The sequence below is a fragment of the Manis pentadactyla genome, chromosome 6 (assembly GCF_030020395.1).
Source record: "Manis pentadactyla isolate mManPen7 chromosome 6, mManPen7.hap1, whole genome shotgun sequence".
Lineage (NCBI taxonomy): Eukaryota > Metazoa > Chordata > Mammalia > Pholidota > Manidae > Manis > Manis pentadactyla.
Window position 1 is genome coordinate 44,056,100 of NC_080024.1, and position 288,358 is coordinate 44,344,457.

The 288,358-nt window shown below is 35.6% G+C and overlaps 2 protein-coding genes and 1 pseudogene across 2 annotated transcripts; 2 read left to right on the plus strand and 1 right to left on the minus strand.

The window, feature by feature from the left end:
* Positions 1-54,459: 54,459 nt before the first annotated feature.
* COL5A2 (collagen type V alpha 2 chain) lies at positions 54,460-217,663 on the plus strand. The gene is made up of 54 exons (XM_036881678.2): positions 54,460-54,727; positions 124,879-125,103; positions 128,955-128,968; positions 133,027-133,059; positions 134,301-134,333; positions 136,945-136,998; positions 142,043-142,153; positions 143,487-143,564; positions 152,783-152,827; positions 153,865-153,918; positions 154,326-154,379; positions 155,419-155,472; positions 158,157-158,210; positions 159,203-159,256; positions 160,094-160,138; positions 160,604-160,657; positions 170,024-170,068; positions 171,144-171,197; positions 173,713-173,811; positions 174,130-174,174; positions 174,292-174,390; positions 175,611-175,664; positions 175,887-175,994; positions 177,030-177,083; positions 177,672-177,770; positions 178,920-178,973; positions 179,717-179,815; positions 179,922-179,975; positions 180,072-180,125; positions 181,080-181,133; positions 181,856-181,909; positions 184,355-184,399; positions 184,729-184,827; positions 185,850-185,957; positions 186,233-186,286; positions 188,513-188,566; positions 188,777-188,830; positions 189,252-189,305; positions 189,718-189,825; positions 189,936-189,989; positions 190,489-190,542; positions 191,225-191,386; positions 191,992-192,099; positions 193,253-193,360; positions 194,782-194,835; positions 204,436-204,543; positions 205,084-205,137; positions 208,160-208,267; positions 208,668-208,721; positions 209,728-209,835; positions 211,660-211,951; positions 213,364-213,551; positions 215,075-215,314; positions 215,976-217,663. The coding sequence occupies exons 1-54, from the start codon at positions 54,631-54,633 to the stop codon at positions 216,120-216,122; spliced, it is 4,500 nt and encodes a 1,499-aa protein (XP_036737573.2). The 5' UTR covers positions 54,460-54,630; the 3' UTR covers positions 216,123-217,663.
* A 21,993-nt stretch (positions 217,664-239,656) lies between these two features.
* Positions 239,657-277,567, minus strand: COL3A1 (collagen type III alpha 1 chain). Its single transcript, XM_036881666.2, has 51 exons — positions 277,369-277,567; positions 267,739-267,941; positions 267,432-267,482; positions 266,893-267,006; positions 265,530-265,613; positions 263,713-263,766; positions 263,203-263,256; positions 262,495-262,548; positions 261,781-261,834; positions 261,573-261,626; positions 260,870-260,923; positions 260,447-260,491; positions 260,253-260,306; positions 259,748-259,792; positions 259,103-259,156; positions 258,610-258,708; positions 258,012-258,056; positions 257,756-257,854; positions 257,540-257,593; positions 257,316-257,423; positions 257,044-257,097; positions 256,352-256,450; positions 255,982-256,035; positions 255,690-255,788; positions 255,304-255,357; positions 255,135-255,188; positions 254,752-254,805; positions 254,133-254,186; positions 253,759-253,803; positions 253,086-253,184; positions 252,893-253,000; positions 252,586-252,639; positions 251,030-251,083; positions 250,889-250,942; positions 250,160-250,213; positions 249,481-249,588; positions 248,980-249,033; positions 248,629-248,682; positions 248,271-248,432; positions 248,044-248,151; positions 246,959-247,066; positions 246,240-246,293; positions 246,043-246,150; positions 245,507-245,560; positions 245,017-245,124; positions 244,689-244,742; positions 244,485-244,592; positions 243,329-243,626; positions 242,163-242,350; positions 241,512-241,754; positions 239,657-240,791 (listed from the first exon to the last, which is right to left on the minus strand). Exons 1-51 carry the CDS (start codon positions 277,451-277,453, stop codon positions 240,645-240,647), a joined length of 4,410 nt encoding a protein of 1,469 aa, XP_036737561.1. The 5' UTR covers positions 277,454-277,567; the 3' UTR covers positions 239,657-240,644.
* A 5,098-nt stretch (positions 277,568-282,665) lies between these two features.
* Positions 282,666-283,004, plus strand: LOC118910806 (60S ribosomal protein L35a-like; annotated as a pseudogene).
* Positions 283,005-288,358: the final 5,354 nt, after the last annotated feature.

The following is a 288,358-nucleotide window of genomic DNA, read 5'->3' on the forward strand; positions in this document are numbered from 1 at the left end:
CCACCAGACAGAAAATAAGTAAGGACACAGAGGCACTGAACAACACACTAGAACAGATGGACCTAATAGACATCTACAGAACTCCACATCCAAAAGCAACAGGATACACATTCTACTCAAGTGCACACGGAACATTCTCCAGAATAGACCACATACTAGGCCACAAAAAGAGCCTCAGTAAATTGAAAAAGATTGAAATCCTACCAACCAACTTTTCAGACCACAAAGGCATAAAACTAGAAATAAACTGTACAAAGAAAGCAAAAAGGCTCACAAACACATGGAGACTTAACAACACGCTCCTAAATAATCAATGGATCTTTGACCAAATCAAAATGGAGATCCAGCAATATATGGAAAAAAACGACAACAACAACTCAAAGCCTCAACTACTGTGGGATACAGCAAAAGCAGTCTTAAGAGAAAAGTATATAGCAATCCAGGCATATTTAAAGAAGGAAGAGGAATCCCAAATGAATGGTCTAATGTCACAATTATTGAAATTGGAAAAAGAAGAAATGAGGCCTAAGGTCAGTAGAAGGAGGGACATAGTAAAGATCAGAGAAGAAATAAATAAAATTGAGAAGAATAAAACAATAGAAAAAATCAATGAACCCAGGAGCTGGTTCTCTGAGAAAAAATAAACAAAATAGATAAGCCTCTAGCCAGACTTACTAAGAGAAAAAGAGAGTCAAAACACATCAACAGAATCAGAAACGAGAAAGGAAAAATCACGACGGACCCGACAGAAATACAAAGACTTATTAGAGACTACTATGAAAACCTATATGCTAACAAGCGGGGAAACCTAGGAGAAATGGACAACTTCCTAGAAAAATACAACCTTCCAAGACTGACTCAGAAAGAAACAGAAAATCTAAACAGAACAATTACCAGCAACGAAATTGAAGCGGTAATCAAAAAACTACCAAAGAAAAAAACCCCCGGGCCAGATGGATTTACCTCGGAATTTTATCAGACACACAGGGAAGACATAATACCCATTCTCCTTAAAGTTTTCCAAACAATAGAAGAGGAGGGAATACTCCCAAACTCATTCTATGAAGCCAACATTACCCTACTACCAAAACCAGGCAAAGACCCCACCAAAAAAGAAAACTACAGACCAATATCCCTGATGAACGTAGATGAAAAATACACAACAAAATATTAGCAAACCGAATTCGAAAATACATCAAAAGGATCGTACACCATGACCAAGTGGGATTCATCCAAGGGGTGCAAGGATGGTACAACATTCGAAAATCCATCAACATCATCCACCACATCAACAAAAAGAAAGACAAAAACTACATGATCATCTCCATAGATGCTGAAAAAGCATTTCACAAAATTTAACATCCATTCATGATAAAAACTCTCAGCAAAATGGGAATAGAGGGCAAGTACCTCAAAATAATAAAGGCCATATACGATAAATCCACAGCCAACATTATACTGAACAGCGAGAAGCTGAAAGCTTTTCCTCTGAGATTGGGAACTAGACAGGGAGGCCTACTCTCCCCACTGTTATTTAACATAGTACTGGAGGTCCTAGCCACGACAATCAGACAAAACAAAGAAATACAAGGAATCCAGATTGGTAAAGAAGAAGTGAAACTGTCACTATTTGCAGATGACATGATATTGTACATAAAAAACCCGAAAGACTCCACCCCAAAACTACTAGAACTAATATCGGAATACAGCAAAGTTGCAGGATACAAAATTAACACACAGAAATCTGTAGCTTTCCTATTCATTAACAATGAACCAATAGAAAGAGAAATCAGGAAAAAAATTCCATTCACAATTGCATCAAAAAGAATAAAATACCTATGAATAAACCTAACCAAAGAAGTGAAAGACCTATACTCTGAAAACTACAAGTCACTCTTAAGAGAAATTAAAGGGGACACTAACAAATGGAAACTCATCCCATGCTCGTGGCTAGGAAGAATTAATATAGTCAAAATGGCCATCCTGCCCAAAGCAATATACAGATTTGATGCAATCCCTATCAAATTACCAGCAACATTCTTCAATGAACTGGAAAAAATAGTTCAAAAATTCATATGGAAACACCAAAGACCCCAAATATCCAAAGCAATCCTGAGAAAGAAGAATAAAGTAGGGGGGATCTCACTCCCCAATTTCAAGCTTTACTATAAAGCCATAGTAATCAAGACAATTTGGTACTGGCACAAGAACAGAGCCACAGACCAGTGGAACAGACTAGAGACTCCGGACATTAACCTAAACATATATGGTCATTTAATATTTGATAAAGTAGCCAAGTATATACAATGGCAAAATGACAGTCTCTTCAACAGATGGTGCTGGCAAAACTGGACAGCTAAATGTAGGTGAATGGAACTGGACCATTGTCTAACCCCATATACAAAAGTAAACTCAAAATGGATCAAAGACCTGAATGTAAGTCACGAAACCATTAAACTCTTGGAAGAAAACATAGGCAAAAACCTCTTAGACATAAACATGAGTGACCTCTTCTTGAACATATCTCCCTGGGCAAGGAAAACCACAGCAAAAATGAACAAGTGGGACTATATTAAGCTGAAAAGCTTCTGTACAGCAAAAGACACCATCAATAGAACAAAAAGGAACCCTACAGTATGGGAGAATATATTTGAAAATTACACATCTGATAAAGGCTTGATGTCCAGAATATATAAAGAGCTCACACGCCTCAACAAACAAAACACAAATAACCCAATTAAAAAGTGGGCAGAGGAACTGATCAGACAGTTCTCCAAAAAAGAAATACAGATGGCCAACAGACACATGAGGAGATGCTCCACATCGCTAATTATCAGAGAAATGCAAATTAAAACTACAATGAGGTATCAACTCACACCAGTAAGGATGGCTGCCATCCTAAAGACAAACAACAACAAATGTTGGCGAGGTTGTGGAGAAAGGGGAACCCTCCTACACTGCTGGTGGGAATGTAAATTAGTTCAACCATTGTGGAAAGCAATATGGAGGTTCCTCAAAATGCTCAAAACAGACACCATTTGACCCAGGAATTCCACTCCTAGGAATTTACCCTAAGAATGCAGCAATCAAGTTTGAAAAGGACAGATGCACCCCTATGTTTATCGCAGCACTATTTACAATAGCCAAGAGTTGGAAGCAACCTAAATGTCCATCGATAGATGAAAGGATAAAGAAGAAGTGGTACATATACACAATGGAATACTACTCAGCCATAAGAAAAGGGCAAATCCTAGCATTTGCAGCAACATGGATGGAGCTGGAGGGTATTATGCTCAGTGAAACAAGCCAAGCTGAGAAAGAGAAGTACCAAATGATTTCACTCATCTGTGGAGTATAAGAACAAAGGAAAACTGAAGGAACAAAACAGCAGCAGAATCACAGAACTCAAGAATGGACTAACAGGTACCAAAGGGAAAGGGACTTGGGAGGATGGGTGGGTATGGAGTGATAAGGGGGGGAAGAAGAAGGGGGGTATTATGATTAGCATGCATAGCAGGGTGGGAGAAAGGGAGGGCTGTACAACACAGAGAAGACAAGTAGTGATTCTACAACATTTTGCTATGCTGATGGACAGTGACTGTAAAGGGGTTTATAGGGGGGACCTGGTATAGGGGAGAGCCTAGTAAACATAATATTCTTCATGTAAGTGTAGATTCATGATAACAAAAAAAAAAGAAAGAAAGTAAAGGGGGATTACTCCCTGATAGGATAAATCTAACTGTAAATCAACGAGTAATGCATGCCTTAAATATCCTTAATTTTGATCACTTAAAGGGTGTCAGATGATCGACTATGGAGGTACATTTTTCTGATAATATTCCTTTCTCTTAAAAAAAAATGCAGTTCCTGTGTGGTGACCTCCAATGAGTTCTACACAATGGTTTAAAGGGCAGATCAAAGTGTGGGCAAAGGGTCTGTTTGTGTTTATACAGAGGATCAAAGCCTAGTTTCGCTACCCAGAAAATGAGCTAAGATACGATATGAAGAAGAACTTCCAACATCAGCACTCTCTGGAAGAGTCATACCAGAAGATGATCATCAAAAAACCTCAACAAAGATCCAGGCGCTGCTACAGTTGTAGCTGCATTCATCCCACCGTTTCCTGGACTTGCCATGGGGATGAAGAAGGAGATATCTAAGCTGGCCTGTGCATACAGTAAAACAACAAATTTGACTGGATCTATACTGTTGGAACTCAACCAAGAATTAGGAGTAGTGCAAGTTGTAGCGCTCCAAAATCTTACAACTACAGACTATCTACTGTTAAAAGAACATATGGGATGTGAACAGTTCCCAGGAATGGGTTGTTTTAATTTGTCTGATTTCTCTCAGAGTGTTCAAGTTCAGTTGGACAATATCCATCATATCATAGATAAATTTTCCCAAATGCCTAGGGTACCTAACTGGTTTTCTTGGTTTTCATGGAGATGGCTGGTAATTATAGGTCTGCTTTGGTTATGTAACTGTATTCCTATTATGTTAATGTGTGTGTGCAATTTAATTAGTAGTTTAAAGCCTATACATGCTTAAGTTAGTCTACAAGAAGATATGTCAAAGAAATAATCAATCTTCCCAGATTTTCTTCCGCCTGCTACTTCTATAGCTTTTCTTCTTCCTTCCTCATTACAACTCTTAAATAGAATTTACGCCTCATATCGAATTTACTGAGTATCATAATTCTTCCAAGTCGTAAGAATACCTCAAGACAAATGCTGGGCATAGAAGCCACAGGGCATAAATCTGCAAAGAAGTAAAAAGCTAACCTTTTCAATATCAATATTGCTTCTCTCTCACTTACTAACTTTACATTTCCCTGTATGGCCCCGGAAGATGACTGGTTAGCCCGAGACGGGTAAGATTCCTCAAGGGAGGAACAACCTAAGAGAGGCACAGTCGCAGGGTTCCCATCAGGTGAGCACTTAGGGATCAACAGAGGTGAGGCTTAGAACCTCACCATCCCTTTTTTGAGAGAAATCTTCTGCATCCGTGGATGTTTTATTGCTCTTGTCTAGCTTGGATTAACACTTAGTCTACAGGCACACACCTGATCATCTACATTTGCTCTCTTACAACACTAAACTATGTTTTCTACCTTTATCTTGCATCTACCTACCACTTCAGCGTTTTATTAAAAAATAATAATAATAATAATAAGGAAGAAATGTGGCATTCACATATAAATCAAGTACAAAAATCAAACGAATATTCATATTTGACCTGATTGTTTATAGTTTATAATGCATGATCAGAACCGAAAGTTTCTCTGATGACTGCCCTTGTACTCTTCACCATGTAAGAACTTATTCACTATGTAAGAATTTTTTCACCATGTAAAAACTTGTTTGTTATGCTTCAGAACATTGGAGACTGATGAGAATTAGGCTTGGGGTGGATTAATGATTGTGCATTGAGCATTGAGTCCTCTATAAAGAATTTTATTGTTGTTAACAACCATTTGATCAATAAATATGAGAGATGCCCTCTCAAAAAAAAAAAAATTTGAAGAGACTGTCAATGCTGGTGAGGATGTGGAGAAAGACGAACTCTCCTACACTGTTTAGGGGAATGTGTAAATTAGTACAACCATGGAGGAAAGAAATATGGAGGTTTCTCAAAAAAACTAAAAATAGAAATACCATTTGACCCAGGAATTCCACTCCTAGCAATTTGCCCAAGAAAACAGGATCCTAGATTCAAAAAGACACAAGCACACGTATGTTTACTGCAGCACTATTTATAATAGGCAAGATACAGAAGCAACCTAAATGTCCCATCAGTAGATAAATGGGTAAAGAAGACCTGGTACATATACACAGTGGAATATTATTCAGCCATAAGACGAAAACAAATTCTATCATTTGCAACAACATGGTTGGAACTAGATGGTAATGCTCAGTGAAATAAGATAGGCAGAAAAAGTACCAAATGATTTCACTCATTTGTGGAGTATAACAACAAAGCAAAACTAAAGGGACAAAACAGCAGCAGACTCGCAGTCTATAAAAACAACTAGAAGTTATCAAAGGGAAGGGGGTACAAAGGGTGAATGTGGTGCAATGAAGAAGGGGATTATAGATCATTATGATTAGCACACATAATGTTGTAGGGTCACGGGGAAGGCAGTATAATTACAGAGAATAGAAGTACTCAGCCTATAGCATCTTTTTTATTTATTTTGCTATCATTAATGTACAATTACATGAACAACATTATGGTTACTAGACTCCCCCTATTATCAACTCCTTACCACATACCCCACTACAGTCACTGTCCATCAGTCTAGTAAGATGCTATAGAATCACTACTTATCTCCTCTGTGTTATACTGCCTTCCCGTGGCACCCTCTGTACATTATACATGCTAATCATAATGCCCCCTTTTCCCCCTTATCCCTCCCTTCCCACCCATCCTCCCGAATCCCTTTCCCTTTGGTAACTGTTAGTCCATTCTTGGGTTCTGTGATTCTGCTGCTGTTTTGTTCCTTCAGATTTTTCTTTGTTCTTATACTCCACTGATGAGTGAAATCATTTGTTGTCTTTCTCCACCTGGCTTATTTCACTGAGCATAATACCCTCTAGCTCCATCCATGTTGTTGCAAATGGTAGGATTTATTTTCTTCTTATGGCTGAATAATATTCTATTCTGTATATGTACCACAGCTTCTTTATCCATTCATCTACTGATGGCACTTAGGTTCTTTCCATTTCTTGGCTATTGTAAATAGTGCAGTGATAAACATATGGGTGCATATGTCTTTTTCAAATGTGGCTCCTGCATTCTTAGGGTAAATTCCTAGGGGTGGCATTCCTGGGTAAAATGGTATTTCTATTTTTAGTGTTTTGAGGAACCGCCATACTGCTTTCCACAATGGTTGAACTAGTTTACATTCCCACCAGTAGTGTAGGAAGATTTCCCTTTCCCCACATCCTTGCCAACATTTGTTGTTGTTTGTCTTTTGGATGGTGGCCATCCTAACTGGTGTGAGGTGATATCTCACTGTGGTTTTAATTTTCATTTCTCTGATGATTAGTGATGTGGAGCATCTTTTCATGTGCCTGTTTTCCATCTGAATTTCTTCTTTGGAGAAGTGTCTGTTCATCTCCTCTGCCCATTTTTTAACTGGCTTATTTTCTTTTTGTTTGTTGAGGTGCAGGACCTCTTTATACAATTTGGATGTAAAACCCTTATCCGATACATCATTTATGAATATATTCTCCCATATTGTAGGATGCCTTTTTGTTCTACTGATGGTGTCCTTTGCTGTACAGAAGCTTTGTAGTCTGATATAGTCACACTTGTTTATTTTTGCTTTTGTTTCCCTTGCCCCGGGAGATATGTTCATGAAGAAGTTGCTCATGTTTATGTCCAAGAGATTTTTTACTACATTTTGTTCTAAGAGTTTTATGATTTCATGACTTACATTCAGGTCATTGATTAATTTCCAGGTTACTTTTGTGTATGGGGTTAGACAGTAATCCAGTTTAATTCTCTTACATGTAGCTGTCCAGTTTTTCCAAAACTGGCTGTTGAAGAGGCTGTCACTTCCACATTGTATATCCATGGCTTCTTTATAGTATATTAATTGACCATATATGCTTGGGTTTTTTATCTGGGATCTCTAGTCTGTTTCATTGGTCTATGGGTCTGTCCTTCTGCCAGTACCAAATTGTCTTTATTACTGTGGCTTTGTAGTAGAGCTTGAAGTCAGGGGGCATAATTCCCCTCACTTTATTCTTCCTTCTCAGGATTACTTTGGCTCTTTGGGGTCATTTGTGCTTCCATATGAATTTTAGAACTATTTGCTCTAGTTCATTGAAGAATGCTGTTGGTATTTGATAGGAATTTCATTGAATCTATAGATTGCTTTAGGCAGGATGGCCATTTTGACACCATTAATTCTTCCTATCCATGAGCACAGGATGTGTTTCCATTTATTGGTATCTTCTTTAACGTCTCTCATGAGTGTCTTGTAGTTTTCAGAGTATAAGTCTTAAACTTGCTTGGTTAGGTTTATTCCTAGGTATTTTATTCTTTCTGATGTAATTGTGAATGGAATTTTTTCCCTGATTTCTCTCTGCTAGTTCATTGTTAGTGTATAGTAATGCAACAGATTTCTGTGTATTAATTTTGTATCCTTCAGCTTGCTGAATTTAGATATTAGATCTTATAGTTTGGAGTGGATTCTTTATGGTTTTTTATATGCCATACCATGTCATCTGCAAACAGGGACACTTTGACTTCTTCCTTAACAATCTGGATGCCTTTTATTTCTTTGTGCTGTCTGATTGCTGTGGCTAGGACCTCCAGAACTATGTTGAATAAAAGTGGAGAGAGTGAGCATCCTTGTGTCATTCCTGATCTTAAAGGAAAAACTGTCAGCTTATCACTGTTTAGTATAATGTTGGCTGTTGGTTTGTCATATATGGCCTTTAGTATGTCGAGGTACTTGCACTCTCTACCCATTTTGTTGACAGTGTTTATCATGAATGGATCTTGAATTTTGTCAAATCCTTTTTCAGCCTCTATGAAGATAATCATGTGGTTTTTGTCCTTCTTTTGATTGATGCTGTGGATGATTTTGATAGATTTTTGAATGTTGTACCATCCTTGCATCCCTGGGATGAATCCCACTTGATCATGATCGGTGATCTTTTTAATGTATTTTTGAATTTGGTTTGCTCATATTTTGTTGAGTATTTTTGCATCTGTGTTCATCATGGATATTGGTCTGCAATTTTCTTTTTTTGTGGTGTCTTTGCCTGGTTTTGATATTTGAGTGATGTTGACCTCATAGAATGAGTTTGGGAGTATTCCCTCCTCTTCTACTTTTTGGAACACCTTAAGGAGGATGGGTATTAGGTGTTCACTAAATATTTGATAAAACTCAACAGTGAAACCATCTGGTACAGGCATTTTGTCCTTAGGTAGATTTTTTATTAACAATTTAATTTCCTTGTTGGTAATTGGTCTATTCAGATTTTCTGCTTCTTCCTGGGTCAGCCTTGTTAGATTATATTTTTCTAGAAAGTTCTCCATTTCTTCCAGGTTATCCAGTTTGTTAGCATATAATTGTTCATAGTGTTCTATCATAATTCTTTGTATTTCTGTGGTGTCCATAGTGATTTTTCCTTTTTCCTTTTTGACTCTGTTTATGTGTGTAGCCTCTCTTTTTTTCTTACTAAGTTTGGCTAGGGCATTATCTATTTTGTTTATTTTCTCAAAGAACCAGCTCTTGCTTTCATTGATTCTTTCTATTATTTTATTCTTCTCAATTTTATATATTTATGATCTAACCTTTATTATGTCCCTCCTTCTACTGACTTTGGCACTCATTTGTTCTTCATTTTCTAGTTTCATTAACTGTGAGTTTAGACTGTTTATATGCAATTGTTCTTCTTTCCTGAGGTAGGCCTGTATTGCAATATTCTTCCCTCTTATCATGGCCTTCACTGTTTCCCACTTATTTTGCAGTGTTGAATTATTGTTGTCATTTGTTTCCATATATTGCTTGATCTCTGTTTTTATTTGGTCATTGATCCATTGACTATATAGGAGCATGTTATTAAGCCCCCATGTGTTTGTGGGCTTTTTGTTTTCTTTGTGTAACTTATTTCTAGTTTCATACCTTTGTGATCTGAGAAGCTGGTTGGTAAAATTTCAATCTTTTTAAATTTATTGAGGCTCTTTGTGTGACCTAGTGTATGATCTATTCTTGAAAGTGTTCCATGTGCCCTTGAGAAGAATGTGTATCCTGTTACTTTGGATGGAGTGTTCTGTAGTTTTCTGTTAGGTCCATCTGTTCTAATACGTTGTTTAGTGCCTCTGTCTCTTCACTTATTTTCTCTCTGGTTGATCTGTCCTTTGAAGTGAGTGTAGTGTTCAAGTCTCCTAAAATAAGTGCAGTGCATTCTATTTCCCCTTTGATTCTGTTAGTATTTGTTTCACATATGTAGGTGATCCTGTGTTGGGTGCATAGATATTTATAATAGTTATATCCTCTTGTTGGACTGAGGAAATAACTATTGCATCCCTTTTAAAAGCAGCTACAGAGAGAAAAAAGATCACATACAAATTAAAACCCATCAGGCTATTAGCAGATTTCTCAACAGAAACCGAACAGGCCAGAAGGGAGTGGCATGATACATTTAATGCAATGAAGCAGAATGTCCTTGAACCAAGAATACTCTACCCAGCAAGGGTATCATTTAAATTTGAAAGAGGGATTAAACCATTTTCAGATAACCAACAGCTGAGAGCTGAACTCTTTGTCATTATGTAATGTCCTTCTTTGTCTCTTATGACTTTCTTTGTTTTGAAGTTTAATTTGCCTGATATGAGTACTGCAATTCCTGCTTTTTTCTGCCTGTTAGTTGCATGAAATATCTTTTTATATCCCTTTACTTTCAGTCTGTGTATGTCTTTGGGTTTGATGTGAGTCTCTTGTAGACAGCATATAGATGTGTCTTCTTCATCCATTCAGTGACTGTGTATCTTTTGATTGATGCATTCAGACCATGTACACTTAAGGTGATTATCAATAGGTATGTACTTATTGCCATTGAAGGCTTTAGATTCATGCTTACCAAAGTTTCAAGGATAATTCCCTTACTATCTAACAGTCTAATTTAACTCACTTTGTATGCTATTACAAATACAACCTAAAGGTCCTTTTTTATCCTCCTTTCTTTATATGTTACATACCATGTTCTGTACTCTTTGTCTATGCCTTGATTGACTTTGGGGTAGTTGATTTGATTTTTCATCTGCTTAGTAATTAATTGTTCTACTTTGCTGTGTTTTTATTTCCCCTGGTGACAGCTATTTAGCCTTAGGAATAGTTCCATTTATAGTAGTACCTGCAAAATGCACTATAGGGTTGGTTTTTGGGAGGTTTTCAGCAGTTACCTCCTCAATAACATTTTCTATCCCTTTTTCACTCTCTTCTTCTTCTGGTACCCCTATAATGCTGATATTGTTCCATTTGAATTGGTCCCACAGTTCTCAATATTCTTTCATTCTTAGAGATCCTTTTTCTATCTGTGCCTCAGCTTCCTTGTATTCCTCTTCTCCAATTTCTATTCCATTTACCATCTCTTCTACTACATCTAATCTGCTTTTAAATCCTTCCATTTTATGTTTCTTTTCAGGCATGGAATTTCTTAATGATTGAATTTCTGTCTTAAAATCATCCCTGAGTTCTTGAATATTTTTCTGTACCTCCATGAGTATGTTTATGATTTTTATTTTAAACCCTCTTTCAGGAAGATTGGTGAGTTCATTTTCATTTGGCCCTTTCTCTGGGGTTTGTGAGATTTTGGTCTGAACCAGGTTCCTTGACATTTCATAATTCTTTGTGGTGCCCTCTAGTGCCCAGAAGCTCTAGTCCCTAGAGCTGCTCAGCCCCTAGAGTGAGTTTGGGCGTGTCGAGGAGTGGCACTGGTGCCTGGGGGGAGGAAAGATCTGTTTCCTGATTCCTGGCTGCAGCGCCTGTCTCCAGTATCAGAGCCAGTGGACCGAGCACACAGTTGTAAGCCTCTATTTTTGGTGTCTGTAGCTGTTGTAGGCCAGGCCTCCCTCTGGCTGGCCTGACTCCAGCACAGTGACTGCCTATTTGTGAGCAGGTCCCGGCAGGCTAGGAGGAAGGCACAGCAGGCTGCCTGTCACAGTGGGGGCTCTTGGAGCTTAGTAGGCAGCCAGGGGGATGGAGCTCCTGAAGCTCCTCAAAGTTCCCATCCTGTTGGGCAGAGTGCTCCCAGACAACCTTGTCCACCTATCCTTTCTCCCATGTAGGAAGCTCCATGCAAACCCCACCCCTTCAACAACCCTCTTGCTGCTAGGAAGCCTCTCAGACCACCTGCCTTTCCTTTGCTCCAGAGCGGCCGGATGTGGATTCCAACCTCCACAAGCAGCCGGAATCTCAGTCTCTCAAACACCTCTCCTGTCCCAGCTCCCCAACCCTACCAACCTCCAGAGCACCACTCAATGTAGGTTTGTGCTCCAAAGCAGATCTCCAGGGCTGGGTATTCCACAGTCTTAGGCTTCCACCCCCTCCCCACTCTGTTTCCTTTCCTCCCCCCAGTGAGCTGAGGTGGGGGAAGGACTTGGGTATCAAGGCTTTTGCATGTTACCCTATTTTGTAAAGTCCAGTCTGTTCATGAGGTCTGTATGCAGTCCAGTGCCGCCTTTTTTCCTGTTGCTGTTTTAGGGCTAGTTGTATTAACTGTATTTTCACACTATATGTGGTTTTAGGAGGAATTCTCTGACTCACCTCTCATGCCACCATCTTGAATCCCAATATAGCATCTTATTATGCTTATGAATAGTTAGTGAAATGGGATGTGGGGGGCAGACTCGATATTATGGGTAAATGTAGTAACCATAATGTTCCTTGTGTGAAACCTTCATAATATTGTATATCAATGATACCTTAATAAAAAAGAAGAAACAATACCCATCTCTATGATGCCTACAAGAGATGTATTTCAGACCCAAAGGCATGAACAGACTAAAAATGAAGGGATGGAAGAAGATATTCCATGCATATAATGAACTATAGCAAACAGTTCTAAAATTCATATGGAAGCACAAAAGACCCCGAATAGCCAAATAAATCCTGAGAAAGAAGACCAAAGCTGGGGGATTATGCTTGCTGACTTCAAGCTTTACTACGAAGCTACAATAGTAAGACCAATTTGGTACTGTACAAGAACAGACCCATAGATCAATGGAACAGACTAGAGAGCCCAGATATAAACCCAAGCATATATGGTCAATCAATATATGATAAAGGAGCCATGTATATACAATGGAGAAAAGACATCCTCTTCAACAACTGGTGTTGGCAAAACTGAACAGCTATATCTAAGAGAATGAAACTGGATTATTGTCTAACTCCATACACAAAAGTAAATTCAAAATAGATCAAATACCTGAAAGAAAATCATGAGACCATAAAACTCTTAGAAGAAAACATAGGCAACAATTTCTTGAACAGAAGTATGAGCAGTTTTTTCCTGGACACATCTCCTTGGGCAAGGGAAACAAATAAAAAATGACCAAGTGGAATTACCTGAAACTAAAATGCTTCTGTACAGCAAGGACACCATCAGTAGAAGAAAAAGGCATCCCACAGTATGGGAGAATATATTCACAAATGACTCATCTGATAAGGAGTTAACATACAAAATATATAAAGAAGTCTTATGCCTCAACATTAAGAAAAACAAATAACCTAATTGAAAAATGGGTTGGGGACCTGAAGAGGTATTTTTCCAAAGAAGAAATACAAATGTTCAACAGATACAGGAAAAAATGCTCTGTGTTGCTAATCATCATGGAAATGTAAATCAAAACCACAATGAGAATCTACCTCATCAGTTAGAATGGCCATTATCCAAAAGTCGAGAAATAACAAATGTTGGCGAGGATGAGGAGATATGGGAACCCTCTCACACTGTTGGTGAGATGTAAATTTGTGTTACCGCTGTGGAAAGCCATATGGAGGGTTCCCAAAAGACTGAGAATAGAAGTACCATTTTACCCAGGAATTCCACTCATAGGAATTTACCTGAAGAAAACAAAATCCCTGATTTGAAAAGATATTATGCACCCCTATGTTTTTATCACTGCACTGTTTGTAATAGCCAGGATGTTTAAGCAACCTAAGCATACATCAGTAGATGAATGGATAAAGGTGCAATACATAACACATTAGAATATTATTCAGCCATGAAAAGAAAATAAATCCTTCCATTTGCAACATGGATGGATCTAGTGGGTATTATGCTTAGTGAAATAATCCAGGTAGAGAAAGACAAATACCACATGATTTCACTTATTTGTGGAATATAAAAACAAAGCTCAACAGAGGGATCAAAACAGTGGGAGACTCATAGTGACTAATAAGTGACTAGTGGTTACCAAGGGGGAAGGGCTGTGGCAGGTAGAAAGGGAGAGGGGGATATAGCGGTATAATAATTTATAAGCACAATATAAATTGGTCACAGGGACATTAGCACAGCATGGAGATATAGTAAGTGATTGTTACATCTTTCTACATTGATAAATAATAATCTCACTGGAGGGGGTGATATTTAATAATATGGGTAACTTTTGAAGCACTGTGTTGTATATTTGAAACTATTTTAAGATTGTATATCAATGATACTGCAATAAAAAAATAAGAAAAATAAAGATGTGGTAACAGGGTTTTAGGTTGAAATACTAGAGACTATTTTCAAGATAGGAGAAGTTTTGTCCTTTTGTAGTTTGTCCTTCTGGATCAGTTGGTAATAAATATTTTTCTTCATTTTTAGTCCCCTCCTGGACTTGCTAGTGCTGTGTCAAAACATCTGGAGAAACCCAACCACCTGCTTCCTCATTTGTGCTATACTCCACAACAGTCCCTCACTTTACTGGATCCTAGAGTTGCTATTGTCCCTATTCTTGCACAACCACCCCTTCAGGATTCTATATGCAGATTGTTGAGGGTCAAGCTTGAGCCTCTGGTGATATGTACAATTGAATGTTTTGAATCAGCTTATTGTCCTTCAAGATGGTTTTAATATTTTTATTTCCATCATATCTCTTTATTGTATGAACACTGGTTATTAATATTTATTAAGTTCTTGCCAGTTTAATAATTGCAAAATGCTATAATTGTTTTGATATGCATTGAGGTTGATTTATTTTTCATTTACTTTTATTCTTCTGTGGCATTCATGTTTGTGTCCTTTGTCTATTTTTCTGTTAAAACATCTTTATCATTTTGTTGAAATTCTTATCAAATCAAATATATTAACTCTGCTTGTAAATAAATTGCAAATAGTTCTCTAACTTTTAAAAAAATTTTCTACTTACAGTTATGGTTTTTGGGTGCATAGATATTTTTTATTTTTCAAGGCGTAAATTTTGTGGTATTATGCTTAGAGTGGCTCATGCTTCAGCTATAATTTCTATTTTTTAAAAAATGGATTCTTTTTCATATTTTATCTGTCTCTTATTTTATACTTTATATTATCTAAGTTGAAAGGACAACTTTTTTCTGGGGAGATTACATGGCTTAAGCAAGGGAGCTCATTTTATTTTTTTAATGGTTTGTCATGAAACCCAATGCAATTTATTTTTCATTGTTCCATTTTATTTTTGACATATTTTCTCATTAGGAGAGAAACTGATTTTTGTTTTTGGTGTGATCTGTGGTGTTCTTCAAGCATTTTGGTTTAGATTTTATCCTCAGTCTCCATACCTTCTCCCTTAAGAAGACTGGAAGTCACCTTATGAGATAGGTCTTCCATCTTATTTCTTTTCTCTCTTAATTTTTCTCGGTACTGCCTTTTCCTGCTCTTACCTTTCATCCCTTTAATCCATTTTCATGTTATTTTCATCAGAGGTACCACAACATGATAGGATTTTTTGAAATGAATTTCTCATTGAAGTATAATGTACATACAGAAAAGTATGCATATCTTTTGTCTACAACACACACTAAATTTTCTCAAAGTGAAGACACCCATGTAAGTTAGGACCCAGAAAATACATAAACAGAATCTTATGAACAGTCCAGAAAATCCCACCATGCCAATATCTATTCAGTATCTTTTCTCCTCCCCCTTAAAGTTAACCATGCTTCTGATTTATAACATCATAGATTAATTTTCTTGAGTGTGAGCTTTGTATAACTAGAAATATACAATATGTACCAACAAAATAATATTGACTTGTTTTGTTCAACATTATTTTGTAAGATTTTCATGTAATTTTATTTAATTGTGGATCATTCATTGCTATTTGATTATAACCATAAATGTATCCATTCTGTTGTTGATACAGATTTGGTTGGTTACTGGCATTTGGCTATTAGAAATATTTCTGGTGTGAATTTTCTTGTACAAGTCTTTTGATTAACAAAAGCACATTCATTACAACCTGATTAGCTTTTTCTAGATTTCTGGGCTTCTTTCTGACCTTTTGACTGCCTGGCTTGATCTAATATTCACAGATACCCAGTGATTGAGGAGAATCTGCATTTGGGAAAAATAGGAAGGGACTATGGATTAGGCAAGTGTCAGCTAGACTGGTTATATGTGTAAAATATCATTTGAACATATAATTTTATTACACTAAATCTTGTGCATGAAATAGTGTAGCTGGGGAAATTAAGCCTTTTTAAGATGGCTTCATTTAGAAGTTCATTTGCTGGAGACTTTTTTGTGTGTTAAGTCATTTGGGAAAATGCATTTTCTAACAAACACATGATGATATGATATTTAGTGTAAAACCAAGTCATACAGGAACACAATTTTTAGATGGGCTTAAATAAAGCCCAGATATTTGTCCTTTTTGATTGAAATTTAGAGTTTATTTATTATGGTTGAATGATATTAATGCATTATTCTGACATACTTCGTGGGAATACTTGTGCTGGGTGAATGAGAAATTCTCAGCACTAGAGACTAGAGTAACATCATGTGGAGTGGCTCTCAGGACTGATGCTGACTTACTGTGGTTCTGAGATCTGTTTTTCATATGCTCGGTGATGTTCTGCGTTTAGTTTGTAGCAAAGCTGTACTGTTGAAATTCTAGGAGGCTTTCTACTGGGCATCAGTGATTTCCTTTCCTAAACTACAAACATGACTGCCCCCTCCGAGGAAGAAAGCAGACAGGTTTGCCTTGGCCGAAGTCTAATGGCCCAGAGTCAAGCTCTTAAGTGATTTTTCAAGTGCCCAGTCTGGGTTCTTTGAGGATCAGTCTGCTTCGTAGCCTAAGAAGGAAATTATCCAGTTATTTCTGTTCTGGCATTTGCTAGTACACAGATGTTTCTTTTGATTCTGTAGAACAAACTTGAACTGGCACTTTTCCTGCAGAGGAGGATATAACTGGTAGGAGATACAAAATATTTTTTATTGACCTAGAAGTATTAGAGAATATATTATGAAAAATCATGTTTGATAATATCTTTATTCTTTAAATCCTCCTCAGATGTGCTACAGAATAGTGTTTCTAACACTTCTGCTAAGAAAAGTTTGAAATTCACAGGTATCTGTTGCAGTGTTTCCTAATATGTGGGCCATATTCTCAGTCCTATTAATTATGAATCTCTGAGGAAGGGACCTAAGAATTTACATTTTTATCAGGCTTGACATTTTTATCAGTTATCTCAGATGACCCTGATGTACACTATCATTTGTGGACATCTGGCTTTACAGTGAAGCCCACTCAGCTAAATTAACTCTACTAGTCAGACTCCATTTGAGAATAAGAGGAAATTTAAATGGCAACAAATATAGTGATTTACCTAGATCAATTGAAATAAGCAGTATTTTAAGTGCTTTATTCTAGTAATACCCTAGAATCTTTCTTAAAGGCCTCAAGGCTCTAACTCAGAATGGACTCAGGGTGTGGCATAACTGTCCCATGAACATGTTCATATTTTAGATGCTAAATGCCATGATTTGAACCCTGAATAGATCCACATTATAGAAAATTCCTTTGTTTCAGCAAAGTTATAGTGGGGTTCCAACATCATTAGTTTGTCAGATTTTAGCCTAACTTTTGTAACATTGCATTGCACTGTTTTTTACTCTTGCTGCCATAGAGTTGCAGATGGAGAGAGAAGAGAGAGAAAAAAGTGAATGCATTTTTCTTAGGAACATGACCTATTAGAATGGGGAATCCCTGCTTTCAAGAGTTAAGAACTGCTCCTGTCTATATTCCATGTGCCTTCTTTTTTTCTTTACCTAAATGTAAGCTTATCTAATTACATTTCTCGAATAAATACCTTTTTGGTAAAGGAGTTGTGATATTTGGAAATAGGCTTTATACCAAATGTGCTTTCAGTGTTAACATTAGCATGAATATTTTCTTTTTCTTCTTAACATTTCTTTCTTCACTTCCATCCACCTACAGAGGATTCAAATTTCTGTGTCTCAGTGAACAGTAATGTCTCAATTATATCTCATCAGCAAAACAGAAGCCAAGTTTTATTACTAGTTACATGGTTCTATTATCTAGGTCATTCTCTATTTTTAAAAAAGAATTAGTAACTGCTTTATACTTTCCACATCTATTTAAGATAACCTTTTAGACTGCAACAAAAAAGCTATCATGAGTAGATTTAATCATCCACAAGCAAGCTGAAGTTCAAACTGGTTTATGCTGTATTTATTTTTTATAATCTGGAGTGTTTAAGAGTATGAGCATTATATTATCATCTCCACTTTGAATTCTGTCAAGCTTAGTATATTAGCACTTAGCTTTGGTAATGAATGCATGTGAATTTGTGGACTTGATATTTTAGTCACAATTCTAGAAAGGTTTTTATAAATGTCTGTGGTTTTATTCATTCATTCATTAATTCAACAACTAATTTTAGAACACTGATTGTGAGTCAGCCACACTTCTTCATATTGGGGATATAATAGTGAAAAAAAATGATGAAAAGCCCTCAAAGAACTTACACTGTAGTGGGAGGAGATAGGCGATGAAAATAACATATATGAATGGTAAGTTAGAAAGAAATCATTGCTATGGATAAAAGTGGGCAGGGTAAGAGGAGTGGACAGGGTTGGGTGTTGACTCCTGCTTATGATCTTGCTTGCATACTACAGAGCATCAGAAATGACACTGGGATGCTAAAATATTGTTTGCATTGGGTCTTTTACTTTATATACTATAGATGCTTAATGGTTTATTTCCTAATTTATACCCAAGATTACTGATGTGTTTCTAGAATCCCCTGAATTCAAGATCTTCCTAAAATACGTCCTTGTCTGAAATGGTCTATTTGGAATGTTTCTTTAACTGAAATTTGATTTAAAAAAATAGAGACTGCAAATTGTGTCTGTACTGGCTAAAGTGGGAGTGATTGGCATATTAAAACCCCAGTAGAAAATCATTACTTGTCTTTTTTCTTTAGTGCACAGAATCTATGTTAGAACTGTAAACTTAAAATGCAATTGAAATAATTTGAATTTTCTTACCAGGAATTTTCTCATGATGAAATGAAATGACTTTGGAAGATGGTTTAGATTCTCTGAGAGTCTTTATATACTTGTAATGAGAGAAGAAAATTGGGGGATTAAAGTTATCTTTAAAGTCTTGTGATAATATTTTAACACAAAATGGAATAAATGGGTGTTGTGTTGGTAATGGACACAGAGATAGACTTCCCAGGTTCCCTCTCCAGGATATGCCTTGTTGCCTAGATGTCAGCTCCTTCAGGGTGGGCCTCTGCTGTAGAGCATCTCCTCAACTGAGGTCATGTTCTTCTTCTGTCAGCCACAACTAGTGACAGCCAGGCACATATTAAAAGTCTACCATTTCAACCCCACATGGGCCCTTGTCACAGGCCATATGTGTTCCACATAGAACTGGCTACATAAGTTGCAGGCCTCAGCCAAAAATGAAAATGTGGTCCCCTTTGTTCCAAACTTAATAAGAATTTCAAAAAGATGACATCTGAGTAGTAAACCAAGCACAGGACACTTCTAAGTGTGGGGCATATTGCAGTATAGGTTGCATTGTATAAATAGAGTAACTGACAATTTTGTTTCATGTGTAGCCTATCAAAAAAAGAAACAAAAAGAACGCATGGTGCATTTACAGAAGTATGAACTGAATTATCGAATATTTTGCTGACAGGAGAGAACTTCCATTTTGACTAGCCATCAATGAGAGAACCTAATGTTCCAATTCAGTTGCAGTTTCTTCATATTGGTCCTCCCTGGTGAGTGAATTAATCACCCCTTTCCCTCCAGCAAATTTAAATTTCATTAGATCCATACAACAATAATAAAAAAATATATATTTAAATATACACAATGTGCCAGAGACAATGCTAAGGGCTCAGTATTATTGAGCTCATTTATCCCTTAATAACTCTGAGATGGTAATACTATTTTCCCTATTTTAAGAAATGACACTGAGAAAGCCTAGATACTCCAGTTCACACAGCTCTATTGAAGTACAAAGTGGCAAAGTTCAGAATTAGAATTTAGAGTTGCCTGACTCCAGAGCTAAGTGATCATTTTATTATTTTTTCTTTAAATAAAATTTCTTAAAATCCTGTCTGCTTTCCAATGTGACTGCTGTTTAATCTGATTAAATCTTCCTATGACATATACAATCTCTACTGTAGCAGTCATTACATTTTAGTATTTTTGTTTTTGTTTACATACTAGATCTTGAGATTTCAAGGCATTAAGTATTTAGCTTTTCATCTTTGAATTCTTATCCCCTAGCTCCTAGAGAAAAGAACACTGAATGAATGAAGGAGTGTACTGTTGAATGATTCTAACAGGAAAGCAGTGGAGATTAGTGGCTTGACTCAAAGGGATCACATTGTTTGTAGAGAATTTAAGAAAATTGAACTACAAAGAGTTGGTTTGCTTTGTATTATCAACCTCCACTGGCAATTCTAAACATCAGTGACAAAATACTCCTGTCCACCTGGGCTGATTCCTCTCACTGTGCCACCTCCCCTTTCCCTGGAGGAAACGATCTCAAAATGCCCTGGTGGACTTTTCAGTGAATACTTGCTGGCAGCTATTTTTGGAGTACCTTGTTTCTCAAGTCCACCTGTTGCCTTTTGGTTTCCCTTGATGTTCTCTTGCATAGCTGCCCACTAATGCAGATTTGAGGCTATTGGTGGTTTGTCCCCACACACTTGTGTATTGCCATCTAGTTTTGTTGTAAATACTGTCCACAGGCTCTTGCTTTTACTCTCCAGCTCTTCTGTCCAATTTTATGTGGTTTCTCTGTGTCTTGCCAATGGGTTTCAGCCCCGGGCAAGTTCACTATGGATTCAATGTGACCAAAGAAATTGACAGCAAAACGTTCTTGGGGTGAAAGGGTTATATCCAACTTTATTTCCAGGTGGTGGGTCAGTCACTAAAATCCTGTTCACTCAGAGCGAGTCTCCATGCAGCAAGCCAGTCTCGACCTCTGGGCCCCTCTGCCCTCACAGCTGTCCTCTGTGCCTCTCTGTCCACATAGCCATCTTCTGGGCCTCTCTGCCTGCACAGTCGTCATGCACAGCCGTGCTCTGGGCCTCTGTCCTCGGCGCTGCCACCACTCCAGCCTCTGCTCTCCCATAGCCTCGCAGCCCTGCCTCTCTGTCGCCCAGAGCACTGGGTGGAGCTCTTTATATAGAGTCAATAGCAGCCTATTGCCCACACGTGTGTAGTGAGCTAGTCAACCAGGGCCAGGTGAGAATCCTGGCCACAGGAACTCTCATTTTATCCACACTCTGGAAGATCCAAAAACTCTGCTGTCATTTTCCCAGGGTCACCCTGGGTATTTTCACTTTTAATCTTTGTAATTATGAAACAAGACAATGATTCCTTATTAACTTTCAACTTTTCATTTCTTGATTTTTATCAAGAAGCCTGATAATTATTTTCTTACCTATTTATTTATTATTGCCCATTTGTATTTTCTTCTTTTGTGTATGGCCTCATCATAGTTTTGCCCATTATCTATTGGAGTCTTTGCCTTTTTCTTAATGATATGTAAGAACTCTTTTTAACATTTAAATCTTTGTTCTATGTCTATCATACATTATAATAGTGGTAGTAGTACGGGTAGTAATAATTTTTACCTGTGTGGTATTTGTCATCTAAATTTATTTTGATGTAATATGGTTTTAAACTTTAACTGAATCAATTTATCATTCTTTTTTTCTGTATGGTTTTTGGGCATATTTAGAAAGAGCCAATCACTCGTTCTTGAAGAATTTTAAGTGTTACTCATGAAAAATAATTAATATCCCTACAGGACAAAGAACAATGAAATCTTAGAAAGCACACATTTTCTTAATAAGAAATGATACCAAACAGTGTTATTCCTGTTTGCAGGTGATCTGTACATGCTCTGGACTAGTATATAGGTAAAAACAAAGGTTTATGCAGTACCTCATGGTTTAAAGTCTTCTTTCACTTACATAATTTGAGCCTCACAAAAATTCACATAGAAAAATAACTGTCTAAAATCAGCCAATGGATTTCTTTTCCAAGTGAATTCTGCCTACTTAGAAATCTCTCTTGCTGGTAAGACATTGAAAGTCAGTATTAGCAACTACAGTAAGAAAAAAAATCATGAACAAACCAGTTAGCAGACGTTTGCCAGGAAATGGATTGTTTGCAGATTACTTGGCATAAATCCTGTAAAGAAGCAAATCTTCTGTCCCCACCTCTGTACTCTGCTTTTCCTGCCTGGTCTGTTCCAAAGAAGCAAATGTTTAGATACATTTGAACCATCAAAACTAGGAGCTTATACTCATCTGAACAAAATAAGTTATAAAGACCAGATAATATTAAAATTATATCTTTTTTTTTTTTACAGCTGACAAGATATTTGTATATTTAAGACTATTATAGAAGAACACCTTTTTAGGTTTTTTTTCTCTACTTGGTTGGTATTAAGTTAGAAGTTTAAGAAAGCCATAAAGTTTTATGTGATTGGGGGGGATTATTTCTTGAATAGAAGTTTTTAAAAAAATGTCTCTTTAAATCAAAATTATTAGTTCCTGTGATGCTGCAGTTTCTGGTGAGTCAAAAACAAACCATATTTGGAATCTCAAGTTTCCGCTTTCAGTGGCTTCCTCTTTTTTTTTTATTTTCTTTTTTTCCAAGCTCAACAAATGTAAAATATTTTAATCAAGTGAAAACAGACGAAAATGTGACTCATTCTACTCAGCAAGGGGTTGGTTTGCTGATGTCATCCCAGTGTTGGCTGCCAAATCATTCTAAGGCATATAATCAATCTATAAGATCCTGCATTTCAGTGTAGGAACTAAAGCATTTTGTTTTAAACTCCCTTTATCTCCCTTTTCCCTCTCTTTTATGTTTCCTTTCAAAAAAAAAAACTTCTTGACTAGTTTCATACTTTTCTTGTGTGTCATACCGCATAGATTTTCTTTCATCCCGTGTCTCCATTCCACTGTTTCTTCTGAAGACCGTTTGCTATTCTTTATGTAGAAAAAAAGAGCCGTAAGATTTGTAGTTAACAACTTGAAAACTCTGCTGCCTCTCTTCCTGTAGTCTCTCTTTCAGAGCAGGCAGTACTATTTGCCTTCATGACTATCTAGCATCTTTATTCTGAGAGCTCTGAAATCTTTATCTTTGTGTCAACTGTGTTAAAAGCTGAGTCAAATTCAACTTCCACTGACATCATTCCCCAGATATTCCACAAATATCCATAATTCAAAAACTGAAAAGTGAATTAATTATTTCTATCAGAGACCCAATCTTGATCTCTCAATTTTTTTTCCATTGTAGTTAATAGCTTCATTATCTACCCAGTCACCAAAACTAAGTATCTGAGATTTTTACCCACTCCATCTTTTTTTCTGTTGAATGAGTGTTCAATGTTATAGCTTCTTTCTCATAAACAACTCAAGAATTCAATCCCTTTTAAGTTGTTAAAAGGAAGGACTCTGTAACCAGAAGACTGAGGTTTAAATCCTGTCTCCACCACTACTGTCTGTGTGACGTGGGACATGTTATTTAAAATCTCTCTGGGCCTCAATTTTCTTGTCTACAAAATGGAAATAAGTTTAATACCTATATCATAAGGATTATGGACCTAGAGCAGTGCTTAGTGTATTTTAAGTGCCCCATAAATGTTAGCTATTAGATTCATTACTATCATCTTCACTCTTTATAGCTTCTGTGACGCACTTTATCTCTTGTCTAGAATATTGAAATGGTCTTTTACCTGATCTTATCTTCTCACTCCTGTTCCTACCACTTCATTTTCTAATCCACAGGAAAGTGTTTATGTCAGTGTCCAGTCAGAACAACAAAAGCCATGAGGGATTTTCAAATAGAGCACTGAAGATTATTAAATGAGAAGGTATTAGAAGACTGATAAAAACAAAAAGAGTGACCAGAGCAATAACTGCAGAAGCTCCTGCCACTCCTAGGAAGGAACAGAAACGTGAGGCTGGGGAATGCAGAAGCTATGTGTTCACAGGAAAGGTCCTGGAAAGGGAGACTCAGACTTAGAGGAAGGGGCGCTTCCTGGAAGGGATTGGTACCTGCAAGGGAGCCTGATGAGGCTGGGGACCGGAGGGCCAAGAAGCCCAAGTGCGGCGGGTAGGGGGATTCTGACAAAAATATGAAGCAAGCAGAAAGGAGAGAGTTCCCTTCCTTTCTGCAGTTTGCCTGTTTCCCTTTACAGACCTCTTGGCAGAATCTAACACAGAATCTTCCCTTTACAGACCAGCTAGCAAAAGAGTGTGATTTGCAGAGTGCCAGCACTATCATCCTAAAACAGCGTGTAGATGGATGGATTGGAGATGAGCATCAGTTGCTTAATAACCAATGCAGTACACTTTCTAAAACACAGATCATCTCTCCTCCTCAACTTGGAAACATTCAGTGGCTCCTTAATGCTTATAGAGATAGTTCAGATTCCTCACACTCTGGTCACAAGCTACATTTTTGGCTCTTTCTCCAGTGCTCCCTTTCGTCCCTCATTTCCGTCCTTACCCCACCTCCTAACTTCCAGTCCCCACTTCACCATGCCCTTTGCTCTGCAGTCCTTGATTCATTCTCCTGGAACATTTAATACTTCCATTGTTTTTCTCCTGTTGCCTCTTTTGCCTCCCTTTATGTTTTGGCAACAGGCTTTCATCCTTTAGGAGTCAACTCTTGCATTAAACTGAGTTCTAGACTAAATTAATGAACTGCTCGTAGATTGTTGAGTTTAATGTTCCTTTGAGACATCCAAGAGGAGAATTGAAAGAATTATTGTATAAATGAGTGTGTAGGTCAAAAGTAAGAGAAAAGTACATTGAGCCCTCTAGCACATACTATATTCAAGGGCCTGAGGGAAAGGAAAGTAAGGAAAAGAAGGCAATGGCTAAGTTATTAATAACTGCAGCAAGTAAAAGCTGAATCACTGAGGTCTCTCTATACATTTCCTAATTGTTAACCTCTAACCGGTTTATAACTTTTAGTTACAAACTAAACTTTCCGAAAAGAGAGACTAAGTGATGAGAAAGCAGGATTAAAAACAGAAACAGTGAGAGAAAAAATGTTAAAAGATGGAGTAGCAACAGTGTTAAATGCTGCTAAGGTTTAGTAAGATAACCATGCAGACTTCTGCACTGGACTTAGTGACTTCATCAGTGATCTAGGGAGATCCTCTTCAGGGCAGTGATGGCCTTGACACACAGAAGAGAGTGAAGAATGAAGGAGTGAAATGGAAACAGCTAGTGTAGGGAACTTGACTGAGAAATTTGGCTGGTGAATTGACCCAGGGCACTCATTTCTTCATATCATAGTTATTTACTAGCATTTCTCAATGGCTACATTGTGCACTTCCTGTGGCTAGCTTATTGATCTTTGTAAACTTAGCAATTAGATGAGAAACTGGCACCTACTGAATACTTGATAAAGCAGTTGTATGACTGATGAAGGTTTGTAAAGTGGATTAATTGAAACTGTAAAGTAATAGAGTATTTTAGTCCTTTTGGGCTACTCTTACAAAATAACACAGACTGGATTGTTACAAACAACAGAAATTTATTCCTCAGAGTTTTGGAGGCTGGAAGTCCCCGATCAGGGTGCCAGCATGGCTGGGTTCTGGGGAAGACCCACTTCTGGGTTGCAGACTTCTCATTGTATGCTTATGTGATGGAAGGGTCTAAGGATCTCTTTGGAAGCCTCTTTTAAGAGGCAATAAGGTTCATGAGGGTTCCAAGATCATGATTTAAGCACCTACCAAAGGCCTTACCTACTAATGCCATCACCTTTGCGGAGTTAGGACTTCAACATGCAAATTTTGGGGGCATACAAACATTCAGACATACACTAAGCAAACTCTTTCTGGCTTCGGTATAATAGAAGGGAAGATGAATGTTTGATTTTTTTTTTCTTGAGTTTTTTGGTCGGATTTTAAAAATATGTTCAATGATGTAAAAAATTTTGCATACTAAAAGTTACAAACAGTTTAGAGGTTAAAATTAGAAAATATAGCTGATTTTTGAAAATACTACAGTGCAATAAATGTCACAACTTTAATACACAGTCCTCTTAAGTTTGAAAAGTCATACATGCACCCTAGTTTAATTCCAATTTAGCATATGCAAGTAGAAAACTAGGTTTTTGTTCGATCTGCAATGGTATTGATAGTTTCTTTCAACATATATTGTCCAATTTTGTAGAAGAAAATGTCAACAATTTTTCAGTTTTAATTTGCATAGAATCCAAGTTATGTTTGCAAAATCACTTTCACTGTTTTTAAAACAATAAATTTGAGTTATGTGTAAAAATTTTCTGCAATATTACCAGTCAAGTCAAGAGATTTTAACTTAGGCTTCTGAATTTAATATTACCTAGACATTCTTACTGAGTTGCTGCTTACAAAGCAATTGAAAAATTATCAGAGGACCTTGGATCCAATTCTACATAAACTTTTCACATATGTTACATTGTTATCAAAGTCTTTCATAGTGCTGAGGTGCCCTGTGGCTCTTTTTTCCTTCTCTGCTTCTCACATTTTATCAATCTCAAACTTCCACAGAATTACTGTCAGTGTGAATACATTGGGCAGTACTTTTTCAGGTGAGTCGTAAATAATAAAGATTAGTAGATTTTCCTTCCTTGGTGGTTATTCACGCATGGGTCTAATGCTTTGTGTTTTTACAGGGAGCCACCCATTTACTCAAGTAACTTAAGTTGTCATAGGATATATTTTAGGAGAAGAAATTCTTATTTCCTTTCAAATCACAGTACACAGGCAACTTCTCTTTCTGCCTCTGTGTGCAGCTGACCTGGAGGGCATGTACAGCCAATGTGAAGCCACCTATGTCCTCTGTCCAAGCTGAGTGTAGTGTGCAATTAAGATCCTGAGAGTGCTGTGACAGGTGAGGACAATAGAATTTGGTTGGGGTCTCTGTACTTGTATTCTTTGGTTGAAGTTGCCCCCCTGAAGCTCCTTTCAGCATTTGTTGAATACTCTTGCTCTTGCTGGCTGTTTGTACGGCTGTACTCCCCTCCCTGGTGTTGCTGTATTTCTAACTACTCATCCTTCTTATGCAGTCCACCAATGAGCCTGAACCCATTTGAACCAGCTTTTTCTCTACTTTCCTATTTCTGGTCAGCCATGTCCAGGACCACATCTCTTCCCCACTTCCCATTCAGTGCCTGTACTCCTGAGCCATGATGTAATGCTCACACCTAGTAAACATCAAAAATCTTATTATTGACTTAAGAGATGCTAAGAGCAGTTTGTTGTGGGAAAGGGGAGTAATTGCTTTTCTACTTGAAGCAGATCATTTTTTAGAAATAAGGATTTTGGTGGTGTAGGAGGACTCATTTCCCAGCATTCCTTTTCAGAATTTCAGAGTGAGATAGTTCACTTTTATTCAGATTCCCACATATATATATTTAATTTATATATATATTCAGTTAAGTCTCTTTTATGCTAAAGGGTTATAGCTCCTCTGGAGGTTGCCTGTGCTGCACTTGTAGAAAATAGTAAAATATATAAATTGTAACAATAACTGTAGCCATGTAAGTAAGATGCGGTCCTTGATACTGAAGCTGGAAGCATTATATTACAACTGACATGCTAACAAAAATGCTTAATTAATATGTCATTTATTCTACAAAAAATTAAAAAATATTCAGAATGGCACTTGGTTCTCTAAACTTGCTGATGTATTGCAATGTTGGATGTTGTCCTATGTCTGATTTAGCAGTTTTAGAAGCACTAAAATATTCAACCTACAGCTGTGTCCCTATTTGCCCAGACTCCACATCTGCCAAAGCAAATACTGGTCTCCCTATAATTCTTCCAGGCCACCAGCTTCTCATGTATTTATGGGATGGGTGTGTTGATTGTAAGTTAGAGTTCTGGTGTTTGGTTCTTGACTACATTGTACTTAAGTTCATTCTATGTCTTTTTGGTTAGAACTTGAAAGCAATGCCACTTTTAGATTTTGGGAGGGTGCAAACAAATAAGGCAGGATGATTATATTATGTTCATGATATATCCTCATTATATTTCCTTGACTTGTACATATGTTGGAAGGACTCATCCTTTCTCTTGTTTCCAAAATATACTTTAAAACACTCCATTTCAGATTTATATTTTATCTGTACCAGTGGGAAGTTACTGAAGTTGAATTTCATTCTTAGCATTTTAATGCATTTCCATGTTACTAGAGAAAAAAATAAAGAGGCTTACAGTGTATCAGCAATAATATTGTTCTGTAAATAATTGAGCTGTTAAACAGAAGTCTTTTAAAGAATAAGAAATTTCTCTTAAACATGGCAAGTTTAAGTGTAACAAGCAGTGAACTATGAGTGACTGAAATTCTTTAGAAAGGGTTTTCTAGAAAAAGTTAATACATGAGCATTATGGTCTCTGAGCCCACTTTCCCTCCCCCACTTGTCATCTCTACTTTTGGCTGGATCTTCCAATAAAGATAGTGATTTAATGATGATTCTCAAATTTATCATGCCCACAGTGAATGCATCTTCTTCTTCAGAGTGAATTATGGAACCTCTATTCTAACATATCTCCTTCAGTTCACCCTGTATGCTTAGAAACTACTCTTATCATTTCCTTATTTTGCTCTGCAGCTTTTACTTTTCTACCACATGAATTACACACCTGGAGGAATTAACATGCTGCTTCTGAATATGAAACCTCTGCCTAGTCTGGCCAGCTCACTTTAATTGCTTCTTGAATAAATTAAATTTATTCTGCCCTCTACACTTTCTCTGCACTTGTTCTCCTCACCTCACTCTTCCATTCATTCCAAATTCTACCTTTTCTCAAGACCCAGTCTAACAATCTATGGCTTTTAACTGTGTAATTCAGTTTATTTACATTTATTACTTTAATATTGCATTTTATTCTTCTGATTTGTCTTACTTTTTCTGTTTTTCTTTTCCTTTCTTTTATTTCATGGGGGCGGGGGGCGGTTAATGGACTTTGGATTTTGTTTGCATCATAACCCCCAACTGGAGTATGTTTTATGCATTTAATTTATTTTAGTTACTATCCTAGATGTTTTCTACATAGCGTCCTATCCTAATTACTATCCTAGATATTTTCACACATATGGTAAAATTAACAGTCTGAAATTAATATTTTAACTTTTACCAACTAAAACAGAGCTTAAAATGCTTTCCAGGGTGATTTTCCATTTTGAAATTGGCTGATAAGTCAATGTCTAAAATATTGCCTCTTTCCAATTTCTTAGACATTCTCCTGGGATTCTAATTAAATGTATGTTATAATTTCTTACTCTAACCTTTATCCCTCTTAATTTCTCTTCCATATTTCTTATTTATTGTTTTTCTATGTTGAAGTCTGAATATTTTCATAAATTTTACCTTCCAATTCACAATTTCTCTCTTCAGCTATATCTACCCTGCTTTTGGATTATCTGAGTACTTTGTATGATTACATTTTTATCTCCATTGTGGACTTATTGTTAATACTTCTTTTTACTTCTTTGTTAGGGGTTGCCCTAGGGTTTATAATGCACATTCTTACATGAAGGTCAGCCTTCACATGTAGCGTTAAACTTTACAACATTGTAGTTCTGATTCTCATTCCCATCTCTCATCACATCTGGTTTCATCACATATTTTTCTTTGTCATATGCTATAATTGCTGCAATTACTACTTTAGATATTCAATTGTTTTAGAGTAAAAATTTTTTAAAAATATTTTATGTTTACCTTTATTACCTTTTACAGAGATCTTCATTTTTTGTGTGTGTGATCTAAAGTTTCTGTCTTACTCCATTTGCCTGAAGAATTTTAACATTTATTGTAGTGTAATTCTAGTAATAAATTATCTCAGTTATTGTTTGTTTTAAACAATCTTTAGTTCTTTTTCATTTTGTTAGATGTATTTGCTTGGTGAAGAATTTTTGGTTGGCATAATTTTTTATATCATCACTTTAAAAGTGGTATTCCATTGTCTTCTATATTGTAATGTTTCTAATGAGAAATCTGGTACCCTAATTTATGTATTACGAATTACATCTTTTTAGTCTGGCAGCCTTAAAGATTTTCTTTTTTCTTTTTGGTTATCAGAAGTTTAAATACGATGTGCCTGAGTGCTTTGTTTTTCTTTTGTATTTACCCCACTTGGTATTCTCTTGAATCCTTGAATCCATGCTTTTTATACACTTAAGTATTTTGGAGAAAATCTCAGCCATTATTTCTCTGAATATTTCTTCCATCACATTTTTTCTCTCTTCTTTATTTGTTTTGCAATACCATCTTCTTTTAATATTGTTGGAATCCATGCTGCTTGCTGCCCTGTAACCTCAACCTTCACTTGAGTTTAAGAAAAATCATAGTTTTGAAGATTATCTGGCTTTTACTTATTAGGAGGGGAGCAGTGTACTTGTCAGCTTTCTATTCCCTAGTAGAAGCTAGATGCCATTTAATTCTATATTTCATTTCATTAGATAGTATCTAATGACTTTGAGCAACAAATCATTTGAAAATTTGTATGTTTCATCATTTTGCCTCCTTCTTCTCCAACTCCTTAATTTGGATTAGTTGTTTATTTGTTTATTTGTTATGCCATCAAACAACATATTTTTTTCCCTCTAGTCACAGTTTTTTCAGTTTTTAGCATGATCTCTTCACATTGTGTCTCCATTTTACCATACTTAAAGACATCTCTTGATTGGCTGAACTTCATCATTGCATATTTTTTTGAACAGTATTAATAATTGAGCCACTTTTTTTTCCCTCAGTATTTTGTAGACATCACTCCATTTTGTTCTGGATATCACTATGGAAAATTTCCAAGCCAACTTGATTTTTCTCCTTTATATTGGACTTTCTTTCAACTGCTTCAATAATCATAATATTTATTTATCTTAGAAATTCAATAGCTGCATTATCTTCCACTTCATTTTTGTGTGTGTACCTTTAGCTTGTTCACTATCTCTGTTTTCACTAATATTTATTCCACTGCTTTTATTTTCAAGTATGGCTTTCATTTATGAGTATTTTCAGTTTTGTTTTTCATTTCTTTTTTGGGGCACTGATAAACTCATTTTCCGTTTCCTTTGATGAATATATAAACATTCTTATTTATTATTTGCATGAGTTGTTAATAGAAAAAGCATATACTAATTTTATCAAGAGTCTGAAGAACTCTTTTTGTAAACTATGCCTTTGTTTTCTTACGTGTTGTCTTATTCTTCCTCTGCCTTCTGCTTGCATTCCTTTTTTCCTTTTATTTTTTAGTTTCTCTTTTTAGTTTCCATCTTGACACTTAGTGGGGCTAGAAATTTGCTGAAAAAAAGTAGAGAAAGAAAAGTAGTAAATAAACAAGATGGAAATGTCTGTAGCTTTGATTTGGATTAATTTTCTTGAGCACTTTTTAAAAGTCTACCTTAATTCAATTTTCAGCATCTGTAAGATTGGCATGGCTAACTGATTTTATAGTGAAGTTCTCCTTTTGCTTGCCTCCCCACAGACTTTCTGAGCTTTGATTTGGTAAATAATGCCAATCATTTGATTAAGATGCTATGCTGCCTCCTCATGTAGATGACACTATATGTAGAAATGGGAAAAGGTTGAAATTACATGGCTAAATAACTACCATTTGGTGATGTTATATTGTAGTTGAGGGCACAGACTCTGGAATAAAATATAACACAGTTTGAAATCCAATTCCAACTACTCTTTGCTTGATTATCCTTGACCATTCTAAGCTTTGGTTTTCTCTACTTTGAACCTATCTGAAGTTATACTTGCATTAACTGATAAAGTGCCCAGAAAGTCCTTAGTAGAATGCCTAGCACAAAGTGTTCAATAAATGTTTCCATTATTAGTAATTTTTTTCATTTTCATATGGTATTGCTTTTAACTAGTTCTGTGATTCTTATAAATTGGTGAAATCCTTACCTGCAAGTTGCTAAAGCAAATATCTGCCTTGTTCTCAAATGGGTCATCTTTTCTTAGTCATCTTTTTCTGTATCTCTCACCAGGACTTTTCTGTCTCCAACACTTGGAAGAGTTCTATTTTTTATTTTATCTCTCAGAATCCTGGCAAGGAACAGATGAAATCCTCAAAAGGGAAAATGGAGAATAATGAAAGCATTATTAGTTTTACATTGGCAAGACCAACAACAAATGGTAAAGCACTCACAGTGAGAGTTCATCATCTTTAGGCCTGGAAGAGAAAATAAGGAGAGCCGTTACTGGAACCTGGGAGGTGTTGCTTTAGGAAAAAATTACCCCACAGAAATGCAACCATTCTCAAACCACAGCCTGGCAACAGTGGGCCAGAGGGTTATTTCCTTTACTTCATTCTTTTCCTGCTTTCCAGTCCCTTACTGTGTTTTCCAATGGCCAAACCATAACAAGTAGCCAGAGGACAAGGGTGTCTATTGATACAAGCTGTATATTGTCAGTCTCTTGGGATAAAGAGATGTGCAGAGAAGGATGGAGAATGAATTGATTGGGGCAAAAGGAGAAAACAAAGTACATATGTCTTTTCCTTTGTGAATTTATTGCGTCAGGATATTTTAACTGTAGAAAATTCTGTAGAGCTATATCTATATAACATTTATACTTTGAATAGCCTTTATCTACTGAAATTTTAGAATTCTATTATTTTTTTATTAACCTCTCTGCAGTTTTGTGGTTTGGTGAGCTCAAACAAACATAATTCAAAGATTGTTCTAGATTTTAAAGAGAAGAGGAAAACTTGACTAAGCGCTATTTTAATAAATCTTACTATGTAGTTAATTAATGGTGTTAACACATGGTTCTTCTCCCTTGCCATCATTAAACAGTTTTTAATGACCTCTTATATGTGGATTATATAAACCTTTGCTAACTAAGAATAGAATTAATAAAGTGCCCAGTCTTGCTCTTTTGATCATGGACCTGTCCAACAATTTATATTTATGGGAATCCAGTTCACAAAAACTTATAAAAATAATTAATCTTGATTTCTTCCCTGGAGCCATAGCCTAACAAGAGGTAAAACATCATGTGAAAGCATAAATAATATATACGCCAGCATATGGCATGTGGGGAATCAACAATTCAGATGAGAAGGAAAAATATTAACATGATTGAATGAGTAAATACACATAAAATAGTTGATGTATAAATTATAAATTAGAATAGAATTACTCTGAAAATAAAAATGAACAATGACCTGTTCCTTCCTTACTTGGGATCTTAAAAAACTGACTATTGCTGAAAAAAATTAAGCTCTCAAGTTGAGAAATGGGTGGCCTGATAACTACTTACTATTATTACTGATCTTTATCTCTCAAAATGGCAACTTACATATGTTCTATAATAGCAGATAAGAGGTTGATTTTCAGATACTTAATTTAATTTCCATCTGTGACTATGAAAGCAGTTTCTGAGTGATTATACTGACTTCTTTGACACATCACTAATGAAAGTTTATGATAAATGGTTCTGTTCAGTATATGTCTCCCATATGTTGACAAACCAACACAAAATTTTTCTTGTTCCTCCCATCTTTCTAGCAAACCTGTTTTGCCTTTCCTTTACCACTGGATTTCTCCAAAAAGTGGTGGCTTGTATCACATTTCTTCTACTCAAATCTTATCCAGTTAAAAATGAACTTCATTGTGTTTCAGATTCAGAGGTCTTTTTCTCTGAATCAAATTATCATAGAGTGGTAGCAAGAGATCTTACTTTATTCCAGTAGTACTGCAAAATATGAATGATTTCCAGATGAGGCTCTGTACTTAAAACCCATTCATTATCTTTATATTTCTTATATAAAGATAACATGTATCTTTATATCTTTATATATTCATCCCCCAGCCTCCATATGGAAAATTGGCAGGATAAAGAATAATATACACTTCATCTACCTCCCAGAAATTTAGAGACTGACCAGGAACTCTTTCTGCATCCTTTATTTATAATATTGTAAACTGGGGAACAACTTAAGTGTCTAATAGGGTTGGCTAAAAAAGTTATAAATTGGACATATGATAGAATAATAGGCAGTCATTAAATGAACTGTTCATAGAATTTATAGTAACATGCCTTAAATGCTTATCTTATTGTATTGATTGGAAACAAACAGTACATCAAGAAAGAGATAACATGTAAAATGTATTCTCAAATGAAAATATTTAAAGAGAAATAAATGTTGTAAATGTTAACAATGATTATAGCAAGGGAGCAAGTTTATTACTGAAATGATTTCTTAAATATATTTTGCATTTTCTCTTCTCTGGGATGGAGGTAAAGCATGTGCTACTTTTGTAAACTTGAAAATTACATACTGTATTAAAAAGTAGGAGAGAAATGGACATGCTTCGATCATGGTTTAGAGCAGCGTTTCTCAGTTTTGGTTTGCTCTCAGGATCCTTTTGCACTTTTATAATTATTGAGGACCTTGAATGGCATTTAATGGATCACACCTACTGATATTCACCATTTTAGAGGTTAAAACCAAGAAATTCTTTTAAAGTTATTAATTCATTTGAAATAGTAATATACCCATTTTGTGTTAACATAAGTAGTATTTTTTTAATGAAAGTAACTGTTTACCAAAACAAAAAGTTAATGAGAAGAGTGGCATTTTACATTTTTTTCAAATATCATTAATGTTCTAATAGAATACAGCAGGATTTTCATATTTGAATCGGATTTCAATCTGTTGTCATATGTTGTAATGGTTAAGGTATATGAAAAGATCTGTCCTCATACAGAGATACATACTTGGGAAAGGGAAAACATTACAGATTCACCTTCATTCACCCCAAAGGAAGGTTTTGTGAGCACCCAGGAATGCTTGGACCTTCTGAGGTAGAGAATAAACTGGAAGTCAGATCTGGGTTGAGTCTTGACTGATTACTTACTGGTTGTGTAATCTGCATGTCATTTAACCCCACTGAACTTAACCTTAATTATCTATAAAATGATTTCTTATCTTACCATATGGTTGAGAAAATTTTGTGGGTGTTATGAAAATCTTTTGCAGTATCAAAACAAAGATTGACACAATATATGTCATTTTTAATTTTCTCTATTTAGTCAAATAAGATCTCTTATAGTAGCTCTGTTTGCAGCTCATATAGTCTTAAATGTAAAAGAATAATATTTTAATTCTGTACATTACTTTTAAGCAATGGAAAGTCTATTGTTTTGAGGAGGATATCATACTCTCTCCCTCGTTATTCTTGCCCATCCTTTCTCTCCAAACTTGCTCTCCTTCTAGCTCGTCCTGTTAGATGAGTTGGCAGTCTTTCTGAGTTCAGGCAACCTGCCAAACAAAGGCATTGCTCAGTTGTCTCATCCTTTTACCCACTGAAAATAGGATTTTAAAGGCTAAAAATAACTTAAGGAACTCACACTGTCCATTCTTAAGCAAATAATTGAATTGAATAGAGTTCCTCACAGTCTATTTGTATTTAATCATCCCTTAAATGTTGTAAGAAAGAAGAATGATAGCTTATATTTGAGTAATTTTTAGAATTTACAAACCTCAATCATGAATAGTTCCTATAATAATGCTTGGAAATATGAAGGAACTTTCACCGTCTCATTTTGCAAAAAAAGGAATTAGGTTCTGGTAATGTATGGGGTCCTTCTTTGGTCAAGGAGTTAGGCAGAGGCTGTCCCAAGACTGGACCACATGGTTCCCGTGGCCCAGTACTGCCAGAGATAATGTGCTGTAGGACAGTCCTGTCAGAGTTCGCACACAAATTCTTAATGTCATGAGTTTTTGTTAGTTTCCTTTTATAACCCCAGATTACTTTGATTATACTAGCTATTCATTCTCTCTCTTTAGGATTTGAAATTTGGAATGCTACTTATCTTTCCAGATACTTTAAAGGGCTAGTAACACTCACAGACTTAGATAAAGGAAGGACCTACAGATGTGTGTTTTCCTCTTCTCTTTGCTATGTTTACTCAGGCTGATGAAAAAACACTTTGGAGTGAGCTTAGAAGATGTGACAAAGTGGCTATGTGAGAAACAGAATTCAAATCTATGTATGGTTACTGATTCAAGCACATTTTTTCTTGAGCTATGTCTTCTTTTGGAAGCAAAGATATGGGTGTGGTTTTACAAGAAACAAAACCATGCAGTGTATTAGAAATGCATTTTGTTGCTACTAGAGTAAAGATGTAGGAATATTGTTGATGTCTTTCTGTGCCTCTCCAATGATGAAGTGTTCTGGAGGATACAGCTCAGTAGTTTGTTAGTTTAGTGAAATCATAAAAAAAAACTCATAGTACCCTCAAATAGAATAATTAACACAATTATTGTTTTGAAATACTGATTAGACCATTAAAAGAAGATATTGTCAAAATTGTGATTTATTGGAGTTGGCTTTTAAATATCTCCTGGCATCTTTTCTCATCTTTTACTGTCAGTACTTCATGCTTTTAAAATATTGTTTTACTTTATAAGTTTTTAAGTATTTAAGTAAATACTAAGATTTACTTAAATACTTCATACTTTTAAAGATATTAAGTGTTTATTCCCTCACTTTGTAGCACTGAGTGGCCTATGACTTAACTCTGCTATATTACTAATCATTGCTTTAAGCCACTTGAATGTTTTCCTCTGTGTCTTCCCTGACCTCCTTCAGCCAGTCTTTGTTGGAGTTCTGTCCATTCTTTGAAGCTTTGATTAAATTCCACCACATCCATAACTCTTTCCAGATTCCTCGTGACTCTAAGTCCTTTTACCCTATTTTCTTCCATTGTTCTGTGCACTTCTGTAGTGGAACTCATCCCAGTATTATGTGGATTATAGATATTGGTGTTTGAGTTTATTACCACCAAAGCAGGTGGTTCCTTGCAGGACCAGGACTATGTCTATATATATTTGCATCCTCAAAGTAATCTCTCAATAAATGTGCTTTATACTGAATTACATGTACCAAAACCCCCTTTTCCTTGAGTAGGTAGGATGACATATTAGGATGAGCAAGGTAAATTTGAACCAAATGTATGGTGGCTAATGCTCATGCTTCAGGAGCGGTAATCTCTTAATTCTTCCTGTTATTGATGATTTCCACGTCCCAAATAAATGAAGTAATTGGGAGAGTTTTTAACAGATTTATAAAACTTGAGCAGAATCTAGAATAAATTTAGTAAATTAAATGCATTATGGCTTCTGGAACCAGCGCCTGAGCCCTCCTTATCACTCTCTTAGCCACCACTCTAACAGCTGAGAGATTGACTGCAGGGTGAGAATTAGTAAAGGATCTCTTCTTACTAATAAATGTGTATATGTTTAATTTTAGTTAGGTTAACAGGAAGATAAATTGTCAGACTTTGAGTGTCCCTTGATTGTTTTAGTTATGTATTATATTTATGGGAAAGGGATTTCAGATATCCCAGGAACAGTTTCTAGATTCCTCTCATTCCAAAATCATGGAAGCAGAGATGATGCTGAAAGAGAAGACAAAGCACATTTATAAATCTCACTCATCCAATAATATCTTATGATTGTAATTATTCCAGAGAAAACAAAATTAAGTGTCTGTAAAACAAGAAAATGAGATCCATCTGTTCCCCCAAATCTCATGAGATGATATCACTCACATACTTTAAAGAAAACATTAAAATAATACACTCCAACTGGTGAATGGAATCTGTGTTAGTATTTTCTATGTACTAGGAATAATAACTCATTTTTTATAGTATATGATCATAGAAGGCTTTGATTTTCTTATCCTTGAATTCAAGGAAGACTCAGATTGATGTGGATGCAATAACTAATACTCAAAATCAAGTTTATGAATTTCTCTTTCACCAATGCTTTTTGTGTGTACATATTTTTGTGCATGGACATCCACCTGTCTAACTGAAGTAGTAAATAGGGCAATCATAGCTAAATATGCAGAATATTCCTGATTTCCAAGCCACTTGGTTATTTTGGTGTTTAGAAGATTGAAAAACTTGGCTACATAGTGACTGACTTAATATTTAATTAAGACTTCAATTACTGTGGTCAGAGTTTATCTTAATTTTTGTATATATATTTATACCAAAATGATGACTTGAAAATATTTAAATAAAACATAATCTAAATGAATCATGTTTTTTTCAATCAATAATGTCATTTTAGCTTCTTAATGTCTATTAAATGATACTATTAAGAATTGTGATAGTAGGGATTCTGAGCAGAAGTTTCTGCATGCTGATTAAGACTTGACCACTGCTGGCCATTCCCCATTTGATATTTCTGCACAGGGGAGAGAAGGAGATAAGGATAAATCTTTTTATTACCCATACTCTGTCAAAAAATATTTTAAGAAATTGGTATTGAATGCTTCTGACTTTACTCAAACACTGGACACAAATAAGAAAAGCAAAATTAAATTATAATGTAAATTACACTTAAAATGGCAAGTTTATATACAATTTTGCATCCTTTCTGAAGAGCCATTTCAGAAAAGCTTGCATTTCCTCTCAAAGGCAGAGAATTTCACAGCTCTGCAAAACAACTGAAGTTATTAAAGGGGCTGAAGGAGAAGTTTTCCCCAATACATAAGATAACTTAAAGTATTAAATAAAAATACCAGTGGACTTGTGAAATGTGATAAACTATGTTACATTAATTTCCTTGCCCTCAGCATCCCTCTCCCTACCAAAGACACATCTCCTAGAATTTTGGCTGCCACATAATTGTCAACTGAACAGTGCAAGAACTCAGAGTCTGACAGGCTGAATGATTCCTTCTTTTATTGAGAAACAACTTGAGTTTCCCAGGCCTTTAATATATTTTTTAATTTTTAAGATTTTTTTTACTATTTACTATTATAAATGCTAAAACAATATAAAACAAAGTTCCATTAAACATAATGATGGGATTGAATTTATTTTCTAATCTACACAGATTATAAAATGGTGTATGTTGTTCTGTCTATTGTCCATGTCCCAGGTGTGGCTGACATGCTCATGGGATTTGCTATTACTACATTTTACTTGAAGTTACATTAAATTGTTCTTAATTTTCTAAGTGTGACTCATTTCTCACTTAATTATGACCAAGATAAATTCACAAATTCTCTCTGGATTTCATCTCTCTTTCAGTGGTTTCCTATTTTTTATTATTTGAGGTATCATTGATACACAATCTTACATTGGTTTCAGGCCTACAATGTGGAGCATAGCAAGCTCATTTAGTGTAAATGGCCTTTGGTATCAATGAGTTTCTGGACAATTTCCCCTTTGTAGTTTTTCCCAGTCCTGCCATCTAAAAAGCTTCCCTCAAAGGGAATCCCTGACTCATGGACTCTCATTTTAGCTACAGAGAGTTGTCTGTTCCAACACAAACAATCATTCATGTTTTTGGGAATTTATTAGGCTTAATAATAAATAATGGTTAATGGTTAAGAATGAGGGAATAAAGTATTGTATGTGCAACAGTGTGGTTGGATCTTAGACCTGAACACAGAACACCACATACTATGAGATTCCATCTATGTAACATTCTGGGAAGGCAAAGCTGTAGGGATAGAAATGAGATCAATAGTGCTAGAGGTGTGGGTGGGAGGAGAAGATTGACTCCAAATGGAGGAAGTTTTGGGGATGGAGAAAATAACTTCTAGATTGTGATAGTGGTCACATGATGTATATATTTATCAAAATTCAAAGAACTGTATGTATGCCTAAAAAGGTGAATTTTGCTCTATTTAAAGCCTTAAAAAACATAATATATATAAAAAAAAACAGAATAAGGGAATTAGGGAGCATACTGTGGTGGATAATTACACTTCCTTTAGTTATTTTGCATTTTGATCTTTATGTAAATTTTAATAGTTAAATTTTAAGCTCATGACAAATTATGTTTTTTAAAAGAAGCACTTAACACAATTACTAATTTGTATGTAATTAACATTTACATAATATTACCTTTATGCCAGACATTGTCTAAGAACTTTATAAATATCAACTCATTTAATCCTCATAACAAAACAGTGATGTAGACAATATTATTGTTCTCATTATGCAGATGAGGAAACTGAGCTTTAGAGAAGACGTATTTTTTTCATGGCCACCCAGCTGGTAAGTGATGGGGCCAGGATTTGAGGCTCAGTCTGGCTTCAGAATCTGTGCTCAAGATCACTGTGGTTCTTCAGATTTTATTATTTATTATTATTATTATTATTTAACTTTTTTCTAAGTTTACAGAGGCATAATTGATAAATAAAATTGTATATATTTAAGGTGTACAACATGATAATTTGTGAAATGATAACTACAGCTAAGTTAATTAACACATCCATCACCTCACATAGTTTTTTTTTTGAAATGGTGAGAACACTTAAGACCTATTCTCAGCGAATTTCAGGTATACTATACATTATTATTAACTGTAATCATCATACTGTGCATTAGATTCCCCAGTGTGCAGACTCTTTCAGTGCTACCTTCCTATTTAGTAAAATTTGAATTGTCATTTAATTACCATGATACAGTAGTGGATAGAGTGCTAGGGTTTGGAAACCTGTATTTGAGACCATTGTTTGGATTGTGTGACTTGTGAGAAGTGACCTAATCTCTCTGAATCCCAATATAAATTAGGAATGATTATCCTAGCCATATTACTTTCCGGGGTTATTGTGAGTCTCAGAGAGTATGTGTGTTCTCTAACAATATGTAAAGAGTAAGGTGCTACACAAGCCAACATTATTTATCAGATCACTTAATGATTTTGGTTTATGGGACATTCCATAACTTCTAAATGTGACTATTGATTGGCTTAGGAAAAAGACATTTTAAAATGTAAAATTGCAAACTTCTCAAAATATGATTTGTTCTAAAACATTTAAAATCTAGATTAAAATATGTTTATATTTTAAGAAGTTAAAAATTTCTAAATACAAAAAAGAAGATATTTCTAATTATGCCTAGATGTAGAAAGGTGTATTTTTAGTATAATATTTAGATAGAGGTAACCTGTATTTAAAAAGTTTGGATATAGATAGCATGCATTAGTAATTAATTCCATTGGTTCCTATATTTGTTTACTTACAAAGATATTATGCTAAAGGCATCTTGGGGAATTCTACCAATATTGTCATTTGTTTAAAAAAAATCAGTGATGGAGTTTAAGCTAAAGAAATAAACAGCATGTAATTTATTTGAGCCTCAACTCCTGTTCAAGAAAAAAGACAGTACAGCCAGAGTTCCAAACCTGGATCTAGTAATTTCTTGGTGTATGCCTTGATGCAAGTTAAAGCTTCTAAGGCCTCAGTTTTCCTTTTTCATTTGTGAAATAGAGAAAGAAAAACAGCACTTATCCCATGACACTGATATGAGGATTAAGTTAATTAAAACATAGCAGGTGCTTTCATAGTATGTGATGCATAGTAAATAGTTAATACATCCTAGTCATTATTGTTACATTATTGTTACAGTTACTGCTTTCATTACGGCTTTCAGCTGGAAAGAGTTCATATTTACAATATGCAGTCTTTTTATGTTCAAAAATTATGGTTATGATATTTCATAGCATATATGTGCAGAGATGTACCTAATCAGTGATGAGCTCCTCTCTACTCTTATCACTTTCTTTTCCTTGCTTAAATATTGCTTTCACTAGGACCATTATTTTCTTAGTCATCTGGGGTTACATCTTATTTATGCTCAATGCCACTTTTGTCATGACCATTCAATCATCAAATTCTACTGACTCTTTACCAAACAATATACATTCAGCAAATAACTTTTGGGCAAATAGAAACAACCAAACAATGTCCATAGTTTCAGGGAGTTTTCAGTCTAATAGGGGAAACAGACATGTATATATAATGTGATGTTAGAGAGGTCTATATAGAACATGCTGGTCAGTTCTGTGAAGGAGTGAACTGGTTTGTCAGTGGGGGTCACACTGAAGCTTTGCTGGCTCTGTCATCACTTAGTTGGCAAAGGTGTCCTCCTCAGTTTTTCCTTTCATCTAATTTCTAGTAATTCTTCAGTGGTTTTACTTCCAAAATACATCCTGATTCCTTTAAAAAGTCAGTAAATTAGAACACATCATTTCTTTGCTAAAATTCTCTTCATTGGATTGTTATTGCATTTAGAAAAAAATCTAAACTCTGCCCCATGGCCTATAAGACTTTACTGACAGACCTCAGCCATAATGGCTTTCGTTCTATTCTTGCACACTGAAAGCTTATTCCTATCTTTGGTGGGAGGAATAATGGTCTCCCAAAGATGTCCATGTCCTAATCTCCAGAACCTGTGAATACGTTACCTTACATGTCAAAAAGGATTTTGCAGATATATAAGGATGGGGCTGGGCTGGGGTTGGTTATCCTGGACTATCCAGGTGGAACCACTGCTGTCACATATGTCCTTTAAAAAGTATAGAACCTTTCCTGGCTGTGATCAGAGTAAGGAATGTGACCACAAAAAAAGTGTGAAAGTGATACTATACTGCTGGCTTTGAAGATGGACGAAGAAGTCATGAAAACATGACCGCTGAAGCTTGAAAAGTTAGGGAAATGGATTTTTCCTTAGAACTGTAAAAAGGAATCCAGCCTTTTCCTTAGAATTATAAAAAGGAATTCATCTAAAATCAAATACCTTGACTTTAGCCCAATGGACCCAGACTTCTGACCTGTAGAACTATAAGATAATACATTTATGTTGTTTTAAGCCACTAAGTTTGTAGTAATTTTTACGGCCACCATAGAAAATTAATACACCATTCTAGGCCACTCATACTTTCTGTTCCCTCTGCATTTGAAAAAAAAAATGCCATTATCACCAGTTCTCTAAGGATTTCTTAGTTCTTTTCAAAGTTTAGGTCTCAGATTTACTGTTACCTCCTTAAATGGTTCTACCCTGATGGCCCTATCTGCAACATCCCTCCTACCACCAATTCCTGAGCAACGTTAAAACATCACATTGTTTATTTCCTTCATGGCATATCACTGTCTGTAATTTCCTTGTCTGCATATTTATTTACTTGTTTACTGCTATTTTCCAGCCAAGACTGTAAACTCCATAGCATCAGGGGCTTGCCTGTGCCTTTTTCAGTTGTATCCTTAGTTACTTGAGTAGAACCTGGCCAATAATAGATACTCACAAATATTTGTTGATTGAGGGAATGAATTAGGTCAAGGCAGTGGTTATTCCAGGCAAAGCTCAGAGCCTGAGCAAAATTCTAAGGTGTGAAACTACTTATATGCCTGGGAAAATGTGTTTCCAATGGCTGAAGCCAAAAGAGGAAAACAGAAGGAGATGGAAACCAAGAAGTGGACATTTCCCCCTTCCTCTTCTTCTTTTCCTTCCCCTCCTCCTCCTCCTCTTTCTTCTTATTTATTAATATTATTGGTATTATTTAAAGTATCATGTTACTATATCATGTAAGTGCATCACAGTAAATTTTTTAAGAAATGGGAAATAATGAAGTAAAGAAATGCAAAACAAATTCAGCAAGACTTGGTGATCAGTGGATGTGGGTTGAGGGAGAAGGAAGATTGTCCTCCTATTTCTGATCTTTGGGTCTACAGTGATGGTGTTTCTCTTCATTGGTATAAAGAACAGTGGGTGATAATGGGTTTCATTTTGAACTTTTGAGTTTTATGGACTTGCCCAGATGGAGAAGTTCAATGTAGGCACTTAGAGATATAGGTCTGCAACTCAGGAGAGAAGGCTTGATGGAAGTCATTAGCTTGTAAATGGAAGTAAAGTCAGGAGCTCTAATAGTTAATATAGCCCAAGAAGGAGGGCAAGAAGGGAAAAAAGATGATGGTACAACATTGGAGAGCACAATAATTTTCTGAGAACATTTAGCAAAGGAAGTTTAACCAGAAAAACAAGGTATCAGAGGAGTAAATGGGACCAGCAAGCCGTCAGAGGAAAGAGGTCCATTAAGAAGGGAGTAGTCAGAGTATCAAACACTGCAAGGAAGAAAGAAGAAAGATCTTGGGCTTATGGACAAAAGGGTACTGAAGTCTCTTGCAGTGCTGGTGGTGATATCCTGATGCAGAGGATAGTGTGTAACTGGGAAGTGGAGGAGCGGAAGGACAAAAAGAGACTACAGATGTGGAGTTCATTAAGAGACGTCTTTGTGGGCTGTTCTGTTGTTTGTTTCTTTGTTTTTTTTTTTGGAGAGTGCATCTCTCATATTTATTGATCAAATGGTTGTTAACAACAATAGAATTCAGCATAGGAGAGTCAATGCTCAATACACAATCATTAATCCACCCAAAGCCTAATTCTCATCAGTGTCCAATCTTCTGAAGCATAATGAACAAGTTCTTACATAGTGAATAAGTTCTTACATGGTGAACAGTACAAGGGCAGTCATCGCAAAAACTTTCGGTTTTGATCACGCACTATGAACTATAAACAATCAGGTAAAATATGAATATTCGTTTGATTTCTATACTTGATTTATATGTGGATACCACATTTCTCCCTTTATTATTATTATTATTTTTTTTTTAAATTAAATGCTAAAGTGGCAGGTAGATGTAAGATAAAGGTAGAAAACTTAGTTTAGTGTTGTAAGAGAGCAAATGTAGATGATCAGGTGTGTGCCTGTAGACTAAGTGTTAATCCAAGCTAGACAAAGGCAATAAAACATCCACGGATGCAGAAGATTTCTCTCAAAAAAGGGAGGGTGAGGTTCTAAGCTTCATCTCTGTTGATCCCCAATTTCTCACCTGATGGCCCCCCTGCGACTGTGCCTGTCTTGGGTTGTTCCTCCCTTGAGGAATCTTACCCGTCTCTGGCTAACCAGTCATCTTCCGGGGCCATACAGGGAAATGTAAAGTTGGTAAGTGAGAGAGAAGCCATATTGTTTGAAAAGGTTAGCTTTTTACTTCTTTGCAGATTTATGCCCTATGGCTTCTATGCCCAGCATTTGTCTTGAGGTATCTTTACCACTTGGAGGAATTATGATACTTGGTAAATTTGATATGAGGCACGAATTCTATTTAAGGGTTGTAATTAGGAAGGAAGAAGAAAAGCTATAGAGGTAGCAGATGGAAGAAAACATGGGAAGATTGATTATTTCTTTGACATACCTTCTTGTAGAGTAACTTCAGCATGTATAGGTTTTAAACTACTAATAAAATTGTGCACACACATTAACGTAATAGGAGTATAGTTACATAACCAAAGCAGACCTACAATTACCAGCTATCTCCAGTGAAACCAAAAACACCAGTTAGGCACCCTAGGCATTTGTGAAAATTTGTCTATGATATGATGGATATTGTCCAACTGTACTTGAACAGTCTGAGAGAAATCAGACAAATTAAAACAGCCCATTCCTGGGAACTGTTCACATCCCATATGTTCTTTTAACAGTAGATAGTCTGTAGTTGTAAGATTTTGGAGCTCTACAACTTGCACTTCTCCTAATTCCTGGTTGAGTTCCAACAGCGTAGATACACTCAAATTTGTTGTTTTACTGTATGCACAGGCCAGCTTAGATATCTCCTTCTTCGTTCCCATGGCAAGTCCAGGAACCGGTGGGATGAATGCAGCTACAACTGCAGCATCGCCTGGATCTTTGTTGAGGTTTTTTGATGATCATTTTCTGGTATGACTCTTCCCGAGAGTGCTGATGTTGGAAGTTCTTCTTCATATCGTATCTTAGTTCATTTTCTGGGTAGCCAAATTAGGCTTTGATCCTCTGTATAAACACAAACAGACCCTTTGCCCACACTGCCCTTCATACCATTGTGTAGAACTCATTGGAGGTCAGGACACAGGAACTGCTTTTTTTTTTTTTTTAAGAGAAAGGAATATTATCAGAAAAGTGTACCTCCGTACCCAATCATCTGACACCCTTTAAGTGATCAAAATTAAGGATATTTAAAGCATGCATCAATCATTGATTTACAGTTAGTAAATCCCCCTTTTCTTTCTTCCTTTTTTTTTTTATCTTTAATCTACACTTACATGAAGAATATTATGTTTACTAGGCTCTCCCCTATACCAGGTCCCCCCTATAAACCCCTTTACAGTCACTGTCCATCAGTATAGCTAAATGTTGTAGAATCACTACTTCTCTTCTCTGTGTTGTACAGCCCTCCCCTTTCTCCCACCCCCCCATGCATGCTGATCTTAATACCCCTCTTCTTCCTCCCACCCCCTTATCCTTCCCTACCCACCCTTCCTCCCCAGTCCCTTTCCCTTTGGTACCTGTTAGTCCATTCTTGGGTTCTGTGATTCCGCTGCTGTTTTGTTCCTTCAGTTTTTCCTTTGTTCGTATACTCCACAGATGAGTGAAATCATTTGCTATTTCTCTTTCTCCATTTGGCTTATTTCACTTAGCATAATACACTCCAGCTCCATCCATGTTGCTGCAAATGGTAGGATTTGCCCTCTTCTTATGGCTGAGTAGTATTCCATTGTGTATATGTACCACATCTTCTTTATCCATTCATCTACCGATGGACATTTAGGTTGCTTCCAATTCTTGGCTATTGTAAATAGTGCTGCGATAAACATAGGGGTGCATCTGTCTTTCTCAAACTTGATTGCTGTGTTCTTAGGGTAAATTCCTAGGAGTGGAATTCCTGGGTCAAATGGTAAGTCTATTTTGAGCATTTTGAGGAACCTCCATACTGCTTTCCACAATGGTTGAACTAGTTTACATTCCCACCAGCAATGTAGGAGGGTACCAATTTCTCTACAGCCTCGCCAATGTTTGTTGTTGATTGTCTTTTGGATGGCAGCCATCCTTACTGGTGTGAGGTGATACCTCATTGTAGTTTTAATTTGCATTTCTCTGATAATTAATGATGTGGAACATCTTTTCATGTGTCTGTTGGCCATCTGTATTTCTTTTTTGGAGAACTGTCTGTTCAGTTCCTCTGCCCATTTTTAATTGGATTATTTGATTTTTGTTTGTTGAGGCATGTGAGCTCTTTATATAGTTTGGACGTCAAGCCTTTATCGGATCTGTCATTTACAAATATATTCTCCCATACTCTAGGGTTCCTTTTTGTTCTATTGATGGTGTCTTTTGCTGTACAGAAGCTTTTCAGCTTAATATAGTTCCACTTGTTCATTTTTTGCTATTGTTTTCCTTGCCCAGGGAGATATGTTCAAGAAGAGGTCACTCATGTTTATGTCTAAGAGGTTTTTGCCTGTTTTTTTCCACAAGTTTAATGGTTTCATGGCTTATATTCAGGTCTTTGAACCATTTTGAATTTACTTTTGTATATGGGGTTAGACAATGGTCCAGTTTCATTCTCCTACATGTAGCTGTCCAGTTTTGCCAGCACCATCTGTTGAAGAGAGACTGTCATTTTGCCATTGTATGTCCATGGCTCCTTTATCAAATATTAATTGACCATAAATATTTGGGTTAATGTCTGGAGTCTCTAGTCTGTTCCACTGGTCTGTGGCTGTGTTCTTGTGCCAGTACTAAATTGTCTTGATTACTATGGCTTTATAGTAGAGCTTGAAATTGGGGAGTGAGGTGTCCCCCTACTTTATTCTTCATTTTCAGGATTGCTTTGGCTATTCGGGGTCTTTGGTGTTTCCACATGAATTTTTGAATTATTTGTTCCAGTTCATTGAAGAATGTTGCTGGTAACTTGATAGGGATTGCATCAAATCTGTATATTGCTTTGGGCAGGATGGCCATTTTGACGATATTAATTCTTCCTAGCCAAGAGCATGGGATGAGTTTCCATTTGTTAGTGTCCCCTTTAATTTCTCTTAAGAGTGACTTGTAGTTTTCAGAGTATAGGTCATTCACTTTTTTGGTTAGATTTATTCCTAGGTATTTTATTCTTTTTGATGCAATTGTGAATGGAATTGTTTTCCTGATTTCTCTTTGTATTGGTTCATTGTTAGTGTATAGGAAAGCTACAGATTTCTCTGTGTTAATTTTGTATCCTGCAACTTTGCTGTATTCTGATATTAGTTCTAGTAGTTTGGGGGTGGAGTCTTTAGTGTTTTTTATGTACAATATCATGTCATCTGCAAATAGTGACAGTTTCACTTCTTCTTTACCAATCTGGATTCCTTGTATTTCTTTGTTTTGTCTGATTACCGTGGCTAGGACCTCCAGTCCTATATTAAATAACAGTGTGGTGAGTGGGCATCCCTGGCTACTTCCTGATCTCAGAGGAAAAGCTTTCAGGTTCTTGCTGTTCAGTATGATGTTGGCTGTGGGTTTATCATATATGGCCTTTATTATGTTGAGGTACTTTCCCTCTGTTCCCAATTTGCTGACAGTTTTTATCATGAATGGATGTTGAATTTTGTCAAGTGCTTTTTCAGCATCTATGGAGAAAATCATGTGGTTTTTGTCTTTCTTTTTGTTGATGTGGTAAATGTTGTTGATGGATTTTCGAATGTTGAACCATCCTTGCATCCCTGGGATGAATCCCACTTGGTCATGGTGTATGATCCTTTGATATACTTTTGAATTCGGTTTGCTAATATTTTATTAAGTATTTTTGCATCTACATTCATCAGGGTTATTGGACTAGAATTTTCTTTTTTGGCGGGGTCTTTGCCTGGTTTTGGTATTAGAGTGTTGTTGGCTTCATAGAATGAATTTGGGAGTATTCCCTCCTCTTCTATTTTTTGGAAAACTTTAAGGAGAATGGGTATTATGTCTTCTCTGTGTGTCTGATAAAATTCCGAGGTAAATCCGTCCGGCGCGGGTGTTTTTTTCTTGGGTAGTTTTTTTATTACTGTTCAATATCTTTGCTCATAATTGGTTTGTTTAACTTTTGTGTTTCTTCCTTGGTCAGTCTTGGAAGGTTGTATTTTTCTAGGAAGTTGTCCACTTTTTCTAGGTTTTCCAGCTTGTTGGCATATAGGTTTTCATAGTAGTCTTTATTCATTCTTTGTATTTCTGTGGAGTCTGTCATGATTTTTACGTTCTCATTTCTGATTCTGTTGATTTGTGTTGATTCTCTTTTTCTCTTAATAAGTTTGGCTAGAGGCGTATCTATTTTGTTTATTTTCTCAAAGAACCAGCTCTTTGTTTCATTGATTTTTGCTATTGTTTTATTCTTCTCAATTTTGTTTATTTCTTCTCTGATCTTTATTATGTCTCTCCTTCTGCTGACTTTAGGCCTCATTCGTTCTTCTTTTTCCAATTTCGATAATTTTGATGTTAGACTATTCATTTGGGATTGTTCTTGCTTCTTCAAGTGTGCCTGGATCGCTATATAGTTTCCTCTTAAGACTGCTTTCGCTGCGTCCCACAGAAGTTGGGGCTTTATGTTATTGTTGTCATTTGTTTCTATATATTCCTTGATCTCTATTTTAATTTGTTCATTGATTCATTGATTATTTAGGAGCATGTTGTTAAGCCTCCAGGTGTTTGTGAGCCTTTTTGTTTTCTTTGTAGAATTTATTTCTAGTTTTATACCTTTGTGGTCTGAAAAATTGGTTGGTAGAATTTCAATATTTTGGATTTTACTGAGGCTCTTCTTGTGGGTTAGTATGAGGTCTATTCTGGAGAATGTTCCATGTGCACTTGAGAAGAATGTATATCCTGTTGCTTTTGGATGTAGAGTTCTATAGATGTCTATTAGGTCCATCTGCTCTACTGTGTTGTTCAGTGTTTCCATGTCCTTACTTATTTTCTGCCCAGTGGATCTATCCTTTGCGGTGAGTGGTGTGTTGAAGTTTCCTAGAATGAATGCATTGCAGTCTATTTCCCCCGTTTGTTCTGTTAGTATTTGTTTCACATATGCTGGTGCTCCTGTGTTGGGTGCATATATATTTAGAATGGTTATATCCTCTTGTTGGACTGAGCCCTTTATCATTATGTAGTGTCCTTATTTATCTCTTGTTAATTTCTTTGTTTTGAAGTCTATTTTGTCTGATATTAGTACTGCAACCCCTGCTTTCTTCTCGCTGTTGTTTGCCTGAAATATGTTTTTCCATCTCTTGACTTTTAGTCTGTACATGTCTTTGGGTTTGAGGTGAGTTTCTTGTAAGCAGCATATAGATGGGTTTTGCTTTTTTATCCATTCTATTACTCTGTGTCTTTTGATTGGTGAATTCAGTCCATTTACATTTAGGGTGACTATTGAAAGATATGTACTTATTGCCATTGCAGGCTTTAAATTCTTGGTTACCAAATGTTCAAGGTTAACCTCTTTAGTATCTTACTGCCTAACTTAGCTCTCTTATTGAGCTGTTATATACACTGTCTGAGGATTCTTTTCTTCTCTCCCTTCTTATTCCTCCTCCATTCTTTATATGTTGGGTGTTTTGTTCTGCACTCTTTCTAGGAGTGCTCCCATCTTGAGCAGTCCCTGTAAGATGTCCTATAGAGGTGGTTTGTGGGAAGCAAATTCCCTCAGCTTTTGCTTGTCTGGGAATTGTTTAATCCCGCCATCATATTTAAATGATAGTCGTGCTGGATACAGTATCCTTGGTTCAAGGCCCTTCTGTTTCATTGCATTAAATATATCATGCTATTCTCTTCTGGCTTGTAGGGTTTCTGTTGAGAAGTCTGATGTTAGCCTGATGGGTTTCCCTTTATAGGTGACCTTTTTCTCTCTAGCTGCCTTTAAAACTCTTTCCTTGTCCTTGATCTTTGCCATTTTAATTATTATGTGTCTTGGTGTTGTCTTCCTTGGGTCCTTTCTGTTGGGGGTTCTGTGTATTTCCGTGGTCTGTTTGATTATTTCCTCTCCCAGTTTGGGGAAGTTTTCAGCAATTATTTCTTCCAAGATACTTTCCATCCCTTTTCCTCTCTCTTCTTCTTCTGGGACCCCTATAATACGGATATTGTTCCTTTTGGATTGGTCACACAGTTCCCTTAATATTGTTTCATTCCTGCAGATCCTTTTATCTCTCTCTATGTCAGCTTCTATGCGTTCCTGTTCTCTGGTTTCAATTCCATCAATGGCCTCTTGCATCTTATCCATTCTGCTCATAAATCCTTCCAGAGTTTTTTCTTCATTTCTGTGATCTCCTTTCTGGCATCTGTGATCTCCCTCCGGACTTCATCCCATTTCTCTTGCGTATTTCTCTGCATCTCTGTCAGCATGTTTATGATTTTTAGTTTGAATTCTTTGTCAGGAAGACTGGTTAGGTCTGTCTCCTTCTCTGGTGTTGTCTCTGTGATCTTTGTCTGCCTGTAGCTTTGCCTTTTCATGTTGATAGGAATAGTTTGCAGAGCTGGGACGAGTGATGGCTGGAAGAACTTCCTTTCTTGTTGGTTTGTGGCCCAACTCTCCTGGGAGAACAGCGACCTCTAGTGGCTTGTGCTGGGTAGCTGCGTGCAGACAGGGCTTCTGATTCCTGCGTGGCTGCTATGGAGTTTATCTCCGCTGTTGCTGTGGGCGTGGCCTAGCTCGGGCAGCTACTCCAAAGTGGTGGAGTCGCATTGGAGGGGGAGTGGCCGGGAGGCTATTTATCTCCGTAAGGGGCCCTCCGTGCTCCCTGTAGCCCAGGGGATTACAGTGCCCAGAGATCCCCGGATTCCCTACCACTGGATTAAGTGTCCCGCCCTGCCCCTTTAAGACTTCCAAAAAGCACCCACCAAAACAAAACAATGACCACAAAAAGAAAATAAATAAATAAAAATAAAAATAAAAAATGGCCACTCATTTTTCTTTATTCTCCGGCACCAGCCTCAGGCACCCACTCACTGGTCTTGCTGCCCTGTTTCCCTAGTATTGGGGTCCCTATCCCTTTAAGACTTCCAAAAAGTGCTGGCCAAAACAAAACAACAAGAAAAAAAAAAAAAAAAATGGCCGCTCGCTTTTCTTTTATTCTCCCGCGCCAGCCTCAGGTACACGCTCACCGGTCTTGCTGCCCTGTTTCCCTAGTATTGGGGTCCCTGTCCCTTTAAGTCTTCCAAAAAGCACTCACCTCAACAAAACAACAACAACAACAACAACAAAAAATGGCCGCTCGCTTTTCTTATGTCCTCCAGCACCAGGCCTCCAGTACCCACTCACTGGTCTTGCTGCCCTGTTTCCCTAGTATCCAGGGCCCTGCGCATGCACTGTGTCTGTGCTCTGGTGCGCATGGCTGGGGCTGGGTGTTTAGCAGTCCTGGGCTCCCTCTCCCTCCTGCTCTGACTCCTCTCCTCCCGCTGGGAGCTGGGGGAAGGGGCGCTAGGGGCCCGCCCGGCCGGGGCTTGTATCTTACCCCCTTTGCGAGGCACTGTGTTCTCGCAGGTGTGGATGTGGTCTGGATGTTGTCCTGTGTCCTCTGGGTCTCTATTCTAGGAAGAGTTGTCTTTGTTATATTTTCATAGATATATGTGGTTTTGGGAGGAGATTTCCGCTGCTCTACTCACGCCGCCATCTTGGCTCCACCTGTTTGTTTCTTTTTTGAGGAAAGAATGGAGGACATTGACAGAGCAATGTCCCGAGTGAGGTGTGAGGGGACGGCCTCCATAATTTAGAGGAAGGCATCAATTCTGAAGGAGTCAGAAGTTTCTGAAACAGAATCCTAAATCTACCACTCATTTTCTGAGCAAACTTGAGCAGGTAAAGTTCATGAACCATAATTCCTTGTATATGATTTGGGAAAAATAATAATACCTTTCAGGGTTGCTATGAAAACTGAATTGGTAAAAATTCCCCCACTAGGCACATATTAGTATAATATGTACACTTGAGAAGAGGGTCATTCAGATAGTGACAGATTTCTGAGTTCCCCTCTCTAGCAATAAGGCCCAGAATCTGTTTTTCAAGGACTAAGAAAGGGTCTAGTCCTCTATCCTGAATTCAACTACATTTATTAAATGGACACTACCTGTTTTACATCTGTGTATGTTTTTTCTCTTTTCTGAATTGTAATGTAGGATTCTAAAGCTAAACAGGAAAAGCCAAGTCTTAAAGCTTGGAAAGACAAGAGAGAATGCTAATTTATTTCAGTTCTTCTGAAAATATTTACTATTTCCCTATCGTACCATGTGCTTTTGGTACGATGAGAAGAGGAGGCTGAAACTAGAGGGAACTGTAGAGGTTGCATTGTATTTTAATTTTTCTTATAAAAGTGAAAAATTGAATTGAGAGATAACAAGGTTAGAGCTGCTTGGGAAGTTGACCCCCTCTGGAGTATTTCTCCAGAGATTCTAGCTCCAAGCTAAAATTCAAATGTCCCCGCATTTCTTCTATTAGAAAAAGTGATAATACATTATTTACCTAAGCTCTGTAATTTTTCCTTTCTCTTTATTTCTGCTTGGCTTAATGCACCCTATACCCATTTATATGCTCCAGCTTCTATTTCTTTGTTTTACATAAATTAATTTTCTTCGTGTCTGTCTGTGTTCCTTAAAGGCAGTAGGCATGCCGTTCACCTCCTTTGTGTCATCCTTTCCTTCCAGTGCTTAGCACAAGTGCAGGGTACCTGCTCACCGCTGAGTAACTATACGCAGTTGACTAACCTGTATTATATAGAACAGATTCTGTATCCAGGTGGACTCAAGGTAGCAAATGTATTAGATTGCATGGAACACTCTGAAGTTGTTAAGATCTTGGCAAGTATGAGCATGGCATAGAAGTTCATGGATATTGCTCTTCAATGGTATGCACAACTGGGACTATCAGATTCCCTGAAAAGCTGGTTAAAGGATAATAACACTACTTTTAGGTAGCTGTTTGCAATTTGGAACTTAGTGAATAACATGTCAATAATTTTAGTGTCATTAAACCCTGAACACTGGTCAGGGCAAAGCCCTTTTCTCAAATAAGAAAATTGGAGTGCACAGAGATAAAGGACTTTGTGTTACAAAATTGGTGAGTGGCAGAACTGATGTTTGCAGTGAAGTTTTCTGCATCCAAATGCAGTGAACTTCCCATTCCTTTGCACTAACATAGTACACTATTTTCAACATAATAAAACTCTTTGGGACAAGAGGGACCTGCTGCTCTGTCCCCCTGAACAGGAGATATTGTGATAAAGAGAGGATCTTAATTCAAAGTTTAACGCATTACAAATTTATTTGTCAAAAACTGTTTTTTTTCACGTGGACTTTTTCCCTAGACATAGTTTCAATAGTCTCCTTCCAGAATTTGGGTAAAGAAACAAAATCTGGCAAGGGGACAAGAACACTTCGTCTTCAGTCAAAAGAAAGGGTTAATATTGATCCTTTGAAAGTTTAGAGTAGACAAGATTCCTGAGTTATCTGGACACCAAAAACTAAACTAAAAGGCTCTATTTTCTCCCTAATGCCTTTTTCAGCTTTTAGGGTAAAGTTAAGGGGTGTGTGTCTGGGAGAAGGATTAAGGAGGGGAGAATAGGATTCTTTCCTTCTAACAAGCTTTCTTAAAAAAAAAAAAAAAAGGAAAGAAAAATAACCGTTTGTTTCTGTGATGAAGCCCCATTTATGTTTAAAACATAAATGAAATACTTCAAGGCACAGAAGCGCATGTTCTGATTTGGTTGTTTACCATCAATCAGACCGTTGCTTGGCAGACACTGGATGGTTATGAGCCTGAACAAGCTGAAAAGGGGCAGGAAAAGAAGTGGAGGCAGCATTCTTCCTATTTAAAGCTGCATCGCTTGAAAAAAGTTTTCGCAGACTGTGCTGGAGCTGGTGCTGAAAACAGGGGTTTGCAGAGGCTGCCCTGGGGCTGGTGCTGAGAGAGCCCACAGCTGACTTCATGGTGCTACAATAACCTTAGAATCTACTTTTGACTCCCAGAAGGACCCACATGTCTAATATTTAGACATGATGGTAAACTGGGTGGAAGCAAGACCTCTCCTCATTCTTACTGTTTTATTAGGGCAGTTTGTCTCAATAAAAGCCCAGGAAGAAGGCGAGGATGGTGAGTTTGCCGTTTGCTTTGCTTGTGGTGTTTATCGCACGGTTTGGGAAATAGGTGGAATGTTAAGCCTCTGGAAGACCGAGAAGAGGAGGCTCTGGTTTGAAGTTGAGGAGGGGGCTGACAGATTTGCACCTGGAAAATGGCTCCGAAGACAATCGGGATGTTTGTAAATCTGAAGCTTCTACACTGCTGAATATTTCTGAAGAAGCCTAGAATAAGTCCATTTGCCTGAATGTGGGGAGTGGGAAGTTTAAAAGAAAAAAAGAGTGTTTAAAACGGAGCACTAAAGGCACTTTGGATTAGAGAGTTCTGTTCTGCGGGCTGGAGTTTTCAAAGCAAGGCAAAGTTGCAGCAGAAGCTGGGTAGGGTGGAGTCTTTTTTTGTACTGAACTTTAGCTGCTTCATACAATTCTTTGTTTAGGAAAACCACTGCAGCCACTCTGATAACTGATTTTTCTTTGTCTTTGACTCATTTTTTTCTGTTTGCAGACTTTTACTTCTTTCCCATTTTCATTTCTGATCTTAAAATCACTTTTTACTGAGAGACAGTCTCGTTTACTTCTCCATGACAGAGTCTGATAGAAGCCAGATTTCTTAAACAGCGGTATTTTCCCACCCTACTGACTTGATTATCAGGACAGTGGTGGTTCCCTGTTGGACGGCGGAAGGCAGGAAATTGGTGATGATTTATATATAATTTATTTGTCATAGAGTGTTTGTACCGGCATTATACTTTAAGTTAATTCAAGTTTAAGTAATAACAAGTTTCTCTTCTTTTCCTTAAGGCTAATCTTACCGGATTACCAAATTTTTTTCCTGTGCAATTTGCATATGTTAGGCTTGGGTTATATGGTATGGTTAAGCAAAAATGCATTGCTGCTATAGAATATAAGGAAAGATTTAAATTGGTTCCACTGATTATTAAATCCTTAACTCTCCAGAGCTCAAGTTTCATATATAGACATGTACTATTCATAATAGGCCATTATAGATTTTTATTGCTATTTTCTGTTATTGTCTTTCAAATATATTTGTATATATATATATATGCACAAATATACACACATGTACAAATAGTGTATATGTATGTGGATAAATATATATGTATATGTATTAGATGCCTGCTTTGTGTTTTGCTGTAAAGATGTTCATAATGCTAATACAGAGACCACAAGGTCTAAAAAACATTTTAAGAATCTGGGATGAACCCAACAATCTGCCCAGAGTCCCATAGAGGGGGCACTTTCTAAAATCTTGTAACTTTTCATGCTACTTTTTATGTTTTAAAAATTGAAGCATTTTATCAAAGGTAAAAACTCTTTTGAGTTCCTGTGTAGTGGCATGAAAAGCATGCATTTCTGGAAGGGTAGGGAAGATAATTGTAACAGAAAGTGCAAGTCAGAAAAGAAGAGAAAAAAATACAGAAAATTGCAATAGAAATACAAAATTTGTATTATAAAAGGGACAGTCAATTCCCCTCCCCTACCAAAACAACCAATTTTAACTAAAAACTTAACACAAATTTCCTTGTTAATGTATTTTTAAATAAATAACTTATAAAGTATGCAAGTAACTGAACATGTAAATAAACAAAAGGAAAGTTTCATAAGGTATATAGGATAGGCCATATGTTGTAGAATTTCCAAATAGTCGTAATTACTCTATAGCTGTTTCTGAAAACTGAGCAATTTAATTTTCCGTAATAGTGATTTACATAATTGTTAGGAATGTGATATTTGGTGCAGAAAAGTCCCCAACCCCATACAAATCCCTCTCTTCTGCATATAATCAAATAGCACAGAAACTAATTCCAAACATCAGATTTTACAGATAAAGGGCAAATGCTTGCATACATATTATAGGAAATAAACTCCTCTGTTTATTCTTCAACTTAGGAGTACAAATGTGATTAGAATTAAATAGCAAAAGAAAGTAGTTATGGCCCTAATGAAAGGTAATATAGAAAAGAATTCCAGAGTTCAGTATAGTCAGAGCTACAATTAACTTGTATTATACTAACTTACCAGGCATATTTTGGTTTAAATTACATTGTATGGATACTTAGCAATACTGTTCAGGCTTGTCACAAGCTTAATAAAAGTGTCAGAATTCTGAAACTCCATGCAATTTTAAGTTTGGGGAAAAATAAGCTCAGATAAGTGCTTTAAACTAAAGAAATGTCTAAGGCACACATGAAAAACCAGTATGTTTTTAAAATTTTAGCTATAACTAAGTCATATGATATGTATTGACTTTGTTTACAAATATGTCCTTTTTGAAATGTAGAGACTTGTTATCACATGTAAGTATACATTTACAAGCTTTTATTTTTTTCAAGATTACAGGGTATATTTTTCCTCTGTTTGACTGGTTATTTACCAGAAATATAAAACATAAGCATAATGCCTACCTGATAGAACTACTTATGAATGAGGAGATAACAGTGAGTAAATAAATTTTTATGCCTGTTAAGCCAGAATTATTACTACTTCTCACTAAATTTTAAGAACTGAATTGATTTTTTAGCTTTTTAAGAACTGAAAGGAGAAAGTTTGGGAATTGGGCTTACTTGGAACTGCTAAGTAACAAAAGTCAGAGTTACGATGACAAAATCAACTTTTCATGAATTTGTGTGGGTGTGTTTTTCTTTGGTGTGTGTGTGTGTGTGCTTTGAAAGGTTCCCCATATGTTTTTTTGTAGGAGAAAATACTCAGTTTCCTTCTTACCTTCTATCCTCATATCCCTAGGGTATATAGTCTTTGGTGTTATTGCCCTAAATGGCTGCTGGAGCTCCAGCCATTATATTTACTTTCCAGGCATCCAGATAGAGGATGGGAGACAAAGGCTGTGAGTCCATCTTTTTCCAGTGGGGAATATTGTCTTTATGCCATTTCAGTTTACCTGTAGTTGGCAAGAATATAGTCATATGGCCACACAAAAGTACAAGGTGGTGGAAATGTAGCACTGGGTACATTTAACTGGGTAAAAAAATTTAACTGGGTAGCACTTTCAGTGTACTTTACAAAACAGACTTGTGTTATGAAGGGGATTTATAGGCTTCCTTCCTTTACAAATATCCTAATTTAGTAGGTTTTGATGGGATTTGGGAAGCTTTCTGGGTGATTCTGATTCACCTTGGTGAACCACTATATTAAACCTTTCCCAATATTCTTTTGTCTTGATGTGGGCCAGTTGGAAAAAAACACAAGGTCAACAACTGATCCATTTTAAACGTTTTATGAATGCCATATAAAGGCATGAAATAGCCTTCAAATAGGGGCAAACTGTTTAATTAAAAGAGATTTCATTCTGTAGTTATAGGCTAACATGACTTCAATCTTCTAAGTCCCAGCTCCTCAAAATAAAGCTTTCTCTGTTATTACCTTACATCTGCATTATGTACAATTCTAGAATGATTAACACAATCATTTACATATGAGAGGAATAGTAATGGTAGGGGAAAAGACTAAAATTGTTAACTATTAATTGATCTAGTGTACAAATTTGGGCAAATTGCACAAGTTTATGTACGACAATGGGATTATTAGGAGGCTACTGACAATTCAGTTTTCCTCTAAATTTCTTTCCATGTAAATGTCATGTGTATTTCATCTAAATCTCATGTATACCTGTTGAATCATTATATTTAATATTTAAAAGGGTATCTACTCTTGGCATTTGTATGGAAAATTTTGCCTTAAAGTTGTGATCACATTGGCAACCTTAGTGTTTTTATATTATTTTATTGATGTTTAAAATCTGTATCTGGTCCATCTCTGCTATTTAGCAGTTTTTGCAACCTGCAGGGAATTCTTTAACCTCATAGTTGGGGGAGATTATACACACTCCTGTCAACCCGTTGGGACTTTTAAGAGGATCATATGGGAACTTTATCTGAAGGTAATTTTAGAGCACTTAAATGAAACCCAGAAAGTGATAATATAATCTGATTTCAGTTATCACAGATACAAACCCTAGTGATATGTTTTTGACTTTCACCAAATCTTTGAATGCTTTTTTAAATACTTTCTGGATTTGTTCCTCTGTATTTTGCCTGTTCTCCATCCCTTGGGGGGAACTTGCTCCATCAATCAAGCTCTCTTTTCTGTAACTTAAATCATTTCCTGTCTATGGGCTCTTTACCTTTACCTTGAAAACAAGCTCAGCTCTCTTCCAGGGACTGTGTCTGCTCCCACCCTCTCTTTATTCTTAGCCCGGCTGTTTTAAAGGAGCAGTATAGTTTTCTGTCTCTGCCTCCAAGCCTCACTCATCCCACTTCATTCTGCCTTGTTCCCCTTCCATTCCATTTAAGCTTGTCTAATAAGATGAGGACTGAAATGGGTGATGTTCCAGTGGACCCCTTTCACTTGTTAGGCCTTTCTCCTTTATTTGATACAATTGATCACTCTAGCTTTCCTGAAAGTCTGCTCTTTGAAGGTCCTCCCTTCACCTACCTGATCTTTCCCTTTCAGCTTCATGGACCCCTTCTCCTCCTTTATCCCCTTAGCACTTAGTTTTCTCATAGAATTTAGATCACTGGTCCACCCTGTATATTCTCTTCCTAGATCATCTAGAAATTTTACTCACTCTCAGGGGTTTGCTTAACAGCTAAATGTGAATAATTCTCAACTCTCTGTCTAACCCTTTCCTTTCTCATGAACTTCAGAATACTCAACTTCCCACTGCATGGCCATAACCACTTCAAATTCAGTGTATCCAAAACTCAACTCATTATCTTCCTTCCAAGACAAGATCATCTTTCTTACATATTCTTTATATGAGTTAATGGCAACATCATCATTCTACCTGGTCATCCAAACTTCTAATCAGTCACTAAATCCTACCATTTTACCTGCTAAATATTTGTCAAATGTACCTCTACTCCCTCTCTACTATAAATGCCTCAGTGGAGGCCCTTATCATCTATTCCTGGATTACTGCAGTGGTATTTAAATTTGTCTCCTTGCCTCCCATGTGGCCACACCCCACCCTCATGTATATATAGACCCTTTTGTTGCCACTGTGACATAAAACTAAAATCTGATTATGCCATTACCTTCCTTAAAATCTTCTATTGACTCCTATAGCTTGAAGAAAGAATAATGTTCAAGCTCCTAAGAATGGCATACAAGAACTCCCATGATCTGACCCTTTTCTAGAATTTTACTCATATCAGTTGTCTTTTTCTGCTTCAAAATGAAGAATTTCTTGTAGTTCTCATCTTGCACCACACACACACACAGAGTTTTCCTTTTTTTACCTCTATTTTCCGGAATCTACTTAATGTTATAAATTTATTTTATGTTTCAGGTATATGATAGTTATTCTGTGCATATATGCCAATTGAATATTATTTTTGAAAATCTAAAAAAATATTTTCCATCACTTATTCATTCAAATATGAGTGAACTAATTCAAATTCAAGTTTTTCAAGTTATATTTGCATATCTTTAGTGCTTTTCTTGACTTCTCTATATCTTAGTTTCTTCATCTGTAAAATTGGAATATGAATATTTATCAAATAATTATTATGAAGACTATCATGTATATAAACCACCTGATAGTAGTATGGGCCCCTCAAAATAATAGAAGCTCATTAAATGATAGTTGATATTATTTCATTACTATTTAATAATATAGCAATAATAAAAATACTTATTGGGTGACTGAGAATCAAAATGTTAGATGTTATGGGAAAGGAAACATTTGCTTTCAAAGAGATTGAAGTCTAGTATAAAAGTTAAATTGCAAATTTTATATAATATTATGGACATTTTTGACAATGCACCAATATTTTTGACAATGCATACTATCTAAATGGACTATATTTTAAGCACATTTAAAAATTTTGCTCTTCAAATAGAGGAGCTTTATTGTATTGTTGTAGGTTTCCTATAGGAAAAAACAGAAGAAACAAGAACCTCTTTCCATTGGAGACTTTCTAATGGCCATGTGGTTTGAAGCATCACTTCCCCTCTTCTGTTTCACACCCCACACACGTCACTCTCTGTGCTTGCTCTGTGTGTGAACAAGCCAAGCACAATCCATTTCATGCCCCAGTGCTACCTCATGCCTTTCTACCAGTTCTGTCTGTTTCAGAGTTTATTTTCTGAAAATATGATAGTCATAAAAGTCTCTCTTAAAAATTGGAAGCATATTTTCCACACTGCTTTGCTCTGGATTCCATTTGGAATGAGAGGAATTGCTTCACTGCACAGGGATTTACAAGGCAGCTCCCCAGGACTATTTGGATACAAGTAGTGGGGGTGACCATCTTTTCCCAGACTTCACAGCCAGTCTCTTCATTTTCCAAAGGCTGCTGGTTTTTTCACTCCCTTCACTCCCAGAAGATTTTTGGGAAATTGACTCCAGAAAGCAGGTGGGGTATGCTGTAGACACATTATTCATACTCATACTTTCCTTCATTTGCTGCACTTTTCACTCTCAGTTTTTCAAACTTAAACAAAGTGATGGTTTGACATGGAAAGAGGTATACACATGGAATTTTACCAGATAATTTGTAGCTATGAATTCCTGTTATTAAATATTAATTATTCAGTGTGGTTGTTCTTGTGGCTGGCAGCTTTAGGATTTTTAACTATGGAATTCTAAAACTATGGGTGGTTTCCATAGCAAATACTTATAGAACTTAATATTTTCATTTATTTTAAATAACAGTTATTTAACTGCCAAGTTAGAAGAACCACCAGATTCATTTGCTAGTTTGGAAGTATCTTTAAGTCTTTGTCATTCTTTACAGAACTTTATATTGAAGAAATAACTAAATTACAGTTTAATGCAGAACATCGTGTTTCTCATTTTAGTGCTAAATTTTTAACTAGACTTTCTGGTAGGATGGACTGGTGTACAATGAGGTTAACTGATTACCAATGGGAAGATGAACTGCAAAAAACGTTGCTGGTTTTCTGGTCTTTGGCTGCAAACACAAAACCTCTGAAGTTTTGTAAAGAATCCTTCTACTTTCTTTTGAGAGAGCAGAAAGACACTGGCTGTTGTCGAAGGCAAATGAGTGATTCTGATATAAGAATTGTCTTTTACACAAGTTTGTACCGGGGAAAAAAAGGCATGGGTCCAATGAAAGAGGAACAACTGACCACTCTGTTAGGGAGCTTGTGTTCAAGTCGTAAGATGCTACCAGAGTTATGTCTTTCTGAGTGTTCATAAAAAAATCTCACTTCCTCCTCCAACCTTTCCCCATTTTCCTTTAAGTCTTGATCTCTACTGATTAGGCATGTATTGGTTTGTGCTTTTATTTTATTCTCTTAGGCATAGTAAAACAGAACTGAATTTTTCTGAGAGACAACTGATAAATTCCTGAACCAATGGAGTTCTCATTAGTGTGGGAAGATTTAAGTATATTGTTAACAATAGTGAACATAAGTATATCTGTTAGTTCGACTTTTTTAAAAAGGGGAGCGTAACACCTTTTTGCAGAAAATAACACAGTATGAAACAATTAGTTCTATAGAGATAAATCACTGAGTACATTCAAAGTTCCATCGGTAGTGTTTGTGTTGGGCATATGGAGGATGATGATATAAAATAAAATTAGTATTTTTATGATAATCAAATTTGTAATGATATTTTGGTATATTCAGCATATTAATAAGTAAGTTTCATAAACTTGCCAAAGGTACATTCACCTGAGCTACCTTGTACCCCTTCCTCATCTGTTCTATGGATGTACTATTACTGAAGTCCTAGAAGGATGCAGGTCCAGTTCCAGGAAAACTATTTTGAAATAGATTACTATTTTATTTTATTTTTTAGGGAAATATGCTTTCAACATCCTTTCTGTTTGAAGGAAAGGCATTCAGGATTCTGCGTTAGAATCAGGGTCTCACACTGCAGCTCCATCTGATCTTGTCTTCCCAAACTATGCTTCAAATTATAGACTTTTCTTTCTAGTCTAACCTCCTATGAACAATTTACCTGTTTGGTGTCCTCTTCTTTCCTAACTCCATAGGGAACTAATATACAACACATGCCCCCTGTAGTTATTATTCTACTGCAAGGGTTTAATAATCTAACTCTGTAATGCAAGCTCATTTTACGGTAATTTTCTCTTGACAGTCTTTCTTCAATATTCTCTGGCCATCAGAATCAGCTGACATCGTGGCTCTGGGTGAACCCCAGTATCAGATGGACTATGTGATTCACACTATAGATAGAAGAAACACAGCTGTCATGGATATTTTGTACTTGTTCACAGAGAGTTCCGCAATCAAGACATTAAAATCACTTGAAATCCACTCTAATAAAAACTGAAAGTTGCCTTAGTATAATCAAAATGAAAATTTGCCCACTGCATTCCCATTCTTTCTGAAGAGGATTTTTGAGTTTCTACAGGACAGAACCTTATATTAGTGCATCATATGGAAGGCATAGTGCAGGGAAGGTGGGTTCTCTGTGGATACACAAGGATATGGATGAACAGTTGGCTCAGCTAATCTTGTTGAAATACACTAAAATGTAAGGCTCTAAACTAATCTGAGGCTCCATGACCATACCTGTATCACGTCTTGTGGAATTTATTTAGAGCATTTCAAAGAGATTGGGAAGTTTGTCATCTCTCTTTATTTTTTTCTTTGATTCCTCCAATTTTCTTTTTACCCCATATTCCTAAAACATAGTCATATCGCTGTTCTTTTGAGCTGACAACACATGTATCATCACTAGGTCTACAGGTAGTAGGAATATGACATTGCCTCACAGTGAGATCTTTTTGATTCTGGGAAATTCCCTCACTTCCCAACTATTACTATTTTTCTACACTTAGAACCTTTAACAGTTAGAAATTTCTTCATTTAGAATTTCTCCTTTTCCTTTTCTTTAAATAACAGAGCATGGGTATTTGGGGTCTCACATTTGAGTCCTGAATTTGCCATTTACAATCTTGTGATCTTGAGCAAGTTAACTGATCTTCGAGTTTCAGTTTTCTCATCTGCATCTTGAAGAATTGAATAAAAATTTTGGGCACTTGATAGGCACTGAAGAAAAGTGGCTATTATTAATTTTTTCAAGACAGATTCCCTGATTGGGCCATTACATATTGTTTCCTCCATAACCAAAATAATTTTCATCAGACCATTCACAGTGTAGCCCTGGAGGGAAGGGGGTGTTCCAAACCCGGGACAAGCTCCAGATGAATCCGCTGAAACCGAAGTAAGTCAGGAGAAAGGCAGGTTGGAGGAAGGTGTTATTTCTTACAACTCCCCTGGGTTCACTATCCAGCTCTGCTCAGTCTGTCCTACGCACTCCCTCCCCCTGCCCGCCCTTCCAGCAGGAGCTCCATGGGTGGGTCTGTGTTGATTGACAGGCACCAGACCAATTAGGCACCAGAAAGGGAGGTGGGGAGAGAAGGGCAGTTTTCTCTCCACCCTATGCCCTGGATAAACATCCCTATGCTGTGGTATGTAAATGGACTAAGGCCAGTCAGTAAATTCTGGAAATTCTGGGTGAAAACCTTCATTTACTCCATACCCAGTACAGTAGTAAGTTTGGTAGTGAAGAGGTGGGGGAATTGGTGACTCCTGGGCATCTGGGGCAGAACTTGGGCTGAAGGGCATTGGGGAGAGGTAAAATTGGGAGTTTGAAATGACAATAATGAATTTTTGTTTATCTCATATTTTGCCTTTGGGCCAGGCCTGTGCTCAACTTTTGATTATTCACAAAGCAAGTCAAGAAAAGCAAACCAGCAAAAACCCTGGAAGTTCTGCTTTGGTATTAGGATGCATTTCACAAACTTGGCAGTGCATAAAACATCTGTTTACTTTCTTGAGATTTTACTGGTGTCACGACAGACTTATGTGAACCCAGGAAGTTTTGTGAGGGATGGCATGGGCCTACACCTGGGTGGTCAGTGAAGAGTAAGGAGCTCTGGGAACTCACTCAACCCCTACCGATTCCGCCCCACAGTAGCGCCCAGGGAACACAGGCCCTGAGTTAGACGACTGGACTAACGTCATGACTCTTTATAAATTCCTTATAAATGTAATGCATTGGAGCCTTAATTTTCTCATTTATAAAATAGGAATAATACTTATAGTTTTATTATCTCACAGGTTCAAAATAAAGCATTCTTGTCTGTGGAAATTCTGTGTCTGCTGTAAAGGCCTATAGAACGATGGTGTTATTTTAGAATATCTTTACTGAGATGAACAGTTAGCTGAATGCAAAATAAATTATTTCTTTTAAGTAAATGATGATAATTCAAAGGAATGTAAGACTATTCATAGAAATGAAAGAAGACAGAGTTGTTTTTTTAAACCCAGGATTAAGGAAAGTAAAATTCCCTGTTTATATAACTATCTAGAAACCTCTCAAAGCCCCAAAATAGGAATTAAATAGGAAAAAGTAAGAATAGGGGCTTTTAATCGAGGATAATAGAACAGATGGTAAAAGAAAAGGTGATTTTTCTAATATAACCGAGCTGCAGTATCTGCATAAACAAAGATGTCGCATTCTGGCAGAAGACTCAATCCACTGCTTTGTCCCTATTCCTCTCTCATCAGGAAGTCTGTCTCAAATCAAAGTCAAGCTCCAGGGCCTGTTTATAGCATGGTATCCCTTTTCCCTGGGTCAGAAGGTGATTTTGAGCTAGAAATTTAAACTGGTGACAAATATCCACAGCAATCTGAGCCAAGCATTCAGACAAAAGTTCTATCACCCCTCAGGCCTGCCTACTTTCTGGTATATTTTAAGACTCTTTGCTTGTACAAAGAGAAACATGCAGTTAAAGAGATGAGGGCATCAACTAAATTAAATAAAGTCTTACTTCTTTTCATGGATAGAGTGTTGAAATAATTTTAAAGAAAAGCTTCTAAATTAAAACTGGACCTTGACACAGGAAATCTGCTTTCTAATTGCACTGTCATGTACTAGCTTGGTAATTTTGTGGAAGTGACTTTAATTTTCTGTGCTTCAGTTTCCTTCATAATAAAATCTGTGATACATTGACCAGGGCCACTTCCCACTCTGAAAATCTATGACTATATAAAGTTTACATAAACTTAGTTCACTTAGATCAGATTTGTGCCATACTACTGTGGAGACATTCATAGACATGTCATGTATGCACTTAGGTCATGAGATGTGAAGACATCTCATACACACTTAGGTCGATTGAGGCATCATGCATAATCTCGGTAGGTAATATGTTTCTATACATTTAAATAAGGATTTGTAGTTTGCTCTATATTTCTAGTAATTTACCTAACTATGGTTCATTTCAGGAATACAACTCTACTTTATAACTGTGTAAAATAATCTGCCTTTCAGTGAAGGACTTAACAACAAAGTTTCTAGACACTGTTTTAAAAGGAGATTGTGACAAAAAAAATTCACAATAATCTGGCATCACATTTTGTGGATTTCTGATTGACTTTGAACTTTCCAATTAGAAAGAAACTGTGCAAATGTATCATGTGTTGTGTACACTATCAAAACTGTAATACTCGATGTTTTCTAATCATTTTTTGATGGGAAAAGAGGTCAGAGTTTAGCAGCATCCTAGGTCCTTACCCTTATACCTAATGGATTTGTCTTTGCAGTGGAAATACTGCATACTTTTCCTGACAACCTACTGAACCTAGTAAACTGATATTGTCTCTCGACTTCTAAAAAAAAAGAAGAAGAAAAAAGAATTTTATCGATGATTAGATCATGGGATCATTGTATTTGTTCTTGATTCCTTATTTTGTACGTATTTCTGACTCCTTATTTTTCTTTGCAATGATGTTGGGCAAATAGCTACATGTTAGGCCGAATAGTGAGAAGGTTTGATTTACTCCATTGATATTTCTTAAACAGAAATTTTTGACTGCCTGTCCTCCTTTTTGCCTCAGGGAAATTGAGAGTCCATTTCTGTGTTTCTTTTCCAGTTTCCCTCTTTCACTAATACTGAGTTCTTTAAACATTTATGTTCCCAAGTTCTGCTAGAATTTCACTCCTAGGCGTTCCGGGCTGAAAATAGTCTTCTTTTTCCCCTTATGTCTTTACAAGAAGTATGTGTCTAATTCAGATGCACATAAATTTTAGCTTAAAAACATGACAAGATTTTTTTTAAAACTTCTTACAAATGCTCACATGCATGTTTACATCAGAAATGCCAGTGGGAGAAAACTGATACATTCTTGATTAATTTTCTTCTGTGTAGGTGAGATATTCTTGGTCATATTAAAGTACTTGACAATAATTCCCTTTTTTGGGGAATATAAAACCAATTCTATCTTCCAAAGCCATTATGAAAATATGTTAATGAAGTTAGAATTTGCTTCAGATGATTCTGAAAAATTTGACTTCTTTTTTGAAAGAAATAATAATGCTCTTTTCTTATATGATGGTGATTTCTATTTGCTTTTCAGAACAGAGGAAGTTATTCCCACCATGCAAACTATGGGGCAGTTACTTTCATTCCTTCATTTATTCATTAATTCAGTAAACATTTGCTGAGTACCAGCTGTTTACCAGGCACTTTACTGGATGATATAGAAACAAATGTTTAATTCTTGCCACCAAAGAGCTAATTGTCTATTGGGTTTAAGTAAATTCAAGGATAATACCATGTGACCTGTGCTGTGGTGGAATCAGATGGAGGATTCTAGAGGTACTAGAGGACATCTGTACCACACACAGCCTCAGAGATGGGGGCTTGGGGTGACAGGTCATAGTCTGTCTCAGAGGAGGGTACACTTGAGCAGCCTTTTACTTGCATTCATCATTATTTCCCTTATCTGTAGGCCATCCTCTCCTTCACATATCCAACTCCTTTAACTCATCATCGGGCCTAAAGTGCCTCCTCTTTGAAATCTTTTTGATTATCCCAAATATCTTAGCTCTTTTGTCTAAACTACAGCACTTTGTCTTCTGTGACACACTTAGTACTCAGAAGAAGCTTTCCTGCATTGCCCATTGTTTTAGTTTCATGTATTAATAAACATCATTGATTTCTTAATTATAGCAATATGCTCCTTGACAGTAAAGATCATCTCAAACCCAGGAAGTCAGATACGGATTCAAAGCTATTAATGTAGTAGGTACACAATAAATGTTTGTGATTAAGAACTCAAGCAAAATGTATTTCTCTTGATGGTTCAAAATCAAGTGCCTTCTCTGTGTTAATTATCAGATTGTTGCCAAATTGCCTTACTCAATCTTGCCTGTTTTTATATACATAGAAAACTTAAAAAAATAGAATCAGCTTTTATGTATAGGTTAGCTATATTTGGTATCTTTTTATGTGAAACCAAACCTCATAAAAATAATACTTCAAAGCACATCTATTGGCTATGAAATAGAAATAAAAATTAATTTTATAACTTACCTATTATATTTATAGTGACTTTAGTCAGGCTATTGAGACACAAAGATGATTAACACACTCTCCTGTATTTAAGAGGAATCTATGATGATGGGAATCAACATATGAAAAAATCATTAAAACACAGTATAATAAATAGATGAAAAAGAATGGCATAGAAGGAAGGATCCAACTCACCTGTGAGAGCAAAGATTGGTTTCCTGAGGAGATATACCCGCAATGTCGATGACAGGTGTGTGGCAACCAGCAGAAAGGAGGTAAGAGAGGAGCAAGACAAGGGAATCTAAGTAGGACAAAAAAAATATGTGAAGAGATACTTGAAAGTATTAATTAGCATTATTTTTCAGGCAACTGCAGCTACTTTAATATCTTGGGGCATAGAATGGAGGTAGGACGATCTCATTTATTATCAGAAACTTGATTTTTTGGACAATTTACTGTTTATAAATTCAAAATATAATAGTAGTAGAGATAGTAGGTATAGTCCAATTTTTTCTTTAACCATTAAAAAGCTGAGTTGTGAAGAGAAGAAGAGATATAGGACCACAGTTGGGCTAAGAGAATCAAGTGAGGATTTTTGTTTTGTTTTGAGATGACAGAATAGGATGTTCACAAGCTTAGAGAAAGTGTCCCATGGAGAGGGAAATCTTAAAATACAGAAAGAAAGGGCAGTAAAGATTGACCATGGCATAGAAAGGCACAACATTGGAAGTGAAGGTAGAGGGGCTAGCTTCAAAGAAGAAATTGGATATTCTATCTTTGACTCTGGATGCAAGGAGGCAAAGATAGAGGTTCAAGTGAAAGTGATATGGGAGTGGAAGGTTGTGATAATTTATGCCTGGGTACATCAACTATTTTTATTGCCTCAATCATTTTAATGCCTCCGTTTTTTTAATGCATCAATTTTAATCAAATGGAAAATTAAATCTATTAATTTCATAATTAATTCACATATTTTGGGATGTCCTTTGAGAGCAACTGTTTTACCTATTGCTCTGCTTGTCCTAACTTATGAAGATTATCAGTAAATCATTTGTTTTTATTGGGAATGTTGGTTAAATATCAGACAGTTGCTCAGAGTGCTCTTGCATGCTGATACATGTTTCCTTTTCCAGCTGGGCAGTATGCTGTACTTCTGGATAGTCAGCTGCAACCTTCCATCAGTCCCTCTTTTCCCCTCTATCCTCCCCACTTCAGCCAGGCGTAAACAAATGATAACAACAGAAAGTGACTCACTCTCAGAAGCAAGGTTAGGGTTTTCTGCTGGCTAGTGATCTATATTCGACTGACATTTATTTTTAGAGTTTTTTTGCTTCTGTAAGTAATATTATATTATATCTAAGTAGGACTTACAGTTAACCAAGTACATTCCACTTATTTGATGCACACGTAAAACCTAAGAGCCTTAAATATTAACAAGTGCAGAAACTGAGACTCAGAAGAGATAAATGATGCAGTGAATGTTGGACAGAAATAGAGAATCTAGGTTTTCTGATTTCCAGTCCATGCTTCTTTCAATCTTTTCATATGGAGAAGAGAGTAGCATAGGAGAAAGATAGTTTTAGTCACCAAGAAAAACACTCCATAGTACATGAAAATCATATTTGTTCCATTCATTCTTAGAAACCTCAGTGAGACCAAACCTGTGGCAGGCAATAGTTAGGAAAAGTATGGTTCAACCTTGTAGAAGCTTAGATTTTTTTCCAGACCTGGATCTTGGGAGTTATCATGAAGAGCTGTGGTGTTTTAATTAACCCAAACTAAGTTTTAATTTTTTAATTAACAAAGTTTTAATTAACAAAGTTTTAATTAACCCAACTAAAATTTTTACTTGAGGTGAAATAGGAAACCTTGTAAACAGGAATCCGCGTAGATGAAAACAAGTGCAATCACAGGATGTATTACAGGGCAAGAGCTAGAAGTGAAGATGATTACAGATGAGCTAAAGGTTTAACCACCTCCAAAAATGTTTTACCAGTTTGTGTGAAAGCCGCCCATTGATAATCAGTCTGCCATCACAAATATTTGTCTGGGCTTCTGTGCACCAAGAGGAGTGCTATGGAGCACTCAGTCTATATATTTACTGATACTTTCAGAGGTGAAGCCCTTGGTTTCTCACCTTGGGAAGTTTCCAATGTCGTTGCCAAGTAAACACTTGAAAAGATCAGGCTAAGAAATAGGATATATAAATATTGAACAAAAATAGTTTAAACTTTTGAGAATAAGTCTGGAATAAGGTCAGGGAAGGGGAAAATCTGCCCAAGTTGTCAGGAAATGGGTGAAGGGTTCAGAGAGGAAGGAGACAGGAGAATACAAAATTCTGGAAGCCATCGAAGAGGTTTTAGAAGAGATCAATGGTAATTGTATCACAGAAATCCAAGAGAAGGGTGATGCAAAGAGGTACTGCATCTGGCAGTGTGGAGTTTTTCTAATGACCTTTGAGAGAATAGTCATCCAAAGAGTTAAGAACCAAAGCAAAATTTCCAAAGGTGAGACTTCTTAGTCTAATGTCTTGATTTCTGAACTCCTTTCAGGTAGTAGCTATATTAGGTCATATATTTACCTAAAATTCTACTCAGCCAATTTTAGTTCTATATTGTTTTCTAATCCTAAGGATGTCAGATATTATTAATGAAATGGCTATGATGGCTATGATCTATTGGTGTTTCTATTTTTAGTGCTAGAAAGTATTTGTGGTGCTACTGAGGTATTGTGCAGAAGCAGAGGGCTGTGATCAGTGGATTAGATAAGAGTATTGCCTGGAGTCCTCCTTTGCTTGATGATATTTAATATATGTGAAAATAATACATGTTACCACAAATATATCATAAATTACCATAACTTACTCAGTAAAGTCAATACTATGGAGGCAGTCATTGACCATGCTCTCAGGTATTACTGCGCTGATCCTCAGAGACTCTTCTATTAATTATTGATACGATTGCCTAAAAGCTTCTACTTTCTAATTAAAACTCAGCAAGTATTTATTGAACACATACTGCATTCTAGGTATTGTGGGAGGCTGTTAGGACTACCACAGTGTATAAGACACAGTCCTGCCCTCATTGAATAACTAATAGTCTATCTAGAGAGACAGAGAGAAAGACAACTATATAGAAAGGGAGCATTTTGAAAATTTAGTTGTCACAAATAAAATATTTTTCCTATTTAGATCAAGAAATAATCATATATGCATAATATTATCTAAAAATAGTTTATTATTTCAGTGATTTCATTGACGGCAAAAATATTGTTTCTTCAAACCAGGACATACCAGAAGAAGTAGGGCATTTTGACCAAACTCTTGGAAAAGTTTTATTTCAAACAAAATACCACAAAACATTAAATTCCACTGAAGAATTAGCCCATATTTTATTTTTGTCATCCAAAGCACATCACATTCCAAACTTCCTGTTACTGGTATGTGTGGTATACACTTTGAAGTGGACAATAGTCTGGGTGTTAATTCCATGTTGTCTACTCTTTCTTGTTAGGTTGGCAAAGTGGTGTAAATATCACTTCCTCTAGCATAAGAAGATGACAGAATCCTGTGTCTGTGATGATTGTTCAAGATAAATGATGCTATTATATTCCTGTTCTTTTTGGACCTTCTTTTTTGAATATCTTTAGCATGCCCTTTAACTTAATAAATATTTAAATTCTTCCTTACAACTGTTTTACTTTTTGCTTTTGTTTTGTTCCTGATGTGTTATTATTTGTGTATGCTTTAAAAAATGTGGAAGAAACAAACTTTAAAAAAAGAAAGGAAATTTCTACAACTTTCACTTTTAATATGATCCAATAGTATTAGCATTATTTATATTCATGTACCTCACATAGCTCAATTAGAATATTCTGCTATGCTCTGTAACAGATTGAGAGAGATCTATGTCTCTCCATATAATTTTCATTAAATGTTACAGAATGGTTATCTACTTGCTTGCTTCCTCATAGCCTGAGTGACTGTCCAGTGGAGAGATGGTTGAGCAGTAGAGAAGGTAGTCAGAGCTATTACGTAGTCATATTCAGAGTTGGTTGGGCCAAATTTTCCACTTTGTTACCAGATGTTATTTTTCAGCTGCTATGGCAACTAATCCTCAAACATATTTCCACTATTTTACTGCAAGTTATTATAATCAGTTAATATACCATGTACTTATTACATTCTGTAGAGTGAATTGAATGGGATTTTGTATTAGCTATTTTGGAAGTTGCAGAAGATAATGCGATTTTATACTCTTGGTTTAATGAAGTTTATTTTAAGATAACAGGTTCAAATACTTGGCATAAAAATATAGTTGAGACACATCAATATATATTTTTTGTGGTATGCAAAAATAACATTAATTTTTCTATTAATGCATTCATGTGTGATAATATTCTGCTTATTTAATGCATATATCTCATTGGAGCAATCTCTCTAACAAATCAGGATAACCAAATTCTTTTTAAATTAATATGTGTGCAAGGCCATTAATATACATCAGAAAACAGCATATGTGAAAATTCCAAGCCTTGACAAGTCTTTATGAAAGAACAATATATAGAAAAGATAATATGTTGGTTTGTTTACAATTGTAATATAAATTATGACTTAATGGTGTTTTTATTCTTTATTTTTTAAGTTCTACAATCTTGTTTACAATTGTAATATAAATTATGACTTAATGGTGTTTTTATTCTTTATTTTTTAAGTTCTACAATCTTGAATATACATAGTCAAAATTATTTCTCAGAAAAAGGAAATTTGCAGTTCATTTATTTAATAAATATTTATTGAATGCAATGTGATAGACAATCTGTGGCTCTGGCGATGCCGCAATGAGTTCTTCTATGACCACGTGACACTGAAATTCTACTGCAGGATGTGGGTGTCAAATAAAGGCCCTTCAAAGGTGTCCACTGTGTTCTGTTCCCTGTAGCCTGTGGATATATTACTTCACAGGTCAAAGGAGAATTAAGTTTATAGATGGCATTACTGTTGCTAATCAGCTGACTTTAAGGAAACAAGATTGACTTGGATTAACTGGGTGGGCCCAATGTAATCACAAGCATCTTTATAAGATATAAAAAGGAGGCAGAAGAGATGCAGTCAGGGAAGAGGAGGTAATGACAGAAACAGAGGTCAGAATCTGAGAGAGAAATCTGAAGATGCTACTGTGCTGGCTATGAAAATTGAGGAAGGGTCCACTCCTCAAGGAAAGCTGGTGGGCTCTAGAAACTGGAAAAGGCAAATGGATTCTCTTCTAAGGCCTTTAGTGGGAGGCAGCTCTGTTTTTACCTTGATTTCAGCCCAGTGAATCCCATTTCAGACTTCTGACTTCCAGAACTGTTAAGATAATTTTGTGCTGTTAAGCCAGGAAATTTGTAGTGATTTTTTACAGCAGCAATAAGAAACTAATACAGCCATATAAAAGTGGAAGAGGGAATTAGAAGAAAGGACCAGAGAGATGGCAGTGTGAGATGGTCTGGCCTGATGTTCATGGCCTTCATATGGAATGGAACCATAAATCAAGGACTACAGGCAACTGAAAAAGGCAGCGGAATGAATTCTCCACCAGAGCCTCCAGAAGGAATGCCAACACCTTGTCTTTAGACAGTGAGACCCATTTGGGACTTCTGACATCCAAAACTGTAAGATAATAAATTGGTGGTGTTTTTAAGCCACTGAGTCTGTGGTAGTTTGTTACAACAGCAATTGAAATTTAATACAGCAGGATAAGACAGTATATAGAAAAAAATTTCCTTTAAAAAATAGATAATTTCTGATAAGTGGCATAAAAAAATTAAAACAAGGTAGGGTTCTGGAGTTATGTGGTCCAATATAATATCCATTAACTATTTGTAGCTATTTAAATTTACTAAATTAAATTTAAGTTAGTTAAAATCTAAGTGCTACCCTGTGTGGCTATTGACTACTGTATTGGACTGGGCAGATAATAGAACATTTCCATCATCACAGTTCTCTTGACTGTGCTTCTCTGGAGAGTAGATTCAGTTTGTGTGACAATCTGAATGAGAAGGAGTCAGGCATGTGAAAGGGCTACAGGATGGGCATTCTAGGCAGAAGTAGCAAAATGCAGAGCAGTAAGTGCTATAGAATAAATAAAACACAGCCATGTGATATAAAGCAGTTAAAAACCTCCCAGTGTGTTTTGAGACATGATTACTATTTTACTTTAAGGCACCAATTAAGAACCATTCATTCATTCATTCACTCAACAAGCATTAACTGACAGCCAAATTTTGTGTCAGGTAAAATATGTACAAAAGTGAATATGACAGAGATGCTAAACTCATGGAATTCACAGTATGGTAGAATTCTCCTTTGGAAAATTATGGTTTATTCTGATGCCTTTGGAAGGACTTTGATTGTACTGGTGGGGAGTTAAATGCAATTTTGCATTGTTTTCGGGAGGACCAGGGAAGAGGGGAACTGGCAAGATTCTGATCACTGGGGACTGCCCACCTGTCCAATAACAAAGACATTTGCCCCGTCATTTTGTAAAACTGATTCACCCCTGGCAAAAACAAATCATCAGTGGAGGGAGAAGTAGGAGTTGTGAATTATGGCTCCCTTAACAAATGAGACCCATCTTTAATAAACTTTGTTGGGTACTTCTACTAAGTCTTGAACAAAAACTTCATCTTGATAGTGTATGTTCTGTTATTTGCTGTATATTCATCTCATTGTTTTTTGCAGTTAATATTAGTTACACTGATTTCCAACTACCATGTCTCAGAATTAAAAAAACAGAGTTTCTGGTATGGTTGTCACCTCTAAGGAATCCAGAGAATGTGTGTGCATGTATGTGGGTGTGTGTGTGCATGTGTGTGCGTGTGTGTGTGTGTGCTTTTTTGTTTGATCATTTGTTTTAGTTTTTTTCCTTTTAAACTATTTTACTTCAGGATGCTGTAACACTGAGTCATAAAATATGACATTATTTCATGTGATAGAAAGTGCCAGAGTTTGCAGTCACTGGCTTGCAATTTTCCATAGCCACAGAATATTGGAAAGCTACTACTCAAAGGCAATATGGAATCTCAGGGGGTCTTTATGGGAACTACCTTTTAAGGCAAATGCATCTTACCAGTGAAAGTGATGGAGGATGATTTCCAGATGTTGAAATGCTTGTTTTGGCAACTGCTACAGAAAACTGAAACAAGTCTTGCCAGAACAACCAGAAAGGATGTGAAGAACCGCTGTAAGAGGGAACAGGCACATGGCAAGCAAGGCCAGCAGAACCCAGAGAGTATAGATGCAGGGAAGATAGCTGAGCCGAGAGCCAAAGTTGGAGACCTCATTAATTGTGTGGAGTGAAAGCATGTTACACTGTGCTGAGATGCACACACAATCTTATCACTTCTGTGCACTGCACTTACCCCTTCCTTTACTTTAACTATCTTTCCTGTAACTATTGATGTCAATATGTTAGGGAAATTCTTCCTGGCTAATATGTGTGTTAGATATTATGGGGTTAGTAAAACATGCATGAGTGGAGTCAAACAGATTTGCCTTCAATTTCTGTGTTCAGTATTTACTACCAGGGTGGCCTGGATTGAGTTGCTTAACCTCTAAGCAGTCCTTTCTTCATCTGTAGAATGGAGGTTATAATATCATTGCCAGAGGCCTATTGTGAAAATTAAATGAAATCATATATGTGAAGTACACGCATGAATGAATTTCTCCTCTGATCTACCCCTTCCAGTCAACCTCCAAAATTAACATTATGTTTTTGTCCAGTTAGGAGAAACACATTTTCAGAATACATCTGAGAATGGAATGTAATTTTTGCAGATACACACATTAGAGATTAGATATTTTTAGCCAATTTAATGTTTTGTGAGCTCTTGTAATAGAATCACATAGGCAACCAGGTATGATGTCTTTGAAACAGGTACCCTCTTGGGATTGTTTCCTAAGTGATGAAAAAAATAGGTAAATAAAAATCCATCTGCAATGGAATATTTCATTTTACACAATGAATATCTATGGTCCCTCTTTTACTCCATTTTTTTAAACCTGTATGTTGATTTTTAAATGATTCTAAAATTGTTAATTGCCTTTCCCAACTGGTCAACCAGTTACAAGCAGTTCAAGATAGATAAAATCCCCCTTCTGTCTCTACATCTTCGTGGGATCTTTGACTTTCATTTCTAAATCATTTTGATTTTCCCCCTTCTCTCTTCAACATCCTCTGCCCCAGGTCTTTTCTGAAATAGAGATTTTTTTCCAATCTTTGTGCTAAGCCTGGTCCTGGGCCAGAAAAAGCCAGGCTCTTCCAAAAGGCCAGCCTCTGCAGGAGTTGGAACCTACAAACCTAATTCATACTCCAACTTTTCCTCCAAGGACCGAGTAATGGGCACCAGCATAACAGGAATAGATCCCTGTGGGGAACCAGCTTTATTCCCCTCCTGGACACCTGGCTGTGATCCACTGTTAATTTGCTGGGGAAGCGTTGAAGCTTAAATTTTTAGTTGATCGGCACTGTGTGTTGATCTCCCTTCCACTTCAGTTTAGCACGTAGCTGCACATGCCCCTTACCATCCTCATTTCTCTAACATCACCAGATACAATTCAGAATTTTTTGGTATTGTGACTTGTGTAGCATGGAAGTCATAGAGTGTTGACTGTATCTATTAGTCGGCTTAATAAAAATAGAGTTAGAATCTTTCAGCATAAATCTTAGCTCCTCCATATACTGGTTGCATGCTCTTCTATTTTAAATAAGCCTCAGCCTCTCTATATATGAAATATAGAGGATAAGAATACTTTCTCTCACTATCTTGCAATGTGAGTATTAAATGAGATCATGTGTGTCAAAGTACTTAAAGTGGGGTAGATGACTCCCTACTCAATTCTCTTCTGTGATTTGAATAATCCTGTTCACTGCTTTGTAAATATTTGACTCTCTCCCTAGTGACTAAAAGATGGATATTATTTAATTTCGGTGTAGTTGTCTCACCCCCAGTATCTAGCACTTGCTTGGTTCAGGGGAAATATCTAGAGCACTCTTAGGAGTGAAATCTCTGAAGTCATGCTGCAGTGAATCCAATCCTCAGGACAATTTACCCCCCTAGACCTCAGTTACCTCATCTGTAAGAGAATATACCTATAGCATTTAACACATGATGAATGGATTAAGCTTACAAAATTTTTTAGCTTTTATTTTTATTATAGGTACTCAGTGATTTTTTTTTTAAAGTCCCCAATGAGGCTTTCTTTACCTAATACAAATTTTCCTCTATATTAGATGATTATACTTTTTTTTCTACAAGTTTGAAATAATTTTATGCCTTCAAGTATGTCTTTATTTTTTAAGCCTCTTAAGTGAATAAGGCAACAGCACATTCTCTTTTCCGTATGAGTACTAGGATCACAGACCCAACAATACAACTTTCAGGTGAACTCCATAGTTATCTTAGTGATTTTAAAAAGCAAAGAGGCTCTTAAAATGAAAGCAGATTTCAGATATAAACCCAAACATATATAGTCATTTAATATATGATAAAGGAGCCAGGGATATACAATGAGGAAATGACAGCCTCTTCAACAGCTGGTGTTGGTCAAACTGGACAGCTACATGCAAAAGAATGAAACTGGATTATTATCTAACTCCATACACAAAAGTAAACTCAAAATGGATCAAAGATCTGAATGTAAGTCATAAAACCATAAAACTCTTAGAAGAAAACATAGGCAAAAATCTCTTGAAATATAAACGTGACCAACATTTCCAGAACACATATCCTTGGGCAAGGGAAACAAAAGCAAAAATAAACAAATGGAACTACATTAAACTAAAAGCTTCTGTACAGCAAAGGACACCATTAGCAGAACAAAAAGGCTTCCTACAGTATGGGAGAATATATTCATAAATAACATATCCAACAAGGGGTTAATATCCAAAATATATAAAGAGCTCATATGCCTCAACACCCAGAAGCAAATAACCAGATTAAAAAATGGGTGGAGGATCTGAACAGACACTTCTCCAAAGAAGAAATTCAGATGGCCAACAAGCACATGAAAAGATGCTCCATGTCACTAATCATCAGGGAAATGCAAATTAAAACCACAATGAGATATCACCTCACACCAGTTAGGATAGCCAACATCGAAAAGACAAGAAACAACAAATAATGGTGAGGATGTGGAGAAAGGGGAACCCTCCTACAGTGTTGGTGGGAATGCAAATTAGTTCAACCATTGTGGAAAGCAATATAGAGGTTCCTCAAAAACTAAAAATAGAAATACCACTTGACCCAATAATTCCACTCCTAGGAATTTACCCAAAGAAAACATGATCCCAGATTCAAAAAGACATATAAACTCCTGTGTTTTTGCAGCACTATTTACAATAGCCAAGATATGGAAGCAACCTAAGTGTCCATCAGTAGATGAATGGATAAAGAAGAGGTGGTATATATACATAATGGAATACTATTCAGCCATAAGAAGAAAACAAATCCTACCATTTGCAACAACAGAGATGGAGCTAGAGGGTATTATGCTCAGTGAAATAAGCCAGGTGGAGAAAGACAACTACCAAATGATTTAACTCATTTGTGGAATACAACAACAAAGCAAAACTGAAGGAACAAAACAGCAGCAGACTCACAGACTCCAAGAAGGGACTAGTGATTACCAAAGGGATGCAGTAGGGGATGGTGGGTGGGGAGGAGAGGGAGAAGGGGATTAAGGGACATTATGATTAGTACACATAATGTAAGAGGTCATGGGTAAGACAATATAGACCAGAGAAGACAAGTAGCGACTCTATAGCAGCTTACTATGTTGATGGACAGTGATTGCAATGGGGTGCCCAGCAAAGACAAGTAGTGACTCTCTAGCATTTTACTATGCAGATGGACAGTGATTGCAATGGGGTGTGGGGAGGCCGTCTATAATATGGGTGAATGTAGTAAACACAATGTTGCTCATGTGAAACCTTCATAAGGGTTTATATCAATAATACCTTAGTATAAAAAAATAAAATAAAATGAAAGTGGCTTTTATATAATTTCTTAATAGGATATATAGTTTTTCTTATTAAAGTATCATTAATAAACAATCTTATGTTGGTTTCAAACATACAACACAGTGGTTCAACAGTTCCCCACATTATTAAATCCTCACCCCTTCTAGTATAGTCACTATCAATGTAGTAATATGTTACAGAATCATTAACTGTGTTCTCCGGGCTGTACTACCATCCCTGTGATCAACTTATATTGTGATTGTGAATTATTGTGCCCCTTTATCTCCTTCCTCTCCACCCCAACCCAGCCCTTCCCCCTTGGTAACCAGTAGTCCCTTTTCCATGTCTATGAGTCTACTGCTATTTTGTTCCTTCTGTTTTGCTTTGTTTTTATATTTCACAAATAAGTGAGATTATTTAGTATTTGTCTTTCTCCATAGGATATATAATTTTAACAAAGCTATTGAGAACTATGTAAGATTTATGCAGTCAGTTGAAGAAACTCAATTATAGCAAAGCTTTGATAATAATTATAGAGAGTAAATATAGAGAAAGAATTCAAGTGGCTTTTGAAATTAAGAAGAGTTACACAGTAATATATGTTTTTATGGTCTTGGCTTAATTTAATTAAAATTAATTAATTTAATTAAAATGTCTTAATTTTAGTTTAAACACACCTCATCAACTCATTGTGGAAGGAGGATAAGCTAATTGAAATGGAATCTTACAAAAGCAATAGGCAAATGTCAGGTGTTTCATAATTTGCATATTATTTAGACCATCACTTCTCTTTAAGCATTTGCCAAGCATTCATGTCTTCAGTCACGGATACAATAGAAAACAAGACAGTCAAAACCCAGTTATTTTCACTATTGCTTTTTCTTGAGAGGATCTGTTACCTAGATTATGTTTTGAATGTCTTCACGCTGAAGATTGCTTCATTTGTCATTATGCTTTTATTAAATATAAATCATAAAATCATTTGGGGAACAACTATAACATCATTTGCCATAGAGATTGATTTTGTTTAAAGAAGGTATATTTTGGAGGTATGTCCAGGAAAGAATATGGTAATTCTATTGTAAAACAAAGGGTAAAATGACTGAGTTCCTATCAGAGAAGATAAGGGGAGATAAGAAGATAGGGGCCTTGTTAATGTATCTTCAAATATTTGATGAGATCATCTGTGTAGAAATCAATTAGATTTATTCCTTGTAACTCTAACAGGCCAATAGCTCCATCTCGTAGAAAGTACAGGTTGGTCGATTTTGGCTGCCAGGTAGTCCATGATGTATGTTCATTGAGTTATATTAAAGACTGCTGTTCTCCGTAATTATACATAGAAACACTCTAAAATGCCATGTGCAATTCCCTGTGGAAGATCTTTTTCAGGATTTGACCTAACTGCAAATAGAATGGGTTCCCATTGAGGTGGTTAATTCTCTGAAAGTAACCAAGCAGAGGCTTTATAGTCACTTAGGAATGCTGTAGAAGGAATTCCTAACAAACCGGACTAAATAGCTTCTTGTTTTCTGATACTCTGTGTAAATGAATTTAGTGTTCAAGGAACCAAACACTCCATAAATTCATTCCAGAACAAAGATCTGAGAATAGAGGTCCCAATGAATATCAGGGAACATTTATTATGTATAGAAAACTCTATATCTTTCAAAGATTTTTTTTTAATGGAGGTGATGAAATCCAAGCCTCATTTAGATTGATTTTCTTATAAGATAGAAAATAATGGTAGGTCGCAGAGATACTGACATTTCAACATCTTAATCTTTTATTTTAGAGCTATTCAAGGACTTTAAAATTGCATATTCATAAAAATTTTATTTATTTATTTATTTACTTATTTTGGTATCATTAATCTACAATTACATGAAGACTACTATGTTTACCAGGCTCCCCCCATCACCAAGTCCCCCAAACACACCCAATTAAGTCACTGTCCATCAACATAGCAAGATGCTGTAGAATCACCACCTGTCTTCTCTTTGTTGCACAGCCTTGCCCGTGCCCCCCACCACACTATACATGCTAATAGTAATGCACCCTTTCTTTTTCCCTGCCCTTATCCCTCCCTTCCCACCCATCCTCCCCAGTCCCTTTCCCTTTGGTAACTGTTAGGCCATTCTTGGGTTTTGTGATTCTGCTGCTATTTTGTTCCTTCAGTTTTTCTTTGTTATTATACTCCACATATGAGTGAAATCATTTGGTACTTGTCTTTCCTCAATTGGCTTATTTCACTGAGCATAATACTCTCTAGCTCCATCCATGTTGTTGCACATGGTAGGATTTGTTTTCTTCTTATGGCTGAATAATATTCCATTGAGCATATGTACCACATCTTCATTATCCATTCATCTACTGATGGACATTTAGGTTGCTTCCATTTCGTGGCTATTGTAAATAGTGCTGCAATAAACATAGGGGTGCATCTGTCTTTTTCAAACTGGGCTGCTACAATCTTAGGGTAAATTTCTAGAAGTGGAATTCCTGGGTCAAATGGTATTTCTATTTTGAGCATTTTGAGGAACCTCCATACTGCTTTCCACAATGGTTCAACTAATTTACATTCCCACCAGCAGTGTAGGAGGGTTCCCCTTTCTCCACAACCTCACCAACATGTGTTGTTGTTTGTCTTTCAGATGGTGGCAATCCTTACTGCTGTGAGGTGATATCTCATTGTGGTTTTAATTTGCATTTCTCTGATGACAAGCAATGTGGAGCATCTTTTCATGTGTCTGTTGGCCATCTGAATTTCTTCTTTAGAGAACTGTCTATTCAGCTCCTCTGCTCATTTTTTAATTGGATTATTTGCTTTTTGTTTGTTGAGGTTCATGAGCTCTTTATATATTTTGGATGTTAACCCTTTATCGGATCTGTCATTTATGAATATATTCTCCCATACTGTAGGATATCTTTTTGTTCTATTGATGGTGTCCTTTGCTGCACAGAAACTTTTCAGCTTGATATAGTTCCACTTGTTCATTTTTGCTTTTGTTTCCCTTGCCCAGGGAGATATGTTCAAGAAGAAGTCACTCATGTTTATGTCCAAGAGATATTTGCCTCTGTTTTTTTCTAAGAATTTTATGGTTTCATGACTTACATTCAGGTCTTTGATCCACTTCGAATTTACTTTTGTGATCCAGTTTTATTCTCTTACATGTAGCTGTCCAGTTTTGCCAGCACCATCTGTTGAAGACACTGTGATTTCCTCATTGTATGTCCATGGCTCCTTTATTGTATATTAATTGACCATATATGTTTGGGTTAATGCTTGGAGTCGCTATTCTCTTCCATTGGTCTATGGCTCTGTTCTTGTGCCAGTACCAAATTGTCTTGATTACTGTGGCTTTGTAGTAGAGCTTGAAGTTGGGGAGCGAGATCCCCCCCCACTTTATTCTTCCTTCTCAGTATTGCTTTGGCTATTTGGGGTCTTTGGTGGTTCCTTATGAATTTTTGAACTATTTGTTCCAGTTTGTTGAAGAATGTTGTTGGTAATTTGATAGGGATTGCATCAAATCTGTATATTGCTTTGGGCAGGATGGCCATTTTGACAATATTAATTCTTCCTAGCCAGGAGCATAGAATGAGTTTCCATTTGTTAGTGACCTCTTTAGTTTCTCTTAAAAGTGTCTTGTAGTTTTCAGGGTATAGGTCTTTCACTTCCTTGGTTAGGTTTATTCCTAGGTATTTTATTCTTTTTGATGCTATTTTGAATGGAATTGTTTTCCTTATTTCTCTTTCTATTAGTTCATTGTTAGTGTATAGGAAAGCCACAGATTTCTGTGTGTTAATCTTGTATCCTGCAACTTTGCTGAATTTCAATATTAGTTCTAGTAGTTTTGGAGTGATGTCTTTAGGGTTTTTTATGTACAATATCATGTCATCTGCAAATAGTGACAGTTTGACTTCTTTACCAATCTGGATTCCTTGTATTTCTTTGTTTTGTCTAATTGCCGTGGCTAGGACCTCCAGTACTATGTTGAATAACAGTGGGGAGAGTGGGCATCTCAGTCATGCTCCCGATCTCAGAGGAAAAACTTTCAGCTTCTCGCTGTTCAGTATGATGTTGGCTGTGGATATATCATATATGGCCTTTATTATGTTGAGGTACTTGCCCTCTATACCCATTTTGTTGAGAGTTTTTATCATGAATGGATGTTGAATTTTGTCAAATGCTTTTTCAGAATCTATGGAGATAATCATATGGTTTTTGTCCTTCTTTTTGTTGATGTGGTGGATGATGCTGATGGATTTTCGAATGTTGTACCATCCTTGCATCCCTGGGATGAAATCCCACTTGGTCATGGTGTATGATCCTTTTGATACATTTTTGAATTCGGTTTGCTAATATTTTGTTAAGTATTTTTGCATCTATGTTCATCAGGGATATTGGTCTGTAGTTTTCTTCTTTGGTGGGGTCTTTGCCTGGTTTTGGTATTAGGGTGATGTTGGCTCCTTCGAATGAGTTTGGGGGTATTCCCTCCTCTTGTATTTTTTGGATAACTTTAAGGAGAATAAGTATTAGGTCTTCTCTGTATATCTGATAAAATTCCGAGGTAAATCCATCTGGTCCAGGGGTTTTGTTCTTGGGTAGTTTTTGATTACTGCTTCAATTTCGTTGCTGGTAATTGGTATGTTTAGATTTTCTGTTTCTTTCTGGGTCGGTTTTGGAAGGTTGTATTTTTCTTGGAAGTTGTCCATTTCTTCTAGGTTTTCCAGTTTCTTAGCATATAGGTTTTCATAGTATTCTGTAAGAATTCTTTGTATTTCTATGGGGTCCATCATGATTTTTCCTTTCTCGTTTCTGATTCTGTTAATGTGTGCTGATAATCTTTTTCTCTTAATAAGTCTGGCTAGAGGCTTATCTATTTTGTTTATTTTCTCAAAGAACCAGCTCTTGGTTTCATTGATTTTTTCTATTGTTTTATTCTTCTCAATTTCATTTATTTCTTCCCTTATCTTTATTATGTCCCTCCTTTTGCTGACCTTAGGCCTAATTTTTCTTCTTTTTCCAATTTCGTTAATTTTGACATTAGACTATTCATTTGGGATTGTTCTTCCTTCTTTAAATATGCCTAGATTGCTATATACTTTCCTCTTAAGACTGCTTTCGCTGCATCCCACAGAAGTTGGGGCTTTGTGTTGTTGCTGTCATTTGTTTCCATATATTGCTTGATCTCTGTTTTGATTTGGTCATTGATCCATTGATTATTTAGGAACATGTTGTTAAGCCTCCATGTGGTTGTGAGCTTTTTTGCTTTCTTTGTACAATTTATTTCTAGTTTTATACCTTTGTGGTCTGAAAAGTTGGTTGGTAGGATTTCAATTTTTAAATTTACTGATGCTCTTTTTGTGGCCCAGTATGTGGTCTAGTCTGGAGAATATTCCATGTGCACTTGAGAAGAATGTATACCCTGTTGCTTTTGGATGTAGAGTTCTGTAGATGTCTGTTAGGTCCATCTGTTCTAGTGTTTTGTTCAGTGCCTCTTTGTCGTTACTTATTTTCTGTCTGGTGGATCTGTCTTTTGGAGTGAGTGGTGTGTTGAAGTCTCCCAAAATGAATGCATTGCATTCTATTTCCTCCTTTAATTCTGTTAGTATTTGTTTCACATATGCTGGTGCTCCTGTTTTGGGTGCATATATATTTATAATAGTTATATCCTCTTGTTGGACTGAGCCCTTTATCATTATGTAATGTCCTTCTTTATCTCATTACTTTCTTTGTTTTGAAGTCTATTTTGTCTGATACTAGTACTGCAACACCTGCTTTTTTCTCCCTGCTGTTTGCACGAAATATCTTTTTCCATCCCTTGATTTTTAGTCTGTGCATGTCTTCGGGTTTGTGGTGAGTCTCTTGTAAGCAGCATATTGATGGGTCTTACTTTTTTATCCATTCTATTACTCTGTGTCTTTTGATTGGTGCATTCAGTCCATTTACGTTTAGGGTGACTATTGAAAGATATGCACTTATTGCCTTTGCAGGCTTTAGGTTCATGATTACCAAAGGTTCAAGGTTAGCTTCTGTACTATCTTACTGTCTAAGTTAACTTGCTTATTGAGCTATTATAAACACTATCTGATGATTCTTTCTTTCTCTTCCTTCTTATTCCTCCTCGTCCATTCTTCATATATTGGGTGTTTTGTTCTGTGATATTTTTAGGAGTGCTCCCATCTAGAGCAGTCCCTCTAAAATACCCTGTAGAGGTGGTTTGTGGGAGGCAATTTCCCTCAACTTTTGCTTGTCTAGGAATTGTTTAATCCCTCCTTCATATTTAAATGATAATCGTGCTGGATACAGTATCCTTGGTTCAAGGCCCTTCTGTTTCATTGCATTAAATATATCATGCCATTCTCTTCTGGCCTGAAGGTTTCTGTTGAGAAGTCTGATGATAGCCTGACGGATTTTCCTTTGTAGGTGACCTTTTTTTTCTGTCTGCCTTTAATACTCTGTTCTTGTCCTTGATCTTTGCCATTTTAATTATTATGTGTCTTGGTGTGGTCCTCGTTGTATCCCTTGTCATGGGAGTTCTGTGTGCTTCCATGGTCTGAGAGGCCATTTCCTCCCCCAGTTTGGGGAATTTTTCAGCAATTATTTCTTCAAAGACATTTTCTATCCCTTTTTCTCTCTTCTTCTTCTTCTGGTACTCCTATAATGGGGATATTATTCCATTTTGATTGGTCACACAGTTCTCTTAATCTTCTTTCATTCCTGGTGATCCTTTTATCTCTCTCTGCATCAGCTTCTCTGTGTTCCTGTTCTCTGATTTCTAGTCCATTAATGGCCTCTTGCATCTCATCCATTCTGCTTAGAAGTCCTTCCAGAGATTGTTTTATTTCTGTATTCTCCCCCCTTAGCTCTTGCATATTTCTATCAGCATGGTAATGACTTTTATTTTGAATTCTTTTTCAGGAAGTTTGGTTCAATCTATCTCACCAGATTCCTTCTCAGGGGAGGATGTCTGGGTTAGTCTGGTCTGGATCAAATTCTTCTGCCTTTTCATGGCATTATGTGCAGTGGTATGCTGTTAGCTCATGTGTCTACTGGGAGAACCAAGTCCCTTTCCACTTGCTCCTGGCCTTCTTTCCTGGGACAACAGTGACACCTAGCAGCACATGTTGTGTAGTTGCATGCAGACGGGGTGTCTATTTCTTGCCTGGCCGCTGTGGATTAAGTTCTGCTGTTGCTGTGGGCGTGGTCAGCCTCAAGCAGCTGCTCTGCTATGGCATGGCTGCACTGGAGGGAGAACAGGTGGGGGGCTGTTTATCACCCTGAGGGGTCTCAGAGCTCCACTGCCGCCCAGGAGGTTAGGGCGCCCAGAGTTCACTGGGACTCCCAGCTGCTGGGCTGTGTGCTCTGGGACATTTCCGTCCACCTGTGGGGTCCCTGTCCCTTTAAGACTTTCAAAAAGCACTTGCTTTTCTCCTGTCCTAGGGGCACCAGCTGTGGGGACCCACTCACAGGTTTTACTGTCCCGTTTCCCTAGTATCCAGCACACCACACACTGTGTGTCTGTGCTCCCAGTGCGGGTGGCTAGGGCTGGGTATTTAACAGTCCTGGGTTCCCTCTCCCTCCCTGCTCTGACTCCTCTCCTCCTGCCCATGAGCTGGGGTCTGGGACGCTCAGGTCCCGCTGGGCTGCTGCTTGCATCTTACCCCCTTCATGATGCGCTGGGTTCTTGCAGGTGTTGATGTAGCCTGGCTGTTGTCCTGTACCTTCTGGTCTCTCTTTTAGGGGTAGTTGTATTTGTTGTATTTTCAAAAATATATATTTTTGGGAGGAGAAGATTCCTGCAGTCCTACTCATTCCACCATCTTAATATCTGTCTCCATAAACATTTTTGTCCTAAAGAATTCTACTGGAGTAAATTTCAAATAACAATCCCTTCTCTGTGCCACATTAGAAGGATTTTTATATTGACATAACAATGAAATTTATGTTTGTGCCTGGATATGTGACAATTAGCATGAAATCTTTTTACTTCCTGTGCTGTTTGTTGTCATCTGAAAGCATTCTGGATGTAATTTATTGCTGGATAAGCCATCTCCAACGTATAACTGTAATATAGGAAACAATCACAACTGCTTAGTGGCTGAACAATTGGTTGCTTTCATTTGACCTTGTTAGGGACTGTGATTCTGTTAGTTTGATTCCTGAAGGCACACACATTGTTCAGGAATGTTTGGCAGTAATGAGTGAGGGCTAGTTTTCCATAATGACCTCATTCATAATTACATAAATTAAAGCACACTATAACAACTGAGGCTGTACATAAAATATACTTTACAGAGCAATTTGAAAGCCTTTACATTGCTGCTCCAAGTTTGAAATTGCATAGCTATATAGGAAATATATCATTTTTGAAAGTTCATGTTTAAGTTTCTACAAAGAACACTAAATAAAATATTCTATTTTAATAAGTGTTATCATGGAGTTTTTCCTCTAGAAAAATTTGGCTATGAAAAAGGAATGTTGGTATAGAAGGCCACATTTTTATTCTGTAGGTTAATTACTTGGTAATAGAAATTTCTAATGCTAGCCCGGCAAACTGCCTTGAAACCACTAAATACTTCAAAAGGAAAAGAGACATGTAAATGTAGACTTTAGCCTGCTGGAAATATCAGCCATTTTTATTGTGTTTATAGTTTCTTTATTTTCTGTATTATCTAAACATGTTGATATTTAGCCAATTCCAATTTAATTTTATAATTAACCTTTATCATGTGTGATTTTTTTTTGTAATAGTGAGATTATTATTGTTATTTTAAAGTATCACATTAGTTTTTATTCTGTTAGACTTCTACAAACAAAATTGCATTCCATGTGACTGTCAGATTTTTGGAATTAAATGGAATTTAGACCCAGAATTTAAGATATTTACAAGTAATTTATTTTAGGTATTGTGGGAAACCAAAAATTTTGGTAGTCAATCTAATATTAATGTTCCAACATTGTTAATCATCAAGTGTTACTGCATTTATTTCATTTCTAAAACAATCTTGAAGTTTCTAGAAATTTAGTTGTAGTTTTCCACACCACTAGTTTTTGAAACAACATATAAGATGTAATGGCAAGAAAATCTTCACCTAAATCACATATCAGGTTTTCTTTTTGATAAGAAGCAAATGAAATGGCCTTGAAAGAGAGCTAAAATTTTCTGTATTTCAAACCTTTATTGGAGTTCCATCGTTATTTCTTGTAGAATACTATATCACAATTAAAATGAGCTTAATTACTACTCAAACGTTTTAGGAATTCAATCTTTGGTTAAGGCCATGGCCTATATGAATTAGTAATTTGTATGTGGGATCAAGTTTGTGCAGTGAAGATTCTTTGCAGAAAATTAAATATTCAGCTGGATCTATGATTGTAGAATGTATGGGAGTAAAAGACTTCTAAAGGTACTCCCAAATATTATTCTACCTTGTCTAGCATTATGGGTTTAGCTAAATCTTGATTGTTGCAGTAACTGTTTATTTTCTAACACCATATTGGAGGTTAATAGGGATTTTATGGTTATTACCAATTCTATAATATTCTTTTCTTTTTAATCCTATATTTATACCTTTCATGTCTCAATTTATACACTCCATGACTTAGTAGACTTCACTGGCCTATCATACTCTTCTTGACTTCATCTTTTCAACCTGGAAGCCCCACATCTTCTGTATGGATTTACCTAGAGTGCTTACCACCTTTGGGTCTGTGCTTGCCTTTCCCTGGATTCTTTCTACCTCTGAATCTTCCCTTAAATGAAGCAACCTAAGCTATATTAACATATTCCAGGTCTAGCTATATTATGACTTTAAGTGCCAGATGTGACTTTATGTTCTTTTCTCTCTTTGAAAATATGTTGGCTTTTTAAAGTAGCATCTTGTTGGACTGTCTTCAGGGAGAACGGTGTAAAAACTCAGATTATTTTTCTGAGTCTTCCCCATTGTAATGTAGCTTGTCATCTAAGGGCCATTTAGGTGAATGAACAGAAGTTAACTTCTCTGAATGTAAGTATATTTTCCAAAAGGAAGTTCAATAATCCTTTACCTACTAAGAACATTATATAACTTTTTGATGATAATCACTCACAATTTGGTTTTTTAATCCCCAGAGGGTTTAGGATTGTCTGGTAGTGATATAAGGATATGTGATAAAACAGTCAGGAAATTCTTCACCAGTGCATTTGGTGGAGACCCAGAAAATGTCAGAGAGGAGATGAAACTTGTATTTCTCCTTCTCTTGCTCTTTTCCTCATCCCCTTACCTGTGTGACTTTGTTAGGGCGTTGTGTCATTGAGGAAGGCTTGCAGACAGATTTGAAAGTAAAAATCATTCTGACATCATCAATAAGCCTAGAGAATTCTCTGGCCAGGCACTGCTTTTTCTACACAAGTTATAGCATTTCAGTCCTTGGAAGGCCCCCATATGTGAACTTCTCTACCTGAAGAAATACTTATTTGGCCCTACTTGTCCTTTCCTGATGCAAAGCTAGTCCCTTATGCATGTCAAAATATCTTCCTAAATCCTATGGTGACTCAATATTCAATATTCATAATTTGGTATGAACCTTGTCAGAGACCTTTTGCAAATATAAATCAATTAATTACCTCCACCACTTCTCTCCCGTCCAAATGCTTCCTTAGAGTTGCACTCATATAGGTTAATCAAGCATCATTTCCCCTTCCAGGACTGTGGCTTTTCTGTGAGTTCTATTGTATTGAGTATGTAGTTATCTTCCACTGTATAACAGATTCCACAAGATTTCCTGGATGGAAGGGAGTCTTAGATTTCCAAGGTCTCCACTGGATTCTGTGTTTATGAATGGGAGTCATATTTACAATTTACCTTTCCTGCCTTAGTGTAATTTGTTATTGACAAATCACATGTCTTGGCCCACCATTGTACATTTCACTCTTTCATAATTTTTGTGTGAATACTCTAGAATCACAGATGTCTATCTGTGCCAGATTTTCTAATGAATAAAATACTTAATTTATTTTTGGCAACTTGAATCTGGTTCCTCTGACATGCTTACCTCAATATACAGTTTAAGTGCTGGAATATTCAAGTGAATATGCCACAACAGAAAATAGCTAGCCATTCTTTGAATGTTTTCTCAATATATCATTTTATATTTAGGATTCCTTTGGATTCTCTGGTTAGATTCCTTCTTCTCTTTGACATTTGTAAGGATCCTTTTCATTACTGCTTTTGAAGTTCCTGTAAGGTAGTTTCACAGATATTTTTCTGGTCTGCCTAATTTCTAGTTGTATCTGATCCATCACATTTTGGAGGCTTCCTTCTATTTGGAAATATTTACATTTTGTACCTATTACTCTTTGTGAAGTTGGCTTTGACTGTTAACGATTTGCTGTGAAAGCATTTCTTTTTTTTTACATCTGGATTGTTTTTATGATTCATGACAAAATATTCATCTTGGGCTTCTAATGGTGTATTTTAAAATAGTCTCCAGACTTTCTGTGGTTTATTTTATTTTTAACCAGTCCTTTCTACTTTTTTTTTATAATGGCCACATTTTCCTAAGCTCCCTTTCCTAAAATTAAATTATTATATATGGCATTCCTTCTTTTCCCCAAATGCTGAACATAATTATTGTAAATAATGAGTGGACAGAAATGGGCACCCATGATATGGACTACATTAATTCCCCCTCAAATCTGTCTAGACTCTGAAAATTCAGTTTTAGCATGCATTAGTCTGCAATTGCCTGTATTCTTGCATTTCAGTATGCAACCCATCTGCCTACGAGAGAACACTATACATCCACATTATTATTACTTTACCAAATATTTTTACTTTCTTGTTATATACTATTCTGATTACTTTGCTCAAAATAGCTCCCTATAGCATTCAGAATAAGGTTCATATTGTTTATGTGAACAACCAAGGCTTTTAATAATTCAGCCCCTAATTACACTGATCTCCATTTACTTCCCACAGAAACCCATTCTTTCCCTTCCCAGTACAGTTCTTCCTACCTGGTATCATTTCAGAGCTCCATATCTTCTCCCAAATCTTCATGAAATACCTTTGCCCATATTCACTGTCCATATATTCATATGCAATCAAGATGTCTTATAATCAAAAGATTAACTGTAAGCCACTTTTCAGTTAAACTGCTTGTAAATTCCCCTGAAACCTTGATCCTCTCTGCCTTTTCTGTAATTCTACTGTCTTGCCCTGTGTGAGTCTAGATGTTAGAGTCAGCACACACAGTAGAGGCCACTCGTGCCCAATTTTAGAAAATTTAATAATTTAATTGAAGATTTAGAATTCTAAGAGTCACATTATTAAGGACTATGATCTCAGTTACTTTCTCCATCCTTATTCACTCTTTTCTCTCTCTCTTCCCCTCTCTTTCCCCCAATCCTGGTCTGTCTCCATCTCTCATTATCTCTATCTCTGTGTCTCTCCCTTTCTCTACCCCTACCCTGCTCTCTCTGTCTTCATGTCTCTCTATCAATCTCTTTTATCTTCTTTCTTAGAGAAAAAAAAATCTTTTCTTATCTCATACATTTTTCTACCCTAATCTCACATTTTCATGATGGTTTTCTCCTATAATCAACTTAGCCAATATATTCTTTCCTTTAAAATATTGTTGCCCAATAGAAATCTTACTGAATAAAATCTTCTTTAGCTCATTATCTGACAATTTTTTAAATGCCCACAATAACATAGGCAACAGATTAGCTATTGATTATATAGTGGTGAAAGTGCAGATAAAAGTTTTGCCATCATGGAGTATGTGATCCAAAGAACAAGCCTTAATTACAAGTTCTTTGATTTGGACACCCAGTTTGATTTGGTACTGTTTCTATGTCTACCATAGCATCTAGTACATACTTCTACATGTAACTAATCATTATTATATTTGATTATTTGTGGGTGTTTTCCTCTATTTGTAAACTCTCAGAGGAAGGATGATGTCTTACTTTACTTTGTGTTCTTGGAGTTAAGTATAGCACCTGCACATAGTATGCCCTATTTTAATAGGTATTCAACAAATATTTGGGGTTGTGTGAATGAATCTTCTATTTACAACTTAGTTGCATTATTTTAGTGAACTATATAGCATATTGGCATTACTATATTCATATTATTAAATAGGAAATTCAATGAACACTGCCCCACACATATGTAAAACTATTAAATAAGGAAATATATTATTTTTAATTACTGATGTGATTCCTCACATTGTTTTACTTATTTCAGTAAAGTTACAGTTGCCATGTAATAATTTTAATGCTTTATAGATTCAGGAATCCTTATATCCCCTCACATCCCACTTATTCAGAATTTGGGGTAAGGAAGTCTCTATGAGAACATGGAAACACTCGGCTTCCATTGTTTCATAATGTAGGGATTTAAAAGGAATTCTGCAGTGTGCTGAAGGCAATGCTGGTTGTTGACTAGGTCAGCTCAGCTTCCCATGAAGTTCCAAACTCAAAGATGGGTTAGTTCAGTAAGAATCATAGGAGGAAAATTGCATGTGAATACATTCCAAGAGATGATGAAATCTCTTATCTTATTAATTTGGCAGTGCTGAGTTCCTCTTATGGAGAATGTAATTTCCTTTCTAGAAGAAAATGAGGCATCTGTTCCTACTCAGAACCAAATGGAAAAACCTTCATCCACATCCGCAGGTCAGGGTTGCTCAGTGCTCCAACTGTGCTTACTGCTCAGGCTATTCTGCTCATATGGACTAGTTCGTGTATCTAGCATTTCACATTATTTGTTGGAATTATAACACCTACCACTTTCCCCAAGTTCATTATATTTTTTTTAACTCTGATAAAAATATATATAAAGTTTAAGAAGATGGCTCATGGAATTCATTCAGTCAGATCACATATTACATGCACATATTTTTGTTTGGTTCCAAAGTTTTAGTATGTGTAGTTATGGCAAGGACCTTGCAACCTACTAAGTCTTCCTGAAGCTAAAGATATTTATAAAATCACAGTCCAGCTTTCTAATGCAAATTTACAGTAAACAAGCAATATTTATCTTTCCTCCCTCTCCTTTGAGAAAACTCTTGCTCAAAAATAAAACTTTTGCTCTTCTAGCTAAGTAAAACTAAGCAAATTCTCAACTATGCATTGCTTATTGAGATATTCCTATTAATGTGTGTCATTAAGAATGTGAATATGTCTTTTCTTTCTTTTATTTGTCTACTTTTGATTTCTTGAATTGTTCAGCAAACCCTCAATTACTTCTTGAGTCCACTGTTTTTAGAGGCTCAAGAATCTTACATCACAGACACATGTTTCTTGCAGGGGAAGAATGCTTTTGAGCCTGCACCGCTTTCCATAACCATCTGGTTTGCAGATGATAAATACAGGCACTGTTGTTTCTTTTTTTTTTTCCCTAAAGATCTGGGAAACAGATTGGACCTAAAATTCTGCCCTGGTGATCCCTAATATATTAATCTTCATTACCATGTCAAACTCTTCAAGAATTCAATTTTTCAGCTATGAATTTTTAAAGACTGAGTGCCTAATACCTATGACATTCCACTTGTAGGGTGTTTTCCATGGTGCTGTAATGTCTTCATTCTTGTCTATAGCTTAGCCACCTCTTACTCCTTTTGTAAAGACTTGTTTAAGACCTGTTTCCTCTGTGAAGTCTTTTCTAGTTAATCTCACCTTCATGCACCTTCCTTTCATTGGCTGGAGCACTTGTCTTCACACCAAATCAAGTTATATGTTGGTTTAAATGTTTCACGCATGTGCTTTGGTTCTATGACCAGAGTGTAAGTTGTTTGATAAGATTCTTTTTGTTTTATTGTGTAAAATATGAAGGACAGTATAAAGGCCACAGTAGATATTCAGGACCTAGTTGTTGAATAAATATTACATTAATGCCATTGGAGAAGCCTTGTTCTAATGCAAAGTGTGGAAAAAACTATATTAGGAAAGATGTTAAGAAAAAACTGTTCATGGTGAAGTATTAACCTCAATAACAGAGCCAGCTCTAGTGTTTACATAGCTTTTGTGTGAATTAGAGAAGATGTCACCGCTGGATGACTCTAAGCAAGTGGACAGTACACTTGTGCAAACAAAAAGCCCTCTGTTTCTCCACCAGGAACAACCTTCAAGCTAGGGTTCACAGCATGACAAGTTTCCATGGATCCCTCGTTTAGAGCCTTGGGAGACACACAAACTGCAAACAATAACTAGCAGCCCTCCAAATAGTGGCACAGATCATATGTGCAAGTGAAGGAAGGTTGGTAGTATAGAAACACCTACTCTGTATGGCATACCCTGTGTGGTGTGAAGCTAGAAGCTAAGAACCTAGGGAATTTTATGTGTTATGCTGGGTGAGAGATATGCATAGTTGTGGCTGCTGTGAAAAAGATGTGTTTAAGAACCTAGGATTTTACTTAATGAACAAAAGTTATATTTACAAGAATGAATAGACCAGAGAATGGGCAGGTAGGTAAGGAAACAATAGATGAGATTTGTAAGCTGTGAGCAACAGTCAGAGTGACAGTAATGATACAATTCTGAAGGTGTGGATGAATTTGTTATTGGGGCAGAGTACAACTGAGGGCAATTGCTGAGATTTGTAAAAGTGACATGGTTTAAGTGCCATTTAAGAAGACAGCTTTAGTAGCTACATTTAAAATAGATTGCAGGGATTACGATTAGCATGTATAATGTGTGTGGGGGGGGGCATGGGGAGGGCTGTACAGCACAGAGAAGACAAGTAGTGATTCTACAGCATCTTGCTGCGCTGATGGACAGTGACTGTAAGGGGGATTGTGGAGGGGACTTGGTCAGGGGCGCAGCCTAGTAAACATAATGTTCTGCATGTAGTTGTAGATTAATGATAACAAAACAAAAGAAATAGACTGCAGGGTGGCAATAGTAAAAAGAAATCTGCAGGATGTCTGTGGTACTGAAGGCAGAATGAAAGGGGAATGATTAAAGTGAAGTATGGAGAGAAATTCCTGATTGACTCTATGTGGGTGTAAAATCTGAGGATGTGTGCTCGGAAAGTTGAGGAGATGGAATGGACAAAAATGATCCAAATTATTCTTTAATGGATATTCATAAATAGAATAATAATTATTATTTGTAGGGTATAATTTACTGAGTTCCTAATATATGAACAGAAATATTAGACCTAAGTACAGTGCATTCTTAGAATAAATAAAGTAGGTATATACTGTTAAAGTGAAATTCAAAAATATGATCTCCTCACTATAGTTTTAAACTATTATGGGATCATTTGTTTTGCTTAAGTTGTACTCTATTTAGGGTTTTTATGGCATAAACTTTAAAAAGCACTCATACTCTAAAATGCTATGATCTAGGGGAATGTTTCCAAAGCATAAGATATTAGTTTCTAGTGGTACATGAGATAATTTCAGGTAGCACAGAACAGTTTATATTTTGAAAGTTACATGTTTATAGGGATATTGGGAAAACCATATAGTTTATCAAATAGGAGATTTGTTTATAACTAAGTTAAAAAATTTAAAGCTTAAAAAATGGAAAACTCAACTTGAAATAGATTTTAATGGAAAATACACATAAATAATGTACATGATATACACAAATATAAATTTATAATTATGGTGAGCTGGTTGACTACCATATGGGAAGTCTTACTCTGTAGTCTACTTATATCATAATTAACATTTATTTTAAAAGTAAGGAAAAAAAGAATTGGTGGGGGTAATTATAAATGGTTAGACATATTTTGTTGGAAAGTAAGCTTGTTTCACAGTAGAAAAAATTTTACCTGGTTTAAAGAAATTTTTGGCCTAAAATTATTTTCAATCACAACATCAAAACTTGGTTTTAATTTAAATATGTGAGAATGGTCTGCATCTATTCCACTTGTTGCTTATCAAGTTTGTGTCTGTTTTCAATATTTATATGTATAGGGCAAAATGTAGCTGTCACATTAAATGTATATTACCTCTTAGCATAAAACATAAGAGATTACAGAGAACAGTTTGATATTATCTATAAAATGACCATCCATAAAACATCTCAAATTTTTTTCCATAGTATCATTAGGCTTAACTTTTGGTCTTTGATTCTTGACAAACTTCTTTATGAAATTAAGCAAGTGAAATATACTGGACAACTGGATTTCTTCAAATTTGAAAGAGATGGCTTCACTACTAAACTCTATAATCTCTTTGATCCAAATAACTGGCCAGTTAACTGTATTTACCTGTCAGCATACACCTTAAGAAACCAGAGGAAATTTAGCAGTGCGTTTCACTCTCTCACGGCAGCACGGGCAAATTTCAAGAATTCATGGGAAAGTTGGGTGATGAGAGTGTGTTTGTTAACTAAAGTTTGCTTTAACCTTATGACTCATGTGACTATGTAAATTTATTTCATTTATTGGGTAAGAGATCTTTAACCAGAGCCACAAATAAATCATCCTGGTCAGGTGGACTCTCCACTGTAAATCAGTCACATAGTTGTTGGCTCAAGTGAGAGAAAGACACAACTTCTGAAGTCACATAGATAAGGCATTGAAAACTGATTCTTCACTATTTTGGGGAAATCCATTCTCCTCTGTGAGCCCCAGTCCCTTTATCTGTAAAATGGAGAAATAGGAAAACAATTCTTACCTGAAATAGTCATGAGTGTTTATCAAATAACAATAATTATGAGCATTCATCACAAAATTGCCTGAATAAACATATATAAACAATAAATGGTTCTTACTATTACAGGTGACCTTAAGCATATTAATTAACCACTGTTTTCATTAGTCTGTTGCACACTGTATTTCTAGCTTATTTCCAATTTAGCCTCCACACTAAAGCATCTGGAATCTTTGGCTCATGTTACTCATCTCCCATCTCTGCCTGTCAATACAGCTTTAATTCCCAGAATACTTCACTTTCAGCACATGTCTGTTAAAAGGGAATGTATCTGGCTATTTTATAGTTCCTTTCAGTAAAAGAATGAGGATTTATTATTAAATTATTTGTAAATGTCAAATGGGTAAGGTATGATTTTTTTAGTGTAGTTTAGAATGGAATATTTGAATATATGTCACCTAACAAGGAATGTTTGTGTAGTGCTTAATGGTGTAGTGTTACAATGAGTTTTTTTCATATAAATTATCTTTTTTAATTTAAGGTGAGAATAATTAAATTATTTTTTAAATTGGAATAATTGAGCCTTAGAAAAATAAATAACTTACTCAAAGTATCCCTGCTAGTAATTATTACAGCTGAGTCTTGCAGTGTCAGAAATTGTTTTCCCTAGTATATAGTAAACTTCTACAGTGAGAAATGAGACTTAATAATAACACGGTGAAGAGATTAAGATAATACTCTAAAAGGAAAGGAATATGGAGATTTAAAGATCTGACTATATAGCATTGTGTATTTTGAGCAAAGGTGAACTTCCCCATTCTTTCTCTTCCTTTCTATATGTATGTATAAATACACATATATACACACATTTTCTGTATCCTTATCATTAGTTTTGTTGAAGCACAGTGGTATCTCTATGTTTAGCTTTCTGTTTTATAAACATATCTTGGTTTCAAAATAAAGTGTCTTATATGCCTTCAGGCTTAAAATGTATTGATGTTCAGAACAGATCTCTAATCTGTTTAAGACAGAATGAAGGGAAGATGATGGCTTGGCCCCCAGGAAAGAGCTCTGGAGTGGGAACCAAAGGCCTCTGCTAGTCTTTGAAGCCTTAGGCATGGGTCTTGGTATTTTAACGTCCTGGAAAATTTTTGTTTTCTTCTTTGCTCTATCTAGTATTAGGGTATCATACGAATTCTGTATATATGTTAAAGTGAGTTCTCTATGTTAGTGTAAGTGAATTATTTTTGTATTTAATGTCTTTTTATAAATGGACAATTATAAAAATGCTAAAAATTGTATTTTATGCTTCAACTTCTGGTTACTTTTTAAAAATATATTAGTTTATTTTAGACATTTTTAGATTTACAGAAAAATGGTAAAGATATACTCCAGACTCAATTTCCCCTATTCTAAACATCTTACATTAACAACTACTGAACTTATATTGACACTTTATTGTAAACTAAAGCCCATACTTCATTCCAGTCTCCTTGGGTCTTACCTAGTGACCTCCCTCTGTGCCAGGATCCCATTCAGGACACCGTATTTTATTTGTTATGCCTCCTTTGGTTCATCCTGGCGATGAGAGTTTTCCAGATTTAACTTGTTTTTCATGACCTTGACAGTTATGAGGAGTACTGGTCAGGTATTTTATAGAATGTCCCTTAGTGGAGAAGTTTGATTTTTTTCTTTAATGTTTATACTGGGGTTTGGATTTTGAGAAGGACAACCTCAGAGGTAAAGTGCCATTTTCAGCTATCAACATGACTTTTTGTGTTTATCTATGAAGTTTAACTATCGACGTTAAACTTCATGCCCTGGCTGAGGCAGTGTTTGTCTGGTGTCTCCACTGTAACTTTAGTATTATTCTCCCTTTCTACAGTCCTTGGAAGAAAGTTATAATGTACAGTCCATACTTAAGGAGAGGGAGTTCCAGCTCTTTGAAGATGCAGTGTCTACATCAATTTTTGGAATTCAGAAAGGAGATTTATCTATTCCATCCATTCATTCATTTATTATTTTCATGCATTTCTGTAGTATAGACTCACAGATACTTATTTTAAAAGTTGGGTGTTAATTCAGTTCTATTTTGCTTATTCGTTGGTCAAATTATTCTAGCTTCAGCCACTGGGAGTCCTTTCAGTTGGCTTTGGGGTTCCTTTGATATAACCCCATCATTGTGGATTCGTTTAGTTTAGTTTTGTTTAGTACTTTCTTACTTTCTGGCCTTATAAGATACTCTAGGATAATCTGGTATAGTTTCTGCCCCAGTCATAGAATCAGTTACTTCTTCAAAGAGCCTCCTTTTATTGGAGTATAGACATATAAACCACAACCTGGGACCTAGGTACATTCATTGCTATTGGGGAATCAGTCCTTTGAAAGCCTCTCAGTTGACAGAGCTAGGAAATATATCAGGTGTATACCTATAAATATCTTAATAAATTATGTTCTTACTAAAATTTTTGAAGCAAAGACAGCTTACAAGTAGGATAGCCTTGGCTTTCATAGCTTTTCTTCCCAAACTTTCCATGTGTGGGATACTGTATAAAACAGAGGCAAATTAGGATGTATTAATGAATACCATAAGAGTAGAGCTAGGCAAAGGCTGTAAACAATATCTTAAAAATATACCCTAAACCAGTAATTTCTCCCTGGGGTTTACAGGCTGAATAGGCCTGCACTTACGTTCTGTTTGGTCCACATAGTGCTTTTTAAAACTATTTGAACCATATAATTAACAATTAAAAAATATCCAAGAGATGTCAAACACAAATACTGACTTATAGATTCTTTTCAAAATTTTTCATGTCTGAGAAACTCTGGACCCACATTATTCATACACTACTCACCTTGCATTGAATGGTGGTTCAGATCTTGGTGAGGACTGAATGAGCTCTAGTCCATCATAAGCCTGTCTCCCCAATTCCACCTCATTTTCTCTTGGACACTGAGGTGCCAGCCCGGGTTCCATCTTATATATGCTGTTGTTTCTCCCATGGTAAGGGAGGAAGCAAAGTATTTCTTGAAACTATGGCTAACAAAATGGGAAAATGAAAGCTGGTCTACAACATATATATTTGTTATATAAAATGAGAGAAAGAAAATTTCTCTATGCAAGTGAGAAATATCTTTATTGCTTAATATGCAAAGTGTGACTACATCAAAATAGTACTACTTAAAATTCCAATGCAGAATGAAGCCTGCTTACCATATCTGGACCTCTTCCCCTTATTATTGGATCTCCAAAGGGCATGAGAACATGTCTTCCTTCCTGCCACTTCTACAAGATGACTTTATAAACTAATATGATCCAATACAGAGTTTGGATTTTAATACGGCCTTGATATATTTATCATTATTGTATGGCCTAAGTTTAAATATTTGAAAGCTATCTCTATGTCTTTTATTTTATTTTCTGTGACAATTTTTATGAATCTTGAACCATGTTATTTTGTGTAAAAGGCCAATGATAAATAATTTACTCAAGATCTATAAACTACATTTTACTGCTATGTTTAAAGCACTATGTTTGTATTTTTGCCTGCAAAGATCAGTTCAGTTGATTTTATTCAGAAAGAACACAAATAAAGAAAAAAATGTATTAATTGTAGAATATAGATCTCAAATATGCTGAAGCTATAGAATATGGATTCAGCATCTTATTTGACATTTATCTCCTGTTTTCAAAATGATGAACTTTATGAGAAAGTAAAAAGGTTGAGCCATCAGCAGTTAAAATGAAAATAAAGTCCAGGTTAGAAATAGCTGAAAGTGAAGTAATCTTGCAGTGTGCCATGTTTTACTGACTAAACCAAATTAAATGTATTTGGCAAGACATGGGACTTATGTCAAGAAGGAAAAATAATTTTAATTACTTGAATAAAAGTGAGTTCAGATCCAACTTTAAGCCTAGAGATGATAAAGATGGTATAAAATAAAATTTTAAATTTTAAAAAAGAAATCAGATTTAGCAATTTGACCACCTCCCCCACCAAATATAATTGCATAATTGTCAGCATAATAAGATTTCACCATGTTTATGTGTGTCTGTCTATATAAATACATAAAGACAATACTTCACCATGTTTATACATGTGTTAATATTTTATTTATATATATTTATCAAAAAATCTATAGCTGCCTAATATGAATGTTTATAACCATTAAATAAAATAAAATATCTATAACCATAATACAAACATATGAAACTATATTGCATATATATGTGTGCATCATATATATATGTATATATGATATAGGGTTTTTTAACAGGTATTTTACATACATAATAGTAACGTTTTTATTAGAAGAAGCTGATGAACTCAGTGGAACCCTCTGGTTTGCAGAACAGTATGTTGGTTTTTTGTATACAAATTAATTTCTAATGAACATATGCCACATAAATTAGCATTTAGAAAAATAAATCTGATGAATACAGCTTGAGCTAACTGTTAAGATTCTGGACTTCCAGTGTGAGAAATCAGAACTTGAGTCAGGACCCTACCTCTGCAGTTCCCATGCTACCAGTCATTTAATTCTAACACCCACCTGCCCACAGAACCTCCTGAGAATGAATGTGATTAATGAAGAATCTATGACTCAGAAAAACTAATGCCTCTTATAATTTCTCAGATTGTACTAATTTTTTGTTGTTAATAAGGCATGTAGGAGCTAGTGTTTTTGCTAATGATGGGTGAATTGGGAGTAGGGGAATTACATTTTATAAGTCTTAAAACTGATTATCCACTCCCAAATCCCTCTTTTTTAGCCAGGCTTAAGAGATATAAATGGAATTTTTTCCATTGTCATTTATGATATAATTTGCCTAATTTTTTGGAATTTACTTTTTATTTCTTGGTGTTTGGTAAATCCCAAATTCCAAAAGATTTTTTAAATGTAGGGTTTTTAAAAATTCTATAATTTATCACATTTTAATTTGCCATATGCAAAACTTGAAAATGATGTACACCAATATAGCGTAGCAAATTGCCCAAGAGATTATGTCTATATTGTGATTTATCTTAATAGAATAATTTTCAGGGTCAGGTTATATCTACTATTGACTCTATGAAGGCTTCCTGGCTGAGAGGATAAGCTGCTAAGGGAATGACTAGACACATAATGGAGAGCCAGGTGCCAGTTCTAGGAGGGGCATCAAGATGTTAGATCTAGGAATCTGTCTTGATATCAAAAAACACTGAGCAGCATATCATTTTTTGTACTTGTTTCTTTTTTTGATTAGTGAAAGAAGAACTTTCAGGAATGTTGAATCAATTGTATGAGGCTGTGTCCTCACTAAGATCTGAGGGCAGGGCAATGATTTCCTGTGCATCTCCTCAGTCCTTTGTTCAAGAATAGACACGTGAAAGAAAACCAAAAGATAAAGCTCTCCACTTTTCAAGCCAGGACAAATTGCTCCAAAAAAAATGGTTTTCTTGTAAGAAACATAGCTTCTGAACCCCTTTGACTATGTCACCAACATTCGGCTTCACATGGCCGCCCTAGCTTCTCTCTTTTTTGCACCCCCTTTGTCCTTAGGCTGAGTCCATCTCAATTCATACTAGAACCAGAGTAATGACTGCCTGCCTGGTTAGCTGCACAGAATCTTTCTCTCCTCTATGATTCTCCCAGTTTACAGTCTCAGGAGGTTCAATCTTCCTTCTTCATTTTACGGCTCAGTGAAGGAAAAGACTTCAGTGTTCCCACATCACCATTAACCACATTAAATACAACACTGTTAGTTGGGGTTCAGAATCTCTATAATCGGGGCAACTGATGCTCTCTCGCATTTCTTCCACCTATTCCCAGGATAGAATACTCAAAGTAAGGCAAACCAAATTCTAGAATGCTCCACAAACACATCCCATCTTCAACTCCTTATCTCTGAGAAACTGCTTAAGTGTCTTCCCAGTTATTTCCAAAGTCCTCCTAGCCAGGCATACATAGGCAGTAAATACTCAATTAATATTGTTTTACTAATTTTTGACAATACCTTGAATGGATAATTAAAAATAATATATTGTGATTTGCTTATGTGATTTGAATTCTATTATGCTTTTCTAAAAACATATTTGGTCTCAATAGAACTATAAACTATTTGGAAGTTAAGATAGTTTTTACTTAATATTTGAAGCCAGTAATATTTGAATATCTCTTAATGTTTAACTTAGTATTTATACAACTTCCTTAAGCACACAGAATTCATTTTAGCTGATTAACAAAAGCATATTAAAAAAAATTTATAAACATACAATCAAGTTTATAACCTTTCCTAAAATAAGTTTTGTTTTTTTCTCTCTGGTTTTCTACAATTATCTGTACCAAAATGAGACTGTTATTCTGGAATGTTGATGTGGTAGGAAACTTCTACTTACAGCTCTAAAAAGTAGGCCATGACTACATATCATAAAAATAGATGTAAAATGTGGTTACTCTGGCCTCCTGAGGTCAGAGAACCTTGTTATAAGCATGTGTAATAACATATCTGTATACCTCAGTAACTTAATTTTTCAAATAACAGACATTTTAATCCAAGATAATCAAATATGAACCTCAGTGGATGAATTAGTAGACATCTTACAATCAAAAACTTTACCCTCCAAAATAGCCTAAAATTCAGTATTCGTATTTATTTTATCAATTATGTTACATAGATGACTTTTGTTTAAAATTTTCAAATATTAATATGAGAACAATGTAATTATTAACACATAAAATCTCTCCCCCTTTCTCCTCTGATTTGTTTTACAAAGTACAAGAGGTGAATTTAACTAAAAGTTTTATATGTCTAAGTTGAAATTCCTTAGGAGGTACTTTAAAACTAATTGAATCAAGTATTTATTCTTATCAACAATTCAGTTCTTATATTCACATTTTATTAGAGTTGCTAGATTTTCACTTTTGGAGCAAGAGAGTATCATCAGGGTATTCTCCTAAAGACAAATTGCATGGAAAAATCACCATTTTTTTCCTTTCTCCAGGTCCAGATAGGCTGAGTGTCTTATTAGTGAGCTTAAGCCTAGTTGCTTACTGTTTCTGCTCAACAGAAACCCACCTGCTTATGACACATGCCTTTCTTTACGAATTAAGCAGAGCACCTACAGCTGACCTCAGTATTCAGCAGCAGCTCAAATCCACCTTTGACACTTAAAGCCTTGTACAGTAAAGTGTCTTAAGACAGTCTATCTTGGTGTCTTACAACATCTATTTCATTAAACATCTTTTTTGTTAGCTGAGAACTTCTCTTTAAGCAAAAGTTTTATTTTCTCACTGAATGATTGTCATATTTTCATAAATGTTTGAAATGGCATGAACAGTCTAAGGGCAAAAACAATACTTTTGATGCTTTGTGTTTTATTTGCTGTTAAGTCACATTGACAAAGTGTCCCATTATATGAATCTTCCAATGCACTTAACTGTGAAAGCAATTTCCAGTAGTCCAAAGAACCTGAAATCACTGTTCATGATGATGATAAGAACGGTCATTTTAAAATACCATGCTATGTCTTTCATATCTCTGCTCATCTTCTACTTTATCTATTATACTTTGTTATTCAAAACTAACCCATCTCCCCTCCCTACTCAATCAACTTTTCTCCTAGTATGCTGTTTTTACATTGCTGCAATTGTTTTTGTAACACTTGCCACTATTAAACATATTAAATGATTATGCATTTATTTGTTTATTTTCTGTTTCACTCCACTAGTGTGTAAGCCCTTGAGGACGAGACTTTTCTGTTCCTTTCACACTTACATTCCTAACACTGGTACAGTGCCTAAAATATAGTAGGTACTCAATATATATGTACCGAATGAATGAAAAAGAAATATATTGAGCTTTTTGATGTGTCTCAAGATTTAAAAACTGGACTCATAGTTCACAGTTACTTGTGCAAAGGACAGGATTGTAGATTGGTTTATCCTCTGAATATTTCTTCATCCAGAAAATGAAATGGACACATTTCTTTAGGAGAGGTAATACATATGTGTAAGATCTTTTTAGTGCCAAATGGCAATTTATATATGGTTGCAATCCTCTGACTTGATTTTCCCCCTTCCCTTTTAGTCTGTGCAGTTACAATGAATATCTTCTATGTCACAGATCCCCTGCTAGATATCAAGACAGAGATACTCGGCCTCAGTGGAAGGTGTAGTCTAGGAGATAGTAAAGCAAAAATTAGGGGTGAATAAAATCAGCTTTTTGTAAAATCAGTAAGTACTCTTTCAAAATTGAGCACATATTAGGTGCTCAATAAATAGTTGTTAAGTAAGTGAATTTTTTAAGAAATTCTAATAAAAATTTAATCTCTGTTCACTTGTTGCTAGAAGTGAAAAGTCAAACATTTTTCCATAGAATCTCCTTTCACAATATCTGTGTGACTGACAGGATTTGGAGTAAATTGTCCAAAAGCATACACATAGATTCTACCTACAAAATACTGCCATCTTTCCATGAATAATTAGAAGAAGGAAAATTCTCATACAAAACCAGGTGAGACTGTTTCTTTCAGAAGTATTAAGGAATGTGTTGTCCATAGCTCTATGACCAGTGTACATGGAAGTGTCTAGCACAGAGAAGACAGAAAATACATATTTTTGTCAATTGAACTGAAGAAATATAAGGAGGGAAAAGTATTTTAATTCTGTAGCCAAAAAGATACTTAGAGTATCACAATACAGATACCTTACTTTAGTTAGCTGTTCATTTCTTTCATCTTTCCTCGTTTCAAAGTCAGTTATGCTCATAAAATTCATAACTGCTGTAGACAGAACCATGAAAAGAGCACAATTTAAAACAACTAAAGTTTTTGTGCCATGTGAGGACATGAACTTTATATCACTATAAACCTCCTAGAGCATTGTCTTCTATAATGTGCTACATAATATGTTTATTTAATCAGTGGCTATACTATAATCCAACCTCTTCCCCTGAATCTTTCATAAATGAAGTTCGAATGAATGAACATAATTCAATTGAGCTACTCATCGATTTCCAGCTTGAAAACAATGCCTAGACCACATACTGTATAATTTGCCCATTTTGGGAGTAAGTAGATGATTTATGAAAGTAAACGTCACTTAGTAGCTTTAGCATGTAAAAGAAGAGTTTTTAGAAATGGAAACAAAATGGTGTTTGACATACAAACTGTTATTTTGTTTACACCATTTTCTCTTTATTCTTGAATATTTCAGAAATGTCTCAGAGTAATCTCTCAAAGCGAACTAAAAATTCATTCAATCATTTTACATAGTTCATATCAAATATGGACTTTCAGATTTCTTTTGCAATTTATTTGTGGGCTGGGGCCCTTCTGGTGAAATGTAAGGGATTTTTCCTGCCATTTTATAAAAGCACAGAAAATAGGCTGAAAGTGCAGTTGACAACCTTCCAGCGTTAGTAACACAGCCATCTGTTTCCTATAAGGTAGTTGTTTGCTTTTTCTTATTCAGTTTTCCCTGTGAAATGTTTTTCTTGAGATATCTTTTTTTGGCCTGTGAATTCTACCCAGTAATACAACTCACCTAGTGGACGGTAAAGGCACACATGGGTTCTGGGGAACTTTACCACTTCTTATATTCACACCAGAATCTCACGTTTTTATCTAAATTGGACATTTTTCCAGGGAGATTTGTTACTAAAATATCAAAGGGTCATAATGATCAAAGTGATTTTAACTTAAGGGTGTTTATACCTTAAAAAGAGATGGTCACTGAGGGAGATTCAGACTGGGGGAAGTTCTTCGAGGGGAGCGCCATTTAGCTTTAATCTATGTTGTTCGGAAAGAGCAGAAAATATATTCTTCTTCATCAGCTGGACAGAAGGAAAGAAAGGTGTCAAATGGGTATGATCAAAACTGAGGAACAATGGTTTTCTCATTGTTTCTTTCATTTAAGGAAAGTAGTGTGAAATCGGACATGTTTATTGTGATGACTACAGTAATTAATCCCAAATATGGCATCAATATACTTAAAAAAAATACAGGTTTTAAAACATACAGATTTCCATTTACAAAATAAAAATAGAGATTTCCAGTTACAAAATCACAGGAGGTAGGGTCTAGGAATTGATATTTTTAAAGAATTCATTGAGTGATTCTGATGCAAAGCCAGATTTGAGAATCACCAACTTAACACAGAATCAAGGTTGAATTTGGAAAAAAAATTACAAAAGAAACCCTTCAGCAGCTCCTGAAGTCACAAAACACATAATTTTTATGGGATTGATTTTGGGTGAAATTTTTGAATGGAGAAATAACTGAAAGATCCTAAAATATGGTCATAAAAATTACCTGAAACTTTAAATGGCTCTGAAAGATGAAACTGGGATTTGTTTCCCCATCCAGCAGGCTCAATGCTGCCTTTAAAAACATATCTGGCAACATACGGGTCATATTGACTGAAATCACAAAATATTCTACAATGGATTAAAAAGTCTCTTATCAGGGTGCCACATAATTAGCCTCAAAAATTTTCCAGCTGTGATTGTATTAAATATAGATGTATTCCTGTGGGCAAGTAGCTCCGGTATTGTGGCATTAATGGGCCCAACTAACTGCTACAAAGGCTTTGTCCAGGATCATATGCTCACTCAGAAAAATTTCTCTTACCCTACAGAAATCACCTTTCCCCTCTTCCCTACAACTTATCACTACTGTTCTTGAAATCTGAGGGTGCTCCTGTTTTGTGATGTTATTTATGTGGACAGACCAGAAGCCTGGTTGTTAAATACTTGACCTTAGGGATCTTTGTGGGAAAAACAGGATTCCTCCACTGTAATCATAGCCCTATATTCATGCATTTCTGCCAATGTAATGTGATACATGGTTTCTCTCTCTTCTCTCACCCTTCTCCAGATTCTGATAGGGAGGAAGAAGAGCATGAGTATGCACTTGATATACATGTAAATGGTGTTGAGGCAGGCAAAAAAATCTGGGAATCTCTGCTAAATAGTAATAGTTGTGTTTGAATAACACATACTGACTTTTCAAAACACTTTCACATTATTTGATTCTCAAAGCAACCTTACTAGGGAGAGTATATTACCCCTATTTCTTAGATGAAGAAATTTGAGCATCAATATAGTTCTCAAAGGTTATATAACAAATAATTTTCAGTTACAGGTTTAAAAAAGTAAATAAAGAAAATCTTAGGTTTCTTCAACTTCTCAATTTTCATTCCCTTTTCATCATCATTTTGCCTTTTAGGGGTTCCCAAGGACTAGATGAAGAGTCAAAGTACATCTGAAAGCCTCTTGAGTTAGAGCTGCGAGTTTGCCTTCTCTAATCCCATTCTTCATTCTTCCGATGAGTTGGCAGAGTCCTATTACCCCAAAGGCTGGAGCCAAAGAAAGAGGCCTGCGTGCATCAGAAGTCTGTGCTCCAGACCCTGATGCTGCCATTTCTTCCAGCCCCATCCCTTTACCCACCACCCCACTGCTCTTTCCTCTTCTCTCTTCTTTCGCTCTCTTCTTTCTAACCATAGTGAATTGCACATAGCTCCTGGATGAATTCTACTTCTTTCTCTGTTCTCAGCTGACACACTGCTTCCACCAGAAACTAACCCACTCCTACAAAATACCTTCAACAATGCTTGTGTATGCTCCCTTAGCATCCTGTATTTATTTCTAACAAAGTACCTATTATTATGTACTTTGATTGCCTGATTATCTGTCTTTTTCATTGAGTTATAGCTATTTGGAATTAAAGTGATATCTTTTCATTAGTTCAGCTCTAGTACCTAGTGGAGAAATGGCACATATTAGGTGCTCAATACCTGTTGGATGGATAAAGACCATATTTCCATATTTTTCTCTGCTCATGGCCTTAACATTCTTTGCAATATTTCTGTGGCTATTTCTTTGGAGATCCCAATTCATTCCTTCATCCTGCCAAGATCTTTACAAGGCCCCTACATAACACACTGGGTTGTATATATTTCATTTTATTAAATATAGTCCTTTTTATAACTGCTGATGTTAGGCCTTTGGTTTGGAATGTATTTTTTATTCAGTGCTACTTCTATAGGGGAAATTAGATTTGATTTGTATTATTTTATTTACATGCTTTATTAAAAAACATAATCAATTCCCCCTGAGTTGTAGGACTTTTCTGAGATTAAGTATAACTGCCTTTTTCGTCGTAAGAAATTCTGCAGAGCCTTCCACTTGATGTGTTCTAAGTGCCCTGTCACTTTTCTTGAAATCCACCCTTGTTTAGCAACATGAAAAGAAGCAAGATTTTATAAATGTTTTTTAAATGTTAGGGAAGAGAAATTCTTTTAATAATAAAACACTTCTTACGTACTAACAGTATCTTTAAAAATAGGAACTATTAATTTGGTGTTAGTAATCATACCTGAGGAAAATTTGCCATAGTCTCTTTCCATCACACGAAATATTACCATTGTAAGGAATATCCACATATACTGGCTATTAGAGAGAGAATGTACATTTTGCTGCCTTGTTGTCACATTGGCTTTTTCCCTTTACTAATACTTTTAATTATTTAACTCTTCAGATTTACAAACTGAATAATTATTAAGGTGGATTAATCCCAAATAATTTTAAATATAATCTAGTTTCTATATAAGAATCAATTGTGAGGTTTCTGACATCCTTATGGGTGATTGTAATTCATCATACATGGTCTGGCATGAAGTAGCATAAAGTATTGCTGGGCGAGGCATATCTCTGCATATTTCATGTTCCTGTAAGTTCTGGGTAAACTCTTCACTCTCCATGGACAGTTAGAGGAGCCCAAAGCCTGAGGGCCCATAAGGGGTAAAAAAAACAGCCTTCTCTTAATTTTATGAGATGAGGTAGAATAATGTTGACTATATGAACTCTGTTGTACATATGATTTGTTGTGGATGTGGGAAATGATTTTGGATATGCTTAGAATTCCTAACTCCCAGAGAAGTCATTGGTCAATGTAGATGGGCATGAAGTAATGCCTATAAATCTACTATTCTGTTTAGCAATTCAGATGCTGCATTTTCCCTATGGTTGAACCTCTAGAACCCCGAAGAGATTTCTGATGGCAGTGGCATACAATAAGTTTCTTTTTGTGTACAGCCCACCTTGTCATCTCATTTGGTAATATGGCAGAGTCGTGAAGAATTTGGCTGAGCTCACAGTAAATCCCATAAACCTTTATTCTTGATATTTAGCCAATAGAGTTCCATTAAATAACTCTTTTTAACAATTTGGAAGTATAGTTGATATATAATATGATATTAGTTTCAGGTGTACAACATAATGATTCAACAATTATGAAATGTACACCACAATATAGTCATCTGTCAATATACAAAGTTATTACAATATTTTTGACTATATTCCTTATGTTTTACTTTTAATCCCCATGATTTATATGGTTGCCATTGTGAAGTGGAATGGGGAATGGGTAAAGGAGATAAAAAGGTACAAACTTCCTATTATAAAAATAAATAACTAACACTTAATCACTGCTATTCTGTTAACATCACAAGAATATCCAGATTCACCAAATTATCTTCCATTAAATCAATATGCAAATGGATCAGATTTAAACGTTTTTATCAGATCACATCCTCTCTTTTATTATTATAAAAGAAAATGAGCAATCACATTTATTCCATTATTTGCTTTAATTTCTAACTGTTCCTGCCAGTCAAATCAATTGTGACTGAACTGACAGTTACTAAACAGGAAAGAACTGAAGTTATAGCTTGGTACTTAGAGGAGGTTTCGATTTTCAAAGCTTTTAATGAAATATTACATTTAAAAAAAAGGAAAACAGTTAGGAACTTTTTAAAAGTCTAGTTCAGACTTCAGAAAAATGAAAGGAAATGAAGACCTGAATATGATGTAATTTCTAAAGCAGGTTTGCTTTAAACTGTATTTTTTCAATGTAGAATTTTATTGAATTTTTCCCAGTGGCTCTTTCAGCATCCCCTCTTTAGTTTAAATGAAGTAGATAGAATGTATGTACGTTGTTTGCTATTAGAGGAGTCATATTTATACAATGTAGGCTGGATGTTCCAGAGAAAAATTTCATTTCCTGTGCCCTATAAATCAATCTAAAAAAGAAGTAAATAAAAGTTGGTATGCACTCATTTACTGTCCATGTTCATCAAAATGCCTGAAAGCTTTTCTGTGTCATGGAGATAGTTTTTCCCCATCAATATCCTGTGAAGCTCCAGGAAAGCTAGGGGAAATTACACAGGATATTACAGTGGTAATGTTTGGTGGCTACACAGATAGAGAATCAGGAAATGAAGTATTGACCAGTTGGAACTGGGAGCTGAATAGAAAGAAAGAATGGAATTCACATTCTTATTATGTTTCACTGCTTCCTTTTGATTACAAATTAATTTTTTTAAAAACCCATTGTAATCTCCCCCCTTTCTTATCTCTAAGTTAACCATTCTTCAATCTTTTTTTTTCTTTCAAGTTAATCCAAACTCGTTTTGCTCTTCTTCTTTCATATGGACTGTCAGTTTATTACTCTCACTTAACAGAATCTACATTTAGCTGTGAATTTTCAGTGTTATGTATGCAAACTTGTCTTCCCTTTATTCTCTTTCTAAAGTAGCAGACCAACTGCCTAACTTAGAATGTGGTAGTTAAGAATGTGTGGTTGTTCAAATATTGGTTTAGTCACTCACTGACTTTGTGATCTTGATTGACTCCAAGCTCTCTGCCAGAGTAGTTCTAAGGATTGAGTATAGAATTTTCATAAGGCACTTAGCATAACTCTTATGACACAATAGACAGTAGCTATTAATACTTATACTGGGTTGTTCTTAATATTCATCCCAATATAACTTAAATAGGGCTTATAATTTTTCCAATTAAACTTATCTATCTTCCCAAAATTTATTTTACTCAATAGCTAGACCATTCTCCTATCCTGTACATATCTGCATTAGTTTTCTAGGGTTGTTTTGTAAAAAAGTATGACAAACTGGGTGGCTTAAAATAACAAAAAGATGTTGTCTCACAGTTCTGGAGGCTGGAAGTCCAAAATCAAGGCGTTGGCAGGCCGTGTTCTCTCTGAACCCTATAGAGGGAGGTCCTCCCTTGCTTCTTCCTATCTTCTGGTGGTTGCCAGCAGTCCCCACATTTCCTTGGTTTGCAGCTACAGCACCTCAGTCTCTGCCTCCATCACATGTGTCTGTGTCCCTTCATGTCTTTCATTTCTGTCTTCTTATAAGGACCCCAGGAATATTGAGTTAAGGGCCCACTATACACCAGTACTCATCTTAAGTCATTACATCTTCAAAGGACTTATTTCCAGATAAGGCCAACATAGTTTTTTGGGGGGACATAATTCAACCCATAATCATATTCAATAGAGGTGACTTCCTCCATTCATTCCTGAACCCTGAAAATAATTTTAAAATCTTCCTCATAACTTATCCCATCCATAGTTAATCAAACCCTGCATATTTTCTATCTGGTGTCTCATGGATATACCCCTCTTTCTTAAATTCTAGAAAAACAATAGTGGCCTTTAGTCTTATCTGTTTCCAATTCTTCTTTAATTGTATTTTTGGAATAGTATTCTTGAAAGCTGCTTATGCATTCTCCCATTAATCACTTATTCAACAAGCATTTATTGGACATCTTCTATGCATCAGGCACTTCCTGCACTCACAATATAGAAATTAAGTGCTTTTCACCCTCAAGAAACCTAGAGCCTACTAGAGTTTACATATAAACAAACCAGTAAATTTGAGACGTCTGCAGGTATTTTGCTGGGTGTGTGGACAAGGTGAGACATGAGCACAGGGACAGTGGCCACATTACATGTGGGTAAGTGGCAAGTCATGAAAACCTTCCTGGAGGAAGAGAGGTGATTCTTACCAAGAATTCACATCACCTCTTTTTTCTGTAAACTGAGCCATCGGCTCCTGATACATCCCAGGCAGAGTCGTCCTTACCTCCACCATCACAAATAATACCTTGCATTTTCCAAGGTCTACTTTAGAACCCATTTCTATTCACTCCTCTTAAGATAACTTTGCTCATAGTGATCCCATCTTTTCAGATTTCTCATACGTAATTCCTCAAACCTAGCATCTTACATATATGATTTGCTACCTTGACTAATTGTGTTCATTGGGGAAATAACTAGATAGAAGATACTTTTTATTTAGATTGTCAGTAATTACCTGTATTATTGTATTTATCTTATAAACTTCTTTATTAGTTCCTCAACTAAAAGCTCTTCTGGAGTAGTTTGTGTGTCTTTTACTTTTGTACCTCTTTGTCACGGGATATAGTCAAACATAGAGTAGACTTTGATAAATACTTAAGTAATCTATGAAAATGGATATGAATGGATTTGCTAAGTATTTGATCCTTATTTTGCACTGTTTTATAAATTACAAACTAGCATCCACGAACAAAATTCAGTGTCTGTCAAACTAGATATTATGCAATACAACTATTTTTGACTCCCTAAAATGTCAAGCAGTACAATCCAGAAATCTCTATCTAAATTTGAAAAATGGTGTTTAAATTCAGCTTTGCTCGATTTCCAAATGGCTGTGGAGCTGGACCTGGAAGAGCACATTTGTAGTTCATCACAGCATTGCCAGACTTAGTCATTGTGGCAACTGATTCCTCCCATGTTGCTGTGCGCCAGTGTCCTGGCTTCTGTACTGCTGGTCAGCTCCACAGACTGACGAGCTGCACACCAACCCCTCTAACACACCTACTTATGGAGGCATCAGGAGGTTTAGAGACAAGAGTGCTGTTGTTTTACCCTCAGGCAAGAGAAGAGATGGCAAAGAAATGAAAATAGTAAGTACTAAATGAGAGGAAGTGTTTGTGTTCCTTCGGACCCATCCTGGCCAATTGGCAGAGAGGAGTCCATTGCCAGTTACCAGCAATGAGCCAGGGGTGACAATATTATTCAGCTTGGAAGTGTATTTTTGGAAGAAACCACTTTGCATCTTAGATTTCTCACTAAAAAGAAAAAAGAAACTCTAAAAAAAAAAAGTATTAAATTAAAGGAAAAAGGAAATTACAGAACTTGAATCTCAAAACTTGACTTCTCTGACCTCCATGTAGGTGGAGTGTCTCTCCTAAGTATTCCTGCAGCAACCTGGGCTTGCATCTAGTTTTATAATGAAAAAACTGTGTCCAACTAGTCTATTGTTGAACAGGTTTCCTCACTAGTCTGTAAGCTCTTTAAGGACAGGGAGAAATCCATCCTATTACCTCTGTATTCCCAATGCTTGGCAAAATAACAGATAGATAATACATATTTGTTGAATAAATAGTTCCCAAGTGCATACATTTTGTCATTTTGATGTTTGCTTCAAGAGTAAGCGTATTTACTTTATCATTTAAACCACTCTGAATGCCAAAGTTATTGGACAATCAAAACATCTAAGGAGGGCTGAAACCCACGCAGGGAATCATGAAACTGTGGCCTTGCTGTTGCACTGTATACTGTTAGGGCTCCTCGGGTAGTGTGCACGTTTGTTTCCTCTCTCTTACTGATAGACATTCAGACTGTCCTAGAGTTTTAAAAATATTTCATTACCAAGAGGTCACTGAAGGACAATCAAAGGAGTGATAAATCTACTCTTAAGATGATTAAGTGCCATTTGGAACTCTGTATTTCTTTCTCTGGCTTATTTAAAGCCTGCTTTTAAAACCTACCTTTTATCTCCAAAATGACTGTAGGTTGTTTCTGTTTCAGATTCTAGAAAATCCTCAGGGTGATATTCCTGAGAATTAGTTCTAGTTAATAAAATAAATGGCATTAGGCAAAGGCCTTTCAAAACACACAGAAAGATTTCCAGGATAAGGACCAATAATTTATAAAGACCCAGGACTCATTAAGTTAATTAGAAAAATACAATTGAGTTTACAAAATTTCAATGTGTATGCAAATTTCCCAGAGTGTGCTACTGAAATACATACATGTGCAAACTTATTTTTCTCCTACAAGAAAGTTTCATTACTTTTTGCGCCTTCTCTATAGTTTGACTGTTTTGGGCAAGGAAGCTATGCTCCAAATGTCCATTCCATGACCCAGAGTGTGATCTTACACTAGACAAGCATTCAATAACATTTGCTGGATAAATAAATATTGACTAAATGGATTAAATAATGCCTCCATTCCTTTACCACATTGACTAATTTATTTAGGTTAACTTTTAGCAGCAGTTTGTTCACCTAGCATATTTATTTGTGATGTCCTAGCATATTTAATTTCACCTAAGAGTGAAGTCTTACATTTTATCTTTACTTATAGATTACTAAGTAGAGACACTGCGGCACCCTTTTCCTTTACAAAATAGAGGAAACGGCCTAGGTAATATATCTTTTTATTCACTAAATTTTACACTCCACAAATTAGCAAATCCTCTATATTCTTCTCCTTTGATCTCAGCACCTGCTACCATTGTGTTAGCACAAAATAAGTGTCCCATAGCTATTTAGGATTGAACAAACACGAAAGCTTTTAAAAACAAAATCTTCCCACAGCTATTTTAAGAAAATAACAAGTGTTCTCTCCTTTGTATCTATTTTCTTCATAGTTACCATGTTTTAAGAAATTAAAATATGAATGAAACAGAAATTAAAATATGAATTCAAGTTAAAACAAAACTGAAAGGAATCATTTTGAATAATATTAATCATTTAAAGCTTTTGAATTTTTAATAAAGCTTGCCCATGCTCACATTTCGTCTATATAAGGGTGTTTTAACTTGTCTTCTGTTCATTTACTTATTAAGGAAAATAAACTCTCAGAAGCACGTGAATTTATAGGTCAAAATCTTGAATTTCATCTTTTGGATTTTTCTTATCCAACCATAGAATAAGGAAATACCCCTAATTAGTTCTATATTTGCTAAAGAAACTTGAAAATCTCTCTTGATTTAGTAAAAGTATATGGGAGAAGAAAATGATTGTCTCGATTGCTGGTCTTCTCAGTGGTCTTCCCCTTGCCCTCTGTCTCCTTTCCATCCCCTACTACTCCTCATGTCTCTCTGCTTTTCTTGTGCATTGTTCCCTATGTAGGCACAGATATTTCCCGATGAATAGCTTTGCTGTGCATCTAGAAAGTTAATAATGTAACTTCCTAGTAAAGGCGACAGCTTCTCTTTCTTTTCCCAAATATTACATATAATTCCCAAATTATTACATTTGTCTGTTGTCATGATTTGGTACCTATTGAGGCTTGACCTTAACTCTGTAACACTTAAGGTGGCCTCTGTGTGAATAGGAACGTGTGTCACAGAAGATAAACCGAACAGGAAGATAACGAGATGGATGTAGATTCTGAAATAATGGCTTTAGTCTTATTTTAAAGAATCTATTATCTGCTTTGGAAGCAATTTGGTAAGGAATGCCAGAAAGAAGGGTAAGATCCATTTTCATTTCTGTGCTTAAGTGAAATCACTTTCTGATTTTTAATAGCTACAAAGTAGACATAAACCCGGTTAGTTCAGGACCGAGCTGAGTAGTATGGGTATTAGTTCATATCCCTAAATATACCCAAGTGGATAAAAGTATGAAAGCCCTTGTGCCTCCAGAAGTGAGCTCCAAGGGGAATAGTGCAAAAAGAGACAGCCCATGTGGATGCCCTTTAGACCCTTCAAAATATTTTAGAATCCTTGGTAGTGAAATGAATGGGATCAAGAAGCCATTGAGAACTGTGGGATGTTTAGCTGATTGTAAAATAAATTTCAGCTTCGGGCAAGGGCAGTGATTTAACTGAGTTAACAAAGAATGAATTAGAAGGAATAAATTGACTACAATGTCTGGATTTTCTCTAGAGGCCTAAATGTTCTTCTGTATCAGGAAAATTTCAAAAAGAAAGCAAAATGCACCAGCAAAGAAATTGTAAAATACAGAGTTGAGATGATTCTAAAAATGTCTGATCACATAAAATAGTTAATTTTATGCCCATTTGAGTATCTCATACTTAGTAGTCTCTTAAAATATAAAAATAACTCTTTTTAGTTATAAACATGAATAAAAATATATGCTTTTTTCAGAATATAATATCTGGAATAAATAATACAAATATATGATATTCACAATGCCATTTTGAAATCCTGTAGGTATGCCTATGTACCATTTAAAATGTATTTTAAATCCCTGTAGGTATGGCTCACATTTGAATAGCAAGGAAAAGTGAGGCTTTTCTAAAAGTTTTGTAATAAACCCAAGATCAAAATAATTTTACATCCAATATGGCCTGGAATCTCTTCCTTAGTGCTCTTAACAATTAGTTCTGTTTTGTATACTATTGAGTATTACAGAACAGCTCGACCATACAAAGCTGCTAACACAAACAACTCATATTCAACAAATTAATTCACCAGATACTTACTGAACATCTACTATGATCCTGACACTATATTCAGATATGGGGTTACATCAATGGACAAGCCAGAAAAGTAATATCCATCTTTTTAAAGTTATAATTCTATTGTGGGGAGACAAACAATAAACATTATAAATAAAACAATCTGATAGGCTCCAGATGAGAACATTAAAAGAAAAAAAAAAACAGGACTTGAAGGATTGAGAGTGACAAGGGTGTGTCATAATTTTCACTTTTTTTGTAAGGTGGTCAGAGTAGGCTTCATGGCGAAGGTGACATATAAGCTGAGATTTGAAGGAAATTCTGAAGGATATCTGGAATGTGAGTACAATATATTGCTCAGAGTTTATTATTTACTTAATTTATCTCCCACTCTATGTAAAAGCCATGATACCACCCATTTGGAAGAGAAACAGTTAGGCAGTTTTGGTTCTCTTCTTTATTTGAAGCACCATCATGCTGGGAGAGATTAGTCAGACAGACTGCATTAAAAACAGTTCAAAACTGTTTGTGCATTTAGGTAGGCAGACACTTTTGGCATAGCACAGATTGTCTTTAATTTATTCATTAAGGAATAACATTTTAGAATAGGAGTAGAGTTTGCTCTAGAAATTACTACTGAAGTTTTCAGTGTGTTCAGAGTAAGGCAGGCCCAGTTTTGTTTTTGGTATTTTTACAGCTATTCAATAATTTGAGCCATGTGTTTGGAGGGAAAAAAAAATCTATGTCAAATGCATTAGCAGACTGAAACTTGGTTTTCCAGACAAAATTCTGGATGACCATTGCATGTGCAGTGCGTGTAGTTTTAGTTTCACATTTTGGCCACAACCATTTAGATTTCTTGATGATACATGGAAAGAAACTTAAGTAGTACCTAACATGAGAGATTTTCCTTTTCATTTTTTCCATTTTGAGTAAAGTAAAAACAGCAGTTTTACTAGTTAACTGAAAAGCCTTTGTCTATGAGATTGAGAAATGTTTATTGGTTGCACTTAAGAAACTACCTACCTTTGTAGACAGTTCACCTAATCTCATTTTATTTGTATGCTCCACTGAAATATTGTGTATGAGTTACCTCCTTTTTACTTTCTCAGATTTCAAGATAATTTTCAAAATTAATTGTTATTATATTGCTTTGGAATATAAAGCATGATTGTCCTTAGTGGAATTTAACTCAGCTCAATCATCTTTGAATGTCTATTTTTGTTCAGCTGGTACTATAAAAGAGAGAAAGAAGGCACAAGAAAAGTAATAATTTGAATAACCATCCTGAAAAAAAGATTTAATTTGGAGGGCTTATTGGAAAGTGAAATTCTATAGTGGATTGAAGAACAAAAGATGAAAAACTCCACAGGCCTGCTTGATACTTACCTCTCCACACACCTTTCACGGATGCTGAGGTGGAAAATACTGTCAAAGTATGCAACAGATCCACCTCAACTGGTAGCTTCATAGGTATCTGATTTTTTAAATGTTAGAGATCAGATGAGGAAAGACATATGATGAATGTGGAATTGTTGGCATTTGCTCAGAGAGTCTAAAGGAAGAGCTGAGTATTCTAACCTCTTTGTCTCTCTCAGTTGATGGTAAAGAGTGACCTGAAGCAGAAGGCAGGGAAGGATTTCCTTGGAAGACTCCCCAGAAGCAAATCCAGCAACTGGGGCCAGGCTGTGCATCAGCGAAGGCGGCAGCTGTGGTCTGGTCCTGAGGGACATGCAGGCTGTTGTCCTGCTGCCTCCTCAGTCCCAGGAGGCATTCTCTGCCTGATTCATGACGGACACCAGGGTCATGATTCTAGTCCTTCAGAGACTTTTACAGTTAGCAAAACTTTAAGTAATGTTAGTGCAGAGCTTCATAATCCCAGAAGGGACCAGGCCAGCTGGGTCAGAAAGACTGAAGGGCTTCTATAACTTTGAAATTTATTCCAAAATATAAGCTGCTGTGACTGACACAGTCTTCTCCCTTTCTGGCCACACAGAGGTCTAGATGTCAGGGACACATGTGGCAGAACTGTCAAGTGACCTATTTTGCTTTCATTAAAATAGGGGTCCTAATTGCACACCCTGTCTGAGAACTTAGGGAGGGAGGAAAGAGAGCTTCTTGGGCTATCTTTTTAGTACATACATCAGTGAACTAGTTCCTTCCTTTAGTCACTCATCCATTCACCCATGTAGCAAATACATTTATCGAAGACTGATGGGTGGCGTGAAGGTTACTGAGATGAACACAGATTTGGCCCCCAAGTTGTTCACAGTCCAGTGGGGGAAAATGATCTGAACAAACACTTATGTCTAAATAAGACATTTAAAATTTTTGTGACATGTGAGCACTCAACATTGTTTTTTGCAAGGAAGAATATCAGCATCTAGGGAATGTCCAGCATAGGCACAGGGACTTCTATTTCATATATTTCATATATTTTTTCAAAGTCCTAATTTAATAACAATATTAATATACAAATAATTTAAGATACAATAATATACAAATGGAATCATTATCTCTCCTGGTGAAAGGTTTCAATACAGCCACTTGCAAGCAGGCTTTTTTGCCCAAGTAAAGTTATATAAAGGAAAACCTGGGGTGCGGCCCATAGTTGTCCAGAAGAGTTCTAAAGACTGAGTTTCGAATGTCTATTAAAATAAGAAGGTGGATTTGGTCTGCCATCTAGTGAGTAAGGCCTGAACTCTTACAAATAAATGTAAAAGCACATAAAATTTATGAGAAAAGAAATCTGTGAGGATATGTGAGAAACAGAACAACCGAGTTACTCTTGAATAGAATGAGGTCAGATAAAATGCATCTTGTCTTTAAGAAGTTAGGACTAGGACATCGGTGGTGACTGCTTCATAATGGATTGGATCAATTTGTTGGAACATTTGGTGAGGATAAAAGAATTCTGTAGCTTGGAGATGAAATTTTTGGAAGTGGCATCCTTAATGGAAGATTACAAAATATTAACAATACTGCCAGATATCTACCAGTCCTCTATTTTAGGAAAGCTACAGAAACATAGATAGCAAAAGTACAAGTGTGATTTTAGAATTCTTGTGATTTTAGAATTGTGATTTTAGAATTCTTGTTCAGATTTATGAAAAATATTTGTTTACCCACATACTTTAAGACTACTAATTGTTTTAAGTTCTAGTCCTTAGATCAAGGTTAATATCAACTTTGGTTAATCTCATGATCTGGCTAGAGGAATCAGGAGGACAGTATTGAACCTCTCATAATATCATATGAAAATTCATATCTTTTTATAATATTGTCAAATGATAAAATATGTTATGACAACTTTACTGTAGATTGGCTATAATTTTGCTATTTACTTTTCATATAAGTAAAAATCTATGTAGAAAACAGAAGGGACAACTTAATCATAAGGTGCACAACTACCATGTACAAACTGGAGAACTACAAGATACCCTGTATTTTCTACCCAGTGTTTCTTTGTCTATGTCTTTCATTCAGACATGAACAATGAAAGTTCACTGAGCTTTTGTGCCCTCTGTGATGTGTAGGGATTCTTGGGCAAGGGAGGAGAAAGCAAGGTTTAGCAGCAAATGTGGTTTTTATCTCCTTGACATTTAGAAGCATTCCAACTAACTTTCCATATCATCTTAAATTTAATTATAAATTCTTAAGGGAAAAGGACCAGTGATGACTCAGAATATAAAACTAACTTTTAACATTGTTATTTAAAGAAAGTAATACATTGGCCCACTTCTTTGCCCCTTAGATTGAGGTCATGCTGTCTTCAACTTTCAGGAAGAAATGGATCTTCTATGATATAACACAAGACTGAAAGAGATGTCTCTTTTTCTTCTAACTATGAAGGAGCTGCAGGAAATAGAATAGCTCACCCCTGAAAAGTCTCACACATTTTAATGCTATTTAATCAATAACATTATTGCATGTCATTTTTTTATTGTTTTCATATTCTGTATTTCTACATATCTAATTGTTTCCTTGGTGCAATTAAGACCTAGTTCACCCAAGAAAATATCTACTTCACAATAATAATATATACTTATGAATACAGAACACATATACTTCCAATATTTTGCACATGCATTACTAGATGAAGATGCACTTAACACTCAGTAAATATGTAGGGACATTTTTGTCCCCAGCCTGTGGGAAGGAAGAAGCAAGCTAGTTGAACTAATAGTGAATCTCATTTTCAACCAATGGCATATGGTTCTCATGACTGGATATTTCTCAATCATAAAATTTAATGAACAAACTGACTCTTAATTTATTTACTTAATAGAATTTTTCAATGGACTGTGGCTGTAAGCCTATATAAAGTTGTGTTTTATGGAAATTTTCATCATGGAGCTACATTGTTTCAAAGTAACTGTTCACCTAAAAGTAACACTGATTATTTGATGTACAAATTAAAAAATTTTTTTTCAAAATAGTCCTGCAGAAAAGCATATTTAAGCAGGAGTTCTATTTTCTTCTTTGTTCATCAATGCCTATGGTAGGCACAAAAACAGATCCACTGATCAATTGAACAGAATAAACAGCCCAGACATAAACTCATGCTTATATGGTTCAATTGAGCAACAACAAAGGAGGCAAGCCTATACAATGGGCAAAAGACAGCCTCTTCAATAAACGGTGTTGAGAAAACTGGACAGTCATATCCAAAAGAATGAAACTGAACTACTTTCTTACCCTATATACAAAAATAAACTCAAAAAAGATGAAACACTTAAATATAAGAATGGACATCATAGAACTCCTAGAAAAGAAGCATAGGCAGTGAGCTCTTTGACATTCGTCTTAGCAATATTTTTTTGGATCTATCTCCATAGGCAAGGATGACAAAAGTAAAAATAAACAAGTGGGACAACATCTAACTAAAAAGCATTCACACAGCAAAGGAAATCATAAAAAAATGGAAAGACAAATCATTGAATGAGAGAAGATATTCACAAATGATACATCCATTAAGGGGTTAACACCCTAAAACTATAATGAACTCATAAAACACAATATCCAAAAGACAAACAATCTGATTAAAAGTGAGCAAAGGACCTGAATAAACATTTTTCCAAAGAAGACGTACAGATGGCTGACAGACACATGAGCAGATGACTCAGTATCACTAACCATCAAGGAAAATGCAAATCAAAACTACAATGCGATCTCACTTCACATCAGTCAAAACGACCAGTATTGAAAAGACAGTAAGTGTTGGTGAGGATGTGGAGTGAAGGGAACTCTTGTTCACTATTGGTGGCAATGTAAATTGGTGGAGCCACTAAAAACAGTATTGGGGTTTCTTAAAAAATTAAAAATAAAGCTACCATAAGATCCAATAATTCCACTTCTAGGTATCCATCCAAAAAATTGAAAACACTATTTTGAAAAGATACATGCTCCCTATGCAGCATCGTTCACAGTAGCCAAGATATGGAAGCAACCTAATTGTTCCTTGATAGATAAATGGATAAAACAGATGTAGTGTGTACACACACACACACACACACACACACACACACACACACACACACACACAATGGAATACTACTCAGCCATAAAAAGGAATAAACTCTTTCCATTTGTGATAAAGGATGGACCTAGAGGGTATTATGCTAAGTGAAATATGTCAGACAGAGAAAGAAAAATACCATATGATTTTACTTATATGTGTAATCCAAAAACAAGGCAAATGAAACAGAAATAGATGCATTGGTACAGAGAGCAAATTGATGATTGCCAGAGGGGAGGCCTGATGGGATGGATGAAAAAAGGTGAAGGCATTTAAGAGGTACAATCCTTCATTATAAAATCAATAAGACATGGGAATGGAATGTACAGCATATGTCTATACTATTATAACAACTTTGCATGGTGACAGAAGGTAACTAGACTTATTGTGGTGACCATTTCATAATATATGTAAATACTGAATCACTGTGCTGGTTACCTGAAACTAGTACAATATTGCATGTCAACTATTCTTCAAAAAATATAAAATACCTATAATAGCAGCAGGTATATAGAGCCAATTTTTTTGTTGATTAGCTATGTATTATGTGATTAATGTCCTTTGATGAAGATGAAACTTAGTGCTCTTCTTATAAATAACAATGGTCAGATGTACTTAAACAGAATATGGTGTCATGCTCTGAGAGCAATTTTCCATTTGCTAAATGTCTCTGATGAAAGACTAAATATGTGAAGCAAAGTATTCCATAGAGCAGTGAAAAAAATAATATCCAAGAAAAACTTACTAAAGTTAAAAAGATAGACTTTTTGTGGTCAATGTGTTCATCATAAATTGAAATCATTTTCATCTGTAGTTATGTATTATCTCTGTACCTGTGTATTATAATTTGAGAATATTTATATGTATAAATGATAAATTCTTTCATAACTAATTTAAAATGCATTATTTTTAATTTTGTGAAGTACAAAGTTAATGCTGGTGCAGTTAAATTAGTGAACCACAATTTAGATTGATTCGTTTATTTATTAAGTATTTGTTGAATGTCAGCTCTATGCAAGGTATGGTGTCAAGATTTATAAATAATCATGGTGAACAAGATACACTGTACATTAGTCCTTAAATTCATGCAATTTAGTGTCTAGTAACAGAGATAAGAAAAATAAATAAAAACAAAGATAGCAATACTAATTGTAATAAATTTTGTGATGGCAGTGATTCTTGCCTTATCTGTTCACATTTTAGTAACTGTTTAATTACCTTGCATAGAATTCAAAATGAATGGATGGATGAATGACTTTTTTAGAAAGTTCTGTGAATTCTACTTTACAGAGTAGTCAGAGAAGAATTATGGGGGCAGGTGACAATAGGGGTCTCTGAGAGCTTGAGAGGCAAGAGTGAAGGTAGTACCAGGCTGAAGGATAAAGTTGTGCAAGGACTGAGAGGGAGGGCCTTTGGGCTTTAAAAAGGAGTTTTGAATTTAAGTAATTAGGAAGCTTCTGAAGGAATTAAGCAAGGATGATATGACTCACATTATGTTTTCAAATACTATGACATTGTTTCTTAAAACCACAAAATTAAAGATGCAATACATGTGTTTTTTATAGTAAATATATAATAGAATTGCTATTACTATGTGTGCAAATGTGTGTACGTATTTTTCAAATCTGTATTAAATTTTTATCTAAATGTAGAAAAGTTTTGGCAGATATATATAGTAGCTTACCATATTGTTTTTGGTCATGGCTTTCCTTGATTAATTTTGATGCAAAGATAGTTAATGCATTGACACATAAGCTTCACATTTCCATTACAATTTAGTTACCATCTTTAGTTTGGGAAATCTAGTCCATGAAATGAGTCACTGTTGTTCTTTTTTTTTACCTTATGTTTAAAACTAATTTTAATAAACTCATAAACTTTTTAAAAAGTTTTTCTTCATGGTATGTGAATACAGATGATCTTCTGTTGTGAGATTTAAACTTTTACCAAAGGTTCTAGTGAGTTGAGAGTCACATAGGTTTCACCAAACTGACATTATGTATTCTCATTTGAACCATTCTTTTTTTCCACATTTGTAATGTTTTATTTTTATCCCTCTTTACTGACCTTCCTATGTTTGGTGATTTATACCTTGAAAACTGGAATCTTCTGGGAAGCATTCTCTGATTATAGCTGCTTTGGATCACTTATTTTTCCTTCCCTTATCATGTTAGGATATAAATATCATAATCACTTTATTTTGAATTACATATTGTTTTGTATGTAAATACTAAATGAAGTAATTTCATCTGTGTTTCACCTCCTTAGTAGGCTACTGCTTAGCCCAGAATTTTGAGAACCCACAAGATGACTCACCTTCTTAAATATTTACCAGATTCTGAAATTTTCAGTTACTAACCTCCTGTTTTTCTTCTTATTCTAGAAGGATACGATGAAGAAATAGCCTGCACTCAGAATGGTCAGATGTACTTAAACAGGGATATTTGGAAACCTGCCCCTTGCCAGATCTGTGTCTGTGACAATGGAGCCATTCTTTGTGACAAGATACAGTGCCAGGATGTACTTGAATGTGCTGACCCTGTAACTCCTCCTGGGGAGTGCTGTCCTGTCTGCCCACATGCAACTGGTGGTGGAAATACCAATTTTGGTAAGAAAGCTTAAGGCAGACTCAGAATTGACCCAATGACTCATCTTTAAAATTGCAGTGTTTTTTTTTGTTCTCAGATATAATAAGAGAATAATTAAGCCACTACTCAGTGGCCTTTGGAGTTAATGATTTCACTCATTCACTTTAAACAGTTAAGGAGACAGTAATTTCCTGTCTTCTTAAAAAATGGAAAGCTTATGCTAATTTTGAGTTGTTATGTCTAATTTGAGAATTTCTTGTACTGCATAAGATAGTCATCTGTTCCCCTATCCATGCTGGATGCCTCCAAGATTTTGCTGGTTTCCTTTGAAGTCCATTAATATCCAAGAAAAGTTCTAGAAAACACACTTATCTTCTCTGATGCAAACTTTGCCCTTGGAAATGAAATAGTTATTTCTCATGTAATTTAGTGCCAGAGTACCCTCTATTACATTAGCTTATAAATGCAAAATGCTTTTAATATTGCTTATAAGAAAAACAAAAGAATGGAATGGATTTCCTGGAAAAAATGATAAAAATTACTGGTTTTAAAAATATTTTTTGGAGAAAAACATCTGTGTTTAATATAAACTATGTATTTGCGTACCTATGTTAAAGAGACATATAACAGAAACAACTTCATATTTATGTGTTTTAATGAACCAGGTAAGATTAATATTAAACTTTTTTGTTATCTTGCTAGTCATGAATGGAGTCTTAAAGGTATTATTGTCAGGACAGTTTCAAGGCTTTATTTTTTCCCTAAAAAATACCATTGCAAATAACAACAAATATAATGAAGTAGTCAACAGTATATTCATGGAAACGTAGCAGCAATTTACCAATTCTCCTCTTGGATATCACTCAGCAGTAAACATGTGCCTTGAATAAATACCTAAATTCAATTTTGAGTAATGATAAGGAAGATGCATTAGGAAGAATTAAAAAAAAATAGCTATGTGCTACCCAATGCAGATATAATCTGAAAAGTAGCTCTCGGAATGAAGTAAAATTAAACCTGGGGGAATAAGTAATTAGTCATTGGAACAATGGTGGCAAATATGAGAAAACAGAGCAATATGCACAATCTCCTGCAAGTAGCTAGTTTAGGAAAGCCCAATTCATTCCAAGATGAATAATAGGAAGATAAGCTGGCAATAACATTGACTCAAGGAGACTCTAAGAGAAAAGGTAGGAGAGTTTAGCTAAGTTTATGAGATAAAGAATGCACTAGTAAATACATTACCACAGAACAGATACAAATTCTGACCATTTACCATAGACAAAGTAAAACTTAGTGAAATAATTGCCTCTGAGAAAGAAAGCCATACATTAGAAATACAAAGAAGTAGTAGTAATAGTCATGGTTATGATTAGGAAAGAAGTAGAAGGAAAACCGAAAACATCATAGCAAAGTGAAGATAAAATAGAAAGGAGCACAAGAGAATCGGTACTGCAGGAAATATAATAAGAAATATGGAAAACAGAAATGAGAAAAGCAAAATAAGTAAATAAAATAAGTGAAAAGGATTTGAAATAAAATAATTGATGTAGAAGACAGGTAAAGCATAGTCCTGAAGAAGAGAACTCAAAGAAAAAATAAATACAGTGGAAGAGAACAAATAGTGATATAAGAAAACTTTTCTGAAGTAAAATTAAAATTTTGATATTGAAAAGAGAAACCATGTATCTGAAAAAAGTGACAAAGAGTCAATAGAGAGCATGTATTGTAAAGTTATTAAATTTTAAAGAGAAAGAAAGAATCTTTTGGAAACTCATGGAAAAAGAATAGGTAAATTCTAAGGAGAAAAATATTCAGATTAGTCACAGATTTCTCCATAGTAGCACCCAATGCCGTAAGAGATGAAGCAATATCTACATGTTTCAGAAACATGTAACCCAAAGTTTAAATATAAATCCATTCTCTCCTTCAAGTATAAATCTATATAAAAATTTGAATACACAGGGACTCTGAAGTGTTTACATAAACTTCTTAGGGAATCTATGGAACAAACTCAAGACAATCAAGAGTTAATTGGGGAAACTGTCAAAGAACTAATGTGAGCATTGATAAATTTAATTCTAGAATAAGTCTAAACTACAAGTGCTATTTAGGATGACAGAGTGAAATGTAAATTTTATTGAATCTGACACTTTAGAAATAATACCACTGATACATATGAAAGAAGATGACCACAAAAAGTGGTAAAATAGAGTTGAATTTGCTAATTCCTTATCTTTAAGAGGTATAAATCAAAGAATATCATTCAAAGCTGACAAATCATGTAGAAAAAGTATTAGCACATTTTACAGTACAAAGATAAATGCTAAGAAAGGACATTTACTTGCCTAAAACTGAGTGCTGGAAGAAGGGTGGGGCTCAGGGAAAAAATAGGAAGTGTGCAATTAAAATTATCATTTTTCAGTTTAATGGAACCAATAGAAACTATCTAAATAAATGTAGGTCTGTGATATAATAAAAGAATAATGTTAAGACAAATAGTAGAGCCAATATATGAAATTTCTTAAACATTAAAAGAATTAACACCAAATAATACAAATTCTTAGAAACAAGGTGAAACACCTCTTAAAAGTTAATAAAATATTCATAGAAATATGCTAAAATAAATAAAAAAAGAAAGAATAAAAATATGTGCATGTAGCATCCATATAAAAAATTAGAAAAACAACAAAATTGAAAATAAGCAGAAGAAATTCATAAAGATAAAACAAATTGATAAGTGAGAAAACTCAAATATAGGAGAAATAATAAGTATATTCAAAAGATGGTTCTACAGAAAAACAGCAAAGTAAGTTAACCACAAGATAAGAAATAATAAAGAAAAAATGATCAAATGAAAACAAAGACCATAAAAGAATAAAATAATGAGGCTCCTTTTTACACCTCAGCTTAAAAGCTTCACTATATTTAATATTAAAAGCATCCTTTCAAGTGCAGAAATAGAATGTGATTATCCAACATTACCACTACGGTTCAACTTATTGACTGTACCCACACAAACAATGAGACAAGATAAAGAAGTTAGAGGTTTAGAAATTAGAAAAGAGGAGGCAAAATGATTAATTTGCAGAAAATATAATTGAGTAGAGTAAAAAAATTTACAAAAATAAAATAATTTAGCAAAACAGTGCAATGTAAAATTAACAAGTTACAGATAATTACTTCACAAGATAAATCATGGGAATATAAAATACCTCATTTACAACAGGTAGGTTAAAGGGTCTAAGGATAAACTTAACACACAAATGTACACGATTAATCCAAAAAAAACTTTAAAACAGTACTAACTCAACTGAGGACTTTAAAAAATAAAATGTCCTATTATGTTCTTGGTTACAAAGACTAATATTAAGAATATCAATAGTAGTGGCCTCCCATAATGGTTGAAATGTGGGAAATAAGAGAAAGGGGACAAGACAGAAGGAGATTTTTTCACTGTATAATTGTATACCTTTAATATACTTTTGTTTTCTAACCATGTGAATGAATAGCCTACTCAAAAAAGTATTAGAAACAAAAATAGAAAATATTGATTGAAGACAATTCATTATTATTTTGAGTTGATTTTATAATTTAATGAACTTCAAATGCTAAAAGAATGATGTGAAGAACACTCAAATAATTTTTCAAATCTATTTTTTCAGAATTTTCCAAAGGAGTATATAATTTTGCTTCTTACAGAAATATTGATCCAAAACAACTAAATTCTTTCAGTGATAGTGAAATCTTTTTAAGTTAAATTTTGAGTCCCAAAAGAACCCATTATGGAAAATAAATATTTAAGAGCCTCTCAATAACCATTTCTCCATAGAATAACTTATTTAACATATTTATTCTTTTCTTTTTATAGGTAGAGGAAGAAAGGTAAGTTTTATTTGCATTGTTTCATTTTTGTTAAATTGCTTTTTCATTCTAATGATATCCAAGCAGAACTTGGCTTTGAAGTGTTTGAAAGCCTTTTAATAAGTAGAAAGTATAATAAAAATATAAGTATATGAGCCCACTCTGCTTATAGATTACAGACACATCTATTTTATTCATTTTGTTAATTTTTGTTTATAGATATTTATTCCAGGAGGTTGGGAATCCCTTAGGAATTGAGATTGCATCAAAGTAACCTCTGAATTACTTACATTAATCACAGTACTTAGTATATACTTTATACATATAGGAAGTGCAGTAACTTTCTAATTGGAAGAAAGAAGGAAAGAAGGAAGGAAGAAATAGTGTTAGTTCTGCCTTGATTGTGTTGTGGTCCCTCTTCCATTGGTTGGGAAGTAAAGATTCAATTAAAAGAACTAATCTAATATTTTACCAAACACATCAACTCTCCTCCTCCCTCCTTCCCCACCTTCAAGGAGCCTAAGAGTTAGTGTCAGAGACAAGCCTTACACTCAACAGGACAGTGGAACATGGACACAGAGCCATGGCCCTGGTACAGCTGGCCACGTTAGCCACTAGACACGGGCTTCCACTACGTGAAGAGAATTCCATCCCCTTGGAATGTTCTCACTTTTCTGGTTTTCTTGAAAACTGTGGCATTTGCTTCAGTCTTATCCAGATGGGGTGGGCACAGGGATCAAGAGTGGAAATAAGCAGTCATTCCAAATTTCATGGCAGATATTAGACTGATTACCAGTGAATTTAAATTGTCTTTGCTTTTGCCTACACTGAGACTGCAGTAAAGCAATACTCAGGTAATCAGAGAAGGCAACACTGTACCTGCGTGGCAAATATATGTGATGCTGTCAGGGCAAAGTCCTGACCCTTTTTTATACTTTTTTGTTCAGAGGTCAATACCATACATTTGTCTTATCTGGAATACATATCACTGAAGGTATTTATTTGAATATATATTAAAGGAGGAAGACTACAAATACCAGCTCACATTCAATTTATATCTAAGAGCTAGAAAAATGCTGAAACTTAAAAGTTTGAGTATAGGCCTCAAACAAACTAGACAGACAGGTTGGTATACAGAAAGATAATTTCACACATTATGTTATGAAATAAACAGTTAAATTTAGTTAGTAATCACCCCACTAACTGAGGGACAACGGTTAAGCTGTGTCATTTAGTTTACCACCTTTTTCCAAAGGCATTGTTGGACAGCCAGGAGGACATACTCAAAGCAGCTGCCAATTCAGCATGCCCGGTGCCACTATCTTCATGACCCTGTTGTTTTCTATCAGGTGTCATCAGAACTATGAGAGCAGAGTAATGTTATAAAAATGCATTTTGTGCTTGGTTTATATAAAAATTGATTTGTATTTGTTTATAGTTTATTCATTCATTTATATTAACCCCAAAATCATTATTAAGATTTTGTTGTATCCCTTTATGAGGCAAATGCCACTGATGATGCAATGGTGGGAAAACACTGACTGCCTCCATGGTAACAACATCCTGTGGAAGTGAAGCATGTCCATGTGGCATTCAGTGCATAGTAACCGACAAGAAGTGAACTCAAACTGTAACTCACATCTGAATCTGAATATTTGAATTTTATGTTTCCCTATTGGTATGAAAATCAAATCTAGTAAATTTAGATAAATCATCATTTCACAAAAATTAACTGATTCAAAGCCCTTATTAACAAAAGCAACGAATATTTACATTTGTGGCTTCCTTCCAAAAGAAGTGTCATTAGAGTCATTAGAAAAATTTATTAGCAGAACTTGATAATGGAGCACTTAGTCCCATATCAAGTATTGTGGAACAATAGGAAGTTCATAAGAAGATATGAAAAATCTACAATTTAGCTAAGAAAGATTGAAGTAGATTCCATTCTCCTAACTACAAAGAACAAAGTCAGCATTTTGATAGCTTGTCTCTTAGTGGGGAGATTTCACCAACATTCTTAGCAGGCTTTTCTATTTTTCTCATTTTGGCTGAAATAATTTCATCTCCCATTTTACTGTTTTTTCTACATATGTTCCAGAAAGGAACTTTTTTTCCTAGCATAATTCTCATAAAGACCTTTTTGTATCAGACACAGATTTATATACCCTTTCTAAACAATTCAAGTTCTTTCAGAGTCTCAAAGCAAGCTCTTAGTAGCTCTTAAAATTCTGATGACTTTCATGTTATATTAAAAATGAAAAGACCCAGTGTAGAAGTTGGCATGTGTGGAAATGCAGAAATAAGCCGGTTCTGCTTTGCTCTCTGTGTGTTGATTGATCCCTTCTTCCTTTAGTCTTCTGGTAGGATGTTATTTAGCCTCTTGGGTTACACCTTGAACTTACCTATAGAGAGCTCGCTCCTGCTTCTGGGGAGCTATTTCCCACTTCTTAATTCTCTTTTGTTCCTGACTTCCAGAGTATTGCCTAATTTAGCAAGGATCAGCAAGTATGATCAGGATATTGTTCTGCCATTGAGTCTATCATTAAGTCTATCAAGATAATTAAAAAAATTTCACTTTAAAAAGTTTTGTCAGGTGTTAGATACTACTAGAAGAATATAATTGGATTGTGCTTTTCAGAAGAACAATTTGATGATCTATATCAACAACCTTAAAAAATGTATGATCTTTAATTCACAACTCTAACTTATAGAGATAAATCATAAGGCATTAATTAAAGCTACTTCACAAACATTTATAAATAAGGATATTCATTGTAATGTTATTTTTAATTATAAAAAATGAAAACAAAATCTAGGAGTAAAATACTGAGTCATTAGGAAAACCAAGTTCAGGTACACTTCAGAAAGCTGAGGGCCACAGTGTTAATAGTGGTTATCTCCTGGGTGTTGAGAACAATATTTAATTTCTTTTCTAAGTTTCACTTATTTTCAGAATTCCTTACTATGAACTCATATTATTTTTATAATCAGATAAACAAAAAACACATGTGAAGGGAGAAATTAAATAGAATTTACTACCTTGGTTTTTCTACATTTTGGATATGTTTAATGTACTCATCCTCTGCAGTTGCCAAGTAAAAAGCATCATTTCATAAAGTATTAATAAAATTTAATATGTTCAGTAAGGAGTTATTAAGAACTTTTGTGTGTCAAATTAAGGATATAAAGTAGACATGATCATAACCTGGGAGACAACAAAATCTGTTGGAAGAAAAATTTTGAAATAAATAGTACAAGTAAACATGTGGTAAAATAGAGGTATAAAAAGGTATGATTCATCCAATATTATTTAACATATGTCCTTGACATCTTGCTATGAGAATACAATTTTTGAGAATCTAAAGTTCTAAGAATCAAAAGAAATTCCATCGACATCTGTTGTGTTTGCTACATCTTTTAGAAAATACAATTAAATTGCCTGACTTTAAATTATGATAGTGTCTTGTGTTATTTTTATATTCTTATTCAATTAATATTTTTTCTAGATTTTCCTCAGATACAGAGCATCCCCTAATACTATACATCTTTTGTTTTCTTTTTTTCTTTCATTTCTTTGAAAGATGAGACCACTTATCTCTTGTTATTTCTCAGATTCTTCTATGAGATTTAAAAAAGAGTGGCAAGCAGTTTAGGAAAGGCATCTAATCAGTTACTAAAAACTTAAGTGGCAGGTAATATGAGTGTGAAATTTCAAATGAACCCAAATTTTTGGATTTTCTCTTTTTTTTCAGTTCTTGGGTTGTTTTTCCTATGTACTTTGACTTTATATCTTTCATCATAAATGTTTCTTGGTCTAGTCAACTCTTTGAATTTGATTGCTATAAAAAAATTAAGTGAAACAACTTTACACATTTCACACATTGGGCTGATTTTTTTGTGTGTGTATTTCAGATGGCTAGCATTATATTTTCATGCATAATGTCTCTCTAAATTTCCTAAAAATTTATTTTAATTTTCTTTTCTCATTTTTGAAAATGATTCTTACATGAAAATCCCATGTTTATGTGGAATATTCTAGTATGAAGTGATCATGCTAATTAACATTTTTTGCTTCATAGGGACAAAAAGGGGAACCAGGATTAGTGCCTGTTGTAAGTATATTTATATATGTATATATACATATTGTTTTCACATACTTGTAATAACCTTAGCTATAATAGAGTTGTATATTATTGTTTATATACATAGTCTCAAAAAAAGGGAAATTATTGTATAACCAAGTTTTTAGTATAAACAAGCAAATGAAAATAGATGGATTCTTTATTTAACAGAATACTTAATTTTTAAAAATATTTTGGAATTGTTAATGTACAATTACTTGAACAACATTATGGTTACTAGACTCCCCCTATTATTATCAAGTTCCCCCCACAAACCCCATTACAGTCACTGCCCATCAGCATAGTAAGGTGCTATAGAATCATTACTTGTCTTCTCTGTACAATACTTAATGTTCATTATGATATTCCTGACTTATATTGTCCCATGACTAAAGGTGGAAATCAGGGTTTTATAAAATTAAATATATTGTATGTGGATATAAAGTGACAGTTAAGATGTATTTTTTATAGTAAAAATAACCACATAATCCAAATAGAAAGGCATGATACTTCTGGAAATATGTCATACCATTATCCTGAGGGAAATTCCACACTGTACAAGAATTCTTAAGAGTTATTTAGACTTATAGATGGTCAAAAGTGTATTATTAAATAGAATGAAAATCCTTCAACCATTACTCTCATATATTTTAAAGGAGTTATCATTATTCTATCAAGACAAAAGTATATGAATGTTGATTTATTTGGCAGTGTTTGCATTTTTTATTTGCTTTTAAAATGGCTTGTTTTTAACAAAGATTACCTAAAAAGTAAATCATTCATATTTGTTTTCTTTCACTCTGTGTGCTTACTGTGTCTTAGGTGCCATTTTAAGTACAAATATTTATTTGTCTTCACAATTCTATGAGGGAGATAATTTTATAATCATCCCCATTTAGAAAGAGGATGAACCGTAAGTGCAGAGAGGATGAGTAATTAGTCTTAGGTCATACAACTGGAAAGGGGCAGAATTAGGGTTTGAACTGAGGACTCTTGGCTCCAGCATTGGTGCTTTTAATCACCAACCAGTGCTGCCTCCCTAAATTAGAGTTTTAATTAGCTTAATTAATGTCTTAGCTCAGAAGGCAATGAAGAAATGGGCAAAAATTGCCAAATCCATGTGTTCTAAAAATTTCACTGGCGTTTTTGTTATTCTTCCTTTCTGTTTGACTATTGATTTCTCTAAAACTGTAGACACTTTATCTTGACATGTTATCTTGTTTATCATTTAGATAACAGGCATTCGTGGTCGTCCGGGACCGGCAGTAAGTAGTGTCCTCTGATATTCATGGCACCCTTACGTTCTCTGAGATACTTAAAGTCTTTACCGATATTGTATCTATGAAAAGACAATAGAATGTAAAGCAGTTATGCTTGTTTCTTAAAACATTATGTTTTGAAACATCTTCAAGTTTCAGTATTCCTTTGCAGCAATGAATGACACATAGGGGATCATTTCATTCTGAAATTGATAAGCCTGCTATTCCTCATGTATTAGTGTTACTGTTAGTTCTGTGAAAGACAAGACAGTCTATTGTTACTTGTTAGTTTTAGATTAAGAAAGGGTTGCTGAGACCAGCTCCACAAACCAGCTGAACCTGAGTGGAGTGGGAGCGAGGAGTTTAAGGAAACTACAGAGAAAGATACAAAAAAGGCACAGAAACCAAATCTGGGATCAGGAGGTTCACTGCCTTCTGATGGCAGACAAGTGACGCAGTTTATTTTCTGAGTACCACTTATATAAACAAACTCATAGTGATGTCACTCCCGGGGTCATCTCATATCTGGTGATATCACTTCCTGGTGATATCACTCCCTGGTGCCCAGATCTGGTGATGTCACTTCCTGGGTGACATCACTTCTGGCCCTCCAAAAATGATGCTTCTTAAAATTAGGGCATACTTCAGAGATGGGTAAGATTCCTCAAGGGAGGAACAACCTAAGTCAGGCACAGTCGCCCGGGGGCCATCAGGTGAGAAATTGGGGATCAACAGAGGTGAGGCTTAGAACCTCACCCCCCCTGTTCTGAGAGAAATCTTCTGCATACGTGGATGTTTTATTGCCTCTGTCTAGCTTGGATTAACACATAGTCTACAGGCACACACCTGATCATCTACATTTGCTCTCTTACAACACTAAACTAAGTTTTCTACCTTTATCTTGCATCTACCTACCACTTCAGCATTTTATTAAAAATAATAATAATAAAGAGAGAAATGTGGTATCCACATATAAATCAAGTATAAAAATCAAACGAATATTCATATTTGAACTGACTGTTTATAGTTCATAATGCATGAACAAAACCGAAAGTTTCTGTGATGGCTGCCCTTGTACTGTTCACCATGTAACTTATTCACTATGTAAGAGTTTGTTCTCCATGTAAGAACTTGTTCGTTATGCTTCAGAAGATTGGAGACTGATGAAAATTAGGCTTGGGGTGGATTAATGATTGTGCATTGAGCATTGAGTCTCCTATACAGAATTTTATTGTTGTTAACAACCATTTGATCAATAAATATGAGAGATGCCCTCTCAAAAAAAAAAAAGTACAGACTTCCAATTGTAAAATAAATATGTAATGTGTAGCATAAGGAATATAGTCAAAATATTGTAACAAATTTGTATGGTGATAGCTGGTAGCTAGAATTATCATGTATATAAATGTTGAATCACTGTGTTGTACACCTGAAACTAATGTAATACTGTGTGTCAACTACCCTTCAATAAAAAATAATTATCTACAAAAAAAAAAAAATTAGGGCATACTTGTCTGTTGCTTAAGAATGATTAAGGGTAGACTACTTTAACCCGTTTAATGAAAAAGTTAATTTAATCTGTTAGTGAAATTATATCATATGTTTCAGTAGAATTTGATAAACATCAGAATAGCATATTTCTGGTTTAGAGTAAAAAACTACTGATTTCAGGTTTTGATTAGCAGTAGCATTCATTGGTAACTAGACACATAACACACATGTAATACACACACACACATAATTGCTGTGTATTTTTAAAACATATTATCAACCTAAGTAAAAATTAATATGCTTTAACAGACCTGCTCTGGTCCTTCTGAAGTTTTTGCTTTTAAACAATACTCCATGTTAGACTGAGTAAAAGCACAATCTAACTATCATAACTCAATTGAACTCTCTTTGGAAGAGAATAAAATTCTCCTGGCAACTGCCATTTTCTAGAAAACAAGCAAATCAACAGTAACATCAGCTTTGCAATATAATGATCATTTGTTATTTTAAAGGAAAAATAACCACAATTACCATTTGGAAAATTCTAAGTGGGTTTTAAATATACAGTGGAGATTATTCTAAATCAAGCAGAAAAAAATATATATACTTGAAGGTATACAAAAGCAGTAGTAAAGTAAGAGCCTTTTCTTTCCATTGTTTTCATCAGCAGTTTGAACAGTGAGGAATAGTTTGGGGTGTCATATACTAATATAAACTCATACCTTCCCTCAGATAATTGATCATTTGGGGTTTGCACATCTGAGTAATTCTCAAAACCCAAACTATAAGTTTTTGTGCCCATACTTTAGTGGCAAAGTTTTATCTGAGACACTAGAGTAAAAATGATCCTTACAAATTTTGCAATTACTGTTCAAACTAATATACTCAGCTCATTGGGCTCCATGATCTTGTAATATACCACTTGATTCTTTACAGGCGTTTAAACTTCACTGATAAAATAAAGTCTTTATATGCACATGGCTTTATTTTCTTCAACTGAACTGAGTTCAAAAAGAAGGGTGATATTTCTGTATATGCAATTTTCTTATATCAAGAAAACACTGAAACCAAAAACATCTGAACTATACACATTTTTGCAGGCATAACCATCATTTTCTTTTTCTAGGGACCTCCAGGATCACAAGGACCAAGAGGAGAGAGAGGCCCAAAAGGAAAACCTGTATGTTGACAGTGAAGTTCCCTTTTTGTGAATTGTACTCATCCAAGTAAGCCTGTCTACACCACATTCTCTGGGTGCAGCAAAGAGCCAGTGACACTGTTCCTCTCTCACCTCTATTAAATGTGACACAATGCAGGTCACAAAGTGTGTGTAACTCTTCTGATACCAGAAAATGACCACATGGTAATAATTACTTATTATCTTTATATAACCCAAGTGATATTTCTTTGTCCTTTATAAGGTAAAATTAAAGTAGAATTTAAGGAAACATAATAAATACCTCATGTTGTTTTTAGAAGTTGTAGATCATGAGTGAATAATGCCAAGAATGTACTGTTGAGATAAAACACCCAACTTCTGTGATTTTGCATTGCTACAGGAACAACCAAATTAGATAAAGGAGAAAGAAATCATCAGAGGATAAAATTTTCTTTCAAGTAACTTTGTAATGAATTTATTTCCCAAGTAACACTCAGCCTTTTTCACTGAGCAGCTGCTGCAGAACTATTAGAGTAATTTTAAAAATCAACAAATCCATTACCAGAATGCAGGGAAAACCTTTAATTTTAATAATTATACTATACCTTTGAGATAAAACATGAAGATAAAACATGTTTTCTCTATAGCAATTCTTTTTCTTTTTTATGTCTCCCCCTCAGACACTAATCTCTTTTATATATTAAATAACTGGACTGATTTGTATGTTGTTATCTTTATTCCATGTTTCCATCAGAAAAATGTGTGCTGTTTAATTTTCTGTCTCATGATATCTACTAAGTTTTAACTGTAGATTTTTAGGTTTCCAAATATGTATTTATCCATATCTAAATAGGAGAAATAGGTGAGCTAATAAACAACAAATCTTGAATATACAAATAAGGAAATAATATATTTTAGATCATGCCACCAGGAACTCTTGCCACTGGTTTCATCTTTGATACCATTTTGTGCTTTTACACACTTACCAAGTATAGTGTGATGCCAATACTCTTCCAAACTGGAGCTGAAGTTCAGGATGGTATTTGCAGGCAAGCAGGTAAATGACGGTCCCCCAAGGAATGGGGGCACAGCTTTAAAGGTGGGCAGCAAGCTGTGCTCTGATTACCTGATGTCCCATCTTCATCGCTCTTTTAATGAGCTGCCTCGCCAGTGTTGGTAGTTTAAGCATTGTTGGTAGCTCTCCAGATGTCTGTCCAGGGTCTGGGAGGAAAGACACAGGAGAAAGGTGTATTCAGTTAGGTGGAGGGTAGGTGGCCTTGCAGAGAAAATGATTCACCCATTTACTTATGCCCAGAAAACTGCTAACACTGAGTTCTAAGTCTATTGCTGTGAAATAGTGGTTGGACTTTGGACTTCCAGAATTCCATTTCAGGAATCTTTCCTCTCTCCTCACCCCTCCACTCTCCTCTCTTTTTCCTCTCTCTTCCCTTCTCCTCTTCTCTCCAATTTAGTGTGTGATATGTTCCATTTCCTATGTTGGTTAGGCCTCAGACAATGTGAACTGGGTATGAGTGTGTGTGTGTGTGTGTGTGTGTGTGTGTAAAAGAGGAACAAGTAGTCGTTTATTTGGAATTAAGCAAGACAATCTTGGCAGATACCCAAGTAGGAAATGTGTCTCTCAATCCTAGCAAGTGGTGTTATGGTAAGGGTTTAACAACTGACTCACATTTTTAAAAATATGCCTATAGCTTTTGCTGATTTCTCTGATGTGAGTAATCCCACCATGTCTGATTTTAAGATATTGGCAGATGTCACAAAATACCCATAAGTATAATGTTTTGTCTTAGGTCCCAAAACTCACAGGGGCTGCTTGACTGGACTAAAGCCAGGACTGGTACAATATAGGGTGGGACTGTAATCATAAATACCATTTTTCTCTCCCTGCTTTCATTACCACCAGACACAAGAGAAGGCTCACAATGTAGAGCATAGTTTTTCAGCCTGAACACTACTGATATTCAAGACCACATAATTCCTTCTGCACTGTGGGACATCTGGCACTTCTGGTTTCTACCCACTAGATGCCAGGAGCAGTGTCTGTCCCTCTTCATACAATTATGACAACTAGAAATGTCTCTTGATGTTGCCAAATGTCTCCTGGGGAGCAAGATCGCTTAAATTGAGAACTACTGATACAGAGATGCTCTCATAAAGCCATTATTACTGGCCAGGGACCATCATGACTCTCTTTTATCACACATCTTTATTTTTAAGTGTATCATCCTGGTAACTTCATATTGACAAACCAGCAACTCTGTGTCAGGACAGAGTTAATGGTGTGCATATGACACTTACCTCTGTAGGTGTGTTTACTCATGTGTAGAATGGGAGACATACCAGATCTTACCAACTCTAACACTTCATAATTTGCGTGTAGTATGATACTACTAACCAGCAGTGAATAAAGTTGTTGATTTGGGGTCATAATTAATCCTTTTTTTACTTTTGGATGGCTTAAGGTCACCACCTAGTGGCAATCCACATGTACTTGTTATTGAAGATTGTTGCCTGAGATGCTAGAGTATCCTGGGGAATGGGGGGCAAAGGATGATAAATAAACATTTACTTTAATATAAAATTTATGTGATTAAGTTCACTTGGAAATATGAAAATATTTCAATGTGTTTCATATTTTTATTTAAATGCATATTTAAATATATTTAAATGTATTCCCAGATTATAATTTTTGTTCTCAATATTATCAGTAAAAATGCTCATGTATTATAATATTTCTCTTATTTTTATTATTTTCACTTATGCTCCTGCTTATTATGCTCACTTAATTTTGGATAATTTTTACAAGTTTTAACTAATTTTAATTTCAACTTATGTAAAAGTAAATCATGTACGATATTCAGAGAAGATGCCATGGAGAAACAGAATGCCTCATGAAGTCATTGAAAAAGTGGGCTGTCTTTTGTCTTTTGTCTTTTGAGCAGACTTTAAAACATGATAATTAATCCCAGAACTGAGTGTTTTAAGGATTAACATTACCCAACCCCCCCCCCCACTCCCACTGACACTAAATGTAGTTTCTAGTTTTGTCTTTAGAAATCTCTTTGGGAACAGAGATAATATTTTAGTTCATTTTTGTATTTAATACCTGGTTATAAATTAGCAATTTCACATTTCAAAAACATATTAGAGGTTTTCCGCACTAAGTTTTATGAGTAGGTCCAACTCCTATTTTGTCTATGTCGGTACTGATAATACATATTTCCAGCTCATATTGCCACATTCATATGATCCAGGAATCCTAGATAGCAATTAAAATAAGCCTCCATTATGTATAATTTACAAGACTGAATGAACTGACTGAGTGGTTTAGGTGTCAGAAAGGGTTTGATATTTAAAGGATGTGAATAATCTGAGAAATGAGAAATCTGAGAAATTATTTTTCAAAATACGAGTTTTTCAAGCTAAATTATATACTTCTGTTTGAATAGATAAATTTGCCTATTTATTCTACTCTTCCAGGAAGTAAATACACTATACGAATGCTTGACTATATTAAAAGATATTAATGAACTTCTAAATAGCTATTATGCCACCCTCCCCAAAACTATCATATGCAAACTGCCCCCTCTCCCACCTCAGCTTGCCCTATGTTTACTCCTGCTGTATCAGCTCATTCATTTGCTTATTGTGGGCCAGAAGGTGTTCTTATGTTTAATCATGAGAAGCTTCTTTTACTATTAAACTCCAATTCACTTACCAGATTTTTCTCAACCTCTGCTTCTAATTATACAAATTATATTCACTTTTGAGGTTTTTGGTCCTTTTGTTCCCATTATAGTTTGTTAAAACTCTTCAGGGTTAAAAAGTCAGAAAATACTTCACAGGACATGTGGGAATGATGAGGTTAGGGGACAGAGCATTTCCAGAACTGAGGGCGTGGCTGTTCCCCAAGCTGCCTCAGAGTGTGGGTTAGGAGGAGGGTGGAATGTGGCAGCTGGAAATCATTGCTCACTTCTCTGAGAACTAGACTTGGCTGGGTCACTATGCCTTTCCCTCTATTTCTCATTGGTCTGGTCTTCCTTTGGGGGTGGTAAAGAAAATACAGTGTGCCGGACGTCAAGTACTAGAATAAAAAAGATTGAAATGTGAAAATGCAATAAACATATATTGAGTGTCTACTATGTGCCAGGAACTATACTAAGCATTAAAAAATTAGAAAGAAGGAAAAAAACCCCACAAACCCCAATTAAGAGGTTTTCAGTTTTTGGTTTTTTTGGTGGGTGAGATTAAGCAGTCACATATGTATAGTTAACTATAAACTAAGACAGACAAATGAATTTATGAATTGTTGATTATTTGCCCTTGAACAGCAAAACTCAACCAAACAAGGAAGCTTATTCTAGAACAGTGATGAACCAAGTACAATTTTACAAGCATTCCAAGAAAGCTAATTACTGGAGATTTAACACATCAAGAGTAAAATTCTTACCCAGAATGTACCATGCTCTTGTGGTAGAGGCTAAGACCAGTGCTGAAAGCAGCGAGGTCATCATAGCTAAGAAAGTACTGTGGATGACTGGATTGCTATTCCTTTTCTTTAGACTTTACTTTTTTTAAGAGATTTTAGATTCACATCAAAATTGAGAGAAAGGTGCAGAGAAAATTCTCATATAACCTCTGTCCCCATACATACATAGCCTTCCCCATGATCAACATCCCCCATCAGAGTCCATAGTTTACATGAGGGTTCCCTCTTGGTGTTATACATTCCATGGGTATGGACAAGTGTGTAATGACATGTATCCACAACTACAGTATTATGCAGAGTATTTTCACTGCCCTAAAAGTCTTCCTTGCACTGCCTTTTCATCTCCCTATCTCTGTTTCACCCCCTTGGCTTCACTGATGTTTTTACTGTCTCCATAATTTGCCTTTTCCAGAATGTTGTAGAGTTGGAATCATACATTATGGTTATTCATTTTTAAAATAATGAATACTTTGTCTCCATCAAGAAATTTGTGATTTTACTTTCTACTAAGTACGTATTTGGCAATGGGTTCTAATTTCCATTGTCTTGTTTTTCTAGGGTCCTCGTGGTCCTCAGGGAATTGATGGGGAACCAGGTGTTCCTGGTCAGCCTGGTGCCCCAGGTCCTCCTGGACATCCTTCCCATCCAGGACCTGGTGGCATGAGCAGGGTGAGTTGTGTGCATTGTTCAATGCCATATTTAGATAATATATTTTTTGATTCATAATTGTGATTTTAAATTGTGTTGGTTCAGATGTTGGCCTTCGATTATAAGAGCAGATAAGTGAATGCAATGCTGCTATGAACAATGATGAAACTAAGATATCCACAAGGAATTACTGGAAAATTCAAAGTAACATTTTTGAAAAGTGTGGCTTCAAATTATTTGTGTTTCTCAAGATCAGTTCTGGGTGGATTTTGAACTTCGTTCTTTCTGTTGATTCTAAAGGACCATTAACACTGTTCCCACTATGAATTGAAAAAGAAATGTGTCTCTCTTCTGCTTTTCTCTCAACTGAGAATGCTGACACAATCCATCATGTCCTCCAAACCAAGGGAGGACGACTCATCCATGCGGAAGTAAATGAAAGGGCCACTGAGTTGGCACTAAAAATACTATCTGATTCTTTCCCAAAGTTTAGTTTCCTACTAGAAGTAAAATAATTTCTTTTTATACTTACCACTTTGAATTCTTAATGGCAAACATAGGAGATTTGTGAGTAGATTACATAGCATGACAGGAAAAATGGAGGTTCTGAAATATTTATTTTACAACTATTTACACATGTATGTCTCTATTTTAGAAAGAATTGCCAATCTATTTTTTAAATAATACACACATTATTTTCTCACAAAATTCTGGAAATTAATAGAACTCCTGGAATGTATATGGACACTTTTGGTCAGTTGAGTTACCACAGTTTTTTGATGTGAAAGAGAATAGGTTAATCTGTTGCCAATTCTTGGAACATCCAGGGATTCATTAAAAGGACTATAATATTTTTACCAACTTTCATAAGTACCTTTTAAGGTTTATTTGCCATGAACAAAGAAAGAATAATACCATCTAAGTGCAATAGTCTGAAATGGAATCTGAATTCTTTAGGACAAATGTTTTAAAAGCATCTTTCAGGCTTCAGTCTGATGTTCGGCATGCTCTCACCCTGGGATGAAATCAGATAAAGAGATTTAAACCTAAAATTGATTAGACTAAGTATCTATTAGAATGATCCATGTTTTTATCAAAAAGCAGACATTTGGCCCATTGCAGTAGTTAATCTGAAGCAACATAGTTGTAAATACTGTGAGGAAGATTGTTCAGACAACAAAACCTACAGTGAAACACAACTTGAATCTTTCTTTGCTTTAGAGTCAAAAGTTTAAAATAATTCTCAGAAGAGCCATTCTAATAAGAATCCCAGAGAATGTAACTTTTTCAATTTATAAAGAATGTTGATATAAGTTTTTTACCCCAGAAATAAAGTCAACACATTGCTTTACAGCCGTTTTCAGCTCAGATGGCTGGGCTGGATGAAAAATCTGGACTTGGAAGTCAAGTAGGGCTGATGCCTGGCTCTGTGGTAAGTGCAAATTTTATTGATAAAATGTTGTGGAAAAGCCATTAATGAAGTAAAACTTTAAGTTAGCTAGATAAGACGTAATATGTGTCATTTAAAACATATCCATCCACCCATTCATTCATTTAATTTATTTATCTAACCCTACTGGGTACCTGCTAAAAGTCCAAGGTGGTTCCATAACTGTACAGAGTATTTGTCAGCATTAATAAAAGGCTGTCTGTATAGTAAACTTAGTATTTGGAAAAAAGAAAAAAGAAAAAACATATAACCACTACCACACACACACAAAAAAAAACCCTCTACTTTTATGGTATTGTTACAAACAGTGAATTAGGCAAAATTTTGAAATGAAAAGTTTTGCCATTTTATTTTTCATTATTTCCTACTTATCTTAATATTCTCTGGCTCCCTATGCCAACAACTCTAGGGTTTCCTGGCTGTGACTACTAAGCATCTTCATCCTCTTTCAAATTTCTTCAACTACCAGGAAGATTCCCATTTTCTCTAGGCAAGTACTTTAACCTGGGTGTTTGGATTAGTGCAATCTCACTGCACTAACAGTTTTCAAAACAACTCCCCCATGCTCTTTTGCTCATAACATAGTTCAGAAGCATTTCAGAGTAATGGTATTTCAGGCAATAGGTGTAAATTCAGACCATATAGATAACCATCCCTTCTAGCCAACCTTAAGGCAAGCATTATGAATAACTTAAACATGGTATATTTTCTAAGTCACTACCATTATGGCCTTGTTCAATGATTTTATCTTCGGCTGTTTTTCTGAAATATATGTTTTCATCTATTTGAGGTTCAAATTATGTACATGTTTATTTCTTTAATGAAGCTTTTATTTTCTTACCAGTTAAAAGCCTGATCAATTCAAAACAAATATTTAAGTTTTTGCTTTAAGAACAAACTAGATTTTGATTTAATTGATTTCACTCTTCAAAGTGTAACATTTAAGAAATTGTATAGACAGGGAGGCGGAGCCAACATGGCGGCATGAGTAGGACAGTGGGAATCTCCTCCCCAAAACATATATATTTTTGAAAATACAACAAATACAACTAATCCTAAAAGAGAGACCAGAAGACACAGGACAACAGTGAGACTACATCCACATGTGCGAGAGCCCAGAGCCTGGTGAAAGGGGTAAGATACAACCCCTGGCCCGGCGGGACCCGAGCACACCTCCCCCCAGCTCCCGGCGGGAGGGAGAGGGAGCCCAGGACTGCTAAACACCCAGCCCCAGCCACCTGCACCAGCGCACAGACACAGTGCATGCGTGGAGGGATGGAAACTAGGGAAACAGGGCAGCAAGACCTCTGAGCGGGTTCCGAAGCTGATGCCCCTGTGACAAAGAAAAGCAAGTGCTTTTTGAAAGTCTTAAAGGGACAGGGACATAACAGCTGGATGGAAACAACACAGGTCACAGCCAGTGGCTGGAAATTACAGGGAAAACCGGGAGCACTAACCCCCTGGGCAACAGCTCTGAGACTCCTCACGGAGGTAAACAGCCAAACAGCCCCCCCGTCCATTACCCCCCTGGATGCTGCGAAAGCAGAGAAGCAGCCTAAGGCAGACGACGATCTCAGAAATGGAGCTTCCTAAATAACGGCCGGGCAAGAAACAAAGACCCAGTCTATACGCAATTACCCAACACAAGTTGACCCAGTAAAGAAAAGCCAGTAGCAAGTGAAAAGTTTGGCCCTCCCAGCTGACAGTCAATAGCACCTGTCAACATGAAAAGGCAAAAAAATATGATTCAGACAAGACTAACCCAGACAGCTTCGACAGCTTCTACAACTTCCCCTGAGAAGGAACCTGGGGAGATAGATTTAGCCAGTCATCCTGAAAAAGAATTCAAAACAAAAGTCATAACTATGCTGATGAACTTGCAGAGAAATATACAAGAACTAAGGAAGGAGAATACAGAAATAAAACAAGCTCTGGAAGGACTTCAAAACAGAATGCACGAGATGCAAGAGACCATTGATGGACTAGAAAACAGAGAACAGGAATGCAGAGAAGCTGATGCAGAGAGAGATAAAAGGATCTCCAGGAATGAAAGAATTCTAATAGAGCTGAGTGAACAATTGAAACGGAACAATATCCGCATTATAGGGGTACCAGAAGAAGAAGAAGAGAGAAAAAGGGATAGAAAGTGTCTTTGAAGAAATAATTGCTGAAAACTTCCCTGAACTAGGGGAAGAAATGGCCTCTCAGACCACAGAGGTACACAGAACTCCCATGACAAGGGATCCAAGGAGGCCAACACCAAGACACATAATAATTAAAATGGCAAAGATCAAAGACAAGGACAAAGTATTAACGGCAGCCAGAGAGAAAAAAAAGGTTACCTACAAAGGAAAACCCATAAAGCTATCATCAGACTTGTCAACAGAAACCCTACAGGCCAGAAGAGAATGGCATGATATACTTAATGCAATGTAATAGAAGGGCCTCGAACCAAGACTACTGTACCCAGCACGAATATCATTTAAATATGAAAGAGGGATTAAACAATTCCCAGACAAGCAAAAGTTGAGGGAATTTGCCTCCCACAAACCACCTCTACAGGGCATCCTACAGGGACTGCTCTAGATGGGAGCACTCCTAAAAAGAGCACAGAACAAAACACCCAACATATGAAGAAGGGAGGAGGAGGAATAAGAAGGGAGAGAAATAAAGAATCATCAGAATGTGTTTATAATAGCTCAACAAGCGAGTTAAATTAGACAGTAAGATAGTAAAGAAGCTCACCCTGAACCCTTGGTAACCACAAACTTAAAGCCTGCAATGGCAATAAGTACATACCTTTCAATAATCACCCTAAATGTAAATGACTGAATGTACCAATCAAAAGACACAGAGTAATAGAATGGATAAAAAAGCAAGATCCATCCATATGCTGCTTACAAGAGACTCACGTCAAACCCAAAGACATGCACAGACTTAAAGTCAAGGGATGGAAAAAGATATTTCATGCAAACAACAGAGAGAAGAAAGCAGGTGTTGCAATTCTGGTATCAGACAAAACAGACTTCAAAATAAAGAAAGTAACAAAAGACAAAGAAGGACATTACATAATGATAAAGGGCTCAGTCCAACAAGAGCATATAACCATTATAAATATATATGCACCCAATACAGGAGCACCAACATACCTGAAACAAATACTAACAGAACTAAAGGAGGAAATTGAATGCAATGCATTCATTCTAGGTGACTTCAACACACCACTCACTCCAAAGGACAGATCCACCAGACAGAAAATAAGTAAGGACACAGAGGCACTGAACAACACACTAGAACAGATGGACCTAATAGACATCTACAGAACTCTACATCAAAAGCAACAGGCTATACATTCTTCTCAAGTGCACATGGAACATTCTCCAGAAGAGACCACATACTAGGCCACAAAAAGAGCCTCAGTAAATTCCAAAAGATTGAAATCCTACCAACCAACTTTTCAGACCACAAAGGCATAAAACTAGAAATAAACTGTACAAAGAAAGCAAAAAGGCTCACAAACACATGGAGGCTTAACAACACGCTCCTAAATAATCAATGGATCAATGACCAAATCAAAATGGAGATCCAGCAATATATAGAAACAAATGACAAAAACACAAAGCCCCAACTACTGTGGGGCACAGCAAAAGCAGTTTAAGAGGGAATTATATAGCAATCCAGGCATATTTAAAAAAGGAAGAACAATCCCAAATGAATGGTCTAATGTCACAATTATTGAAATTGGAAAAAGAAGAACAAACGAGGCCTAAGGTCAGCGAAAGGAGGGAAATAATAAAGATCAGAGAAGAAATAAATAAAATTGAGAAGAATAAAACTATAGCAAAAATCAAAGAAACCAAGAGCTGGTTCTTCGAGAAAATAAACAAAATAGATAAGCCTCTAGCCAGACTTATTAAAAGGAAAAGAGAGTCAACACAAATCAACAGTATCAGAAACAAGAAAGGAAAAATCACGACGGACCTCACAGAAATACAAAGAATTATTAGAGACTACTATGAAAACCTATATGCTAAAAAGCTGGGAAACCTAGGAGAAATGGACAACTTCCTAGAAAAATACAACCTTCCAAGACTGAGCCAGAAAGAAACAGAAAATCTAAACAGACCAATTACCAGCAACGAAATTGAAGCGGTAATCAAAAAACTACCAAAGAACAAAATCCCCAGGCCAGATGGATTCATCTTGGAATTTTATCAGACATACAGGGAAGATATAATACCCATTCTCCTTAAAGTTTTCCAAAAAGTAGAGGAGGAGGGGATACTCTCAAACTCATTCTATGAAGCTAACATCACCCTAATACCAAAACCAGGCAAAGACCCGACCAAAAAAGAAAACTACAGACCAATATCCCTGATGAACGTAGATGAAAAATACTCAACAAAATATTAGCAAAACGAATTCAAAAATACATCAAAAGGATCGTACACCATGCCCAAGTGGGATTCCTCCCAGGGATGCAAGGATGGTACAACATTCGAAAATTCATCAAAATCATCCACCACATCAACAAAAAGAAAGACAAAAACCACATCATCATCTCCATAGATGCTGAAAAAGCATTTGACAAAGTTCAACATCCATTCATGATAAAAACTCTCAGCAAAATGGGAATAGAGGGCAAGTACCTCAACATAATAAAGGCCATCTATGGTAAACCCACAGCCAACATTATATTGAACAACGAGAAGCTGAAAGCTTTTCCTCTGAGAACAGGAACTAGACAGGGATGGCCACTCTCCCCACTGTTATTTAACAAAGTACTGGAGGTCCTAGCCACGGCAATCAGACAAAACAAAAAAATACAAGGAATCCAGATTGGTAAAGAAGAAGTTAAACTGTCACTATTTGCAGATGACATGATACTGTACATAAAAAACCCCAAAGACTCCACCCCAAAACTACTAGAACTGATATCGGAATACAGCAAAGTTGCAGGATACAAAATTAACACACAGAAATCTGTGGCTTTCCTATATACTAACAATGAACCAATAGAAAGAGAAATCAGGAAAACAACTCCATTCACAATTGCAACAACAAAAAAATACCTAGGAATAAACCTAAGCAAAGAAGTGAAAGACTTATACTCTGAAAACTACAAGTCACTCTTAAGAGAAATTAAAGGGGACACAAACAGATGGAAACTCATCCCATGCTCATGGCTAGAAAGAATTAATGTCGTCAAAATGGCCATCCTGCCCAAAGCAATATACAGATTTGATGCAATCCCTATGAAACTACCAGCAACATTCTTCAATGAACTGGAACAAATAATTCAAAAATTCATATGGAAACACCAAAGACCCTGAATAGCCAAAGCAATCCTGAGAAAGAAGAATAAAGTAGGGTGGATCTCACTCCCCAACTTCAAGCTTTACTACAAAGCCATAGTAATCAAGACAATTTGGTACTGGCACAAGAGCAGAGCCACAGACCAATGGAACAGACTAGAGACTCCAGACATTAACCCAGACATATATGGTCAATTAATATTTGATAAAGGAGCCATGGACATACAATGGCAAAATGACAGTCTCTTCAACAGATGGTGCTGGCAAAACTGGACAGCTACATGTAGGAGAATGAAACTGGACCATTGTCTAACCCCATTTACAAAAGTAAACTCAAAATGGATCAAAGACCTGAATGTAAGTCATGAAACCATTAAACTCTTGGAAGAAAACATAGGCAAAAACCTCTTCGACATAAACATGAATGACCTCTTCTTGAACATATCTCCCCGGGCAAGGAAAACAACAGCAAAAATGAATAAGTGGTACTATATTAAGCTGAAAAGCTTCTGTACAGCAAAAGACACCATCAATAGAACAAAAAGGAACCCTATAGTATGGGAGAATATATTTGAAAATGACACATCCGATAAAGGCTTGACGTCCAGAATATATAAAGAGCTCACACGCCTCAACAAACAAAACACAAATAACCCAATTAAAAAGTGGGCAGAGGATCTGAACAGACAGTTCTTCAAAAAAGAAATACAGATGGCCAACAGACACATGAAAAGATGCTCCACATCGCTAATTATCAGAGAAATGCAAATTAAAACTACAATGAGGTATCAACTCACACCAGTAAGGATGGCTGCCATCCTAAAGACAAACAACAACAAATGTTGGCGAGGCTGTGGAGAAAGGGGAACCCTCCTACACTGCTGGTGGGAATGTAAACTAGTTCAACCATTGTGGAAAGCAGTATGGAGGTACATCAAAATGCTCAAAACAGACTTGCCATTTGACCCAGGAATTCCACTCCTAGGAATTTACCCTAAGAATGCAGCACTCAAGTTTGAGAAAGACAGATGCACCCCTATGTTTATCACAGCACTATTTACAATAGCCAAGAATTGGAAGCAACCTAAATGTCCATCGATAGATGAAAGGATAAAGAAGAAGTGGTACATATACACAATGGAATACTACTCAGCCATAAGAAAAGGGCAAATCCTAGCATTTGCAGCAACATGGATGGAGCTGGAGGGTATTATGCTCAGTGAAACAAGCCAAGCTGAGAAAGAGAAGTACCAAATGATTTCACTCATCTGTGGAGTATAAGAACAAAGGAAAACTGAAGGAACAAAACAGCAGCAGAATCACAGAACTCAAGAATGGACTAACAGGTACCAAAGGGAAAGGGACTTGGGAGGATGGGTGGGTATGGAGTGATAAGGGGGGGAAGAAGAAGGGGGGTATTATGATTAGCATGCATAGCGGGGTGGGAGAAAGGGAGGGCTGTACAACACAGAGAAGACAAGTAGTGATTCTACAACATTTTGCTATGCTGATGGACAGTGACTGTAAAGGGGTTTATAGGGGGGACCTGGTATAGGGGAGAGCCTAGTAAACATAATATTTGTCATGTAAATGTAGATTAATGATAACAACAACAACAAAAAAAGCTGTTCTTGTGTGGTGACCTCCAATGAGTTCTACACAATGTTATAAAGGGCATATCAAAGTGTAGGCAAAGGGCCTGTTTGTGTTTATACAGAGGATCAAAGCCTAATTTGGCTACCCAGAAAATGAACTAAGATACGATATGAAAAAGAACTTCCAACATCAGCACTCTCTGGAAGACTCATGCCAGAAGGTGATCATCAAAAAACCCCAACAAAGATCCACGTGCTGCTACAGCTGTAGATGCACTCATCCCACCATGTCCTGGACTTGCCATGGGAATGAAGAAAGAGATATCTAAGCTGGCCTGTGCATACAGTAGAACAACAAATTTGACTGGATCTATACTGTTGGAACTCAGCCAAGAATTAGGAGAAGTGCAAATTGTAGCACTCCAAAATCTTACAACTACAGACTATCTACTGTTAAAAGAACATATGGGATGTGAACAGTCCCCAGGAATGGGTTGTTTTAATTTGTCTGATTTCTCTCAGATTGTTCAGGTACAGTTGGACAATATCCACCATATCATAGATAAGTTTTCACAAATGCCTAAGGTGCCTAACTGGTTTTCTTGGTTTCACTGGAGATGGCTGTTAATTATAGATCTGCTTTGGTTATGTAACTGTACTCCTATTATGTTAATGTGTGTGCGCAATTTAATTAGTAGTTTAAAACCTATCCATGCTGAAGTTACTCTACAAGAAGATATGTCAAAGAAATAATCAATCTTCCCATGTTTTCTTCCGCCTGCTACTTCTATAGCTTTTCCTCTTCCTTCCTAATTACAACCCTTAAATAGAATTTGTGCCTCATATCGAATTTACCAAGTATCATAATTCTTCCAAGTGGTAAAGATACCTCAAGACAAATGCTGGGCTTAGAAGCCACAGGGCATAAATATTCAAAGAAGTAAAAAGCTAACCTTTTCAAACAAGAAGGCTTCTCTCTCACTTACCAACTTTACATTTCCCTGTACGGCCCCGGAAGATGACTGGTTAGCCAGAGACGGGTAAGATTCCTCAAGGGAGGAACAACCTAAGACAGGCACAGTCGCAGGGGGGGTCATCAGGTGAGAAATTGGGGATCAACAGAGGTGAGGCTTAGAACCTCACCCCCCCTGTTCTGAGAGAAATCTTCTGCATCCGTGGATGTTTTATTGCCCCTGTCTAGCTTGGATTAATTAACACATAATCTACAGGTACACACCTGATCATCTACATTTGCTCTCTTACAACATTAAACTATGTTTTCTACCTTTATCTTGCATCTACCTACCACTTCAGCATTTTATTAAAAATAATAATAATAAAGAGAGAAATGTGGTATCCACATATAAATCAAGTATAAAAATCAAACAAATATTCATATTTGAACTGACTGTTTATAGTTCATAATGCATGAACAAAACCGAAAGTTTCTGTGATGACTGCCCTTGTACTGTTCACCATGTAACTTATTCACTATGTAAGAATTTGTTCTCCATGTAAGAACTTGTTCGTTATGCTTCAGAAGATTGGAGACAGAGGAAAATTAGGCTTGTGGTGGATTAATGATTGTGCATTGAGCATTGACCCCCCTTTACAGAATTTTATTTTTACTGTTGTTAACAACCATTTGATCAATAAATATGAGAGATGCCTTCTCAAAAAAAAAAAAAAGAAATTGTATAGACATATTATTAACAAAAAAATTCAATAGCATTTTCCTTTTTTTCTTCTTTGCTATGCCTTATTGTAATCATTTTGCTTTTAAATAGGGAAAGCCTGTGTAGATACTTTAAATGAATGTTATGAAAGAAAGAAATAACCTGGAAAACTCAATGCCTTAGATAATTTTAAACTTATATTTAAAATAATCCAGTCATTATTGTTGATAGTTTCTTAAGCCTTTAATTCAACAAGTTCATTTAATTTATGAGAGTTATTTGCAGTGAAACTGAATAATTAAATAGTTTGATAACTACTTCATGACTGCCAAGACTTTTCTTTTGTCAGATGTTTTGGCTTAACAGAACCACCCCTTAAGCATGCAAATGTCTCGTCCCAAAGATACCGGGTGTGTCCATGCATGTTCTTTATTTATCTTTATGACACTGAGGGTGTGTATAAAATCACCGCAAATGTTGTCCAAATGGACAATGTAATCATCTTCCACTGTCAGAGTTTCATTTTTCTAGATTCTAAAGCTGGTTCAGCGTCTTTGAAAAGGTTGACTTAAATTGTCATGAACACTATGTAACTTTTTAAATTTGTTTTCCAGGGTCCTGTTGGCCCAAGGGGACCTCAAGGCTTGCAAGGGCAGCAAGTAAGTGATTTTTATAATTAAATTCCATACTGTAGCAAAAAAAGAAACAAATACAAATAAGGTCCCTGTGACATTACTGCTTGTGGCTGGCCTTTAAATTGTGTATTGTAATATTCACTTTGAATGGGCTGTATTCAATTAATTTCACTCAGAAATATATGCAGTATGTTCTTCAAAATTTCTTCATGGGGCTAGAGTTTTATTACCTGGTTTCTTTATGTGACTGACTTCAAATACAAAGAATTTTTATGTGCCCTTACTTCTGAAATAGTAAATCAGTGTCCTGTGTCATGATGAAAATTCTCATAGTTGGGTATGTGCCAACTCTGCAGCTCTGAAGTCAGGTTATAGAAGACCACCACATGTGCTATTATTAAAAATAACAGTCAAGATGATCGCTCCTTGGAATCTTTAAAAAAAATACAATACTATGCTTTCTTTCTATAGATTATCAAATACCAATAAAATAGTGGTGTCGAGCTACTTTAATTTTGTAGTGATTTGATAGGCTGTAGAAAATAGTTTTTTCAAAATACGGAAAAAAAAGAATTCTTAGCTCCCTCAAAGATACCATATTGTCATTATCATACTGAAGAGTTACACTGCAAGTCATTTTATATGACTGCCACTGGTGAGTTATGGTGATGATGAAGAAGGTGATGACGAAAATCATGATCACAGTGATAACTACCATCAATTGAACACTCACTTTGTGCCAGTACTATTCTAGGTATTAACAATGCATTGGTTATCTAAAGAGCTTCAACAGCCTAATGAAGTAGGTACCATTATTATTCTCATTTCACAGATTAGGAAACTGAGGTATAGAGAGATTAAGTAACTCACTCAAAGTCACACAGCTGGGAAGTGTTGAAGCCAACAGTTTGAACAACTGCACTATACTCTAGAGAGTATAAGATTTAGTGTTCTGTTTTCCTTTGGTTTGTATATATAACTTATGTTTGTATATATAATTTATACATAATGACATATATACATAATCTGTTAAGATATATATAATTTGTTCTCAATTTTAGGGTGGCATTGGACCTACAGGACCTCCTGGCGAACCTGGTGAACCTGGACCAATGGTAAATGTCAAGTAAGCATGTAGACCCAGTTAAATATAGGTCCACCATTATAAGGATGTTGCAAATTATTATTTCACTTGCTCTTTTCTAATGTAGCAAGAAATTACAGCCCACTTCAGGAGCCCTGTATTATGGACTGTGCTTAAGCCATATGTTTCTTATGACAGAGTATTTAAATAAAGAGACTTTGAATATGGTAATAGACCATGGTGAGATATTTGCACTTGTGAAATTAAACTTTTTTCTTAAGCCCATAATCTGAGGGGTACAACATAATATTTAGAATATTAATAAAGCTATTTTCTCTGATATTTTTTATTATTGTCTCAGCAGTATTTTAGATTATATCATTGGTAGGTCTTGATAAAAATAGATAATTATTCTTTTTTTTTCCCTTTTGTTGTTAGGGTCCACTTGGTGCACGTGGACCAGAGGGCCCTCCTGGAAAACCTGGTGAAGATGTAAGCTCTCTTTTTTTGTTTTGCTTTGAAAATTTGAAGAGTTTAAGAAGGAGCTACTGTCTTAACATGAGTATTATTTATTAATTACCATTTAATTTTCCTCACTTTTAGCTTTCATTAAACATAAACAGAACTGGAAAATTGATAACCTAAAACTTCTCTTAATTTTGATTTTTCCCTGCCTTCCGCAGGATTTCCATTGTGATTTCTCCATGAGATATTAAAATAGTCACAATAGTCACAACCTTTGTTGGTGGAACCTCTGAAATGATTTCAAAGAAAAATACATTTCTCTTATGGTAAAACATAATTATGAGGTTTTCATTAAACACAATTTTTAATGTGTTAGCAATATAGTGCCATCTTATCCTCCCATGCTGAAAAAGTCACTTCTTCAATTGGATTTTTAATTAAAATTAAGACTGAACTTCAGGTTTTAACATTAAGAACATCTGATCAAAGAACAGGGAACGAAAACAGACTTGCTTTTCTGGATTCTTTTCTTGGTTATACCAAAGTTGTGGACAAAATCACCTTTAGATGCTTAATCTCTGTGTGATAGTAAACCAAATAAATGTTTTCTCTTTGTGTGTCATAAGATTTATTTAAGTAGATTACCATGAATTTGGCCATAAATAAAGTATGGCTGGTAGTTCTTAATTTGTTTTTATCACAAGAAAAGTGAGGGCAAGTAGTATTTTTGAGAAACACTGTTTTAATTCAGTCCCACATATTGATTTTGGATTTCATAATGTGTGTGTGTGTGTGTGTAAATTTTAAAGTTCATAACATGGTGAGCTAGATCAGACCAGTATAATTCGTATTCATTTCTTTTTCTGGATTAATTAATGAAACCTCCACAAACTGACTTGCTAGAATGGATTGCCATCAGAAATAGACCACAGTGTTTTTACACTATTCAGAGCAGTGGGCATGAGCTTTCTAAAAAAGACTTTTTATCTGCAATTGAATTGTCATCTAGTCTTAGAACATTTTAATCCATTTTTCTTTCCCTCACCTTGCTTTTTTTTCCATTAAGGGTGAACCTGGTAGAAATGGAAATTCTGGTGAGGTGGGATTTGCAGGATCTCCGGTAAGTTTATACTTATCAATACAATGCCATAAAGACAAACTTCAAAAAATAAAAAATTAATTTGCAATTTATTGTATGCATGTGCATTAGACACTATCCCCAAGATATGTTCCCTTCTGTTATTGTGAAACAGGATATTTTGCCAGAGTGATAGCTGATTCCAGTTCCCTACTTTGCATTGGTGCCGTGTGAATAACCCTCTTAGAGATAGAAAATATATCATTCCTAACATGGATGCTCTCCAAATGAGTATTGAATTTTCTGAGAAGCCGCCAGCCTGACATATTTACATTTCACAACATCTGTTTATCTTTATCTTTTCAATATTTTAATTTTGTATTGTTCACATGTCAAAAAGAACACCTTGAAAGAGAGTTTATTGACTTGTTTTTTTTTATATGCTAAGTGCAGTAGACTGTACACAGGATACCACTATGGCTGTTCCCCAAACCCTAATGTTGGCTAAAATTCTTGATTGATGTTTTGGGCCCTAAAATCTTACGACAAGGTACACTGATTGCCAGTGCTCCTAATACAGCTGTTTCTTTCCCTTTGGCTCGCTACATGGATAGTTCCCTGGAAACACACTCCACCAGAATTCAGGACCTGGGCCACTTGGCCATACTCTGAACCCACTTTTCTGTCCTCACTCCTAGTTGATAGGCCCTCAGTTAGGATGTGCTACACAGACAGGGGAGGAAAATTAGAGAATGATAAGCATGCAAAAATCCTCAAATATTCTTGCCCTTAGAGTTTCTTCTTGTCCAACATCCCCTAAACCGATTTGATCTCCTACTTACTAAATTTCCTAAAAGTTTCTAATGTTTCTACTACTTAATACAACCAACAGTACTGAATTACTCTCCATTTGCTTTGAATTGGTGAGGTTCAATGCGAGGATTTTTAAAACATGATCTTTTAAAGGAATTTATAGGGCTCTAAGGATTATTTAGTTTCAAATATAAAACCAATTCCCCAGGTCTCTGCCCTCCCTTTTCCTTTCCTCACCCATCTGCCTGGGAAGTCAATGCAGACAAAGGCATGAGGTCATTAGCACAGATGTCCAGGCTTGAGCCTTCGGTCCTGCTGTGCTGTTGTACGCACTCGGCATGGGGCCTCCACAGGGGGGAAATGTGCCCTGCCAGCCTGGCACAGATGCACTCTGCACGTGCAGAGCAATTGATGTGTGATTGTGGTCTAATGACAGTCCTTGGTCAGCAGAATGAGAACATATTATGAGCACTAGTACAGCTCGTTCATTTTCTTGTTGTATTAGGATATGTAATCACTTGAGAATTCCCTTGCAGACCACAAAAACTCAAAGTTAACTAATTATTTAAAATACCATAGCTCAGTAATTCCTCTATAGGCTTAGATGGATGTATACTGAGTTTCCTGCTCAGGATGGAGGGGAGACAAATCTCAGTAAAGAGGAGCATTCCAGTGGAAAAACTTAAAAGGGAACTCTTGAAGTGAAAGGATTCCTAAGCAGGGCTGTGTAAACAGACTTAGTGGAACTCTGTTTGTTCAGAGAGCATGGTTTGATGTGCTCTTACTGGCATTAACCCCTCCCTAAAGCCCTGCAGAGATAGTTTCCTTCAAGAGGTCACAGAGGAATTATTGCTTTGCTTTTAACATATGAAGTTCATATATTGAGTTGTGTATTCATTCATTTAGTAAACAATGAAGGCTATGATGTATAGAACAGAAGGATTTTTGCCATCTGTGTAAGACTGTGTTGCACAAGAGAAGTTCCTTAAGAAAAGCTTAGGAAAAGTGCTGTGAGTGTTAAGAGAAATGTATAACCATTTCTTCAGTTCTTTATTTGGTAATTACTGACTGTATGTCCACAAACCAGGCAAAAAGCTAAGTGCCAGAAATACACAGATGAATAATAATAATTGATAATAATTGATAGTCTGTCCTATCAAGGTGATCAGTCTACTAGTGGAGGTGGTAATGGCATTCAATTCAAAACCAAATTAATGTTAGCAATGAGAACAAGTAAATAATTAAGTCATTGGGTCCTTATCTATTTTAAGAGGGTTTGAGAGAAAGTTTCAAGTATGATTTCAAAATAGTCACATCTGCAGGATTTAATTTTGTTCGATTTCTGTTTTTTATTCAGTTTGCTTAGAGGATTTTTTAAATGATGTTTCTAATCATATTCTGCTGCCAATGCTTAGTAGTTTGGTAACAAATAAAGCACATTGTTTTGCTACAGATTCATTAAATCTTATGCCACAAGTGAAGCATGATATACAGGTGGGAAAACACAGTTTTCCCTAAGTTCCTCCCCTGATTTTTTCCCTATACCTTGACCTAGTTGATTCAGACATTGAACATATTATTCAGACTGATTTTCTTGTTTTTATTATTGTTTTTGCTACTAAATATAATACAGTGATATCATTTGAAAAGTTGAAAATGTCATCAAATCAATACCAGGCATTAATCCATATCTCTGTGTAAGCCAGGTTTCCATTTCTAACAGTGGATTTGCCTTGCAGATTTTTTATCACACAGGTGTATTTTGATAGGTTTAAGTATACTGATCCTTTCTCTTCTTTGATATGTTAGTGAAAAACTATGTATTAGATTTTTTTGGGGAAAAAAGTATATTAAGCAATTTTCTATTCTGACTAATGACTCTGAGATGCCATATCTATTTTTTTTCCCCACAGGGAGCACGAGGATTTCCTGGGGCTCCTGGTCTTCCAGGCTTGAAAGGTCACCGAGTAAGTTCAAGCTTTTGTAATCCTTTCAGATACTATAGCTTATTGAGTAGGGTCTGGGGAGCATTACCTTCAAAATCTTTAAAACTCCATCCGTCAGTTATCTTTAGCTGGCTGTGCTTGCATTATTCATCTGTGGTTACCAAAATCACATTGCTTTTTACATTTCCTTTGAATTTCATCTGACTCTGTAAACAAATATATTTTGAGTTATTACTTTGTACTGGATACTGTGCTAGAAAGAAGGGCACAGTGATGAACGACAATAGTCCATGGCCTTCAGCTTCAGGCTAACAAGGGATACAGTTAAGAAAATGGGTAATTACTAAGTGGAAAAATGACATGATACTAGAAGGTGCACTAGATCACAGGAGGGGGCCCTGATGACCCAGATTTGGAACACCATAGAGTGCTTCTCTCTTTATAACTCAAGATAATTAACATATAACTATTACATGTTATATACATATATAGAAATTTCACATCCATCTGTCTTTATCTATCTATCTATCTATCTATCTATCATCTATCTGTCAGAAAGCATGGCTGATATGCAATCAGTGTGCATTGGTTGGCCTCTGTTTTGAGTGGCTGGGTTTCTGATTAGAAGGCTTGCTGCTGTGCTAGTTAGTAAATAGTTTAGACATCACTCCTGGATATAACTTATATTTTATAACTACGTGAACTCTATAACTCTTTGTTTTCTTAAAAGCCACCATAAGCTTTTTATTTATAGCAATAAATTAAATTGCTATGAAGTCACAAAAATTTGAAAGTTGATAACATTGCAAATTAAAAATGTTTTTTAAGGAGGAAATATGGCTTTTTAAAATATATATTCAAAAAAGATTGAGAATTTAAACATTTTTGGGTAACAACTTTAAATTTGAAATTCATTTTCATAAGACACTTTCTGTGAGCTTACTTTTGCTTCTTCTTTAACATGTCTGGAAATCAAAAAAGCAGTAAATATAAGTATTTATTTTTCTTCTCAGGGACACAAAGGTCTTGAAGGCCCTAAAGGTGAAGTTGGAGCAATTGGTTCCAAGGTGATTGTATAATATCTCAATATGACCTCACTGTAGTATTTTAGTTCTGATTCAGGTGCCTGCCAGTTTTTCACAACTGCTTTAAATAATTTTGGAATGAAGACGAGTACAAAAGAGTGAATAGTTAAGTGGACAAATGTAATTTTTCATAGATTAATGAGAATAGATTCAGCAGGATACTTGGCATGACCTAAGTTTGCCACTGTGGCACTGGGTTTCTGCCAAAGTAGGATGGGTGTTGTTGTTAATATGAAGATGGCACTATGAATTCAGCCTCTAAAGCACATTCACTATTTGCTTCTTGAAAAGTATCTGAGAGGTTTAGGTGGTTCATTATTTAGTACCCATTTGATTCCAGGGCCTTCTGGCCATTGTTTCTTCCCCAGATTTATTTGTGTCTCATGTTCATTTACATATACATACATATATACATGCATACACATTTTGCTTTAATTTTTTTATATATAAGCATCCAAAAGAGATATTAAAGGAATATTTAAGTCAGTTTTAGCTTTGTAAAATTTTACTTAAGCTGAAGTTTTATCAGGTATAAACATGTAATTACTTTTTTGATACTGATTAATGTAGATAGCTATGATAGTTCTATCAGTCTTATTTACATCCCCAATTTTATTTTAGATTTATTTCTGTAGAAACTGAATTGCTCTTGGATTTTGAGCAAGGTAATGCAGCAGAACTTTGAGGTCCTTCATTGTGAATATGTCTTTCCAATGCCCAGTTTGAAATATATTTTTTAAATGATACACACCAAATGAAGTGATGTGAATATCAATTGTAGGTTTCTCATACAGTAATGTAATCTCAATTTTACCTTAGGGTGAAGCTGGGCCTACCGGTCCAATGGGTGCCATGGGTCCAATGGTGGGTATCAATTTAATTCTTTGTTTTGTTTTTTAGATTATACTAAGAGAGTGTTTAAATGCAAAAGGAAAAAGAAGTGGAGAACATATGTTCGCTGGCAAAATAATCGTGATGACCAGCTGACAGGCAAACACACCAAGAGAATTGCATCCTTTGAATTAAAAACCTTCCTGCATCTCATTGTTTCCCTTAACTGTTGAATGTTAACTGTTCTTACACTGTGTTCAAATCAGGATTATTGTAGATGTAACCCATTAAGGGTAAATTAAGTGAAATCTAATTAGTTAAGAGGTAGGTTATGTATCTCCCCAGGAGGAGAGTTTTTCAAACCCAAAATTGCCTCTAGAGACATTATTGCTTAGTGACCGATTATATTAAGTCTTAATTGGATTGAGTAGTATAGTCACACTAATTTAGAGTTCAAATAAGATGCTGCAAGAGATGATCTTTCTCTCTTTGCTATAGGGTCCAAGAGGAATGCCAGGAGAGAGAGGGAGACTTGGGCCACAAGGTGCTCCTGTAAGTATGTGTATCGAAACTCTCTCAAATAAACTAAATACATTTTTTAATGAGAATAACGGTACTGTTTGTCTATTTTCTAATTTTTACTTTTTATTTTGTTATTTATTTTTATTGAAGTATAGTTGATATACAATATTATATTGGTTTCCAGTATACAATATAATGATTAAACAGTTACATACATCATTTAATGCTCACCCCAATAAGTGTTTTTACTATCTGTTAACATAGAAAGCCTTATAGTAGTATTAATTATATTGTCTATTCAGTACTTTTATCCTTGTGACTAATTTATATTATAATTGAGGTTTTGTGTCTCTTTATCCCCTTCACCTGTTTACACATGGATCCCAACTCCTTCCCCATGGTAACCACCAGTACTCTTCCCTGTGTGTATAGGTCTATTTCTGTTTTGTTCGTTTGTTTTGTTTTGTTTAGGTTCCACATATAAGTGAAATCATATGGCATTTGTCTTTCTCTTATTTCACTTAGTATAATACCATCTAGGTCCATTCATTTTGTTGCAAATGGCAAGATATCTATCTTTTATGGCTGAATAATATTCCATTGTGTGTATGTACCACATCTTCTTCACCTATTTATCTATTGCTGGATACTTTGGTTGCCTCCACATCTTGGCTATTGTAAATAATGTGGCAATAAACATGGGAGTGCATTTGTCTTTTTGAATCAGTAATTTTGCTTTTTTTGGGTAAATTCCAGAAGTAGAATTTCTGGGTTATATGGTATTTCTATTCTTAGTCTTTTGAGGAGCCTCCATACTGCCTTCCACAGTGGCCAGATCAATCTACTTCCCCACAACAGTGTAGAAGGGTTCCTTTTCTCTACATCCTCACCAACACTTATTGTCTTTTGAATATTAGCCATTCTGACTGGTGTGAGGTGATATGTCATTGTGGTTTTGATTTGCATAGCCATGATAGTTAGCAATTTGGTGCATTTTCCCACGTGCTTGTTGGCCATTTCTATGTTTTCTTTGGTAAAGTATTTAGGTCCTCTGCCTCGGTTTCGACTGGCTTATTTATTTATATTTTTGGTGTGGAGTCAAATGGCTTCTTTATGTATGTTGGATGTTAGCCCCTTATCAAATATATCATTTGCAAATATCTCCTCTCATCATTTGGTTCTGTTGATGGTTTTCTTTTCTGTGCAGAAGCTGTTTAGTTTGATATAGTCCCACTTGTTTATTTTTGCTTTTATTTTCCTTGCCTGGGATGATATATCCAGAAAAAATAATTACTCATGCTGATATTCAAGAGATTCCTGCCTACCTTTTCTTCTAAGAATAGAATTTTATGTTTTCATGTCTTACATTTAGGTCTTTAATTCATTTCAATTTACTTTTATGTATAGTGTGAGTGATCTACTTTCATTCTCTTGCATATAGCTGTTCAATTTCCCTAACACCATTTATTAAAGAGACTCTTTCTTCCCCATTGTATGCTCTTGCCTCCTTTGTCATGTATTAATTGATGATATATGCTTGGGTTTATTTCTGGGCTCTGTGTTCTGTTCCACTGAACCATGCACCTAGTCTTTTGGCAGTACCATACTGTTTTAATCACTGTAACTTTGTAGAATAGCTTGAAACTAGGAAGTGTGATACTCCCAGTTTTGTTCTTCTTTCTCAAGATTGCTTTGACTACTTTTGTTTTTGTATGGTTCCATATAAATTTTAAGTGAAAAATGTCATTCATATTTTGAAGAGGATTGCATTTCTATAAATTGAATTGGGTAGGATGGCCATTTTGACAATATTTGTTCTTCCTATCCATGAGCAAGGGATAGATTTCCATTTATTTGTGTCTTCTTCAATTTCTTTCATCAGTGTCTTATAGTTTTCAGAGTATAGCTCTTTTACCTCCTTGGTTTATTCTTATTTTTTTTATACAATTACAAATGGAATTATTTTTCTGATTTCCCTTTCAGTTAGTTCATTGTTAGTATATAGGAAAGTAACAGATTTCTGTACATTGATGTTATGTTCTGCAACTTTGCTGAGTCCATTTATTAGTTCTAATAGTTTTTTGGGGGAGACTCTGAGGTTTTCTATATATAGTATCAGGTTATCTGCAAATAGTTACAGTTTAACTTCTTCCTTACCAATTTAGATGTTTTTTATTTCTTTTCCTGTGTGATTGCCATGGCTATTATTTCCAGTACTATGTTGAATAAAGGTGGTGACAGTGGATATCCTTGTCTTGTCCCTGATCATAGAGGAAAAGCTTTCTGCTTTTCACCATTGAGTACGATGTTAGCTGTAGATTTGTCATATACGGCCTTTATTATGTTGAGGTGTGTTCCCACTAATCCACTTTGTTGAGAGTTTTTAGCATGAATGGATGTTGAATTTTTGTCAAATGCTTTTTTAGCATATATTGAGGCAATCATGTTGTTTTTATCTTTCTTTTTGTTAATGTGGTGTATGATTTTGATTGATTTACAAATATTGTAACATCCTTGCATCCCTGGAATAAATCCCACTTGGTCATGATGGTTGATCCTTTTGATGTATTTTTTTTAAATTTTTTAATTTTGGTATCATTAATCTACAATTACATGAAGAACATTATGTTTACTAGGCTCCCCCCTTCACCAAGTCCCCTCACGTACCCCTTCACAGTCACTGTCCATCAACGTAGTAATATGCTCTAAAATCACTACTTGTCTGCTCTGTGTTGCACAGCCCTACCTGTGCCCCCCCCCACACTATACATGCTAATCATAATGCCCCCTTTCTTTTTCCCCACCCTTGTCCCTCCCTTCCTACCCATCCTCCCCAGTCCCTTTCCCTTTGGTAAATATTAGTCCATTCGTGGGTTCTGTGATTCTGCTGCTGTTTTGTTCCTTCAGTTTTCCTTTGTTCTTATACTCCACATATGAGTGAACTCATTTGGTACTTGTCTTTCTCCACCTGGCTTAATCCTACCATTTTCAACAACATGGATGGACCTTTTGATGTATTTTTGAATTTGGTTTGCTAATATTTTGTTGAGGATTTTTGCATCTATGTTCACTAGAGATATTGGTCTATAATTTTCCTTTTTTGTAGTGTCTTTGGTTTTGTTATTAGAGTGGTACTGGCCTCATAGAATGAGTTTGGAAGTATTCCCTCCTCTTCTGCTTTTTGGAATATTTTAAGAAGGATGGGTATTAGTTCTTTAAATGTTTGGTAGAATTCCGTTGTGAAGCTGTCTGGTATGGACTTTTGTTTTTTGGGAGTTCTTTGATTACCAATTCAATTTTGTTACTGGTAATTGGTCTGTTTGGATTTTCTGTTTCTTCCTGGGTCAATCTTGGAAGGTTGTACTTTTCTAGGAATTTGTCTATTTCCTCTAGGTTGTCCAATTTATTGGCATGTAATTTTTCATATAATTCTCTAATAGTCCTTTGTATTTCTGTGGTATCCATAGTGACTATCCCTTTTACTTTTCTTTTAATTTATTCCTTTATTATGGTATCATTAATATACAATCACATGAGCAACATTGTGGTTACTAGATTCCCCCCCATTATTAAATCCCCACCACATACTCCATTATAGTCACTGTCCATCTGTGTAGTAGATGCTGTAGAGTCACTACTTGTCTTCTCTGCACTATATGGCCTTCCCCAAGCCCCCCCTACATTATGTGTGCTAATCATAACACTCCTTAATCCCCTTATCCATCCCTTCCTCTCCCACCCCCACACTCCCTTTCCCTTTGGTAACTGTTAGTCCATTCTTAGGTTCTGTGAGTCTGCTGCTGTTTTGTTCCTTCAGTTTTTGCTTTGTTCTTATACTCCACAGATAAATGAAATCCTTTGGTACTTGTCTTTCAACATCTGGCTAATAATTTCACTGAGCATAATAGCCTCTAGCTCCATCCACATTGGTTCCAATAGTAGGATTTGTTTTCTTCTTATGGCTGAATAATATTCCATTGTGTATATGTACCACATTTTCTTCATCCATTCATCTACTGATGGACACTTAGGTTGCTTCCATTTCTTGGCTATTGTAAATAGTGCTGTGATAAACATAGGTGTGCATATGTCTTTTTGAATCTCAGATTCTGCATTCTTAGGATAAATTCCTAGGAGTGGAATTCCTGGGTCAATTTGTATTTCTATTTCTAGTTTTTTGAGGAACCTCCATACTGCTTTCCACAATAGTTGAACTAATTTATATTCCCACCAACAATGTAGGAGGGTTGCCCTTTCTCCACATCCTTGCCAACATTTGTTGTTGTTTGTCTTTTGGATGGTTGCCATCCTAACTGGTGTGAGGTGATATTTCACTGTGGTTTTAATTTGCATTTCTCTAATGATTAGTGATGTTGAGTATCTCTTCATGTGCCTGTTGGCCATCTGAATTTGTTCTTTGGAGAAGTGTCTGTTCAGAACCTCTGCTCATTTTTTAATCAGATTATTTGCTTTTTTTTTGTTGAGGTGCATGAGCTCTTTATATATTTTGGATGTCAACCCCGTATTGGATATGTCATTTATGAATATATTCTCCCATACTGTAGGATGCCTTTTTGTTTCACTGATTATTTAGAAGCATGTTGTTTAGTCTCCAGGTTTTGTGTTCTTTCCAGTTTTTTTCTTGTATTGATTTATAGCTTCATCCATTATGGTCTGAAATGATGCATGATGTAATTTGAAACTTCTTAAATTTATTAAGACTTGTTTTTTCTCCTGATATGTGATCTATTCTGGAAAATGTGCCATATGCACTTTTGAAGAATGTATTCTGTTGCTTTGGGGTGGAAGGTTAAATCTCTCTGGTCTACTGCTGTTCAGTTCCACTGCTTCTTTATTTATTTTTGTCTGGATTATCTATCCATTGATGTAAGTTGTAGTAGTAAAGTCCTCTACTATTGTTATGTTGCTCTGTAGTTCTCTCTTTAGGTCTATTGGTGTTTGCTTTATATATTTAGGTCCTCTTATGTCGGGTGAATATATATTTTATACCCTCTTGTTGAAGTGATCTCTTATTTTTATGTATTGTATGAACCTCTATTATTTACTCTATCAAAGTAACTCTTTGTCAGAGCTGGTTGTCCAGAATAGAAGATAAGTTTAACTTTAAATTTACCTAAGAAAATGACAATTCCAATGTAAATTTAAAACTTATTCTAAAAAGTTTCCACTTCTTAGGCCAGATCACGTATCAGGACAAAAAACTTCCTTATCAACATAATTACCATAATTGATCTAAAAAGAGCTACCTATTAAGAAAGTGCTCAAGCTCAACATTAAACTTACTTAATTCAAGTAATTAAAACTAACTCCTAATTTTACAATGGATTCATCTATTAAACAATAGAAGCAATAATGTTATTATCAGTAATAAGAAGTATTTCTTCTTGCATAAGTCTTGTCCCTGTTGCATCTTTATTTTGAGTCTGTTTCATCTGATATAAATATTGCTACTTCTGCAACATTTCACTTTTTTTCACTTTTATCTGCATGGAGTATCTTTTTCTATCCCTTCACTTTTAGTTTATATTTGTCTTTAAGTCTGAAATGAGTCTCTTGTAGGCAGCATATAGATGAGTCTCTTCTTTATCCATTCAGCCTCCCTGTGTCTTTTGATTAGTGCATTTAGTCCATTTACATTTGAAGTAATATTGATAATTATGTACTTATTGCCATTTTGTTAATTGTTTTTATGGTTCCTCTATGTTCTTTTATTTCTCTCTTGCTCTCTTCCCCAGTGATTTGCTGATTTTTTTTAGTGTTATGCTTGGGTTCCTTTTTATTTTTTGTCTATCTATCAAAGGCTTTAGATTTGTGGTCACCATAAGGTTCACATATAGCTTCCTACATATTTATAAAAGTCAATATTAAGTACATGGTCACTTAATTTCAAACACATTCTGAATGTATTACTTTTTTAATTCTGATTCCTTCTCCACATTGTAGGTATATAATGCTGTAATCTACATCTTTTTAATTTAATCTCTTGACTAATTTTGTATATAGCTGATTTTACTAATTTTGTCTTTAAACTTCATACTCACTTTGGAAATGATTGTTCCAACTACTTTCACTGTAAGTTTGTCTTCACTGATGAAAACACATTTGAAACTTAAAAACATTTCTATCTAAAGAAGTCTCTTTAACATATCCTGTAAGGCCAGTTTGGTCATGCTGAATTCTTTTAACTATTGTTTATTACCTGGCAAACTTTTAATTTCTCCTTTTATTCTGAATGATAACCTTGCTAGGCAGAGTATTTTTGGTTGTAGATTTTTCCCTCTCAGCACTTTAAGCATTTCATGCCACTCCTTTTATCCTCTAAAGTTTCTGCTGAAAAATCTCATAGTTGTATGGAGTTTTCCTTGTAGGTAACTGTTTGCCTCTGCCTTGTTGCTTTTAAGATTCTCTTTTTATCTTTAATTTTTCCCAGTTGATTGTGACTCTGTTCCTTTACTCTTCTCAATGTAGTCTTGTCTTCTTTGCAGGTGTAGACAGTCTGTTCTGCAATGTTCGGCTGTTTCCGGAGTTAGTTGTATTCTATGTAGCTGCTTCCTTGGCGTATATGTGGGAGGTTATCATTGTAACCTTTTATTCCACCATCTTCCTCTGTCTCCTAGCTTTATTTTTATTTTGAAATAAATGTAAATTCATGGAAAAGTAGCAAAGATAGCATAGAATTCCTTTGTACCCTTCACCTAGCTTTTCATTAATGTTGACATCTCATATAACCATAGTACATTTTTTGCCTTCATATTTTAATACAGAAATTAAACATATTATGAAAACTTATAGTATCATGGAATACAGTCTGTGGAAAAACATAGACTTTGGTATGGAAAAAATTATAATAATAGATAATATTTATCAAGTGCTTTTATGTCAAGCATTCTTCCAAATATCTTTATTTCATATCCATGACAATCCTAAAAAGTAAATACTATGAGTGTACCCTTTCAAAGATCTGCATCTCCAAATCACCTGTTTTATATTTTAATTGTATAGATTGAGATATACCCTTGCTGTCTGCCATGTATCTTAAACCTAATAGGGAAGCATAGTCTATTAATTCTTTCCACAGGCTTTCTGAAGATTAGTCTGTACTTGCTAATATTTCAGCCTTACAGTTCATTACATTGCACCTGCTTTGCTTTTGGCAACTAAGAATTACCTCCTGGCCTCTGTTATTTCAAAGCACTAATTCCAATTAGTATAAGGAAACCAAAGTTTATAGCATCCCCTACTGCTACCCTTAGCGTATAGAAGATGACCACCTTACAGCTTGTTAATGGTACCAAAGTCAGGGCTCTGGTGTGGGAGAAGTGAGACCCTCTTACTGGGCCATTCTTTATCACTTTGGTAAGCAGTGTCCTCTGGAAATGTAGAGAACATTGCAGAATATAGTTAGTTGTTGCCTTATCTGGTATTACATAGTATATCTAATCTAGTATATTAACTTCTCAGTGCTTTCTTCTACCATCTGCAAAGGTATTTCTGGCCCTTTATCTCACTTACTGTGGGTCATTGCTCTTTTCAAGTTTCCAAGAACCATCTCCCATGTTAACACCATCTTTCGGGCTTCTCATCAGGGTGTTAAATGTATATCATGGGAGAGTGCTTCTGTGTCATTGAAGTTCTCCAACTCTATATCCTGTCCCTCTCAATCCAGTGCTTTCAGGACCTAGTCCCATACATTGTCTCTTGGATCCTACCTCTATATGATGTATAGGACTTGTAGCTCCTTTGGTGTAGAGTCTCTTACTTCTTTTATCAGAAATAGCATCCTCAATCTAATTATTTTGTGACTTGATGCTAGTTATTGGTCTAGTGGCCAGGACAGAGGGGCAAGTGGTAATGGTGGTAGCATATGTTGTATGATAAAATTGTAGCTTCTGTATCATTTTTAAGCAAGGGAGAAGAATAAGGTATTAATGGTGGGAATGGGTCACTTCTGTAGGCCCATAGGCTTCAGGTTATCTGAAATTTCAAAGTTCTTAAAATATCCTGATGCCACATTTCAGAGTCCCATTCCTTCTGGTCAAGAACCCTGATCATGGCACTGCAGACTTTCCATGTTTTGGGATTCAGCCTTCTCAAGAGCTCTTAAACCTTTATCCTTAAGTCCTGGATCTGATCTTCAGCTTTTTCCCCTTCTGGTTATGGAATATGACATTATTTTTAAATGTTGCCAAAGAGTCTTATATTGATGATTAATTGCTATCAGTCTTTCAATGTCTTTCTCCAATGTTGTAGTCACTTAACAAGATCCATGCAGTGCTATCAACTTTATAATTTCTGTTTCTCCAAAACCTTCTCAAATGCCTGAGCTATTATACCCATAGCCCGGTCCCTTATTATGCCCTATTTCAGTTCACCATTTGAGATAATATTTACTACCACATCACCACAGAAGGCCAAGAATGATCCATACTCCATATATTACTAGCCAGTCAGTGAGGAATCAAGCTTCAAAATTCCATTTTAGAGTCTGTTTTCTTGTACTACTTCTGAACCAGTGGTATTAGGATCTTAGGTAAGATTTTCCTATGAAACAGCTCCGAAGAAGACTATGTGCAGGAAATTTCCTTGGGAGTGCTTTCAGAAATTACTGTGAAAGAATGAATAAAATGAGCAAGGTTTGTTACAGGGAGAATTTAAACTGTATTAAAATTACAGAAAGAGAACTCAGTGTCCATGAGTCCTCACTTCCATGAGAACTATAGCACTGAGATGACTTTTCAGACTTGTCTTGAATGGGCGCCAGTTCTTTGAACCATTGCATTGACCATAGGAAGGTCATAACCTTGGGGTAGCTAACTTCTTTTAGCTGAAGGCAATTAGTGAGAAGGGTCTCAACTATGAGCCATCAGCTTAAAATACTTCCAGGTGGTAGAATGATTACTTCAGTGCTGAAGGAGGATCTAGTGATAGCCACAGCATTCACTACTACCCAATTTCCTGTGTGCTTAAGTGCACATGTGTGCATGCATGCTTTGTGTTTTTTTGTTGTTGTTTCAAGGAGCACATTTCTTCTCCAAGTAAATCTGGCTATTAAGAACACTGAAGTATTCAAAATTTCATTGTCTTTGACCTCATTTGATAGAAGGTGATATATTCAAGTAAAAAGAACCAATTTAATCAGTTTCACTTTCTCAATCTTGATTTTTCTTTCTTATTGTTGTAAGGATAGATATCTTTATTACTACCTTACCAGTATTGTAAATGTGTATTTTTATTGGTATTAACCCAATTAAGTTTGTTGTCAGTTAACCTAATATTTATTCTTCAATTTTTATCATGGAAATTTTAATAAAACCAATGAATTATGAGCAAATACTGAAGAAAGTATAATCTCATGCTAGCTCTTCTTCTAATTAGGGGCAACGAGGTACACATGGTATGCCTGGAAAACCTGGGCCAATGGTGAGTTGTATTGCTTTCATATTTATTTGTTCATTTTTCATTTATATTCTTCCATTTGTATATTCATTAGCATTTACAGAGCACCTATTGTGTCCCAGATACTTGGAATAAAATGATGAAACACAATGCTTGCCTTTGAAAACTGCCCTACCAAGGAGAAGAGATATATTAATTAATATTGCAGCATAATGCTATTGCTAACTGCTATAATACTGAATGCAAGTAGAAGGACAGGAACCTACATGTACCTATGCCTGTACTGAGAAAAAGAAAGGGGAGCGATTTTAAAGCTAAGCTTTTAACAATGAGTGTATAAAATGAGCAAAAATACAGCATGGTCCGTAGGATGGGTACATGAAGAAACACAATGCACTCAGAGAAATACTAGGAGGGTAAGTCGGATTTGAAGTTATTTGCCCTCTAAATTTTTTCTCCCTTGTTACACATAAAAAGAAAACAAAATATGGGAGGAAAAATAAGTATAGTTTAAAAGGGGTTTTATTAATTCAAAAATGATGGATTTAGAATACTCCTCAAAAGAGAACCAAGATAATCTAGAATGAAATTCTTCTTACACTCCTTTAAATCTAGCCCTTAAATCAGTGGATTAAACTGTAGGCATGCCTTCTCAAATGTAGAACAGTGACACAAATATCTACTTCTTATTATCCTGGAAAAAAAACCACTCTAAAATATCCAGATGATTCTTAACAATCTTTTTAATCAGTTAAAGTCCTAGATTTTTGGTACAAAATGTAACTTTCTGACAACTATCTAAAGTGACAAAAAGAAATACCTCTCTCAAGGTAGCAATGATTTCAGTTAGTGTTTGTGACTGACATATGCTACAACTAGGAAATCCTATATCTCATACCACTAGACATATTTTTTAGCACTATTTCATATTAGTGTTGGAAGGTACTTACAATAAAATTTCATTATTTGTGAGTTGAAAGTACTAGGAGATTATTCTTATTTTGTCTCAAAGTATAGAATGTTGTCAAAGAATAAAGATGATTTATTTAGATAGTGATTAAGATACATGTCTGATCACTCTTCTGATTTCTTTTAATAGGGTCCTCTTGGGATAGCTGGCTCCTCTGGTTTCCCAGGAAATCCTGGCATGAAGGTAAGATGTTAATATATATAGCTTTTGAGAACACGAATTACTTGATTGCATTAATACCAAAGTAAAGAATGTCATTCCAATAACTGAAGGGTATAGAAAATAAGTTCCTAGCCCAGGGCAGATTACCTTTGAAGCCAAAATCAGTCAAAGGGAAAAATAAAGTGGGAGAAACCCAGTTTTTGCTAGCAAGCTGTCACCCACTTCTGCTTGCTCATGTCTCTCGCAACCTGGCTGTAAAAAGGGACCCCAACAAACCTCTCTGTTCCAGATATACCCTCGCTCCCCCTACCCTTGTAATCACCTATTGATGTAGAGATGGATTACTTTTCTCCACTCCTTGGAAACACCTGTTGATATGGAGATGCATTAAAGCCAGGCAAGAGATTCAGAAATACTGCAATTTTACCCACACTAAGGAAGGAGCCTAGGGTATTCTCCATGTCTATTATGGTAAAGAAAAAAAAATTGAGAAAATGAAAAAATAAGACTTCTATATAATATGTAATTAAAAGAGAAATCCTTAAAACTATACAATTGTAATTTCAAAGAATCTGTTGCATTAGGACTCTAACACCAGACAGCTGTAACAGCTGTAAGAAATAAGATCTTAATCTGAATTGGAACTCTGCTCATGAATACAGTATCTGGCAGTAATAAGTAGCAGAATGTTCTAAACAGTAAGAGGTTGCAATAAGTCAGAGGTTGTCAAAAGTTTGTTCTCTCACACAATGCTGGCTTTCATTCCTTCCTACCCCTCCCTCACCCCCAGTTTAGACAACCATTAAAGGAATGGCAGAGAGGCTATTTGGCTTTCCACATGGGAATGCATTAAAGTATTTTGCTGGGATGATTTACATTTGTAATAAGTCACAATTTGTTCTTTCAATATTTTGGAAGACAAACTCAAGGATTACAGTAAGATGATTTTAGAATTATATTAGCTAAATTATTGAATAAATTCAGAACACTACTTTCAAATTTTAAACAACACAATACATTTGATTACCCCTCACACCCATTTTCTCTTTGGCAATAGTTTATTTAATCTCAAAGAAGGAATTTACTCTCAAGATACTGTTGTACAAAAATGACTACAGCTGTGGCAGTCAACCTTGCTTCTCTAAATCTTGTTTTCTCATGGAATTTTGTTGAAGATAAATGAGATAATCTATGCAAATCCATAGCATAGTGCCTGATGCAGAAGATGTCCTCAATATAGGTCCATACTTCTTGTTCTTAGTGCTACTCAAATTGGGTTTGAACTTTAAAACAAACCAAAAATAAGGCCAGAGCAGACATTTCTAATATTCTGAAATATGGGAGTAGTCATCAAGTCTAATTATTCTTCAGGCTCTCCCTAATGCTGTCTTTAAACTCTGCCACAAGGATGCACCTGCTAAATGATGCCCTAAATCATTTCGTTACCCAGTTCCTTTGTTCACTGAGAATTCACCATGAACTCAGGCTAGCGGGACCTTCTTTTTTCAGTTCCTCTCTCTATCTGATCTGCTCCCTGAAGCCCTAATCCTGCTGCCATTGACTCTGACCATGAAGGGCCCAACCTTTCTATGTACCCTAATCAAAATATGCAAACTCCTTCCCCTCTTCATGTGAGACTCTTCACTCTCAAAGTGAGTTCTGGCTGGAGAACTAAGGAAGGAACAGCCACAATGTTCAGAGTTATGACTTAGAAAGTCATTTCTGCTCCTACTGTAGCATCTAGTTTAGACATCACCAGCAATCACAGTGTCCATGACAGTTCACTCTGGATACTTCCCTCTCCTCCTGGGTTTTTCTAGTATTGGATGTTGGTTACTGAAAACTGCTTAAGAAACCTAGCAGAACTGCAAACTGTTTTGCTGAGAAATTGTGTCCCTATACCTCCCACATACACACCTCTCTGCCCCGCTCCCCCTGGCTGCAACATAAAACACTCAGGTCTTTGTTTGGGGCCAGCCTCCTGCTATACCTGTCAAGTTCTTCCACAGTCTCTGGCTCTCTGGATAAAGAATAGGTCCAGATCATTCTTTGCATTTCAAAGTAGGATAGGGTAATAAGGATTCAACAGGGATTTTATTGATACAGATGAGTTTCCTAAGGCTTTGATTTTAATTCTAAAATTCCAGGTCCAGGTCTTTTGAGGATTAGATTTACATAGGTACTTAATATGTTGAATAAAATATAGAAACCCAGTTAGGTTTGAATTTCAGATAAATAAAGAATAAATTTTTAGTATATATATATAGCCCAAATATTGCATGGGACAAAATTATACTGAAATTAGTTGTTATTTGAATTAAAACTTAACTAAGCATCCTGTATTTTAATTTCCTACCTGGATTATTAAGGGTTCATCCCTTAAACTAGTTTAGGCACACATCTCCTTAAACCTCTTTTGCTCTTGACCCTTTAAATATTTGGGTGTAAAGTGTAAAATTCCAAATAAGCAATCAACTTTGAACCATGCCATGGTTATGTTTCTCTTAAATGCATATTTCCTTGTCTACCCTTTTAGGGAGAAGCAGGTCCCACTGGGGCACGAGGCCCTGAAGGTCCTCAGGGACAAAGAGGTGAAACTGGGCCTCCAGGTCCGGTTGGCTCTCAAGGTGTTCCTGTAAGTTCCTGTATACCTAAGAACTACCACAGAAAGCTGACATGTATTATAACATCAGAACAAAGGCAGTATATTTTAACGTATTCTCCCTGAATTCTAAATGAGCGCTTACAACCCATGAAAAAAACACATTTCCCTTGTCAACTCTGCAAATTTTATGCTTTATGGAAATGGGAACTAGTCATAAAAGTTATTTTATGATATAATTGTGGTTGATTTCTTTCTTTTTTTTTTGGTAATTTTTCTGCCATCTTTTGGAATATGGGTGGACATGTGAATACCACCCTGATATGGCTTAATATTTGATGTATCTTATAGGGTGCAGTGGGAACTGATGGTATACCTGGAGCCAAAGGCCCAACGGTGAGTATCTAACTGCATTTATGCCACATGACATTCAAATGGACTCAATGCTTTGGACATTGACCATAGACTTCTACCTAAGTCTCTGCTCATCATGTCACCCTTGCATTCTGACAGGGCTCCCCAGGTACCTCTGGTCCTCCTGGCTTAGCAGGGCCTCCTGGATCTCCAGGACCTCAGGGTAGCACTGGACCTCCAGGAATTCGAGGACAACCGGTAATGTCCTTTAAAACAACTATTGTCCATTAGTATATTCCAACCAAGATTGCCAAGATAAATAACATGAAATGAAATGCAATGAAAGAGATAATATGACTTATCTGAATGAGGTAAATGAAGATGGGAATCTTTGCAAAGTAGAAGCCAAATGTTAACTTCCAATTTATATACTTAAAATCAAAGTGGAACATTATTGCATTATGGTAAATTATAGCGTTTTAAATTTAAAATAATGTCAGAACTTCATGGTTCGCCTCATAGAATTTTATGAGTAATTGAATAATAAACATTGTGCAAATATCTTGCAAGCCAGGGTGGTGAAATGTGGAGGTTTTCATGGGGGTTTATGATGACAATTTGGCTAAAAATGGGTTCAACAGCTATCTCTTGAAGAGTAATTCCAACATGTTCATATTGAATGAGTTTCCATATTTCGTAGAAATTACTTATTGGGAACATTTCTATGATGAGCCCATAAGAAATAAAACACGTTGTGAAGTTGTGCTTATATATCTTTTAGATTGATATGTAAACATTTCTCTCTTTCCTAGTATTACTTAAAAGAAATATTTTGACTTCTGTCCCAAGTAATTTGGTTATGCTGATAAATTCCTTTAAAATGCTGGTGACAAATTTATTAAAACATGAGTATTGCTGATACTTCTCAGTTGAGTTGATCATGTTCTTAGTTTAGCAATCTGTCTCCCACAAGTTAGAGTAAAACTGGTATTAGAGACACACACACATAAAACCCTAGAACACTTCAAAAGAGGAGATGTTCTATTTGAAGTTATCAAAATCTCAAATGATAAAACATATACATAAAAGTATTTTAAGTCTGGGTGAACAAGTCCACTTCCTAAAATAAACCCTAAATAACTCATCTATAGAAGTTGTCATTATTAGTTCTAATTTAATTATCAAATTAGAATAACTGAATAATTCTTATTATCCTAATATGCATCATTAAAAAAAAAAGATTTAAAAATAAATTTCTTGAATACTTCTGTAAATTTAACCAACTGCTACCTAGCTATACTGGATTTTATAAAATTACACACACATTCTACAATATTTGCAAAAGAAAAAAATTATACTGATGATCTAATCCAGACTCAGCTGCACAAAATTTTCAAGATCCATTCACTCTAGTTAATTAAAGCAGGTTGTACTGGCTAATGTCCTGTTTTACATAACTATTGATATTTTTATTTTAGGGTGATCCAGGAGTCCCAGGTTTTAAAGGAGAAGCTGGTCCAAAAGGGGAACCAGTAAGGTTTCATTTTTTTTAATGATAAAAGCATGAATATTGTTCAGAAGTTTATAGGTCAAAAGCTCAAGTGTTTAAAATAATGAGAATTTTAATACTTTTGGGTAGAAATAGCTTGTTTAATATTGTTTAAAATTTGTGACTGACTTCACTAAATGAATCTTTCACTAGAATTCACTTGTTAAGTGGCTCTTTCTGGTCATTGTCCTTCTGTTTTTAATAGGGGCCACATGGTATTCAGGGTCCAATAGGCCCACCTGGTGAAGAAGGCAAACGAGGTCCCCGAGGTGATCCAGGAACAGTCGGTCCTCCAGGTCCAGTGGGAGAAAGGGTAAAATTTGAATAATAAAATAAATTTTTACAGTTGTGGGGGAACTACATGAGTAAGTTTTGGGATAGTAAGAAAACTAGAGTAGTTAAATGCTTTCAGGTTCATCACACAGTTCAGTATGGTTAGCTGTGAATTAAAGGAACCAACTTTGTAATCATCGCTCATTCACTCATTCAACTAACATAGATTGAACAATCACACTATACCAATTTGGTATATTGGTGTTCGTGATGTATCAGTGAATAAGAAGGCTATGGTCCCAGCCTTCTTGTGAGGGCTAGGAAATAATAATTTACTCTAGTGGGAAGGTAGCAATAGACAAGTCAACAGGTAAATAAAATAGAGTTATGCATTTTAGTAAGTGTCATATACTCTTAGGAAATGACAGGGTGATGTGGTAGAGAGTAACTGAGTGTATCACAGTGGTGGTATAACATTAGACCAGGAAACAGAATTCTCCGGGAAGACAGCATCTTAGCTAAGACCTGATGATGAGGATGAGCCAACAAAAAATTGGGAGGAGGAACATCTTCAGCAGAGGAAACAACAGATGCTAAGCCAGGAAGCAGGCCAGAGAAGGCCTGGGGAATTTAAAGATAAGAAGAGGTCGCTGTGACTGTCGTACAGTGGAGCAGTTCTGAAAGAGACAAAAGTGTCACCTTACATTTGTACAGAGCTTCAGAGATCACAGAGGGTATCGCATACAAGATAATACTAACTGTTATTGACATTTTGATCTTGGCAGATGGTGCCATTCCTTTACCTCTCATATCTAGGTAGTTTTCACCATGTTTAATTTTACAATGAGTTGTTAAAATTGTTCTTGATTTGAACAGTTCATTGTCTCGGTACTCATTCAAAATTTTAAATTTCTTTCTATACAGTTAGGTTTTATTATTTTTCTTATACATGTTTATTGCCATGTTGACTTCACCACAGCTCCTAAACCCTTAGAAGGTACAAAAAGTAGAAATTACTCATTATATAATACAAAACATCAACAACAATTAAGAATCACATTTTGGTCATTTGTAGGGCTCTCCTGGTAATCGTGGTTTTCCAGGCTCTGATGGTTTACCTGGACCAAAGGTAAGATGATCCTATCAGTGTTGATGCTCATGTGGGTGGGGCTCTAAAATATTCCACTCTCCAGTGTGGCAGTCTAGCCCTGACCCTCATGGGCCCAGATCTAGAAAAGAGTCAGGCATAAATTCCACGACTCACACCAAATCCCTCTTGTGCAATAATCTGCATTAGAGAAGTCTAGGGGAGAAGAGTGATGTTGGAGGGATATGGGAGTTTGTTTTCAGACTTTCCAGGAGCATTCCTGTGAAGACAAGGTCATAGACTTTTTTTAGCTGATACGTATTTTTCCTTCAACTGGAAATTTAAACTCTTCAAAATTCTGGGTTTCCTTTTCCATATCTAAATTATTGGAGTGATGCTCTAAACATAATTTTCATTAATTAATGATGAAAAATCACTATTGTGCAAGGAATCCAAATTAGAACAACATATGAAGTGACATGTTTACAAAGAACTCTTTGTAACTACTCTGACAAAGTATTTGTATGCTACGCTAGTGCTTTGATTTGTAGAACATGAATTTTACATATACTGCTTTTGTTTTCCTGCACTTTTTCTTTTTTTCTGCTATTTTGCTTTGCTTTGAAACAGGGGGCTCAAGGAGAGAGAGGTCCTGTAGGTTCTTCAGGACCTAAAGGAGGTCAGGGGGATCCAGGACGTCCAGGTGAACCTGGGCTTCCAGGTGCTCGGGTAAGAACACAGTGTTTGTTTGCTACATAAACCCTGGAGAAATGCTCCTGAGAATTCATTGAAAGGGTTTTTTAATTTAGCTCATTTTCACAACTTGGAACATTTCTTTGTACAATTTTGAGGCGATTCATTATTTTTTTAAATACTGGTTATTTTTATCATGTAAAGATAACACAACAACTTCTAGTCCCTCTCAAAGAAGTTACACGAGTAGTTTTACCACTTGATGTGAAACAATCCTGTTTATCAACTTTTATATTTTTTTCTTTACTTGCTAACAAACTATGTTGGACTTTTGTCAGAGGAAATTCTTGAAAAAATTTATTTTAAGAAATGTCACTTGAATTATGATAAATTCACTTGAACCATGGTATTGTCCTAATATTCATCTCTCAACAATGCTTAAAGAGTATGAAATTATACAAAAAATAACTGCTTGGAAATTGGCTCCACTTAAGTTCTTTATCTTGAACCCAGTGTTAAATGTGTGAGTAAAAGTCTACTACAGTCCGTTCTCTTTCTACGTGGGAAGCTGGCATTGGGCTTGCCTTTGCTGAGATATTCTTCCCTAGACACCTGATAAATGTGAAATGCCCGCAGATTGAGCAGTCAGTATTGCTTATAGTAAAAATGACCCCTAATTATAGACCACATTTGGACTGGAAAGATTATGAATGAATTATAACACCCTGATGGGATGCATAGCTTTGGGTGTCCTGAGTTTGAAATAACTTGTATCTGGGCATTTGCCTTGCTGGGATCACTATATTGTGTTTAAGGTACTATTACAAATACTGGTTACATGAGATTTCTAAGCCAGAGTGGCTCCAGTATCCACCATGTAGACTCATTCTCGCACATCTGGACTGTCCGTCGTGGGAGGCTCGGAGGCTGCCTCTGGACTCGTCCCAGTGAAGAGTCCCACATGGGATGCCCGCTGACATGCTGTGTTTTCTATCCATTATCCTTCCAGAGACAGACTCAGTAAAGCTGGTGATGGGCCAGTGAGTTTGTCTAGTGGAGCCTGAGAGTGGGTGTTGCAAAGTGGAAACAGGATCTTTTTAATGCCAAACTGTTTTTACTCTTTAGAATCTTTACTTCAACTGCATGCAGGTCAGCAACAAACTGACAACTCCTTTTAACTTTCAGGGTCTGACAGGAAATCCTGGTGTTCAAGGTCCTGAAGGAAAACTTGGACCTTTGGTAAGTAATTCAAACAAAAAATCCACAACCACTAATATTTCTTGATAGATATGCAACTTGAGTGACAAAATATTTATTTGAGGTTAGTATTTTTGATCATGTGGGTGCTGACCATAGTTACATATTTAAAATGCCTCCAGAGCACATTCTTAGGATCTTTGTATTTTCAAATTCACCAAAAAGTGACCAAGTTTAATTGAGGTAAATGTTCGAGGTTGATATTGCTTCCCTGCTATCAATAAAAAAAGTTGAAGTGATGAATTCTTCCAAAGTTGATGAAATTTGTCTATTCATAATGTTCTCATTTCTTGAGGCCCTTCCAATTTTACAGGTTTAAGAGATAAGTAGGTGTGAGTTTTGACAGCTTATATATTCTGGGCCTTCCCTTATGCCAAAAATGTAAAATGGAAGTCCTGAATTTTTACTACTACAAACTAAATTAAAGAAAAAAGATTTCTCCTGCTAATATGAGAGTGTGAGGGGCTGTGAAGATGAGGCTTGTGTATAGAATAAAAATAAAATCTTTTATAAATATTCAAAATAGTCTAGCAGTTTTTTTTTAAACGCTCAATTGATTGTTTGACTTGACTTTGACAATTGTTCTGATTGACTAAGATAAAAATTTAGCTGAATTTAAAATTTATGTCACTTTTATAGTAAGCAAAGGCAAGTGACAATTTGGGTGATACAATATTTAGAGAGACTTCATGTAAAAAACTCACATTCTGCTGTCAATTCTGCAGGGTGCTCCAGGGGAGGATGGCCGGCCAGGCCCTCCAGGCTCCATAGGAATCAGAGGGCAGCCAGGAAGCATGGGTCTTCCAGGCCCCAAAGGTAGCAGTGTGAGTACTGTATATAATGTTTTCCTCTCATCATGATCCTCATTTGAATGCGTTATGTTTTTAGTAAATTGATTGCATTTCAAAATAATTTCTATTTATTGTTTAGGGTGACCCTGGAAAACCTGGAGAGGCAGGAAATGCTGGTGTTCCTGGGCAGAGGGTAGCTATACATTTTTCACTAATAAAAAAAATGCATATATAAAATTACCCAAATTCTCATGGCCTCACCTCACAAATTACCTCTGTGTGATACTAGGGAGCTCCTGGAAAAGATGGTGAAGTTGGTCCATCCGGCCCTGTGGGCCCCCCGGTATGTGGTCTTTTAGTGAGAATATATTTGTATCGCATGTTTCAGTGATGTTTGTCTAAGTTCTTACTTATGAATAAGTTTCAGGGGAAATAAGTAAGACAATGCAGAATTGAAGAGCATCAGTTATACCTTTTCTTTTGATTCCTGTGCTGCCACCTAGAATGATTGGTCCTTTCATTTTAACCTTCTTGGCAAAAGCTACCTCATCATCTTTGAGTCACAGTTGAAGAATTTATCAGCTCGGGAAAATAGTGTTTGACAAATACTTTATACTTTATTTTGCTGAAAACATAAACACTGAATTACAACTACTTTCTTCTAATAATGTGTCCTATAGAAATTTAAGCTGTTTTATTGGAGGAGCTAAAAAGCAGTAATATTTCTCCTTTGAGGTATATTTTGATCCCAGGAGTTTGAAATTAATTATTATTAGAAATATGTTGGAATATTTATTTATTTGGAGATTAAGACTGGAGGACTCCTTGATACAGTTGCAATTTAAATATTTTCTAAAACATTAGCTTTGCTTTCCTTAGTTATTATAGTTTTAAAGGCTTAATTAATAATTTTTATGACACTGAGAAATACACTGTCATGGAAATATTATGTTTTTAGATTAGATATATGAAAGTAAAGAATTTGTCCAAGTCTAATTTATACAATTTCCTCATGAGTTTATAATTGGCTCCAGAAACTTTATGTCTGGGTCAAGAAATAAACATTTCATCAGTTTCTTCACTGGCTTTAGAAGATTTTTTCTCACCAGCAGAGCCTTCAAACAATGATTTTTGATATCAAAAGATGACTTTTAATGCTAGTTTATTATCTGGCTAAAGTGAAAAACATGATTTTGGAAGAAACACAAAGAAATATCAGTGCTTCTAGTGGTTTACATAAGCGAGAAGGAGGCATAAAGATCCAGCTCTTTCATGATTTTCTTTTTTCATGACTTAGGGTCTAGCTGGGGAGAGAGGGGAACAAGGGCCCCCCGGCCCCACTGGCTTCCAGGTATGCACTCATTCAGTTCTCCATTTCTGCTTCCATAAAACCGAAATGTTTTTTTAAACATAAAAAAATGAAATTCTATAATTTTCAGAAAAGTCATCCCACTTTTAGCAAATAGATAAACATTTGGATAACTATCAAACATTTTTGTTCAAAGCAAGGGGGCATACTTCCCCTGAAAAACTAACTAAAACCCTGAACTATTAGCAAATTAAAAATTACAAAATGTTCTTGATATATCAACACAGTTTATTAAACTAATTTAAGGCTTATCTAGGTTTACTGACACAATGTCTAAAATTTTTGTTGAATAAATTTTCATGATTTATCTAAATGTACTTGAATGGTAGATTATTTAATAGCATGAGAAATCATAATTTGGCAAAAAAACCTTGGGACTGATTTTCAATGATATTCTAGCAGCCTAAAATATTGTTTTCAGATTCATAAAAACTCTACAGATATGAAGAATTTCCTATTTATTCTTAATCTCTTTTTTTCTAAGGAGTATGCAATGAAAACTTAAACCAATAAATGACTAGTTCCTGTGTTACAGTAGAAGATGTAGTTTTCTCATTCTGTTTTGCTTAACAGATTTGTTTGAACAATATCTTTTCCTTGAAAATAGGGTCATGGAACCTCCATAAATTGTAAAAGGTAAACTGTTAAAACTGGAGACCTATTAGACTTTCACAGATCCACAATTTTATTTTCTTTTGTTTTAGGGGCTTCCTGGTCCTCCAGGGCCTCCTGGGGAAGGTGGAAAGCCAGGTGATCAGGTAGGATTTTTAATATAATAATAATAGCAATATTCCTAATATCACTTATGTGTGAGACTCTAGTTTGCTTTTTATATATTATCTCTTATATTCCTCAAAACAACCCTGTGTACTAGGTACTCTTATTATGTCCACTTTACAGATGAGGAAAATGAGGCACACAGATGTTAGGTAACACTCTCAGTCACACAGCTGATGTGATTTGAATCTAGTTGGCCATCTTCCCAAGGCTTGCTCTTAATCACAAAATATATCTTACCATACTATATGGTTTCACTGAGATACTAACCATTTTATTTCTGTTATTTTACTAGAACATAGGTTTATTTAATTTGTTTTTCTGTGAGTGATTCATTCATTCATATAACTGTTCAGCAAATATTTGCTGAGCACTTGTGCTTAGCTCTGCTCAGCCCTAGCCTTCACCAATCAAACAAGATGAACATGAATCTTGCCCTTACATTATATCATAGTAGGAGATAGAGAGTGTAGGAAGACAGTAACAATAGTAACATGTTCTAAATGCTATGGTAGCAGAGGCACTGTATCTATGGAAGCATAGAAGATGCACCTAAGTCAGGCTTGAGGGTTTAGGAAAAGTTTCCCAGACCAAGTAATACCTTTAATGAGATCTGAAAGATGAATGACTGTTAGGGAAGGAAGGTAAAAAAATACTCCAGAAAGTGGGAACAGCAGATGCAAAAGCTTCCTGATCAAATTAAAGCACTCAGAAAAGCCTGGTAATCCAGGAATGTGCAGTACAAGTTGAAGTGGAGATGAGGCTGGAGGGGTGAATCAGGGGCCAGATTATGAAGAATCTTAATGTGAATGTAGTTTGTTTTTATTATTAGAGTAATGGGAAGTTGATGAAGAGCTTTTAAGTGGGGAGCCATACAATGAGATTTGGGATTTAGGATGATCATGCCACAGTGTGGACAGCACATTTCTGGGGTTAAGACTGGAGGCCTCCTTGGTACAGGTGCAGGGTATTTTGTTTTTGTTATTGTTTGTTTTAGTAAGAGGCATAGTTTATTTGAGGACCTGACATAAAAGGTGGGCCGCTAAGTCAGTAGTAGCAGTGATGTTATAGTGAGAGAGCTGCCAGCTAGGGTGCTGGTGTCTACATTGGTGGGGACGCTCTCCCTCCATTTGTGGAGCTGTGAACTTACTGTGCAAGGAGAGTGTATACTTCTTCAGGTCTCACTTCACCTGACATGGCCCTGGGTTGGGGCAGAGGATGGACACTAATGCCTCTAAAGTTTAAATAGATATACATGTGCCCAAGCGGACTCTCTAGCAGACAAATGAAAATTTCTCATGATGGAGGATTACAGTGGAAACAAAACTAATTGAGTATGTGGAAATTAACATTTGTGATTTTGTGAATGTGGATTGTGGTAGTTTTAGTGACCATAGTTATCTGTTATCATTCAAACTATCAAATATACTACTTGGCCAAAAACATACTCTTCTAAATACTGCAAGGGGTAAATCAAGACACTCTGGATAGCACACTCTCTGCCCCCAAATTATAAGCCATACAGTATATTTAGTAATTGTAAGACATTGCAAGACATTGTTTATGAATCACTACAAAACAAAATATATTGCCAAATAAGCTCCCAGAATGTTTTCTTGTAAGATAAAATGCTACTGAAAGACCTCTGATTTGTTTAAACTTAGGTTTTATTTGTAGCCACGTATTACCCAATTGTATACATAAAGGGGAAAATGAAAGAAATATAAACTTATTAAATTATTCCTAAAAATTCACATTCAGAACCATCCCAACCTCTAAATTAGTTTTCCTCCTAGTTTTTGATTACCATGGATTTCTACAGAACATCTTTCTTTGTCATTACAGCTATTATTTTCATCAAAAAGATAAATTCTAAAATGATAAACTTTCCATTAGTTAAGAACAAACTGAAACTGAATGTAGTCATGCCTGCCCCAGTTTGAACCCACAATTTCCAGGAGAGTTTGTTGTCTGTATTATATGGTCAAGATATAGTTACTAAATTGAATTGAATTGATTCTATTTAAAAGATCAGCTCTTCACTGGTTTTTATTTTTCTTTCCTCTATTAAAAGTTTTTCACTTTAGGAAATAAAAGATCCTTACCATGTATTTTGTTGTCTCTAAAAAACTAATGCACTATCTTTGTAAGATAGTATTTTGCATGTTCTCATTGACAAAAAGCAGACATTCAAATATAATATATATATTTTTGGAAAAATGTTTCCATTCAGTGTAGATGATTTATAAATGTATACATTTATCCCTTCATTTATAAAGGTATACATATTTTTCTTTAACATTATGGGTTTAGACTTCTAATAGTACATTAAAAAAAATTAGTATGTGATCTGGAAAGATTTCTAATAAAATACCTAAAGTTTAGATCAAAGCTTTTCTCCAGTTTTTAAAATTGTATTTTTACAGGGGGTTCCTGGAGATCCTGGAGCAGTTGGCCCATTAGGACCTAGAGTAAGTATTTTTTCCTTTGTAATTAACTTTGTTTCCATTGGCTTCAGTTTTTTTAAAAAGAATCTTCTATTGTAAACTGAGCTAATTTTAAACATTTAAATTCTTCTCCTTGATAAAAAAGAAATCTTATGAGAAAATTTTGTGCTATGAAACTAACATATTCTTACTTGAAGTTCATTTCTTTTTACTAAACTAGAAAACTGAGCCTCAATAATTGCTCATTTCTAAACTTTTCTCCATTAGAAGCCATCTTGCAGATTTCCAAAAACGTTTTTAAACCATTTTTAGGTCGATCATTAAGATTGTTTGACATTCCCATGTTATGCTAGGGAGAACGAGGAAACCCAGGAGAAAGAGGGGAACCAGGAATAACTGGGCTACCTGGTGAGAAGGGAATGGCTGGAGGCCATGGTCCTGATGGTCCAAAAGTAAGTATGCTAGCAAGCTTGGTATTTAAAAATGTTCCAGAATTGCTGCTTAGTAAACACATGATGATACCAGAATGTATTCCTTTTGTTTTTGCAAGATGAGTCAATTATATAATTTTTCTTGAACAAATATTTAATGAGCATCTACTAGCCTTTTCCCTTGGCACTAAAGAGTCAGCTGAAGAGAAGTCTCTTTTCTGTGATGGGATTTGTGGTCTACTACACATAGTGACACATTCACATTCTCATATGCAAACCTGTTCCTCATATTTATATACATTTTATTAATGACTTCCATTAATAAGCAGTGTCAAGAAATAGAAAACTGCCTAATTTATTAGGAAATATTCCTAAATTTATGCTCCATTTTCCTTGTCTCAGATTCTATAATTCTATGTACTAAATATGTGAAAGTATGTTTTTGAAATCTGAAAACACAACACATTATAAGGCAAAAATCAGCACCATGTCCTTTTGGTGCCATTTTTAATACTGATGAAGACAAGGTGACCAACTTCTGTGTAAACAATTGAAGTAGAATTTTCATGATCATATAACATTAGATCCCTTATCATCTTCAAGGTCCAGAGTGATTACATAAGATCTGCTTCAGTTTAATCACTGAGTGAGCCTGAAAACCAGCTTAATATCCTGAGTTCATTAGGAAGCGAATGAAATAATTCCCTAAATGTTATATCTTCTTTCTTTATTAGGATCCCCAGGATGTTGCCAAAAAAAAAAAAAAATGACAACTCTACCATTTTTATTTGAATTGATGCTCAGTTTCCCCAAAGAGAAAAGTTGAAAACACAAACCAGCAATCAAAAAGGCAAAGTCTTTTTTATTTGTTCATTTAAAAAAAATGAACTCAGAGACAGTTTTCCCAAATGAAAAATTTAAGTGCTAAGTTGAACCCTATAAAATTGCTAAGATCCTAGTATTTTTTGACCTACCAAAACACAAATTTCATGTGGCTCAGTCTCAATATATTGGTGAAGTCACTTACTGTGGATTCATTTTAGGGAAGTCCAGGACCAACTGGGACGCCTGGAGATACAGGCCCACCAGGTCTGCAAGGTATGCCAGGAGAAAGAGGAATTGCAGGAACTCCAGGTCCCAAGGGTGACAGAGTAAGTGGGTTTTGTTTTTCTCTTTAGTTCATTAATTTATATGTTTCTACTGATAATAATTTCCTGGTCAAGCTTTATAACTTCTGCCATCCTGAGTCACAAGTCTTTCTTTCTTTCATATATATTTATTAAGAAAAATGCACAATGCTAGGCACTGTTCTGCTCAAGGGGCTACAGCTATGGACATGAGAGATTAGCCCCTGCCCCCATGAAGCTTCCATAAAGTGTGGGAAAAGATGATTAAATCAATAAATGGTGTTTTGTGTGTCTTCCAGGGTGGCATAGGAGAAAAAGGTGCTGAAGGCACAGCTGGAAACGATGGGACAAGAGTAAGTGAAATCATTCCTTTTCACAGTAAGGCTCAGAATGAACATTATCATTATTATGTGAATTTGCCTGAATGTGCCAAAATAAAGTTCATTGTGTTTCCATTTTGGCCAGGATTTGGAGAATGATGAAATTTGGGATTTGATGTTGATCAACCATGAATACTCATTTTGCTTACCTTGAATTAGTACAAGCCAAAGAGTAAAGTCATTGTTGCAAGAATGAAATAAAACATTTTATTGTGCATATGAGGTCATAGTTTAAGAAGTGTGGGGGACCTCTTTATCTTTTTCTATTTCAAATGGAATCGTTATTTCTATTAAAGTGCTGATCTAATGAGCTGTCCTAGACCTCATTCCAGGGCAGGCAAATAGAGTTTTGTAGAGTAGCCAAGTTGTGATAAGTGTTTCTCAATACACTGAATGTCAGGGGTGAGAAAATTACTGCACAATGAATCATCCTCAGTGGTTTCATCAATAAAGAGATGAATACATGAAATATAAATAGAGAAGCATGGTTGATCCCAAGGCATTGTTTAATGTCATGTCAGAAATTGACCTTTAACAAGCTTTAGGTCTTCAAAAATAGAATGCATTTGCAATTCTAAGGACAGACGATCAAATGAAGTTAATATTTTCAGACATATATAAATGATTCTCTCATATAAGAGCAGGTACTTACAGTCACTCAGACATTCAATATTTCTTGTAATAATTCTATATTTGATGAATAATTACTGCTTCAGTTTGGTTTGTTGTGTTATGCCCTGTTGTCATGTTGTGCCCTGGCAATAGCAATACCATAAAAAAGGCTCTCACTGAGTCACTTTTAATATACTGTTTCTGCACATCAAGCCACTGTTAACACATTGAGTATGTTGATTTTGATTAAAAAAGCAAAGTAAAATATAGGAAAGTTTTTGTCTTAGTGATAGTTATCCCTTTTTTTTCCTGAAAATCTACTTAAGTGTGACACACTTTAGCAAATTATGTATAGGAGATGTTTCTTGCCTTTTAATGAACTCTATTGTTTGATTTACTATTTCAAAAATGTTCTAAGCACATTTGGCCTGTTGTTTGTAGTTTACATCATGGATGGTCTGGAGTACATAGTAAGTAAGGCAGACTGTTTCTAGGAGTATTGCATTGATAGTGTAAGGGAAAATCTGAAATGCGCGCATCTACTTCTTGTGAACTAACTTTGAAATGTGTACTAGAATAGGACTTAAGCAATGACTGCTTTATTTTTAGTGAGACAATGCATTGTTTTAGGGAAGAATCAGAGCATTTGCTGTAATCTTAAAGTAAAGAGAAGAAAATGAATAACATTTTCTCTGTTACAAAAAAAAGTGTGAATTTAACGAAGTGGTCTTTATATTTAATCAAATCCTCTAAGGAAGCGTATTAGGTAAGTTATTGGAAGAATATTGCTTAGAGATCCAAAGAATATAAAATCAGTTTTCTCATGTTCTTGTCAAAAATACAAAATAAAAAAGTCATTTTTGTTCCTTAAAATTCTTCAGAAATACATACAAAACTAAATGATGAAAGAATATTTAACTACATATGAAGAGGCAATGCATAAATATCAGAAAACCTATTTTAGAAAGGACTCCAATGTAGTTCAACAGTTTAAAGTTTGTGACCATATGTCAAGAAGAACCAGTTTGTATCCCCCTGTGATAGCGCTCTATGCTCTGAGCCTAAAGAACGCCATCAACCTTAGTGTACTGGTTAGTCACATCCTTTCCATTTTAGGAGAATGTAAAGAACTTTATCTAAAGCTTTAGTACAATTTCACTTTTTTAAAAAAACCAACAGTGATATTTTGCTAGTATGATTTAAGGATCTACTATTCTACACAAAGAAGGGAAGCTTCTTTTCAATCTGTACTCAAATTTCAATCAGGTATTAGCAAAATTAAATAGGCTAAGAAAATAGGTGGAAGAATAGCATTAATTCAGAATGACTGAAGACAGTGTTAAATGTGGATGAGTTGAGTTGATTAAAGGAAATTAAAGCATTTTGTGGAGAAAGCCTGGTGGAAATTATTTTTAGAGTAGATAGAAAAATCTTGAGAATATGCAGATAATATCATTTGTTATAGCTAATGCTTTGCGAAAGCAGCTAAGCTGTAACAAAACAGTGAGTTTGTTTTTGTGTTTGTTTAAACATGGAGAATTCGATACATTATTTTCCTCAGTTTGCCCATGGTCTGTTATTCAACAGGGTCTTCCAGGTCCCTTGGGTCCTCCAGGTCCTGCAGGTCCCACTGGAGAAAAGGTAATGTCATAAATTGTTATTTTGTGGGCTCAGAATCATGAGGGTGATTGCTAGCTCTTTCTTATTTTTTCTCTTCCATAAAGTCCAGGCATTGGGCTAGATCATCTCGTGTTCTCCCCACTATCTGCCTCATTCATAGGGCCCAACCTCTGACAGTTGTATTGTTTTGCTACTGCTTTGGACAATAACCACATAAAATCTGCTTTCCAGGGTGAACCTGGCCCTCGAGGTTTGGTTGGCCCTCCCGGCTCCCGTGGCAATCCGGTAAGGGACAGTATTCTGGTGTTCTTTAGAAAGAGACTGAGCAGTATAATAACCCATCATTTTGTGCTGATATTTATGTAAACTTATGCCTGTTGGTTTAGGCTATTTATAACTTCTTGGTTAGCAACTTTCACATTCTCATTAAACTTAAAAGAGTCATCAGTGTATTATTTCTATACAATCTATTAAGTCTAGGTAAGCAGATCATTTACTAAATAATTAAGCTTTTTTGAGACTTGAGAACTTGGAAATTTTGCTCTATGACCCTTAGTCTCTTTATCATCCTTGAGAGTATTCCTCAACAAATATGTCTGATTTCTCTTTATTTACATTTCAAGACACTGCAAATTTATACAGTTGTATTTTTAAATGGTACTCTTATTTGGAATAGCACATGAAAATAATCTTTGTTATCTCCTAGGGTTCTCGTGGTGAAAATGGCCCAACTGGGGCTGTTGGATTTGCTGGACCTCAGGTATAATTTTCAAATATCTCTGATTTACAGTGAACACCCTTCTTGTTATAGCAATGAATTTAATTGGTTGTCATTCTGATATATTTGAAGGTCTATTGAAGATCTGGAAAACTCACAGTTTTCTAGGCAATATTCTTATTTTCAACATATTTTTCTCAGAGACTGGTACAAAAATGGATAAATGTGTACTATTTCAAATTGTATACTTGTCATAATAAACATGTGTTGGGATAACATTTTCTCAGATTGCCTTCAAAGATCTCATCAGGACACTTTTTTCTTCTATTTTTTTTTGCTGATTACAAAGCACCATTTTACAATATATGATTAAATGATGTATTAGTAATAACTATTGTGAAATAATTTGTCTGCAAGTGTTGTAGTCAATTTCTTATTTATATCATCAATATAGGGTCCTGATGGGCAGCCCGGAGTGAAAGGTGAACCCGGAGAGCCAGGACAGAAGGGAGATGCTGGCTCTCCTGGACCACAGGGTCTTGCAGGATCCCCAGGCCCTCATGTAAGTTAAAAAAAAACAACACAACTTGAGGCCAGTGCTCCACGTTTAGCTTTATGTTTAGCCCATTTTGCTTTACTACAGTGTTCTTTCATTTGTTTCTTTTTACTTAGGGTCCTAATGGTGTTCCTGGGTTAAAAGGTGGTCGAGGAACTCAGGGTCCACCTGTAAGTTGATTTGAAGCTCTGGGGATTATACACAGTTAATCACAAATATCTAGTACTTCATGGGCATTTTAGAGTTCATCTGAAGCTGTAATACTGTAGTAGGAAGGGCAAGGGACTTGTATGGAGATCCTGGTTAAAATTAATTTTATGATCTTGGAGACCCAAGTGCCTCATATGTAACATAAATAACATATTACTTGTGGAAAAGACAATAGTGCGGAAGCACTTTCACTCTGTTATATAAAATAATGATGTGATTCTAGCTCTAGCCTTGAACATATTTGTATATGTTCAAGATAAATGGAAAGTGAAAAAAGAAAAGTAGTCTTTCTTATCAGTAAATCCAGATCCATTCTCAAAACTATAAGAGACAAAAAGAAAATACTAGTCACAACAAAGAGAGGACTATAAAAGCTTAAGTATCCTTGTGAAAAAATAAATCCCAGAAAGCAAATGTAGCTATTATTTTTAAATTGCTTATATGATATTTTATTTCTAGGGTGCTACAGGATTTCCTGGTTCTGCTGGCAGAGTGGGACCTCCGGGCCCTATTGTAAGTCACTTCAGTAATTCAAGTCATTGATAGTTGAGTAAGTACACACACAAACACACATATATGTACATATTATACAGATATACATATATTTAATTGAGTTATTATTGATTCTTTTATTTAAACCCTTAATGCTTTGTTATCCCATATTAACAGCTCTTATCCCAGTAATTCATGCTGGTATGTCATCAAAACAAATTCATCTTTAATCATCCAATATTTGTTGGAGGAGCTTATCTGCAAGTCCTTTTTAGCCCCAGTGTTTGACTATTATTTGTACTAATGCCAGCAGTATTGTGTGTAATCATCGTTTCAGTCAGGAAGCAACTTGAAGCTTTTTTAAATAAATGTTATTCTTTCATTATAAAATCAGGTCAGACAGAATAAAATGTTATATATTCATTATTAGGGCAGAGCCTTAAGAAGTTTGAAAAGTCAAGTTAATTTCAGCACACTTTCAATAATGACTCAAAAGTAATTGCAATAATTAGACTTTCTCCTAAGAAATGATCTGTAGCTGTGTTTTGTTTAATTTTGTCTAAATCCAATGAATGTCTGATTGTCTAATGAAAAAAATAGACCCATGTGGCTTGGGAATCTGCCTCTGAGGTAGAGACCATCACGTCAGTTCCTCTGACATGGCTCTCTCTGCCCTCCTGGGCGTCCTCCTGTTTAATCGCAGGGAGCTCCAGGACCTGCAGGGCCCTTAGGGGAACCCGGGAAGGAGGGACCACCAGGTCTTCGTGGGGACCCTGGCTCTCATGGGCGAGTGGGAGACCGAGGACCAGCTGGCCCCCCTGGTGGCCCAGGAGATAAAGGGGACCCAGGAGAAGATGGGCAATCTGTAAGTTTGGCATCTTTGTTTTAGACCAGCTCTAATTGAGATACTTGCTAATGGAAATCCATAGTAATCCCTGCCATAAAGAAACTATCCATTATCCTGGGTACTGCCATAAATCCTTGAGCCCTATAGGTTTTTAATTTATAGTTCTCTGCTCTAGAAAAAAAGAATATGAATAGACACATAAATAAAATTGATGTGTCCAAAAACTAAACAAGAAAACATTATTTGTTAAGTATTTGCACTGTATGAAGAAAAGTTTTTAAAAGCACATTAGTTTATTTAATATCCAAATGTCTCTAAACATTAATGTGTTTAGACACATCCCTACTTTATTTTTTATATTTCTTTGTCTTTTTAAAAAAATAATATTTGCCTAATTAGTTACCTCTTTTGTTCCATCAGTATTCACACTAATCTTCAAGTTCCTTTCCAACTAATGACTCATTTTCCCCTATAAATAATGTTAGAGGTTCTGTATGGATTACAAATTATGACTATTATATATAGTGTAGTTTTGTGAAAGACAACTTTTCTTATACCTGTGATCTATTTACATATAGTTTTATACTGGAAAATTTCTCATTATAGTTTATTCTCTAAATTAGGGTCCAGATGGCCCCCCTGGTCCAGCTGGAACTACCGGGCAAAGAGGAATAGTTGGCATGCCTGGGCAGCGTGGAGAGCGAGGCATGCCTGGCTTGCCAGGCCCAGCGGTAAGTAGCTACACTGGTCATTATTTCATCTGATTATGATTATGTGCAACATAATTTGTAAAGAGAGATTTTATCAAGGCTGTTTTTGTTTTTGTTTTTATTAATAAATTTGAAGTCTTTTTTTAGATGCAAATTCTGAGTATCTTAAAAATCTTTTGCCTTTGCCAAAATTTTTACTTAAGTACCTTACAAAATCTTTGAAAAATCTCTTTATTTAACCTGGGACTAGTGAAGTAGATGAATGAGGGCACGGATTTTTGGTGACTCTAAATCTTTCTTCAAAGATTTAAAACACCCATGGAGCTAGAGAAGGGGGATAATCTCCTGGTGAGTAGGTAGTCTCTTTTAAAATAAACATGCCTAACAAAAATACCCTTATTTTGTGGTTCAGAGACTAATTTTTCATAAATCATTAAAGGGAAGATCTAGTAGAGCTAAAATAATAGTGGAAGTGAAAGTGGGGTGAACAATAAAGGACTCTGGGAGTAACCTCCTGCTCCTGGTGGGTGCCAAGTATCTCATATTCCCTGGACTGTGGATAAAAGTTTGACTCACTGTTAGCTTTGAAGGAACTAATTTTACTACTGAAAGTTTGCATACTTGAGTTAAAAATCAAGGATGTTTATATGGAATATAGACAAAGATATACTGCTGAGACCTTGGAACTGGGTGACAGCAGGTAGGTATCTGAAACCAGCAAGCCAGGAGTGCAGGGATGCCTTACTGTTATCAGAAGTCAGCCAAAGACCTGGAGCTCTAACCTCCCAGAAGTTGAAACCAAAGTGCCAGGCTGTAGAATTAAAGAGGGCAGATGAGGCAGAGGCGAATAAGGATGATCATGTCTTACTCATGATGCAGATTCCATAAGGACAGCCAGAAATGACCACCGTACACTGGGTTAGAACCCGAAATGAATACCTGAGCTGGTAGTAATGGATGCTTTTTCATCCCTTTGCTATGTCAAGATGAGTGTGCCATAAAGGGGGCATGCTTCTAAGAAGACGCCACAGTGACATGGGGGTTGTGGGATAACAGACAATTAATACTTTAGGAGGAGGGACTGAAGGGCAATTTGAATAAGCATGACCGTTATGTGAACTAGCATTCTTTTATTTCTTCAGAAGTGGCTGATATGTTTACACTTTTATTTCAGGGCACACCAGGAAAAGTGGGACCAACTGGTGCACCTGGAGACAAAGGTCCCCCTGGACCTGTGGGACCCCCAGGCTCCAATGGCCCTGTAGGGGAACCTGGACCTGTGGTGAGTGCTGCAGTGACAAGTCCCTCTCCTCTCATTACCTGGGTGTCATGTGGACAGTATTATTTATATGTCAGTTTAGAAATTTAGAAATTGCTTGTACATTTGACCTGAAGGAAATTTCTTGCTGATGTTATTTGACATACTCTACTTCCCTAGAGAATTGACTACCGGATGATAAAAAGAAAAGGTAACAAGATTGGTGTCTTTGCACTGACCTTCATCTAGCCTGGAGCCAAGTACTTTAGCTGATTTAATTTGTTGCTAAATTGTTTTGAAGGTGAAAGGACACATCCACTCATCTTCCCCTTGTTATTATTTCATTCTGCAATGGCATAAAAATTGCCAAGTTTGATGGTGATAGGATTACTGTAACTATTATAGCTTGTGAAAAGGGCAAAGTGAATAGAGATCATTTTACTTAAGTATCACTATAAAGAAACATTATGCATGTCATGCTCTCTTAGACTCTTTTGAGAAGAAAGCAGGTCTTGAAAGGTGATTTGAGAAGTTATAGTTTGTAATATCCTCTGGTTTGTGCTTTCATGAGTAAATCACCAAACAGTTAATGTCACATTTTCTTGAAAGAAACAATGCCTTTCAGAGCGATTTCTGATCATATGATAGAATATAATTCTGAAAAAAAAAAAAGTAAAATAGGAGAGAAGACTATATATTTAAAAATGATTCAATATCTAAACACAGTTACTTTATTTCAAAACATAGTTACTTGGATAAGCTTAAGAAGTGAAAGTGAGAAAAACCATTCACTAGTAATACAAACAAAACAAGAGTGTAATTGGTGTCTTTTTGTTTCAAAGAATTGGAGGATTTTTTTACTTTTTTTAAAAATAAAAAATAGAAGTGAAGATGTTTGATTAAGTGCAGGAGACATGCTAGCAGGAATGCTTTGGGGCTTTTCGGGCAGTGAAGCTCCTCCATCTGGTGGTGCCCCTCTGTAGGCCCCCCATTCAAGAGGTTGATTAAGTCAACCTGAGCATATATTTAGCATTGTTCCAAACAAAATACTGAAGGACCCAAATTTGTATCAGATTCCACAGTTTCAAAGTTAAGCTGTATATTAAATAACTGGGCATTCTTAAACTTGAATATGGAATACTTGCACGGGGAAAGAAATTGACACTGCACTTTATAAGCACTCCATTGTCAGTAGAAAATACAATCTTAAATAAAACTGTATTTAAAATTAGCATAAAAAAAGTGAGAATGTGTTAATAGTTTTACAAGGAATTTAGAAGTAATAGAAGTGATAGCAGAAGGCTTTCTTCTACTGAAATTTCCATAAATGCTAATATATAGTTTATAGAAAAGAGATGGAAAACATGCTGTAATTTTTCTGGCAGTTGGATTGAGATATTTGTCATTACTCAGTTAATTTGTTTTCCAAATATGATTCCTTATAGGGTCCGGCTGGTAATGATGGTACTCCAGGACGGGATGGTGCTGTTGGAGAACGTGTAAGAGCAATTTCAAAACTGATTAAAAATCTGGAGTAATGTAAATTTGAAATCTTTATAATACTAGAGAGTAAAAAACTACTGTTTCTTCTTATAGCTTCAGTGTAGCCCTGATTTTTCTGATAGTAGCAGGCTTTTTTTATAATATCATAATTTTGGTAAATCTTATAAATTAAATCAGATCTGAATGCACAGTAAAGTGAGGTGGCATTTTTTATTAACAGTAGGAAAGCAAATTGCTTTCACATTTGGTAGATGAAGGCCTTAGATGAGGATACATACAAAGTAGTCTAAATTCCAAACTCATACACAAAAGTATGGAAGCAGAAATAGAGCTGTTTGATATCTAAATTTCTCTACTCACCTTCTAAGTGAGTGCCCCAAAAGGAAATAAATCATGTGGATATCTAAATATTGTGTATTCCATGCGATTTTAAACTAGACATGTCTGAATGAAATATCTCCCACTTAATCTGAAGCTCCAGTCCCTTACCAGCTACATGTTCTTGAACCAATTTTCAATTGTTTCAATATAGTTTCAATAAACTATAATCAATTAACCTTGGTTTCAAATACTTTAAATATGATTAATACTATGCCACTGAGCATTTGTATTTTAAATAACATGTCTAAAGTATCTAGCAGGCACTCAAAAAAAGGGCAAGAAAGAGTTTTGAGGTATTTGGAATGCCCCCTGACCCCAGTCTACTGTAAAGCCAGGGAATGCAGATTCTCTTGGCATTTGGATTTTTTCCTTGGTCAGTGAATGTTCTAGAACAATAGTCTTCAGAGAATTTGCTGATGTACTTCCTGAAATAATTTTGAAAATCAATGAATCCCTATGCACATTTTAAGTTGCCATCACATTCTATTTTAATCATATGTTTTAATAGTTGCAATGAAGGTAATTCTTGGTAAATTGTTAATGTATATGTGCTTTCAATATATTTTTTTCAAAATCTTGTATTTGCCAGTCTAGCTTTTTCAGTGTATTATGTGTCTGTCCTTGAACCTAATTGCCAAAGTTTATCCTGGTTGCCAAACTAATCAGTCAAATAAGACTTGGTTTCTGTCAGAAAAAAGGGTTTAATTCTTTTCAAGTCACATTATTATTTTAATACATTCTGATATAATGATTATCTCACCTTTAACTTCTTATGGAGACAATTAAGATTTGGAGCCTTGTCATAATTAGGTCGTCTCGATAAAGTAAGGAGCATCCTCTTCTTTTCAAATAGCTCTTTGCTTTATTTTCAAGTGACCTGTGCCTTCAGAAAAAGACCTTTAGTTTGGTGTCCAGAGGTGTGTTACTCCTTGGACTATTGCCCCATAATAAGATTGCAGATATGTAATTTCTACTTTTCTTTCGAAAGGGAGAAAGATGATCATTAAAGGGGATGTGGGGAAGGATGCTCCAAGTCAGTTTTCTGAATGAACACAAACGGAGTTGGAAATCTGAACAACAGAGCTGAAAATATGGAAGGTGGTTTCTTAACCATGACAGTAATAGGGCAAGAGAGAGGGTAGGGATGAGATCTGAAACTGGGGAGAAATATTATTATTTTTTTTTGAGAGGGCATCTCTCATATTTATTGATCAAATGGTTGTTATCAACAATAAAATTCTGTATAGGGGACTCAATGCACAATCATTAATCAACCCCAAGCCTAATTCTCAACAGTCTCCAATCTTCTGAGGCATAATGAACAAGTTCTTACATGGTGAACAAGGTCTTACATAGTGAATAAGTTCTTACATGGTGAACAGTGCAAGGGCTGTCATCACAGAAGCTTTCGGTTTTGATCACGCATTATGAACTACAAACAGGTCGGATATGAATATTCGTTTGATTTCTATACTTGATTTATATGTGAATCCCACATTTCTCCCTTATTATTATTATTATTATTTTTTGTTTTTAATAAGATGCTGAAGTGGTAGGTAGATGCAAGATAAAGTAGAAAACATAGTTTAGTGCTGTAAAAGGGCAAATGTAGATGATCAGGTGTGTGCCTATAGATTAAGTATTAATCCAGGCTAGACAAGGGCAACAAAACATCCACGGATGCAGAAGATTTCTCTCAAAACAGGGGGGGTGAGGTTCTAAGCCTCACCTCTGTTGATCCCCAATTTCTCACCTGATGGCCCCCCTGTGACTGTGCCTGTCTTAGGTTGTTCCTCCCTTGAGGAATCTTACCCGTCTCTGGCTAACCAGTCATCTTCCGGGGCCATACAGGGAAATGTAAACTTGGTAAGTGAGAGAGAAGCCTTATTGTTTGAAAAGGTTAGCTTTTTACTTCTTTGCAGATTTATGCCCTGTGGCTTTTATGCCCAGCATTTGTCTTGAGGTATCTTTACCACTTGGAAGAATTATGATACTCGGTAATTTCATTATGAGGCACGAATTCTACTTAAGGGTTGTAATTAGGAAGGAAGAAGAAAAGCTATAGAAGTAGCAGATGGAAGAAAACATGGGCAGATTGATTATTTCTTTGACATATCTTCTTGTAGAGTAACTTCAGCATGTATAGGTTTTAAACAACTAATTAAATTACACACACACATTAACATAATAGGAATACAGCTACATAACCAAAGCAGACCTACAATTACCAGCCATCTCCAGTGAAACCAAGAAAACCAGTTAGGCATCCTAGGCATTTGTGAAAACTTATCAATGATATGATGGATATTGTCTAACTGAATTTGAATAGTTTGAGAAAAATCAGACAAATTAAAACAACACATTCCTGGGAACTGTTCACATCCCATATGTTCTTTTAACAGTAGATAGTCTGTAGTCGCAAGATTTTGGAGTGCTGCAACTTGCACTTCTCCTAATTCTTGGTTGAGTTCCGACAGTATAGATCCAGTCAAATTTGTTGTTTTACTGTATGCACAGGCCAGCTTAGATATCTCCTTCTTCATTCCAATGGCAAGTCCAGGAACTGGTGGGATGAATGCAGCTACAACTGTAACAGCACTGGATCTTTGTTGAAGTTTTTTGATGATCATCTTCTGGAATGACTCTTCCAGAGAATGTTGATGTTGCAAGTTCTTCATATTGTATCTTAATTCGTTTTCTGGGTAACCACATTAGGCTTTGATCCTCTGTATAAACACAAACACACCCCTTGCCCACACCTTGACATGCCCCCTATATCATTGTGAAGAACCTATTGGAGATCACCACACAGGAACTGTTGGGGTTTTTTTGTTTTTTTGTTTTTTTAAGAGAAAGGAATATTATCAGAAAAATGTACTTCCATAGCGGATCATCTGACACCCTTTAAATGATCAAAAATAAGGACATTTAAAGCATGCATTAATCGTTGATTTACAGTTAGTTTTATGCTATCAGGGAGTAATCCCCATTTTCTTCCTTTCCTTTTTTTTTTGGTATCATTAATCTACAATTACATGAAGAATATTATGTTTACTAGGCTCTCCCCTATACCAGGTCCCCCCCACAAACCCCTTTACAGTCACTGTCCATCAGCATAGCAAAATGTTGTAGAATCACTGTCTTCTCTGTGTTGTACAGCACTCCCCTTTCTCCCACCCCCCCATTATGCATGCTAATCATAATAGCCCCTTCTTCTTCCCCCCCTTATCCCTCCCTCCCCACCCATCCTCCCCAGTCCCTTTCCCTTTGGTACCTGTTAGTCCACTCTTGGGTTCTGTGATTCTGCTGCTGTTTTTTTCCTTCAGTTTTTCCTTTGTTCTTATACTCCACAGATGAGTGAAATCATTTGGTATTTCTCTTTCCCCACTTGGCTTATTTCACTGAGCATAATACCCTCTAGCTCCATCCATGTTGTTGCAAATGGTAGGATTTGTTTTCCTCTATGGATGAGAAATATTCCATTGTGTATATGTACCACATCTTCTTTATCCATTCATCTACTGATGGACACTTAGGTTGCTTCCAATTCTTGGCTACTGTAAATAGTGCTTCAATAAACATAGGGGTGCATCTGTCTTTTTCAAACTTGAGTGCTGCATTCTTAGGGTAAATTCCTAGGAGTGGAATTCCTGGGTCAAATGGTAACTCTATTTTGAGCATTTTGAGGAACCTCCATACTGCTTTCCACAATGGTTGAAATAATTTACATTCCCACCAGCAGTTTAGGAGGGTTCCCCTTTCTCCACAATCTCGCCAACATTTGTTATTTGTCTTTTGGATGGCAGCCATCCTTACTGGTGTGAGGTGATACCTCATTGTGGTTTCAATTTGCATTTCTCTGATAATTAGCGATGTGGAGCATCTTTTCATGTGTCTGTTGGCCATCTGTATTTCTTTTTTGGAGAACTGTCTGTTCAGTTCCTGTGCCCATTTTTTAATTGCATTATTTGTTTTTTGTTTGTTGAGGTGGTTGAGCTCTTTATATATTTTGGATGTCAAGTCTTTATCATATCTGTCATATACAAATATATTCTCCCATACTGTAGGGAACCTTTTTGTTCTATTGCTAGTGTCTTTTGCTGTACAGAAGCTTTTCAGCTTAATACAGTCCCACTTGTTCCTTTTTGCTGTTGTTTTCCTTGTCCGAGGAGATATGTTCAAGAAGAGGTCACTCATGTTTATGTCAAAGAGGTTTTTGCCTATGTTTTTTCCTAAGAGTTTTATGGTTTCATGACCTACATTCAGGTCTTTGATCCATTTTGAATTTACTTTTGTGTATGGGGTTAGACAATGGTCCAGTTTCATTCTCCTACATGTAGCTGTCCAGTTTTGCCAGCACCATCTGCTGAAGAGACTGTCATTTCGCCATTGTAAGTCCATGGCTCCTTTATCAAATATTAATTGACCATATATGTTTGGGTTAATGTCTGGAGTCTCTAAGCTGTTCCACTGGTCTGTGGCTCTGTTCTTGTGCCAGTACCAAATTGTCTTGATTACTATGGCTTTGTAGTAGAGCTTGAAGTTGGGGAGTGAGATCCCCCCTACTTAATTCTTCTTTCTCAGGATTGCTTTGGCTATTCGGGGTTTTTGGTGTTTCCATATGAATTTTTGAATTATTTGTTCCAGTTCATTGAAGAATGTTGGTAATTTGATAGGGATTGCATCAAATCTGTATATTGCTTTGGGCAGGATGGCCATTTTGATGATATTAATTCTTCCTAGCCACAAGCATGGGATGAGTTTCCATTTGTTAGTGTCCCTTTTAATTTCTCTTAAGAGTGACTTGTAGTTTTCAGGGTATAGGTCTTTCACTTCTTTGGTTAGGTTTATTCCTAGGTATTTTATTATTTTTGATGCAATTGTGAATGGAGTTGTTTTCCTGATTTCTCTTTCTATTGGTTCACTGTTAGTATATAGGAAAGCCACATATTTCTGTGTGTTAATTTTGTATCCTGCAACTTTGCTGTATTCTGATATCAGTTCTAGTAGTTTTGGAGTGGAGTCTTTAGGGATTTTATGTACAATATTATGTCATCTGCAAATAGTGACAGTTTAACTTCTTCTTTACCAATCTGGATTCCTTGTATTTCTTTGCTTTGTCTGATTACCATGGCTAGGACCTCCAGTACTATATGAAATAACAGTGGGGAGAGTGGGTATCCCTGTCTTGTTCCCAATCTCAGAGGAAGAGCTTTCCGCTTCTCGCTGTTCAGTATGATGTTGGCTGTGGGTTTATCATATATGGCCTTTATTATGTTAAGGTACTTGCCCTCTATTCCCATTTGGTGAGAGTTTTTATCATGAATGGATGTTGAATTTTGTCAAGTGCTTTTTCAGCATCTATGGAGATGATCATGTGGTTTTTGTCTTTCTTTTTGTTGATGTGGTGGATGATGTTGATGGACTTTCGAATGTTGTACCATCCTTGCATCCCTGGGATGAATCCCACTTGGTCATGGTGTTTGATCCTTTTGATATATTTTTGAATTCGGTTTGCTAATATTTTATTGAGTATTTTTGCATCTACATTCATCAGGGATATTGGTCAGTAATTTTCTTTTTTGGTGGGGTCTTTGCCTGGTTTTGGTATTAGGGTGATGTTGGGTTCATAGAATGAGTTTGGGAGTATTCCCTCCTCTTCTATTTTCTGGAAAACTTTAAGAAGAATGGGTATCATGTCTTCTCTGTGTGTCTGATAAAATTCCAAGGTAAATCCGTCCAGCCCGGGGGTTTTGTTCTTGAGTAGTTTTTTTATTTCCATTTCAATTTCTTTGCTCATAATTGGTTTGTTTGACTTCTGTGTTTCTTTCTGGGTCAGTCTTGGAAGGTTGTATTTTTCTAGGAAGTTGTCCATTTCTTCTAGGTTTTCCAGCATGTTGGCATATAGGTTTTCATAGTAGTCTTTAATAATTTTTTGTATTTCTGTGGAGTCTGTCGTGATTTTTCTGTTCTCATTTCTGATTCTGTTGATTTGTGTTGATTCTCTTTTTCTCTTATTAAGTTTGGCTAGAGGCTTATCTATTCTGTTTCTTTTCTCAAAGAACTAGCTCTTGGTTTCATTGACTTTTGCTATTGTTTTATTCTTCTCAATTTTGTTTATTTCTTCTCTGATCTTTATTATGTCCCTTCTTCTGCTGACTTTAGGCCTCATTTGTTCTTCTTTTCCAGTTTTGATAATTGTGATGTTAGACTATTCATTTGGGATTGTTCTTCCTTCCTCATGTGTGCCTGGATCACTATATACTTTCCTCTTAAGACTGCTTTCACTGCGTCCCACAGAAGTTGGGGCTTTGTGTTGTTGTTATCATTTGTTTCCATATATTCCTTGATCTCTATTTTAATTTGTTCATTGATCCATTGATTATTTAGGAGCATGTTGTTAAGCCTCCATGTGTTTGTGAGCCTTTTTGTTTTCTTTGTAGAATTTATTTCTAGTTTTATACCTCTGTGGTCTGAGAAGTTGTTTGGTAGAACTTTAATATTTTGGAATTTACTGAGGCTCTTTTTGTGGGCTAGTATGTGGTCTATTCTGGAGAATGTTCCATGTGCACTTTAGAAGAATGTATATCCTGTTGCTTTTGGATGTAGAGTTTTATAGATGTCTATTAGGTCCATCTGTTCTACTGTGTTGTTCAGTGCCTCCGTGTCCTTACTTATTTTCTGCCCGGTGGATCTATACTTTGGGGTGAGTGGTGTGTTGAAGTCTCCTAAAATGAATGCATTGCAGTCTATTTCCCCCTTTAGTTCTGTTAGTATTTGTTTAACATATGCTGGTGCTCCTTTGTTGGGTGCATATACATTTAGAATGGTTATATCCTCTTGTTGGACTGAGCCCTTTATCATTACGTAATGTCCTTCTTTATCTCTTCTTACTTTCTTTGTTTTGAAGTCTATTTTGTCTGATATTAGTACTGCAACCCCTGCTTTCTCTCTGTTGTTTGCCTGAAATATGATTTCCATCCCTTGGCTTTTAGTATGTGCATGTCTTTGGGTTTGATGTGAGTTTCTTGTAAGCAGCATCTAGATGGGTCTTGCTTTTTTATCCATTCTATTACTCTGTGTCTTGTGATTGGTGCATTCAGTCCATTTACATTTAGGGTGACTATTGAAAGATATGTACTTATTGCCATTGCAGGCTTTAAATTCATGGTTACCAAAGGTTCAAGGTTAGCCTCTTTAGTATCTTACTGCCTAACTTAGCTCGCTTATTGAGCTCTTATATACACTGTCTGGAGATTCTTTTCTTCTCTCCCTTCTTATTCCTCCTCCTCCATTCTTCATATGTTGGGTGTTTTGTTCTGTGCTCTTTTTAGGAGTGCTCCCATCTAGAGCAGTCCCTGTAAGATGCCCTGTAGATCTGGTTTGTGGGAGGCAAGTTCCCTCAACTTTTGCTTGTCTGGGAATTGTTTAATCCTTCCATCATATTTAAATGATAATCGTGCTGAATACCGTATCCTTGGTTCAAGGCCCTTCTGTTTCATTGCATTAAATATATCATGCCATTCTCTTCTGGCCTGTAGGGTTTCTGTCGAGAAGTCTGATGATAGCCTGACGGGTTTTCCTTTATACGTGACCTTTTTCTCTCTAGCTGCCTTTAAAACTCTTTCCTTGTTCTTGATCTTTGCCATTTTAATTATTATTATTATGTGTCTTGGTGTTTTCCTACTTGGATCCTTTCTTTTGGGAGTTCTGTGTATTTCCGTGGTCTGTTCGATTATTTCCTCCCCCAGTTTGGGGAAGTTTTCACCAATTATTTCTTCAAAGACACTTTCTATCCCTTTTTCTCTCTCCTCTTCTTCTGGTACCCCTATAATATGGATATTGTTCCTTTTCGATTGGTCACACAGTTCTCTTAATATTGTTTCATTCCTGGAGATCCTTTTATCTCTATGTCAGCTTCTATGTGTTCCTGTTCTCTGGTTTCAGTTCCATCAATGGCCTCTTGCATTCTATCCATTCTGCTTATAAACCCTTCCAGAGTTTGTTTCATTTCTGCGATCTCCTTTCTGGCATCTGTGATCTCCCTCTGGACTTCATCCCATATCTCTTGCATATTTCTCTGCATCTCTGTCAGCATGTTTATGATTCTTATTTTGAATTCTTTGTCAGGAAGACTGGTTAGGTCTGTCTCCTTCTCTGGTGTTGTGTCTGTGATCTTGGTTTGCCTGTAATTTTGCCTTTTCGTGGTTATAGAAATAGTTTGCAGAACTGGGACAGTGACGGCTGGAAGAACTTCCCTTCTTGTTGGTTTGTGGCCCTCCTCTCCTGGGAGAACAGCGACCTCTAGTGGCTTGTGCTGGGCAGCTGCGTGCAGACAGGGTTTCTGCTTCTGCCGGGCTGCTATGGAGTTTATCTCCGCTGTTGCTGTGGGCGTGGCCTGGTTCGGGCCTCTGCTCCAAAGTGGTGGAGTCGCGTTGGAGGGGGAGCAGCCTGGAGGCTATTTATCTCTGTGAGGGGCCTCCGTGCTCCCTGCTTCCCAGGGTTTAGAGTGCCCAGAGATCCCCAGATTCCTTGCCTCTGAACTAAGTGTCCCACCCTGTCCCTTTAATACTTCCAAAAAGCACTCGCCAAAAAAAAAAAAAAAAAAAGCCCCTCGCTTTTCTTTGTCCTCCGGCGCTGGCCTCAGAGACCCACTCACTGTTCTTGCTGCCCTGTTTCCCTAGTATCCAGGACCCCACGCATGCACTGTGTCTGCGCTCTGGCCCGGATGGCTGGAGCTGGGTGTTCAGCAGTCCTGGGCTCCCTCTCCCTCCCCGCTCACACTCTTCTCCTCCTGCCGGGAGCTGGGGGAAGGGGCGCTCGGCTCCCGCCGGACCGGGGCTTGTATCTTACCCCCTTCATGAGGTGCTGGGTTCTGGCAAGTGTGGATGTGGTCTGGCTGTTGTCCTGTGTCCTCTGGTCTCTATTCTAGGAAGAGTTGTCTTTGTTATATTTTCATAAATATATGTGGTTTTGGGAGGAGATTTCCGCTGCTCTACTCACGCCACCATCTTGGCTCTGCCCCCTGAGAAATATTATTTTAAGTTTGTTTTATCAATACCTAAGTATAAGTAAAATATTTAAAAATAAGTAAAGTAATAAGTAAAATTAAATTTTTAGAAAATACGTTTTTTCTTATAAATAGCATGAGCATATAGACTATTGCTGTTTCAGGGTTAAATATTAAAAGAATGTCTTATGGTTGCTCTTGTCAGGGTGATCGTGGAGACCCTGGGCCTGCAGGTCTGCCAGGCTCTCAGGGTGCCCCTGGCACTCCCGGCCCTGTTGGCGCTCCAGGAGATGCAGGGCAGAGAGGAGATCCAGTAAGTAGGGGCAATTTCTCACTGACAGTTAGTTATAAACACCAGTATGCTCTATTATGAGCTGCATGTATGCATGCATACAATCATGTATTTGAACTTGATTAAGGACTCTAAACAAAGAATGATAAATAATCAATTAAGAAAAATTATTTTTAGTCTTAAAGGAAAACATTTGATTCTAATAGGTATTAAAAAATCTTGATGCTTCTAAAAATGTTGTGACTTATAAAAAATGTAATAAGTATGCATCGTGTTAAATTTAAGCAAGTAATGCCTTACCCTAATCAGCAAAGGTGACCTTGGTTCAGTGAAGTCGGTTAATAAAATTGACTATTAGAAGTGTCTGGAGTTATATAGTAAGCACATTTGTTATGCCTAGGGACATTAGCCTGATTTTAATCAATTAGCCATAGGAGTATATACATAGATATACATCATAAGTATATGTAAGTACCCAACTAGAAACATATGTTTTTACTCCTATATCTATGTTGTGTAAGCATTTTTTTACATACCAATTTTCATGAAAATTTCTTCTAGGGTTCTCGGGGTCCTATTGGACCACCTGGTCGAGCTGGGAAACGTGGCTTACATGTAAGTTCTCTGCTTTTCTTTAAAAATACATATCTTCTTACATAAAATATGTTCTCAAAGAAGAAGTATAATTTAAGATACATAAATGAAAATTACCAAGTTTCTCAAGCTGTAGACAAAAAAATAACTAATTTAAAGTAATAGCCAGGAGTCTATATATTTTTTTCTTTTTTATTGAAGTTTAGTTGATACACAATACTGTATTGGTTTCAGGTGTACAACATAGTGATTTAACAATCACCTACATTACTAAATGCTCACCATGATAAGTGTAGTATCATCTGTGAACATATGAAGATATAACAATATTATTGACTATTCCCTACACTGCAATTTCATCCTGTGATTATTTTATAATTGGAATTTTATACCTCTTTATCCCCCTCATCTATTTCACCCATCCATGCACCAAACTCCTCCAGGGCAACCGCAAGCCTCTTCTCTGTGTCCAGGAGTAGACTTGTACTTTGTTCATTTGTTTGTTTTGTTTTTAGGTTCCACATATAAGTGAAACCATGTGGTGTTTGTCTTTTTCTGCCTGCCTTATTTCACTTAGCACAATACACTCTAGGTCCATCTCATCCATGTTGTTGCAAATGGAAAGATTTTATTCTTTTTATGGTGAAGTAATATTCCATTGTATATATGTCCATATTTTTAAAATAATTTTAATATAACTCCTCTAAATTTAACTATGAATTCTTTCAATAACCAATGAAAACTTTTAGAGTCACCTTTTTCTCCAAAATAATAGGAATAATAGTGCCTTCTCTCAGATATTTTTCTTAAAGTTGTATTAAAAGCTCTGTGTAAACTTGGAAAATGCTAGTCTAATATTATGTCTTATTTTCCACTAGACTGCCCTGCCCACGTTCTGATTTTTTGTTATTTGCTGTTGCTTCCAGATTAGTGATTATTATGCAGATGTCCTATTATGAATTAATCATCTCTTTGGGCAACGTAATAGACCATGTTCCTTTTATACCCATATAAATCAATGTTTATATTCATGAAGAACAATTATAGCCTTAAAATAATGTGGGCTTATTAATTAAATCATAATTCTCAGCTTTGTTATGAGCTTGACTAGAGAAGATTTCATAGTTGTATAGCATGTCAAGTGAATATTTTTCAAACCTATTACAAAACAATGTGGTTTGGTTTTTCATGATTAATTAATTTCTTAGTTAATTTAAGTACATGCTTTCTTGTTTAGTTTATTTTTAATTATGAAATTTGGGGTTATCCCCAAAATGAACATTTCTAACATTATAAAAATACTCAGGTTGGTTTTAGTATTTAAATTTACATCCTTATATAAAATATATATATATATAAAAGTTACTGAGATCTAGTCTTGTTTTTATTACTAAAAGATTCCCATACTGTTTGACAACTAGATATCCAAATTAAAAAAACAAATAAAAGAACCAAAAGCTAATAAGGGAAAGTTAACCTGAGAGGCAGTCTACTTGATAATATCTTCCATTCCCCAAAATTATTGATAAAGTTTTAATTCTTTTAGAAAAACTCTAAAGACAACTGAAGCTGCCCCTATATTAGGAGACCCTGTGCAACTTGTCAGTTCACTATGAACCACTGGACCCCTGGAGCTGCTTTTATTCCCAAAAACTTAAAAAAAATAAAGAAGCCTGAGACTGATCAGATTGATCAGATAATTTTCACCTCTTCTCTAGGTGTAGCTTCTGTCTCACAATAAGATTAACTATTGCTTTTTTTTTAGTTTATCAGGATTAGAATTGATAGATTTGGGTACAGATATTGTCAATACGAGAGTAACACAGTTTCTTTGTATTTTCTTTAGAGGAGAATGATTTAATGGTAATATTCTTCTCTCATTTGCTTAAACAAGTTTTTTGTCAGTTTCTTATCTTCCCCTCAGTTTTATTGAGATATAATAGATACATAACACTATAAACACTATACTAGTTTAAGGTATACAATATAGCGATTAGATGTTTGTAAACATTGTGAAATGATTACACAGTAAGTTTAACATCCATCATCTCATATAGTTGCAAATTTTATTTTCTTGTGGTCAGAAATTTTAAGATCTTCTCTCTTAGCACCTTCAACTATGGCTATTAATATAATCCCAGTTGCCAAATCCAGTTAATTTATTTGAATATGTAAATTTAATAAACAGTTCATTCTTAGAGGGAACATAAGTAAATAAGAACTCATTTAATTTAAAAATATCTACATATGGGGGCAGTATTTTAAAATAACAGTATCAACCAAACATATGAAATATAGTCTTTGGAAAATGTTTCAGATAAGCTAGATCGAACTTAAAAATGTATCATCTTAGTAGGAATGTAGGATAAACATTAAAAAAAAATCCTGAATCTTTAGGAAAGCACTATTATATATATGTTTTTAGTGATCACCTTAATTCCTTGAGGAAAATAGACAAAAATTCTTAGGTCTAGTTCTCTTTAGATAAGTATATATGTTAGTTAATATAAAATACAGCGTTCCCCGTTATCTGCAGTTCCTGTGTCCATGGGCTCAGTTACCATGTCAGTCAGGGTTGAAAGGAAATAATCCTCCCTCTGACATGTTATCATAAGGTCAGTAGAAGCCTAAAGCTATGTCACAGTTCCCATGTCATTCACCTCACTTCATTTCATAATGTAGGCATTTTGTCATCTGCATCATCACAGGAAGAAGGGCAAGTACAGTACGATAAGATATATATAGAGAGAAACATTCACATAAACTTTATTACAGTGTATTTGTAAGTGTTCTATTATTATTGTTAATTACTTTGCTTAACTTTTAAGTTAAACTTCACTATAGATATGTATTATAGGAAAAAAATATATAGAATTCGATATGGTCCATGGTTTTAGGCTTGATTCGTTGGGGGTCTTGGAACATATGCCCCACAGAGAAGGGAGGCTACTATTCAAAATTGTAGTAAATGCAATTGTAAAAAGTAAAATTATAGTAAACTGTAGCCTTAAAGGAAGCATCCATGCCATGATCCTATCTCTAGGGACCCCAAGGACCTCGCGGTGACAAAGGTGATCATGGAGACCGAGGAGATCGAGGTCAGAAGGGTCACAGAGGCTTCACTGGTCTTCAGGGTCTTCCTGGACCTCCTGTAAGTTATTCTTTTAAACATTGTTTGCCCTCCATGTGAAAATGCACAGATATCTTTACTTGAACATTTGTTTGTCTATAAAATGGATAGACTTTTTGTATCTATTTTCATTTCAAAGTATATCTTTATGAATAATTAATTATCCAGTTATCCAATATAATTGACCACATATTAGCTGTAATTTTGTAAAAAAATAAATCAATCAATCAAAAGGGTAAGTGACTCTTTGTTCATACAATTATCTTTAGTATTGGTTAACTCATGTAGACATTGTAGAGACCAATGACTTTATGAGTAGTTTATGCTGTGAAAGTCAATGTGAGCACATTTTAAAGAGCTGAAAATGGCAAAATGTAGGATGTAAATATTTTGGCAACATTTTTACTCTTTTCCTCTTTAGGGTCCAAATGGTGAACAAGGCAGTGCTGGAATCCCTGGACCGTTTGGCCCAAGAGTAAGTGACAAAACAATAAGTTTTAGATATAAATAATGTTTTTGGTGATACACTGTTGGTGCTTCAGTATAATTTTCATGGCATCGAAGGTGGAGTCAGCCAAGGTTCTCAGAAGCTGGCAGCAAACATATGAGACAAAACAGTCAGCAGTTACCTTTAAGTAGAAATACCCTGAAATACGACATATTACTTCATGGACCTACCTTAATGTCTCTTGCCTCGGGGATATACTCATCTGTTAGTTCATTTTCTTGCCTGTGTTCGTTGAAATTTTCATTAAACTTGTGCTCTTCGAGGTGACACAATCAGATTTGCCATGAAGTGGAGATAGACTTTGAAGCTGGATATAATTTTTACTTGAAGTAATTGTGACACTTCCTTAGGAGCAGTTGCGTAAGGCTAATTTAAAAGCAGATCATAAAATGAAACCAATATTTGAAGCACAATTCTACATTACTGTTAATACTGCCTTTAATAGGTCATTAATTGTATAAGACAATTGACATATACTTAGGAAAATCATTAGAAGCAAGTTTGGCTATGTCTATGTCTAAATACAGTGTAAACGAATCATACATAAAATTGAGAACAGTAGTGTCAAAATTACTAGGATGTGATGAGATTCTAGGGTATAAGCATACAAATTTAACTTAGACTTATAGCAAACATTCCAACTTCAGCCATGTTATTTTCCTAGTTAATTGAATTTCTAACTACTTTTACAATACATGAGATTTGATGAAACGTCTCCTACCAGTAAAAGTAGATGGCTAGTTGATTAAAGTTCTTAACTGATACTGGTCTTTTACCATGCATGGGTGATGGAGAAGTCAGTGTGATGAAATAGAGAACATTAGAAAGTGCCAGAACTCTGCTTATTAGTCATTAGGAAAATGCCTTGAGAAATCATTGTGGCAGCTCCATAAGGAAAATAGTTGTTTGATTAGAAAAAGGAATTGTCAAAGTTTTCTTCATAGAATCGAAATATGGTCTTTGTTTCTTGCAGGGTCCTCCAGGCCCGGTTGGTCCTTCAGGTAAAGAAGGAAACCCTGGGCCACTTGGGCCTATTGGTCCTCCTGGTGTGCGGGGCAGTGTTGGAGAAGCAGGACCTGAGGTAATAACAGGGGTTTGCATGCAAGTAATGCAGGTGGTTCCAAAAGCTTGGATTTTATCTGAGGAACATCTGTGCAGTGTGACAGACAAGAGACTTAAGGAACTCTGAGAATAAACCTAAAACTCACACTCAAGCTTGTTTGTATAAGTAACTATTTCAAATACTTTAATACCAAGTATTCAGAGTGTAAAAAATCAGAGTCTAAGGTACCTAGGCCTTGACTTCATGTGATACCAGTGAGAGCAAATAGCAAGTTATAACTGTTTTTATAATTAAAGTTATGAAAATGTTGCTTTGATTTAAATGACACTATACTAAATGTGAGATTTGATAAATGTAGTCATTCAGGAAAATGCTGGAAAGTAAAACACATGAAATTCAGAAAGGATTTCAATGAAAACTTTCATGAAAAATTCTAATAGTATGAACTTGAGGGTTCTGTAAAGCTATAATTGTATTAGATTCTGACTTCTCAGGTCTTGAGAAACATCCTCATGTATCTACCAAGTATGTGTATATGTGTGGGGGTGGGGGCAGAGTTTATGCCTGCCTCTCTAGCGTTTTTTCCTCCTTCGTCTTATCTGCGTTTCTCCCTTTATTTTGTCTCTGCTCTTTACTGGGAGTACCACTGGACCAAATATGTGTTATTTATTATATGGATCAAATAGCCTTATATTTCCTATGGTCAAAAGGAATATTTCCTATTTGTTTATTTATCTAACTGTAAATGGAAAGCAGCTACATAATTGGAATACCTCTGACTTACATGTCTCTTGATTGACTTTATTTTGTGGTTCGGTCGTGTTTGAGAGAATAAAGTCATTTTGTCTTGAGATTAGCACAAAGGAATGAGTGGAATCATTATATGTTCTCAAGAAAAAAAAAGCAAATTTAAGAGTCCCTTGAGAATAGGAAATGTCACTAAAGGTGGAAGCAGCTTGTCTGGAGCCATATAACAAGTGGCAGAGGAGTGTAGCGCTCCAGCCTTCTGCCGCCAGGACCGCGCTCCCGCTGTGTGACGTGGATTACACATCCCTTCAGGTTGTTGACCGACTCCCTCAAGCGGCTGGGTTCTTCCTGGAAAAGCACAGAAGGGAACTGATAGAGCGGGCCCATTTCCTAGCTTCTGCCACTTTTTGTGGTTATCGCCTTGTCACTCTAATAGTTCTTGTTTAGCACAAAACTAAGAGAGCTCTTTATTTTGGTCAATAAAAAGAATAAAGAGAATGTTTTTCACTTTACAGAGGATTTTGATCTTCATGCTAATTAATGCTCATGAGAAGGTCCCCTGGGCTCTCCCCCTTGTTTGGAAACAGGGGAAAATTCTCTTGTGGTGTATCTTGTGGGCATTTCTTTGATATTTATGTGACATCTTATAGAACTAACTCCCCCAATTTCTCTTCCTTCCTCTTCTGTCTATAAATCCTTTTAAAATATTTTAGTTGTGCCTTGCCTAAAATAGTTTGAAAACAAATGTGCATATATACATATTCTGAACATAAAATATACTGCAACTTCAAGGTAAACATCTGAGCAAATATTTTGTGCTTTGGTTTGATCTTTATTTATCTCAGATGCTGACTTGCATATGTATTGCCTGATAACAGAGTCATGCATCACTGCTCAGCCTTGGGGTGTTACAGATTGGCAGGGCACAACTGTTTGGTTAAAAAGGGCATGAGCCACAGATCTTTCAGTACCATCAAACTGGGTAGGGTGTTGCCTTGTAACTATGTACCAAGTCCCATCTGTGCCTTTGTGTCAAGTAGAAAAACAAAAACCAAAAAAATGTGTTAACCGTGTTTCCAACTTTTTAAAAATTAGGGTCCTCCTGGTGAGCCTGGTCTACCTGGTCCCCCGGGTCCCCCTGGCCACCTTACAGCTGCTCTCGGGGACATCATGGGGCACTATGATGAGAGCATGCCAGATCCACTCCCGGAGTTTACTGAAGATCAGGCGGCTCCTGATGACAAAAACAAAACCGACCCAGGGGTCCATGCTACCCTGAAGTCACTCAGTAGTCAGATTGAAACCATGCGCAGCCCTGATGGCTCTAAAAAGCACCCAGCCCGGACTTGTGATGACTTAAAGCTTTGTCATTCCACAAAGCAGAGTGGTGAGTAAACAGCTGCCCATTTGAGCAAAGTCCATTGTTGCTGATTATCTTATTCTCAACTGCGTTCTAAAATTTTTATTGACTCTTTACTTAGTGATAGACACACGAGATAAAATAGTAAATGTCACAGCTTCTGGTTTCTTGGTGGGGTAGTCGATGCGAAAAATTAGGTGAGATGGTTAAGTACTATAGTAGTACTATACTATTAATGATCCAATTTCACGGTGGTAGTTCCATTTCCAACCAGAAGTCTTAGATTATTGATAATTTTGTGGTGATATAAATACTTGTAGTGGTAGAAAAATACTCGTTTAAACAAGGTTAAACATATTTACTTACCTAAATGACTTCTCAGAGATTTAATATGCTATCATATATTGTTAGAGCATCAAGAGTAGAAAAAGCTACATAATATTTCCAAATATTTTTGAATATGAAACTCCTTTCATGTAGTTAACTGTCTACTAATCACATTTTAGGAATCTCTGCTGGCAGAGATGTTCTGAAGTATTTTGGAATTCTTTCTGCCCTAGTTGCATACACAGTGTCCAAAGTTTGCACTATTATATCATTTTGATTAATCTAATAAAGCCTGAAGAAGTGTTCTAGGCCTTAGAAATGAGCTATTAAACACTTAGTATTTCAGTTAACTTTGAAATGACATTGACAGGATAGCTAAAATTGTTATCTTTGAAAAATAGGCAATTTGATTCTCAACTCTATATATCCCACCTCTGTCCCTTCATTTCACTTTAAATGCAGTTTTAATATAATATATACACATATATATGTATGTAATATATATAGGGAAGTATTTATGTGTGTGTGTGTATATATATGTATATACAAACATATATGTATATATAAAATACATACTACTCATAAATATATACATACAGATATATGCACAAATATATATTTGTGTATTTATTTGACTGTGTGTCCAACACCAAGCACAAACTTGGTATGGCCTGTTTCCAGAATCTCTTATATATGAGATCCATTTTAAATAGGGCTAGTGAGATAATTCATAGCAATCTAATCATAGTTCAACTCATTTACTTTATTCATTGTTTTGACAACACATTATTTTATTAAATTTCAATTATAATTTGCTTTAAAATATTGGCTTTATAAATTTAATGGGAACACATCCATGTTGACAAAGCCACTTAATCACTGTGAATGATTTCTTTTCGGTATAGTTTCCTCATCCATAAAATGGGGGGGGTTCCTCCATATGCATATTTTGAGCCTCAAGTACATGATTTGGCATAATGTCTTAGAACAATGCCTGGTGTGCAGAAAGGACCCAAATGCATAACAGTTACTTTTTCCTGACCTGCAGAGTACTTCCTTATTATTTGTTTGAATTTTCTTTACTTAGCAAATATTTTTATTTTGGAAAATAGGTGAGTACTGGATTGATCCTAACCAGGGGTCTGCTGAAGATGCAATTAAAGTTTACTGCAACATGGAAACAGGAGAAACATGTATTTCAGCAAACCCATCTAGTATACCATGTAAAACCTGGTGGGCCAGCAAATCTCCTGACCGTAAGCCTGTTTGGTATGGTCTTGATATGAATAGAGGATCTCAGGTAATTTAATATGCTTGCTTAAAATTGTATTCTATCCTTTTCATTATTTATTGTATTTTAATATTTATTTGGGACTATGCTATTATTTTTTTACTAGGTTTATTTTACCATGTTTATTTTTAGGCAATATAGTCTCCTTAGTTATAACTGCAATATCATTGCATAAGCCAATTTTTACTGTGAACTAAGTTAACATAATTTGAATGATAATTTTCCTATTGATGGTATATAGAAAAATAATTATTTTTAATAATAGTTCCCTTTTTAATGCACATGACACTAACAGTGGAGTATAGAAATCTTAAGGGGTCTTGCCACATTTGAAAGACAGATTATATTTAGCATCAGGAGACCTTGTACCTGGATCTCTTACTGACTTTAGGCCCTTAGGAAGTCATTCAACCTTATAGATTCTGTTTTGCCATTTTAAAATGAAAGTGATAATATTTATTTCATAGTGTTTGTGTGAATATAAAGTGCTTAATATGGTATCTAATACTTGGCAAGTTATAAATAAATATTAGTAATTACTACAATACTGTTCTTAATAATTGAATCACTTTGTAAACATTTTGTAGTATTATTTAAACTTAAGGCAGTTTATAATTATATGAATTTTATTAATATTTTTCTCATTCCAGTCTCCTCTATATTTCTTTCATGGTCCAATATTAGATCAGCAAACTGCCTTGCCACTTCCTATCCCATATGAATATTTACAAATCTCTTTATGGCAGCCTCACTGAAATTTTCCTCTCACCTGTGCTCCTAACCTTTCCTTAGAACTCATGTTCATAATAAACATGATGTGAGGACATTATGGGTGTATGCAGGATATACTAGAATCTACAACTATTTAATAAATAGTAAATTAAAAAATTTAAGTATACCCAATTGAAATGTAACTTAGTGAATACAATATTATGTAAAAAACCTCAAGTAAGAGCATTGAAGGTAAAGTTCAAAATAGAAGGTAACTAGGAAAAAGCCTATAAGAAATTATTTTTGATTATTTGTTTTGTTAGCTAATGGAAAACTAGTAATTCATATTTCCCTACAGTATATAATAGATAGGTTAAAAAGATTGTAAATCAATAGTTAAGTCCTAATTCTTATTATAATTAGCAATAACAAACAATGAGTTATTTTTCATACATGATCAAACATTCAAGCCATTGCTGAAGTATAACGTCTAAAAAGTAATATCCAGGATTTTTTTAAACAAATGGAGAAGCAGATCTTAAAATATTTAAACTTTCTCTGGTGAGTTATAATTATCATTGGTTTCAGCACCTCTAGTTTGGTGTAGTAAGGACAGAGGTTCTTGTGAATATTCATAGGAACTTTATATATATATGTGTGTGATTGTGTTTATGTATGTAGAATATATTGTTATATGTAATAAATAAAGTTAATATTCATCAAAATTAACTTGTCTGAAAACAGCACACACCCACACACCGATATGGCATCATGAAACCCTTCAGTGTTGCGTATAACAAAGACTCTTTTTGTTTTTCTAGTTTGTTTATGGAGACCACCAGTCGCCTAATGCAGCCATTACTCAAATGACCTTCTTGCGCCTTTTATCAAAAGAAGCCTCCCAGAACGTTACTTACATCTGTAAAAACAGTGTAGGATACATGGATGATCAAGCTAAGAACCTCAAGAAAGCTGTGGTTCTCAAAGGGTCAAATGACTTAGAAATCAAAGCAGAGGGAAACGTTAGATTCAGATATGTAGTTCTTCATGATACTTGCTCTGTAAGTACTTTTAATCGATATTGATCTGATTGAAGAAAAAAGTTTATTTCAGTTAAAAATACTGTCATGGCCCAGTTACAGTGAACTGTATGTAAAGAACAGCTGTTCTGTAGGGTGAAACTTGAATGTGTTTTAGTATGTGAAGAGCAGTAGAGGTTTTAATACAAAACAATAAAGGACTAGCTCCTTGGGATCTGATCTAGCTCTTCTGAAAACTCACTTTGGCTCTCCTCCAAGTCATGTAATTTATTTCATCTCAGTTCTACATTTAAAATTCCTTGATTCTAAAGTGTATAATCAATCTAAGATACCTTACATTTTTCACTGATTTGTATGTCTCCCCACTTTCATATCTAGATATAAAAAAGGAAAATATTTAATGATGAATTGTAATTTCATTTGTGAAAAGCAAAAAGGCTTTCATAATTAACGTTGTTGGCAATGATTCAGGAAGCTGCAAAAGAACAAAGGGAATTTCTTCAATTTAAAGTACCTGCCAGGCCTGTGAGCACCTTACTTTATGTTAGCAGTGCTCTTAAGTAGTGCTCTAAAAATCATTTCTTTTACATAATACAGACTGGCTTGGAAGTTGCTGTCTCACTTTTTTGGACTAATTTGCATATACTATTAACCTATTGCATTTAATTCCATTAAATTCCAGAAACGGAATGGAAATATGGGCAAAACCATCTTTGAATACAGAACACAGAATGTGGCACGCTTGCCCATCATAGACCTTGCCCCCGTGGATATTGGCAGCACAGACCAAGAATTTGGCGTTGAAATTGGACCAGTTTGTTTTGTGTAAAGCAAGCCGAGATACATGGACAATGAGCACCCCCTCTACCATCAGTGACCACCACCATTCACAAGAACTTTAACTGTTTGAAGCTGATCCTGAGACTCTTGAAGTAACGGCTGATCCCCCGTCAGCAATGTATATATGGTCTTAAGTGCCTGGCCTCCTTATCCTTCAGAATATTTATTTTACTTACAGTCCTCAAGTTTTAATTGATTTAAAATATTTTTCAATACAGAAGTTTTGATTTAAGGCGACCAATGACAATGACCACCTTTAAAAAAAGTAAACTGATTGAATCAATAAATACCCGTTTTCTTCAATTTATTTCAATGTAATGACAAAGTTGCTTAGTATTTATGAGAAAGTTCTTTTTCCTGGCAGGTAGCTTAAAGAATGGGGTGTATAAAATGACAACACGTGTTTATTTCATTTGGCAGTTTGGAAAATAGGAAGTAATACCCTTTTGTGATCTCTCATTCTCAGATTATCAATTAAAAATGAAATCAAAATGTTTATCCTTGTGATTGAAACACACATGCATGTCTTGATATTGTATAAAAATCATAGAGACTCTTTAAGAGAACCTTGAAAAAATATCAGTTTCTCACTGTCATAAATGGAAGTTTTAAATAATATATATTCAGTGAAATTTCTGGAAAACCAAGTGATCTTAAATTTCTGTAAAGGATGGTAAGTTTAGCCTCTTTCTCATTTGTATTGAGAGGTACCTGTCCTTCTCGACTCTATCAATATAGATAGAAATTACATGAGTATACCATTGAATATATTTGCACTTTCTTGTTTAAGAGGACATTGGATGCAATATGATTTACACATACAACTTTATAAACATATATCCAGGACCCAAAGTTGAGAGTCTTCCCATATGTACAATGTCTTCATCCTGAAGCCTATAATGAAGAAAAAGATTAGGAAAACAAGAGTTGTGAAGCTGGCTCTAATCAAATGTGATGATTGGAATTAGAACATTTGGCCTTTGAACTTTCATAGGAAAAGTGACCCAACATTTCTTAGCATGAGCTACCTCATCTCTAGAAGCTGGGATGGACTTACTACTCTTGTTTATATTTTAGATACTAAAAGGTGCTATGCTTCTGTTGTTATTCTAAGACTGGAGATAGGCAGGGCTAAAATGTATTATTATTTTTCCTTTAATGATGGTGCTAAAATTCCTTCTATACAATTCTTTGAAAATAAAGATGGTTTCATCAATACCACTGGTGAAAGCATAACTGTTAGACTTCCCATTTCTGAAAGAAGGAGCGTTGTTCCAGTGCCTTTTTAACTGTTCATCTGTCATACTGTATCCTGGAATGTTTTGTAATACTTGCATGTTTCTTAGACCAGAACATGTAGGTCCCCTTGTGTCTCAAGTTTTTTTTCATTAATTACATTTGTTGGCTCCATTTTAATTTTTTTCTTTAAAATAAATAGCTGGGACCATCCCAAAGGACAAGCCATGCACACAACTTTAGTCATGTATCTCTGCAAAGCATTGAATTAAATGCACGCTTTTGTCATGTCAATGGTTTTTGTTTTGTGGAATTCCTTTGAACAAATTAGATCCACTTTATTTCCAATATTGAGAAGTAAGGTGTTGTGGTAGTCTGTTTGCCATTAGCTTAAAAGATAAAACAACAAATACCTCCCATCATGTGTATACTGTCTTATAAATGAAAATCACTCTGCAATATCACCCACAAAGACACCATGACACTATCACTGTCTATGACCATCAAAATATCAGAATAGTAGTAATTTTTTTTAAAGTGAAGTATAGTTGATATTAGGATAGTATTACTGACCAAAAGAAAACAGCAGCTGATTTTTCATGGCTGAATAAAATGTAATAATAAAGCATATATTTCAAAATGTATCACATAAGAATTTAACCTAAATGTTATATTTTCAATATTAATTTCACAACATTGTTTTTCCCCAAATTAGCTATTACTTCAGCTCTACATCTTGAATTAGAATATTTACATACCTAAAGAACATTTATGAGTTTTGTTTCTATTAAATCTTTCCCCAAGTCCAACCTACACAGGTTGTAGAAGATCCAATAGGTAAGCCAGAAATATGTGGTGATTCTCTTAAAGTCAAAACATTAATAATCTCCAAATACAGAAACACCTGGTCTTATTTAGAACTCAGGAATGTTACAAAGAAAAGACTGCCCCAGACAATTTCAAAAGCCTTCAAATTTCTTGCCTAAGTTCTAGATTTTAGGTCCCATTAAACTAGTGGACTTCTTTACCTTTATCCCAACAGATAACCTCAAAGTCTATGTGATCAAAGTGGGAAAATATACACCTGTGGAAGATGGTGACATTCACTTGTTATTAATTTAAGAACACAAATGAAAATTCCCAAAATTAACAGAAAAAGAAAAATAGCAAAGAAAGCCTAAACGATGAGTAAAAGTTTCAAATGCATAACAAAATTTGGCAAACTTATGGCCAGGTTTAAAGTAATTTATTCCAAATTAAAAATAGATTCAAAGAAGTCACAGACATCCCTTCTCAAGCAAATGGTGTTATATGACAGAGAGCAAGTGGAAAAAAATCTTGAAAAAACAATAATTGAAACTACCACACTTAAGGTTTTCAGGAATCCAGTCTTGTCATCTTTTGATCCATTTTAAGCCAGTCATCTCACTGTTCCCACTTCCTCACCCAACACACACACACACAGATTCAGTAGTATCTTCTAGGATAAAGACAAAAATCCTTAAACTCTATGGGGCCCGGCATGACCTGACTGCTGCCTGCTTCTCAAGCTTCATTTCCTACCATCAGCCTTCCTCTCTGCTCCATACACAGTGTATTTCTGCACATTTCCTAAAGGCAGATTCCCCATCCTGTCACAGGCCATTTGTTTACGTATTCTTTTTGTCTGGTTTGCTTGCACTCATCTTTTAGAGCTCTGTTCAATGCTACCTCCTCACGCAATCCTGCCTAGACTCCTCAACCCTTCACTACCACCTAGGTTAGTCACAGCCTCTGTTACAAATTTTCTTGGCACCCTGTGCTTTTCTTTCATAGCACAAATTATGATGCTTTAAGGTTGTATGAGTATTTGGCTAGTACTAGTCTACTTTGTTAATTGTATTTGTTACAAGGGCAGAGGCTGTTTACAAGGATCCAATATACCATTTGGTATTTGTTTGGACAAAATACATTCATTGAGAAATTGTATAATGTGTAGCTGGAAAAGTATGCTTGGTATTAGTACTTGATTTATGTACTAGTGTGAAGCATATTCATTATTACTATTGTCTTATTATTACTGTTTCTACTAGTGTTACTGGATAAAAATCATAATAAATGAAATAATTATATTTACAATGGCAGTAACAACATACAACTACTTGCATGAAGGACTAAATTTGATGAGAAATTTGTAGAACCTGATTGAAAATACTATAACACTTGACTGAGATATATAAAGTAGGATAAAACTTGGAATGTGCCTTGTTCTCACATAAAGGAAGCTCAATATTTGAAAAATGTAATTCTTCTAAACAACTACCTAAATTAAAGATAATCCCATTCAAAATCCCTATAGGATTTTAAAAACATGGAACATGACATAACTATTCTAAAGTTCTTGGGAATAAAAAATTTGCAAGAAAAGTGTTATGGAATATTTCCCCTGCTAAAACAGAAATATGAGTAAAGATGGGTCACTGTCACTAAGAGAGAAAAAAAAATACTAAAAAGCTACTGGCCATGGTGCAAGAAGAGTATTTAGAAATGAATCTGTGTATCCATATTAGAATTTAATATGTAATTAAATTAATTCTCATTTATTCAGTAAGTCGTATCACAGAAAGTTGACATTTATCATTTTAAGCATGTTTACTTCCTTAAACCTTACACCATAACTTTTCCCAAAAGATTATTTCAATTTTTAGAAAACCTCTAAATATATAAGCACAAAATATTTTGAGTAGTTTAATAATCTTAGAATGAAAATGAAAATAAACATATGAATAATAACATAAAATGTTGGAAGATCAGATTCTAAAATGCATAAATCTACACTATAAAATTCTGAGCATGTTTGCAAGCATGGTCAAACTGGGAAAAATTTTGTAATAAGTATGACAGAAAAGGATTAATATACTTTACTTGCAAAAAGGCTTTATGAATCAATAAGATAAAACAAATAAAAATATGCATAATCCTAGGTATATAATTCACAAAAGCCATAATAAAAAGGCCAATGCATGTGGAAGATACTTAATATCATTAGAAATAAAAAATTCAAAAGTAAAACAATAAAAAAATCAATTATCTCCATCAGAATTTGACAAATATTAAAATGTCTGGTTGTATTTGGTATAAAAGAAGATGCAGGAAAACATACATACTTTTTGTCTGGTTTTGCCACTGAATGTGTAAAGTATAATTAGAGTCATTTTCTCATATTGGTTGGTCAGATTCCTGTTAATGTGAGGAGGCAGTGTGACCAGATGTGGGCTGGGGGTAGAAGAAAGAGCAGGATACCCTGGGTCATCAGTTTTACTGGGTGACAAGTAACTTAGAATATCATTTGTAAAAATACAAATACAGATATTAATAGAGTGGAACTTAAAATCCACATGACAAAAACCAATTGCACATTAGTGGCAGATTGATTTAGACTACAGCCTAAGAATATCTATTGTGGGTGTTATTTTTACGTGTGTATTTCATTTTAGAGTTTTGGTGTTTTTTATTTGAAATGTAAAATGATTATCCAGTTGATACTACAGGAAGTCACTCCATGCTTTATATGCTGTTTTTACCATTTAGTGGGTAAAATGGAACAGCACACAAATTGAATTGAATAAATACATGGTAATATCTGATCTTAATGAAGTATGCAAAGTAGAACCATAGGACCAAGCCAATTAAAATAGGCTGGGATTTGGAGAGGAGGTGAAGCAAGGAAAACTACCTGGAAAAAGGTTTTTCTTAATGAGTCTTGGGGTATGAAGACAATGTCTTGAGCAAAGGAAGCATACCAAAGAGTAACATAGAGTTCTTATGAGATGTGTCTTGTTTGGGGAATCCCCAGTGGGCTGGCTTGGCAGTAGATTGCATGGAAGAGGTTGTTGGGAGATTAAAAATTAAAGAAAAAGGAAGAAGTATCATGGAGGACTTGTATGTCAAACTAAAGAGTTTGAAAATTATTCTGAAGGAGTTTTTCTTAGGTAACTATTTTTGGTTCTCAGCTGGGAGTATAACTATGCCCTCCAGAGTTTGGAAATGTGTGAGGATGTCTGTGTTTATCATAAAAACTGGAAAATATTCTTGGTATTTTATGGAGGGGCCAAAGATGTTGAATATCTTGCATGCAGAATCTGAACCATCCAAATATTAGTAAAACGTTTACTGAAAAATCCTGAAGTGTTGTTCTGTGATTAGCATATTAGAAAGATCACCTTGCAGCAATACTCAAAATTTTTAATGTGAATGAGACTGGAAACAGATTAGTTAGAACAACCTTGGCGAGAAAGAAACAGGGAATGAGAAGTCAAGGCCACTGAGGATGGAGAAAGAGGGGTAAATTTGGGAAATATTTGAGAAATGGAATCAAGAGAATTTGATGTAAGAGTGAAGGGGTGAGGCCTCAACGAATTTTGGATTATTCTCAAGTTTCTGGCTTGAGTAGCTGGATGAAAGAGGATGGTATTTACCAAGATGGTCACTAGAGAGGAGACAGGCTGAGGATGTACATGATGCGTCTGTGTGGCATTCCAGCTGGATGTAGGTTGGCATCATGCTGGAAGATCTCTGAGCCAGCACATCAGGGAGTTGTTGAGCTTTGAGTGGGAATGCATCACTCGAGAAGATATAGAAGGGGAGATCACTAAGGAGCCCTGAAGTTTAAGGGGAAAAGAGAGGAAGGTTATATTCCTATGGCTATTCTTACTTCTTCATTATAGAATCCTGAACCTTAGTTGTTCAATGTGACCAGGAACTCTGAAAAGGAGAGCTTGAAGCCACCTCTGGTATATAATGCATTCTTATTTTCATTTTTATACTTTCAGGACAAAACTCAAGAAGATAATAATAGAAGGAAATATGAAGAAAGATGAAAAGTCTGGTTGAAAATCATTCTAGGCAAGGACACCAGTCAGACTATTATAATAGGGAAGCATAAAGATGGGATTATATTAATTTGCATAGTTTTTTGTAATTTATGCTTATAGCTCAGTGCTGGTTATAGTTTATACAGTTATATAATTTGATGCCATCAATAAACATCTCAAATGATATTTAATTCACATCAATGCCTTATACCATGACTATCTTAAAAGTTCAGGAAATAGATCCCTGACAATTGCATTTATTTTAATCAAAGAATCACCACAATTTAGGGACTGCATACCAAAATTCTATGCATATAAGCAATTATGGTTAAATGCTACCAATACTAAAAGAAATTGGTCTGCACATACATGAAATTTTTAAAAATGTGGATACAAATCATAATAACTAGAGGAAGGTAGAACTGTTCTGTTAGTGTGAACAGCTTTCTCAACAGTTGGAAATGTTATGAGTTAGATCATATAATGAAAGGCAGCTGGAGGTACAGGATGATCACAATTGTTAACCACTTTAATGAGAAAAATGCAACAGAAATTGAAGACATCTGTAGCCAAATGTAAGCCCTAAAGATTCCAATAGGAAGCTGCAGTCCAAGCTCCTTCCTAAGACCTCTGAATAATGCCGTGCTCTGTGGGGTCTTAAATCTGTGTTCTTGCTGACTCAACTGAGCTGTCTCCAGGTGGTTTAAATTCAAGACAAAATTTGAAAATCAGCCCCAAATCATTTTTATCAGTAGTACTAATGATACCCCTTCCTTATGCTGTTTCCTCTCTGTGCTCATAGCCCTTGAATTAATCACAACCTTAGCCCTCAAAATTAAATCGTCCTTCTCTTAAACCATTAAAAGCTACAGGATGCCAAATCAGACTCCTGGTGATGCTTCTTGCACATCCTCCCTCCCACCACATACACACCACGCTGCTCTTCTCCCCTTCCCTTTGGAAGTGTTGCTCTCTAATGATTTCATCTGGAGCCAGATGATTTCATCGACCATCTGTATAAGAATGGTTTCCAAATCTACTTAGCTGCCCCGACAGAGTAGTCTCCAATCATTCACACATTTATCATGTTCAGCCATGCTTCCAAATGAATCACTGTCACGTTGAACTGCCACGTAGAAAGCTGCAAGAATGGAGTTGTGTAATTTTCCACTTAATCCTTCCTGATTAAACAGAAACATCTCTTGCATGACTTTTGATGTACTCCTTTCACTGTCCCCATTTTACACTCTTAACCTAATTTTCCCAGTAAGGGTGTCTACACTCTGTAACTCTTCACTCTAGTCTTTGAAAAAAAATGTGTTGATTCCTAGGCAACGTTCTTTAGTCTTATCCCCTTCTTCCCTAAAATGTAGATCCATCCTTCCTTCTTGCATGATAGGTGTCTCTCCACTGCCTGTAAATCTGATTCTGCCTCCCCACACTTCTCTGATCTTTCACTCTCCTCAAGTAACAATCTTCCAATGTTTAAAATTTTTATATGGCTTTCCCTTGAGAATCAGATTTAAAAACAAAAATACCTTGCTCTTGTTACCTTGCTATTCTCACCTTTTTGATCCAGACCCTACTTCCAGCCTTCTCTCTTATACCAACACATGAAACCCATGCTCTGCCTGAAACTGGGCAAATTTAAATAGTCAAATATACTCCATAACTGCATCTCTTTCCTTATGGTATTTTCTGTGAAACTCCTTTCTCTCTTTCCCTAAAATATTCTATTACTTCAAGTCTGCCTCAAATGCCATCTTCCTCATCCAGCCTCTCTCAAGGGCCTCTTAGTGGACATGATTGTTCCTTTCTTGTGCCTTACTAGTACATCATACCTAATACACTTTATTATGCTGTCTTGTGACATATATTTTCTAAACTTTATGGTATCTCATTTTCTTTGAATCTTCTTGCGCACTTTGTTCTGAGCCTTGCACTTAATAATTGTTCAGTAATATTGAGTTGAAATGAATAGATTTAGGTAGCCTAGATTCTTCAGTGTCCCATGGGCACGGAATAATCATTCTTGCTTCTATTTCTCTTCTTTTGTTGTCTGGTCTGAAATAGCCTTCCTTTCCTCTGTTTACCCATATCCTGCCTCTTCTTTATTGCATAACTCAAGTTTTATCTTCTTAAAGACTATCTTGAGAATATAATTATTACTGGCCAATCCTTTTTTCTGATCTTCAATCTGTATAATTTATAGATAGCCCAGAACAATTTAGCACTAAATTACTCAATATCTTAAATACTTTCACACCATTTCTTATGGCTTCCACTTATCTATGCTAGACAACACATTCCTAAAGAGGAATGGTCATCATGTATTATATTTCTCTGTAGTGTTTTGCAGGGTGCTAAGCATGGAGTAGGAGCTTGTAGTAGATACATGTTGCTTCACTCTTTAGGAAATCACATGTGGGTAGATTTTCCCATGATGACTCCTCAATAAATCTTCTGCACAGAAGTTGCTATCTTAGAGTCTGCTTGCAGGAAACCCAAGTTAAGACAGAACCTTAATCTTTCCTTCATTTTTTCTCCACTCAATAATAATGGAGTGTCTAATTTTCAAGATTGCAACAAGCTTATCATTACTTTTGTATCATCACTAAACTGGAGCAAAATATAATAATTCCCATTTATAAATTTTATGGATCACAAAGGGTAGGCTGACTTCTGTTAATAAAAATCATTTTAGATATGAGTAAAAGATGCAAATAATTCTGTGCACTTAAAACACTTAGGAGTTTTGAAGGGAAATTGTTTTTGGACAAGGTTTAAAGAAATAAGAAAAAAGGAGGAGCAAAAATTATCATCAGAGAAGAATTTGTTTTAAAAAAATAATGACCATGGATAATTTTTTTTCTTTATGGCATTGACTCAACAAGTGATTCTTTATAAGATTTCTGGAAACCTTAGCAGACTGGGGAACAAGAAGATTTGGGGAGAGTGTTCATGTGTGCTGTCATATCGAATGTTTTCACCCCTATTGTATCAAGCTCACTTAATGAGTTATGACTCAATGGAGAGTTATGTCTGAAAGGAAAATATTTTTAACAGCTTATGACTCACTTTTAAAAATAAGCACATTCCTTTAAGATAGAGCCCAGACAAGTAAAATTTTAATATAAACTAGATAGAAGTAAGGGCACTTTGATGTCATTTCTAACTTTGGAGCCATTCTTTTTTAAAAGTAATTTCCTCTGTATTTTTCCTAATTATTACCAAAATAAAAATGATTTTCTTGGAAGAAATGGTATCATGATAAGTGAAACAAAAGCATACAAAATCATGTTATGTAGAATTGTCACATTTATGTTAGAATATACATAGGCTGTTCTAAGGAACTAGCTGCTAATGTGACACACAATCAGTTTTTCTTCTTGTCTGCATTTTTCAAATCGGCTATAATGACTGTATAAAAATCTCACCCTCAAAACATAACATGAATTATATTTCAGATGAAGAAGAGAAATTTTGTTCAAATGCCATTTGAAAGTTAAAGAGAATAGTATTCAGTCCACCATAAAGAAAGAAAGAATGAAGTGATAGTAACACAGAGAATTGGAGAATTGCATTACATCTCTATTTGACATCTCTAGACCATAGGAGTATACACATTGCTGATACATCAGTTGACCTCACTCTGGAATTAGTGGCCTGGGAATGCATCAACTCTGAGCTTACTTATCCTTTTAATATGCTATAATTATAAAGTTTGAACAATAAACTTTTTTTTTTTTTTTTTTTTTTTTACTTGGTTCTAGGTCACTGCACTTTCCTGGCTTCCTTATTCCTCCTCCGTCTCCATTTCTGCCTACTCCTCATTTCTCCAACCTGTATACATTGAAATGCTCTAAAGTTCAGTCCTTTTCCATTTTCTCCTTTCTTTCTACACTGTTACTTGATGATTATATCTACTTCCATGGATGTAAAACCATACACATGCTGAAACTCCAAAATATATTTCTCTAACCTGAACTTTCTAACTTAGCAAGACTACTTGATGGTTTATAGGCATTCTACATGTAACTTGCTCAGCCTGAAACCTTGAGCCCCTCATAACTTTACCATAGTAGTCTCCTCCATTTCAGCTATTGAATAGCTCTCTTCTTCCAGTTACTCAGGTCAAAAACTGTGGATTCATGCTTGACATCTCCCTTGCTGTTAGACCACACATCTAATTTGTTAGAAATTCCTGTTTCCTTGTATTCAAATTATATCCAGACCTGACTACTTTTCATCACTTCCACTATTACAATCCCTGTGGAAGCTACCATGATCCCTGCTTAGATTTTTGCAGTGGGTTCCCAACTATTCTCAAAGATTCTGCTCCAACACGTTATTATCTCAGAGAAGCAGCCACAGCAACACTCTGAAACTAAGCCAGATCAGACCATCCATTTGCTCAATGGCCTCTCATCTCACTGAGGGCAAAGGTCAAAATACTCACAGCAAGTAGGTGGCCACATAACGTCATCACATCAGAATACTTATGAGAGTTCTAAAATACTGAATATTAGGAGACGTCACGATAATACTCAATCTGGTGCTTTCCCAGACAAATCCAGACATGTGGCCACCTTTCCTATGAGACTCCCTTTATGCCGTTGCACTACAATCCTATGTGCTGACTGCTCCAGCAATGCTCCCTTCCGTCTTCCTTAAACACACCGAAAATGCTCCTCTCTCAAGGCCTTTGCAAGTGCTGCCCCTCTGCCTGGAATGATGCTCTTCAAGATCTCCATATTGCTTGCTTCATGAGAGATATTTTTTTAAAGTTTAGTGGGAAATCTCAGTTAGGCCACTGAATATATGGCACTTTAGTTCCACAAAATGCAGATGTAAATTGATGAGTCACCTTCAGTTAAGGAGATGACTGAAATCGATAAGATTGCCAAGGAGAGATACCAGAGTGGCCGCAACAGTCTGATGACTTGGGAGAGGACAGTGATGGTGGCAGGGTGGGAATGGCCAGGCTACAGGAGGAAATTCACATAAAGTAAGATATTTTCTCAGAGCTTGGTACACATTAGATACCCAATAAACAACTCATGACTAAGTGACTTAATAAATGCATGCTCACATGCATTATGGTGCTGAAATGTAAATTTGCTACATTATCCTGGAAGTGAGTAATCAGAATCTTAACTCAAGTTTAGACTGACATTCTGAATCCCTAGAAATTGGTGATAATAAGTAACTGCTCTTCAATAATTCCCCCCAAGGCATGCATTTTCCTTTCCCCACCTGACCACTAACATGGCAACTTAGGTTTCTTTTGGAGAAACAGTATAATAAATATTTTAGACTGTTTACTGTAATGGCTTTGAGTATTAGTTCTAAATTCAGACTGTTTGGGTTAAAATCTTAACTTTTCCTCTTACTAGCTAGGTGACCTTTGGCAATTTACCTAATCTTTTGTACCTTCTTTTCTTTTTTGGTAAAATGGACATAATAGTACCTCACAGGACTGAAGTGAGTAACATATTAATTAGTAAATTTAAAGTGACAAGAACGATGTTGAACTGTTAGTTGTGTGGTTGGTGTAGGAGATTTCCTCCGGAGCACTGGACTTCTGTTCATTCAAGGCACTGGCTCTGTGAACTATTTTATAGTCTGGAAATGGCAAAAGTCTTATGGCCTGTGTTCATAGGCCCCTGTGTCCACGTGGCCTGGGTACATGAGGCATTTTTGGCAGTCAGTGTCTCATAGATGAAATCCATCTCCTTCCAGGACAATAATAAAAGTAACTATTCAGTTACCTACTATGGAGTGAAAACTAGAAGATGCATTATCAGTCACATTCCCACACACTGGTTCCTGGATTTGCAGGACCAACATTACCTAGGAACTTGCAAGTGCAAATTCTTGGCCCCACTCCAGACCTACCGAATCAGGTCCCCTGGGAGTGGGGTCCAATCATCTGTGTTTTAACAAGCCCTGATCTGACCTAGAATTTCAGAACCTCTACTCAAGGGGAAGAGACACGAATGAGCCTTAAAATATTTATGTGTGTGAGTGGGTGTGTAATGTTAGCCATTAACTGATAATTTTTTAATGTCATATATTGGTCATCTACTGAGGCCTTGAAGCAAAACACTGTCATCTACTTCAGAGTATGTTTATCAGAGTGGCACTAGAGAACGGAGGTGGTGAATTCTTGGCTTTTAAACTCAAACGTCCCAGTTCAATTTATGAGAAAGAAAAACATACCTATACACACACACACACATATATATATATATACATATACACACACACACACACACAGGGTTTTTTAAGTATAAGAAGGCAGAATCATTTTGGCTGTTTGCTTTGAATCTCCTTTCAATCTTACCTCTAACATGAGATGATCCTTTCCAATCTGGAGAGGAGGGGGCAGGAAGATATAGAGAACATTGGGTGGCCCCTCACCTTCATGGGCAGAGTCCCGAGAAAGGCATGAAGAAATTACTCTTGAAATTGTATTAGATATCTTTCTGTCACTAATATAGGAAATACATGGCATATTAGAACTGATAATTGAAATTATAAGTATTTTAAATATAAAAAAGGGAAAATATTGAACTTTCATCAAATATTGAATTTTAGAATGTCATGTAGTGTATGTGCTTGTATGTGTAAGCTTTCCCTCATAATGAAGTGTTTGTCCTCAGAAGCTAAATTATTTTATGTATATGTATAATGTATATATAATATATATACATTATAATATACATATACATAATGTATATATTATATATAATGGCCCTTGAAAATATCCATGTCCTAATGTCTGAAACCTGTGAAAGTTATCTTATTTGGCAAAGAGGATTTTGCAGGTATGATTAAACTAATGATCTTAAAATGGGGTGACTGTCTTGGGTTATCAGATAAGCATAGATAAAATCACAAATGCACTTAGAAGAAGGAAGCTAAAAGAGAAGAAGGCAATCTGATGACTGAAGCAGGATGCTACATTGTGGGCTATGAAGGTACAAGAAGACCCCACAAACTAAGGAATGCGGAAGTTGGAAAAGGCAGGGAAAAGCTTCTTCGGGGAGTATTCAGGGAAAGCATGGCCTGGCAGACCCACTGGTCTTGGCCCACTGAATCCCCTCACAGACTTTTGGTCTCCAGAAGTGCAAGAGAATAAAACTGTGTTGTTTCAAACCACTAAGTTTGTTACCATAACAACAGGAAACTGTTAAGGGTATCCAGCCAGTTCTGTCCCTGTCAGCATGGGGAACACTTAAATCAGTGTTGCGCAGGTTTTGAAACTTTTCTTTCTATTTCCTTCATTATAAAGTGTTTCTAAAATAAATGTATTTTCACTTACTTCACATTAAAATATTATCTTTTAAAAGGAAGTTTTTCTTATCTAGTGATGCCTTCAATGGAAGTTAAGGTTTGGGGAAGCACAGAGCCGGATGGCTTGTCTCTCATGCACGTGGCAGTTGGGATTGCTGAGACTGGAGTGGCTCTCGATGGCGTAGCTTCTTCATTCCCATGTGGGGCACCTTGGTTCCTCTTTGTCACTCTGTCTCTTCATGACAGATTATCCTTCTTTCTCTCCTTACCAAAGTCCAAAGGCTTCTCACAGGACGGTGGTCTAAGGAGGAGTAACTTCTTGTAAGATGGCTAGCCCAAATGGAAGCTGCAAGGCAGGCAGGAGCTATGCTTGAACTCTCCTGGGGCCATTCCACTGTGTTCTATTGAGCAAAGAAATCTCAGAGTCCACTGAGAATTGAGGGCTGGAGAAATAGACTCCATATTTTGATAGGGGAGTGGCAAGGTGACACTGGAGAAGAGGGTGTGGAAAGGGAAATCGTGTGGCCATTGTTAGAAAACATAATTTCCTACAAAGACAAGTCTTCTGGAGAACAAGCATCTGATATTTTTCTAGGTTAGTCAAGGGAAAGGCAACAGTAATTAGAGTGCTGGACAAGAATCTGTGAGGTGGAATTGTTTCATTAGTCCTTATTTGTAGCCTGAAGAAAACATTTCTGTGATTATACTCTTCTTTTTCATGGTCCCCACAAAGCAACTTTGTGCACAGTTAACTAGAATTCTAACATGCCCAGATATAAATAAAGTTATAATTATCACAAAGGGTTTGTGCCAAAACATAAGATAATAAAATGTTGTGTTGGTTAATTAGATGCATGCATGTGTATATTCAGGGTATATAGTACAATGCATACTTTCAGGAAAGAGTTTATCAGGTGAGATGGTTAGGAGTTACTTAGTTACAGCCAGACTTTAGGAAGAAGTATGAAAGTACATCATATCAAAAGCATATTGTCAATCAATAGCCATCACCCGAACAAGGGTATTAGAAAGGGCTTCTAGAAGAAAGTATAAGACCTATAAATGTATTCTTCTTTCATGCAAACATCATGCTCCCTGCTTGGTGTTTTGATAGTTTCACAAAACCTATTTTTACCCCATAGGTCTCCATTTCAAGGTCATTAAACGTAGCTTATCAAGTTCCAGTAATAACATAAACATTCCAGCTAACAGAAAAAAAAAGGTAACAAATTTATATTCTCTCATTTAGGAAGATCCCTAGAAGTTTCCCATGCCACTTCTGCTAATATTATGTTCCCTTCCACACATATATAGTAATGAGATGCTGCAAACTCTCTTTATTCCTGGTAAAAACCACTGTTTGTATTGCAGTGGAAGAGGGAAGAATAGATCTTGAGAAGTAATCTCTGCCACATTAAAGGGAGAGAAAGAATTAATGTTTATTTATTGGGTATCCACATAGTCCAGACATTGTGGAAAGAACTTCGTAAGAATTACATTATTAAAATATTGCCAGGCTCCATAAAGCACAGATGATGTGTTATTATATAATTAATGCCTTAAGAGGCATTTATAAAATTCAAAGCTAGATGTGATCTCCCCTTTGTTTTACACTGAATATCATGCTTTTTCCATTACAGAATGACTATGGTCATGGAGTGGGACAAGATATCCTCAGCCAACAGATTTCAACCCTTCCCATTTTTCAATTAAAAAAAATCTATTCCAATAACAAGGAAGTGTCACTATGAAAACTTTTTATAAAGATTGCTAAGGATAATTTAAGATATAACCAAAAACATATTTATCTTAAAATCTTTTCATTGAAATAATATAGGCTAAAATAAATCTCTTGATATTCTCATCAAATATTGCATAAGTGTTAGATGAGGCCAAATTGAAGAAAATTAAATTTGAAGGTAACAATAGAAATAGAAAAGTGTGACCAATTTAAGAAAATAATTATTACAAAATGATTAAAATGTATCATTTCTTGAAGTTACAGAAATTCTTACACTGGTATATATACACAAGATGATGGAGTTTTAGAAGGATTTCAAACAGTTTGTCTGCAAGCCTTCTTTAAAATGTGGGTTAGGCTTTCTAGTTAACTATAATAATGCACTGGTTTCCTTTATGAATAACATACTGTAGAAACCATTAATTCTTCTGGTAAATTATCTCTGAGCAGCTCTTATTTTTGTATTAAAAAAATTCCAAGAGATTGTGAAATTGCATGGGGTTGGTTCATGTACAAAAGCCTGGGAGAGCATTTGTTCTTTTAATTAGTCATGGTAAACAAGAGGGCTTCATAATCTGTCAGTGGGCTATGAACCCTGCTTTAATAAGCACAGTATTGTTACGCTGTGCAGTCTTGAAACACAGTTACTATGGTGTAAAATGAATCCAAGCCCAATTGAATACTAAAACTTTTTCTGAGAGTGTAGTAATTAGCAATGTCAAGTATAACACTTAGAGTCAGTAGGTAAAATAATTATGCTGAGAAGTAATAAGAAAAAGAATCTTTATGTTGGTGGTAGGAATAGTAAGGAAAGATTAACTTGTATTTTTGAAATGGAACTTAAGGTGATTTTTTTAACTCAGAATAGATGGAAATGGAAAGTCTAAAATTCGGTCAAATAATAAAACTGAGCCAACAGGAATAATGTTGAGACTTTAAGAAAATAAGGAAGTCAGAAGGAGAAACTAATTTATATCAGCTGATAATAAGCTTAGTTTAGGCCTTGCTGAGTTCAAGGGACTGGGAGAGCATTCAGGAATTTGAGAGTATTTTTTGTTCTGGGATGTGGGTTTGAGAGTCATTCAAATGCACCTTTAAAGCAGAATGTATCACAGAAGTTGATAGGTAGATAGATGGTTAGAGGGATAGATATAGATAGATGATATCTTTTATAGATATCATTATACACATACTTTTCTATTAAAATATATTTTTATAAGAAGCCTTTTATTCATCTTTATGCTTCTTAGAGTTATATCTCAATAAATATTTATTACATAATGAATAAATGTACCTGTTTTATTTTAAGCAAATAAACTTTACTTGATACCATCCCATACAGTGCCTCACAATCTGGTTGCTTATGGGACACCTGGGAAATATTTTCAAAAACACCAATGTCCCAACCCCATCCCAGATCAGCAGTTTGGAATCTCTGAATTGTGGGAGTGAAGTCTGTCAAAGAACTAGTTTAGAAATCTCCATTATTGCATATCCATTAAAACAATACAACAATTTAGGGATATTTTAACATTTTGGAGTTGCACCAATTTTTCAGTTCCTAATGTCAATGGATTACTACTATCGTTTAAAAGTTTGAAGCAGCCATATTTTACATATGGAAGCATGAATTTGCAATTCTTGAATGCTTCTTCGGTAATTTAAAATCATGGGTTTCTATGAGATTCACAATCTATTGTTTTAATTGAACTGTATTTACAGTAGAGAGTTCCCACAGTAGTTTTGGAAGTTGGTTAGCAGTAGTAGTAGAGGTAATAGATGTAGATCTTTGAGAGCATTTTTTTGTGTAGTGATGGTTTGATGTTGACATGGTGTATGTATTTGCCTTGCTGTGTTGTGATTAGCATGTGAAAGGGCAGTGTAATATTTACTCCTATTAAGATAGTGGTAAAGTTGGATCATGAGAATGATTCATGACTATGAATAAATTAGATTGACTGCGGGGGATAGAAGTGGAGTGTTGTGGCTGGCTAGGGGTCATCAGGCAGCTGTCGGTGTAGGAACACAGGTAGGCCACAGGCTAGAATTATAATTCAGCTGTGAATTCATTTGTAGTTTGAATTTGTTAGGCAAATGAGTGTAGATGATGAGAGACCATGTGTAGTTATTAGGGTGGTGGCTCTTATACAGTTTCACAGTGTTTGGGTAAGGATAGCTACAACTACCAGTGCTCTGTGATTACTGAGGAGCATGCAGTGAGAGATTTTAGATCTGTTTGGTGAAGGCAGATGGATTTAGTTATAATCATTCCTCATAAAGACAGTGTGAGAAAGGGGCAAGCTATGTAGTTTGTTACTGGGTTTAAGATGGTTATAATTAGTAGTATTTATAGCCATCTATTTTTAATAAAACTGCTGCAAGTTCCATGAAAACAGTAATCAGAGCTTCTACATGTGCTTTTGGAAGTCACAGATGTAGGCCATATAGTGGTACTTTTACAATGAATTCCATTATGCAAGCTAGTTACAGGAGAATATTGAATCAGGAATTGGATATTGTTTGGACCCAGTACTTCTTTATTAGGAAATTTAATGAAACTATTGCATTTAGGGTAGAGATTAGGGCCATGAGAAATGGCAGGCATCCTACTAGTGCACAGAATAGGAAGTAAAGACCTGCCTTCAATCATTCTGTTTGGTTTCTTCAGTGGTTAATGATGATGAAAGTTCATACCAGTACTGCACTGAATAAAATATAAAATGGAGTTATACATGATTCTATTGCAATGTACAGCCCCAAAGGGTTGTTGTATTACAATGCTTCATGTCCAAGTCTATATACAATAAATCCACAGCTCACATTATACTCAATGGTGAAAAGTTGAAAGCTTTTTCTGTAAAAGCAGGAAAAACACAAGGATGGCCACTCATTTTTATTCAGCAAAGTAGTCAAGGAAAAGAAATAAAGGCATTCAATTTGGTAAGGAAGAAGTAAAACTGTCACTATGAAAAAATGACATGATACTATATATAGAAAACCCTAAAGACTGTACACCCAAAGTATTAGAACTAGTAAATGAATTCAGTAAAGTTGCAGGCTACAATATCAATATACAGAAATCTGTTTCATTTCAGTAAGCTAATAAACTAGCAGAAAGAGAAATCAAGATAATAGTTCTACTTATAATTGACTAAAAAAGAAAATACTTTGGAATAAATCTAGCCAAGGAGGTGAGAAATATGTACTCTGAAAACTAAAATACATTGATAAAATAAATTGAAAAAGACAGAAATATGGAAAGATATTCCATGCTTATGGATAGGAAGAATTAATATTGTGAAAATGGCCATACTTCCCAAAGCAAATTTACAGATATAATGCAATCCCAATACCAATGACATTTTTCACTGAACTAGAGAAAATAATCCTAAAATTTATATGGAATCACAAAAGACCCTGAATAGCCAAAGTCACCCTGAGAAAGAAGAAAAAAGCTGGGGGTATCATGCTCTCTGATTTCAAGCTAAGCTAAAAGCTACAGTGATTAAAACAGTATGATACTGACACAGGAATAAATACATGGGTCAATGGAACAGTATAGAAAGCCCAGAATTAAACCCATGTGTATATGGTCAATTAATATATCACAAATGGGGCAAGAATATGCAATGGGGAAAAAGTCTCTGCAATAAATGGTGTTTGGGAAACTGGGCAGCTACATGCAAGAGTATGAATCTGGTTATTGTCTTACACCATATGCAAAAATTATTTGAAATGGATTAAAGACCTAAATGTTAAGACCTGAAACCATAAAATTCTTAGAAGCAAACATAGGCAGAAATCTAAACATCATCATTTGTAATTTTTTTCTGGATACATCTACCGAGGCAAGGGGAACAAAAGCAAAAACAAGTGGGACTACATCAAACTAAAAAATTCTGCACAATAAAGAAAATCATCAACAAAGTGAAAAGGCAACCTACTGTATAAGAGAAATATTTGCAAATGATATATCTAATAAGAGGCTTATATTCAAAATATATAAAGAACTCATACAAATAATCCAATTTAAAAATGGGCAGAGGATCTGAATAGGTATTTTTCCAAAGAAGACATATAGATGGTCAACAGGCACTTGAAAAGATGCTCCACATCACTAATCATTATGGAAATGCAAATCAAAACCACAATGAGATGTCACCTCACACAGGTCAGAATGGCTGCTGTCCAAAAGATAAGAAATAAACATTGGTGAGGATGTAGAGAAAAGGAATCTTCCTACACTGTTGGTGGGAATGTAAATTGGTGCAGCCACTGTGGAAGGCAGTATGGAGGTTTCTCAAAAAACTAAAAGTAGAAATACTATGCAACCCAGCAATTCTACTTCTGAAAGTTTATCTAAAGAAAACAAAAATCACTGATTTAAAAGGTATATGCATTCTTATGTTTATTGCCATATTATTTACAATAGCCCAGATGTGGAAGCAATCTAAGTATCCATTGATAGATGAATGAATAAAAAATATGTGGTACATATATGCAGTGGAATATTATTCATAAAAAAGAATGAACTCTTGTCATTTGCAACAACATGGATGGACTGACAGAGTATTATGATAAATGAAATAAACCAAGGGGTTAGAGATGATGGGGTCAGGGTTGGGAGGTGGGTGTTGATTAAGGAAAAAATTCAGTTTAGCTTCATATGATGATATTTTACTGCTAACACCTCTCCTTTCTTGCTTCCTTTAGAATCTGATTTAGTGAACATCAGAAACTTCCTTTTTTATCTTTTAATTTGAAATGGAGAAAATACTATGACAAAGACTTGGTATTTGAATGGGATTTTCAAAATTGTATGATTCCAACTCAGTTTTTCCTAATCCTCAGCCCTCCTTGGTATCTCCCTTTCTGTTCCCCTTAGGAAATATCTGAATCTATTTTTTTTCCTTAGGATAATTTCTCCAGCAACTTTGATGTCTTTCCAATCTCCAGTCGTTTCTTCACTACCTCCATAAATTACCATGTTTCTCTGTCTGTAATCTAAGGCCATAGCCTATATGTTAAAGTAATGGTGACATAAAATGCATGGTAATGTATGAAAGCCCTGGGATATCTGCCAACATCAGTGATTCTTCAGGAAATTTTTGGTACCCAAAAGGCCATCACAGCTTCTGCCTGTGCACCAGCTATTGTAGAAATAGTGAGAGCCTAGTTAGCTTGGGCATTTACATGTTTGGTAAGTATCTATAAAATGCCAAGTAGAGAATATAGACTTAAAAAGCCTAAGTTATTAAAATGGGGTGGAATGAGAGAAAACACACCCATAAAAACAATGTGGTTTTTTAATCCTTTCCACAGAAATTCACGTGAAAGGAGAATAAAATAATTCTGTGGGGTCACTTATAATTCAGCTTAAATGAAGCTCAGGAAACTGAATATTTCTCAGAAGGTTGATTTATGTACTTAAAGTAACCAAGTCCCGGGTGCCATAGGAAGTAATACAATTTCTAGCAGATGTAGCCTGCACGTTCAAACCATCTGCCTAAATCAATTTCTAACTTCTCTTCAAAATGTTTCAGAGTCAGTTCTCCTGGGGCTTTTTGAGCCCTGGATTCTGTGTTAGCTGGGGCTGCTGTAGGAAGGGAAGGCCAGGGACCTGGGGAGGCTCTACATTATAAACAAACTCTGTTCCAAAGCTTGGGAAGCATTTCTTGGGAAGCCTAAACACATTTTCTGTAAGAAGCAGAGGCAGACACAGGCTCCCTAGCTCTCATGACCCGTGCTCAGGCCATACCCCTTCTGCTACATAAAAACTACAGAACAGTCACGTAACCACAAAACTGGGGGGTGGGAACAGAAGGGGCCAGGTTCAATACACTTTTTTTCATTCATCCCTTCCCCCCTCCCTTTACCCCCTTAATTAGAAAAGGACAAAAGATAGGTGGAGATCTGATGGACATCCTGATTGAGGTTTCTCAACGTTTTCTAGGACTTTACAGTCCAATGGCACAGTTTATCTATTATAATTAATTTTGCTTCACTATGTATAGTTTCTCTTTTTTTTGACAGAAAAAGTAACAAGAACATTGCTCAGCAGAGAAAGAAGAAGGAAATCTCTAGCAATTTCTATAGGAAAGAAGCCCATTTTTTGGGTAGTTATTGTTGCTAAGTCAGGATTATCTTGGAACTGTTTCAAAGTCAGACTTACTTGGAACCATCAGGCAACACTTTGCTCCTTGGTTCTAAAGACCTACATTTATCCAGTTCCTCATTAAGAATGCTAATAAAAAGAAAAATAAAAACATTTCTGGCAACCTATGTCTCATTTCTCTCAAAATATCCTGAAGTGGTGGTACAGAGTGGAACTAATACATCCCCAAAGCAGGTAGTCTGAGGGAGAAAGATAGGAGACAAGAGGCCTGGATCTTCCCACACTGGGTGAGAAAACCTTGATCAATGAGTTGACTGCCTTTGGAATTTTTCTGTTTCCTCCTGTAAGCAGACAGGGAACTGAATGAAGTGCTTATCTGAGAAATGTCAGAACACTTAGCTATATGATTATGAGGATGTTGGTAAAGTAGAGTGAAGATTTTGGCAGCTACAGTGGGATTGTATTTGACTGAATGTAGTGTCTTGCTCTGTGTTAAGATGTACTTTTCTAGAGCCAAGCTTATAAGAAGTTCAGATAAAATCCTATCAGAAAGTATCCATTAACACTTTCCTTTAGTATACATTATAAGGAATTCAGCATCCCAACTGTGACGTGGTTGGAACTAAATGATTTCCTTTGTATATTTGGGAGAAATCACTCTTAAGCAGGAATCAGCAAGAGAAGACTGGCTAAGAAAGATGTCTCTGGAATATTTCATGTGGAGCTGATGGATGGGGTGATGACTGGTTTCTAAAAGGCTACACCCAACTTCAAATGAAACTCATCTGACAAGAGTCCCAGGTTGCCTTCATAGGCCCCTGCTAAGAGAGAATGGTGAAGCCAGAGTATATCCACATGAAAAAAATTTAATTAGGAAGGAGAGGACTACAAGAGGGTCTAGATAGAGCAGTTTTGAGTTTCAGAGGAACAAATACCATTTCCATGAGGTCTTTAATCTTTGCCTGCTGGCAAAATATTAAAATCTTCTCTTTCCCCATTTAAGCCAGAGCAGTTTTCTAGCATATATGTATATAAATCTGGGGGGTTGCTGAACACCTTGGGCCATCCTCGCCCACATCCCAGTACTCCTTTTGTCACCCAAGGCTCTTCTCTACATCTTTACCAACGTCTTTCTGAGGCTGAGCTGGAACTCATTCATGCTATAAATAGCCATGAGGAAGCCAAGGGCACTGTCTCAGGGGCTCCTAAATGCCAGCGTTGGGGTTTCTGTACTTGGAAGAATATTGTTACCAATGTTGTGGATGGATATTGTGCTACTTTAGAAAAAAATATCAACAGTACATTAGACATAAAAATTTTGACTCAAGCCTTTCCTGTCCTCTCTGAGAGGGAGGCCGGGATGATCTACCAGGCCAACCCCAGGAAACACTGCAGGTTTTCGTGCTTCTCTCTGGACCAATATGGAGAAATAAATCTATGGATTGTATGTACTGTTTGTGGACAGGCACAACACCTACAAAAAGTATTTACCAAGAAGAGAGATCCTATTTCTCACATTTGTTTAATCGAAGGCAAAGAGGAATTAAGATTGCAAATCAACGTTGAGATGGGCAGATTATCCTAAATTATCCAGTTGGGCCCAATGTAATTATAAGGGTTCTTAATGAATAACTAACATTGGTTGCCTCTAACATGAAGGATAAGTGAACTGAAAGGCTTGATACTTAACTGATGGAACTTTTATGTTTGAAAGTAGTGTTATTGTTACACACCATATAGAGTGTGTAGACTTCAAACTGTAAAGTCAAACGGGTAAGACTGCACTATTTTAATTTACAGTAACTAAAAGAATAAGAACTTGATGGGGGAGAAGGGCTTGACCCAAGAGCGCAGTGAGGCAGTGTGTAGGATTGGTGGAAGAAACCTAAACTTGAAATTATTCTTAATATTAACATCTGTTTTGCCAGATCCTGCTTACTTACTGATAAATTGCCAGCATCTTCCTCCCTGATTACTCCCATTTTGGGGACAACCTAATTTACTGTCATTATTTCCAGGGATTGAATCAAGCAGAGTGCCCTCAGTTTTCAATATACCCCCAGGAGTTCCACTAAATATGATCTAAAAATCTGCAAGACTTCCCAGCAAGCACTACCTTTGTCCTGAACATAAGCTGTATTATCGCATATTCCCCAAGGCCGTTGCATTAGTAAGCTGGAGAACTAGAATTCAGTATGCATTTTTTTAAGGAAATCACTAGAGTTCTTGAGTGTCTACATACATTTGTTACATCTATGAAAAGTGACAAAAGCCAGAAATGTTTCATTATGTTATTTTATTATGGGTGTCTGTAAGGAAAACAGATCAACAACCACATACAAGCTTACAAAGTTAAATTTCAACACATTCTCTGTGTTATTGTGACAAAAGCAGCCCCATCATTTGCTTTTTTTGTTGTTGACTTTTGCAGGAGGAAGGGAGAGTCCCCGGAAGCCACATGCCAGAAGCCTTTCTGACAGGAGGCATGTACAGATGGTGCGCATTTATGTTTTGATGCAAGGCAACAATTCTGACCTCGAGTTTTAAAAGTGAAAGTACGTTAGCACCATAACATGTGCCTTTAAAACCTTCCCAAATACTGGTAATTTGATAATTTCAGCAATGACAAGAAAAGAAAAAAGCACCTTTAAAAGTGGTGTATATCCAAGATTTAAATAAACTTATTTAAATATGTGGATTTAAAAATATTGCTTTAAATTCTTGTGCTACAGTCTACTTTTTTTTTTTACTAATGTTTTAGGAAATCAATTAAATTTTTGTAACTTTTGCCAATTTACACACATTTTTTCATCTACTGGGACTTACACAATTCATCTGTTTCTGACCAGGTTGAGGTAGTTGAAACCAGGAGGTCTTTTCTAATTTCATGTTTGACTATTTCAGAAAGAAAGGTTATCTTTTAATGGCACACATAGTCATTGCTCTGCAAATGGGCTAGGATTCAAAGAATGTAACACAGTGTTATTGTAAGAGTGTTGAAGTTTATTTATTATAGCACCATTGAGACATTTGGAAATTGGAATTGGTAAAAAAATAGAACAAAAAGCATTTGAACTGCATTTGGTGTAACAGCAAAAAAAAAAAAAAAGTATCTTTTTTTTTTGCCAAGTTATACTTTTTCCAAAAAATTTTGGAAATAAATAACTGGAATTTAGCTGGTCACTTGTACTGGTTGACAAGATTAGAACAAGAGGAACACATATGGAGTGTGAAATTTTTTTGCTTAGGTTTCAGACAGAGTTTGGTTTATAAAAAGCAAACAGGGCCAACGTCCGCACCAAATTCTTGATCAGGACCACCAACATCATAAGGTGCAATATCTATAATAGGTAGTCTCACGGCCTTGCGTGTTCGATATTCGAAGACTGTTTTGCCCCATTCCCCAGTGTGTTTCTGAAAGAAAAGCAAAAAAATGTAAGTTGTCATGGCCTTACAATTACTTAGACACTGCCTATAACCAAGTTAAAAAAAAAATTTGCTCTTAGGGAGTTACGGACTTGCCGCGTCATCTTCCCTTCCCTATATAGGAGCTGTAATCCTCCCAGATGATGAACCATATTGTCAATCAAATGCATTACAGGGCTTCCGGGCAAACCCAGCAGGGACATCACCACAGGCCAGCCCGTTCTTGGAGGCCTGGTTCTGGTCATTGCTACCAGATAAATGGCTGGTTTACTAAGAAGTGGGTAGGTCTTTCATAATGGAATTTGCTAATATTAGAAGTGAATTCTCCCTTTGTTCATAAATGATACTAACAAAGGATAGATTTAAAGTTAACCTTTAAAATTTAAAAGAAATCAGAGATTTTAATCAAGTCCATATGACAGCTGTTGTGTAGAATGTATAGCAACCTCCAGGTTATCTGATAAAATTTTTATTATGGTTTTCAATTTCAATTTTTTTTCATTCCAACTGGTTTTTCCCTTGGAGCTTGAGGAGACATATTCTTTTTGTGGTATTTAACTTTCCCCAGAAATCATTCAGGGACTCGACTCACACTCAATGCTATCTTTTGTTTACCCTCATTCTTTTTATTTCTTCATGTCAAAGCAGTGTGATTAAACTAGAAATGCTGAGATCATTACGACCCATGCTGATAAAAATGTTACTTACAGTGCAACCATCCTCCAAAACTGTGTACGTGAATTTGCTGTTTCCTTCAGCCTTAAATTCACCTTCATTTGACCCCATCAATTTCAGGGCTTTCTTTACATTCCCACTGGCATGATCCATGTATGCAATGCTATTCTTGCAGTGATAGGTGATATTCTGGGAGGCCCGGCTGGAAAGAAGTCGGAGGAATGCCAGCTGGACATCGAGGACATCTTCGGGAAGTTCAGAATTGCCATAGCTAAACTGTGATAGGAAACAAATAAAATTGATCAAACGTTTTAGTTACAATTGTATGTAAGCGATTCATGCAGTTTAGTGTGGCCATTGCAGTGTAGGTTGTTTATATATTTTATATATGAATATTTTACATGTGAATATATTTTTATTGCCCATACACCATATAATGCTAGAGTAAAAAAGGTCTTAAGAATTGAAAGAAAGATGGTTGTGTACGAAGAGTTAATTCAATCTAACTTAGCTCTTGAGAAACAAGTTATTAAAGTTATAAAAGTATTCACCAGAATATATAAAATAATTTGGGTTCTTCTATTTAGTAACTAACTTTGCTTTGTGGTGAACAAATGGGAGGGGGACTAAAAAGTTCAAGTAGTAGGGATGACTAATTTAAAAGAACAATATATCCTTTCTTACCTGAAAACCACCATCCATGGATTCTCCGAACCAAACATATTTTTTCTCTGAACCTAAATCTTTCCACCAGTTCTTACGTGGAACACTGGAAGGACTGGCACTTAAGCATGTTTCCCCAGTTTCCATATTACAGAATACTTTAATAGCATCCATCTTGCATCCTTGGTTAGGATCAACCCAATATTCTCCTGAGTAGTCACAAAAAAGGATAACGGGGATCAGTCACAAAATCCAGTAATGAAATTTGGACCAGAATGATTTTGTTTGTTTACCTGGTAAGGCATTCAAATTAACTGCTAATGAATTTGTATTTCATATATTTGTATTTTATAGTGTAGCATGATAGAGAAATTTTCAGATTGAATTTTGAGATAAAAGAATTAGCTATGATGATTAGAGAACAGTGAAGTAAAAAACAGCATCTAGATATTGAACAATGGAGATATAGTAAGTCTAGACATTTTGATTGGTATATTGTATTTACTGAAACCTCTCTTTTTAAAGGATGACTACCCATTTAATGTAGTTTTGCTTAATAACATAAACTGTCTAATCCAGATTTACGTCAATAGGTCTAAACCTAACCTCCCTGTAATTGATGTTTATCCTCTATTTTAAGTAATTTTCAGAAATGACTCCTAACAAAGACAATGTTCCATGTCAAGATGTTGCAGAAACACTATTGCAATATTTCATTTAATTTTATACAATATTCTGGAATACACAATTTAACTTTTTTTAATATAAAAATCCCATAATTATATTTACACAAAATTAAATTGCATTAAACAAACACTGCAATAATTAAGTTGCCAATTATGTCTGCATCAAATTCCATAAGCTTTATCCTGAGAGTTATATATGTTGCTTTATCACTCAAATAACTTTGGTATGATATGCAGACACATACAAAACTATGATTTGTATTAAAATTTCTACAAAACCATCTTAGTTTTCCTACATTTGTAATATTTTGAAGTTATTTATGTTACCTTATAAGTACACCTACAGTTTATATTTTCTCACATTATCAAGCAATTTCAATTCAACTGACATTCTTTAAGTACTATTTCTGCTATAAAATTTTCTTTTCGCAGTAAAAGTTCTCTTCCCCAAATCCTAACCCAAGCAGCTTTCTCTGCAACCATGAAAGATTATCCACGTACCGCTCTTGAGTTCAGGATGGCAGAACTTCAGGTCTCGGCAGTTCCGAGCAGGGTTTTTACGAGAACCATCAGGACTAATGAGGCTTTCTATTTGTCCATTGACTGATTTGAGTGAAGTCATAATCTCTTCGGTGTTGATTTTGAAATCCATTGGTTCATCTCCATAGTATGGGGCAAAACCACCAGCCTTTTCACCTCCCACGCCAGAGATGGCAGCAACCCCACCTCCACCGCAACATGGGCCAGGGGCACCGGGGGGGCCAGGGGGCCCTGGCTGGCCTGGGTGTCCTGGGGAGCCCTAGTAGGGGAAGAGCAGGCATCACTGAGGTCTAGGTGCTTGGTTTTTGTTGAACGTACATGCTGTTAGCCCAGGAAAATGCATTAAAAACATGTTGTGTCACTGTAATTATTTTAATAAAGATTTATTTGGGGTGTTTTGTGATCAAATGATAACTGACTTATAATAATTACCATGAAATTTATGTTCTACTATAAAAGAACCAGTGGTGTTCGAGCACAGATTTTACTCTATTATGTTTCCTTCTGAAAAAATGGTGTAAGCAGTTCTAGTGCTGATGGGACCAAGGGGATATGTGTAGGAGAAGGAATCTAGCTTCTGGTCCCAGGTTGGTCATTAACTTTGTGTCTTTGGTCTGATCACTTAACTTATTTGTATTTCAATTGCCACATGTGCAACTTTTGGGGATGATTGTTTTAATTCCATTTATTCCAAAGCTGTGGGATAGGAAGGTGTTAGGAATGACGGTATCAGTAGCAAGCAGGATGAGGAAAGCTGGTTGAGAAGTAGACCATACTACCTACTTACAAGCCATTATGGTTATCATAAATGTGAGATCTTCAGTACGATCAACACTGGCAGAGTTCATTTTGTATAACTGGGTTTATGTTTTTATTCTGACATAACTGTTAACTGGTCAAACTGTAAAAAAAGCTTTTTCACCCTGTTATTATAGTGTGATGGAGAAAGTCTCAGCATTGTGGAGAATGTCTTAAGGTCATTGTTCATTTTCCAAATGAAGTTGGTTGATTGCATTGTTTTTAACTCACTATCTCAGTTTAAAAATACTGCAAAGTGTTTCTGAAAATGTGAAGATGATAGCAAATTAAGTATACGTATTCACAAGTGATGCCTTACCTCAGATCCTCTTTCACCTCTGTTACCTCGAGGCCCTGGTGGCCCAATGGGACCTGGATGCCCACTTGTTCCATCTTTGCCAGGGGACCCACTGGGTCCAACAGGTCCCTAAAAAATTATCATGTTATCACAATGCTAGAATATCTTTCTTAGTGCAAACATAAAAAAAACATGGACCTTCAAATATCTTCCTGTGGTACTTACCCGGGGGCCTGCAGGTCCTGGGCTACCGACTGCACCTTGGTGACCAGCAGGACCCTGAAAGGAAAAGAATGGTGAATATGAATGGAGACTTTACATTCAAGACAAAATCAAGAAACATGGGGATCATGAAGAAATATGATTTCATATTCCTTCTATCTCCCCATTGTCTCATGTCAGCTATTTCAAATAAGCCCTCAAATCCATTTTCATCTCCTTTAGAATATACTATTAGAGATGAACATTTTTCTACTATTAGTCTCTAAGATTTGCCTGTCTCATCAGTTAGAATATATTGAAGGAAATTTTTCAACAAAACAGGTGCACTTACTGGAGAACCTGGGGCACCTGGATTACCAGGGAATCCTCGATGTCCTTTGATGCCATTAGAACCACGTTCACCTGTTTCACCTTTGTCGCCACGTGGGCCTTGGGGACCCTTTACAAACACATTTTAAATTAAGGTCATAGACACACAGGCACAATGGAAAAACAAAATAAAATTATAACAAGTCTATTTTCTGACATTCTCTTAGCTAGCAATCCCCTCAGCAGACACTGCCCACATGGGACAACAAGGACTGTCCTTGTGGTTGGTTTGATTTTGAACTGATCATTGCATGGAGCCCCAGTAATTGATTTGTATATCCTTTTCCTGAAGGAACTTTTAGATCCTGAGTTGCTTTGTATATCATTAAAGGAAAACTTAAATTGTTTCATAGCTGTATATTTTGTCATCCCCTTTTCTACAAACATGCTGGAAAGTAGAATCTTTCCTATACTGTAGAATGAGTTAAAAAAAAAAAAATAGAACAACTTACAGCAGGACCTCGGGAGCCAGCAGGACCTGGAGCACCAGAAGGGCCAGCAGGGCCCTAAAATGAAAACACATGAACAGACACAGGAATTATTTATTTATTGATACAGTTTTGTTTTATCTAAAAGTTAATAATTTCACTAAGATAGAATAAGAGGATGCATGTTATTATTGAAAATCAGTATCATTTCCTCCTGAGAAGTCCTTTCCCTATTTACCTCTTTCCCACAGGGTCTAAACAGGAAAGCTGAGAAAGTCGTGCTAATCCAGCCTTGCATTTACCCAGCAAATCTATATATATATACTCAGTCTAAATAATACTGTTTTGAATTTTGGAATGAATTCTTCATGGACTACTGCCAGAAATTTCCACATCCACTCATCACTGCAGCTGCCAAGGAATGACTAGCATAAAAACTATGAAACAAGTGACAGCAGACCATCTGGTGTGCAGGTCTGGCACTCCATCTTCTCTACCTACTCATCTCTTTGTTAAGGAAAATAGACAAGTAAAGGAGGATGGGACTTTTTGTAACTCACAGTTTCTCCTCTGTCACCGCTTTTTCCAGCTGGACCGACAGGGCCTGCCGGGCCTGGGTGACCAGGAGCACCAGGGGCACCAGGAGCACCGTTTTCACCACGATCCCCCTGGGGATAAAGGTACGGATCCAAAATAAATATGATCAGCAGGTTTTTTTTTTAATTACACAAACCTATTGTACATATGTTCGTTATACCTTGCCACCAGGAGCTCCATCTCGGCCTGGCAGACCATCTGATCCGGGATTTCCCTAATTAAAAAGAAAAAAACAAAAAAAAAAGAAATCAAATTCTTTGAAACCATTCAAATACTATCTAATCCATGCATTCTTAATGAGAGCAATATTATCCTAAAGAGGATAAAAATTGCTTCTTGGGTGTGACAAATCTTAAATATGATAATGGGTGTGGCCCTTCAAAGGGTCATAATACCTACACAGATATCCAGTGTATCTGAGGTACTAATATCTCATGGGATGAAAGAGGGAGAGATGATTAGGGAAAAAAAAGTCTGAAAAGGATCCTTAGGGAGAGATAATAAATAAATGCTTGAGAAACAGTAAGTTAAGCTGATAATGGAAATCTACCATTTCAGAAAAGACTCATCACAAACAACATTTTCACCCAGAAGGAATGTTGTAAGTTAGGCTCTCTCCATCCCCAGCTTATTTCTTTATTTAGCTAGAGATCAGATTCTTTTCCATTAATGATCATTTGTTGGGTAAATATATTAATTAACATAAATATTCAAGGTTATTCTAAGTTGGAAAAGAACATCTGTTATCAGAGAAAAAAAGAACTTTGGTGTGTAACAGCATTTGCCATTTTAGACATTAAGGTCCAATTTGACTCTTGCTTAAGTAAATTATTAAATACTACCTGGATAATTGGATATTTCCTAAGAACTGGTACTTACATCTCTTCCAGGTTCACCAGCTGTACCGGCCAGACCAGGAAGACCCTGGGGTCCAGGAGGACCACGTTCTCCATTGTGACCACTAGGTCCCGGTTTCCCATTTTCACCCTGTGTACAAAGAAATAAAAGACATTTTATTTTAACTTAAGAAATCAATTAATGTAATGTTATGAAAGGTCTGTATTTCCCAGGGAGAAACCTTGTTTATTCAATTTCTATGAATCTGTTTCTAAAACCATCCCCACCAGGTTTTGGGAGAAACCTTTGGCAAAGTAAGTTTCTTTATATTTTCCCCTTGCCCAGTGACTGAGGATACCAAAGGGCTGAGTAATAATGTTGATTATATTATTCATATCTCATATTCTAATATGAGATGTATAAATAGACATGTTTATTGTAAAAAAAATAATAATGATGAGTCATTATGAAATTATAGGTTTATGGTGACAATCAGAGTTAGGTTACATTGAACACTTGGCACTATCTAAAGAATACACATTTACTAGATATGTTCATATAAATTGAATACACTTTAATGTTATTTTTTATTTCAGTACAATATTGTATGGCATATTTTTCAAAGAGGTGCTCAAAGTGTCCAAATGTGAGCCCTAATAATACAGAATTATATCATCCCATTTTCTAAATGGATTCTTAAGATGTTAAGCATTAGGATGTTATGAAATATTAGTGAAAGAAAATCAGAAGTGCAAAAGGAATTGAGCTGATGGATAAATTCATATCAATTAAAGGTTTTCATAGGTCTACAAGCTGACGTTATTTCCCTCTTCGAGACTGACAGTCAACAAACTGAAGAATGTTCAGTTGCCCAACAAAGGTATTTGAGATGGCAAGATATTTTCCTGTGCTATCAATTTATTTGTGCTTATGTTCAAGCCTGGTCTATGATTTGCATTGTTTTTGTGTCCGTGAGCCTTTTAATAAAACGTGTGCTTCCTGAAAATCTGAAGATACCAAGAATTTGCATTCATTACAGGGAAACTTGTTCATTGCCTACTTGCTATGGTTATGTGCTCCCTGAGGGCTCCCAAAGGAAACAAGAGCCCAGTGAAGGCTGCACTCACCTTGATGCCCTGTGGTCCAGGGCTTCCCCTAAGTCCTGGCATGCCTGGTGGTCCTGCAAGACCCCGGGCTCCGGTAATCCCTGCAATTCCAAGTGGGCCTGGAGCTCCCTGTTGTGACAGATAATGAATGCTTAGTTCTTTTTTTACATAACTATATTTTCCTCTTTTGAATTTATAATTTAAAATAACACAAGATTGTCAATCAATAGAGCAATGAAACCACTCACCGGGGGGCCCTGGGCGCCGGGTGATCCCTTCTCACCTGGTTGACCAGCATCACCTTTTGGTCCTGACACCCCAGGGCTGCCAGGAGCACCGCTGCTACCAGGTGGACCTGGGGGTCCGTCTTTGCCTGGAGAACCACCGGGCCCTGGTGGACCTGGGTTACCCTACAAAGAAACATTTGAAATTTAAACACTTCATAATGAAAAAGTGAATTTGTTGTCCCTCCTTTACCTGTGTTCAAATAATTTTATATGGGGTTTAAAACAAAGGAAAGTAGCAAAGAGTAAATTTCTTATCCTATGCATATACAAATGTTCTTTATGGAATATGTAGTGAAAAAATACTTTAAAAATGACTTACATTGTTACCAGGAGGACCAGGAAGGCCACGACCACCAGGGAAGCCAGCAGCACCCTGTGAAATGATGATGTATTTTTAAATTTCAGAAGTTCAGTAGAACAAATAATTAACCACTAAAAACAAATAAAAAGTAAAAGAAGTGTGGTAAGATCTGCCTTTCTACCTTGGGGTCATTCATGGGTTGCTTTGTCCTCTTGTTTTTTACATATAACTTGTATATGAGTAAGAGATTATAATTTTATATTCTCTTTAGGGATCTAGTACTTTCAAAGCATTTTTATGCAAATTGATATTAATGAATGCCTTTCAGTAATAGTTTAGAGAATAATAATTAAAGGGATCAATACTTACAGGACCACCAGGACTGCCGCGTTCACCTTTGACACCTTGAGGACCAGGGGGACCCTATATGGAATGCAGGTGGAAATGGTTTATCAGAATAGCACCAAAATCAAAATTCGGGAGAAGCATTAAGCCTTCAAAAATGGTAACTACTTATTGTGATCATTGCTTGGCAATATACACATATACCAAATCATTATACATCAATTATATTTCAATAAAACTGGGGGAGAAAAACTACAATGGAAATGAGAGCCTACAGCAAAAAAAAAAAAAAAAAAAAAAACCAAGAAACAAAATACAAAAACAACAATAACTCTATGAAGCAGTTAAAATAACTTGACTGAGGTCATATCTAGATTGTTGTAACCAAGCTTCAAACTTTGGACTACATTCCTCTGAAGACTGTACACTTTTCACGGTGACAAGCTCTCTCAGTATGAAATATTAGATTACCAATAACCCTTAGTGCTGCCCATTAGAAAGCTTACAGAAAGAGAGAATACTCACAGCAGGCCCAGAACCTCCAGCAGGACCTGCGACGCCAGGAGGGCCTCCTTCCCCTTTCTCACCAGGAGCACCTCTCTCGCCTTTAGCGCCTGGCTCACCATTCTGTCCCTACGTTCAGAAACAAAGACCACTTGTGAGCTGACATCCTTCACATTACCCTGGGCTTATCATTATTTTTCTTCAGAAAACAGAAATCTCCAGGTGGAGAGAGAAATGAAATCAGAAAAGAAGGCTCTCTGAAGACACAGCAAAACAACATTGATCAAAATACTTCCTTGATAAAAGACCATTTTCAGGAAAGCATTAAGACAAATTAAAGACATAAGCTATTTGCATTAAGGAGAAAATCTGTCCAAGGATTGTGCATTTGAAAAGTGAGTACCAGTACATTCATTTGAGAAATGCAGGGCTTAGAGCGCATTTTAATCAGTATCATCTTTTAATGGAAGAACTTTTAAAAGTTTCAGTGTTTTTAAATCTAGGGTATAAAGGCAGGGCAGTTGTTCTGAGTGAAGTATAAGAATAGAGATAATACAGTTTTTAAAAAAGGGTGGTGGAGCAATAACCCTATAGGGAATGAGTAGCTGAGGCATGACTTGAATCCAGACCTGTCTTATATTTTTCAGCGATCTAGAGATTCTGGTCTGTGTGACCTGTATGTTTTAATGTTCATACTTACAGGAGCACCAGGGAAGCCAGCAGGTCCTGGAGGCCCATGTTCACCTCTCTCACCCTGAAGTGAAAAATATCCCTGTTAGCCACAGTGAAGACCTCTTCCCCCAGGGAGGGTGCTGCATCTTCTGCATTGTCTCATCTTTCCTTTAAGCAAGCAGTAGGAAAAGTTAACGTAGTTTAATCTCTGAAGACTTTTCCATTTCTCAACAAAATTAGGAGTAGATAACACCAGACTATTGATTCCTTCTATCGCTATGATATTGTTTGTTAGAAAAATAATTTGAAAATTTTGAAGTGTTTAACACATGTAATTACATAATTTCTAAAATACGTATTTTAAAACATGGTAAGATGGTTAATTGCAAAATCAATCATAATTAAAAATATGAACTATGTATCTGTCCTGAGTTGCAAAACCTAAAGGTAGAGAATTTCATATTTAGAGGAAACCTCGGACAAAGATCTATCAACTTAAGGAATACTCATTTATAAATGCATAATATTTGTGCAATATTTTTCCCAGAGTTGTATAGAAAATAAGGCATGATTTAAAATTGTCTCTTGTGAATTTTAGATTTAAGGACTTTAACCTTCCCTTGCATATCGCATGATTCCTTAAGACAGCATTCCACCATTGGGACTGGGAGCCCCTGGGGCAAGACTGCCAAAGAGGGAAACACAGGTAGCTGCTGCCTGGGTGGGACTAAAAGGTGGAATGCTTTTTATCACTTACAGGGCCACCTCGAGGACCAGCTATACCCGGAAGCCCGGGGGCACCACCTTCACCCTGAAAAAAGAGAGAAAAAAGTAATATTGCCCTGCATCCAAAAAGCCAGACATTTTCTTTTCACTTCTAAAAATTTTTAAGTGTTACCTTATCTCCAGGCTGTCCAGCTGGGCCAGGGGGACCAATAGGACCAGTAGGGCCCTAAAATAAATAGAAATGTATTTTTAATTTTAAAGATAAAAAGCATCATTTTTTCCTATTAATCTTATAGAGAACAAATTGACGTATCACTCATCTAATAAACTAGATAATATGATTTTTTTATGGCTCAAATGATTTGTTCTTCATTCTTTTATAAATACTTCTAAAGTTAGTAAATATAAGATCCTGTGGGGATGACACTAAAGAACCATAAGATTTAGTGGCAATTAGTTGGTTCATTTTTCTTTCTATTGCAGAAGATAAATAATGTAATATAGGATCCTACAGTAATATATTTTAAAAATTAATGTGCATTGCATTATTCAATTGCTTGACAATCCAGAATGTTTCTTTTAACTACTCAAACTATTATTATACATATTAAAGCTTTCAAATTTATATTTTCAAATTTCAAAATTTTACTTATATTACATGAGTGAAGGATTAGGTTGTTTTTTTTCTTGTTTTGATTGTATGATGGCTTACCCATCTAGTTTGTCAAAAGTAAAATGTTCATGGATTTCTTTAGAACAACTACAGTAAATATAGCATTATGTAATGGCTTAATTATCATGTTCATTTGCTGCAGCCATATCTAGAAGATGTTTGCTAATGTGAATAGAATTGATTATAATTTTTGTTTTTAACTTTTATTTTGAAATAGTTATAGATTCCCAGGAAGTTACAAAGAAATATACAGAGAAATCCTGTGCCCTTTTCTTCAGCCTCCCTCCACTTTAACATCTTACATAACTATTGTACAGTATTGAGATCAAGAAGCTGGTGTTGGTACAATCCATAGAGCTTATTCAGGTTTCACTCCTTTCTGTGTGTGTAAGTAGCTCTATACAATTTGTTCAAGTGTAGCCTTGCATGACTACTACCATAATAAAGATACTCAAAAGAATAATCACTGTAAGATTCCCTCATGTCACCCCTTTATAGCCAAAGGCATCTTTATCTCCCCCATTCCAAATTCCTGGCAACAGCTAATCTATTCTACATCTCCATGATTATGTTATTTCAGGAATATTACATGAATGGAATCATGTATTCTTTTGAGATCAATTTTTCTTCACTCAGCATCATGTCCTTGAGATTTGTATAAATTGCTGCAAGTATCAATAGTTCATTCTTTTTATTGCTAACTATTCCAACAGCATGAATGTGCCACAGAATTAACAATGTATTTGAAAATCAAAAAGTTTCTTTATGAACACTATTGACTATCTTGGATTTTAGTGACTCATTATGACTTTAGCTGGTAACTTTCATCATACTTCTGAGATTTTTTTCACATTCTCAGGTCACCACTGAACTATCAGGGATTGATAATTATAAATCAGGAATTTAAACAGTCAAGTCATGTGGGTCTTCCTGATGCCTAGAAGGTGGCAAAGTATGGGTCTAACTTATCACAACATGTTTTGGAACTAATAGAAGTTGAAGTAAGGAACTATTCCATACAGGTAAGTCCTGTTTCTCCCAGAGCAAGTACTCACTCGTGGACCATCTTTCCCAGGAGCACCATCAGCACCTGAACTGCCTGGTTCACCCTGCAAATAGAAGCCAATATCATTGCATTAGAAGGATCCTCAGTGAAAATCTGTCAAGAAGAGGAGCAGCCCTCAAAATCTGCTGTGATGTATTGTAGGTGTTCTGATTAATAGCTACTCTATTAACACAAGTTTTACTTACTATAAAATGATAACATTAGGTTTGAAAATGGACTACTTTTCCAGAAATGTTGCTTTCCTTTAATCTACAAAGTCTGTTTCATTACAAAATTAACAGAAAATCAGTTGGTACCTTGTCACCCTTTGTGCCAGGGCCTCCAGGACCTCCTCTTTCCCCAGGCATCCCTTGCAGACCAGGAGAACCAGCAGAACCAGGTGGCCCAGGGGGACCAAGAGCACCCTGAAATTAAAGGGAAATTAGTAAATTCAAGAAGGAAATTGAATACATTTTGCAAAATTGAGGTGAATTAAATTATGTGGCTGACCTTTCCTCCTTCGGGACCAGGAGGTCCAGCCCCACCTCTAGGTCCTGGGGGCCCTGACACTCCAGGAGGCCCACGTTCACCTGGGGCACCAGAATCACCCTGTGACAGGAAAACATATCTGTTAGAAAACCCAGTGCTAAAAATAAAAGCAGAAACAACCTAAATTGTACTACTTTGATACAAACTACTAGGTTCTTAATTTATATTTTTGAACAATTTGGAAATTTTTATAGTTATAAAAGACATTTGATCAACTGAGTAAGAAATGGAAATATAAAAGAATTAGTCTAAACATGCAAACTTGATACTTGGTCTAATAAGATACCTTTTAAACTAATAGTATTATTTTATTCATAAGGGCAAAATTTTATAGTTCTTCTACCAAAACAGTTTTCTTATATAAAATCAACCTACAGGCAAGATTTTTCTTTTGAAACTTCAGGCTCATAGTTGATCCTAACGTATTTATTCATTCCAGAAAATTCTATTCTTCAGATGAAGCAAATTTAGAGTATTGGAAATATCTTGAGTTACTCTGAATGTATACATCAAATTTTAGCAAGGCTGTGCTTCTAAATAAAAAAGTATTTTGGTTTGATCTATTAAAAAATTGTCACTAATCAATTAGTCTAAAGCATGCTGAAGAAATTGTAAAATGATTTTAAATTATTACCTTGCCTCCTGGAATTCCAGGTACTCCGGCTTCACCCTTTGGACCCTAGAATATTGGCATTATTTGATTAGGCCTATATCAGAATTCACATTACAGAAATATAAACAAAATACACATTTGACTTGTTTGCATATTGTATGATTTGTCAAATCTTGATCTATGTATTCTTTCTTTAGTTCTTTTTATGGTAAAGTCCAAATTTTCCATGTAATGATTATGACTGAATATTTTTTCTCTTTTTTATTAATGGATAATTCAAAACTAAGTATTAAAACTCAGATGCAATGGCATGAGAAAATGCAAAAGTTAGTAACTGATAAATGATTATTCATTCTTTTGACTTTAAAGTTTTGAAAAAATGGCATGCAACTTACTGGTTCACCAGGTTTTCCATTTTCTCCTGGAGGACCACCAGTTCCAGGTATGCCCTACAAAGAATCATATTTGTGTTGTGTAATCACTTCAAACACTGCATACAGAAAACTTCTTAAGTATGCTTCTGCAAAGTATTCTTAAAAAGGCTTTAGTGGTCCTTTTAAGGGCAGAACAATTATGGCTCTCAAAATCCAATGACAGAGAGGTGATAATCATATTTTACAAACCTAGGTTTATCTCCCTCTATTCCTTCTGGTGTTGTATGTAAAATAAATTGATGAGCATGATAAGATAGATTTATCTGTATGAACTTAAATTAAAATGAAAATAAGTATAAGCATATAGAATTATGTGAGCTAAATTACTTTTTAAAAAATTATTAACACTCTCATTCTGGAATAGACATGGAAGTTATGCCTGCCTATTAATATTACCTGTCATTTTATTTCAAGGTAGGAAACAGCCTCCCAAATGTTAAGCTTTAGATGAATTGCAATCTATTAGTCTCACAAAGAAAGTGGAATTGTCAATCAACTCAACAAATCTAGCTATCTGAAGGAAGTACTTAATTGTCTGATACAAACAGGAGCCCAGTGACATTTAAATGAAAGTTCTTACTTGTAGTCCTTGTGGACCAGGAGGTCCTGAATCTCCTTTGTCACCACCTGGCCCCTATGAAGAAAAATAGAATGAGATGCTCCATTCTAAAGTATTCTTTCATATCGAGTCCATGCAGTTTTCATTTCAGCAGGCCCATGACTTAATTTAAAAGCCACTGATGTGAAGGAGGGTAGAGTCTGGCATGTGGATGTGATACAAAGGAGACGTGAGATGTAAACGTTACTCACTGTCAGCATGTGGCTAGCCAGCTAAGTAAGCCAGTTTCAAAATGGCTTTAGCGAACTCTAATGATACAGTGCCAGAGATGATATAATTCCCCAAGTCTTCCCTCTGCCCCACTCCCCCTCACTTTCATTCTTGATTTATGCGAATGAACTTACAGTTGGTCCTGGGGGTCCCTGAGGTCCAGTTTCACCATTCTTTCCAGGAGGACCCTAAAAAAGGAGCAGTTAGGGAAGCCGAGATAACAAAGTAATGAAGAGAGGTCTTAGGGCTGGAAATAAATGCCTCTGTTAGAAGGCTGGGAATAAGCTGATGAAGGCTACATACCTGAGCGCCAGGACCTCCAGGGCCGCCTCGTTCTCCATTCTTGCCAGGTGCACCCTACAGAAGTGGCCAGGATTTACTAATTCTTGAAAGAAAATCATTCATCATATTTTCCCTCATCAGATTGTTTGTTCTACTGCTTCCACACACACATACATACATCCAAACCAAGCACTGCTCTCTAGAACCAGGTTTCGGCTAATGTTTCCACTCTTTCCTCAGAGCTCTACAAAAAATACTTTAGCTCCCTTCTCATGCAGTATTTTGATTTCCACATATTCTTCTGTGCTTTGAAGTGGAGATAAGTTTTGGTCATCTCCAAACCCCCACATGGAAAGTAAAAAGCCTTTTGTCATACACTTATTGAAGAAATGAAGGGAGGTACTCACGTCATTTCCTTTAGGACCAGGGAAACCCATGACACCGGGCTGACCTCGGGGACCAGATGGGCCTGGGGGACCTGATCGACCGCTTTCTCCTGGGTTTCCCTAATGAGGAAAAATCACAGCAAAAGAGGACTGATACAGATCTGATCAAAACCCGCAATATATATATATATATATATATATATATATATATATATATATATATATATATATATCAAGGCTCTACAATATACACCAAGGCTAGGCAAACTGTATTCACTGGGCTTGTAAAACCAGATATTAAAAATGTACATACAGGAGGCCCTGGTTTCCCATCGCTGCCTGGTCCTCCTGGGCTTCCGGGCATACCCTAGATCAAAGCAGTCAGTCAGGTGATTTTAAAATGATAATTAAAAAGTACACATATGTGTCTGTAAAATTTTAGATTTCCCCTAATACACATAACCCCTTGTTTGTGCACGCTTTTTTCTGTCTATAAAGTGTCTTGGTTAAATGTTTCATTTTCTATTCTTCTTCAATCAATCCACAAAAATTTTCTTGAGAGAGTTTTGTCTTGTTTTGAGCTTACAAAAGGTATAGTCTGATTTAAGCTGTCTTTGACCTTTCTTCATTTGCCTTTCTTCTTACTGAATGACAATGTTAATCAAATAAATGTTTCTCTGTACCCTCATTCCAGGACCACCAGGAACACCATCTCGGCCAGGTTCTCCAGCAACTCCTCTGGGCCCTGCAGGGCCTGGACCACCACGCTCACCAGCGGGACCCTAAGAGGCAAAATAAATCAACAAAAATACAAAAGATCCTTCACCATCTAGGTGTCAACAATATTGAGGTCATAACTAGGGAACTTCCTTTTGTCCCTTGAAGAGAGTTGGTTTGTTGTTGACATGCTCTGTATAAAGTCACTGTCACCTATTAGCTTGAATTGTCACATTGGAAATATTTTGAGGCAACTTTGGTGAACATCACATGCTTAAAAAAGCAATATTCAGTGGGCATAACCATACATTTATGTGCATATAAGATCAAGTATCTTTGATGATATGAAATCATATTTGTGTAACACTTAAGAACTTTCAGGCATTTCAGTTCATTTCATTCTTTCAATGACACAAAATAATTTCCAATTAACAGGTAGGTTAAAGGATTCTCATAGAGGTTAAGCAACTTGCTTTAGTTACAAAGCTAGGAGAAAAGCTAAGCAGGGTCTGAAATTATTGTTTTATGTTGGGAATTAATATATTTTTAGAAAGTCCAATACATTTCTTTCAGATATTCAGGTTTTAATAAATGGGAAACTATATAGAAGAATATATCTATTTGTAGTACTAGCATTTATGAAAATGAAGTTATCTACCTTTTCTCCTGGAAGGCCATTTGCTCCAGCAGGTCCTCGGAATCCAGGCATACCCTGGAAACAGGGAAAGGCAAATATTTCAGTCCAAAGCATTAAACCTTTCTGAGTGGCAATAGAGATATTCTGATGTTATGAAATGGTTCAAAACAATATTTGGGGTCAGATATTCCACTTAAAAAAATGGTGGTTGCCTTACTCTGAGGGTGAAGTTCTATGTGGATGACAGTGATAGTTGTGTTCCTTTTCCTTTTCAATGCCCATGAGAAACCTACCCTTTCTCCGGCAGCTCCTGGAAGTCCATTTGCACCAGGTTCTCCAGGGGAACCATCTTTGCCATCTTCACCCTTAGGTCCTGGAATACCTGGAGAACCAGCTTCACCCTAAGAAAGGAAGCAATAAAGAAATAATGATTTGGTTGCATAACATTTCCTTTTTACTTTCTAATTATAGTGTATTTTCACAAAATTTAAGTAAATATGTTTGGGGTAATACATACCCGTTCACCACGTGGCCCTGCCTCTCCTTTGGCACCATTTTTACCAGGTTCACCCTAAATGAAATGAAATCTTGTTTTAAAAACAGGGAGACTATAAAACCAGAGTGAAATCAACATAAATTCAACTCAACAAGAACAAAAAGCCTTCTATTTATATTTTTATTGTGGGAATTAAGCCATACCTTTCAGGCAAAAAAGGAAAAATAGGCAACTTACTGCACTCCCTCGCTGTCCAGGAGCACCATTGGTACCAGCTGGTCCTGGAGGCCCACGGGCTCCCATCAGTCCAGGAGCTCCAGGAATGCCAGCAGGACCCTAAAAACACCCCAAGAACATTAGCATTAGCCAAACTTGAACTTTCTTTTCAAAATAGCTAATTTAAATATCACACTTGTACTGTCATGCAAAGTACAAAGGAAGCCAAAAATGAGTGTGTGTGAATGAGATGGGGGACCGGATGGGGGTATCTTACCATTTCACCTTTACCACCAGGACTGCCATTATTCCCAGGAGGGCCCTAGAGGAGGAAAGAAACATATGAATAATGATGCAAATAGTGTCTATGTGTTTGAAGTTGGTTTTTGTAAATTTATTGTAAATGTATTGGTAGGTGTTGTACATAATACAGATTAGGTGATTCCCCCAACTATGGCACACCAAATAAAATGTATGCAAAAAATTATCATGATTTGAATAAGTTAGAATTAACATGCACTTGGTCTAAGTAATTAAATTATAAATAAACAGGAGAGGCTTCTGGTCTTGTTTCTTTAAATTTTTCTGATTGATGATTAGTTTGGGGCACATTCTTTGAAGTATGAGATAACTATCCATCCTCTACTTCACTCTGTCATATAAACATAAAATTCATAAATTCTAGAAAAGTACAGACCTCAAAAACTACCATTTGCAGTATTAATCATACCAGTGGTTATCATACTAGAGTCATTTCAGAGCATTAAGCAACATTTTTTTTCAAAAATGTAAGTTCAATTGATAGTAACATTAAAGCATATGCTTTCATGAACTAAGTGGTAATAATTTCCTCAATGGCCTTGTTTGCTACTTACAGGAGGACCTTGAGCACCAGCATGTCCCTGAGGTCCAGGTTCTCCTCTTTGTCCAGGGGAGCCATTTGAACCAGGAGACCCCGCAGGTCCAACTTCACCCTAAGGGGTAAAACCCTAATTAGTCAGTTTCCCCTGCTACTTCTAATCACTAGCCAGTTTACCCTTCATCCCTGTTTAAGACCCTCTTCCAAAAGCTAGAGTAGTATGACTATATATTCTACCTAAAGCAAAGAATCATTAATCATAAGGGCAGAAAAAAATGGTAACTTATTGTGTCTGTGTTATCTCTGTTTCCCAGAAAGAGACAGGGACAAGAGAAGTATAAGAAAAGATACCAGGATAATTGAATGCCAAGGGTGACACCCCTTTTGAAATCAAGAATAGGCCTTTAAAGACCTGTATAGATAAAAGATATCCACTTGACTGATGAAAAAAGAAAAAAATTTTGTGCCTAAGATCTATTTTATATTCTTCTATAGAAATACATGTTTACCTTAGCACCAGGGGAACCAGGGAATCCTGCAGTTCCAGGGGGACCAGGAGGACCCTGGAAAAATTAAACACAATATCAAGAGCTCTTAATCAAGTAAACAAAAGCTAACATTACTACTAAATAATAAGTGGTCACACACACAATAGAGAAGACAATTATGCAAATAAAAATATACTTTTCATTCATAAATAATACTATGTGGAGAAAGAAGAGTGATAAAGAGAGTGAAATATGAAGTTAGAAAACTTGAATCCCACCCCCTCCCACTTCTGCTATGAATTCTGTGACTTTGGGCAGTTTACTTAGTCCTAAGCTTTTGGACTCCCGTTTGTAGAATGGAAGTAACAATATTTCTATCTTGTAGGGCTCTTTCATTGTCATATCCAGTACTGCTAGCACACTAACACTGTAAGAACCACACAGGTGCTAGCAATTGGCTAAGTATAATAAGGAGTATCAGAATTTTGTTTATGGCTTAGTGCTTCTAGATTAATTGTTTAGATTTTGTTTATAGTTTTAGCATAAGTTTAAATCAGGGGAACATTATGAACAATGTTGAGTTTTGGGTCTACAAACCATACTAATCTACAATTCATAATCTCTCATCATCCTGAAGCAAATCAAAGTTAGGTAAAATTTACTTACTGGTTGCCCGTCACCTCCTCGAGCACCATCATTCCCTCGAGCTCCCTACAAAGAGAAGTTTGTCTCAAATATCTTCTTAATTCTGAAAGGCTAGTCACCAGAATATTTTGACTAAAATTCTGACTCAAATGAGTTGACTTTTTCTCAAGTATATTAAAATCTGCTTACTAATTATATATTTTTAAAGTTATAGTTAAAATTCTGGTCCATATAGCAATGATCTGATATACAAAGGTTGGATTCTCTGTTTTCCACAACTGAATGTTAATTAATGGCTCTAATGACATAAGCAAAGCTAACACTTAAAAAATTCTCAACAGTGATAATAACTATAAAACACTTACTTGTTTCCCAATAATTATGGCTACAATTTTATGGAGGTGACCTTAAGTACAATTTTATAGAAAAGAAATCTTCCTACAGATTGTCATTGCATGAAAACCGGGCTCAGACACTTATCTGTCACTCTGGGCTGTAATTTGGCAGCATCATTAACAATACTCACTGCGGCTCCTGGAAGTCCTGGCCGTCCTCTTTCACCAGGAGTCCCTCTTGGACCCTAAAGAAAGACATTGAAAGTGTGATTTTACCTTAAACTTGACACACACATAAGAACAGTTGTGGAGGGAGGAAGGCCAGCTTGGGTGAGATGGAAGTTAATAGTAAAATGGAAAATAATATATTAAGAAATGCAATTACCATGGGCCCAGGAGCTCCATTTTCACCTGGAAGACCATTTTCACCCTAGAAGTATAAAATATGTTGCCATTTTGTATAACAGGAAGAGACACTGATAATTTTACACAAGGTGCATATTATGAAGAATATTAATGAAACTAAGAAAAAGATATGCACTTTAATGATATCACATTTTTATTTACCATAAATCTCAATTTTTGCATTTTTAAAACTTGAAGTAATGAACACATAATCATTTCTAATCTAGACAGTTTAAATTTCATGGAAGCTTCAATAGAATGCCTCAATTTGTCATTGTTATTTAGCTCCAACAGTGCAAAATTCAAGTAAATTTCAGAAAAAAAGTTAAAGCCCAAAACATCAATCTTAAATATAATATGTAAATGAGTTTACTTATGAAAACATGATTTTGTTGTGAGTCACCTTTAAGCCAGGAGCACCTGTCTCACCCTTTTCTCCATTTCGGCCGTCGAAGCCCTGTGAAATGTAAGCAAGTAGTAAAAATATTAAGATCTGTTAACAACCCAGAATGTTGAGAACTTTAGATTTAATTTTGTATAACTAGCTTTTACCACATAACACTATTTTCAACATTAACATAAATAATTTAAAACTTTTAAATGGTTTGAGGACATTGGACATTAGTTCTATGATAAAAAATCTGAACTGATTAGAAAGTGCAATTTAGTCCAATTAGGAAGCTGCCCTATCTGTAGAGTAACAAATTTCAGCTTCACAGATTTTTATTTCTATTAAGATTGGTTTTTGGCTCTTGGTTCAATTGACCTAATGTTTTGTATAGAATAAAATTGATTCAATCTGTAAAACATATTGACTAAGTCAATGAAAAATGCATAGTCTCAGTTATATAATTTCATTTTGTTCCAATGGCAGAGAAAAGAAAATTATTCTTTCTCAGGCCTTTCCATACACTTAAAGACAGCTTAATTACTTTAGGAAAATAACTGGTTGGTTTGGTCAACAAAGTTGTTAAAAAAACAAATTGACTAGTTGTCAGAATCAACCATTTTTTTTTGGCCCATACTTAATTGCCCAGGAAAATTGTTTAGGCAAATACACACAGCCACAAGAGCAGCTTATAGTCAATTTTAGAAACTCTACTTACTCTGTGTCCTTTCATGCCAGGGAATCCAGGTATGCCAGCTGGACCTTTGATACCCTAAAAATAAGGAATAGAAAAGATAGTAATGAACTTTCAAGTAGAATCACAATCCAGTAGTAAAATGTCTTCTACTTTTAAGTTTCGATGGAATTACATAATAATTTCAAGCTAAGATCACTTCAATTGGATTGGCTGGATGCCGAAGACTTACCGGAGGTCCAGGCAGTCCCCGCTCTCCTGGTCGTCCGGGTCTTCCTGACTCCCCCTGGGGGGAGAAATGGAAAAAATACCTGGGTGCTTGTGTAAGAGAAAACACAGTGTAGTCAATTAGCGAACTGATCACTTTGCATTTTTCTTATCAAGGACTCATGAAAATGGCTGGGCTAAACATATAGTTGTGAGAACAGCTTTCCTAGTAGGAATCGGGAAGACTTCTCCCATATCTCAATATAAACATATGGATAATGCAGGCCCCACTCATCCCTGAAATATTATAACCATCTCTCTCAGTCTAGTGAAGAGAATTTGCTATTAAAATTTAAATGGGAAAGAAAAATGGCACTTATTAAAGGTGTTTCTTTTAAGTTTTTAATTTCACAAAGTACTGGTGTCAATTTCCTCATTATAAAAGGTAGAAAGAAGAAACCTATTTCTCCTCCATTTAAGTGATATAGTCACTGGATGAGTCTTATTGACAGTTAAGAAGCCTATTTGGAGGCTCTGTTAGTATGGAATTCAAAAAATGTTATATGTAGCAGTATAATACTGTATAAAAATTCAACAATTAACAAGCTAAAATGTCATAAAGAATCAGCAATTTTTTGGGTAAGGTTTTTCTCTCTGAGATTCCACCTTATGGTATATGTTATTTAGAATATTCCAAATTAAATTTTTTTGTATCTCCATTCAATTTTTAAAAACTTACATCTTTTCCGGCAGGACCAGATGGACCTATAGCACCAGGAGGTCCTGGAGGGCCCTGAAAATAAGGAAATAAAATACAAATATATCTGTAGATGTATTTGTTATAATCAATTTATTATTAACATACTATTTATCTTTCTTGAAGGAACATATATTGTACCTATATTGTACCAATATACCTATATTGTACCGAGTTTTCACTGTTTATTAAACTCATTTTCAATGACAATTAAAAGTATCATGTATCTATATTTTATAACACATGTGTATATAAAACCAAAGGCACTTCTACATTTTTTTTAGATATTGATTTTTAAGCATATAGGTATTTCCGAATATTTTGAAAATATTAAACTAACATCATTATGTATCAGAAGAGTATACTGAAGGTGAACTGAGGGGCTACAGGAAAATTAAATCTATATTTAAGAGAGAGATGATACTTGTATTCACACTAGAAATGTGGACTACTGTGATGGCTAACTAACCAGGGAACTCCTAGATTAAATAGTGTCTCTAAGATATCTAAACCATTAGGAGAATCCAAAAGAGCTTTGAACCAGTTCAGCTATCATAAAAATGCTGTTTATTGCTTTAAAATTTGAGCATAAATTTAATGTATATATTGTAGGGACTTATGATTTTGTAATGAAAATAGTTGTTATATAGGATTGTCAATTTATTAAATAGAGATAGAATTGTTACTTACTGAAGGACCAGCTTGCCCAGGTTCACCAGGGGGACCTTGGTATCCTGGAGAACCCTAGTGGATAGAATAATATGTAAATATTCTTAAAGTAACATAATGTTCATATGATCCATTTACATCTTGAAGACAGTATGAAATCAGGATTTGTGGATGTAGTCAGCAAATTTTATTTCAGTTTACAAAGATTGAAACCAAATTTTTTCAGCTCAGGGTAAAGCTAATTTTTTCCATTCCATCCACTTTACTGTACCTCAACTGAATTGTTTTGCACTTGAAGCTATATTTTGTGTGATTTAATTTTACCAAGGTTTTAATTGCTAATAGTTGTTGGTGGAAAGGGATTAAATATGAAATTCCAACATCTTTGATGGAATGATAGTTTCTTGGCTGTGGCTTCTCTATTTAAATTAGGATTATGCATACTGGAATGGTTAAGTACAGCAGGATCTGTATTACCTTGATTTATATAATATGCATGAAGAAGAAAGCACCACTAATGGCTATACTTACAGGGGAGCCAGGATGACCAGATGTACCGACGGGGCCAGGAGGACCGGGGGGACCCTGGAATGTAAATTCGAAGAATAAGTACAAAATAAATGTCTGAAAATACACTTTATCCAGGCATCAAAGAAATGTCTCCGTTCAGGAATGATACATCTTAAAGATGACAACATACTTCATTATGTGATAACTATTCATGGCTATGATTAATTTTGTTAGATCTATGAGGAAGATCTCATTTTAAACACTGGATAAAATTCCCACAGAATCAATACAAATTATTGGCAAATGTTGTCAAATGCTGGCCTGAGCCTTTCAAAGTGGGAATTCAAAAATCTGGAAAAATCCATGCAAAATGCTGAAAATCACTACAATAGTAGGATGATACTGGTACTGGTAAAGAAGGATTTTTTTTTTGGCTTGGCAGCCAGACCCATTGTGGAAAAATATTTATCTGAATACTATAAATCTCAGTTTCTAAAATTAATGAGGTAAGTAAACCCAGAGCTGCGTTATTATATCACAAGTTATGGTGACATGAAAATTTAGACATGCATATGAAAATCATCATACATGGGACAAAGATAAATTATAATTATAACCAATTGATTTATCATTGTTCAAAAATACAGATTAAACTAGAAACCTTCAGTTTTGTAACATACTACATGTAAATGCTGATATGAAATTATGAAATAACAGTTTATAATTAAATTTTCTCTTATAACCTCTTCTAGTATAATAAGTAGTGGCTTTTTTAGTTTTTATTTTTTGGTGTATATATGATGGAAAATAAGATAAGATACATAATTTGAATGTAGCTAAGACCAAATATTTACACAGTAAATATAATTCTGCTTCTAACTTTCAAACATACAAAAAAAAAATCCCCACAGACCCTAGCACTTTAGAGATTTGGAAATTTCTCTTTTTTGCAATGTACTTTATGCCAATTTTAAGGGTCTTTCTTTAATTGGTCATTTGGATCTGTTAGCTATAACTTTGTCCTCTCTAGTTTAGAAGTCACATATAACAAACAGGTCCAGTGATCTGGCCAGCAAGCCTCCTTAAACCCCGAGAATCCAGCGTCATGTTTCACTTACTATTATGTACCTATTCCTGGCAGTGAAGCGATAAACCTTTGCTAGTATTACTCCTCCTGAGAGCCTGTTCTACAACAAGGGTCACTTAAATGGGACACTATGCATCATGTGCATGTGCTCAGATTTCAATGTTTTTTGCTATTTTCTCCTTTCAAAACTCTAGGTCATTTACACTGAGGGAAACCCTTTACATACCATGTGAATAGTTATCATTACAGTAAAAGAATCTGAAGACTCAGAGAATCTGGAAATATATGTATTTGATTTCAGGACTGAGGTGAGACAGATTGTGATATTGGACATTCAGCACTTGGATTGTCACCTAGAAAGTAACATTTAATTAATGAAAAGACACTAAAAGAAAATTCTGAACAACTTAGGTATGAAAGAGGAAAAGTTGAAGTGAAAAATAAAATTTGGTTGCAACTAGGGAATACATGGGTGTGAGACCTACGCACGAAGGCAGATGGGCCCCCTGTATAGGCGGTTCTATAAAGATGAAAGGAATGGCAAACAGGCATGGAGAGATGGTGAGGAAAAAATGGGTTAGGACAGAAGGATCATGATACTTTTAACATTTTCTTTCCCAGCCTTAATAGAGAATTAGCACTTTTGTACAATTCTCTAATAATACTGTATTACTAGAAGAATAACCATTCATGATATCACAAACCAGAGGCTAAATAATGCTTGAAAATATTAAGAAACACTTGTACATACAGGTGGCCCGGGATAGCCGAGGAGTCCTCCTGCTACTCCTCCTCCAGCCTTGACATCATAGGACTCAAACTGGGGAGAATAGTTCTGTCAGAAGAGACAAGATAGATGTGATTATTTTGATATATAGATCATAGTTCTTTTCAAAAGCACTTAGAAGTGCATGCAGTATTATTCATTGATAGAAAATTTCTACATGCTAGAGGATTGGTGTGTATTACTTATTTTGTCTATCCTGTCTCTATGTAGCTTTAGGTATTAGATATCCTACAGAAATACTTGCTTATGTAATGCACAAATCTTTCAAATAAATGTTAAACTCAAATAATTTGTTTCTATAGGCTTTTACTCAAGATATTATTTCTAAGTGATATCCACAGCTTTAGAATCATACTATCATTGACTGTTTGAGGTTGTAAGAGCCTTGAGATCATAAAATCTGACCTTTTCATGTTGAGTAGAAAAATGAAGTCACATTGCTTCCCCAACAGTTAATAATGCAAGTAAAACTTACATCTCTTGGCTTCTGGTTAATATGCAGATCTACCCCCTAAACCTGCCCCCCCGAAAATCCCCTTAGAAAAAAAGCACAGGAATAATAGAAAGGCTTATGTGCTTATTGGATTTCTTTGGAGATTCTTTTATTTTCAATTCTAGGTCTTTAAATGGGTTTTGTTTGGTACCAGGATAATAATAAGTTAGATGATAACCTTTTCTTCCTGTTGAATTGATTTTTGAGAAGTAGTTTACAAAATTGAGTGATTTGTGTATATGTCTTTTCTGATTTCCCTGAACTCCAGGCAGTAGAAATTTTGTCTTATTTGTTTGTTTGGTTATTTGCTTTACATGCAGAGTTAGTTGGTTGTCATGCTTTTCAAGAGGAGCAGGATGTGCTCTGAAGGCTCAGCAAGAGCAGCTGTACAGACTTGAACAACCCTATTGACTTGAAGTCAGTAAGGAATGTTCACAGCTCTACAACTGCTTTTTGTCCAAACTTCCAGAAGCTTTATCATTGGTGTTATAAAGGGAATAAGGCACAGTTGCAGCAATTCCTAAACTCTCTAGGTTAATTCTTTTGGGGGTTGATAGTTCATATATTGCATGTCTGCAGAGAAGCTGGGAAATTTTGCAAAGACACAGCAGCAATATCATTAGCATTTAAAAATGAATATTTATAAATCACTTAGACAAGTGCCCAGTACTTATAAGCACTAAATAAGGGTTTGTTAAATACATAAAGTCAGAGAACAGTTAGTTATAAGGAACCCACAAAAGTGAGATTTAATATAGGCTAAAGAAAAGAAAATGAATTAGGTAGTTTTAAAGGGGTGCATTTGTAGAGAATCTTTTTATCCTGAAATTTTACCTGACCACCAGAAGGGCATGATTCACAGATTCCAGGGGGGCCAGGAGAACCAGGGGAACCTGGTTGCCCTGGAATACCAGGATCACCATTTCTCCCAGGAATACCAGGAGGGCCCTAAAACATCAGAGAAAAGAATTAATAAAACAGTGAGAAGTCCCAGTGATTCAGAATCATTATCAAATGGTAACTTCTCTGCTTTATAATTTGAGGAATCAGAACAAGTGACACATTTTCTTGGGAAAACACACATTTTTATCCAAATAATGTGAATAGTCTTTTATTCCTTTGGATATTGACCTTTATTATTTTTCAAACCAATAATGGGGATGAAGACATTATATAAAGTTTGGGAAATTTGAATCTTTACATGTACATTTATGGATTCTCCATTTGAGTTATTTTGTGGGATTATTTAAATATGTGGTGCTAAAGGTAATATATGAATGATGAAAGTTCAAATATGGAAAGGCTAGTAGAAGGGTAAAACAGGCAAACTACACAAGGAACTAATTTCTTTGCACTGAAGAATGTTTACTTACTGGATCTCCCTTGGGGCCTTGAGGTCCGTGACCATTAGGAGGGCGGGTAGGCTAACAAATGGAAAAGATAGAGATTAAACAAGACATAGGAACACTTTCCTGTGAAGTGCATCCCAATTTCCACATTTACTTCTTACCCCAAATTAAATCCAACCCTTAGTTTTTAAACATACACTTCTTAGTTATAATCCCAGCACGATAGTTTGAAAAACATTATTTTCATTTCCTTTCAGTCTCCTATGATACAAGAACTATTCATGTGTTTCAGTATGATTCTTGAAGATGTATAGATTTTCTTGAAACTCACAGCTGCTGGAGGCTGTGGGCAAACTGCACAACATTCTCCAAATGGGATTTCTGGGCTGGGACAGTCTAGTTCTTGGTCGTCACATATTATATCATCACAGAGAACGGATCCTGAGTCACAGACGCATATTTGGCATGGTTCCGGCTTCCAGACATCTCTGTCTGCGTAGGACTGACCAAGATGGGAGCATCCTCCTTCACCAACTGGAAAAAAAGTTAGATGGTGTAAAGTTTTCTTGTGTTTGGTTGCTGTCATGACTCTTTCCATCAGCCTAAGTGGAGATAGTTTGGAACAAATTCATCAAATTGGCACACCATAATAGGTTTTCCTTAAGACCAATAAGTATTTTAATTTCATTTGTAGTAAGAATTTAACACCAACTGGAATCACATAAGCACTTAAACACCTATTAATTGTACAATTGAAAACAAGCTCTTCTACACAATTGCTGTTCTTTGCTTTACCAGTAATAGGAGTGCTAAACTCTAAAGATGACTTTGTCACTAGCTCTGAAGACTTTCTGGATTTTATTAACCTGGTTGAGAAGTCAGGGGAAAACTGAGCTAATCTTGGCAGCATAAAGCTTCCAGATTTCTGGGAACACTTTAACAAAGTTTATTGTATGTATTGAATATCACTGCTAGCTCTGTTGGGCATTTGTAGGTCAACATGATATGACATTAATATATCCCATATGGATGCAAAGAGGTTTCCAAATCACACACAAAAAGATTCTTTTTTTAAAAAAACAAATAATACTGGCAAGGAATATAGGGAAAAATATGAATCATGAACGTGTGTATTTGTGGATTAAAATGGCAAAAAAAAATTTGCTTCAACCAAAATTTTAGACTTGTTTCCTAATTATATGTAAGGTACTGAAATTTCAGCAACTATTAACAATGAATCAGCTCTGGGGTTGCCAAAATAAAACCTGGCCTGAATTCTTACAGCATTAGCTGCTGGATTGTGGTTAAATACAAACAACTCTAGTTCTTGAGGAGTGCTATGATAGCTTGCCAGTAACTGAGTAAATAAGTTAGTAGAGATCTGAAAATTTTTGCTAACAGCAAACAATATATTGTTCAGTATTTGTATTTTTGTGAAACAATTAAATTTTATTTTCTCAGAATCTAGATCTTTAAAATGTCTGCTGAGAGAGGCCTGCCTGGGAGGAGGCAAGTATTTAAGAAACTACTGTACACTTTTGCCACCTTGTGGCCAAGGGGCCTCTAAGTGGGTCCAAAGATTTGTCTGTCTGAGTACTACACATAGCCGTGAAAATCATCTTTCCATGTTCCTGTTTCTATATCCTCTCTGTACTTGAAGTAATAATGATTTAGGTTCATGTTAAATACTTTGGGTTCAGAAGTTTGTCTAGTTTAGCAAAAGTTCACCAAAAAAAAGGAGAACCTAGAGACTCTGAATCACGGAAATGCCCTCATTCCTCATTTCCATTAGTGTGAAGACAGAGCTTTAATGATTTTGTGCAAGCCCCTTGACTGATTGAAGAACTTCAAAAGTCTATTCTTCCTTTGTGTTATAATTACCCAATGTGGTCCACAGCTAATAAAGGAAAGCAAGATTGTTTCACTGCAATTTTAATCAGACAAGAAAGAATGTTTATAAAAGTTATTCTACTTCCTCCTCCATGTTTGAAACAGATGAGAACATTGGAAGAAATATTATCTAAGCTCTTAGGGGAGCATTCCTGTATGCTTAGTGAGCATAAAAGCTGAATGCCAAAATGCTTGCCTAATGCAAATAAAATAGGCCTATTTAAATGGTGTTACAAAAGATATGCTTAAAAAACGCACAGTCTTTTTCATATTATTATGAAAAGTAATAAGAAGGACTAGGCATTAAACTCATTGTTCTCTAAGCAGAACTGACATCTTATATTTAAAAACTAAGTTGTCTGTTCTTCTGAAAAGGTCTGAAGGTTTTAATGAGATATAAGGTTGTTTTAAAAAATTGCATGAAATACATTCTTCGATCTTTGCATTGGCTTCCTTTTCTTCAAATGAATCAATTTTAAAACCTTCTCTAACTTTTTATGAAATGTTCCAACAGATTAGTTTTGGTTCAAGATATTCTTATTAATAATGTATATTTCAGGATTCCCAGCTCCCTTGAAAATACCACTAATATATAGAATGTTGACTCTAGGCAGTAGCACTATATAGAGTAGGGTTAAACTCAATGTTATATAAATGAAAATTGTTATTTAGCCTCTTGTTTCCCAACTTTATTAGAAACCATATGTGTTATGCTTTTTAAAATGCAATTAAAAGAAAGGTTGAGTTATGTCAGTGCACTTCTCTTTTTTTGTTAAAAAAATGATGTCCTAAGAAAAAGAAGGAAGTTGGGATGCTTGAAAAATAATTAATGAAGTTTTATTTACTGTCACATCTTATTTCACATCTCTTTGAAAGGAATTTGCCTCTCCTGAAGTCAGTTCATGTAGAAACATGTGGCCGAAAACTCCAACTTTTCTGTTGTTCTCCTTTAGTCACCTTTATTGAAGGAATGGAGTATTTTACACAATTTTCTTTAATATTTTGTTCTGTGCATGACAAAATATGATTGGCAATATGTTTTCCCAGAAACTAAACCTCTTCCATGGATGTCTCCTGGCCCTCAGCTTAAGTACAATACCCTAGTTCCATGTGGGAAAATCATGGTAGAGAGAAGGCAGAGGCAGTTAAGAGTTTGCTGTCAAGAGGAATAAAATGGTACAGTTAACCACTTAGCATTTAGAGATGGACTAGAAAATGGCATTCAGAAATAATAATCATCTCATATTATCCTTTTCTTGGACATTTACATTCAGAACAGCTTTGATTAAAAAATAAGCTAAATACTTTTGCAAACATGCTAAATAAAAGGTAAATGATCTCATTCTTACTATTGGACAAGTAATAGATTTTCCAATTATTCCTTTATTGTTATTGCTTAAACTAAGTCTCCTGTTCCAATTTGTAATTAATTTAAAACCCCACCTCTCATGTCACTTGGTGTTTCTGTTCCTCATTACAAAGTACAGTCCTGAAATAAATTTATTTGTGGTCACACAAGCAACATATTAAACTAAATCATCTCCTTACTGGTATCTAAATTATAAAGCAAAACAAAGCTATTATGTGATATAATCCTCTCTTAGCTTCTTTTATTTCCTAGCTCTGTTTTGGAACTTTAGAGAAAAATAAAAAGTAAATAACATAATCTAATATTTTAGTTGTGCTTAATTTAAAGCTTTCCTTTTTGTTGTTTTTGTGTCCATTCTTCAAATGTTAGTTTAGGCTGATTTGATATAATCTTATTGTGACTAAAAAATAATGCAAATTTTGTCTGTTTGAATTTAATTTCTGGAGTAAAAGTAGTATGTATCCTAAAGCATCCAATTAAATTGTTAAGTTAGCTTGAGTGACAAGTTCAATATTTTTCTGTACTTACTGTATTTGAAAAAAGTTACATGTTAATTGAAAAATCAAAAAAAAGCTGATGTAATATGCTAATTATACCATTTTTCTGTTACTTTAGAGAGTTGAATATTTTGTAAGTAAATGGGGTTCATAAGGTTCCAACTGAAATGTGTTTTGCTTTTAAAAGATACTGTTTGGAGAACATATACTTTTATTAAATATGTTTCTGCTGTTTACATATTTATCAGAATTTCTTAAAATATGTTAGATAAGTTAACCAAAAGGACTTTGAAGGAAATATCTGTAAGCCTACATAGATGCATAATTTCAATTTTAAAATGTGTTGTGTGGACAAGGTAGGTTCTGCTTATTTTTGTCCCCACCAAAAAAATAAAAAAACTTTATGAATCATCACTTCTAGATGTTTCCTTGTTTTATTCTTTAGATATATGACTTTTATATCTCCAATTAGTTTCCTTAAGGTGGGTTAATATTTTGTCCTGTGAAAAATAAAGATAGAGAATTAGAATTAAAAGTATCATATATCTAACAATCAGCTATTGCATTATAATACAAACAGATTATTGACAAATTGTAGGAATACTGAAGAAAATACATTCTCCTTGTTTTGTAACAGTTGGCAAACATCTTTAAATTTTACATCTGATAATGAAAAGTTTGCATTTTACCTTTCTTATCATTATCATTTAGTACTTTAATTTCTTCCTTAAGAGTAATTTTATTTTCTAGTGTTAGTAAAAGTAATACTAGGCACAGCTTGTATAGTATCTCCTATGTTGTAGGCACTGTTTTTAGTGGTTTGAATATCTATTTTATTTAACCTTCCCAGAGGCCCTATGGGTAAGTTCACTCATAATCCTCATTTTACAGATGATGAATCTGAGACAGAGATGTTAAATAATTTTCCCCAAGTGGTATGGTAAAGGGTAAAGTTAATATTTGAACCTTGGAAAGCTGTCTCTGTAACTACTGCATTCTATTCCCTTTATGCAGTTTCAAGGGTAGGGCAGGGTTAAAAATGTCAACTTCAAAGCTCTCTCCCATTATGCTTTCTAAACCCTGCAAGATTAAAATCAGTCTTAAAAGGCTTTTTTTTTTTTTAAGGGATAACAGTTTCCTGACAGAGAATCTTTTCTATCTGGTCTCAAAACAAGAAGATAAAAATTGGGAGTTGAATTCTATTGTTTATTTTTTCCTGACCTTATGAAAAAGAGTTATATCTGCAAGGCCACCCTCATGACAAGCAGACCACCAACAGGACTGACATGTGATTGGGAAACCCAGCATACACCGTAATATAGAGAGGCAGGATTCTAACAGCAATAGCAGCAGACAGATAAGGCTTAGATATCCAGTGCAAAAACATATTTAGGATAGCTCACTGAGATACTGGTTTTCAGAAAATAAAGTTACTAAATGATTCATTTTAATGAACTGCTTCTTCATTAGAAGCTTTCTTTCTAAATATGGTCATTGTGAGCATACTATGCAGCTCCAAAGAGTGTTTCTCTGATTTTCATTAACTTGATAAACACAGTCCCTGTTTGCCATCCTCCGCACTGAGTACTATAGAAAACAGTTTCAGAAAAATATACAGCATTGTACTGAAGCAGTAATTTCTCAATTTGAGTTCTCAGAGCATATTTAACTTTTTATAAGTTCTGGATTCTTTCTCTTTGATTTTTACATCTTTTGGGTACTTAAATTGTTGCCCTCCTCTTTGAGCTTTTCATTTTGTTCATTAAGTTTACATTTTAAATGTCAGCTCTTGTCTTCAGCCATGGAAAAGTTCAGGGATTTTATTAGTTAATCTGAAAGGAATCTACTTCTGCTGTGTTTTCATTAGGCACAGGCAGAAATTCTAGTGGTTCATGTAACTCCCCAAACTGTGGCTAACAAATGATTTGTGTAAGAGTAGCTATCTCATTTTTTCCATTGTCATTTTGACATGAAACAGGCAAGTTTTCTCTTTGAAAACGCTGGATTTTTTTTACACCGTGTGATCCCCCTTTCCTTTTTTTTTCTGAGGGTGGAAAACAATGGGACTGAGCTTTTTTCCAGGGAAAACTGTTTTACAAGAAACAGTCCACTGAGATGTTTCCAGAGTGTTATTGCAGACCTGGAAACTTTACAAATGTTCTGCATGTCCTGCAAAGGCAATAACATCTTTCATCTTTAAAACTTTAACTCTTAAGCAATACACTTTAATTGCTTCAAGGTGGCGATGTCATTTGATGTTAAAAAATAAAAGGAACAGGCTATATAATCTTTGGAACTCGGCACCACAGTAGAGTCACCCATGGTGGAAACCAGGGGGTTTCAGTAGATGGCACTCTTCTCTTTAAATGACAACTCAAGTTCTGGCAAGTGACTCTAGGTGTGAACAGGGCCTTTTCAGAGGAGCTATCTTTCAGTCTCTACTCTTAGAAAACTCACAGCCAATGGTTCTTGATTTTTTTAAACTAAGCCTGTAGATTAAGACTTCAACCCAGGATTCTGAATTAATTAAGAGGCACGTAATCACAGTCTTCCCTTCTTTCCCAGAACTGTTCTAATGGCTTTGCTTTTTTTTCATCTATGATAGTGAGATGTTTAATTCCAGATTTTAATCAGAATATCTATTTACCTATAGGCCTTTAAACCTGATGTTGAATACTCTGGAGGTGGTAAGAAATGCAGGGTATCATGAATTAAAATCAGAAGCTTTTGTACCAGTACTTTATTTACTTAGAATTTGTGTTATTATAGAACTGAAGATAAATTCTGGTGAAACCGTAAGTAAGCCTCTTGTTTAAAAAAAACACTGGCCATTTCAAAGTTGAGTGTCAAAAAAACAAAAATCTACCATTTTTTTTCACCTGTAGAAATGCATCTGCTCATATATTTTCTGGAGCAATATATAATCTTTTAAAAGGTCTTTTCAAAGACAGTCCCAAAAATAGGAAAACTCATATACTCTGGATTTAATGTATGTTTTGTGTCCTTTAATTACCTAGGATTTAACAGAATTTTGGTTTAGTCTTAACTCTGTCATGTCCTAGTTGTATAATTTCAACTAAAGCACTGAATCTGTGTTAGATGACTGACAGTGAAATAGGTAAGCAATTATGCATGTACAATTGTTTCTAATGATTTTATGCTATTTTTTACCATTAGTTCAGTATGTTTAATTTTTAGGGACAACACAACACAAACCAGAAATCTTAAACATCACTTGATCAACTACAGATTCTCTCTTTAAACATTAACGGAAAATAGACTCTCATAACCTGTAATAAGAAACTGATTCTCTGAGTCTATTTGCAGTTTTGTAATTCCAAAATAATTTTAGTCCCAATTTGATTTTACAGAGGAGTTATCAGGGTAGTAAAATAAGTTCAAACATTAGAACGCTTTTAATTAAAATAAAGCTTATCTCTCTGCCCTGATGAAGAATTATTACTTAGCAATACCAATCTAGGCCTCCATTTACCTATCTACCGAGTAAGTGGTAATTCAAATACTCATGTCAAATAAGAACTACATAAGAAATTTGAAAGATATTCAAGAAAATAGTTATACATTATATATAGAATCATTATATGAGGGATTTTGAAAATGGCTATCACATTCAAGCTTATTTCCAAAAAGTCTTTGAATGTTTTTACCAATATGTTTGTTTGTATGTGTGTTTGTGTGTGTTTGGCAATATTTTATCAGCAGTGTACTTATTTTCTTAGGACAATTATGTTTAATAATAGGAAATTCACACAGGTGTTATTTTAAAACTCATTACAAAATACGGAGTCCAGCTGTGTAACATTTACGGTGACATTGGTTAAGTAAATGGTAAATCTGTCTGTGAACCACTAGGTGGAGAGTCTTTGCTTAGAATTTGGCGTGTTTGCAAACTACAGGAAATATAACAGACCACATTTCTCCATTGGTGGAATAAAACACATGAATTAAATAGAACTTTCAGAAACTTGTAAAAAGACCAAAATTCTTTGTGAGGACATGTTTTATGCTCCAAAAAATTTGTGCGAGTATACTAGAAGTTAGTGTTCACTAGCGTTGTGCTATTTTGCTCGGAAATTCTCAGAGCATATATAAGGAACCCATAACCCAGAACTATATGTGATTGTTCTCAGTGTGTTGTATATTCAGCCACCTCCTGTAACCTCCCCAAAGCTAATTTACGAAGAGAATTTTCAGGTAAGATAAGATGTACTATCTTAAAATACTTAAAACTTTTTTTTTTACAAACAAAAATAATAAGCTGAATAAAATCCCAACTTCTTTTGAGCCTAAAAGCACACAAATGTATTGGCAAACTTTCATAGCTATTTATTATTTTCTGCAGCTACAAAGAAAAGGGAAAATACAATGAACTCATATGAGGTAAAAATAATATAGGTATTAAACACTTTTTCTCCTTCTAAATTGGATTAAGAAGTAAAATAGTCAGAAGGCTTATAAAAGATTGTAATCACCAGGCAATTACAAACTTTTTGTCAGTCTTCCGAACTAAACACCAAAGGTATGTAGTCTCCAATAAATGGAACTCTGATTTTTTTCTTTTGAGTATCAGGAGAACTTAAGAGCTTTAAAAAAGGTAAAAAAAGTTTTTATGGAGGTGGGGGTGTGGTGGTAGTCATTTGGTATCTTATGGGCAGGGATTTGTAGCATCTTCGGAGAGGGACAGAATGGGGAGGGAAAAGGCAGAGGAATAAGCCGGGAAGGAAGATTGAGAGTTCTAGGGAAAGAAAGCGGGAGAAGGCAAGAGGAGAGGAGAGAAAAACAAGCAATGGAGGCGAAGGGAGTGACAGAGGAAGAGGCAGCAGGAGAAGGGAGAGGCGGGCTTGCCTGGGAAGGAGGCGGAGGTGGGGGGGCGAGTGAGGGAATGAAAGGGGGAGGGGGCCTGAAGTAGCCGAAAGGGGTGGTGATAAGAAGGAGGGGAAAGGAAGGGAGAAGAGGAATAAGGGGGAGAGGAAATGCAAGCAACAAGGAATATGGGTGGGGTCTTTCTTTTCTTTTGTGCCCATGGACTGACTGTAACTGAAGAAGTCTCACTGGGTGGCCCACCCCCCAACCAACACTTCTACAAATGCAACCTGAGAGGACATCAAAGATATTTTACATTAAAAACAAAAAACTGTTTTCAGGCACCATGTTTGCAAAAACTACAGATTTGAATGTAAACATTTTTTTTATGATGTGCAAATAGAAATTGGCGTGTACAGATTTCTTCTAACATTTTAAAACAGCATTTAACTATCGATTTCTATTAGCCAACAGTATTTGCATGACTTTCGGAAACATATGAATTAAAATGAATATTTTCACATAAATAACGAGACAAACATGATTTGGGGAAATTAGAATGGGAAACTCAGTGTTTGTACTTATTAGAAAACTTTTTTGAAGTCAAACAGTGCTAGTGTCTTTACCTTGTTCGCAGAGAGATTAAACATTCCTGATGAAAATATTTTTTAAAATATTCTCTTCATTAACACGAAGGCAGTTAAAACGTAGAACATGAGGAAAGCACTAGCCCCTTAACAATAAATGATTAGAAAATATGTCTTAATTAACCATGTAAGTACTTAAAACATAAAAAATAGGAATGAAATGTTTTCAGCAGTTTGAATCCATTAAAAGAACACTGAAGATGTCATCTTGTTGCTGTTTAATAAAAATATTTTCAACAATTATAAATTTAATATGTAATATTTTCCATTAGACTATGCTTAATGCATGCTGTTTTTGAAGATGCACTATCTTATTGAGAGAACAATGCTCAATAGTCTGTTCATACAAAGAATCCAACATACAAAGGAGAGCATAAAAGTATTACAAGAGACCAATAAGTTTCAGATTGCCTAGGGAAGCATTCCAAGATGTTAGCAATCCAGGAGGGGCACTTTTTAAAAGCCGTTTAAAAAGTTTCCAGTAATGTTAACAGGAAAACAAGTCAGTACAAGAACATCTTTATCTTAACCAGAGAACTTTTAAATGCAAAAATGACAACATTATATCCAAGCAAATGTAAAAAAGGACCATCCTGCCCATTTTTACGTTTCACAGTTGGGGGCTTACTAAGGAAATTATCTTTCAGGAGACTGACTTCCCTTCATACCTATATGTAAAGAGAAGAAAAGATTAAACCTCCTTGTAATGTTTCTTGAAATCAGTACCTACTCACCTTCTTGGAGCTGTTGTGCCAAAATAACAGTGGGATGAAGCAGAGCGAGAAGTAACCAGGTCCCCTTTTGCACAAAGCTCATCATGTCTAAATATCAGACATGAGACTCTTTGTGCAAAAAAGAGAAAAGAAAAGCAGTTCAAAGTAGCACCATCAGTTGTTCCCTGCCCTTCAGCACCGGGCCCGTCATAAAACTCAGCCACTGAGATTCCTTTGCTTTGGCCTTAAATAGGAAAAAGTTTGGCTTCCCTCACTTTCCAGCCCCTTTCTGAAACATGAGAGCAGCACCCATCCCCTTAGCAGTAAAAGAAATGATTAATATGTCTTTTTCCCTTATAGAAGACACGACCCAAAGTAAGAAGAAGAGCACATCTGGAGCTTGTGTGCATCTGTTTATATATGTTTGTTACATATTTAAGTCTACTATATATTTGTTTAGGTTAAGAATATGTATTAAAATACTGTCTTGCACTTTTAATAAAAGAATTAAATGTATTTCTTGTTTCCCCTTATAACATTAACTACTGCATAATTTTGAGAAACTAATTGATGTCTCTTTCTTCGTAATAGTTAATTGGCAAACTTTATCTTCCTAGAAGGTTGTTATATTGGGATTTTGCCAAAATCCACCCTAACTCAATTTTAATAGGAACTGTAAAAGATTAACTGAAAGAAAAGCCTCTGTTTGTCCCTTCCACTCAGCCACGCACCCTGGGACCTAGAGGTTCATTTTCAGGCAAATGTCAAAAGACTATCTGAGCTGTTTAAATGGCATCTTAAAAGTTAGATACTTATCTATAGCTGTTTCTGTTTCTTACAAATTCTTTAACCAACCAAAGAGTGACTTCTGGTGAGATTTCAAATTTTTATGCTGCTTGTGAAAGCTGGAACAGATTATTGTAGAGAAAAATTCAGACTTTTTATGTTTTGACTTTGTAAGAAACAGGAAGAGAAATAGTTTATCACATGGAATATCAAAACAGTATCTGAAAAAGTTCTCCTTTAATCTGGATTGGTTCCAGGGTTAACATAAATATTTTAAAATTTAGTCTTTCATTATGTATACTTTTCAGGCCACATTAACATAGCTTTTCAATGTATTTCTGCATCTAAGGAATAATTCCTGGGTTATATTTGAAAAAGTGGCAAATACCATTTGTAGGTCTTTGATAAGTCTGCAAGAAAAATAAGCTCGTCCACACTATCAGGGTATTTCTAGTAATCAAGAATTTTTTACATGCTAACAATCACTCTAGTTCCTTCATTCATCTCTGTATTCTATACAGGCTCTTCAATTCTAACCAAGGTCACCTGCATTTATTTTATTTTTTCCATGTTTAATTTATATTTTATGTATATATATATATATATATATATATATATATACACACACACACACACACACACACACACATAAATAAAATTTTCCCCATCTCACACCAATTCATAGAAGTCAATTCTCCAAGACCCAGCTCACAACTTTCCTCTTTGAACTTGTTTTCATCTTTTTCTCTTTTTACATATTAATGTTACTCAATTTTTACTCAATTCACATTTTATATGTATATTTTTAGTTGTACTTGTATTCTGTAAGAACAGTGGAGCCCTCACCTCTTTACAGGCCCAGTTACAAAAAATATAATGCTGTCCCAATGTAGATGACATCATCTGATGACAAGAAAAGAGAACTAGTTAGACCACTCTTTTGTATCTTCTAATTTTAGATTGGAGAGTCACTACTTGAGGGGGAAAAAAAGTAACTATTAAACAGTCATGAAAATAAGCTTTTCCATTGGATCATAGTGCAGATGTTGGGGATAAAGGCTGGTCTGTACATCTTTGTCGCCCAATCATCTTCATCCTATACTTCAAAAAATTTCTCTTGTGTTCAAACCAATTCTGAAACATGGTTTGTTTTTCTCTTGGTGTCTCTGACACTTGCATGAAAAATTCATATACCTATATTTATTACTATTGTTTTAGTTGGTCAAAAGAAATTGAAATTTATTGAATTTCTTTGTTGGAATCATTTTCCAGTGTGTTTTATAATCATGAGAAAAATTCATGATTGATGCATTCATTTAAGAGAAATTAGCTGATATTTTGCACATAAAAGAATTGTTGTTATTTTAAAGTATCAGTGAAAGATCCAGAGATAAGAGATCTCAAACTCCAAATTTTCTGAGTTAGCATTCTTCACTACCTCGAGTGTGTTTGGAGGCCCCAAATCAGGACCCTTTAAATTCTGTCTCCCAGATCCTATTCCTCCTTCTCTTGCCAAAATGTTTTCTCATACAGTGTCTAGATGGGTGTGGATCTGAACTGGTGTCAGGACTGGCTGAAATACACACACTGGTGAATCCTCTTATGCAATCCAAGAGCTGATATTCTCATAGTAATCTAGGCACACATTTTTTCTATACATCCCTGACTTCACTGATATTAACCAGCTCACAGAGACATGTCATTTTGCTCTCTGGATTGCATTTGGAGTTTTAACAGAAATCTAAACACCTGCTGCAGCTAAAACACTGATTAATCTGGCTCTGCTTAACAAAGAGAGTGACTGGAAAGATGAGGCAAGGCAAGGGTGTGGTAGATTATCAACCGAAACTCCAAATCTTTTCCAGTTCAGAGGAAGACGGAGCTTGGGAGAGATGCAGAAGTACAGCTGTGATGAACTCAGTAGGCCAGTGAATGTCAGCAGTGTTCTCTACAATAGCGATAAGAATATCAGTTATCTCCACCATGACAAACACATGGAAGAGTAGTTTCTCCCTCTCTCCCTCTCTCACTTGTACTGCTTCACAAATGATTGTCTTTTTTAGCCAGGGAAATGCATTACTTTTATGGACATTTTCTATATGCTTTCCAATCACTGTAAGACTTTTTAAACTATATCTGTGCTAAGATTCACTTAAAAAGATGCTGAATTCATAGCAGAACCCCAGCCTAAAATTGGTAACTTACAATACATTTGTAAAATACAATGCAAACGTACTTGGCTATTCCTATAGAGGTGGATCAGCTCATTTAGTTACACGGATGAAACCACACTGGAGAGCTGTGTTCCCTTTAAAAGAATTTGAACAAATACCAATATGGGTGTAGTGGGGCTAGAAATATGCTTAAATGTCATGTTGTAGTTGAATGAATTCATATCTAACAATAGGTAAATCCGAGAACGATACAATGACATAGGACATGTTACATGACAGGCAAATATTTGAGTGAGCAGTGACCAATTCTTCAAGACACTCTTGATTTCCTCTTGATCCCCAAGGTACAGTTAACTGCCCCCTTATTTTGGTCCTATAGAAATATACTGATAACCACTTCTCTTTAGCCTAGAAATTTTACTTTTGGACAAGACATTTCCTTGGCATTTAGTAAAATGAAGTGTGCTACAACATACTCATTTTAAAACACTAAATATCTCTACTATTCCTATTTATTCTTTTTGTAGACTTTACTGTTAAACCTAGGTTCTGCATTTCTGTCCTTGTATGTTTCAGCTGAAAATTATCCCAGAATTGAACAGAAAGTTTAAAGAGGTTACATGACTCTCAAAATTACTCACTTGAATTGGAATTAAATAGCACACTTTCCAATTTTTTTTCACATGTTTTCCACTTGGATTAGTCACTGATTGTGGCAATGTTATTTTTATGCAAGTTAGGAATTGGGTGAGTATAAATTAGGCACTTAATTTTGCATTTTTTTTTTCTAATGGGGGATTGTAAAAGTATGGTAAGAAGAGAAAGGACAAAGTTGTGGAGTAAATGGTCATTTAAAAAAAAAACATTCTTCTGATTTTTTGGGTTATCATTAATCTTTAGGTAATTACCAGAAGAGCTATAATTTTTAAAGTGTTGAGTAAATTCTCATTAATTTATTCTGAATGGTGGAGTCCTTTGTGTTGGTTTGTATGTGTATCTGTGTGTATATTTATATACAAATATAAATATACATGTACTTACATATACACATATTCTTTTAAATATATGTAGTTTTAAAGGTTAAAAAAAATTTGAGCAAGTAAAATATCCTGGCAACTGCCTTAATATACATGTTTGAATTATAAAAGCTTTTGAAGTATTATAATTATGTCCCCTTGAATGAAGTCTTTATACACATATGTTTCACTGATGATTTGTCATAATAATTATTATTGAAATTATATTTGAAAATTCATAGAAAATTGGAATTCACCTCATTACCTAACACACTGACTCATCCCAGAACTGTGTGACTGCTTTATAAATTTTGACATAGAGTCTAGGATGCAACATCTTGTAGGACTTCAGGAGTTCCCTGTTGGGTCTTCAGTTAACTGAATTGCTCTCAGGATTGAACCTCTTCTCTGCAAATCCCAGTGGACTCTCTATCAAATATAATTTGTCATGTGAGTCATACTTAGGAAATGTCAACAGTATCCAACACAGCTGCAAAGCTTTTCAAATGTAGCCAATTATATCTGAAGATAAAAAGAAGGCCCAAATCACAGTCTTGTGATAGAAGCATGGGAGAGCTCAAAGCCAAACTTACTGGATTTGCATGCTTCAAATGGAGACCAATTTTAATTCTTATCAATATTTTTTATTATCAGATATTCAATAGGGGGGGCAGAGGGCAGATTTAGGGTCCTTCAATCTAAATAATTCTTTAGGACATAGAAATTTAGAGCCATCTGCCTCTCCCTCCAAAATAGATGGAAGTAAAGGTGGTCTTTCCATGTTTAACTCGGGACTATTATCCTGTATGACTAACTCCTCTGCAGGTCAACATTATTGCTCATATAAAAATATTCTCAATCGTCTAAAGACTTTATTTTTGCCTATGCATTGAATCACGTTCAAAGAAGCTTTATATTTAGGTATGTTATTGGTCTATGGAGCAATGTCAACATTAGATTCTTGTTGAAAGGGAGCAATGGAAATGAATTATTGGTGGAAGGGAGCTATGGTAAATGAATTCCTTTTATTCCCAAGGATCCACGTATTGCCCTCAGGAGTCTTGGCTTTCATGTGGCAATATTCATTTCAGTAGCTTTGCTTCATATGTATGTTATTAATGTTTTTTTTTCTGCTTATAGGCCAATCTTATTTTTTTACTACCACACTCTTTAAAATCATGCACAGCAGCAAGCACAGTTCTTATACATACATAATAGGTATTGATAAAAACAGAAAAAGAATAAATGGGTTGGAATGAGTATTTAAAATACTGAGCATTCTCTTTCCCCCATCTTGGGGTCTGTGAAGGCTTGTTGGGAACATGATTTCTCAAATGTAAGTATGTCTGGAAAGCTGTGGTCCAGGGCCATTTGCTGGCTGAAGTGGGATCTCTAGAAACAGGGGAAGCACATAGCTCTTTCTAATATTGAAGAGGTTTATGCCTGAGATAACACCAAATTCTATTTAGGCCAGAAATATTCTTATGCTTACAAAGCAAAGAGCAAAATGGTGACTCCTGGTGGCAAATCAAGTAAAACCAGAGTAATCTGGGGTAAGATCACTCATGCCAGTGCAAACAGTGGCACGGTTTGTGCCAAATTCTGAAACAATCTTCCTGTTAAGGCCATTGGACACAGTATCTGGGTGATGCTATACCTCTCAAGGATTAATACTTACTAAAAAGTAAATAAAGTATGGATAAAATATTAGGTGTTTAATCAGGTATCTCTTAAAAGTTACAGGAACCCACACTAAGAATTTGCCCCTACCTTTCATCATTTTACAGATGTTAGATACATTTCATGACATGATTAAGTCAAAACATCAGAATAATGAAAATAAAACACTCCAAGTAGAAAGTTTCCACATAAAAATTATGCCATCTTGATTATTCAAAATGCTGATCTGTGGGTGATGATACTGAGTAGATTGATATTGCTTTATTTCTATTCTTTCATCTCCAGCCACCTTTCCTACTTCCCAACCCCACCCCAATAAGAAGCTGAACACACTTTTACAATAATTTCTGATGTGCACATCATCCTGATTTAGGCACTTAACAAATTGAATGGCTCTCTTTTTTCAAAACCTGACAGATTTATTTGTTTCCATACTTCTGCTATGCTACATTTCTGTTTGAAATGATCTTTCCTCATCTCTATATGCTCAAATCTTACTGTTTAAAACTCAACTGAAAGATTACCTAATCTAGGAAATCTATCTGATCCTCCCTGTTGAGATAATTCTCTTCATCTTCTAACCTCCCTCTTTCCCATGGCTCTTAGTTTCTTTTAATTTATAGTTCTTTATCTCCCTTACTATGCCAAAAGTTACTCCAGAGCAAGAGTTGGGTTAATTCATCATTTTCTACCCCATAGTAGCTATTGTAGGTCCTTGTGTTTAGTAGGCCATTAAAAAATATCAAGTGGCATGTGATTTAAAATATGAAAATATGAAACACTTAATACAACAAAATACATGTGAAGTAATCTATTTCCTTTGCATCCTTTAGAACTTACATAACTTTCAATAAGTTAATAACCCTCAGTATTTCCATTACTCTGAAAAATGGAAGGTCACTCTTTCCAGCATAGGAAGTCTTTGGATTTATAATGGATTTTTTAAACTTCCAAATGTTATGAATTTGTTTTTAAAATAGAAAAAAAAACCAAAAAACAATAGCACTGGTTACCAAACAAATTGAAAGCAGCCAAACTCTGTGTTTACCACAAGTATCACAAGTAAAAGAATACGCAAGGAAAACAATTTGTAAATGTGAAGAAATAGGTAATTTACCAAGGATTGTAAGAGAGAATGAAAAACTGTGAAAAGTTAATTTCAAGGAAAATTCAAATACTTGGACTAGAAATGCATCACTGGTTTAATCTGTTTTATTTTGGGGATAAAAATAAAAAGTGCATATAAATGAATATGAGAATATTAATGCTTCCAAGAGGAGTTCTCACACTTTCTGTCTGAACTATTTTACTTCCCTTGACTCAATTTCCTTACAGTTGAAATTTTAAAAAGGAAAAAATAATGTCAAATATCAAATCAAAATACAGAAATTTCCCTTCCCTTCCACAAATATAGATACTCTGTACATGTACATCAGATAAGACAAATGTTTAAATCTTTATTTTGTACTGGTTTAATGGTTTAAATTCCCTGGAGAAGTATGGAAACTTCAGTCTGCCTGGTTTGGTATTCCAAGGAATATGTCAAGTAATTGTAGTCCCTGGTATGCTGAATTGGAATCCAGCATTTGGTTGTGAGGACCAAAGTTAGCTCAAGGTAGGCAGCCTCACTGACCTAGATTCAGGATCAGGGTTGTATCATTCTCAATTGTTGCCTGGAGGGAGCTGAAAGAGTCACTCTTAAAATTTCTGTTAGGGTGTGACTGGCAGTGGGAGGCCATGGGCTCTAAAGGTTAGTAGCTGGAGGCAGTATGTGATCAAAGTGGGTAGGATTGTGTGAAAACTCCCTGACCTTCCCCATCTCCCAACTTGAAGGGGTGTAAGCAACATACTTCTATGGTGAGGCAAGGAAGAAAAAATAATTATGTTTGTTAGTTATTAGTTATGATGACTAACTAAGAAGAAATCTATAGCTAAAATAAGGGTCTTGAATTACTTTAAAATAGCAAAGATTTACTATTTTCTATTAAAGTATAATCAAGAAATGGATTCTGAAATCATATAGATTTAGTAGGGGAAAAAGGAGAGAGGATGCATCTGGGGAGATTTCACTGAAATTAGCATCAGGTTGAAGAAGGTAATTTTTATGTCTGCTTTTTGCTGTATCAAACACCAGAGCAAATATGGTCAGACAGTCAACTGGGCCAGCATGAGACATCACTGGAAAGAATGATGTTGAGTGAAAAATTACAAAAAAAGTAAAATCACTGTTGAAGCCATGTTAGCATACCCTGCTCAAAATTACATCTGATTCTCTAGATACTTCTTTAGGAAGATTCCTCAAAATAAAAGCAGAGAAATTGCATAAATGGTTTTCTGGGCCAACTTTTCTGATTTAGAGTGCTGTAAGTTGCTTACAGTGTTTCTCCAAGCAGGGGATCCAGGAAAATTTCTACAGTTTGTGGATTTTGGAATTTCACCAAATTGTTAATGACTATACTAGTGAGCAAAATACTCCCTACTTGTTAATGAGAATGGGTGACAAGTGAACTAGAGGAAACAATAGCAATTACAATAGCCACCTTTGGGGCCTGTGTGTACTCATGGTGTCAGTTTTCTTCTTTGCTTCGTTTTCTCTTCCCAACAGCTTTAAACAGGGGAAATGGGCAGCAAGAGTCTGGGGTAAACTTAAGACACAGGATTTTAGAATATTGAAAAAAAAATGCCAAAGTGCGGGTCATATTGAATGTCATAATATGGACCACATTCCTGAAGTGCTTAATGTATTTTCTAGTAGCTATTATTTGTTTGGTAATTTACTTGATTCCTCCTAATTATTTTACATTACCTGCAAGACTGTAAGCTCCATGGGGAAAGGGTTGTACCTGCCTTGGTGGTCAGTCTCAAAAAACTCGTAAGGACCTGTTGACTGATGAGATGCTGAGAATCAAGTCCAATAGCAATGATTTTAAGCTTTCTGGTGATTTCATTATTTTTCAAATCTAATTTATGTAATTTACATAAAGCACTCTTAATTCTTAATCTTGAATAGTGGTTTTGTAGGAAAATTGTCACTTTTAGAATGAAAGTATCTATCTGTAAAGTTTTATGTTAATTTTCCTAATTTCTTTTTTTTTTTAACCCCAAATAAAATCCCTGCCAAGTGAAAAAAATACAAGGAAACTCAAATAATTTGCCAGGGGCAAGTTTATTAACATTTTCCCAAAGCATATCTTATTTGAACTGTTTATTTTGGATCACTATCCAAGAGATAATATTTTTTAAAGCTTGTAAGAAAAAGCTTGGCCTGTAAATGTTAGTTTGCATAAAGGCAAGGAATAGGGTTGAGTGAGGAGTAGGGCCTCTCACAGTTAAAACAGTCCTTGAAATTGTTTTTGACTGTACCATACAGGCAGTTACCCCTAAAAAGTGTTAGAGAGCTTCGATATCTCTAAATAAAATCTGAAAAATATTAAATATCTAATGCCTAATACAGCTTCTGGCACATAAGGTACTCAATAAATATCTGTTTAATGAATGAATTATGAAGTGGGTTTGCATATTTTGATTCTAATAGTGTGACAAATTTTATTGTCTTAGAAAAATAATGATGGATGATTATCCATATTCAAAACCAAAAACAAAGCCTTTCTTAAAAATAGCAATAGTGATAATAGCAGTTCTTATGTACTACTTACTATGCACCATCCCTATGCTGTTTTACATATATAGATATATATAATTTTATATTTACTAAATATATTTAAAATATGCTGCATAAAGATATGCTATATATATTTCGTTTAATCTTCACCACAACCCTATGAACAAGTGCTACTTTTATATGTATTTTACAAAAGAGTGAAATGACCTACCAAAGATCACATGGTGTGTGGACGTAGAGCAAGAATCAAACTGGGAGGTCTGGTGCTGGAACCCATTATTTTAATCCCCATATATTACATTGAATTTAGTAGCCCTAATTATTTTAAACAAATTAGAAATGCTATGTTCAAATAAATGTCTTCCTCTTCAATGAAAAATTTGGGGTAAGTATATTTAGTTGCAGGTTTTTTTCCCAATTACATATTTGTAATATATTATTTTGAATATTTCCATTAGTAATTCCATTAAGGATAGGCTTGATTTTTTTAAACTACCTAAAACAATTTGCTACTACTTCTGGTGAATAGACAGGATTAAACAAATTAAGTGACATTGCATCAAAAAAGAAAACATCAGTGTCTTATTAAATGATTTAAAAAATAATCCCACAGAAAAGAGCCAAAGATGTTTTTGAAAAAATAATGTGAGGATACAGTCAAACATGTATTCTTTCTGTTGTGTTGGTAAAAAAAAAAAGGGAATAGAAAAGAAAGAAAAAATTTGTACTCTGTGGAATTTAAATGCCAATGGAAGTCTTGAACTAAGATCATGTACCTTGGAATATGGAGGTTTGTATGATGAGTAGTCTGTGAGTACACTCTCATATTTCTCCTAAATTATATATTCAATACTTTTTTTGTTCAGAGAATGTTAAGACAATCCAAGTTTTATTGTAGTGAGTATTAAGCTAGGATTAACCAAGCAAAGCCAGAAAGTGAAAAATTAGGCTTTCCCTGCCCCCAGGGCCTGTCCACATTGTAAACTACAGAATGATCCCATCCTGACAGTGCAGAAATGAACAGTTTCCAACAAAATACATTTGTGGCAGGGAGCTGTCCCAAAATGATGTACTTAGTCAAATATTTCCAAAAGGATCATAGGTTTTTCTTTATAACCATTCCCTAGACTTTTCAACATTTCTTTAGTTTGGCCTTTTCTTTATCATTTTTTCAAGAAAGTGCTTGATTATTTTTTAGTTTCTTCAAAGAAAATCTTCCTTCAAACATTTTTATTTTGATGTTTATGTTATTCAGTGCAAGAAGCAGTTGAAGAACATAAAGAACAGATAAACTAAGAGATACTGAGGAATTGTTAACAACTAAATAAATTAAAGCAGCTAACCAAATACCAGTTCTTCCTTCCTTCCTTCCTTCCTTCCTTCCTTCCTTCCTTCCATTTTCTGTCTCTTTCTTTTTCTTTATTCACTTGATAGATATGCCATTTCCTCTCACATTATAGATTTGGATTTTCAAGGACATTATCCACTTTCTACATTTTTGCCTCCAAATTAGTTTCCAACCATTCATGTAAATACTTCCAGATGCAGAGTGGTATCTAACTGATGGTTCAACAGTTTCTGTTCAAAAATTAATTATGCTATTCAAATACCTATTGTGTGCAAGGCACTGCACTAAGTTTGTTAGAGTTTAAACACAAAAGTAATGTACAATACTCAGTCTTAAAGAGATTATAGTCTATTTAATACTGAACAAATCATTTGGCCACTCTTGG

Coding starts and splice junctions, on each gene's coding strand:
- COL5A2 (XM_036881678.2), top strand. CDS start 54,631: ATGATGGTAAACTGGGTGGAAGCAAGACCTCTCCTCATTCTTACTGTT. Junction 158,211..159,202: donor CAGGCTTGAAAGGTCACCGA/GTAAGTTCAAGC, acceptor TTTTCTTCTCAG/GGACACAAAGGTCTTGAAGG. Junction 174,391..175,610: donor CAGGAATTCGAGGACAACCG/GTAATGTCCTTT, acceptor TTTTTATTTTAG/GGTGATCCAGGAGTCCCAGG.
- COL3A1 (XM_036881666.2), bottom strand. CDS start 277,453: ATGATGAGCTTTGTGCAAAAGGGGACCTGGTTACTTCTCGCTCTGCTT. Junction 267,942..277,368: donor GGCACAACAGCTCCAAGAAG/GTGAGTAGGTAC, acceptor CTTTTTTTCCAG/TTGGTGAAGGAGGATGCTCC. Junction 254,806..255,134: donor AGGGACCCCCAGGACCAACT/GTAAGTTCATTC, acceptor TTTTCTTCATAG/GGGCCAGGTGGTGACAAAGG.